At 39.6% G+C, this 288,358-nt stretch overlaps 12 protein-coding genes across 13 annotated transcripts; 5 read left to right on the top strand and 7 right to left on the bottom strand.

Annotated features, from left to right (window-relative positions):
• Nucleotides 1–14,794: 14,794 nt before the first annotated feature.
• On the bottom strand, nucleotides 14,795–34,957 carry LOC135469784 (nuclear receptor-binding protein-like). 2 transcript variants are annotated; one of them, XM_064748380.1, is made up of 15 exons: nucleotides 34,585–34,957; nucleotides 32,157–32,279; nucleotides 31,631–31,732; nucleotides 30,628–30,717; nucleotides 29,568–29,588; nucleotides 27,629–27,669; nucleotides 26,133–26,311; nucleotides 23,916–23,974; nucleotides 22,630–22,728; nucleotides 21,286–21,418; nucleotides 20,455–20,563; nucleotides 19,380–19,430; nucleotides 18,626–18,779; nucleotides 17,145–17,297; nucleotides 14,795–16,267 (listed from the first exon to the last, which is right to left on the bottom strand). In XM_064748380.1, exons 1-15 carry the CDS (start codon nucleotides 34,702–34,704, stop codon nucleotides 16,172–16,174), a joined length of 1,530 nt encoding a protein of 509 aa, XP_064604450.1. In that variant the 5' UTR covers nucleotides 34,705–34,957; the 3' UTR covers nucleotides 14,795–16,171. The 2 variants fall into 2 exon arrangements, with proteins under 2 accessions (XP_064604450.1, XP_064604451.1); XM_064748381.1 differs by lacking the exon at nucleotides 29,568–29,588.
• A 742-nt stretch (nucleotides 34,958–35,699) lies between these two features.
• Nucleotides 35,700–51,176, top strand: LOC135470240 (probable protein phosphatase CG10417). The gene is made up of 10 exons (XM_064749060.1): nucleotides 35,700–35,893; nucleotides 38,145–38,214; nucleotides 39,025–39,219; nucleotides 39,583–40,307; nucleotides 41,700–41,794; nucleotides 43,232–43,343; nucleotides 43,968–44,202; nucleotides 46,210–46,339; nucleotides 47,784–47,877; nucleotides 49,637–51,176. The coding sequence occupies exons 1-10, from the start codon at nucleotides 35,783–35,785 to the stop codon at nucleotides 50,108–50,110; spliced, it is 2,241 nt and encodes a 746-aa protein (XP_064605130.1). The 5' UTR covers nucleotides 35,700–35,782; the 3' UTR covers nucleotides 50,111–51,176.
• Nucleotides 51,177–54,023: 2,847 nt separating this feature from the next.
• LOC135471906 (uncharacterized) lies at nucleotides 54,024–69,406 on the bottom strand. The gene is made up of 9 exons (XM_064751331.1): nucleotides 69,334–69,406; nucleotides 67,223–67,320; nucleotides 66,431–66,489; nucleotides 63,277–63,326; nucleotides 60,394–60,486; nucleotides 59,059–59,226; nucleotides 57,656–57,774; nucleotides 56,935–57,136; nucleotides 54,024–54,307 (listed from the first exon to the last, which is right to left on the bottom strand). Exons 2-9 carry the CDS (start codon nucleotides 67,310–67,312, stop codon nucleotides 54,267–54,269), a joined length of 822 nt encoding a protein of 273 aa, XP_064607401.1. The 5' UTR covers nucleotides 67,313–67,320; nucleotides 69,334–69,406; the 3' UTR covers nucleotides 54,024–54,266.
• Nucleotides 69,407–74,709: 5,303 nt separating this feature from the next.
• On the bottom strand, nucleotides 74,710–84,602 carry LOC135470558 (probable thiopurine S-methyltransferase). Its single transcript, XM_064749574.1, has 9 exons — nucleotides 84,301–84,602; nucleotides 80,507–80,680; nucleotides 79,484–79,576; nucleotides 79,239–79,368; nucleotides 78,508–78,560; nucleotides 77,407–77,481; nucleotides 76,751–76,836; nucleotides 76,275–76,319; nucleotides 74,710–75,661 (listed from the first exon to the last, which is right to left on the bottom strand). Exons 1-9 carry the CDS (start codon nucleotides 84,399–84,401, stop codon nucleotides 75,543–75,545), a joined length of 876 nt encoding a protein of 291 aa, XP_064605644.1. The 5' UTR covers nucleotides 84,402–84,602; the 3' UTR covers nucleotides 74,710–75,542.
• Nucleotides 84,603–90,599: 5,997 nt separating this feature from the next.
• LOC135470739 (probable thiopurine S-methyltransferase) lies at nucleotides 90,600–98,810 on the bottom strand. Its single transcript, XM_064749778.1, has 8 exons — nucleotides 98,683–98,810; nucleotides 95,206–95,379; nucleotides 93,830–93,922; nucleotides 93,585–93,714; nucleotides 92,846–92,898; nucleotides 91,744–91,818; nucleotides 91,086–91,171; nucleotides 90,600–90,652 (listed from the first exon to the last, which is right to left on the bottom strand). Exons 1-8 carry the CDS (start codon nucleotides 98,781–98,783, stop codon nucleotides 90,600–90,602), a joined length of 765 nt encoding a protein of 254 aa, XP_064605848.1. The 5' UTR covers nucleotides 98,784–98,810.
• Nucleotides 98,811–99,449: 639 nt separating this feature from the next.
• LOC135470367 (XK-related protein 6-like) lies at nucleotides 99,450–107,628 on the top strand. Its single transcript, XM_064749266.1, has 3 exons — nucleotides 99,450–99,676; nucleotides 100,317–100,531; nucleotides 101,946–107,628. The coding sequence occupies exons 1-3, from the start codon at nucleotides 99,543–99,545 to the stop codon at nucleotides 102,674–102,676; spliced, it is 1,080 nt and encodes a 359-aa protein (XP_064605336.1). The 5' UTR covers nucleotides 99,450–99,542; the 3' UTR covers nucleotides 102,677–107,628.
• A 17,360-nt stretch (nucleotides 107,629–124,988) lies between these two features.
• On the bottom strand, nucleotides 124,989–141,381 carry LOC135470316 (chitinase domain-containing protein 1-like). The gene is made up of 12 exons (XM_064749179.1): nucleotides 141,285–141,381; nucleotides 140,231–140,364; nucleotides 138,409–138,552; nucleotides 134,630–134,762; nucleotides 133,254–133,295; nucleotides 132,341–132,447; nucleotides 131,020–131,081; nucleotides 130,419–130,511; nucleotides 129,498–129,596; nucleotides 128,690–128,845; nucleotides 127,205–127,282; nucleotides 124,989–126,228 (listed from the first exon to the last, which is right to left on the bottom strand). Exons 2-12 carry the CDS (start codon nucleotides 140,354–140,356, stop codon nucleotides 126,087–126,089), a joined length of 1,182 nt encoding a protein of 393 aa, XP_064605249.1. The 5' UTR covers nucleotides 140,357–140,364; nucleotides 141,285–141,381; the 3' UTR covers nucleotides 124,989–126,086.
• Nucleotides 141,382–142,046: 665 nt separating this feature from the next.
• LOC135471594 (nuclear inhibitor of protein phosphatase 1-like) lies at nucleotides 142,047–152,628 on the top strand. The gene is made up of 7 exons (XM_064750883.1): nucleotides 142,047–142,097; nucleotides 143,030–143,090; nucleotides 145,064–145,217; nucleotides 147,181–147,398; nucleotides 148,994–149,138; nucleotides 149,719–149,783; nucleotides 151,832–152,628. Exons 1-7 carry the CDS (start codon nucleotides 142,057–142,059, stop codon nucleotides 152,162–152,164), a joined length of 1,017 nt encoding a protein of 338 aa, XP_064606953.1. The 5' UTR covers nucleotides 142,047–142,056; the 3' UTR covers nucleotides 152,165–152,628.
• A 13,854-nt stretch (nucleotides 152,629–166,482) lies between these two features.
• Nucleotides 166,483–173,519, top strand: LOC135470740 (potassium voltage-gated channel protein Shaw-like). The gene is made up of 3 exons (XM_064749779.1): nucleotides 166,483–166,717; nucleotides 168,968–169,233; nucleotides 172,536–173,519. Exons 1-3 carry the CDS (start codon nucleotides 166,483–166,485, stop codon nucleotides 173,448–173,450), a joined length of 1,416 nt encoding a protein of 471 aa, XP_064605849.1. The 3' UTR covers nucleotides 173,451–173,519.
• A 12,279-nt stretch (nucleotides 173,520–185,798) lies between these two features.
• Nucleotides 185,799–226,765, top strand: LOC135470741 (potassium voltage-gated channel protein Shaw-like). Its single transcript, XM_064749780.1, is given in 4 exon segments — nucleotides 185,799–186,030; nucleotides 199,057–199,122; nucleotides 199,125–199,321; nucleotides 225,367–226,765. Coding segments are annotated over 4 exon segments (1,578 nt in total). The 3' UTR covers nucleotides 226,450–226,765.
• A 17,293-nt stretch (nucleotides 226,766–244,058) lies between these two features.
• On the bottom strand, nucleotides 244,059–267,592 carry LOC135470049 (BRISC and BRCA1-A complex member 1-like). Its single transcript, XM_064748760.1, has 8 exons — nucleotides 267,374–267,592; nucleotides 263,318–263,880; nucleotides 260,501–260,559; nucleotides 259,066–259,186; nucleotides 256,565–256,671; nucleotides 255,376–255,499; nucleotides 249,039–249,125; nucleotides 244,059–246,797 (listed from the first exon to the last, which is right to left on the bottom strand). Exons 2-8 carry the CDS (start codon nucleotides 263,873–263,875, stop codon nucleotides 246,618–246,620), a joined length of 1,236 nt encoding a protein of 411 aa, XP_064604830.1. The 5' UTR covers nucleotides 263,876–263,880; nucleotides 267,374–267,592; the 3' UTR covers nucleotides 244,059–246,617.
• A 1,130-nt stretch (nucleotides 267,593–268,722) lies between these two features.
• LOC135471823 (uncharacterized) lies at nucleotides 268,723–274,667 on the bottom strand. The gene is made up of 3 exons (XM_064751191.1): nucleotides 274,553–274,667; nucleotides 271,690–272,791; nucleotides 268,723–269,242 (listed from the first exon to the last, which is right to left on the bottom strand). The coding sequence occupies exons 2-3, from the start codon at nucleotides 272,770–272,772 to the stop codon at nucleotides 268,826–268,828; spliced, it is 1,500 nt and encodes a 499-aa protein (XP_064607261.1). The 5' UTR covers nucleotides 272,773–272,791; nucleotides 274,553–274,667; the 3' UTR covers nucleotides 268,723–268,825.
• Nucleotides 274,668–288,358: the final 13,691 nt, after the last annotated feature.

The following is a 288,358-nucleotide window of genomic DNA, read 5'->3' on the forward strand; positions in this document are numbered from 1 at the left end:
TGTTTTTGATTTGGATTTCAAAAATCCTTCCTACACATTGAGGATGTCCAGACTTGCGGTTCCAGGAAATCTGGAGGGGTTGTTATGTCTTTTTTACCCCTGCCGGTTTATATGGTGACCATCTGTGAAGAAGACGTTGTGTAGGGTGAAAATATGTGCAATGCTTGGACAAGAGGTGGATACGTGTTATTAATGATCATGTTTCTGGCTTATACACCCATTGGTCAGGATGATGTGATTAGAGTTACATGCACCTGCGATGATAGCCCTTGAAAACAAGGTTGAATCCAGTGACATTCAAATGCACTTCAGCTATTTTTACGGATTCAGAATGAATGGCATAGCTGTTTGATTTATCAAGTGTTCTTGGTGTAGTATAGGTCCAGTTCAGTCAATTCATTAATTTCACCTGCACATGTATATATTCATATTTATCAGTGACATTTCATACATGTCTAGTGTAAATAGTTGAAACTAGTTCTCTTTAGATGCAGATTGTAATGTGCATGTAATGTTAGAGTATCAAACAATAAGTTGCTATTCCTGACACTTCATGAAATTTGTATATATATTTTTTGATCTTTTATTATGAATTGGATTTGAAGAAAAACTAGTGTAATGTTATGCTCATCAAAAAATATCCAAACCCAGATAAGGTATTGTACTGTATTTTGTCCCTGTGATGTTTAGTAAACTCCCATTGTCTTGGTACATAAGTGTAACAGGTCCTTTGAATATTCATACCCTTTATCAGGGTTAATACTGTGTGTATTTTGCATGCATGTATGTGCATTTATTGGGCTTTAACACCATACAGTATATTTGACTTAATGGCCAGACCAGGACAGGTTAATTTGATATAACTTCTGTGTATGCAGGGGGCTTTTTTGTGACTTGTGCCACAGCAAACATACATTTGGTAGTGTCATTTTCCTAACGTAAACAGGCCATAAACATCAGCACTCTTTAAAGCTGGTAAGTGTGCCAGCACGCTGCAATGACCAATCAGGTTGCTGTGAGTTCAAGTCCAGCTCATGCTGGCTTCCTCTATGGCCGTATGTGGGACGGTCTGCCATCAACCTGCAAATGGCCGTGGGTTCCGGCCTCTGCCCAGTTTCCTTCCATGATAATGCTGGCTGTGGTTGTTTTATTGAAATATTGTTGAAATATAAACACGAATCAAATAAATCATTACTCTTAAGTGCAGCCACAGGATATTGTCGGTTTCAGCTAGTGCACACTGTGTTATGAGCATGTAACCATATTCAGACTTTAGCTTGTAGTGTACAAAACGTTGGGGGTTACATGTATCTGTCTGCAACAATACCTACCATTACAAGATATCCCATGTACCACTTCTCCCCTCAACCCATTGAACCACTTGATTTTTCCCTGACGATGTGTTTTGGCAAGTGTACATGGGTTATGCTACTTGAATGATGGTTCTATAAATTATATTTCTCTGTAACTTCACCAAGAAATCCCATCAGTAGATTTTGATTTGTGGACTTTCGTATTACCAGATTTGATAACAATAGTTCCTTTTAGGGAAACTTGGTATGTACACTCGAACAAATTCCTTTCTAATTGTACTTGCGTAGTAGATAGATATTGGGAAATTAGCAGATTACCTTGGTAACTGCGAAAGATGTGACACATCGTCAGGTGTATTACTTCAGTATTCTTTTTTTTGTTGAAGTCCTTACATCTATTGCAAGTTGTTTCCTCTATCCATTTTCATAAAACATAATTCTCTTGTGATTTATAGCAGTAGTGCTAAAGACGGCAGACCAGTCGGTAGTGCTAAAGATGGCAAACCAATCAGTAGTGTTAAAGATGGCAAACCAGTCGGTAGGGCTAGGGAGACTTTATATACTTGGCAGTACCATGGCTATAATAGGACCTGACCAATTTTTGACACTTTATACATCTAACGGGAGCAGTTTTCCAGTGCTTATACTAGCAGTAGCTAGGGAGAATTTCCCTCTAGCTCAGTTGGTAGAGCGCTGGACTTGGGCTGCAGAGACCTGAGTTCAAATCCTTGTGTGACCCACAGAGTGAAATCCTTCAACCATTACACTGGTGCCATGATCTAACAGGTTCCAAGAAGCGTGGAGCTCTGCGCCTGAGAACCTGGGTGTCTTGGGAGAGGGGGAGTATTTAAATGGGGAGGGGCAGCTTTCCAGTGCTTAGACTAACAGTAGCTAGGGGGACTTTCTCTTCAGCTCACTTTGTAGAGCGCTGGTCTTCGGCTGCTGAGACCCAAGTTCGAATCCTTGTGTGACCCACGTAGTAAAATCCTTCAACCATTACACTGGTGCCGTGGCCTAACAGGTTCCAAGAAGCACGGAGCTCTGGGCTTGTGAGCCTGAGGGGGAGGATTTAAATGGGGAGGGGGAGGATTTAAATGGGGAGGGGGAGGATTTAAATGGGGAGGGGCAGCTTTCCAGTGCTTACACTAACAGTACCTAGGGGGAATTTCCCTTCAGCTCACTTGGTAGAGCGCTGGACTTCAGGCTGCAGAGACCCATGTTCGAATCCTTGTGTGACCCACATAGTGAAATCCTTCAACCATTACAGAAACAAATGAAGAAATAAGACAGAAGTATAGTACACACAAGTTTTATTGAGTAGACCTAACCGGACATCAGTGGCAGAGACATCCCACTGATAAAAGCTTGTCACAGATAACATAGGACTTTCGACAGAACATACATGCATAAGACGAAGTGGCATGAACTTCATGAAATTGGAATCACGCTTTTCAGCGAGATTGGCATGTAGTTCATGCAAACTTGTTTTAATGGTGTATGTCTTAAACTTCAGAAAGCTTCACTTTGCAGAAATTTCATGTTAAAGTGCAAGAAGTCACAATACATAAACTGTATCAGCCAATCTGCACACCGCAACACAATCTGCACACCGCAACACAATCTGCACACCGCAACACAATCTGCACACCGCAACACAATCTGCACAGAATCAGGTAGGCCTAATCATTTCACAGAACCAAGTGTACAAGGAGTTCACAATCTTCAGTTGGATAGTCGCAGACATCAACATTAAGACTGATATTCATCACACAAGGCTTTTGAGGGAATTTTTCTTATTTTCACATCTACATAAATTCCTTTAAAATCCTCTCTTTTGCTTTAACCCACTGCTAAGCCCGATTTTAGACCACACCAATTTAAATTTTTGCTTCATAGATAGAATGAATCTTTTTTTTTTTCAATGTGGCCAGAAGGAATAAAAATTAAAAAGAAACGATAATTTGTGGGAATTTTTGACTGTCCCAGCTACTGTTCCTGTTATATGTTTATTGGCTCGACAAGACTTGAAAAACAGAAAAATCATGTCAAACATTATGATCAGACAAAATAAAAAGGGGAATTTTCAATTTAATTTTTATTAAGTTTTTGGATATGTTTAGTAAAAGCTCACTGTTAAAACATGAAATAAAATTGGTGTCACCTTATGAACAAATTGAATGTCAAAAGGTACCCTTTGCACCTGGGACTTGTGTCCAAGCTGAATTGACTGTTCTCTTGCATTTAACGAGTAGAATGTTACCAGAGTTTGCACATAAAATGTCATTGCAACGGTCAGAATGAACAACAGCCTACAGAATTAAATTAAATTCTATTTTGCGAGATCTTTTTTCGAGCATATTGAGAAGGTTATATTCCGTGCAGATTGCACAAGATTATATGCTTTGCGATGTCCTGAAATTGACCCACCCGAACACTTTACTTTTGTCTCGGAAATAATTGAACTGACAGTTGCTGTTGCAAATCATTATCTGAAGTTAAGGAATTCGGGTATCAGGGACATTGAAATACGCTACACTGTCACAACAAAATACGTACACTGAATATCGTTCAGGCCCATCTGCAGAGTTTTCAGCTCCTACAATTCTTAACTCTGGGGCCACTTTCTCAAAATTTCATATGTCACATTTCTCCTTTTTTCGTAAAAGAATGAAGGCATACATGTACGTATACTTGAGGTTTTACGTCTTACTTAACAATTATCAGATGTGTGTACTTATACTATGTGGGGCCAACCAGTGTCGTTTCTTTGCTCGCTCCTCTCTGAGCTGAAAGGAAAGCAAGGCAGCAACAAGTACTGTTTTTAAGGTCTTTGGTACCACCCAACCTTGGTTTGATTCCAGGTCTCGCGACTTCGAGGCCGACAGCTCTATAACAATTGGGCCACCAAAGCACACTTTCATAAAAGGCACTGTATAGGTTACAGTGCCTTGAGATGTCATTTATAAGAAAAGTTACAAACCCTTTTTTACAAAGTTTGGGAAAGTGATTCCCGATCCTTGCAATGTCCTGACTGCAAAAACTTTTTCATGTTTCATCTACCCTGATCATGCAGCTCAAAACACTTCACAATTTAGTATTAAACTACGTATACATGTATGAACAGACACTCATTCGTTGAATGCACTTGACACATACTACAACAATCACAGACAGGTCAACCAATATGGTCAAAATACTCTCTGATCCGAAATCTCACTCAATATCCATGCAGCGATTCTCACCACATCAGTGTCAGGCCTGTAACTTACGTTTAGAGTACATGTATGTTCCTGCGTAAATTGTACTTGTCCATTATTTCGGGATATGTAAACTCTGGCTTAATTACCAAATGGGTACAGAATCAATGCTGACTGGCTGAACGATTAAAGCAGCTGTGCTGCGAACAGTTATAAACTTAGCGTATACGAAAGTTCCAATATTAGCGTAAGTATATTTCGTTGCGGTGTTAACAATTAGTGATTAGTTATATGATATATGTATGAGGATGTGAACAAACCAAATTATGGTTTAACTTCAGCAATTTATTATTCAGGTTGTATTCTATTTTCAGATGCTGTAAACGTTTTTTTGCAGTTGAATTTATTCACACAAGTATTATAAAAAATTACATCGAAAACGATTTGTTTGTGTCACTAAAGATGCAAGCTTCCTAAAACTGCACAAATTATTTCTCTACACCCCTTAGTGCTTTCAGAATGATTCAAAATATTGGTCACAGTGGTGGTTGTAACTACGATTTATTCTACATGTGAATTATTATAATCGAAATGTATGAACAAAATTTTGCAACAGCACTTGACAAATTTAATTAACATTCAATTAGCCTGTCAGCACAGATTCTGCATCCATTTAAAAAGCCATACTCCTTAAAGCTCATGTGCCACTCTCTACGTTCACTTTGCCTCGCTGTCACCAATGGCAAATTTCATACTGAAATCTTTGACATCGACAAGTTCAGTGGGGTCGTGGTGATGAGGCAGGAAGTCAGAAAACACAAAAAACTTCGTAATAATACGTTATACATACACATTCCCATTATATAAAGTATGCACAAAATAATTCTAACCAATGACAGCCCTCAAAGTGCTTCTAAGCAAATATACATGAGGAAATATAGGAGGTTGTTTTAGTAAAAATATTGGATAATACAGGAAACTCCAGACTTACTTCTGAAATTGATCTATCTGATTGTTGTTTTATAACATCATGCCTACTCAAGAATTTTTCAGATATACACTGGTGGTCAGTTTTAAGAAACTTCAATTTCATGAAACTGGTAAACCACTGGCAAGTCAGTGCGTTATGTGACGTACCGATATGTGGTTTTTCACGATGTTAATAAGGCTGTGCAATCCGTCACACCTGAGCGCCATCACATACTTATTGTCACCAAGGTCCCATAAACACAGAGTCTGGAAATCAAGAAATCCAGGATTGAACCCACTAGATGACATAGTACATGTACAACCGTATACAGCTAGGACAATGGAAGGAAATGAAAATGGAGGGTTCAGGGGCCCCACAAGGCCCCGGAAGCTCTTGGACCGTTATATAGCCGTACACATGTTTCAGCGTCTTTTAAAAGAGAACAATCTACATGTAGGTTGTGATTAATATACTGCTCCTTTTTGCATTTTTTACTTATTGGATTGCTTCTGTATTTTACATGCAAGTACTTACTTTACGTAGAAATACACGCTGTCAGTAAAAATATCTACTCAACTGGTGCATGCAGATAAACTGACCAATGTTAATGATACATTGACCAGAGCAACCAGCCTGTAGTCAGCAGGGTGGCGAGGTGGCAAGGTCATAAAAAAGGCAAAAGTAATGACTATCCCATCTTAAACTAAGGGTGGGGGTCCAGGGGCCGCCAAGGATCCGGAAACTGAAAGATTCCAGACATTCGGGACCGGTTCTAACTCCCTTATCAACCAATTATCGTAAATTAAACACAAACAGATATACTGAGCCTTTATCGGGAAAAATAATTTCTGCATTAAACTGGAGCTCGCCTGAATAGGGAGGGGTTATCCGCAACTGACTTCAAGAGGGAATTCTTATCCAACATTATCATAAAAACCTAGGTAAATTCATTATTTTAACATTCTTTGTGATAGAAAACATGCAGACATGGCTCCATAAAAGCGGGGTATTATTGCCTTGCTGCAACTATGCCATAAAATTGGGCAAATACTGTGCTAAGTTTTACCGGTGACTGGTGGGTAAGAGGTCTTTTGGAGGAACAGACGTACATGTGTATGTTTTCACTCCACTTGAATGCCGAGTTACACTGACCAATTTCGCAAATTACAAAACTTCAGATACCTATTGTTTTCATTAGCCGTAATAAAAAAAAAAATCCCTACCATCCTACTTTTTTCCAATGGGGTTAGGTTACCCCCAACAATGAATTTTTTAAGGATGGCCTCATTGATTATTATAGAAATTTTTGAATATGGTGTAAGCGACAAAGGCCACCCAAAAATGTATCAGCTCATGTAGCCTACATGTACCTTGTACAAGCTAAAAAAAAAAAATGAGCGAAATGACAGTGGAGAAATTTGGAGCGAACTTTTTTTTATAGAAACAAATATAGAAAAACATAGGAGGGTCTGGAAAATTTAGGAAATATAGGAACACTCCGAGGCCTGCAAATGACTGTGAATGCTGATTTCGAGTTGAGGCCAAACTTACTCAAGTATGAGTGTGTCTAACAAAGGGTTCCAAAGGTCAAGTTTGTCTAGTGGTGGCAGTGATGTAAAGCGGGCATATAGAGAGCAGCACATGCACTTCTAGGAGTATGCCATACACCATACACGTATGTACGATGCTTGTTAGATTGATTTATTTATTTATTTGATTGGTGTTTTACGCCTTACTCAAGAATATTTCACTTATACGACGGCGGCCAGCATTATGGTGGGAGGAAACTGAGGAGAGCCCGGGGGAAACCCACGACCATCCGCATGTAATGCTGGCAAACCTTCCCACTTATGGCAGCATGAGCTGGACTTGATCTCACGACAACCGCATTGGTGAGTCTTCTGGGTCATTACGCTGCGTTAACACGCTAACCAACCGAGCCCCCCAACCAACGCTAGAAGTTGCATTTGTTCCCAGATTCTGCGAGTTCTTTTAATCTTAGGAAGGTGTTTTGAGGTTTGTTTAGGCTGCAGCCGGGTAGGATGATATCACTTTCAGCGCCAAAAGTCATTTATGAAATTAATTTATTTGCCTCTAAAAACGCAATCCAAAGGGTAAAATTCTACGGCATTTCAGTACCTTACAAATTATAATGCATTATGGTGAATAGTGATTGTACATTTTGTGTTTTACAATAAAATATTACTTAAGTTCTAGGCAATATCATATTCACATACATGTACAACACACTGGGTTATACCATATGGGGTCTGCTTCCACATCCATGTAGTCAACTATAACAGGTGGGGTGGGGGTGGTGTGGAGTGGGGTGGGGTAGGGGTTTCTATGGAATGCTATAGAGCAATGGATAATGCAAATTGACTGGGTCACCTTCAGATGTGTAAAGGGGTTCGTGGTTGCCTTATCCCATGTAATTCAATAAAACCCTGTTACGTGTACATTACATGCATAACTACACATTGAGCAAGCATTATTTGTTTGTTGCTGTTTTTTTTTTGTTACACTATCATACATCCAGGGACATTCCTCATCATGAAGACAATTTCCGTTTATAGTTGGCTCAAGTCTTCACCCACCTGTGCCAAATGTAGAGCTCCGACTGAATGGATATTCATTTGAAGCTGACCACACCAGGTTACAGGGTTATTCTTTCATTCACACATTACAACATAGTAGCGTTTTAAAATATAAATGGCGTAAGAAAGCCACAGATCTGCGACTTCACAACAGATGCTCAAATCCTGCTGTTGATCGCCACACCCCTCAAGAAATACTGTTACAATCATTGCATTGAAAAATAATTGCAGCTAGGCATATCACACCTGCTGAGAAAATTTACAAAAAATATACATTTTTGTATGCAAGAATAAACCATATGTGCAGAAGACTATATGATACGGATTTTATACCTATAGGCACCAGGTACAACGTGAACTGTGACTACTACCAATTCATTGCACAACCAGTTCTGTTTAGTTCAACACTGTAATTTGGCCAAGCATTTATTAACACATCACATAAACAAGACCAAGTGATGACAAAAAAAAAAAACTCAAACTTAAATGCAACTGGTACCTACAGTTTAATACACTAAAGTAACTTACCAGGCAAAACAAATGTAATCACCCTTGTTCACGAGACACTATCAATTGTCAAAGAAAAACATCAGGGATATATGCCTGATATAATTACTGCCCAAGAATGTCAATGGATAATGGTTAAAGGCAAAGAAAACACTAAAATGAAGTACACATCAGATGAAAAACCAGTAAACACTGTCCAGGAGAATAGTACAATGTATATTTTTTTCGAATTTTTCCAACTGAGTAAAATGCTTTTAAAACCTCGGGTTCTACAGTGGTACGTAATGGCCCAGGACGAAACAATGAGGTCACATCCATATTTTCCTTTGAAATAGTTGGTTTCAAGGTCAATTCGGCAAATGCATTCCTAGATCCCTGTGTACAGGTATATGCATTCAGAATAATGAAATCTAGTAGTCTATGTATTTTAAATGACAAAAACCTGATGTGACATCACTGCTCTGAACAAGGTCAGAAAAGGTCATTGCAGAACCCAAAGTTTTGAACCCATTTCACTGGGTTGAGGCGAAAAAAAAAAATCCAGATATTTTTGTGGACCTTGTTAATGGTCTTTCATCTGACACATACTTCACATTAGTCTTTTCTTCGCCTTTAGGGTAAAGGTGAATGATTTAAAATATCGTTCATGATAAAGTTGCCAATTTGGCCCGATTCTGACAGTTATGTTGATCTTAGAAAGGTGTTATGGGGCTTGTTCAGAAAAAAGGGTACTATCCCACTGCAAACATGTAAATGTCAGCACCAAAGGTTATATTTTATGACATCTGATTTATTTGACTCTAAAAATTCACTTTTTTTGCACAAAATATTTTAGTACATTGAACATATATAATTTTTGTCTTACCCCTTCTGTGAACGAAAATCATGAATTAAGTAAGGGAGAGTGGCTTCATGGGAAGCACACAAGTATCCCTTATCAGAAGTTACTCCTAATAACCTACTTTTGCTATGCAAGTCGATACCAAATGATCTCCAAGATGGCCGACGAGATGTTTTGGTGAAGCCGTGACATTCCCTGCACACCATCTGCACCCCATTTCTTTAAGTGCATGTGTTCTGTGAGATGCATGCCTTTCTATATATATACCGGTACTCCATGCACTGCATTTCACAACTGAGTTTAAAGGTGTGATCCTTAAATGCATGAATATCAGCTAAAACAAAGAATTTCAAAACACAATACACAAGGAAATAACCTATTGGTAATCCTCTAAGCCTGTCTTCAATGGACAGTCCATATATTCCAACAGATGAACTAAGTCAAATTGTACAGAATTATGTACATTATAAAAAATAAAAAAAAACATTATAACTGTTATTAGTGTTATACTTGTTTCATGAATGGTGTCCATACATCATCATTATTAATCACAATCATACACTAAACTTCATGCCACATGCTGAACAAAGCTATCATATGCCATATCAGCTAGCTGTCATGACCACTGAAGAGCCTGAACTTCAATAACGGAATTGGACTTCAATTTACCATTTGAAAGAGTCCATTCCAATGGTTTTCATCCATACAGTATGTTTACCCATAGATTAATGATTTTTCCACAGATCATGACAATCCTAAATTTCAATTAAATTTCAAGTGTGCATTATAAGGTCTAAAACAAAGTGTGAAAGCACAAAACATTAGAATTACACACATTAACAAATAGTCTTTCCGCTATAAATTATTAGAAAAATTTTTCTAGGATTTCAAACATGATAAAAAAAAAAAAAAAAAATGATCCCAAGAATTTACTGACTGCTTTACAAGCATGCATACTGAAGCCCTACCAATATGCATGGTTTAACACAATTTACAGGTCTCAAATGATTACTGAAGTTCTATTCAAAAATGTATTACTTAACATCCCTGAATACAATATTGTCCTTACTGTTTGCCCATTTCCTAATGGATCAAGTTTACATCAAGCAATCCCCAGGGTATCTCAAAATGAGGTCATGCTCTACTGTGAATATTCATGAAACACAACATGAATGCTGCTTTTGTGACATTCAGGGCTCTTTCTCACGAACACATTTTCACATATAAAATTCAAAAGGCATCACAGAGAGCAAAGCAATGTTCAACAGAATTTTGGCTTTGTTATCTACAATACATACACATGTAGGTATATATCCAACATTCTATTATACTTTGGACTGTCCTCCTACATACAACACTGAACGTCAACGGGTCTAAAATCAGAAACGCACGCTTCAGAACATACCCGCGTCACAAAACTCCACCTTGGACAACACCATTTAACAGTAGGGGGTTATTCACAGATGTTCAGGCCACAAATTCATTCATGCTGACGACAACAAAACTCATGCTGACTGCTTTACCCCTCTAGCTGTATTGTGTGGGTATGGCCCTTTCCATGATGCTTTTGAGCAGGTGTTGACAGCGGATAAGAAACTGCAGCAAAATGGGGGAGGAAGGTTGTGCAAGTTGCACTGTGTTTGCATCATTTTGTGTGAAATAAATTTGTAAAAGTTTTAAAGTAGCTAAAATAGAATAGAAATAATGACTCTTTATTGATTTTAGACTGGTAAATGTGGAAGAGTTGACATTTTAGACCTCAGCTCTTCCACATTTACTGGTTTAAAATCAACAACAATGACTCAATGGAGTCATTATTTCTTAAATGCACATCTAACAATTACATTCACAAAATCGAAAGGCAGACGTCTTGATAACAGAAAGCACCGAATGAACGTACTGCTATCATCAGTCACAACATTTAACTGCTGACCGCACACATGTAGTCACCACTTTTTTCAAAACTTACAGTCCTTGTCTTGTTAGTCATGACATGCCAGTAGTACACATAGCTTAATTTTATTCTCCGCTATGAACTTGACAGAGCATTATTAAAATATATAGACCCTTTTCACGGAGTGAGTAATTTATACACTTCTACTCACACCTATAATGAATACACTGAGTGAACCATGACAATACACCTGTGCACGGAGTGAACCAACATAATACACCTTTGCACTGAGTGAACCACAACAATACACCTGTGCGCTAAGTGAACCACCACAACACACCTGTGCACTGAGTGAACCACCACAAAACACCTGTGCACTGAGTGAACCACAACAATACACCTGTGTGCTAAGTGAACCACCACAACACACCTGTGCACTGAGTGAACCACCACAATACACCTGTGCACTGAGTGAACCACCACAATACACCTGTGCACTGAGTGAACCACCACAAGACACCTGTGCAAGGAGTGAACCAACATAATACACATGTGCAGAGTGAAAAAACTACAATACACCTGTGCACTGAGTGAATCACCACAATTCACATGTGCACTAAGTAAATCCCCACAATACACTTCCATATGACGCCTGTACACTGAGCTAGTGAATCATTGCAATACACTTTCATTTGACACCTGTACAATGAGTGAATCCCCACAATATGGTTCCATACGACACCTGTAAATAGTGAATCATCACGATACGCTTCCACGTGACACCTGTACCATGAGTGAATCACCACAATACACTTCCATACGACACCTGTAAATTGTGAATCATCACGATATGCTTCCACGTGACACCTGTACCATGAGTGAATAACCATAATACACTTCCATACGACACCTGTAAATTGTGAATCATCACGATATGCTTCCACGTGACACCTGTACCATGAGTGAATAACCATAATACACTTCCACAGGACACCTTTGCACTGACTGAAACACAACAAACTAGGGTATATCAAAGACGACATACATAGTGTAACTCCTTTCAATGACCATTACTCAAGTGTACATGCACATTGAATTGGCAAATATTATGTCAGGTTGGGTATAGCATGAGTACAGCAGCAGTTGTATAAGAACTATGTGCTATGTCATGTGTCTTATGTCAAGCAAACAGTCAAAGAGACAGAAAAATCTTCCACCAAAGAGGTACTGATGCCCTGCAAAATGGTCCTTATTCACATGCAGACAAGTAATACAAATAACCTTGACCTCTCTTATTTTACCCATCGTCAGAAACGGCTTGGGAACAGGAGTACCTGCTTAAACGACCATACGAAAGTACTGTCACATTTACTCATACGCAAATACAAATACAGTCTGTTCACATCTTTTGGCCTAAATGAATATCCATGAGGGATCGACAAGATAAGTAACTCTGACTGTCTTCACCAGTGTAGCAAAAGGCTAGATCCAGATGTTCCCTCATGATGACTAGAGTTTGGCTGCCATGATCTCGCTCTACAGGCTGATAAACATTGCTGGTTAAATAAGCCTGCTTTTCAGTAGGGGTACAACTCAATAATCAACCCTATACAGTATTCATACCGCTTTTCTGGTCCAGAACTTGCATGAAGAAAATTATTATGTAATTAACGCCCTACAATCCTAATATTCTAGATAGTGCTGTGCTCATCAAAACTAACCATCCAAACCTTATTGACTATCACAAATATACATGACATTTATATGATATGCCCCATCAGCAAAGCTACGTGTAACACGGTACACAAAATTTTCTTTGGTGATTTGACGCAGTGCACGTGTACATGAAGTGAAACTTTGAAAGTCAGATCAAGTGTCACAGATTTCAGAGTTACACAATTTGTGTTCAGTGTGTGCTAATACATGAATATATTATAAGTTAAATGCCAATCTTCACTGCACAAAAATCTGACCAATCTCCAGCACACATACTCATTCTACTACAGGTCAAAGTTATGTATCATTCTTTCCAGCTTAACTTTCAGAAATATTTATTTGATTGGAGTTTTAAGTCGTACTCAAGAATATTTCACTTAAAACGAGACCTCAGAGAGGCCTTAAAAATTATACTTTTGATGAATGCTAAAAAATTTTCTAAAAAGAAAATAATCATTAATCGTAAATAATAAAGACCATAGCATCATCAATACCAATGTAAATGGCACGCCAACAACAGCCAAACCTTGCCACCGCCCATTTTCAAATCAGCTCACTCTGTGGCTATATTTTAGTCAGCTGTGTCCGGCATAGTCAGAGAAGGATAATTTCTAAGAATCCATGGATTAAAATCAAAGATGAGTGCACCATTGAAAAGGAAATAGACTAAGTGACTGGGTGTTCTTCATTTCAATTAATTTTTTTAATAATGAACGCAGCCAACTAATACAAAAGAATTACATGTTTAATTTGAGAATATGCTGTCCCACGAATCAAACTGGCTGCTGACAAAGATGACACGTTAAATGTAGTCGAGTATAGATCTTACTCCGAGATTGCTCTGACGTTTGATTTGGCAAAGATTTGTTCGGCCAACAATGGCTTCATTTAAAAACCTGTGGCAGTTACCTACTGTTGTCAAACATGTCAAGGCCATCAGTACATACCATTACAGAATCTCTGGCCCACACAGCCTTACGGTTATGGCGTCTGCACCCCCAAATGACCATAAAGTTCATCCATGACTAACCTGTCCATTTTTCCTGGACTCTGAGAGTTCTATTGATTTTAGAAAGATCTTTTGAGGTTGGCCTCGAACATGGGATGATATTCTACTGGAAAATTGAAAGTTTTAGCACCAAAAAGTCAGATTTTGTAACATTTACATGCCACAGATGCACAGTTGTGGCTGAAATGTTAAGTCATTGAGGGTAATTTTAGTTTCAAACTACCAAGGCAACTGCTGGAAGCTTTCTAAAGGAGAGCATCAGGTTTGGGTCCATCCCTTACCGAATAAAATTTGGGACTAAAACAGAAATGAATCTGTGGCTGAACTTTTACACTGAGGAGATCACAGCCGGAATGACAATTCCGATTTTGTTTGATTAACAGCAATTCAGAATGCTTGGTGTAAGAGCAAAACTGGCTATATGGTCAAATGGTAAGTACCGATATGTTAGCTGGTTCCGTCACAACTTCAAATTCCTTTAATAATAAGAAACCATCCACAATATGTTCACCAAATCCAGCTCAACTTCGCCTAAAACGTTTGAACCCTGTAGATATATACTTCATAGCGCTCGTGCATTTTGTCAAGCCCTCATCATGCTCAAGGTTATCAGTTGTGCCTACATGTCATAATGTTCAGTCAAAGCCTTTCATTTTGCCTTAAATTAAAAAAAAAAAAAAAACAAACATCAAAATATTTTGACTTGTGCTTCTTAGGCCACATCAGTTCAATTTTTTGTTCTACGAGCAGAATGAATCTTATCCCAATGTAAATGGCAGCAAATTAAACATAAAACCGAAAATGGAAAATGTGTGAAATGTGCACTGCCCCAACAGCTGTTAATGTTACAGACATATTTATGTGATTGGACAGCCTTGAAAAACCAGGAAATCACCAAAACCTGTAGATAGGACCAAACAAAAGAAGTGTTTAATTTCATTTTCATTCCATTTTTTTTTTCCAGTGAGGCTTGCCCGTAAAACACACCATAAAATTGGTGTCGCTTTTCAACAGAAAATATATTTTTTTAAAAACAACACTTTTCAATCTTGCTGTCTGGAGCTCTCCCTTAAAATCTATGCACTAGTACAATAAACTCACTAAGACTTTGAACTGGCAGACTGTTAATATAACAGACATCAGAACCAGAATATTAAAGAATGCGAGTGGAATTTTTCAAATCTCTCCACTAGGGACAAATTCTGATGTTTACAAAACTATTGCATATATTATATGCACATAATACACATTTGTACTTGTTAGTGATTAATGAAATCTTCTACCTCCAAAGTGACATGCTTGAAGGAGCCAGCTGAATATTGGAATATTGCCTCCTTGTTGGTATATTCAGTTTGATATATAAACATATTTACATTTGCATTGACTATATTATTTCGTAATTGTATAATAATATTGTATACGTTATGACTAGACATCAATGTAAGACTGAGGCTTGCACTTGCCATTACCGCTTCACCTGACAATCAGATGGGACACCTGTCTGTCAAAACAGACCAATTACATAATGACATCATTCTCTATACATGCCATGCATTGTGGGATTAAAGCACAAGCCTTAGCAGTCAGAACAGCCAAGAAATTGTTTGGTGTGCTCTAGCCAACTCCAGTAAACCTTGCCCTTAAACAATTGTCAGCCTCCAAGTTCATCACAGGCTTTGTCATCCCGCTGAAGCAGGTAAAGCGATGCTTACATTAAAAGTGGTCTATTGGAGACTCATGAGACTGGCCACACAATCTTCAGGGTATTAGCCAAGTAAGCCACCTTCATTAATATCACAAGTGACATATTAAGCAGATTTCTGTGTAAGTAGTATTTAACTGTGCTACACAGCGTGAAACACATGGCAGCTGTATTTAAGTACAGACATACAAAGTGTCGTCTATAAAAGCACTTTACACTTTGATCGCTGGTAGCAAAAAAGGCACTCTATTTTTTCTTGTTTTCGGTAATTGGAAGAACAGCGGCATTGCACTGTGAAGATGACAGCTCTGGCATTCTGAGCTGAGAGCGCACGAAATGTCACGATGAGTGGCTGGTAACCAGACCAATTCCAGCAGTAACCAGTAGCCCCCTTGCAACCAGGGCAAGTGCCCCTGGAACCAGACTCAAGCTGCTGCCTCCACCACTGGAGATGAGGTGCCATTCACCGCTCTCGACTTCAGTCCTTCCTCAATCTTGTTGGCCACTTTATCACGGTCATGCTGCAGAGAAATTCAAAACAGTGAGCCAAAATAGACATTTATACCTTAGCATGATCAGGGCTACATCGGTGGGTTGGCCAATTTCACAGCTTCCCAAAAGGTATAATTTCATCAATCTACACAGAATAATGTCTTCACAATATGCTTGAATAACTCCTTGCAAACATGCGAAAAGGTTGAAGAATTACGGTACACCATGATCTGATGACTGAGACAAAAACACATAGAGACAGGCTATGTACATGCATATACTGAACATATATTTTACAATCCAGATTATCTAGAACAATTTGCATCTATCGTTTAAACACAAAAGCATGTATTTGTGTGTCCAGGAGTATCATTTATTTACATGTATACATTTGAGGGTTCTTTCATGCCAACAATTTTTTGTTTATTCGATAAGCATGGTTGAAAGTCTACAAATTCTTTGTTCATGGCCGGTTTTGAACCAGCATCTTGTGTGTCACAGCCACTGAAATCAAAAACAATTAACTACTAAACATGCACAATCATCAACAGGTATATCCTGCCGCATCACTACAATTACAAGATATTTATTTTTCACTTACACTATGGTGATCAGTTTTATTGAGGTTGATTGAGGGTGGAGAAAAAACCCATTGGCCTTTGGCGAGTTAATGACAAACTTTCTAATGTACAGCAGAGTCTAAGCACTATTCTAAGTCACCTGATTGATGAAGCTGTAGTAGACGAGGTCATCAGCCGAGCCAAAAGGAGTCTAAGCACTATTACAACTCAACTCGATGATATGAAGTCGAGACTAAGCACCATTATAACTCATATTGATGATAAAACCGTACTGGATGAGGTCATCAGCCGAGCCAAATGGAGTCAAAGAACTATTACAACTCACCTCGTTGATGAAGCCGTAGTGGACGAGTTCATCAGCCAAGCCAAACGAGGTGTCTTCCTCTGACATATCACACTGTAACTGACGATTCATCCGGTCATCCATCTTGAGTAGTAGCTCCAGCTGAAGCGCCGCCCCTTCCTCTGCCCGACGCACCTGATGGGAATAAATCACCAGTCAAATCGCAGCAAAGCCTAACAGTTACTCAACACTGGTCTCACCTTACCACTTTTTCGGAAGACAGACTGATATCGCAACTTCAAAATGTTTACCTGGTGGTTACACAGCACTAGCTGCAACTGGCCAGCCAATTTCCCAAATGGTCTCGTGAGTTATCACACAGTCTTACATTTATTTATCTATCTGATCTGTGTTTTACGCAGTACTCAAGAATGCTTCACTTATACAACAATGACCAGTATTATTGTGGGAAGAAATCAGGCAGAGCCCAAAGGAAAACCCCATGTACGAACTGAAAAAAGAAGCCAGCTTGAACTCACAGCAAGCCCAATGATGAGAGGTTCCTGGGTCATTACGCTGCGCTGGCGCACCAACCACCTTGGCCAGGTGGATATATTCTCTCCCAGCTAAACACATGCACACTGCTGATATATGCAATGTACATTACAGACACACTCATTAGGCAAATTTTTCCCTCAGTAGCAGTCAGAGAGTTATGTCGTTTGTGACACAGACAATGTCATGTTATTTTGGAAATTTTTTGAGGATTTTGTGTTGCTCGATTGATCAACTTCAGCCATTTCCATCATCAGAATTCAACAGAGCAGACACTACATACAGGGAGTGGAACTTCCACTTTCTTTTCTATTTTATCTGCCATGCTTGATATGCCTGCAAAGTACTTGCAGACCATTTTAAACCAAATAATCACTCGCTAAATCTGTGAATATTCAATAAAATATTATTAAAAACTGATAGAGTTAAAAAATTCTGAAGAGACAGGAAACAAAAATCAATGCCTGTCACCTGACAGGTGAGTGAGTGCTTGGGGTTTAGCATCGTACTTAACAATTATGACGACGAAGGAGTCCTTAGAGTGCATGTAATGTGCCTCATTGTTGCAGGACGGATTTCCACCGCTCTTTTGTCTAGTGCTGCTTCACTGAGATCACTTACCGCAGGTAAGTAAAAAAAAACACATAGCCCAGCCCAGCCCAGTCCAGCCCAGCCCCGCCCCGCCCAGCCCAGCCCCGTCCAAGCCATTATACTGATACGGATCAACCAGTCAGTGCAATATCCCCTTAATGTTGAACGCCAAGTAAGGAAGTTAAAACTTTCACTTTTAAGGTCTTAGGTGTGCACCGACCCAGGATCTACCCAGGATTGAGCCCAGATCTACCGTTTCCGAATCAGACGCTCTACCGACTGTGCTATTGGTAAGTCACAGATCAAACCAAACCAATCATTTCACTCCCTGTATGGTGAACCACCATCAGCCTCCTTCAATCTGATGCGAAACCTACCTCACAGGAAACCTGCATCACCATCCTAGTTTCCACATCCATTGGCTCTGGTGTCTCAGACTTCACAGACTCTGCTACCTCCGGAGTTACTGCCCTTGGTCTGGCCAATGGGGGCTGCGACATGGCAAACGCCGTGAGTGGATAGATACCATTCCTAGATAACACACATCACAAACCCCTGAAATTATATCCTTATATCTATATTCAATGGGGTTTGACAATGTTGACAAGAATGTTTCACTGACACCATATCTCTCAGTTGGACTGTCCGGAGTAAACCACAATCCACAATGGCAAGTAGCTAACGGACTTACCCACCTGTGACTGTCACCTGCAGAACAAACTCAATATGTCTGCCTTAGTGGCGAAAGACAAGTGATCTCAACAGCCTACAAGTACTGTCAACCAAGGCTCCGTGGACAATGGAGGCAAGGGAACTCAAGGAAGCCTTGCCCAAGAATGGAAATGATTTATTAAATTTGGTGCTGGAACTTACATTTTTCCAGTATTTATTTGATTGGTGTTTTACGCAACATTCAAGAATACTTCACTTATATGATGGTGTGTAGCATTATGGTGGAAACCCACGACCATGCGCAGGTTGGGTGGTACTGAGCCAACGACTCCTCTCTCCTAGTCGTCGATAGCGAAGTATTTTGATCGCTCAACATGGGCTTGTCCCTGTGCATTCGTTTACACTCACAAATTACTTATAAAATTTTAACCTATTCTGAAGGTTTTACAATATACTGACCTTACATCCTCCAGGAATTTCTCTAGCTCTAGCGCTGGGACTTGGGAAAATCTGAAAGAGGCAAACATACATGGTTGTATTAACCAGACTTGGTTTATGTCACTGATACATGTGTATCAATAGATCAAATGACCAAAACATTTTGTCCCCAAAAGTGCGTTTCCAAAGGTTAGTAAATGTCACAAAATATTGATTTTTGGCAGACATTCCCATGCACAGCAGACGAGGGAGCCAGTCTGAGCTGAACGGTAGCAATGTTTCACAGTAACTGCACTGGTGACAGGCTTTTAGGTCACTGCGCTACGCTGATGCTAACCACCTCATCTATGAAGGCCCCATTTTTCCAGCAGGACTTCATCCTACCTTCCAAACAAGCTACAAAACACCTTTCTAAGACCAACACAACTCAGATAAAGTGAGCAACTGTGTCACGGGCAAAATAGTAGGTGATGAAGAATCTCACTCTCTGGACACAAAATAAAGGCGAGTCATCTGGTGTTGTGTTTAGTAATTATTACCCAGACAGTCACCAAAGCTTTCTGGTAACGAAAATCAAAGCGTTCCTAGGTCATTCTTAAATTTTGTTCAGGAGAGGCAGTTAATGAAAACTGTGTACAAGTATCATCATAAAATCCCTTCTTAAACTTGCTACAGCTGAATAAATTGGAATGGCAAGGTAACAGGATCACAGTATGATGTTAATCTTCAATATTTTCAACCGCTTATGCACTTTTTTTCAGTGGAAATTATGCAAACTGTTATAAAAATGATACTAAAATGATTTGCTTGAGTCACTAAAGATGCAAGCTTCATAAAACTGTGCAAACTATTTCTCTACACCCCATGGTTCTGTCAGAAAGTTTTAAAATATTGGTTAAATATTGTTGAAAAGATTGAAGAATAAGGGTAGCTCAAAATTTTAACCATTTAAATTGATACATTCATTTCTGTTACTTTAGGTGAAATTTGTTGTACAATAACTTATCCGGAAGTTACTTCGTAACATCAGAAATAAGAATTCAAAAGTGATGTGAAATTTTGAAATATTTTATCAGAAGGTATAGAGAGCACTAACTTCCATTGCACTGGTTCTCGGCCGTCGTTATGCACAATCTCTGCGACAACTTTGTTTGCATCTGTCTGGGATAAGTACGCATTATCCGTCATGTTCTCGGGTAATATATCTATAGGAAAAATGGAAGATAGAGACATAAGGTCAGTTAAAGATATGCTACAGGTGATGCCTTAAGTTTAAACTTACAGTACAAACAGCCATACAATTAACACTAAATGCTGCAGCTGCTGCATGTACATTTCAGTATTTCACTTTAAATTAAAACTAGCAGATTTACTACCTCAAAAGAGCTTAAAAATACAAAGACATATTATTCTTTTGATGATGTTGTGATTTACTTACGTGTAAGAATTTCAAAAAAAAAAAAAAACAGAGAAATACAATTTGATTTATTTTACTGGTATTTTTATGCCGTACTCGAGAATATTTCACTTATACGACAGCGGTCAGAATTATGGTGGGAGGAAACAGGGTGGAGCCCGGGGTAAAGAAAAATACAAGGACATATTCTTTTGATGATGTTGATTTTATCATCAACATGCCAACTTACATCAGCCACACAATCTTAAGAGATTTTTCTGAACTAGTCAGTAGTGACCCAGAGGGTATGAGTGACATCACATCCATATTTTTTGCTTGATGAAACCTATTAGTCTATATGTGTTAAATACTTGAGGTGATGTTACTGAACTCAGTATGGCCAGAAAAGGCCTCCGCAGTAATCAAAATTACTATTCTAATGGAAAATGTTTAATGGTCTTTCATCTGACATATATTTCACGATGGTGTTTTCTTTGCCTTTAAGGACCTTGACAAAATAAAGGTACTCACACAAATTTTTGACAAAGCTATGAGCCGCCACCAGTTTCAACGAGTGAACTTCAAATAGCACTTGATGGAATAACAACTCCCGCGCTTTGGGGCGCCGCCGTGGGTCTTTTTCCAGACACTGAAGGATGAAATTCTAAAGGGAGGCAGAAAGAAACCCAAAACAATTAATGAAAACATCTAAAATAGTAAAGCAATGTCTGACTCATTTATTGATTTGATTAGTGTTTTATGTCATATTATATATTTCACTATAATATGATGGCAGCCAGCATTATGGTCTGAAGAAACCAGGCAGAGCACATGAGAAACCCATGACCATCTGCAGGTTGTTGGCAGACCTTCCCACATACGTTCAGAAAGAACACGTGTATATATCAGGTGGGCGTAAAAAAATGCATCATACTTTGATGCTGCATTGCTCCATTATCTTTTGTTCAAACCCTTTCAAACTTTAGACATTCAAATGGCATGATGTTGTTAATATACTGACCAATTTTCAAGGTCATAGCTTGAGTATTTTGTTAATCTGAAAGCATAGCCTGAAAAATGCACGTTCCAGTGACCTGTCAGGTGTCACAAGTAAAGCGCGAGTAAATCAAGTGTTGTCTGGAAAAATGTGTCAGAGAAACCCTTCTGCCAGATAAGCACAAGTTTTGCTGAATTAAGATAGTTTTCTCTGTAGCAGACAAGGAATTGATCACCTTTTCAAGTAAAACAAGGTAGAACATCTTTTAATGTCCGGAACATGCATTTTTGACTGCGTTTTGATTTTGGTCCCATGAACAAAAATCTTAAAGGATGAAATTGAAACTTGGAGTGTATATTTAGGACATAATGGGTTTTGAGTGTGTACATTTTTAGAAGGTTTTGTACTTCAAAGTACAGCCCATTTCTTTATGCCCACCCGATATACCTGTGTAACGTGTGTGTAACTTGTGTATATAACCTGTGTTCATACATGTACATGTCTTACAAAGTCAACGCCTCGTTACACTGATCAGGCCTTCGACCTATGAGGTCGCATGTTCAACTTCAGGTCTTGCTGTTTCAGTTGCAGTGTGGGTCTAAGTCAAGTGGACTGTCAGAAACATCACGAAGGTCAGTGGTTTTCCCCACTCATAAAGCAGACAATCATCTTATAAGTGAAAACTTTCTCAAGCACAGTGTTTCACACGAAGCAATCATATTGCAAAGACGAAAGTAAAACAGCATAGGTTATTATGCTGGCCAAGATGAGAGGTACATTGTACAATAACTTATTGTAACTTCTCTGGGGTCAGGTTCTACTCTCTATCAAGAGATCCAAGCAATCCCATTAAATTCAGAACTGAGTGAAGGCATTACCCTTTGCACAGGATTGTCCACCGAGTCCAGGGTTTTCTGTATGGCTTCAGGGGTCACCTTCCCAGCTTCACCATTACCATGGAGCTCCAAGGCAGCCATCTGAATACAAAACATCTCTATTATTGTTCACTTGCAGCAAAAATGACTGAACAATTTCAACTCAAATTATCAAATTTGAATTAGAATTTCATTCGGTGAAACAGGTAAGGTGCAGCAAAAAACATTTTGAAGAATATATCCCCCCAAAATGTTGCTTGCTACTTGTAGTCATTTTTGCTAATCCAAATGACAACACACCTTAGATTTCAAAGACTGGTCATTCAAAAGTGTATTTGTACATGTGCCTAGGCTTAGTATTAACTTCAGTGTAGATTAAAGACTCTTTAGTTTTGCTTTAGCCCAAAACTGGCATTAAGACTTAGGAAAGACTTACAGGATAAATGAAATGCCTGGTTTTTAGGATCAGGCCTAAAATGTCGTCATGGTAGTTAATGGCTTACTTAGCTAACTGCACATCATGAAACTGGCCCAAGTACCATAAATCTGTATGTACCACTTACACAGAGTTGAGGATTAAAACTTTCTTCCCTTGAATATAGACACATGTAACAGAAAGCTGTCAACCAATATGTAAACTCACATGTCATTCCACAGATATTTAAAGAGTTACTCCAGTGTCCAGACCTGTATGTCTTAGAAGTAGAGTTAAATGATAAGAATGGTCTAAATTGCCTTACCAAATCTTTGGAAAATTGTATCATATTAAAACTGCTGTTGGTAGGTTTCGAAGAGTAATACGGAAACAAAAGTTTCTGTAGATCCCAATTTTGCCTGGTGTGACGTTACCCAGGAACCCTTGGTGTCACCCATTGCTGACGTATAGCCACGATGTCCTACTTTCAAATGCACATGGCATTATTTCAGCATTACTGCCTTACTCTACATCATATCTGCCTGATTCGTTGTCACATGTGGAAGATTATCATGCCATAACAGGAAAATTTTACGGAAACTGCCGAAGATCTTTGTTTCTGAGGTATTTTCATTCAAGTATTTATTCACTTATTTATTTAGTCTTTTTGAAGAGTGGTGTTAGCTCTGTCGTATAGGGTATCGTTCGTATCATTTTAATATTTCCGCCTGATTTCTCTTGGGACTGAAGTAGCACTTTATAGTAAACCTTTCCGCAAAACTCAAACTGACCCTTGGCTACCACCATACGAGCACCCAAGTGCAGAAAGGCTGTATAAAACACAGATTTGTATCTTTAACTAAGGACAGCTTACTTCCAGAGCACACATCCCAAAAGAGTAGATATCCACAGCTGTGGTAACAGGATCCACACCTAACAAACAAAACACAATTAAAGTATAAAAGCCAAGTAACAGAGTAACAAAGCAGTTATCACATAGCCTAAATGACCTAAAATTTTGACAACAAAAGTGTATGTTTACAGGCAAACAAATGTGACAAAATATTTATTCTGGTGCTGAAACTTACAATTTTCCAGTAGAATATCATCCCATGTTTCAAGTAAACCTGTAAACACCTTCCTAAAATCAACATAACTCGCAGAATCAGGAAAAAGTTAGCCATCGAAGAAACTTATTTAGGGTAATTTCAATAAGTTACCGCTAACAACAGTAGGCCAGAAAATAAAACCAAATTACCTGTCATGACTGGGTAATATGTCATAGTCAGCTTTTCCACATAGGCTGTCAGGTTTGTACTGGACAAGAAAGTTTTCAAAATTGTTCTTATCTGAAAGGCATTTAGTGCCTTAATGAACGAAATGAAGACGCTTGTGCCTGTGGTAACACACTGTCCTTCATAGGGCACACAGAAAACCTGCTGATACGAGACACTGGCATGTGGCTTCCTCAGTCAATTGCAGCGAGAAAAGTCTTACCCTAGAGCGCCACAAGGGCCAGGGGCTGACGTCCATACTTAGTTTATAACATGTACACACCACCATCTTCAGAGATACACAGTACTTGTTCTTACAAAGTTTATAACATGAACTCATCTTGAGTACACAGTCCATGTTCTTACAGGGTTTATAACAAGAACATTCACCTTCAGTATACAGTGCATGTTCGTATAGGGTGTATAACATGAACTCACCTGTAGTATACAGTGCATGTTCTTATAGGGTTTATAACAAGAACATTCACCTTCAGTATACAGTGCATGTTCGTATAGGGTGTATAACATGAACTCACCTGTAGCATACAGTCCATGTTCTTACAGGGTTTATAACAAGAACATTCACCTTTAGTATACAGTGCATGTTCGTATAGGGTGTATAACATGAACTCATCTTGAATATACATACATGTACATGTAGCATTTTCTTACAGGGTTTACAATATGAACTCACCTTTAGTATACAGTGCATGTTCATATAGGGTGTATAACATGAACTCACCTTGAGTATACACACATGTACATGTAGCATTTCGCTACAGGGTTTATAACATGAACTCACCTTGAGTATACAGTGCATGTTCTTATAGGGTTTATAACATGAACTCACCTGTAGTATACAGTGCATGTTCTTATAGGGTTTATAACATGAAAATTCACCTTCAGTATACAGTGCATGTTCGTATAGGGTGTATAACATGAACTCACCTTGAGTATACAGTGCATGTTCTTGTAGGTTTTCGAGTATGACATTAAACCCCAAGCACTCACTCACTCACTTATACTCACCTTGAGTATACAATGCATGTTCTTATAGGGTTTATATTATGAACTCACCCTTAGTATACACACATGTAGCATTTGCTTACACGGTTTATCGATAACGTGTACATGTACACACCCCTGTACTCAGGAGCTACAAAGAGCATTTTGTTATAGGGATTATCTATTACTCAAAGCCCACTACCTCCAAATATGCGGCTTCCCCATGGCTAGTCTCCACGGCACAGTACACATTACGTCACTTGTAGAACCTCGCGCCACTTGGTGGAGAAATATGCCAATCTCTTGGGTGGAAATTGTGAACTCAATCATGGGAAATCTAACTTAAAACAGCTGAAACTCTGTATTTGAAAACTACAATTTTACTGATCATTGTTGCTATACACTTAAAAACTAGACTGTTCTTATATTTCCAAAAAAACGTCAAACAATTACTATCAAAGACACTGTTGTCCTTTTACAAAACTTTCTGTTGTTGTAATTTTTCAAGACAACCATGTTTGGAACCCATCATGAATCAGCCGTTTCTCAAACATTTGCTGTGCAATAGAGAGAAAGAAAAATACATGGCTGCACAGATATGTCACATAATGTGTTAGAGGTTGAAGAAAAGTGTAAAGTGCCATGGAGAATAGCTATAGGGAAGTTGCATACTTCTCAGTAATGGACTTCTACTATTCATAATAGCATCTCCACACTCATTACAGTGCATGGTCTTACAGGGTTTATATATCTATAACATGACCCATACTGTGCAGTGCATGTTCTACATATAATTTATAACATGAACGCACCGCCATACTCTGGAGCTATACAGTGCATGTTTTTCAGATCTTCTCTATACGTCTTCACGTGGTGATGTATAGCATCAGGGGCCACGGAACCTATCTTGATCAGACCATTCTGTTGGATGAATACCGTATCACAGGTGAGGTTGCCGTGAATGATGGGCGGATCACAGGAATGTAAGTAACTGTGGACAACAGAAACAGCCAAACCCTACCTCAGTAAAAACAGCCGGCAATAAAGACAATTAAATACATAATGATACCGTACAAAAACAAGAATTTTGGAAGTATTCCGAGAGCATGATCCTTATTGGTTTGAGCTGTGAGAATAACAGCTATGTTCAAGTTCAAATATCCAAATAAAAAGGGTAATTCTGCTGATTATGGACAAACAGCCAAATACTCAAACATGGTCAGGAAGTTTCTAGTTTTAAAATAACCAACTGTTCTACAGAGAGTCACAAGAACTGTCAAAGGCCTTACAGTAGCAGCACAAAAAAAGACATAATTTTGTTAAATTAAAGACGAACTTGATCTATAATTTTAATATTTGGTAAGTCATCTACCAAATATCAACTTAATTCAATACAATAAACTGTTCTGAAAGTCCAGAAAACAACTGGTAACATTCGGGGACTAATAAGAGAGTTCAAAACTTGAAAAAAAAAAACAGTCACAAAGAACAAAAATAAAGTATAGACATCAAAACAGGTTAGATATTTACATCATACTCAAAACAATTTGACAAGGATGTATACCAGTATGATAGCAGTCAACTTTCTCAAGGACAGAGGAAACCAAGCAGACCTTGGTTATAACAAGTCTGCTGAAATGCTCCACTGCAAAATCTGTTCACGATTATTACATAATCAGAATAGTGAGAAAAGTTCTCACTAAGCCAAAAAAACAATTCACCTTACCAATCGCCTGTAGTCAATCAGCTTTGAAGGTGGAGAAAACATAAAAATTACAAGAAGTCCAGATGAAAGAGCCTGAAAAGTTAGTGGTAAATGTGGTCTTCAATATTTTTTTTTTGAAGTTTTCTTTACAGAGAAAGACATTTAAAAATAATTTTTATATGGTGGATATTTGGGACTACCTGTTGGTATTATCATAATTCAAATCAAATGCATATGTTTGGATATACACAACAAATTTACATTCAATTAAATTTATTAGACAAAGTATCACATCCTTATTTGGGATATTATTATGCAACAATGACAAATACCAAAAGCTGATCCCAAATACCCACCATGCAAAAGTATTTTTGAAATACCCTTTTCTCCTCCTCTAAAAAAAATCCCTCCAAAAAATTGCAGATCATATTTGCAAAGAACTTTCAACTTTGACTCTCTTTCATCTGATTCTGACATCATTTTTATGTTTTCTTCTTCAAGCCTGTTAACCTTTGAGGTGCATAAAGACAGGTCACTGCTGTAGTGTAAAACAGATAAATATTTCATAACAAAACGATCATAAACCATGTACTCTGTACTTACCTCAAAGCAGATAAAATCTGTGTGCACCATTTTTTCCACCCCTGCAAAGAGATGCTGTTGTAGATCAGAGGCAAATAATAATGCACTTCCTGAATACATCATTTGTAGCCTGTAGTAAGATCCCCTACTCTTAACCCTTTACCAAGGCTCTATTTATTGACTTATGTATTTATTACACTTTATGCATGATTGGTGGTCAGTTTTGCAAAAGGAAGAAACTTGGGTGCTCGGGGTAAACCAATGACCTTTGGCAAGTTACTGATGAATTTTTCCAGTTGTGTGATGTACACACTGTATTAGTGGGAGTGGAATTAGTGCTTACTGTCCCCCAAGGCCATACCAACAAGGTGATCCTGAGGATTCACACATGCTCAAGGCCACGAACGAACCCACACCTGGTGTGTAATAGAGACTGACACTTTTCCTGATAGACCCTAGAAAGCATTTAACTTAACACAACGACCAAAACACTGTGACAATCAAATGGCAAAAGCCAGTAGGAAATACTACAAGTCTTGTCATGACTATACGAGACAATGAGCACACGTTTCAAAGAAAACTCTTAGAATTAAAAATAAACAGAATCAACAATAAATAGAATTAACAATAAATATATGTATAATGAACAAAAAATAATATTAACAATATAAATAACAATAAAAATAATTAACAAAAAATATAATTAGCAACAAATAAATATGTATGCCATACATATAAAATTATACAATACTGAAATTATGACTTCATGAAATATGTTCAATCTATTTTGCATTATGGAAGTAAACAGAATACCAAAACAGAATATACAATCTAGTGTCACATACTAAATGCGTGATAAAATGTCAATATTTTGCAAAATTTATGAATTAAATTACCGGTTATGGCTTAACGCCACTTTGGCAATATTGCAGCCATATCATGTCAAAAAATTCATAGATTAGTCTACAGATGCAAACAGCATGCAATATTAGTTCGACGATAATACTCGCACTTGTTTTTCATATGAACATTGAATGAATTCACTCTGAAGCGGTGTTTGGCGACAACCAAGTGCATGCGTTTTATACATAACATACATAAAAATCATGCCATTGAACAGTTAGGGGCTGGAGTGATTATTTTACTCCAATTTTACTTTGATTCCAAAGTTTATCCTAGCAAAAAGAATCCACCTGAAACTTAACCCTCTAGCCACAAACTACCCAGACATGTTAACACCGACCAACCAGCCAGCCATTCAGACTTCACCAATCTATAGGCCCAATTTTCCTTTCTCAATTCAGCAAACTAGATGCATAGCTTGGATGGAAATTTTGAGGTCGTGGACTTTTGATTAATAGCTGAACATATTGAATCTCACGGACTGAACGCTTGCTGTGACGTCACTCTATTCAGAAAGCGTAATTTTTCCCTACAGAAGGTAAAGCAGCCGTACTTTCCTGAATTCGTCTGGCAGATCTGAATTGTCTAGCCGAGCATAGTTTGGCCATGTCGCCATACATAAAGTATTAGAAATAAACATAGCCCCATGCTATCTGTTCACTTTTTATTCCCACTCCTTCCCACAGTTAAATACAGAAATTGTTTATTATGTAACACTAATGCAACCGTTTAAGCAAGAGAAAGACCTCATAACTGTATATACCTGAATAACAAAGGCCTCCGCACTTCGCACCTTATCCTGTCTTATCCAGAAATGTACAGTTACTAGGTCTTTCTCTACACCAGCACTAGAGGGGTCACAAAGTTATAAAGTGTCATTAATGGCTTGATAACCTCACAGATTTTGAGACCATCAAAAATATTTTGTGTTCATCCATTAAGACAGTGTAGGTATTTATATTTTTGTAAAAAAAAAATTGTTTTGTCCATGTATACATATACATTATATACAGATAGATCAATGCAACTACAAAATGGAAACTACAGATATCCTAACCTTGGCTCTGCTCACTGATACCTGTAATACAAAGATTTATATAATTTCATTAAATTAATGTATATTCTGTTTGTAATTATCTGTATTTACATTCTGCTACTTTTATATTTCATGTTTGTAAAACCAGTCAGACTGCTAATCTTTTTAAAGCGTTTTGTCAGAAAATATAAATCAAATCAACTTATTCCAATTGAAACAATAGTGCAAGACATAAGCAAAATTAGGAGGTGAAGCCTTTCACATGTATTGCTGTCCAAACATGGTACAACAAACAAATGGCAGCATTCCATAGCAGCAAATTCATGCAAACCGCTCAGACATCTACAAAGTGGTTGGGTAGTTGTGTTAAATTAAGATTTATCAACTTATTATTCATTTTAATGCGTATATGAATTCATCACACTAGGCATAGATAAGGAATTAACAGATTTATTTTTGAGGTGGACAACCATTTTGAATCCTGTGATGTTATGGCTGGTTTTTGCGTTTATCCAAGTTCTATCACTTCCATTTTATAACAAACAGAAAAATGACTGAACTCCACTGAACAGAGTTCACACGCTACATGTTGAATCAATATTGGTGTGTTTAAAGCCCAACTGAATTATCTCCCTTGAGGTTATCCCAGCACACAAAAGATGTATTTTTAGGACAGCGCTTTAATTTGGGGTCCGGTACCTCTGAAAATGGCTTATGTCAAATTTTTCAAAGATATAAGTACAGACGCATAAGTTGAAAATTGATGAAAAATACCAGATTCGGCAAACCCTGCTGAATGCGTACATGTATATGCAGACTTTGAAGAACTCACAGCAGTTCTGCGACTCTCAATAACCATGGAATGATGTCATGGTTTTTGTGTCCTACTGCCTGGAAAATAGTCAGTACTGTTGAGGCATAACTACAGACCACGTCTCCCTAAATATGTGTCAAAAACTAACCTTGTGATTACCGGAAAGCACTCGTATAAAAGGGAGGTAATTCAGTGAAGGCTTATCGACACAGTTTACCCATTCCTGTCTGATATGGCCTGACTGATTAACCAGGGCAAAGAACCAACCTTGAGCTGGAATGTTTTGTTGTTCTTCTTGGTTTTCTTCAGGAATAGTTTGAGAGATCCAGAGGACATATATTCAGTGATGAAAATAACCTGTCGCAGAAAAAAATACAACAAGTTAATTTAGTCACTTATATGATTTGAGTTTCACACCATACTCAAGGCGGAAAAGAATACATGTGTTTCACTTATACCATGGTATAAGAGAAAACCAGGTTAGCCCTTCGATCATCCACACACTGGAACAACCGGAGAGAAAGCCAGCATGAGCTCGACTTGAATTCACAGTGCTCAATCATGTTGATTGAGTTCTGGGTTCACCATGTCCATGGTTACATAAACATAAACAATATAATGCCTTTCAAGAACATTCTACACAAAAGAAACTCATTATTTTGAGTAAATTTAAGATTTCATAATTTGGTGCTAGCATTGATTGTTTGGGTGCCAAAACTACTGATGTCCAAATCATACATGTATGACATGATGATCAAAATCAACCTTAATCAGCTCCTGAAAAAGCGGTCTTAAAGTACACAAGCCTAAACACACCATGTTCCTGTGCTACACTAAGGTCCGGTGTCACAGATGGGATGGGTCATAGGGCTTGGAGTATAACAGCAAAAATGAAATCAATACAAGCCATACCGTAATCACTATACTATTAAAGTGAATAGGGAGGATATAGCACAGGGAAGGCTGACTACCATAGGTATTGTTCTTGTGCAAGGTGGCACAGCTTAATGTAAATCTTCAACTTTTACAACCTCTAAAGCACTGCATTTGGTGGAATTTACATGTATGCAAACAATTACTATGAAAATGGTACTAACATGATGAGTTGAGTCATTAAAGATGTAAGCTTAATATAACTGTGTAAATTATTTACCTACCCATTATAGTTCTCTGAGAACATTTCAAAATATTGGCTGCAGATGTGGTTGAAAAAGTTGAAGCATCACCTGTGGGGTATATTGCTCCATTTTACGAATAGAACTGTACTTACTCTCGGTTTTTCTCCTTTGGTATCAGTCCAATACTTATGGAATTTCACAATGTTTGGATGCTCTAGCTGAATTAAATTATCAAACACCTGCCGGATTTTATCCTGAAAAAAAACCCCAAAAACACAGGGCTATTATATTTACACAAAGACAGTTGATAATCCTTTCTAATGTTAGCTAAAACAAATTTATCTTGCCTGATTAACATCGTAATCTACACCAGGGCCATATCTAGAATAAAAAAATGAAGATCTTGACACTGATTCCAAATTTTAAAGGCGACTATGGTATCTTTGCCATGCTTTTTAAACTTCATGTGGGACACTTTATTGATGCATATATACATTTGGTCCACTGATGAATTTTACAAACATTTCCCTTAAATGTAAGTTCCACCAAAAATGTTGGAACTCAAATCTTTAGACTGAAGCCTTACTAAAGGGTAAGCTGAACAAAACCTGGAAAAGACAGCACATGTATTTCCACGATGAATTATCCCATAAAATGCAATGCTTGTGTATTACACACCTGCTGCTGTCTGAAGTCTCGTTTCTCTGAGAACTGCACCTCATTCCACACCACCTCCATGCCCTCCTCAGTGTCCATGGCCAGGAAAGCATTGTCAATGCCAGGTACATCTCTTTGCTCCACCTGAGGAAAACATAATCGTTAAAAAATATTAATTACTCCTTCAAAGTGAAATGCCATGATTTCCCATCACTGATGAAAAGGTTATTTCATATATTAAGTATCAATTTTGTTATTACAATTTGACATTTCACACTTGGACGGCATGAATGTAACATCCTAATAATGTTTAGTTAACCTTTATATGCCGCCATCACGAAACAAGACATGATGTTCTCCATGAGATCATGCTACTGCTATACTAAACATTTAACATAAAAAAAAACCTTCAAATACAAAAAATCATCATATTGTAAAATATATACATAATAAATAAAATATAACTGTACAGTGAAGGTTGAATACCATAATTATTGCCTGAGTGAGAGAGATGTGTTGCGTGGGTTATCATTTCCACCTTTCAATTAGGATTTTCAACCTTCCTCCTGCAATATCCTCTATGTCTATGTACATTCTTTCTTTTGTTTTGTTTTTTTTTTGCGTTTTTTTTTAACTAATCCAATGCCACACTTTTTCAAGAATTTTTCACTTATAATAAGATGGTGGTCAGGAATCCATACATTCCCTGTCCAAAATTCAGTTGTATTGGGTGCTTCCTAGTTAAGTGGCTTAAAAAAACTTTCTTTGAATAAGCTGTAAGTTTTCTTTTTTCTTCCTTTTCTCTATTGGGTTAGTCAATGTCCGGGCTTCACCAAAAGTGTATTATCATCAGTATACACAGAATAATGCCCTCAGAATTTGCTTGAATAAAACCTTGTAATCTGTAATTTTTTTAATGTGAAATAGTACAAGACGAAGTAGCAGACTTTTTGGACACGATAAAGTTAGTCAATAAGTAGTGAATTACATATTTTAGGAGATAAATTATGAGGCATTCTGAGGGGTTGGAGTGAGCTAGAGGATATAATATTATGTTGATTACAGAAAAATACCCGTAGAGTATGTGAACTGTATATACATTTGATGTCTTAAAGACATACATGTATGCTTGGTAACTGCTTTTGTTGCAAATCACATGAATTTAATATTAGACGGCTTTAGCACAAAGAGTGAAAATAAGCAGGAAGACAATGGAAGGTGATCAACGTCCTGCAACAACTACTATTTCACTCTGATCTGAAATTACATATGTGTTATACATGTACATGAACTTTCAGGATAGCAGGTGAAAGTTCATGTGGCTAGACACAGTTGAAAATTCTGACCAATTAGTAGCAGAGACAGCCTGAGCCGGGAACATAGGTTTAGCCAGGGAGCTATTTCAGTGTCTTTGAGATACCCTATTCTGACAAAAGTAATGTGGGAGAGATAGGGAAAATAAAAGAAACCTGGAAATGAGATGGCCTGGTTTCAAACTTTGGCTACATCTATGGAGAGGAATGTCAGAAAAAAAGTGCCTATAGTATACGGTCTTAAATTTCACTAAAACCATGAGGTGGAACCCGTGAACAAGAAATTTTGACATTCCCCTGGACTCACAGTTCACTGAACCTTTGTGATAAGCGATTGATGGTGATCGTGGGGGTCTTGCATTCTTACCTTCATGTACACTACGTACAAGACTACTTCACACAATGTAGCCTGTTTAGATATATATCATATGTTGTGAAGTAAATTTCGCTAAAATTAGCCAAAGGTATGCTTCAAGAAAAAAAACAAAAAGAGTACTACAGTGCTCCAATTTTTACATTCTGATGAACTGGGAGCTACAAAGTGAAATTGGGTGGGTAACTTAGCTGTTTGGTCAAGGATACTTAGCCAAACATTACAGAAAGAAAAGTAATAGATTATTGCTAAAGAAAGGCACCTATTTTCAGTATATCTATGTCATACACTGCATTTCAAGGTATAATTATTCACATCTTCTATATACTGCTAATATTTATGATCCACTCGAGGTTCCCCTTCTCCAACAAACCCATTCAGACACTGCCTCGCTGTGAATTTGACAGGATCCGCCCTACATCTGCAGCTTTCGCTCTGTGGCTAATCCTAATCGCTCAATCACTCATTCGTTCACAAAAAAATCTGAGATAGGGAAGGGAAGTCAATAACAATCAGTAGCAGCAACTTGAACTTACGACTACCCCTCCCCATAACTGTCAACAGCCTTGACAGTTGACACGTTGATCTGTAAATGAACGAATTCCGAAATTTGAAAGAAGTCAAAATGCATTTCAAAGTCATAGCAGAGCTTCGATAAAACACCCTAACGATGAAAATCAACGGTAGGAAAATATCCCTTCAAATAAAGGACAAATGTTCCCATAAAAATAACTTCAGCAAAGTCGAACATGCAAACATTTACCTCTTCTCGTCTTTTCTGCCATCTTCCACACGGCGATTCTTCTAAAACTTCACTTTCATCTTCAGACTCATCGCCGCTGTCAGGTTTTGCGGGGTTCTTTTCCTGTTCTGTTTCGGCCATATTGGAGACTGGCCTCAACAGGGAAGCAGCAGTCCAGGGTACAACGCGATTGTTTTATTTATCTTATTAAATGTGGACAACAAATACAGTACGAAAGTCTGTCATACATGCATCAACTTCTACACTGTTTCACGACGGCGAGACTTCCGACGCACAAAGTATATAATTGGCTAAAATTATGCAAGTTTACTGACGCTTAAACAGTCAAATAATTTAGAAAAAAAGGTGAGAAATTTGTTTTATGAGTGAATTTACCAGGAACGGAAATTAAAGTTGAAGAAGATGAACAACACAACTAAAATAATTACAACAAGACTAACAACAGTCTAGTATTGCGTCCATTGAACATACCAACTCGTACCTTTAACCGGAAGTCAGTAACAAATTGATCCTGATACACATGCGTGAAACAAAAATGGCAGACCCAGACATACATTGACCCATTGTTGTCGTCTGCTTTTCCTGACCAATCATGAAATGGCTATGATCTGCATGTGATTTTCTTATCCATCCGGCAATGTAAAAATGCTACTTAATCGTAATCGCCTTAAATAAGGTTCTTTCATATTTCTCTCTTTTCACTTCAACAAGGAATATACACAGGAGTTAATTTTTTTGTACTTGTGTTGGAAGTTTATCAGAGCAAATCGATAATAATGCGATAGGTGCTTGGCAAATGGTGAATTTGTCCAACTCAATTTGTAGCTTCTTGAAATGGAAGAAAGTCTTCCAGAAGATCTTGCAACTCTTTCAGCTTTGTTTCGGAAAGCTTAGGAGAGCTTCTGGAAACGGAAGAGCTCAATCAACTAGATAGAACATATATTCTGGAAGAAGACGAGGTGTACCTTGGTGATCCCATGTGATTCTGCAGTGACAAGGTACGAGACCAACCATACCAGACCTAGAAGCTAAAATACAGGGCGCATAGAGTCTGCGAAGTAGTCTACGTAATAATATTTGAGTGCTGCACTGAAATCGGTCACGTGATAGGCTGTCATGAAACCGCGAAATAAAACACGTGTGGAGAGCTAGGAAGAATTTGGCCCAAAAGATCGGTTTCCGAACACCGCGTCGAAAAATGGGCGTTTACCTGTCCTCTCCAATAACTGAAAAGGTTTCCAACGACAGGAAATGTAAAAAATTTACATATGGCGCTTCCTCAATGCAAGGATGGCGTATGTCTCAAGAGGTAGAGTAGCCATTTTCTTTGTCGTGATTGTGATGTCATGTTAACTGATTAAATAAAGAAGGTTTGTAATCTTTCCGTTGTTTAAGCCTGGCGGAAAGATGTAACAAAATGGAAAGCGATGTGATCTGTCTCTCGCGCGACTCTGCGTGATGTAGATCGTGACATACACAGTCAGTTCTACACAAGAAATTCTAGAGTGATATCATAACAATTAACCGTAAAGATTACTGTTCGTCTATTGAAATCATGTATTGACAGACAAAACATTTTTTTTGTTTTGTCAGAGGTTATGACCTCCCTGAATTATAAAACAAGTGATTGAATATTTCAAGAACACAAGCATAATCAAAATGACATCCCATAATATTATTATATTGATCAGTAGTTGGTCGGTAGTGTAACGTTTGATGAATAAATGAACAACAGACAGACGGTGAGGTGAAAGATAGCATGGGAAGGTATAGGATAATGATGCCCAAGTCATAGTTCATTTCTTACATTTCGCCTATATTCATCTCTCTGTAAAATTAGTCATACTCACTACCAAAATTGCCTTTAGTCAGTGACATGTAACAAAACATGCTCTACACATGGATATGTTGTATGAAGTCCATATTCTTGCAAATGATATCAAATTAAAACACTTTTTGTAATTTAAAATGTTAAACTCCTTGAGCTCAGTTTCGGCGCCAAGAACTCATTGCCTCGGGTGATGTCATAATTATTCAAAAACCAGTGGCATGCTGGGGAATGGGCATGGACAGTGAGTGAGTGCTTGGTGCTTGGGGTTTAACGTCGTACTCAACAATTTTTCAGTCATATGACGACGAAGGAATCTTCAGGGTGCATGTACGTGTAATGTGCCTCCTTGTTGCAGGACGGATTTCCACCGCTCTTTAATTTAGTGCTGCTTCACTGAGACGACTTACCGAAGGCAAGTAAGCTGCCCCGCCCGAGCCATTATACTGATACGGGTCAACCAGTCATTACAACTTCCTCTTTTAAAGTCTTAGGTGTGACTCGATCAAAGATTGATCTTGGATCTACCGGTCCCGATGCGGACGCTTTAGGCATGGACAGTAATTTGTTTTATAGTAGGTTCCGCAGCATACCGTTAGAACAAACTCCATGCAGTCTACACTCTCAGCAAATAGACTACATTGTTTTTTATAACAAAATTTCCTAACATCCAGCTTTAAAACCATACTGCCGTGAGATCACGTACTGCAAGAGATAAAATAAGATTCATTCATTAAGGTTACATTATATTAAACGTGCAAACAATTTCAAATATAGCAGCGTCGGTTACACGGTTCACAGGTAAATCAATAGTATTGTATGACTGGTGTCGCCCTCTGTCAAAACATGTTGAACTCTGCCCAATATAAAGCATGTCATTGTTTTTTTAATAATTATAACGTCAACTGATGCAATGGGCTCTTGCTGTTGAAACCAAACCTATGGACTTTAACACTATGAATTAGAAATAGTGTTCCAACATAACTGATTTTACAGACAGCTGAATATAGGAAACTCTTTAAAAGAAACAGACTATAAAAAGCCGTATTGGCCCGCTTATGTTTGTGATCTCGCCTACCGCCATGTTAAAGCTTAGCGATGTTGTAGAGCTAGGTTGTAAAGGCTAGCCCAAGAACTGTGTTATAGGATGGTATACTATTTGTGAGATGATGTAAATATATGTGCATGACGTGTACAGTATTGTAATGTGGGAAAGTTGATGTTACAGTATTCCTTTGTGCCTTGATGTTATTTTATGGTATGTATGGGTTAATCAGTGCTTTTTAACATGGGAGAGTAATTATCGGCACAATAATTATTATACCCCAAAATGAATGACTTTTTTTTCTGAAGTAGTAGGTTAAGATAATTAAGATAATTCAATTAATTAATCATCTGCTGGTGAGATTTTTTCAATATTGTATACACAATACCCACCCATCTTAGGAAGCCCTCAAGATCTGATGTGCCATGAGAACGTCAAGTCACCAAAGACGTCACCATGATGTTGTAAGAATGAAGCTCAAAATTCCCATATTGTTTTGGCAAGGAGCCTTGGGGCGAAAGGAAGAGGCATATATCCATGCTTCTTTTGTGTGTGTTAATGTTTGTTGCATCCAGCTAGTCTTTATATAACTCATTTTTTTTTTAATTCAAGTTGTTTATATTTCGAAAGTATGTAGACTACAGAAAGCTGGCATTGATTTTAATGCTGTCTGTTTTTGTTTTGTAGGATGCGCATAACTGTGTTCCTGAGTTTGAGGAAGACACTTCTCTGTTTGCGGTCTACGATGGACACGGAGGTAACAGAACATGTTTAGATTCTGTGGTTATGAAAGAAAATGAAGATGACATTTGGCTTCAAATAATTCTGATGCATTAAATTTTAGACGTGACCAAATGTGGAATTGAACCTGTACCTCTTATTTGTGGGGTAAATGTTTAGTTACTCAACAGTTTTAAACATTTTGGAGCATGAATTCTTTGACCTTACCTCTCCAACTTCCTGCACAGTTCCAATTTGCTGCATGGTGCTATTTAAATGTCCATTTACTGCATGGTGCTATTTAAAGGTCCATTCACAGGATGGTGTTATTTAAATGTCCATTCACTGTATGGTGCTATTGAAATATCGATTCAAAGTATGGTGCTGTTTAAGTGTCTATTCACAGTATGGTGCTTTTTAAACGTCCTTTCAAGGTATGGTGTTGTTGAGTTCGCTGTATGGTGCCATTTAAATGTCCATTCACTGTATGGTGCTATTTAAATGTCCATTCACTGTATGGTGCTAGTTAAATGTCCATTCACTGGACGGTTCTAGTTAAATGTTCATTCACTGTATGGTGCTAGTTAAATGTTCATTCACTGTATGGTGCTTCATGGTGTCATTTAAGGATAATAGAACCTCTGAGAATTCACTTCTTTGTTTTTTTTTTTCTTCTTTTTTATTTCACATTTTTATCTTCCAATTTATTGTCATTCCTGTCACTTGAAGATGAAAGCCAAATTTGAATTGTACGGTTTTGTATCATCGTGTCAATTCAGATGATGTCCTATCAAATGCGGTTTGTCTACGTTGTCACTTTTACAGTGGTCTTGATGACGTGTTTCAGGAGCTGAAGTAGCCCAGTACTGTGCCCTGCATTTACCAGACTACATAAAACAGACACAGGCCTACAAGGAAGGGGACCTAAACAAGGGGTTACAGGAGGCTTTTCTGGGGTTTGATGAAACACTTACATGGCCCCACATCATCAAGGAGCTGAAGCATATAGCAGGCGTTGATGATGATGCGGAGGAAAAAGAGGGTAAAAAGAAAGAGAAAAACAATTTTTGTCTGACATTAATCTTGAGTTCTGGTTTTGGTATAGAAAAGCTCTAAAGGTATAACAACAGCAATAATAGCGTTTACATTGATGTGCTGTTAAACTGAGAAGTGTTTCATTCGACCATCATTGTTTGAATGGGGCAGAAAACCACAGGTCAAAACCACCACTGATTATTTACAAGTAAAGAAAATATATCTATTTACATGTTGGAAAAGCACTTGCGACACTGAAGTCATATTTTTATTCTTTCAGTTTTACTTACTTGAGGCCTTGGTTGAAATTTCTTGAAAAAGGTTAGGCATATTGATTTTTTCTCACTTGAGTGCTACTTTGGTGTTTCAGCGGGCGTTGTCCCAGCTTCTCGCAATGAAACAGACATGCTGCTTGCAGAAGCAAATATGCCCCTGGAGGACGTTTTAGCTAAATATGACTCTGAATCCGGAGTAAAGTCACAACTGCTGAGTGTCAAACATGCAAAACAGCATTTCCAGTCGCCAGTCATTCGACCCAAGTGTTCAACCCCTTTAGACAAGGCTGGGGGTGACATGAAAGCTTATCCTGAGGCTGCAGGGTCCTTTGAGGAGTCATACAGCAGCAGATCTAGTCATTCAGAGGAAGCGAAGTCTGCGCGTATATCACTGGACAGTAAGTTAGCCAATGGACATGCTGATAATGACAATAATTTAAATATTGAGAAAGAGATCAGCCAATCTGCAATTGGGACACCTGGTGTGAGTATAATCACAGCTGACGAGTCCGGGATTGAGATCTCCTCAGAGGGTGAAACCAGTCTGTGGAACGGGAAGGTCGGAGAGGATGTGGATAGCAAGTTGTCTCCTAGCCGAGAGGCCGCTGCAGACCCCACCCCATCGTCCACCACTGATCAGCAGAACTGTGAACCACCAGTCACTAAGGAAGAAGATGTGTGCTCCTCATCCAGTACTTTGGATGGGGTAACCCCATCCTCAACAACCTCCACCACGACTCCATCATCAAGCACGGCAGCAGAGGAGCCTGGGCCAGCCTCAAGCTCACAGGAACAACCACCAGGGGGCAGCACTTCAGAGGTAGGTCAAGGGTAGGACCTTGGGATTCATTTTCATATCGCTGGCTTAGACAGTTAAAGCATATGATCGCTGTCACTGTCCGGCCCTTAATCAATGAGGTTGGAGGTTTAACTTCTGTAAAGTTTGTCAGATACGTGGAGATTAGTAACTCTTGTTCTTGCCATCCATGAATCTGGTTGTTGTCAAGTGTGTGAATAATGCTTGACAAAGTGCTTAACTTCAACCAAATAAATAGATCTATGTTATATTTTTTTCCATGGAGCACAAACAGGCAGCAACTGTATATTGATATATTGTATTGTTTTTAAAATAGTGAAGAGTATTATTCAGTGAATTGACTTCTAAAGTTTGCAGTGGGTTATCAAGTGGACTCGGGATAAAGGGCAAACCTTACACAGGTGTGATGTGTGACAAGTTTAGACATTCATTTTTCTACGAAGTTTATTTACTTTTGTGTGTGTGTGTGTGTTGTTTTTTGTTTCTGTAGCATTTAATGTTGTCACTGGAATAGTGCAAGGCAAGGAAACATTACGTACACGTTTAATATGTTTAATGTTAGCTGCAAAATAGCAGGGAAAATGTGGGTAACAAGGCTTAAAAAGTCAAGCAGCACAGAAAAAAGATGATACAGGGCTCAAAAAATGTTGAAAACATTGAAAAGCCTGAAAATGAGCCAGCTTTGCACATATGTTGTGGGCAATCTCATACTCCTCACAGCGCATGCCCTGCTCTCAAAATTTGATGTGCACAACTTCCACCACTAGTAGATTTTGTATAGAAGTCATGAACGCTTCTGAGCTCACTGCAGTGGGCAGGAAATGGTGTCACAAATAAAAAAAACTCAGTCTTTTTTTTTCTAATAATATTTCATACTCAATAGGATTCTGACCGACAATTTTATTGATGAAAACTGATCATAGATCAACACGAAGATACCAGAGGTAAGCTTAAGCCTAAATAAGCCTATATGTGTGTTTCAATAGGCTGCAAAGGTGGAGCTTATCTAGTGGTACTGTGGTGTAAAGCGAACAAAGAGAGCAGCATATATACGTTGTAAGGAGTGTGGGCTGATCTGTGAACAGACCACTGAACCAATCTGAGCTTAGACTTCATATACGTGTAGTTTGTTCATTGTCTCTGGAAGAAATTTGTTTTTCATCATCTTCAAAATTTCCTCCTGTAATGCTGCATTCATGAGAAAGTTCAGCTTTTACATGTAAGATTATTTTGCATTGCTTGAAACATTTAGAACATTAAAATATTTACTCCAAGTAACTTGAAAAATTGGAATTTTGTGTCAGCAGAAACCTGGAAACAGTGTACAAACTCTGACAGTATCAGTGATGTTATTTGACAGTAAACCATTTCGTGTGTGTTTCTCTTCTCCCACAGGAACCAGTAGCAGGCTCATCATCAGGATTAGCATCTGTCCTTGACATGGACGACAGTGAGGATGAAGATGATGACAGTGAGGATTATGAGCAGGGGTAAGGGAGCTAACTCTTCTCTTACCACAAAACCTACATTTCACAGATAAGGTTCAGATAAGGTCATCCGTAAACAATTTTATCGCTGGAATCACTGGTTATTCAGTGCATTTGGATGTCACTTCACTGTCCTTCGCAACTTCTAGACTGCAGTTTTAGAGAAAGTCTGGGAAATACAGGATAATGGTTCCTTTTGGAGGACACACAGAGATGACTCAGTTATTTCCCCTTATCTGTCCTGTTGGTGGATGATCAATATCTTCCTGTCTCACATTTTCTAAAACTGCACGCTTGACTGGGTATATATATATATATATATATATATCAGGTGGGCAAAAAAATGGGCTGTACTTTGATGCTGCATTGCCCCATTATCCTTTGGTCAAATCCTTTCAAACTTTAGACATTCAAATGGCATGACTTTGTCAATATACTGACCAATTTTCAAGGTCATAGCTTGAGCAGTCTGTACACAGGGTTAAAATGAAAACATAGCCTCAAAAACCGACGTTCCAGTGACCCACATTGCATCACCTGTCAGGTGTCATTAGGGTTGCACGGAAAAATTCACTGAGGATAAACTAAAAGCACGCATCAAGGACTGCTTGAAAAAAATTACTCTTAAGGAGATTTGGGACTCAATCAGTTCACGAAAAAATGTTTGTGTGCCGTCTACCTAGAAGATGGAGGACCAATTGATCACATGTTCAAGTAAAACAAAGTAGAAGATCATTTTGAAATGTCTGGAACATGCGTTTTTGACTCTATTTTGATTTTGGTCCCATGAACAGAGATCTTAAAGGATGAAATTGAAATTTTGTCTGTATACTTAGGACATAATGGCTTTTTAAACCCCAAGCACTCACTCACTCACTCATAATGGCTTTTGAGTGTGTAGATTTTTAGAAGCTGACGTAAGAGGGTTTCGGAGATATTGAGTGTCAAAGTGCGGCCCATTTTTTGTATGCCGACCCGATATGTCTACACACACACACACACACACCAAACACACACACACACACACGAAGCTTAAATTGTGTAACTTTTTTCATTACTCGGTCTGAAACTTTGAGAAGAAAGTGTTCAGTTCTACATTGACCATATTAAATTCACATTTTTCAGAATGCACCATAAGCTGCTGAACAGAGTTTTGTCTGCTATATTTTCAGCTACCCTAATTCTTCAACCTTTTCAGCGGCCCCTGCAGTCAACATTTTGAAACATTCCGAGAGAACTTTGGGGTGTAGAGAAATAATTTGCACAGTTTTATGAAGCTTACATCTTTAACGACACAAAGAAATCACTTCAGCATCATGTTCATAGTAATTTTATGCATAAATTCACTGAAAAAAGTGCTTTAAAGGTTGAAAAGGTTGAGGATTTATTGCAATCCTCTTCGCAGAAATGAAGGTTAATCTATAATGTGTTTGTGTGCAGATCGTCCTGCGAGGAAGCCAGTGAAGACAGCGAAGAGGAAGGAGATGAAGAACTGGAGGAGATTGATGGGATGGTGAGCCGGGACCCAGTACTGCTTAAACACGAGGAGGAGGTTAGTACAGTGTGAATTCTTGCTATGCTTAAAGACCAAAATAGCTTTGAGATATTACCTCATTTTTGTACCACTTTCTCATGTAGTAAGCAGCTGAAATGACTTGTACAGCAAGTCAGCCTTTTCCGTATGGGAAAAGCATATTTTTTAATCCCGTTACTTGGCACTAATGTGAAACTGGACCTCAAGCCATTGTTATGTCAAAAAATGATTGTGACACAACATCTACAATCTCACAATGTATTAGTGTCTACTGTAACATCGTTTTGTCTTTATTGAAATGAACGTTTGATATCAATAAAATTTCGTTGAGGTCTTATTGCCATTTGTTTGACAAGTTACGCTTAGCTTCCTTTCTCTGTTGCCCAACTCTTGGTTTTAAGTTCATTTATTTTCCATGACACATTATCATAGTTGTCACCCACAATTCTTCTTGGTAAATTTAATAACACATTTTTTCCCACTAATCTCCGTGGAAATTGCACTGGCTGTGATCAAAGTAGTATGTTCCAAGAATCTCCTTGATTAGAGAATACATGCTTCCAGGATTAATTGCATGGCATGAGAAAGGCTTTGGTGTCTTTTTAAATAAATAAAAAAATCAAAATGGATCTTCAATTTCAGCCTGGATCTGATAGTGGCTGTACAGCTGTGTTAGCAATACTCAAGGGCAGACAACTGGTGGTGGCCAATGCGGGAGACTCTCGCTGTGTTTTGTGTCGTGAAGGCAAAGCTGTGGACCTGTCGTTTGATCACAAACCGGAGGATTATCCAGAGCAGAAGAGGATTGAGTTGGCCGGTGGTAAAGTGACGGTGGACGGAAGAGTTAACGGAGGGCTTAATTTGTCCAGAGCAATAGGTTTGTACACAGTATTTATTTATTTGATTGGTAATTCACGCTGTACTCAAGAATATTTCATTTGTATGACAGCAGCCAGCATTATGGTGGGAAGAAACCGAGCAGAGCCAGGGCGAAACCCACGGCCGTTGGCAGGTCATAAACGGCAATGTTACTGTATGGAAAACGGAGTGTGGCAACAACTTGTATTTCCCTGGCTTTAGTTTACGCCTGTTCCATGATGCTCTAGGTGTGATGCTCCACATACCAAGTGCCTATATAAGCTGCTCAAAGGCCTAGCCTTTTTCCATTCACTTCAAGGAAAAAATCTATAAAAATAGAAGTAGGCATCACTTAAAACTGTCGACAAATATACCTTCAAAAGAGTTAATGGCGTTCAAACACTTGAATTGTAAGGTGGACTGTATGGACCATACTATCAAAGTTTAGAAACTTTGACGTCAGAGGAAGTTTTTCCAACTCTAATCACGACATTGAATGTTGGAATAACTATTTTTAACCCATGAATAAAAGATGACTGAAATAATGTTCCCGAAAATTTCATTCCTCTGGTGAACATCACGAAAAAAAAAATGTAATGAGTCCCTTGATACTGTCAGTATGGCTCATAAAACCCACCATAGTATTTTCAAATACTTGAATGCCTTTCAACACTCAACATTTATGAAGAAATAAATGAAAGTATTTATACGCATTGTTTTCAATTGTCTGTATGCTGAACCTTACTTCATATTTTGGCTATCGTTTACTTTAAAGTGACTTGACCGAAAAGTTATTGGAGGGTTGAATGTGTCCAGAGCAATAGATTTATAAAAAGCAATCTTCTAACCAGAGGTTGGAAATGTGACAAGTGAAAGTGTGCCCAAGATACAAAATGCCCAAAATAAGGCGCCTAAAAGGCTAAATTTTTGCCACTTAATTCATTGGGAAAAGGAAAAGGAGTATTCGTTTTAACTCAGGAATGTGGTGAATTACTGGCAATCTTAGCAGGACATCAGATATTTGTTTATTGACTTTGGATACACTCAGATGGTCATACATTAGAATAGAGGGTATAATGTCCAAATTATCGTATAATCAAAGCTAAAATGTGTACCCTATTTTTTGTTTTTTGGTTTATGTATGTACACCTCTCCCTCATTATATCACACTTTATTACAACACTCGCTTCAAGATAACACTTCTGCTTGCGGAGGAGTAGATCCAGGGTCAATCCTGGGTCAAGTCACACCTAAAATCTTAAAAGAGGAAGTTGTAGATTTCTCGCTTGGTGTTCAGCACGAAGGGGATGGTGCAGCAACTGGTTAAGTATAATGTCAGTATTATGGCTCGGGTGGGGCGGCTTACTTGCCTCCGGTAAGTTGTCTCAGTGAAGCAGCACTAGATAAAAGTGCGATGGAAATCCGTCCTATAACACGTTTTATGCACTCTAAGGACTCCTTTGTCGTCATATGACTGAAAAATTATAAAGTACGATGTAAAACTCTAAGCACTTACTCATGCAAGATAACACTATCACAAATGTGTCGCCTTAAATTTTTTGCAAACTTGTTATTGCACACACATCTGTTAATGGATGAATGCTATCAAAAGTTAGAAAATGTTGTTTGCACTCACAAGATTGGCTGCCAGGTAATTATTTAAGACACACCTAAATATGTTGATTTGGATTCATATATGTCACAGGCTGTCAGCATCTAGCAAACTACATGGGACATGCTTCACTTACATAGGCAGATTTGTAAGCTCGCGCTAGGTGGACACTGGTGGACGCTGGTTGATCTGGCTGAATAGTTTGGGTACCCTTTTGACTGATGTTTGAGTCCATGAACATTTGCATAAAAACTTAAAGGTGTGAAAATGTTATTTTTTTGGAATCGCTAACGTTTACCCCCAAACACTTGATGGCTTCAAGAATGCCCTGTATAGGGCCGTTTCCTCCTCTGATAAAACTGCCCGTCGTAGAAGTGGAAAATTTTTCAGTTCAGTGTCTTTATCTTTATTCAGGGGACCATTTCTACAAGAAGAACTCTGCCTTGCCAGCTAAAGATCAGATGATCACAGCATTTCCTGACATTCAGAGTACTGTGCTGGGACAAGAGGATGAGTTCCTCGTGCTGGCCTGTGATGGTATCTGGTGAGTTCGTACAGTTTAGGGTCACAGCACACTAAGCCAGATCTGCCTGAGAAAAGGCAATGTTGTCTTAAAAAAAAAACATTGAAAAAAACAATAAAAACAACAGCAGTGGCGGAAACATCACACTTGCATAATGGTTGAAGTGATACAGCACAAGCTTTTGTTGATAGTGTGTAATCGCTTCATAGGGTGAAGCCATTAGAATGAAATATTCTTAAAAGTAATGGCTTGATGACTCCATGATGGACTGGTGTTGGCTTGATGACTCCATGATGGACTGGTGTTGGCTTGATGACTCCATGATGGACTGGTGTTGGCTTGATGACTCTGATGGACTGGTGTTGATTTGATGACTCCATGATGGACTGGTATTGGTTTGATGACTCTATGATGGACTGGTATTGGTTTGATGACTCCATGATGTACTGGTGTTGATTTGATGACTCCATGATGGACTGGTATTGGTTTGATGACTCCATGATGGACTGGTATTGGTTTGATGACTCCATGATGGACTGGTGTTGTTTTGATGAGTCCATGATGGACTGGTATTGGTTTGATGACTCCATGGACTGGTATTGATTTGATGAATCCATGATGGACTGGTTTTGATTTGATGACTCCATGATGGACTGGTATTGGTTTGATGACTCCATGATGGACTGATGTTGGCTTGATGACTCCATGATGGACTGGTATTGGTTTGATGACTCCATGATGGACTGGTATTGGTTTGATGACTCCATGATGGAGTGGTGTTGGCTTGATGACTCCATGATGGACTGATGTTGGCTTGATGACTCCATGATGGACTGGTATTGGTTTGATGAGTCCATGATGGACTGGTATTGGTTTGATGACTCCATGATGGACTGGTATTGGTTTGATGACTCCATGATGGACTGGTATTGATTTGATGAGTCCATGATGGACTGGTATTGGTTTGATGACTCCATGATGTTAATCACCATTCCAGACCTTTCTTTTTTTTTTTTGAAAAAGTCATTGAATTGAAACTTGATTCATGATTCCACCTTCAGAAGTTAAGATCAAGTTTGTGTTTTGGGCTGTTTGTTTTATTTCATCAAAATTATGTCCATTTTTGTCCTATTATGAACATAATATCATCAGTATGACGTCAGAGTCTTCCAGGTGTTCCAATGAGACAGCACTGAATATTGCAGCATTGAGAGCGGTCTGTTCCAAAAAGACACCCTCCTCATATGACCAAAAGCAAAATAAATACCAGTGGAGCTGCATTGACATTGCATCTTTATAATAGATGGGTGTGCCTTCAGTAGCGGATGTGACTTTGAGTCCAGGGTCCAGTTTCCTCCGTTATTGAACTTCTTAAGTATGGTTTTAAACACTAAAGAAATAAATAATAAATCAGACTTCACTTTTAGGCTTAAATATTGCTGAGACTTAAGATTTTTTTCTGCAGGAATTACATGAGTAGCCAAGAAGTGGTAGATTTTGTGAAGAAGAGGTTGGAAGATCCACTGAAAAGAGAAACTCCTTCATTAATTTGTGAAGAGGTAAGGAACCTGACCCCTGATGGTCATCCAGTATCATAACCACCCTAAACGGGGACCTAGTGGTCAACATGCTAGTGCAGCACATTGACCCAGGATCCTCTCAGCAGTGTGATTGTTGTGAGCTCAAGTCCAGCTCATGATTTTCTCCCCTCCAGTCATATTTGGGAATATTTGGGATTGTCTGCCATCAACCTCTGTTGGGTCGTGGATTCCTGTGGGCTCTTCCTGGTTTCCTGCCAAAATAATGCTAGCTGCTTTACTTTAGGCAGTCACACAGACCTAACAGTCTCTCCCCCCCCCCCCCCTCCCCCTTTGTAGAACTCAATAATTACTATCAGGACTTAATCCAGCTGTTCCCTCTGAAATGTCCGTTGTGTAAAACGAAGAAATATGAAAGCATCAGCCGTTTCACCCATTGACAATTCTTGTGTACGGCATAAAACACCAATCAAATAAATAAGTAAATAAAATAAAACACCAGTCATTCCAGAAATTGTCACATGCAGGCTCCACGTTGGCGTCTTCATTCTGCAATGGGGTGTTTCGAGTTTGAACTCTTTTATTGTTGAAGGTAGAAAAAGTCCAGCTGTACAATTTGCTGTTCCTAGATGTCCTTTATAACAATACTTGAACAGATAAAAACAGTCTATACAATTCCATTTTAAAACATGCAAAGTCAGTAATAGATCACTACATACATCAGCTGAAATCATATATGAATAGTGTTTCAATTTACTGGTTGAAATAATGTATCAAATATCGTGATCGAAATGTAGAATGTGATTGCGCTGTTCTAATTTTGCACCATTTAACAATCGGTTTGTCCATGTCAACATACATTTTCATCAGAGTTTCATCAAATTTTTCCACAACAAAAGTATTTGATTCTTGATTAATGTCATACTAAAGAATCACTTATACCAAGGCAGGCAGTTTTATGGGCAGAGGAAAATGGGATGCCTGGGGTAAACCATGAAGTTTGGAAAGTTTCTGACCAAAGTTCTCACTTGTGACGTCTTCCACCTGAAATATGGTGGGCATATCTGTACAAGTGGCCTTCAAAGAACATTAGACTGCGCTTGTGAGTGCTGTCTACCGCTCACTGTCACCAACAAATTCACTATCCTAGTGAAACATCTGAAATGCTAATGGAATTTTCATCACCTTCTTTGGCAATTACATTTTTTATTCTATGGTACACTTTTGTTGAATAAGAAAGCTCCCACACACTGAAGTCAAATGTATTCATAATTCATACATAAGTTTTTTCATAAATTTACTGACTTGTCAGCCGAAAACAAAAACACTTTATAAGTTTTACCGTGTGACCTCCGAGGAAGCAAACCTAATAGTTTTGAGTTGGAACTCTTTTGTCATCAAAAGTAAAAACAGTATTACTGTGTCATGTGAATGGTGAAAAATGTTAGGTAACCTTTGTTGACATTAGTTGACTGATCACCTGTCCAACCCTTTTCCAGAGGCACAAATAACACCTCTTTCCTTTGGGAATTTCTCAAGTTCACAACCATTCAGATTTTCAATCTACTCTATCATTCCTCCCCTCTAAATTACTTTCTTCAGATGCCCATGTTCTAGTGATTGTGATCAAAAACTGTTCCCTAACATTTTTGACAGGTCACACGATACAGTTTGACACAGTTGCCCTCTTTAAAGAAAGGTTTCTTTCTTTCATTCATTCAATTTGCCAGGCATTTAATGCTGGTTATTGTTTAAACTGATGTGGGTTTTGTCTTTGTAGATCTTTGACCACTGTCTTGCTCCAAATACCATGGGTGATGGAACAGGCTGTGACAACATGACATGTATCATAGTGCTGCTGGATGAAGCCTTCAGGGCTGCCGGGCCAGCCGTTGCTGGACAGCCAGAGCCTCAGCCTTCTGGTATTGAAAGTGAAAGTGAAAATCAGCCAGGTGGGCTTAAGAGGGATTCTAGTCAGATGGAGTCATGCCCAGACAGTGAACAGACAGAGAAACGACCGAAGCTCGAGTGCTCAGACAATCAGGCTGCAGACGCGGACAGCACAGAAAAAAACACAGACAATGAGATCGGAGTAGCAAATGACTCGACGTCCGAAGTTAAAAACGAGGAGGTGAACTCTAAATTGACAGTCGATGGTGAACTGTCAGACCAGACAGTGAGCGGCTCAGATGAGCTGATCCCAGCAGTTAGTGGTCAGAAGACTGACCCTACCACAAAGGGATATAACAGTTGACAGTCGCACACGTGTCGTTTTACCACAAATCATGTGACAAACTAGCCTCGAGTCCAGGTCATTCTCACATCACACCCGCCCCTTTTGCATGTAGGAACGAGCACTCTACTCTTTCTGCTTTTTTTTTTACTGTTATTATGATTATTATTATTATGACTACATGGATATGCACAGCTTGTATCTGAGCGCTCATTGGATATGAATTTTTACTATTAATCAAAAAACTGTACAAAGTGAAGATATCAGTATTTCAGCTATTTCTACCATAGTGTGCACATTTAGAATGTGTGGATTACCTGTTAAAGCATATGTGTGTTTTTTTTAAAGTGTTGCTGAAGACTGGAATATCAGCTTGTTCTGTAAATGGCTTACATGTGCAGCTTGTGGTAAAACTACATCTTGACTAGGAATAGAGCATTTGTCAATTTCACTGTCTTGAGTCGTGTCACCATTTAATACCATTTCTTGGGCTGGTCTCCTTCAGTCATTGGTCTTGTGGAGTAGACTGTATTTAATCTCAGCAGGGGCCTCCCTTGAATTACCCCTCCTTAAGCCATTTTCCCCCCATATAAAAGGCATGCTACTCAGAATCTTGCTATGGTTAGGTGGAGCATTGGAAAATGGCTGATGGCGTCGTCTAAAAGTTTAAGGGTCAAAAGTATCAGGTAAATGATGGCAGAAGAACAGGTGTGTTGAGCTGAGGATTATTCTCTTATTTACCTGCATGAAGAAGGATAATGAAAAATCTTATGCAAGACTACACAATTCCGGGCACTTCATTTGCATGAGGCAGTGGCAAGCTGACGAGGAGGCAAAAGGTTGGAAGGTATAAGAAAATGAACAACATAACATCATTGAAAAATATTCTGAAAACTGCAGCTGAAAATAACTGGAAATGATAGTATGCAAGATAAGAGATAAAAGTTAGATAAACTCTGCGCAACATATGTACATTGTGAACTTGAACACAGTCTAGAACTTTCAGCTGAGTTTCGTAAACTTCCATGTTATTGTTGGATAGTGTTTTTACGAGTTAAGCAGCAAATTGGCATATGTTCGTGGCCTTGAATGCTATGCCTTGAAGCAGGTGAAACCGTGTTAAGGTAAATGTTAAATGTGGTACCCGAGAAAGAGATGTATGTATTGAGCTCAGGTTTAGCATACGTGTCAGAGGACAATGTCACAACCCAGATGTTACATTGTTGACCACTAGCAGATGCTCTAATTACTGTAAATTACAAAATTCAGGACCTTCATATTCTTGCGTGTATTACTATAAGAATACATGTCAGTGGTAAGGTAAATGTTAAAGTACTTACTTAGGACAAGTCTTAGAATTAGTATTAGAATACTTCTACATCATCGTATTATGGTGAATGTTTAAAATACTTAATCTAGCTCAAATTGTCGGCCTTACAAGCTCTACAGTAGCCTTGCTACCAAACCCAGTTTTCTCCATTTTGTTTCTTAGAAAATCGTGTTCACGGTCTTCACATAATCTAGGGAATGCATGCTGCAGAGCAAGCCCCACTTCTCATAGTTTCTCACACCAAAGGCTTATCATGTTTCGCAATAGCTGCTGCTGTTCGACAAGGGAGGTAATTCATTGGAGGCCTGTCGTGGCAGAACTGCAAGTAGCACAATTCCACCTCATCCTCTTAGATCAGTAGTTGTTAGGGTTCACATGAAACACATCAAAACCTGCCATATCACAAAGTGATAGTAGGCTGAGATGATCGTGATTACCATGGCAACATATGTTGCTATGGTACCATGTCAGCCTAATATCGCTTAAGTGTGCAAAAGGATGACAGCTCTGAATCTTCATATCATACAGCGATATTAGTACAGACATCAGAATGCACTGCCCATAATTTTATGTATGTAAAAGAAATTTCTGACGTCAGATAACAAGAGTTGAAAGTACAAATCTTTGTGTGTGTTTGAGTAATTTGTTATACAGAAAATCGCTAACAAGCTTAAGTCGACTCCTATAGTAATGCCTTATGCCATGGATGAGTTCAGTAATGATGGCCATTTTACATTTTGATCCTACAATGTAATCCCTATGCGTTTTATTTCCTAAGTCATTTCACGTGGATTGTTCAGCGATATACATGCACTAAGCAAGTGTCGTTTCATTCAGTGGTTCCCTACAGTTATAGAATATCCCCTGTGTAGTTCAAATAACCCTGAGTAGTACTGCTTGCCATTGCTCAGATTGCAGGGGGTTAGGGAGAAATCAACACAAAAATGTCTCTGTTGGGTAGCCAGCTGTTGGGGCCAGTTCATACCAGTGACTCTATATTGCTGCAGTGTGCAGATGATGGTCATAGCCACGTCCGCAACATAATAATGCAATGGGGCAAAACTGTACAAATGATGGCAATATTACTCTCCTACAGGGACCACAACCGTAACAGCCTAAATAGTGCAGTGATGCAGAACTGTACGGATGATGGCAATATGACTCCTGCAGGGACCACGTCCGTAACAGGACCTATAAATAAAGCAGTGAGGCAGCACTGTACAGATGATGGCAGGGATAATGGCAGATAACCTACAGGGACCACGTCCGTAACAGGACCTAAATAAGGCAGTGAGGCAGCACTGTGCAGATGGTGGCAATATCACTCTCCTACTGGGACCACGTCCGTAACAGGACCTAAATAATGCAGTGTGACAGCACTGTACAGACGATGGTAACAGGACTCTCCTACTGTCACTGGCACAACATCGTTAATGGGATCTCAAAAATGCCCTCAAGCAGGAAAGCAGATGGCGAAAGGACTGTTCAACAACACACATGCTGGCTTCCTCTCCCGTCGTACGTGAGGTGTGCCAACAACTTGCGAATGAACGTGGGTTTCTCCCGGGCTGTGCCTGGTTTCCTACCACTATGAAGTGAAATATTCTTAATTGAGTACGTATATAAAACACAAATCAAATCAGATAATAAAGGTTGAGCCAACACTTTCTTATACCCGATAAACTTTTGGAAAATGTTCCGACATTGAAGAGGCTATACCAGAGCTCTTTGGCAAAACATCGATCAGCACAATTCCAATCGAATTTATGTTATGTTTTTTTATAGTCTGTGCACGCGTTAACCTTTCAAATCGGTAAGAAAGTGTCATATTATAACTTGAAATTATTATTAATAGTACACATACAAGCCTGATACTTACTGAAAGGCAGTAATTTGAGCCGTTCTTCGTTACCGAATATGGGTTTTATGCCAAAAGGTATAACTTCTTTAAAGAGGAGGTTCAGTGGAAATTTTCAAAAGTAGATGTTTGTTAGTAGGTTTGAAGTCGCTTTCAACATTATTTCGGTAATACCACCACGGTGTCTCCTTGTAGAAGGCCGGACTGAAGTACGACATATTTATAGTGTTGCCTCACTGGAGCGCCATGTCGGAGACACCAGACACGATCTCATACCTAGCTGCATTATGCTTGCACCGGTCTCGACCAATATTTGGCCTTTATTTTTTAAGTTGAGCATCACACGAGGCAGAAGGCATGTGGATATAACTGGATTCAACGCAGGATCTACCGTCTGGGAGACAGATCATCCATCCAAATACTACGCCGCCGCAGCTGATAAACGGAGACGTAGAATGAAGTACAACGGATATGTACTTGTGTGTGGGTTTTCCAAAGAGTGCTGCTCATTAATGAAAAGTACAGGTATAAGTATTCGTTTATTGTGTATCTGTACTTTGACAATGAAATCAGGTGTTCAGTCTGGTGTCATCAGCAGTGTGGCAAAACTATGCAAATGATAGAACCAGAAATAAAATTCTTTACATGAGCCTTTATACCTAAATAAATTAAGGACATCGCAATTAGTCTGTATGGAGAGAAACAAAATAACGGTATCACGTTTTTATTACTATTTATTTCGTGTTCAACGCTGTTTTCAGCAATTTTTCATGTATAAGATGGCAGTCAGGGTTATTGGGTGGAGGCAACGGGAGCAAATCCACCCACGCACGTATGTGTAAACCTGACAAAGTCAAAATACCGATCAACCAGTGCTAAAAGCTGGATTCGAACCCGATGTTTATGGAGAATCATTAATGTTGTTACGAAGTTTATTCAAGTAGGCCAATCCATGATGCTGTCCACGGTGCTGTCTGTGGATATTGGCTCTAGTGTCGCGTTGCATCTTGAAAGCAGTTCTTGACAGGCACTGTAAGTGAACAAGGAAAGAAACTGAGTTAATTGCACCATTAATCAAACCCCGCTGATTAAAAACATTGAAAATATAAAGAGTTAAATATGTGAAGACTCGGTCGAATAACAGGGGTTCATTGCAATTGAACGTCATACTCAAAAGCATTTCACTCAATACAATTCACTCAACGAAGCAGAATTAAAAGTACACAGAAACCATCGATATCCACCAGGTATACATGTATCAGATAATTATATACTGATCCAAAACTGCCAGAGCTGGACTCGATCTTACAACCTTACTTTAAAGAAACAATGCTTTACGCGAATATAATCCAGCGGCCTCCTCACGCGCTCTTCTATAACCACATGTATATGTGTATATATGTAGAGCGGGCTGCTGGTTTTATAAGCTTATCCCAATGCAGTGAGCAGAGGCGGAGTATTTTATATGTTTGCCGGTTAACAGTACAGTATACTCAAAAAATTAATCTGTTTTATCAGAATGTCTGTTGTATATATGCGTGTATGTATGCTTGCGGTTTAACGTCGTACTTAACAATTTTTCAGTCATATGACAACCAGGATTCAATGAGTATGTGTTTATGGTATACAGTGTCTTCTTGTGACAGGTCGAGTCCATGCCGCCAAAGTGTGTCACCACTGAAGCATCATACACAAGATACCAGACATGACACCCTACCCAGTCACATTATACTGACACCAGGCCAACCGAATCCAGGACAAAAGCCCCGTGGACAAAAGCCCTGTGGACAAAAAACCCGGCAGATAAAAGGCCCGTAGTCTTAATTAACCGACAACATATATCTGACAATCTTACAAACATGATGTTAAATATTTGTTGTCGCGAATTCATATAATGTGACTTAATGTGATCTAAAAAAAATGTCTTCAAAGCGTATTCCACTCACTCGGCTTTCCTCTCATATAAGCGTTGTATAGGTACGTTTTCAAAACAATATCGCCAAAAATGACTACCTCTGATGTCTGTGATATTATTATCGCGAATGTTTTTTGTCGAGCAAATATAAGTTTATTCTACCGCTACACTCAGTTTGTTTGGCTGAAGTATTTCAGCATGGCAAACAGGTTATAGCTTACTGCGATTCACAGTATCACCTCGTAGCTGCCGTAAGGTATGTAGTTTGAGTCAGTTTACAGGCATCTTCTGCAACTGTATGTGTTCACTATAACAAATGTATTTAAAAATTTTGATTATTTAGGAATACAAAAACAAATCATATTATAGTTCACAATACAAATATTATTTTTGAATACTCTTAAAAAGGAATAAAAAATAATTAATTTTTATAGGTTACTGTGTATTTTTTTTTCTATTTTATATGCCCTATACATGCATGTATATTTATTTATTTATTTGATTGGTGTTTTACGCCGTACTCAAGAATATTTCACTTAAACGACGGCGACCAGCATTATGGTGGGAGGAAACCGGGCAGAGCCCGGGGGATACCCACGACCATCCGCAGGTTGCTGGAAAACCTTCCCACGTACGGCTGGAGAGGAAGCCAGCATGAGATGGACTTGAACTCACAGCGACCGCATTGGTGAGAGACTCCTGGGTCATTACGCTGCGCTAACGCGCTTACCGACTGAGCCACGGAGGCCCCTACATGCATGTATATGACAAATGAAACCAATCGGTAATCTTAACGTTAAATCAGAAGTATTCTGTACTAATTGCGTAAATTACAATTTTTACATTATTCCCCAAAATCAGTAAAATGATTGTTGGCTGCATATATTTGAACATCTACACTCTGAAAGAATGAAACAGGCACGTTCTGTTTCTTTTGTTTTCTGAGGTTGAAACCATCACTACTATAAGCATTTGGAATCAACCATTCTCTTTAGAGGTGTTAGGCTATAGCACGTAAATTTTCCGGGATAGGAACAATCTGAGACAAGCCACAATACAGCAATTGTTTACCATACTTGTAGACTTCTTCAGCTTTCAGTTAAGCCTGGAATGTAGGTCGAGCATTCTGTATACCGCTGAGAGATATATAGCTCTTTCCGTTGTGGTCAAAAACGGTTAGAATACATGGAGATTGAGCGAGCAAGAAGGGTTCTATAGATTGCAAACATGTATTGAAATGTGAAGCGTCACTAATGTTTCAAGTTTTCTCAAACAACTTATGTCATTTACCATAAACACTAAATACTGATCGAGGGCCTTCGCTCCGCCGGTGGTTTTGTCAGCTGGGCTTTTGTCCGCGGGTTTTTTTCGGCCGGGACATTTCTATGTCCTCCAGGCCAACCAGTCGTTTCCTTGTTCTGACCTCTCTCTGCTGAGTGCCAAGCGAGACAGCAGCAAGTACCATTTTTAAATTCTTTAGTACCCGGGTTTGATCTCGGGGTCACTTGACTTCCGAATGTCTGTTGTCTGAGTGATGGTAGAATTATCCTGTTATCGTAACACATATATTCTGTCCTATTCACGGTAATATCCTGTTCGCCTAATAGAATGTTTATATTGGATTAATAGAATATGTGTGTCATATTTAGAACAATCTGCTGCAAAATAAGATTACATTCTAGCATCACTCAGACAACAGATTTTCTGTTAAAATTAACATATTAATTTTTTTTTCAGTGTACCTCCGTATTTTGTCGCCGATTTGTCACACAGGTCCTTGTAACCTCCCGTTGCACGGAACAGGTCGAATGCCGGGTTCCACCAGTCTGGGATAGGGCTGCCTTTCTTCACTAGAACCGCGCTTCCAGTCCGCCCACATTGAAGTCTGTCAGGTAGTGTGTCGAATCCAGGGATGGAGGAGCGAGGGGAAAACAGGGCATCAGCCTGTCGGGCAAATATGTAAAATATTCTATCTTTCAGGTATATAAATAAATATCATATCTAATGATTATCTATAAAGCTATGTATTATTACATCAGTGTGGTATTACACTCAGAATTTTATTGTGCAATTAAAAACAAGTCTGTTTATGTGATGCTAGAATGTATTCGGATACTGCATCAGGCTGTTCTGTTAAATAATATAGTATTAATTAATATTATTATTAATAATATTAAGTTGTCTTACATGAAATACTGGGGATCACCTGCCTTCCACGATATAGCGATACACCACCATCATACGTCATACGCACAGAAAGTTCGTCAAATATTTGCCCAAAACACGAGCGGTTTTAATTACTCCGCACAAAAGTTTTCTCCACCCATAGAAATGACCGCCGTCACGTATACAAGAAATATATTTCAGTAGTCATATACACCAACCAATCAATCATTTGTAACCTTACACCGTTATATTAAGGATGTATTACAGTTCTGATTTCCATATTCGGTGGCATCTTACCGTTCCGTTTGTAAGCAGATCTTTCGCTTCTTCTATACCACTAGCCACAACAAATCGGGCTCCTGTCTTGCCGAGACGGGTCAGACATTGAGCTCCCGTTGCAGCACCATTCAAGAATGCTGTCAAAGAGAAATACTGATAACGGCCGCTGATAAATAAACTTGTATATATATATAGACTTGGTGTTGCCTATATACAGTGATATCTACTTACAAGAGTTTCATTGTTTGACTAGGGTTTATATATTATTTCAACATTATTTCAGTCACGTATAATTGATTTATTTATTTGATTGGAGTTTTATGCCGGACTCAAGAATATTTCACTTATACTACGGCGATCAGCATTATGTTGGGAGGAAACCCAACAGAGCCAGGCGAAAAACCCACGACCATCCACAGGTTGCTGCAGACCGTCCCACGTCACCCAGTCACATTATACTGACACCAGACACGATGTCACACAGTCACATTATACTGACAGCAGGCACTATGCCACCCAGTCACATTATACTGACACCAGACACGATGTCACCCAGTCACATTACACTGACACCAGACACAATGTCACACTATATTGACACCGGACACGATGTCACCCAGTCACAGTATACTGACACCAGACACGATGTCACCCTGTCACATTATACTGACACCGGACACGATGTCACCTGGTCACATTATACCGACACCAGACACGATGTCATCCAATCACAGTACACTGACACCAGGGACGATGTCACCCAGTCACATCTGAACGTTGACACGGTAACGTTCATGTATACTTACTGATGGTTGCCCCAGTAACTTTAGTTCATGTATACTCACTAATGGTTGACCTAGTAACATTAGTTCATGTGTACTCACTGATCCTTGTCCCAGTAACGTCCATTCATGTATGCTCACTGATAATTGTCCTAGTAACGTCCATTGAATTATACTCACTGATCGTTGTTCAGATAACGCTAGTTCATGTATGGTTGACCCGGTAACGTTCGTTCATGTATACTCACTGATGGTTGACCTAGTAACATTAGTTTATGTGTACTCACTGATCCTTGTCCCAGTAACGTCCATTCATGTATGCTCGCTGATGGTTGATCCAATAACTTTCGTTCATGTATACTCACTGACGGTTGACCAAGTAACGTTTGTTTATGTACGCTCACTGATGGTTGACCCCAGTAACGTTATTTCATGTATACTCACTTATGGTGACCCAGTAACGTTCATTCAGGTATACTCACTGAAGCTTGACCCAATAACGTTTGTTCGTGTCTGCGCACTGATGTTTGACCCAGTAATGTTTCTTCATTTCTTCTCACTGATGGTTGGCCGCAGTAACTTTATTTCATGTATACTCACTGCTGCTTCACCCAGTAACGTTCGTTCATGTATACTCACTGATGGTTGACCCAGTGACGTTCGCCGGGTGAAATTCTCGCGGGTTTCCCGGAAGAACCTGGAACCTGGCGGAGCTGCTGGTAAAGGCCTGAGTGAAGTCCACGGCGTTCAAACGTTCTGCAGTGTCCAGGTAGCCCGGACAGGCGTCAAACCAACCTGCCATAATCCCTGCACATGAATACGGGGACAATCGTCATGGACAGCGGAACCAGTTCTCAAGTGTTTGTATGAGCAGTGGTTGAGGGTCGGTTTCAAATTAGGCGAGGGTACAAGTGCTTGCCTAGTAAAATTGGTTGCATGCTTTTCAAAAAAGTTCCCTCAGCACCACCACCATCTCCCCACTCCCCCCCCCCCCCCGCGATTCCGCGCCTACTGACCACGGATTACAAAGATCTCTATCAAACCTTTAATTAGCAGTATCTTATGATGATGGCCGTAATAAAACGATCGCGATCAATATTTTATCATGAAAAAGTATGATTAATTATCAATGATGACCTAAGCATAGATATCAAAATGTTGGGTGTAAAATTATAACCATCATATTCATTCAAGTAATCAAAGAATCCCGACCAATATTACTTTTGTTATTATTATTATTATTTCATCGGTGTTAAACGCCCCACTCAAGAATTCTGCACTTGTATGGCGGCGGACAGGTGCATTGGTGGAGGAAATCGTAGAGCCTGTAGGAAACCATCGCCCAGTACCATGTAAGTACTAGACAAATCTCTTGGCTTAACACCGCAGCTGCACCAGCGAGAAATGGGTTCGAACGTGTGGCCTGGTCGATGATCTGACAGCAGCAGCGAGCCGGTGTTTTAACCGCCTGAGGCAAACAGTGGCCTCTCCACCAATACAGGGTTTAGTGGTAAATGATTTATAGTGTATAATGGTTTTTAAAAATTCAAGCCTCTCTAATGACTTGTCAGGTTCTCTGTACTCCAAATCGCTTCCATCTGCACCACACACGCAATAATTGTAAACGAACGATAACAGAATATGGAAACAAAGATACCGGTCTTTCTTATACTGGTCCAGGTAACACAGGTACACTCAAAAACTAATGTGTTAATTTTAACAGAAACTCGGTTGTCTGAGTGATGTTACAATGTATTCTATTATTATGATATGTAATACTGTGCCATGTTCAAAGGAATATCCTGTACGTTGTTCTAATGCAATCAATGTGTTTAACACAAAAATCTGCTGCAATAACAGAATATATTCTAGTATAAGTAAGCTAACAGACTTTCTGTTGCATGCAACAGATTGTTTTTTTAATAGTAGACACATGTACTATTGCGAACAAGCATTTGTCCACAAGGCACTCACCTCTGCCCGGATAGAAGCGGTTGTTTATGGTCCGTACACACTCCACAAAAGGATTCACGGTAAACGCACACTTCTCCCCAGCGACGCTGCACACTGCGACGCAAAGGTTGCTTTTGAGTCGTACATATATAAGCACACAGGTGTTATATTGATGAACTTCAAGTATCCCACTAAACACGAGTCAGTTAAAATAACGGAATATAATACAATTTTGAGTGAAATATCCGTTTTTTTTCCTTCATACATCAGATCATTCGTTAAATTTATACCGGAGATCTCATTAGTACGAATATGACCACCTGGTATAAATGTGGGACCTTTGTTCAATACATTTCAAAAAGACATTTTATTTATTTATTTATTTATTCGCCGTACTCAAGAATATTCAACAATCGTCTGGACAACGGCTAGACAAGTCCACGGTCGTTGGGACAATTCAACAGTCGTTGGGACAATTCCAAACTCGTCAGGACAATTTCACAGTCATTGGGACAATTCCACAGTCGTTATGACCATTTCACAGTCGTTGGGGCAATTCCACGGTCGTTAGGACAATTCCACAACCGTCGGGACAATTTCACAGTCGTTGGAACAATTCCGCACTCGTCAGGCGAATTTCACAGTCGTCGGAACAATTCCACGGTCGTTCGGACAATTGCACAGCCATCTGAACAATTCCACAGTCGCTGGGACAATTAAAGAGTCGTTGGGTCCATTGCACAGTCGTTAGGACAATTTCACATGCGTTGGGCCAATTCCACAGTCGTCATGACAATTTCACAGTCGTTGGGACAATTCCACAGTCGCTAGGACAATTAAGCAGTCGTTGGGTCAATTCCACAGTCGTCGGGTCAATTCCACAGTCGTCATGACCATTTCACAGTCGTTTGGACAATTCCACAGTCGTTAGGACAATTAAACATTCGTTCGGTCAATTCCACAGTCGTTGGGACAATTCCACAGCCACCTGAACAATTCCACAGCCGTCATGACCATTTCACAGTCGTTGGAAAATTTCACAGTCATTGGGACAATTCCACACTCGTCAAGACAATTCCACAGTCGTTGGGACAATTCCACAGTCGTTATAACCATTTCACAGTCGCCGGGACAATTCCACAATCGTTAGGCCAATTCCACAGTCGTTGGGCCAATTCCACAGTCCTTGGGACAATTCCACAGTCGTTAGGACAATTCCACAGTCGTTAGGACAATTAAACAGTCGTTGGGTCAATTCCACAGTCGTCGGGTCAATTCCACAGTCGTCATGACTATTTCACAGTCGTTGGGACAATTCCACGGTCGTTAGGACAATTCCACGGTCGTTAGGACAATTCCACAGCCATCTGGACAATTCCACAGTCGCTGGGACAATTTCACAGTCATTGGGACAATTCCACACTCGTCAAGACAATTCCACAGTCGTCGGGACTATTCCACAATCGTTAGGACAATTCCACAGTCGTTGGGCCAATTCCACAGTCGTCATGACCATTTCACAGTCGTTAGAACAATTCCACAGTCGTTAGGACAATTAAACAGTCATTGGGTCAATTTCACAGTCGTCAGGTCAATTCCACAGTCGTTGGGATAATTCAACAATCGTTGGGGCAATTCCAAAGTCGTCTGGACATCAATTCCACTGTCGTTATAACCATTTCACAGCCGCTGGGACAATTCCACAATCGTTAGGACAATTCCACAGCCCTTGGGCCAATTCCACAGTCGTCATGACCATTTCACAGTCGTTGGGACAATTCCACAGTCGTTAGGACAATTAAACAGTCGTTGGGTCAATTCCACAGTCGTCGGGTCAATTCCACAGTCGTCATGACTATTTCACAGTCGTTGGGACAATTCCACGGTCGTTAGGACAATTCCACGGTCGTTAGGACAATTCCACAGCCATCTGGACAATTCCACAGTCGCTGGGACAATTTCACAGTCATTGGGACAATTCCACACTCGTCAAGACAATTCCACAGTCGTCGGGACTATTCCACAATCGTTAGGACAATTCCACAGTCGTTGGGCCAATTCCACAGTCGTCATGACCATTTCACAGTCGTTAGAACAATTCCACAGTCGTTAGGACAATTAAACAGTCATTGGGTCAATTTCACAGTCGTCAGGTCAATTCCACAGTCGTTGGGATAATTCAACAATCGTTGGGGCAATTCCAAAGTCGTCTGGACATCAATTCCACTGTCGTTATAACCATTTCACAGCCGCTGGGACAATTCCACAATCGTTAGGACAATTCCACAGCCCTTGGGCCAATTCCACAGTCGTCATGACCATTTCACAGTCGTTGGGACAATTCCACAGTCGTTAGGACAATTAAACAGTCGTTGGGTCAATTCCACAGTCGTCGGGTCAATTCCACAGTCGTCATGACTATTTCACAGTCGTTGGGACAATTCCACGGTCGTTAGGACAATTCCACAGCCATCTGGACAATTCCACAGTCGCTGGGACAATTTCACAGTCATTGGGACAATTCCACACTCGTCAAGACAATTTCACAGTCGTCGGGACTATTCCACAGTCATTATAACCATGTCACAGTCGCCGGGACAATTCCACAATCGTTAGGACAATTCCACAGTCGCTAGGACAATTCCACAGTCGCCGGACAATTCACAGTAGCTAGAGCAATTCCACAGTCGTTTGGACAATTCCACAGAGGCCGGAACAATTCCACAGAGGCCGGGACAATTCCACAGTCGCTACGACAGCTCCACAGTCACCGGGACAAATCCACAGCCGTCGGGACAATTCCACAGTCACCTGGACAATTCCACCGTCAGGACACTTCTAGTGTAAAGAGTGCGCCCGTATGCGTGGAAAGTCCTTCTTATTTACATGAACATACAATCCTACCTTTATTGACCAAGTCCACGGTAAAACCCTGGAGCACACCTTTCTTGTCCCTAGAGATGAAAAATAAAAATACATTTAAAAGATTCTAGATAAGATGTAATGAATGTATGTAGTGGCAACAATACGTAACGTGATTGTGACACATACATGCATTTGCCTTTGTCCCCCGTTCTCATTGATCGCGAAGCCTTGAGACCTTAACATAAATAAATAAATGCTAATGCTAAATTAAGAAATAAAGTGTGCAAGCTTTTCAGAGTAGGCCTATGTTAATATTTTTATTAATTAATTTCACTTACGATTTAACAAATAATCAAGATTTTTCACTTACAGGTAGAATGTTAGTTTTATGAGTGGTGGAAACCGGAATGCACAAAGTAAACCTCTGGCAAGTCACTAACGAGCTTTCCCATGTGTGACGTACGCGTAAACGGTCTTCAATGAGCGTTAAGCTGCCAATTTTATTAAAATTAGGTCGTATCTATATCGCCTCGCTAGCAACGATCTAACACACTTTCAATCCCCGCCGCGTTCATGGGGTGTGTCCCTTTTAGCCAATCACAGACGCGCGCAACAAGGCAACAGTCACGGACACGAGTTGTGAAGCCCGGGCCAAGTAACAGCTCGGCGGCTATGCTTTACCAAAAGTTGGCACCAATGCTCTGGGAATTTGCTGTGCGACCTACATTTACCGCAGACGTTGTAAGCGCAGCAATATACATACGATTGAATTTTAATTAGATTGGTCAAACTGCATGCGCGAACGGTCATACGAGCGTAGTCGACCACTAACTGTCATGAAGGTCTCACGAACAGTGAGCGCAGGGAAATCTACAAATTCCCTGTCCAAGGCCGGGAATGAACCTGTACCTCATGTGTTTTAGTGCCTGAAAAACATGCGCCTTTATAACAACTCTGCCACGATCGTAAATAAGTAATTTAGACACCTAGTATTGATCATTCATTATGATTATGTGTTAAATAACACTTAACTTTAAGCGGGGATGAGACCAGGCAAACCTCGGGGCACACCACTGTTCCGCTGATAATACATATCCGATAAATCATCCGATTACATATCCGATAAATCATCTGGCGTATTGACTGCCTGGCTTGTTAACGCTCATATATTTATTTATTTCTTTGATTGGTGTTTTACGCTGTACTCATTCCAAAAATATTTCACTTATACGCAGTAGCCAGCATTATGGTGTTAGAAAACTGGACAGAGCCCGGAGGAAACCAACGACCATCCACACGTTGCTGGCAGACCTCCCCCCTACGGCCGGAGAGGAAGCCAGCATGAGCTGGACTTGAACTTACACTATTGGTGAGAGCAAAACGGTCAAATATATGCCTGCTCTGTTTACAGAACATGTTTATTCATATATTGTATATAATGATTTAGGCAATACTCATGCAGGAACACTTTATCTTTATAACGGCAGATCAGAGCAAGAAAACAGGACTGGTTGGTCCGGTGTCAGTATATTGTGACTGGGTGGGTGTCAGTATAATGTGACTGAGTGCGGTGTCAGTATAATGTGACTGAGTGGGGTGTCAGTACAATGTGACTGAGTGGGGTGTCAGTACACTGTCACTGAGTGGTGTGTCAGTATAATGTGACTGGGTGTGGTGTCAGTATAATGTGACTGGGTGTGGTGTCAGTATAAAGTGACTGGGTGTGGAGTCAGTATAATGTGACTGGGTGTGGTGTCAGTATAATGTGACTGAGTGCGGTGTCAGTACAATGTGACTGAGTGGGGGTGTCAGTATAATATGACTGGGTAGGGTGTTAGTATAATGTGACTGAGGTGTCATGGCTGGTGTGTTCGGCATGATACTTCAGTGGTGGCAGCACTCTGGCGACATGGACTCGCCCTGCCACAAGAAGACACAGTATATGTACACACACATGACCCTTGTCGTCATATGACTGTATAAATTATATACGACGTTAAACCCAAGCATATACGTACATAAAGTTGTCAGGCATACACGTAATGTACCCATAAGTCACTACATACAGTGTTCTATGCATACAGTGTTTTATGTTTATAATATTTGTCTGTATACCTGTATATGGACGTTTTAATGCTCGGATATTAGGGTATCTTGAACACCCTGTTTACACGAGCAGAGCGAATTTGGTTTAAGTCCCAACGTGAATTTCAGCCAGTTTAATTGGTGTGGCTCGTGTGAAAGCTAAACGTGGGTATTAGTGAACTGCATGCATGAAATACGCATGAACCGTCTTAAAATCGCTTTTAGCCATTTTACAACTGGCTTAGACTTAAACTGGTTCTGATCTGATACCGATTAAATTTTATACGTTTAAAATGGGTTTTGTATAATAAAAACTAATGCAATGACATTATATAAATCTGATGATGCCTAGGCCTATACCAACGAGCTTCTATCTCACATACCCTCTAAAAGCGACTGAGAAAGATGTCACCCATGACTGTGACAAAATACACCTTTGTGTGGCAGCTGTACACCATTTGTGTGATTTGTGCAACACAATCTGTGCACTGTGTATCACTGGTACACGTGCCGTACCCTGTTTCTTCTAAAATTTGGGACGCCTGGTCTGCTCCTTTTAGTTAATATATATGTAATTCTAGTAGGGATGTCAAGTTTCTTTTTTCTCACATGATTAGACCATCTAATGAACAACATACAGATATATTTACTTTCTAGAAGGCTGATAAAGAACTGTAACATTCAACTTTCAACCCTACGGGCAAAATATCTCTCTCAAATTTGAACACAGTCGTTTTAAGAGAGTATTGACAAGTAAGAAGCTGCATGGTACCACTTTTGTTTCCGTACCTGTTTAAATTTTTTTGAATAATTTTTTAGACACATGGTCAAGAGCACGCTCGTACATTTATAATCACAGCCTACAAAGTCTTTCCCTAATGACTCCTCGTCGTCATATAGCTTAAAAATTGTTAAGTACTACGTACAATCCCAAGCATACCTGGAAGTCATTAAATATCACACATGCATACTTACCTTTGTCAGTCTCATCAGCTTGATGAAAACAGCTGCATGTTTGATCATTTAACGTATATATATATATATATATATATATATATATATATATATATATATATATATATATATATATATATATATATATACTCACTCGAAAAAATAAGGTTTGCGATTGGCATCCGTTGAGAACAGCCATGTTTTTGACGGCTTCTGCAACCAAATGGAATGAAACAGCAGGTAAACAAGAATTCTGAAAGCATCACTGCCAAATATACATCTATAACGCTATGGTATCTCTGGGTTTAAATTGAGAACATGCAATTTGTTATGTGTACAGTGGAGATCGTAGCCGACTTTCGCTGTCGTCCTAGCACAACACAAATTACTACGGAGCCTCTCAGCAATGCGATCGCTGTGAGTTCAAGTGGAATCCCTCTCCTGTCGTATGCGAGGAGGTCTGTTAGCAACGTGTGGATGATGATCGCGCGTTTTGCCCGGGTTCTGTCCGATTTCCTTCCACCATAATGTTGCTCGCCGTCATATAAGTGAAACATTCTTGAGTACGGCCTAAAACACCAATCAAATAAATAAATAAATAAATGTATACATAGTATCATTAAAAAAATGTACACCATTTAAATACAGTTCAGGATAACCAAAAACGTTGTGTAGAGTATTGTGAGAAATACGTAAAATCTGCCAATAAATGCATATAAAACCCATTTAAGTTGACGATAAATTGACAAATCATTACTAAACATCCTAGCATGTCCAAGTATACTAAACACGTGCAAAGGTTTAGTTAACACTCTTAAATGTTATACATGACGAAAAATAGCGCGGACAGACATAATGACAGACAGACAGGCCGACAAACCTGGTGACTATCGATTTACCGATCTAAAGTGAATGTTGTCTTTCGAAAGTAACAACCGTTACTTACGGTGTCAGTCTGGGTGTGAACTGAGACAGATGTACCATAGCCTGCTGTACACAAAGACGCGAGAAGCGCCAGAAACACAAGTCCATGCATCCCCGTGGCTGGATCGAAAGGAAGCAAGGAGAATTTGGTAATACATGCTTAAGGCGACTTACAATAGTGGTCAAGCTGGATCCCTAAGAAAGATCTCTGTCCTTCAGTGTGCCTTTTATTATTTGTCTTAGCTGACCCAGGCATGATATTCTTTTGTTATTTATTTATTTGTTTATTTATTTATTTATTTACTGATTTGATTGTTAACGGCATTCTCAAGAATGATTCATGCACTAGCTTATACGATGGCGGTCAATGCATTGTGGGTGGAGGAACAGGAGTACCTGCATGGAAAACCATAGTGAGCTTTGAAAGTTGCTGACAATCTTTCTCACAATATCGTAGCAGACAAGACCAACTCTCTTCAACGAATGTCCCACAGAGTAAACATTCTCACAAGCATCGTGAAAAGAAGAAAAACTTTCAGATACCCAGATTCCTCAACCTACTCGCTTATGAAAGAGTAACTTTCAGTGCAATTTATCCATATTTTCAATTCCATTTTGGAGACAAAACCACAATGGTTGGATAGGCCAGCGTCAGGACTTGACAAAAAGTATAATTTTAGGTCAACACAGAATAATGCATTCAGAATGTACTTGAATAAACACCTTGCAAACTTGCCAAAAGATTGAAGAATTACAGCACGCTTAATACGGGACAATACTGCATGAATGTAGATATCTTTGATGAGTGAAAAAATCGTTAAAACATCACATCATTAAAGATTATTCTGATGTCAATTACACGTGTAACCATGGCGTTGTAGTCCTAACGTAAGCATCGTGTTTGAACCTTGCTAGCGTACATAGCGTATTCTGTTATTAAAACATAATACTGCGTAATATTTAACATATTATCCTGTTACTCTAACGCAATCTTTCTGTGAAATTAATAGAATGTATATGCTAACAGAATAATTTCTCACAATAAACAGAATATATTCTAGCATCACTCAAACAACAGAATTTCTGTTAATTTAACAGATTACTTTTAAGAGAGTAAGGTTTAACATTTACACCTCACTTATAATTAGGGCTCATATATAACCTGAATGGTTCAGTGCAAGTGTACTGTTCTTTACAGCTGCTTTATCTCCACGTTCATCTGCATATCAGGCCAGTACATGCAAATACAGCCCTCGCATTGCCTTCTCCAGTTAAAAGGGATTCGATCCTGCTATACCGGTCTAATTATAAATCTATTCAGACAGACCTGAATTTGCACAAAAACCGTTGAATTCACATGTACCGTAAAATGTATATGTTATAGGCCTGCATGTAACCAGTCGGACAGGGTTCATTTCAAACCCTGTTTGTTTGTTTGTTTGTTTTTTCTTTATTTTGAGTGAAGTCTAACGTCGTACAAGCTGAATGTTTCACTTACGTGTACATGTATATATTAAAGGAGTGTTATCTTATTGTGAAGAAAACACTGTTTAGTTCGTATTGTTCTCACTATGGTCAGTATATTCACAGAAAAGTTTTAATAAAATAAAGAACTACCACCTATATATCAACTCTTTATTTACCCATAAAATATGTACATGTACAAGGCTTAAATTGTAGAGAACTACCACGTATATATCAACTCACTGTTTACCCATAAAATATGTACATATACAACGCTTAAATTGTAGAGAACGACCACGTATATATCAACTCGTTGTTTACCCATAAAATATGTACATATACAACGCTTAAATTGTAAAGAACTACCACGTATATATCAACTCACTGTTTACCCATAAAATATGTACATATACAACGCTTAAATTGTAGAGAACGACCACGTATATATCAACTCGTTGTTTACCCATAAAATATGTACATATACAACGCTTAAATTGTAGAGAACGACCACGTATATATCAACTCGTTGTTTACCCATAAAATATGTACATATACAACGCTTAAATTGTAAAGAACTACCACGTATATATCAACTCACTGTTTACCCATAAAATATGTACATGTACAAGGCTAAAATTGTAAAGAACTACCACGTGTATATCAACTCACAGTTTACAAGAGCAGAGTAGATGGATACTGTTCCCTCACTGTTCGACGTCTATAGACCTATATTATATAGAGCCTATACTCGGCAGGATGACTAACACAAGAAATCTTGCTCCTGTGTCAACTCAGACAGCTTCCGCATGAGCGGAAGACCCTAGATGTACAAACACCTCGTCATGAGGAGCCATATACAGTAAACTCACATTCCCAAGCGTTCTCCTTCGGCTACACGCACCAGATCATGACAAGGCAAACCATGCCAACACAACAACAACAAACCAATGTCACCTATATACCTGGATCAGATTCCACAAAGTCATCATGGCTGCAGGTTTCCAGGTATTCAATAAATTTTACTGCAGACGACGCAAGTATTTTAATATCTAGGCAAATAGGGTCTAAAAATGTTAATTCATTAAATCAAATATAAAATTCTTGCGACTGACAAAATCATGCGCATGCCTATATTATACTGTGAGGGGACGTGTTAGAGGAAGAAGAGCACCTGTAACTTTTACAAAGCCATGCACACACGCTCCGTTAATGCAAAAATGCATCGTCAGGTGATTGCTGGGTTAAATATTCACACCCTGTCCGAAACCTTTCAAATGAACAATATAAGCCATTGCCAAGATTTTCATGCGTACAGACCATTTATTCATTTCACGTCGCGTTACTTGAAGATTAATTGGGTCCTAACAGAACGATGAAATTGAACACACCATATGATTCGGGTCGACTGAACACGAAGATGTAAACTCATCAGTTTCTGAACAAATCTAATGTTTCCTGAATTCAGTTAAAGATTGCTGGATATAGTGTGTTTCTTTGTCAAATATCATCGGGTCCTGAATTATTAACACGTGATCTAGATCATATAACGCACCAATCTGGGGTATTTTTTTTACCACATCCCTCTTTTTCTTTCTTAGATACTTTCCACAGCTGCCAATAATTTTTACGTATATGACGATTTAGTAGACTGTGGAACTGAGGGTTGGTAGGGGAGGGTGAAGAATTGCTGGGACTTTTTCCGGAATGGGCTTATAAGCCAGAATATAGCAGAATATTTACCGTGCTTTTTGTTTTCTTTCTATATTTGGGACTTTTACGCCCTACTCTAGAATATTTGACTTACATGACATGGTCAGGTTTATGCATGATCCTTCGCCCTGTACCTGACAAATATCCGACTTTGCCCAATAACGGACTTCGAGCACGCGACCTCAATGACCTACAGGGGATCGAGTGGCGACAACTCACGACTGGTACAGGCTCATGGACACCTCACTCTGTTTTCTCTTACCATTCACACTGTCGTCCACATATCAGATCACATCATGCACATTAACATCGTGAAGAATCGCATCATGAGGGATACGCATCATGCACGATCAGATCATGACGAATCGCAACATGCAGGATCGCATCATGAAGAATCGCAAAATGTACGATCACATCATGACGAATCGCAACATGCAGGATCGCATCATGAAGGGTCACAAAATGCACGATCAGATCATGGCGAATCGCAACACGGGATCTCATTATCACGAATCGCAACATGCAGGATCGCATCATGAAGGGTCGCAAAATGCACGATCAGATGTTGACGAATCGCAACATGCAGAATCACATCATACGAACACGTGGATAATTTGTGAAAAATGTGGACTATCCTGGCAACTTTTCCTGTTGAAGACATATTTACATGATCGGAAAACGCTTGAAACACAGGTTAATCAGAGAAACACGATTGTACAAAATATAGAAGTCGATTTTCTGATATTTCTATTTTACTTCGGTTTTTTTACAGTCGGCTCGCCCATAAAATACAAAATAAAATTTGTGCTGCCTTTTATGAGAGAAAGAAACGGTCATTTTTGAGTGTCTAAAATAAATTGACGACCAAAGATGTTTGTTGCGTAACTCATCCATACCTTGATTCGAACCTAGTCAACGAGATATCTGATTACACAACAGGTGCCAAGACGAAAATTAAGGTGTTCAAGTCTATTCTACCCCAAAAAATGAAGAAAAGGTGGGGAAAAAACATTCTACCGTTCTCTTTCACTCACTCAACGGAGCTCATGAATTTTAGACGTCAACGGCAGGCTGAGCAGTTGAACTAGATGTTTCAAATTTGTCCATGACGTACATGTTGGTATGTAACAAGTGTTTTTAATAACAAAAGTGATACCTATAACTGTGTGAAACAGCACCTTTCTCACAGAAGCACATCCCATATTTCACCTATATATAAATCATGACAACAAATCTAGCACGTAATCATATCATTTCATTTGCAGAATAAGCATCAGGGCGATGAATTATTCGCGGAGGTAAACTTACCCGCTGGTATGTTGTGTGACACACTTGATGTTGTTTGCAAGGTCCTCTCTATTTAATATGTATATTTGCACGCGGCCCGAAACTCACAGTGGGCGTAGAATTTGTGAGCAATGACTATAACAACAAAATCCCGTGTCGGGGGAACAGTCGCTACGTGGAAATCAATATGAGCAGATGTATAGGTGGCGACGACTTTCGTATTGGTTATCCATTGATTTTCTTTGCTCTTTGTGTAGTAAATTTGTCAACTTCTGCCTCAAAAATTTATATACCCTTACCATGGCATACCACTGCCTGTAGTTTGTCCTTTTATCTGCAACATATCAAAAAATCAACCGAGCATAACGACCATTTTTTGAGGTGTGGTTGCTGGAAGGAAAGTCATAGCATCCTGTTACCTTGGTAACCTCCAGGGGGAGTAGGAAGTAACACGGGCAAAAATGTTTTTATTGCTATCCAAACAGACAAAATTCTGATATATTTTAACTAGGTGCAAACTAGCAGTGGTGTTTATAGTGCATCAACGACATAAAATGTCTGTATGGCAGTTACACTTAATCAGTGCTCCTTCTGGGATAGTGCAACGACTGGTTGACCCGTATCAGTATAATGGCTCGGGCGAGGCGTCTTACTTGTCTCATTGAAGCAGCACTAGATAAAAGAGCGGTGGAAATCTGTCCTGCGACAAAGAGGCACATTACATATACCATAGGGATTCCTATCATATGACGAAAAAATTGTTCAGTACGACGTTAAACCCCAAGCACTCACTCATTCACTCAGTGCTCCTTCTCTCTTCCGTTCGGAGGCAAATCTTGGAGCCAGTTGCTTGAATTGCGCATGTGTAACCTATGGTGTGGCTGTCAGTGTACTTAATACGTCAAGGAAAAGGCAATCAAAATGCTCACAGCTAACCTTTTGGCAAATCCAGAACGGTCTCTCAACCATATATTTATATTGCTGTGACCACCATAAAGTACTTTAACTACATATAGTAATCCTGAAAGAGCTCGGAACATTATTTGGTTCAAACCTGCAGAACTCGCTTAGAGACGAGAAAACCTGGTATATATAGGCCACTTTATTCATCCCTGGACATGCAGGTCTTTGGTGTCGACGGGATAGTCAGAAATGTCATGGTCCGTATAAGACAGGTGAGTATAAACGCTCTGCTCAGAAATGTTGCATTATTCTGCAAAACACAAATTAGCTGCCACTTTGTTGCCCCAAAAGAATATGTTCAAGTTACTGTCCTATGCGCAACCGCGAACCCCCGCTGCGCACTGATCAATATTGCAAATTACACGCACTTCCGCACTGTAAGAAACTTGTAAATTTTGTACAGTATATGCCAGGAGATTTACTCTTCAGATAATTAGATTTTTATTTTATATTGTGTAAAGTCAGTGCATTATACGTATATTTTTCATTCAGCAAATCTGCTTAGTATATGTTTATTATATTTGCACAGCAGTGTTCGTTGTTGTTTTAGATAGGGTAATGAGTGCATTGTGTTTTCTACAGTTGAGTGTGTCTAGATATAATTTGTATTATAAATAGGACATATTTTCATTGAGTTTTTGACTGAAGTTCACAGCGATTTGAATGATATATACAGCGCTGTTGTAGCACGAGTAACGTGCTTTGATTATATCATGTAAGAGTTGTTCCCCCTGAATTTATATTCTACTGGATTAATCGAATTTGATTAAGTCAACACGTATTTGTTACTTTCATTTGTATACTAGAAAGTTTGAATGGTTGTTTTAGTGGACGATCTTCACGATACATAGCTTCACAAGATTTGCGAGATAATGACAGTATTTTTTTCATGTGTGTCTGTTATTTCATGTAATATGACGGAGAAATTTCGTTGTTTATTTACGTACACAGTCGTCTTGGTCTAATTGACTATTATTAGATTTCACGACTTATTATATAGTACAGGTGCGTGCGATGTTCATATGATTGTATTCCTTATCACTGTTTTGATGTACTGTATTTCTGCATTTTACAGAACTGATAACCAGCTGCCAAACTGATTGATGAACTCTCTGTCACGTCGTGCACGCTGAATACACTGTTCCTGAAATATTCTCCTATTGGGCATTTTATATCAGTCAGGATTACCGGTCTCAACCAGCCTTCAAGGTCGATTCACGCGACACACACCCCCCAGTGACATCATTAAACTATCCTTAAACCTCATTAAACTGTATAGATTCTGATTGTAAACTATGCGAAATAGCATTCAAACGCCTTGAGCATCTTGTTCAGAAGCCCTAATGCTTGACTGGGAGTTCAGAAATTCCTACCAGGTGACAGACTTGTCATTTTTGATAGACGTACATATTAATTAATATTTTGGTACAGGTGACATGTTTAATAGATACATCTCCTAACCCTCCAAAAATAAATAAATAAATAAAAAAATAAAAACACATGAAATTAAACAACTCGAATACAATTGGTTTCCGTTTACTAAGCATAAATTCATACATACAAATTCTAAAGATTTCTCAAATATATAACAATTTTTTGTACATTATTACAAGGAATATATCCTCGTGAAAAAACTTCACAAGACTTCTTGCATGATATAGTACTATAAAATTTCTTCTCATAACCATTTCAATGATTACATTTATTCATTCGTTAGTTATTCAACGAACTACACTCCCAATTGGCTTCCACTGTACCATGGCGCGGATACTGTGAAGTTGACACCAGTGAAGGTGAAGTTGACCGGGGTTGTGTATGTGGGAAGGTGTGTGTGTGGGGGGTGGGGTTTATGTGCAGAGCACCCCCACTTTACAATTGGAGAAAAATTTCAGATCTTGCACATATATTGTTCTAAAAAGAACAAAGACTAGATAAAAATCCTTATTTTTTAATCAATCAGATTAAGTGCATACGAGATTGATTCTTATTTATCTGTAACTACGTCTCGGATGTGTTGTGGGGGGGGAGGGGTATGTGCAGAGCACCCCTACTTTACAATTGGTGGAAAATTTCAGATCTTGCACATATATTGTTCTAAAATGAACAAAGACTAGATAAAAATCCTTATTTTTTAATCAAACAGATTAAGTGCATACGAGATTGATTCTTATTTATCTGTAACTACGTCTCGGATGTGTTGTGGGGGGGAGGGGTATGTGTTGAGCACCCCCACTTTACAATTGGAGAAAAATTTCAGATCTTGCACATATATTGTTCTAAAATGAACAAAGACTAGATAAAAATCCTTATTTTTTAATCAAACAGATTAAGTGCATACGAGATTGATTCTTATTTATCTGTAACTACGTCTCGGATGTATTGTGGGGGAAGGGGTATGTGCAGAGCACCCCCACTTTACAATTGGTGGAAAATTTCAGATCTTGCATATATATTGTTCTAAAAAGAACAAAGACTAGATAAAAATCCTTATTTTTTAATCAAACGGATTAAATGCATACGGGATTGATTCTTATTTATTTATAACTGCGTCTGGCAAAATACATAACTTTGGGCACTATACAATTAGAGCTAGGTTCTCTTTGATTTTCATAAATAACGTGAAGTAAGAAAGTATTAGAAATTATTTTAAGACTTTTGAAATTCTTTTTTTTCTGTCGATCAAATAAGGCTCTTTTACACAGCCTTTTAGATTTGGTGGGCTATCTTCTATAATCTTTTAAAGTTTTTGTGCATTAAACGGTTCATACCGGATATGTATGTTTCGGGACACCAATTAAATTTGTATTGCTGAAAACTCTAAGGTCAAGGCCGGGCCCCTGGACAATCGCATAGTGTGCTCGGATAGACTTTTGAATTGCCACCCACTTTCAATTTTCTCCCCGACTCCCCCTGCCACATCATTGTTTCCAATTCATCACGATCACGTTTTCTGTCAACCGGTCTAATCCCCAACTATCACGATGTCTTTGTTCCAAAGCGTCAAAGCTGTCAATTTCTTCCACAGTGCACACTGACCCTGTATATCGGGTGAAAGAAACGAGACTTTAATAGAAACAACATACTGGCATTAGGCACGCAGGCAACAGGGACTATCGTTTCCAGCTCAATGCCGACTCTGCTCCACGCTGAAAGGACAATTGCTCTCTTGCAAGTAATACGTTAGCAACTTGCTCACACAAAGTGATATCAATGACAAAAATGAACAAAAGGGAACACAGCTTGAACCTGAACTAGTTAAGGCGGGAAAACCTCCGCATTAATTCATTACTTTATTATATATAAACGGCTCTCAGGGTTACTTTTATTGCTCTTTGTCTGCCTTGATTTAATGAAAATGCGGTGAACTACGATGGTCATGTTTATATTTCCGGAAAGACTCAAATCCATATAAAAAACTATCTCCAGTTGATCATGGATCGGGGGCCTCCGTGAGTTCAAGTCCAGCTCATGCTGGCTTCCTCTCCGGCCGTACGTGGGAAGGTCTGCCAGCAACCTGCGGATGGTCGTGGGTTTTCCCCCGAGCTCTGCCCGGTTTTCACCCACCATAATGCTGGCCGCCGTCGTATAAGTGAAATATTCTTGAGTACGGTGTAAAACACCAAATAAATAAATGATCATGGATCACTTACCATACAGTTGTTGTACCTCGTCAAGAGTTGTGGAGTGAGGTGGGCCTGGAAGAAAAAAACAAAAAACTTCTAAAACGTCGGATTCAACGGTGGTCTGGACCCAGTAAGTATCAGTGACATCATAACCATATTTTTGGTTTAAAAATTCGTTTCTAATTGGTGAATGCATTCATAGCTGCATATGTGTATATTTTTGTAGAATTCAGAAGTCTATAAGTGGTAAAAATCTGATGTGACGTCGCCAGTGACAACATGGACAGAAAAGGTCACAGTGGGATCTAATGTAGCAAATGCATTCAGTCATTAGAACCCCCCCCCCCTACAAAAAAGACTAAAAGGTACCATTTTTCCTGGATAGCGTTTAATAGTCTTTCATTTGCATGACCTACACTTAATTTTAGTGTTTTCTTTGTCTCTAACAAATCCGTGTCTGGTGTACCCGGACATCGTTCCTTGGAACCGTCCCACTCACGTACCTTCGTATTTGGACTGGTCGTAAGTAAAAGTATCCAGCAAGTAAACGCAGTCTGGGTTCATCAGCGACAGTAGCAACTCACTATATCTATAAACATAAAGGCCAAGACGAATGAGAACAATGTGAGCGTTACTCCAGTCCAGGTCTGTATATAACATTCCACGTGTGAATGGTCATAACAGTACCTTTATTCGTTACACATTCTAAGAATTGTATTGTTGTACATTTTATTTAAAGGAAGACAGAATCACTGATTTGGTGGTATGACATTATAGGAATTTTAATCATGACACATTTAATTTTATTCAAGCGTGACCAAGACTTTAGGAGTTAACCTTGGAAATCCTATCTCCACCCTTAGCCAATCAGCGTCGATTTAACATGTCACCTCCGTGATGTAGGTGAAGCTGCACAGATGTGCTGCTCCATCTGAAATTAACGTGAAAGTGTGTTTGGCTTTACACACCCCTCTACACATTTCATTATTGGACTGAAGCCTAAAAAAACTGTGAATAAAGAAATACGAAGAAAGCAGCTTGGAGCGTATATAGAATGCATGAAACAATTTGTGCACATATAGGTATGACGCCGAAGGACAGATATACATGTAACTACTGCTTATCATACAACGAAAGGACAGAAAGAAAAATGACAAACTTTTTTCGGTCATCCCTGTTGATAGCTACAAGAGAACCTCTGTCCCAAATACCATCAAATTGTCCTTCAAGGTCTCTGTAACATAAATCAGCTGCTTGTGTTACTATATACAGGTTTACAGAGGTTCTCTAAAGTCTAGGGAAACAGCGAAACATCACATAAATAGAATATTGTTTGCTTCCGTGCCTTATGGAGTGGAGATGGTTACATTCCGAACATGTTGATCCAAACCATCATACTGGTATACAGGGGAGGTATCCCAGACCCCTTCGGATAGTCGATGGTTTCTGTTTGGTTTCCTCCCACCCCAATGCTGGCCACCGTCGTATAAGTGTAATATTCTTGCGTGCGGCGTAAAACAACACTCGAAAAGATAAATAATAAATTTTAAACATGTCATTACTGCATCGCTAACAACGCTGTCAAGCAACTATTCCTCTCCGACTGTATAATTGAAATATTCTTGAGTACAGCGTAAAACACCAATCAAATAAATAAATAAATAAATTAGCTGAAATACAGAGTCAGCTGTCACCCAGCTCACATTTGGGAGTACAGCCATTATCGAGGACAAACTCATTGTTTTAAATGAGTGAGCGAGTGAGTGAGTGAGTGCTTGGGGTTTAACGTCGTAATTAACAATTTTTCAAGTCATATGACGACGAAGGAATCCTTAGAGTGTACTTAATGTGCCTCCTTGTTGCAGGATGGATTTCCACCGATCTTTTATCTAGTGCTGCTTCACTAACACGCCCAACCGAAGGCAAGTAGGCCGCCCCGCCCGAGCCATTATACTGATACGGGTCAACCAGTGGCTGTCCTATCCCCTTCATGCTGAACGCCAAGCGAGGAAGTTAAAACTTCCTCTTTTAAGGTCTAAGGTGTGACTCGATCCAGGATTGTCCCTGGATCTACCGCTCTACCAACTGTGCTATCGGGGCCGGTCACTGTTTTAAACGAAGAGGACAGGATGTATTCTATTCACATGAGACAGCTCTGCTGGGTTAGTCCCCTTTCACGCCAAGCTGCCTTAGAGGGCTGAGGTTCTATTCGCTTGAAGAAGATGACCAGTTGGGGGCATCAGTGATGAATTATACTTACCTGTTAAAATGGTAAAGGTCCCCACAGTACAACCTTATTTTCTCATCACTACTCTGTGGAAGCGAACAGCGGAATGATTACGATTACGAAAATAATACCACATTAAATATGAGCCACTGTTAATGAATCTTGTTTATGTCATTTATTTCATGGCCGTTTTACGCCGTGCTCAAGAATATTTCACTTATACGACGGCGGCTGCATTGTGGTGTGAGGAAACTGGACATTGTCCGAGGGAAACCCACGGCCATCCGCAGGTTGCTGCAAGACCTTCCCATGTACGAGCGAAGAGGAAGCCAGCATGCATGAGCTGAACTCACAGCGACCGTATTGTTGAGAGGCTCCTGGGTCATAGTACCGCACTGGCACGCTAACTACCTCGACCACCGAGGTTCTGTTAATCAATCAATCAATCAATCCTCTGGAAGCAAAATAGTAGTAACTTATTTGAAACACAAAAAAGACTTTATTATATTATCGCTTTGTTTTGGGAATATTTCTTAGTTTTGTTTTCCTTTTTGTTTTAATGAATGTGTGTTTGGGTTTTTTCGTCGTACTTAACAATTTTAAGTTAAATGACAAGGAGGTGCCACGTACTGTGTCTTCCTGTGGCAGGCAGAGTTCATAGCACCACTTTTTTTTATTTTCCATTTTTCAACAAACTGAAAAATGCATTGTGATCGTTTATAACGACAAAATCAGTCCAACTAACAAAGTTATTTGGGACATACCTTATAGAGGGGTCCATCAAATCCCTGAACGGCCTTTTTTGTGAACTCAAGCTTCTGTTCTGAGAAGAACTCGTTAATGGCTTGTTCGGAAATTTCAACTCCAACAACGGTATGGCCTTGGTCGGCAAGCCTGTATCAGGGAGGACCAGCATTCAGTTATGTAGAGTGGGCATACAGGAACGTGAATACCAGTACTACTTACATTAAAAAAGTAAACACGACACACACAAACTTCAGACACTTACCATTTAATATCTACCGTCTTCCCACATAACGGAATGAAAAGTCGCAGATTTTGACGGCCCTTCAACAATCTGTCGATATGTTTTTCCAGTGACCTGTTTAAAAAACATGGTATACAAGACTTTATATAGCTGAATGGTTAGAGCATCCGCCTCGAAGTCGGAAGACTTTAAAAATGGTACTGGTTGCTGCCTCGCATGGCGCTCAGCACTAAGACGTTAGAGCAAGGAAACTTGACTATTTGGTCCGGTGTGAGTATAATGTGACTGGGTGTGGTATCATGTCTGGTGTCTTTGGCATGATACTTCAGTGGTGGGAGTACTTTAGCACTGTAGACACATTATGAACACATACGTACACACACCTAATGATGACTCCTCGTCACTGAAAAATTGTTAAGTACGATGTTAAACCCCAGACATACATACATACATACACACACACACATACATACATAAATACAATATACAGCTGCTAGAAAAATGATGTTTGCCAAGTCTAACGTTACCCAGTCTAACGTTTACCCAGTCTAACTTTTGCCCAGTCTAATGTTTACCCAGCCTAACGTTTGTTGAAAACTACTTGTTTTCCACCAAACTTGTGAACTCATAAAGCTCATTCCTGGCTGTAACAAAACGGTCCAAAGCTGTAAACTCATATGCTCTCAGTTTTATTCCATCACTTTTATCGTTGTATGTGTCACTCATAACACACCTATATATATATATATATATATATATATATATATATATATATATATATATATATATATATATATATATATATATATATATAATCTGTTTTAATATAACAATTTAATATTAATCTGTTAATCTTAACAGAAAGTCTGTTGCCCGAGTGATGCTAGAATGTATTCTGTTATTGTAACACAACATACTGTCATATTCGACACAATATCCTGTTAGCCTAATACAATCTTTATGTTGAATTAACAGAATATATATAATATATTATAATCTGATGAAATAACAGAATGCAGAAGGAAACGTTTGGCGACTACTTGCTTATTGACGTTCTCCATGTGAAATCCTATATCTCGCTGTTCCCATCTCTCCAACCAAGATTCTAACGTGTCGACTTTTTCCAACACACCAGCCTTTGGGGCGACACTTCCGGTCTGAGAAGCATCAGTATTGGAAGTCATGTTTGAAATATACCGTGCTGTGCAATGCACTTTTCTGAAAAAGAATAAAATAAAATAAATAAAAATAACAGCACAGGTTTCTGGTTATAAAGGAATGTGTATTCTACCTGTATGTATACACATTTAATACACACGTACACAGCTGTTCTAGTTTTAGGCATCATTATCGCTGTAGGCCTACACACAAGTACATTTTGATTTCACATAATAGTTAAATAAGAACACGTCTATATGTAGGTGCATGAGTTTCAAATAGAATTCCGAATGAACATATTTAATCTTATATACATGAGGGTAAAAGTTTTGAGATTCATGCAGTGAGAAAACATTTCACTGGAGGCGGTGACAGGATTCCTGCAGCACAATGATTGTTAAAATCTATACACAGCTTTCCAGGATCTTTTCATACAGAATCCACAACTATTCCCAGACTTTCAGTACCAGTTCGCTGACCTTCAACACTTTCCACTTTTGGGTGGACGTTTAATCATTTATAGCCATTTGTAATTATGTCGCAGAGCTATCACGCATAAACGACATGCTAGTATCAAACACAACCAAAAATCTCTATTTCTCGGTTTAAATGTCAAGAATTCGAAACATCTTAATCATTTTTTCCGGACATCCAAAGGAATTTAATGACTTGCACAAAAATTCCATAAATCTGACCTCCACGCACAGCAGAAGTAGAAATTACTGAAATGCATGATGAAATAATCTAACAATTTAAATAAATCAATTAATTCATTAATTAAATTTATTTTTTAAAAATTTAATTGGTGTTTTACGCCGTAGTCAAGAATATTTCAATTATACGACGGCGGCCAGCATTATGGTGGGAGGAAACCCGGCAGAGCCCGGGGGAAACCCACGACCATCTGTAGGTTGTTGACAGACCTTCCCATTTACGGCCAGGGAGGAAGCCAGCATGAACTGGACTTGAACTCACAGCGACCGCATTGGTGAGAGGCTCCTGGGTCATTACGCTGTAGTAAATTAAATAGATCAATCAATCAATATTTACAGATGCAAGTATATGGCGTGTTTCCCATCATTACCTCCAGCACATACTATAGGTACAGCCAATGCCCCACTGTCACATTGATGAGGCAAGAGGGGATGTGAGAAAACACAAACACTTAAAAGCACAAACACTCAAAAGCACAAAACACTGTATGTCTCAACCTTTGTTTCAATTTATATACTTGATACATAAGCATTTCCTTTATCTAAAGTATGCACAGCATGATTCCCATGGACACCTCAAACAATTTTATTGACGAACATGCTGATTAAAGATTGACTCGAGCGCATCGCTAAGCGAAAATAAGCCCAATGGAAGGCTCCAAAGGTCAAACTTGTCTAGTGGCAGTGATGTAAAAGCGAGCATAAAGGAGCGACACTTGCTCTGTCAGCAGTACAACCAAAATACATACGAACAGGCACGTAACATGCATATATGGAATATCTAACACAGGATTGACCCTAATGTATGTCTTTCTTCAGATAGAGGCCCAAATGTTTTATGTGGTCACCTTGTTTGTCTATATAAGGAGTTTCCCTGAAAAATCATGTGACACGATAAATAATAAGGATCACCTTTGAATCACATGATGCTGCGGACTGGTCGGATCTCAGCACAAAGACCCTCTATCCAGTGAAATGCACCATCGCTCAGTTGCTTCCATCATCTTAACATTGACTGATATTTATCTATGCTGAAAGCCGAAGTATCCTTGAAGTCTTTTACGAATTTGACGTGATGATACAACAAATCGAGTCATATACGTGATGTCAAAATAGTTTGATAGGCAGTAAAACAGTGTGAAATAAGCAAAACAATATTCCTGAACGCAGCGTCTAGCTTGATTTAATGATGATGCATAGGCTATATAGTGTGTACTTAGACCTTTATACATGAATTCATAACCACTAAGGGTATAAATTAAGTCCATGGCAAGTATGTTGGCTTCCTCAACATGAAGTGGCTGTACAGCAGGTCTGTGCCTAGAATAAATTGTCAATTATATAGGACTCAGACCCCATGTATACCACTTTTCTCACGTACAGCCTTGTAGGGCCTACATATTTGCACACTATACTGTAGCTCTACGTATCTCTACATCTTCGTTAATACTCTGTAGAGCTGTACAACATTTACTTTGATTTTCTTAGTGCCAGAGTTCTGCAACCCACACCTCAAGCACTTAGGTCCGTATTGTGTCTCTCGCGAAAGTACAGACCCACAGAAAAATGCGCGCTACACCTAGTCATTACCCAAAATTATCTCATTTCGGCATGGTCAAAATGATAAACTGACCAAATTATATGCAGGATTATTATATTTTGTTTGTCTTTATAACCGTTTTTTTTTTCTGCACCAGTCTTGTAGGCCATTTTTTATTTTTTGTGCCCCTGTATATACTTGTTTTCTTTTATTTTTTTTTACTTTTTGTTTCTGTGTTATATTATTTGCATTAGTTTCCTGGCAGTAGACTTTGTGGCTTGGTATCCATGTTTTGTAAGTTATGCGACCTAGCACTGGCTGTGTACCATGTTTGTCACACGTGTATGTGCCACGGCCATATAAACGTTGCTATGGGAGATCTTGTATAGCGTGATATGCCAGCCGAGATTTCAGACAATATTCGAAAACACCCTCACTCAGCCTCCCCTTTTAGTGCCCTTTGTTTAAAACCTATCCCATCATTCTCTCTCCTCTGGTTATATTCCGCAGCTTTTGGTCTCAACAGTCTTTTCGTCCACAATACCATGCGTGTTGGCAGTTTTTGTTAAAAGTTTCCATTAAGTGCTGTCCCAGCCAGCCACCCTCATGTTTCATAGTCCTCATATATATATATATATATATATATATATATATATATATATATATATATATATATATATGTATATATGTATATATATATATGTATGTATGTATATGAGTGTGTCTTGGTAATTTCGGCCTGAGCGTGCATCATAAATATACTTATGTTTTCCTGTATTAATTGAGTATCACTCGTTACAGTGTGATATAGCTGGACAGCAGTTTGCCCACTCACTCACTATAATATTTCATGTTCCCTCCATCATTTTATGTTAATTATTCATACTTTAACGAGGGTTTAGTCTGTAATTTTCACTTTCACCCCCAAAACCAAGGAAAACTGATTTTGTAGAGTATTTTGTGTTCATGCTGTTTTTTTTTGTGTGTTTTTTTTTTGTAGTTTGCATTCGACTTGGTTGTATGCATGTTAGGTTAATTAACCCCTATTGTCGGGACTGAGTTGCACAGATTATTGGGAGAAACTATGAATTGGATGGTGTGATCACATGGTCAATTTGTTGAAAAATGTGAACATTAGAGAACAGCTAGAGTCAATGAAAAACACAGGTACCTGTTAAACTGGTCGGAAGTTGGAGGTCACGTGATCACCCGTTCGTGTTGAAAATAACACGGCCGCCCAAAGTTAAAGTGCTGGGGGAAAGGTCAATTAGGCATTTTCCCATGCAATAGATGATTTGCAATGACCGCCATCTTTGACGTAAGATTGAGTACTACCCACTGGGTGTTTATTGTTAGGGGTGTCATAAGCTGGGCAGAGGCCCTTGGCTGGTAAGAGCATATCCAATGGGCAATATGCACAAACTTACCTCCAAGTAGCCAAGGATCTAGGCCGTGATCCTTTAATGTGGGTGGTTAGGCGGTCACAGCGTTTGAGTATATACAAGCCTCCCTTAAGCCGGGCATACATCGACCTTGTGTTAACCAGGTATGCAACAGTACTCGTCAGCCTACATCCACGAGGGGAATAATAAGGGGTTTAAAGTGTTGAGAATTTATCTGCACGGCTTTTGGCCTATATAAATATACAGGCCTATAGTCTCGTACCTTGCCCAATTATTCGTAAACGAACAAGTTACATGTTCCGTTCTGCTCATGGATGTCCGTTCTCCTCGTGGACGTTCTGCTCATGGATGGTGGGCGAAACTTTCAGTCTCGGTTGTCGTAGAAGCCATGTAATATACATCAAGTGCTAATTTTTACCAACTTTGCAGAATCATTTAGTGCTGATAAATAATACTTCGCTTGACCATCTTGGTCAATGCTGGACAAATTGTCACCAAAAAGCAAAAATTAAGTCAAATGACAACAGAAATACGAGTCCGACAGCCATGAAACTGTTTAGCTCTACATTGCTCTATACCTTTGCTAACACTACAGCAGAGTTAAAGTAACTGTATAGTGCTGCGTAGAGCTACTTGAAATATAGCATCTTGTCGTTTTGCCTCAAAGGCATCAGGCACTTACATGCATGTAGTGTTAGTCCTATATGAAAAATGTCTATTGATAAAGCTCATCCACAATGAAGAAAAGGTGGGGAAAAAAACATTCTACCGTTCTCTTTCACTCACTCAACGGAGCTCATGAATTTTAGACGTCAACGGCAGGCTGAGCAGTTGAACTAGATGTTTCAAATTTGTGCATGACGTACATGTTGGTATGTAACAAGTGTTTTTAATAACAAAAGTGATACACATAACTATGTGAAACAGCACCTTTCTCACAGAAGCACATCCCATGTTTCACCTGTATATAAATCATGACAACAAATCTAGCACGTAATCATATCATTTTATTTGCAGAATAAGCATCAAGACGATGAATTATTCGCGGAGGTAAACTTACCCGCTGGTATGTTGTGTGACACACTTGATGCTGTTTGCAAGGTCCTCTCTATTTAATATGTATATTTGCACGCGGCCCGAAACTCACAGTGGGCGTAGAATTTGTGAGCAATGACTATAACAACAAAATCCCGTGTCGGGGGAACAGTCGCTACGTGGAGATCCATATGAGCAGATGTATAGGTGGCGACGACTTTCGTATTGGTTATCCATTGATTTTCTTTGCTCTTTGTGTAGTAAATTTGTCAACTTCTACCTCAAAAATTTATATACCCTTACCATAGCATACCACTGCCTGTAGTTTGTCCTTTTCTCTGCAACATATCAAAAAATCAACCGAGCATAACGACCATTTTTTGAGGTGTGGTTGCTGGAAGTAAAATCATAGCATCCTGTTACCTTAGTAACCTCCAGGGGGAGTAGGAAGTAACACTGGCAAAAAAGTTTTTAGTGCTATCCAAACAGACAAAATTCTGATATATTTTAACTAGGTGCAAACTAGCAGTGGTGTTTATAGTGCATCAACGACATAAAATGTCTGTATGGCAGTTATACTTAATCAGTGCTCCTTCTGGGATAGAGCAACGACTGGTTGACCCGTATCAGTATAATGGTTCGGGCGAGGCGTCTTACTTGTCTCATTGAAGCAGCACTAGATAAAAGAGCGGTCCCGCGACAAAGAGGCACATTACATATACCATAGGGATTCCTATCATATGACGGAAAAATTGTTCAGTGCGACGTTAAACCCCAGGCACTCACTCATTCACTCAGTGCTCCTTCTCTCTTCCGTTCGGAGGCAAATCTTGGAGCCAGTTGCTTGTATTGCGCATGTGTAACCTATGGTGTGGCTGTCAGTGTACTTAATACGTCAAGGAAAAGGCAATCAAAATGCTCACAGCTAACCTATTGACAAATCCAGAACGGTCTCTCAACCATATACTTATATTGCTGTGACCACCATAGAGTACTTTAACCACATGTAGTAATCCTGAAAGAGCTCGGAACATTATTTGGTTCAAACCTGCAGAACTCGCTTAGGGACGCGAAAACCTGGTATATATAGGCCACTTTATTCAACCCTGAACATGCAGGCCTTTGGTGTCGACGGAATAGTCAGAAATGTCATGGTCCGTATAAGACAGGTGAGTATAAACGCTCTGCTCAGAAATGTTGCATTATTCTGCAAAACACAAATTAGCTGCTACTTTGTTGCCCCCAGAGGATATGTTCAAGTTACTGTCCTATACGCATATATGTTTATTATATTTGCACAGCAGTGTTCGTTGTTGTTTTAGATCGGGTAATGAGTGCATTGTGTTTTCTACAGTTGAGTGTGTCTAGATATAATTTGTATTATAAATAGGACATATTTTCATTGAGTTTTTGACTGAGGTTCACAGCGATTTGAATGATATATACAGCGCTGTTGTAGCACGAGTAACGTGCTTTGATTATATCATGTAAGAGTTGTTCCCCCTGAATTTATATTCTACTGGATTAATCGAATTTGATTAAGTCAACACGTATTTGTTACTTTCATTTGTATACTAGAAAGTTTGAATGGTTGTTTTAGTGGACGATCTTCACGATACATAGCTTCACAAGATTTGCGAGATAATGACAGTATTTTTTTCATGTGTGTCTGTTATTTCATGTAATATGACGGAGAAATTTCGTTGTTTATTTACGTACACAGTCGTCTTGGTCTAATTGACTATTATTTGATTTCACGACTTATTATATAGTACAGGTGCGTGCGATGTTCATTTGATTTTTTTCTTCCTTATCACTGTTTTGATGTACTGTATTTCTGCATTTTACAGAACTGATAACCAGCTGCCAAACTGATTAATGAACTCTCTGTCACGTCGTGCACGCTGAATACACTGTTCCTGAAATATTCTCCTATTGGGCATTTTATATCAGTCAGGATTACCGGTCTCAACCAGCCTTCAGGGTCGATTCATACGACACACACCCCCCAGTGGCATCATTAAACTATCATTAAACCTCATTAAACTGTATAGATTCTGATTGTAAACTATGCGAAATAGCATTCAAACGCCTTGAGCATCTTGTTCAGAAGCCCTAATGCTTGACTGGGAGTTCAGAAATTCCTACCAGGTGACAGACGTGTCATTTTTGATAGACGTACATATTAATTAATATTTTGGTACAGGTGACATGTTTAATAGATACATCTCCTAACCCTCCAAAAATAAATAAATAAATAAAAAAATAAAAACACATGAAATTAAACAACTCGAATACAATTTGTTTCCGTTTACTAAGCATAAATTCATACATACAAATTCTAAAGATTTCTCAAATATATAACAATTTTTTGTACATTATTACAAGGAATATATCCTCGTGAAAAACTTCACAAGACTTCTTGCATGATATAGTGCTATAAAATTTCTTCTCATAACCATTTCAATGATTACATTTATTCATTCGTTAGTTATTCAACGAACTACACTCCCAATTGGCTTCCACTGTACCATGGCGCGGATACTGTGAAGTTGACACCGGTGAAGGTGAAGTTGACCGGGGTTGTGTATGTGGGATGTGGTGGGGGGTATGTGCAGAGCACCCCCACTTTACAATTGGAGAAAAATTTCAGATCTTGCACATATATTGTTCTAAAATGAACAAAGACTAGATAAAAATCCTTATTTTTTAATCAAACAGATTAAGTGCATACGAGATTGATTCTTATTTATCTGTAACTACGTCTCGGATGTGTTGTGGGGGGGAGGGGTATGTGCAGAGCACCCCTACTTTACAATTGGAGAAAAATTTCAGATCTTGCACATATATTGTTCTAAAATGAACAAAGACTAGATAAAAATCCTTATTTTTTAATCAAACAGATTAAGTGCATACGAGATTGATTCTTATTTATCTGTAACTACGTCTCGGATGTGTTGTGGGGGGGAGGGGTATGTGCAGAGCACCCCTACTTTACAATTGGTGAAAAATTTCAAATCTTGCACATATATTGTTCTAAAATGAACAAAGACTAGATAAAAATCCTTATTTTTTAATCAAACAGATTAAGTGCATAAGAGATTGATTCTTATTTATCTGTAACTACGTCTCGGATGTGTTGTGGGGGGGAGGGGTATGTGCAGAGCACCCCCACTTTACAATTGGAGAAAAATTTCAGATCTTGCACATATATTGTTCTAAAATGAACAAAGACTAGATAAAAATCCTTATTTTTTAATCAAACAGATTAAGTGCATACGAGATTGATTCTTATTTATCTGTAACTACGTCTCGGATGTGTTGTGGGGGGGAGGGGTATGTGCAGAGCACCCCCACTTTACAATTGGAGAAAAATTTCAGATCTTGCACATATATTGTTCTAAAATGAACAAAGACTAGATAAAAATCCTTATTTTTTAATCAAACAGATTAAGTGCATACGAGATTGATTCTTATTTATCTGTAACTACGTCTCGGATGTGTTGTGGGGGGGAGGGGTATGTGCAGAGCACCCCCACTTTACAATTGGAGAAAAATTTCAGATCTTGCACATATATTGTTCTAAAATGAACAAAGACTAGATAAAAATCCTTATTTTTTAATCAAACAGATTAAGTGCATACGAGATTGATTCTTATTTATCTGTAACTACGTCTCGGATGTGTTGTGGGGGGGAGGGGTATGTGCAGAGCACCCCCACTTTACAATTGGAGAAAAATTTCAGATCTTGCACATATATTGTTCTAAAATGAACAAAGACTAGATAAAAATCCTTATTTTTTAATCAATCAGATTAAGTGCATACGAGATTGATTCTTATTTATCTATAACTGCGTCTGGCAAAATACATAACTTTGGGTACTATACAATTAGAGCTAGGTTCTCTTTGATTTTCATAAATAACGTGAAGTAAGAAAATATTAGAAATTATTTTAAGACTTTTAAAATTCTTTTTTTTTCTGTCGATCAAATAAGGCTCTTTTACACAGCCTTTTAGATTTGGTGGGCTAACTTCTATAATCTTTTAAAGTTTTTGTGCATTAAACGGTTCATACCGGATATGTATGTTTCGGGACACCAATTAAATTTGTATTGCTGAAAACTCTAAGGTCAAGGCTGGGCCCCTGGACAATCGCATAGTGTGCTCGGATAGACTTTTGAATTGCCACCCACTTTCAATTTTTTACAAAGTTTTAGACCATGTCACTTTTACGCCTCTGTTCTATTTGGATTCCAGTGTCCCAGTGCTTGGAATGTCTGTTTAAGTACATGTCTATGGTAATCTTAGGACTCTGGGGCCTAACATGTTGGGATAACCTTCGAGGTAATATTAATATTTTTAATACTTTTAATATTTTCATTTGTCAATTTTAGGGCTCTTTACCTTCTGACCCGAAAAATGAAAACTGAAACTTTATATACGGCAATATAGTCACGAAGCCTCCGGGGCCTAGGCGGCCCCTGAACCCTGAGATAGTTGCCCGAACCCCCCCCCCCCCCTTAACTTTTAATTTCCTTCCGACCCCACAGTGTGTGTACTTGGACATGTGGTCATATATACAATACACATAATCATTCATATTATATCACATGTATCACTATATTCTCTCCCCGACTCCCCCTGCCACATCATTGTTTCCAATTCATCACGATCACGTTTTCTGTCAACCGGCCTATTCCCCAACTATCACGGTGTATTTGTTGCAAAGCGTCAAAGCTGTCAATTTCTTCCACAGTGCACACTGACCCTGTATATCGGAAAGAAACGAGACTTTAATAGAAACAACACATTGGCATTACGCACGCAGGCAACAGGGACTATCGTTCCCAGCTCAATGCCGACTCTGCTCCAAGCTGAAAGGACAATTGCTCTCTTGCAATGCTTAAGTAATACGTTAGCAACTTGCTCACACAAAGTGATACCAATGACAAAAATGAACAAAAGGGAACACAGCTTGAACCTGAACTAGTTGAGGCGGGAAAACCTCCGCATTAATTCATTACTTTATTATATATAAACGGCTCTCAGGGTTACTTTTATTGCTCTTTGTCTGCCTTGATTTAATGAAAATTCGGTGAACTACGATGGTCATGTTTATATTTCCGGAAAGACTCAAATCCATATAAAAAACTATCTCCAGTTGATCATGGATCGGGGGCCTCCGTGAGTTCAAGTCCAGCTCATGCTGGCTTCCTCTCCGGCCGTATAAGTGAAATATTCTTGAGTACCACGTAAAATACCAATCAAATAAATAAATGATCATGGATCACTTACCATACAGTTGTTGTACCTCGTCAAGAGTTGTGGAGCGAGGGGGGCCTGGAAGAAAAAAAACAAAAAACTTTTAAAACGTCGGATTCAACGGTGATCTGTTTGGACCCAGTAATTATCAGTGACATCATAACCATATTTTTGGTTTAAAAATTCGTTTTTAATTGGTGAATGAATTCATAGCTGCATATGTATATATCTTTGTAGAATTCAAAGGTCTATAAGTGGTCAAAATCTGATGTGAGGTCGCCAATGACAACATGGACAGAAAAGGTCACAGTGGGATCTAATGTAGCAAATGCATTCAGTCATCAGACCCCCCCCCCCCCTTCCCCGACTAAAAGGTACCATTTTCCTGGATAGCGTTTAATTGTCTTTCATTTCCTTGCCCTACACTTAATTTTAGTGTTTTCTTTGTCTCTAACAAATCCTTGTCTGGTGTACCCGGACATTGTTCCTTGGAACCGTCCCACTCACGTACCTTCGTATTTGGAATGGTCGTAAGTCACAGTATGCAGCAAGTAAACGCAGTCTGGGTTCATCAGCGACAGTATCAACTCACTATATCTATAAACATAAAGGCCAAGACGAATGAGAACAATGTGAGCGTTACTCCAGTCCAGGTCTGTATATAACATTTCACTCGTTAATGGTCATAACAGTACCTTTATTCGTACACATTCTAAGAATTGTATTGTTGTACATTTTATTTAAAGGAAGACAGAATCATCACTGATTGGGTGGTATGACATTATAGGAATTTTAATCATGACACATTTAATTTTATTCAAGCGTGACCAAGACTTTAGGAGTTAACCTTGGAAATCCTATCTCCACCCTTAGCCAATCAGCGTCGATTTAACATGTCACCTCCGTGATGTAGGTGAAGCTGCAGAGATGTACTGCTCCATCTGAAATTAACGTGAAAGTGTGTTTGGCTTTACACACCCCTCTACACATTTCATTATTGGACTAAAGACTAAAAAAACTGTGAATAAAGAAATACGAAGAAAGCAGCTTGGAGCGTAAATAGAATGCATGAAACAATTTGTGCACATATAGGTATGACGCCGAAGGACAGATATACATGTAACTACTGCTTATCATACAAGGAAAGGACAGAAAGAAAAATGACAAACTTTTTTCGGTCATCCCTGTTGATAGCTACAAGAGAAGCTCTGTCCCAAATACCATCAAATTGTCCTTCAAGGTCTCTGTAACATAAATCAGCTGCTTGTGTTACTATATACAGGTTTACAGAGGTTCTCTTATGTCTAGGGAAACAGCGAAACATCACATAAATAGAATATTGTTTGCTTCCGTGCCTTATGGAGTGGTGATGGTTATATTCCGAATATGTTGATCCAAACCATCATACTGGTATACAGGGGAGGTATCCCAGACCCCTTCGGATAGTCGATGGTTTCTGTTTGGTTTCCTCCCACCCTAATGCTGGCCACCGTCGTATAAGTGTAATATTCTTGCGTGCGGCGTAAAACAACACTCGAAAAGATAAATAAATAAATTTTAAACATGTCATTACTGCATCGCTAACAACGCTGTCAAGCAACTATTCCTCTCCGACTGTATAATTGAAATATTCTTGAGTACAGCGTAAAACACCAAACAAATAAATAAATAAATAAATTAGCTGAAATACAGAGTCAGCTGTCACCCAGCTCACATTTGGGAATACAGCCATTATCGAGGACAAACTCATTGTTTTAAATGAGTGAGCGAGTGAGTGAGTGAGTGCTTGGGGTTTAACGTCGTAATTAACAATTTTTTAAGTCATATGACGACGAAGGAATCCTTAGAGTGTATGTAATGTGCCTCCTTGTTGCAGGATGGATTTCCACCGATCTTTTATCTAGTGCTGCTTCACTAACACGCCCAACCGAAGGCAAGTAGGCCGCCCCGCCCGAGCCATTATACTGATACGGGTCAACCAGTGGCTGTCCTATCCCCTTCATGCTGAACGCCAAGTGAGGAAGTTAAAACTTCCTCTTTTAAGGTCTTAGGTGTGACTCGATCCAGGATTGTCCCTGGATCTACCGCTCTACCAACTGTGCTATCGGGGCCGGTCACTGTTTTAAACGAAGAGGACAGGATGTATTCTGTTCACATGAGACAGCTCTGCTGGGTTAGTCCCCTTTCACGCCAAGCTTCCTTAGAGGGCTGAGGTTCTATTCGCTTGAAGAAGATGACCACTTGGGGGCATCAGTGATGAATTATACTTACCTGTTAAAATGGAAAAGGTCCCCACAATACAATCTTATTTTCTCATCACTACTCTGTGGAAGCGAACAGTGGAATGATTACGATTACGAAAATAATACCACATTAAATATGAGCCACTGTTAATGAATCTTGTTTATGTCATTTATTTCATGGCCGTTTTACGCCGTGCTCAAGAATATTTCCCTTATACGACGGCGGCCTGCATTGTGGTGTGAGGAAACCGGACATTGTCCGAGGGAAACCCACGGCCATCCGCAGGTTGCTGCAAGACCTTCCCATGTACAAGCGAAGAGGAAGCCAGCATGCATGAGCTGAACTCACAGCGACCGTATTGTTGAGAGGCTCCTGGGTCATAGTACCGCACTGGCACGCTAACTACCTCGACCACCGAGGTTCTGTTAATCAATCAATCAATCAATCCTCTGGAAGCAAAATAGTAGTAACTTATTTGAAACACAAAAAAGTCTTTATTATATAATCGCTTTGTTTTGGGAATATTTCTTAGTTTTAATTTTGTTTTCCTTTTTGTTTTAATGAATGTGTGTTTGGGTTTTTTCGTCGTACTTAATAATTTTAAGTTATATGATAAGGAGGTGCCACGTACTGTGTCTTCCTGTGGCAGGCAGAGTTCATAGCACCACTTTTTTTTTATTTTCCATTTTTCAACAAACTGAAAAATGCATTGTGATCGTTTAAAACGACAAAATCAGTCCAACTAACATAGTTATTTGGGACATACCTTATAGAGGGGTCCATCAAATCCTTGAACGGCCTTTTTTGTGAACTCAAGGTTGTGTTCTGAGAAGAACTCGTTAATGGCTTGTTCGGAAATTTCAACTCCAACAACGGTATGGCCTTGGTCGGCAAGCCTGTATCAGGGAGGACCAGCATTCAGTTATGTAGAGTGGGTATACAGGAACGTGAATACCAGTACTACTTACATTAAAAAAGTAAACACGACACACACAAACTTCAGACACTTACCATTTAATATCTACCGTCTTCCCACATAACGGAATGAAAAGTCGCAGATTTTGACGTCCCTTCAACAATCTGTCGATATGCTTTTCCAGTGACCTGTTGAAAAAACATGTTATACAACTCTTTATATAGATGAATTGTTAGAGCATCCGCCTCGAAGTCAGAAGACTTTAAAAATGGTACTTGTTGCTGCCTCGCATAGCGCTCAGCACTAAGACGTTAGAGCAAGGAAACTTGACTGTTTGGTCCGGTGTGAGTATAATGTGACTGGGTGTGGTATCATGTCTACTTCAGTGGTGGGAGTACTTTAGCACTGTAGACACATTATGTACACATACGGACACACACCTAATGATGACTCCTCGTCACTGAAAAATTGTTAAGTACGACATTAAACCCTAAACATACATACATACATAAATACAACATACAGCTGCTAGAAAAAGGACTTTTGACCAGTCAAACTTTTGCCCAGTCTATCGTTTGCCCAGTCTAACGTTTACACAGTCTAACGTTACCCAGCCTAACGTTTACCCAGTCTAACTTTTGCCCAGTCTAACGTTTACCCAGCCTAAGGTTTACCCAGTCTAACGTTTACCCAGCCTAACGTTTACCCAGTCTAACGTTTACCCAGCCTAATGTTTGCCCAGTCTAAAGTTTGCCCAGTCTAACGTTTACACAGTCTAATGTTTACCCAGCCTAATGTTTACCCAGTCTAACGTTTACCCAGTCTAATGTTTACCCAGTCTAATGTTTACCCAGTCTAATGTTTACCCAGTCTAACGTTTACCCAGTCTAATGTTTACCCAGTCTAATGTTTACCCAGTCTAACGTTTGCCCAGTCTAACGTTTACACAGTCTAATGTTTACCCAGCCTAATGTTTACCCAGTCTAATGTTTACCCAGTCTAACTTTCAAAACTACTTGTTTTCCACCAAACCTGGGAACTCGTAAAGCTCATTCCTGGCTGAAACAAAACGGTCCAAAGCTGTAAACTCATATGCTCTCTATTTTATTCTGTCACTTTTATCGGTGTATGTGTCACTCATAACACACCTACACTATATATATATATATATATATATATATATATATATATATATATATATATATATATATATATATATATATATATATATATATATTATCTGTTTTAATATAATAATATAAATATTAATCTGTTAATGTTAACAGAAAGTCTGTTGCCCGAGTGATGCTAGAATGTATTCTGTTATTGTAACACAACATACTGTCATATTCAACACAATATCCTGTTAGCCTAATACAATCTTAATGTTGAATTAACAAAATATATATATATTATATTATAATCTGATGAAATAACAGAATGCAGAAGGAAACGTTTGGCGACTACTTGCTTATTGACGTTCTCCATGTGGAATCCTATATCTCGCTGTTCCCATCTCTCCAACCAATATTCTAACGTGTCGACTTTTTCCAACACTCCAGCCTTTGGGGCGACACCTCCGGTCTGAGAAGCATCAGTATTGGAGGTCATTTTTGAAATATACCGTGCTGTGCAATGCACTTTTCTGAAAAAGAATAAAATAAAATAAAATAAAATAAAACAACAGGTTGCTGGTTATAAAGGCATGTGTATTCTACCTGTATGTATACACATTTCATACACACGTACACAGCTGTTCTAGTTTTAGGCATCATTATCGCTGTAGGCCTACACACAAGTACATTTTGATTTCACATAATAGTTAAATAAGAACACGTCTATATGTAGGTGCAAGAGTTTCAAATAGAATTCCGAATGAACATATTTAATCTTATATACATGAGGGTCAAAGTTTTGAGATTCATGCAGTGGAAAACATTTCACTGGAGGCGGTGACAGGATTCATGCAGCACGATGATTGCTAAAATCTATACATAGCTTTCCAGGATCTTTTCATACAGAATCCATGACTATTCCCAGACTTTCAGTACCAGTTCGCTGACCTTCATTTATAGCCATTTGCAATTATGTCGCAGAGCTATCACGCATAAACGACATGCTAGTATCAAACACAACCAAAAATCTCTATTTCTCGGTTTAAATGTCAAGAATTCGAAACATCTTAATCATTTTTCCGGACATCCAAAGGAATTTAATGACTTGCACAAAAATTCCATAAATCTGACCTCCACGCACAGCAGAAGTAGAAATTACTGAAATGCATGATAAAATAATCTAACAATTTAAATAAATCAATTAATTCATAAATTAAATTTATTTTTTTAAAATTTAATTGGTGTTTTACGCCGTAGTCAAGAATATTTCAATTATACGACGGCGGCCAGCATTATGGTGGGAGGAAACCGGGCAGAGCCCGGGGGAAACCCACGACCATCTGTAGGTTGTTGACAGACCTTCCCATTTACGGCCAGGGAGGAAGCCAGAATGAGCTGGACTTGAACTCACAGCGACCACATTGGTGAGAGGCTCCTGGGTCATTACGCTGTAGTAAATTAAATAGATCAATCAATCAATATTTACAGATGCAAGTATATAGCGTGTTTCCAATCATTACCTCCAGCACATACTATAGGTACAGCCAATGCTCCACTGTCACATTGATGAGGCAAGAGGGGATGTGAGAAAACACAAACACTTAAAAGCACAAACACTCAAAATCACAAAACACTGTATGTCTCAACCTTTGTTTCAATTTATATACTTGATACATAAGCATTTCCTTTATCTAAAGTATGCACAGCATGATTCTCATGGACACCTCAAACAATTTTATTGACGAACATGCTGATTAAAGATTGACTCAAGCGCATTGGTGATGACGCTAAGCGAAAATAAGCCCAACGGAAGGCTCCAAAGGTCAAACTTGTCTAGTGGTGGCAGTGATGTAAAAGCGAGCATAAAGGAGCGACACTTGCTCTGTCAGCAGTACAACCAAAATACACACGAACAGACAAGTAACATACATAGATGGAATATCTAACACAGGATTGACCCTAATGTATGTCTTTCCTCAGATAGAGGCCCAAATGTTTTATGTGGTCACCTTGTTTGTCTATATAAGGAGTTTCCCTGAAAAATCATGTGACACGATAAATAATAAGGATCACCTTTGAATCACATGATGCTGCGGACTGGTTGGATCTCAGCACAAAGACCCTCTATCCTCTATCTATAAATATAAATTAATATATTAGGGTATAGGGTATAAATTAAGTCCATGGCAAGTATGTTGGCTTCCTGAACATGAAGTGGCTGTACAGCAGGTCTGTGCCTAGAATAAATTGTCAATTATATAGGACTCAGACCCCATGTATACCACTTTTCTCACGTACAGCCTTGTAGGGCCTACATATTTGCACACTATACTGTAGCTCTACGTATCTCTTCATCTTCGTTAATACTCTGTAGAGCTGTACAACATTTACTTTGATTTTCTTAGTGCCAGAGTTCTGCAACCCACACCTCAAGCACTTAGGTCCGTATTGTGTCTCTCGCGAAAGTACAGACCCACAGAAAAATGCGCGCTACACCGAGTCATTACCCAAAATTATCTCATTTCGGCAGGGTCAAAATGATAAACTGACCAAATTATATGCAGGATTATTACATTTTGTTTGTCTTTATAACCGTTTTTTTTCCTGCACCAGTCTTGTAGGCCATTTTTTATATTTTGTGCCCTTGTATATACTTTTTTTCTTTTATTTTTTTTTACTTCTTGTTTCTGTGTTATATTATTTGCATTAGTTTCCTGGCAGTAGACTTTGTGGCTTGGTATCCATGTTTTGTAAGTTATGCGACCTAGCACTGGCTGTGTACCATGTTTGTCACACGTGTATGTGCCACGGCCATATAAACGTTGCTATGGGAGATCTTGTATAGCGTGATATTTCAGCCGAGATTTCAGACAATATTCGAAAACACCCTCACTCAGCCTCACCTTTTAGTGCCCTTTGTTTAAAACCTGTCCCATCATTCTCTCTCCTCTGGTTATATTCCGCAGCTTTTGGTCTCAACAGTCTTTTCGTCCATGTATGTATGTATATGAGTGTGTCTTGGTAATTTCGGCCTGAGCGTGCATCATAAATATACTTATGTTTTTCTGTATTAATTTAGTATCACTCGTTACAGTGTGATATAGCTGGACAGCAGTTTGCCCACTCACTCACTATAATATTTCATGTTCCCTCCATCATTTTATGTTAATTATTCATACTTTAACGAAGGTTTAGTCTGTAATTTTCACTTTCACCCCCAAAACCAAGGAAAACTGATTTTGTAGAGTGCTGTTTTTTTTTGTGTGTGTTTTTTTTGTAGTTTGCATTCGACTTGGCTGTATGCATGTTAGGTTAATTAACCCCTATTGTCGGGACTGAGGTGCACAGATTATTGGGAGAAACTATGAATTGGATGGTGTGATCACATGGTCAATTTGTTGAAAAATGTGAACATTAGAGAACAGCTAGAGTCAATGACAAACACAGGTACCTGTTAAACTGGTCGGAAGTTGGAGGTCACGCGATCACCCGTTCGTGTCGAAAATAACACGGCCGCCCAAAGTTAAAGTGCTGGGGGAAAGGTCAATTTGTGCAACTTAAGGCCTAGTTGTACAAAGAAACACCACAAAAACTATGTAGAAGTATTCAGACTATCTGCAAAGCTGAAAATTATACAAATCAAACGGATACAAGATCGCTGAGCGATTCAAAAATAGGCATTTTCCCATGCAATAGGTGATTTGCAATGACCGCCATCTTTGATGTAAGATTGAGTACTACCCACTGGGTGTTTATTGTTAGGGGTGTCATAAGCTGGGCAGAGGCCCTTGGCTGGTAAGAGCATATCCAATGGGCAATATACACAAACTTACCTCCAAGTAGCCAAGGATCTAGGCTGTGATCCTTTAATGTGGGTGGTTAGGTGGTCACAGCGTTTGAGTATATACAAGCCTCCCTTAAGCCGGGCATACATCGACCTTGTGTTAACCAGGTATGCAACAGTACTGGTCAGCCTACATCCACGAGGGGAATAATAAGGGGTTTAAAGTGTTGAGAATTTATCTGCTCGGCTATAGGCCTATATAAATATACAGGCCTATAGTCTCGTACCTTGCCCAATTATTCGTAAACGAACAAGTTACATGTTCCGTTCTGCTCATGGATGTCCGTTCTCCTCGTGGACGTTCCCCTCGTGGATGGTAGCACTGGGTAGCCACCATCCATGAGCAGCTGACGAGTACTGTTGCACCTACGAGCTGGAGGATAAATATACGAGTGTCGAGTGGCTAGTGTACACAAACCGATGACGTCATCGTATTTTGCTCTTCTGCTTGTGAATCAAAGTTGACAGCGCGGAGACATGGCGTCCGTGTGCAAAGTTCCCAAAAGACAGAGAAAAGAAATCTGCGAATGTATCCTTATTTTAAATGCTGGAGACCAAGTAGATTCCTCTCCATTGCGGCATGTCAGTGATGTTGTTCCAGACGGAAAGGGGGAATCCAGACGAAGAGATAGTAGTGTGAGCGATGTGCAATGCCAATGTGTTGCAGCGGCGGACAGACATTCTCCGTACCCCTTCACATGGTTTGACGGAGTTATCGCCGTAGTCTCGATCATTTTCTATCTGTTGGATATTGGATCGGATTCGTGGCTAGCATGGACGTACTACAAGCAGGGACGCTGGACCTATTTCGGGCTTACTCTAGCCTTTTTGTGCGTGCCTTCACTGGTGATGAACTTTTGCAGCTTTTGTTGGTTTTTTGCGGATTATAAGGCGTACAAGAAACAGGACTGGGGACATAGTTGGTGCTTTTGGTTCAGTATTCATGTAGTGTGTTGCATTTTCCAAATGGGCCCAGTTCTTAGGTGAGTTAGCTCTGGAGTGGAAGGCAAATTAACACTTAGCAAAGTCAGGTTAATTTAATTCTGTTCCTTGTTTTTCTGTACATCGTGAAGAAAAGTGTTCAATAAATATTTGAAGGACAAGACAGCACCTGGCTAAAACGTCTTTCAATTGAAAGCAGGATGCTCAAGCTTCCTAAAAAATATCATACTTTATTATATTAATCAGATTGCACCGAATAACATATGAAACGACATGACAACTGGCAGCCATCTTAAGAATTTTGTCCAATCAAACATGTTGCAGTCAGATTGCATGGCCTAAAGCTGTGATGTAGCTTTGCCAATTCACTCCATGAAGTGACATATGATAACACAGAACTACTGCATAAGATATCATGTTGAGATTGTTTACAACGATTTGGTTATGTGTAGTCAAGGGGCCATGTCACAAAGGTCTGTATTATTTACGGACCACCACAGACGTAAAATCAGTCGATTATAAGCCGGGAAATATTCAACTACAGTATTACAAACAATGTTCGACAGTAGCATACTGTCTTGGCCCAGTTATGGCCAATTTCTAGATTAAGGGGTGTCCATATAGCTGCAGCTGGTAAAAAGATGATGAAACTAAAGGCTTGGCAATGTTCTTTAAATACAGGTATGGGACAGTGATATACTACGGGTTTCTCAGCCAGAGGAAGATGACAGACAAAGAACGGCGTCTGTTCTATCACCTGATGCTGGAAGAAGACAAGGACTCATGCATGTTGCGGCTGTTTGAGTGTTCCCTTGAGGCTGGTCCTCAACTTATCCTCCAGCTCTACATCCTCGTCCAACAGGAAGAGCAGGATGTGGCCAGGGACACATTTCAGTGTGAGTACGCTGGTAGAGGCAGGGAGGCGTGTGTGGTGGGGGCAGTGGGGTGTGCTCCCTGGAGTTTGGTCCTCATCTCAGGGACGTATTTCAGTGTGGGTTCCCTGTTTAATGAGGGTAGGGGATGGGGTGTGTTAGAGTCAGTCCATTTAATTTTCCATTGACAATGCATGTTCATACATTTGCCTCACAGTACTGTATCCTAATCAGAAAGTTCCAAAACCTCCAGGCCTGATAACCCCTGTTCTCTGAGACAACTGCACTTAAATTCCTGATACGACTCAACTTCAAAATTTACAAATTGCCGATTGGGGTCAAACCTACTCTTTAAGAGACATCTGCAGGCTTACATATCACTTCTGTTATATTGTGTGCATCTGCTTTCACTTCCTCAAAATGACATAAATTTATGTATAGAATGATGCTTGAAAGCCTGTCTTACAAGATGATACCAGCCAGAAGCAGAAAAAGAAAGAAAAACAAAAGAATAAAAAATGACAGTCCTTACAGAGCAAAAGAAAACGCACCAAAAAATTACAGGAAATACAACCCAAAATAGTAAAGGAAAATGCAATTATGAAAAGTTTATGGATTACATCAAACAATGAAAGTAAAGAAAAAATCATAATTTTTGCATAGGCCTGCCAGCAACTTGTGGATGGTTGTGGGTTTCCCCTCAGCACTGCCTGGTTTTCTCCCACCTAGCCTGAAAATCTGGTCTGTGGATGGTTTATATCCGGAAACCACAGCCATCCTTAGCCCGGACGATGTGTGCACCCGATTATGATATAGTATCCCTATTCAGGTACCCCATCGGCAAAGCTCACTGCATAAGCAAACTTAATATCCAAATCCACTTAATACGTGGCTTATCTGTAAGTTAAGACATTTATGCACCTTTTGCAACCATTGACACTGGTCTTTATTTAATATTTCCTCAGAAAATCTCAGTCCTATTTGAAAATAAGGTCTGCTTTGAGCTACTCGCTGTCTACCCGATTGACCTAAATTTATCACAACATTATTTAAGTATAAAAAAAAATTGGGCAAAAATTGTTCAGAAGACCACAAAGCCATTGACGTATGTAATTCCCTTGATTTTGCTGATGACATGTAAGTGTTTTCTTGTATTTTCGTCCTGCCGAAGTCAGCAGAAATCTCCATTCCCATATACATGTACATATCTCACTATGAATAGCTTCCCGGCTGTGAACTAGACCTTACCTAATATTGAAAGTTCACAACTGATTTATTAGCTATCTCCCACCATAATGCTGCCAACGTATATAACTGAAATATTCTTGAGCATGGCATAAAACATAAATCAAATAAATTAAATCAAAATACCATTAAGAGTGTGTACATTTCAAAGTAAGAAATAGTAAAATGCAAATATCTTTTTCTTCTTTCACAGTGTTCATTCAGATTGCATCGGTATTGACCTCCTGGGTTGGTGTGTCCTGGTCTCACGTCGCGTACCACCGCTCTCTCCGGTTATCACGGTCAGACAAAAAGGGCATGACCATCATAGGCACCATTTTCTACTTCTGCTGGCGCCTCTTTGAAGTGCTGAGCAGGGTGTTGGCCCTGTGTATGTTCGCAATCCAGTTCAGCTACTGGGTGTTTGTAGCCACCTCCGTACACTGGCTTTTAATGACGGGCTGGTTTGCCTGCCAAAGGGTAGGACAAGAGAATATGTTCCACAACGGCTGCCTGGACTTTGGTTTCAACATGGTGTGCGGGGCCGTCAGTATTTTCTGCTTTTTCAATGTGAAGGATGGACACACTAGGTTTCGTTGCCTGGCCTACTATGTTATAGTTTACATGGAAAATGCAGCGTTTATCTTTCTTTGGTTTTTCTTGACAAAAGACCTGGGAGAGTGGTTTCACTTCCCGGCTCTGTTTGCTGTACTCCTGGGCTTTTTTGTCGGGATTGCCTTTCAGATGACATACTACATTTTGTTCCACCCTGGAGGGGATATAAAACTTTGTCTCCCTCGGCAGGAAGTGGAAGCCTCTCTCTTCTTCAAACAGCCATCTCGGGACAACCTCCAGATGGAGCCGATCGGCAGCTGCTGCAAACCGGAAAACTACCTGGTGTCCGATAAGGTTGGCACTCCCCCTCATACCCATACCCACACATAGTGTGAAGTGGACTACTGCTGTGTGGAGCGGACTGTTGCTGTTAGAACCAAACCTCTGCTGTGTGAAGCGAATTAGTGGATTGTGAAACGGACTACTGCTGTGTGAAGCAGACTATTGCAGTGTGAAGCAGACTGTTAGTGTTTGAGACAGGCTACTGCTGTGTGAAGAAGACTGCTGCTGTGTGAATCAGGCTACTAACCACACGTGACCCAGTCTGGCTTGATGAAAAGTGCAAAGCCCTGACCAGTAAGACTATACTAATGAATCCAGCTCCTGTTGCCTTAGGGCTGGCTTCGACTTTTCCCCTCAAGGAGGATTTTAGGTGAACAGGTTTTCCTATCCATTGATATGACCAGCATCAGCATACAGCATACATCGTAAATGTAAATGTAAATGAAATAACTAAATCAAATTCTGCCTTACATAGGTGGGTCAACCTTTACTTACAGTGGGTAAATTGAGGCTATCATATTAATTGGGCCACCTTTGTCTCACATTAGGTGGACAAACCCAGTCTCATAGGTGCACCATCCCAGTTTCACAGCTGGACCACCCCATTCTCACATTAGTTGACCGTGGCTCACGTGACGTGGGCTAACCCTAAACCAATTAGGTGGGCTGACCCTGAGCCACATCAGGTGTGCAGACCCTGGGCCACATTAAGTGGGCTAACCCTGGCTCACATTAGGTTGGCTGACCTTGGTTCACATTAGGTGGGCAGACCCTGTGCCACATTACATGTAAGTGGTCTGACCCGGGCTCACATTAGATGGGCTAACCCTGGCTCACAGTAGGTGGACCACTCCCGCCTTACATGAGGTGGGCCAACCTTGGGCCACATTAGGTGGTCCACCCCAGTCTCGCATTAGGTGGGCCCACTGTGCCTAACATCTAGCATAACAATACTTATGCCGTGACATCTTTGCTACTATGGAGTACATGTATGAATGCTGGGTCCTGACCAGTTGGCATAGTAAACTACAGTTCTGTGTCAGAATATATGTACACAGGTATTTACTTGGTAAGTGACTCAGGTTCAGTGTTTCCGGGAAACACAGTGTGCATGTTTTGTTTTATTTTTGTTTTTTTCTTTTTTGCTAATTTTACCTGAATGGATAAGCTGACAGTTTGCAGATTGTTAATTTTGTTTTTTAATTTTGTAGTACAATGTATATATATTTCATTTGTTCATTTCAGTATTCTTAGATTTTTTGGGTGAATTTTTTGGTAGTTTTGCCTTTTTTTAGAACCTGTGCTTTTGTACCCAGTGCATTATCCTTGAAACCTCTTGATTAACTGAAAAGATCTACACTTACTGAACAACAATTGTACATACCGCAATTCCTCAACCTGTCAGTGCAAGTTATGTACGTTTATAATTGGACTTTAAAGACAAAACTACATTGCTTGGACTGGCGGATTTTATCAACCTACATGGGGCCTCTGCGGCTCAGTTGGTTAGCGTGCTAGCACAGCGTAAGGACCCAGAAGCCTCTCACCAATGCGATCGTTGTGAGTTCAAGTCCAACTCATGCTGGCTTTCTCTCCGGCTGTAAGTGGGAAGGAATGACAGCAACCTGCAGATGGCTGTGGGTTTTCCCCAGGCTCTGCCCAGTTTCCTCCCACCATGATGCTGACTGCTGTTGTATAAGTGAAATATTCTCGAGTATGGCATAAAACATAAATATCAACCTTCACAGAATAATGCCATCAAAATACATCGTAATCAATATGCTTGAACAAACATCTTGCAAACATGTGAAAAGGTTGAAGAATTACAGTCCACATACCAAGTCTATTTTGGTAAATGTACATGTATCACATTGGGATATTCTGCAATTATACATACTGTATTCAGATGTATAATGCTGTTTTATTTGTACATGTTGTGCACATCTTTGAAAATGTTATCAATTTATGTGTACATGTATATGTTTAGTTTTAATGATTGTGTATGAATTTGTAGCTGTGTTGAGACCCTTTGGCATTATATATCATTAGGTTTTATCTTTGCTCTAACAGGTTTGTGGTAAAGTTTGGGAATTGTGGAAGTGCCAAGTTTTGAATTGAAAACACAAGGCCTGGGACTGCACTGAATATTTTCAGTTAAGTCATTCTGTCAAAGACAGGTTCTGCTAAATGGACATTAAGGAATTGTTTGCCATAGCTAACCAAAACATTTTCATTAGTATCATGCAATGTTACCAGAGTTAAACATGCCATGTGACACGCACAAAATTTATTTTCAGGAAAGTGCATTTGAGCAGCATGAAATGTGGAAGTGCTCATTAAGTGTTACATTTACCTCGGTCACTTAAACATACCCCAAACGTACCCTATAAATTGTTCTGTTTAACAGTTGCTCAATTCTTCGAGATATGTCTAAATTTTCACACATTCTCATAGTACTAAAATTAGTACTTGGTAAAAGTGTACTTTCTTTTTATGCAGTGACATTAATTTATGCCAACTGAGACTATCTAGTTTTATCTCTAAAATTCTGTTGTTCTAATTTTTTTAAATTTTGCATTACATTTATAGGCTTTCTTAAATGTGAAAATGAAAAGAAATTAGTGTACATGTAGTTTACAATCCTGTCAGTGCCTGAACTTTTTCAGCCTGCCAGAGCGAGGCTATGTATTACGAGAGGAGAAGCTTTCCTTCTTGTTTTTTAATTTAATTTTTTAAATTTGTTTACCTTGTCGTTCCATTTAGTATGAACCTCATTTTCCATTATACGTACAGATAGTTTGTTGACAACCTTGGTAGCATTCACAGGCTTGTGCTTATTTAGCCTTTTGGTCATATTAAGTGTTAAGCTTAAGTGCACAGATACTTATGGTTCTATCAGACAGTAATTCCTGGATACCCACAGGAACATAAAACCATGAGCCATTGGGAGTTTTCAGGCTGCTGGCAGCAGCAGGACGCATTTATCATTTATTATTGCATGTTTCGTGTAGCATGGAACAGATCTGTGTCATTCTTCCCAGCTTAGCTTTCCAGAATACGGTTAATGTGGAAGCAAAGCTGAACACATGGCCAACCGAACTCAGAGCTAAATGTGGACATCACTTTTATACCAGTTCTGTACCTGACTGCAAGTGTCATTTATTATTGCATGTTTCGTGTAGCATGGAACAGATCTGTGTCATTCTTCCCAGCTTAGCTTTCCAGAATACGGTTAATGTGGAAGCAAAGCTGAACACATGGCCAACCGAACTCAGAGCTAAATGTGGACATCACTTTTATACCAGTTCTGTACCTGACTGCAAGTGTTTTGATCCTCTAGTGCTATTACCATGAAATGTCAGGGACTTTATATCTGACTGGAGTGCTTTCCATCGTTATCATCTCATACATTTCTTGCATATTTATGTGGAAATAATTCATGTTGATTAAAAGAAAAGTAATTTAGTCGTGTGTGCAATAAAATGAATAAATATATATGGTATATAATATTTTGATACATTCTGAACAAAAGCCTATTAATTTTTTTTTTATTTTTTATATTTTATAAAAGCTTATAATTCATAATTTCAGCTTTTTCAAGTAGCAAACAACACTATATGTGGCTACATTTTTCTGTTTATGTAATAAAGCATGTTCGCAATAGCATTATTGTCTCCAATTTCTGACGATTATGTTTGCAATATACTGAATGAGTTGTCACCAGTCTCAATTCAGATACATGTATGTTTCTTCTTTGTATGAAAGAGATCTCTGCTAAGCTTTATGTGTTAATTCCTAGCATACCAAAGCCAACATCCACTTAAGTCAAAAAATGTGTATCTTTGTTTAGAAAAAAATGCCTATATATATATATATATATTTTGATATGCTCCTACATCTACCTGTAGACATATGTGTCTTCGTTAAAGATGCGAACAATAGTGAAATATATCCTCTAGTAATTTTACCTTGTGTTATTATTTTTTCTGTGTGCAAGGTTAAATGCTGTAAATAGATTCTAGACATTGTGTAACTGTTCTAGTTAGTTTTAATAGGGACAATTAACTTGTGAAGATACAGTATCAGTATTGTTGAGATATGACAGCTGATCTGTTAAAACAGGTAGTTTAGTGGCACTTTTGTGAACTATCATGCGTCGTGTGAAATGTTTTGATGTTTTGCATACATTTATGGCATGGTGACGACAGTTATTGTGTTATTAATATTAGTATTGTGTTTATCTCTAATCTGTAGGGTTCAGCTGTTTTCTTGTGGTTATACGTTTAGTTGCTGTCATATTTGTAATCCTTCTAATAATTTAAGACTATTAATGTAGAACAATTATTATATTAAATGAATCATGCATTGTTTCTTTTTGGATGTTGAAACTGTGAGAGAGAGGAAACTTTGACATTTAATTTTTTCAGAGTACAATCTGGATGAGTATATGGTACATTGTTTATGTGTTCGGAAACTGGCTGCAAATTACCTGTGTATGCGTTAATTGTCACTCTTTGGGGCTGAATATTGAGTTTGAGATGCAGTGTTACTCCATGGAGTGGAATATTGACTTTGAGATACACTATTACTCGATGCAGGTGTCTAAATATCGAGTATGAGATGCACTGTTACTCTATGGAGCTCTGTGAATATTGAGTATAAGATGCACTGTTACTCTATGGAGCTCTGTGAATATTGAGTATGAGATGCACCCTTACTCTCTGGAGCCATATGAATATTGAGTATGAGATGTAGTGTTACTCTATAGAGCTTTTTAAATATTGAGTATGAGATGCACTTTTACTCTATGGAGCTCTGTGAACATTATGAAATCAACTGTTATTCTGTGGAACTCTGTGAATATTGAGTATGAGATGGACTGTTAATCTGTGGAGCTCTGTGAATATTGAGTATGAGATGCACCGTTGCTCTATGGAGCTCTGTGACTATGAGATGTATGAAATGCACTGTTACTCTGTGGTGAGAAGTAATATGTCTGGGAAGTTATCTGTTTGAATCCTTTTTGCCTTTCGTTTGCGTTGGACAGTTGTTAATGGGAACCTGTGTCTTCCAGTTAAACTTTGGGTGTGACTTACTGGATCAGTTTTCTCTAAATTCTGGAGTGTGTTACTTACTGGATCAGTTTTGTCTGAATGAGAGGTGGTTATGCGTGGAAATTATACGAGATAAGAATCATGGCTATGTATACCAGAGCGGCAGTCCATAATTCATGGTTCTCAGCTATTGTCCGCAGAGAAACTTCGCTCCAAAATATAGGGGATCTCTGTTTGTCCTGGTCTAATGCTGAACTCATGAACAATTTTGTCTGATCAATACAGGCTGGGTCAACAGTTCACGGCGTTCTCTGATCGAGGAATCGACGCAACGTGAGACGAATAGGAAAAAAATGCCTGTGGCGGTCTGGATTCGCAGTTCTGGCAAATTGCCACGCGCATGTAAGACGTCATTGTTGACCCAATTCTGTATCTGATACAAACGTGTTTCAAATATATGTGTGTCCATAAGGAACGCCTGCGTTTTATGCCGGTTCATCCATCCCACACCAAGTTTGTTGAATGCTGTACATTTAGCATCAGACATGTCCAGTTTGAAGCAGGGGTGCAACAGTAGAAAAAGCAACAACAACAAAGACATGAATAGTCATGAGTTGTCACAAAAATTCATGAATGCCTTTTCGCTTTGAGAACCTATATCAGTTCGTGTACATGTATGAACCATGTTGTTAGTATTTTGACGTATTCATTGCATGAGGTGTTTCTTCATTATTCTATGCTGATGGTGACACATCTGGACCCATGATCACGAACCGATCTTAGACGTGAGTCAAAATTTAAAAGCATTTGAAAATTCTTATTTCTGATGTAACCAGGTCAAAATGTTGATTGATAACGTAAATTCTGGGTAAGTTATTGTACAACAAATTTCCAGCTAAAATAATACAAAGGAATACACCAGGTTTAATGATTAATATTTTGACTAAAATCCGAGATCGCTTCGTGATTCCAGGGCCAGAGCTTCATTGGTTAATGATGCAATACTGGTGAAGTGGAAGTTATTGTCTGATTTGGTTTTGAAAAGTCATGAATTTTTGTTTAATAAATCCGTTGCAACCCTATTGACATAAATTGATGGTGCATAGACGTACTGTACACGTGACAGTAAAGTTTGATTAACGAAATACAACATCATACTTTGTTTGTACCCCCCCCCCCCTCCACAGTCCTGACGTTAGAACTATCAATATATGCTGTAACTTTACCGTTATCTAATAATGTGTAGAACGGCCCTGGGGGAACATTCCTAACATTACGTATCACACTTGGGGCAGATCCAAACACAGGTACATAAGCAATGCAGGTGTAGTGTAAACCTGCAGTGAAGCTGTGTCTCTTAGCTCAGCGTTGTGAAGTGAAAACCAGTTGTGCCACTCAAGGTCATGTGCTATTATTAGAGGCCTTGTGCAATAAAATAGGTTCAAATTGGCCAGATGTCATTAGTGTCGGTTAAAGCGCAAAGAATTTATCATGGAACTGAAACATGCCCGTTCCAGTCTTTTCACCAACGTTTTTTGTTTCATCTCGTATTAAATAGGTGTGACTTCTTTTGTGACGTAGAATTTGAGATTAAAATATTTCATTTCATGAAATGGGAGGATTGCATTATCAGTGTTCGTGTATATTAGGCTTTGGACATGTAGGTAATTTTTGTAAAACAACATGAAACTACGTATTTTTGAAGCGTATTCATGACACTTATAGCTTGCCAAGTGAAGCCAACTGGTGTTGAGACGCAACATTTATGTCTCGTACGAATTTTATACGCATTAAAAATTGTTTCATCTACAGTGCTTCCAAACTCTGTGATAAGTAAGGACATGTATTTGTAACTAGCTCTCAGGGAAGCTATATTATGTCGTCGTTGTTGTTGTTCAAAATTCGAAAGATTATATGCTTGCAAATATTGAAATTCCTTTAACAGGTTGAGAGGGAACCACCTCTGAAAGGCGTGAGGAGACGAGTCTTATTTTGGAGGAATTGCTTTGGAGTTGATTCTTACAAACTTAAACCAAATATTATATGCAAGTCATCTGCACATTATTACAAACTCTCGCTATTAAAGGCTATGTAGCCACATAGTAAACCTTTTATTTAATGTTTCTGTTCAATCCTAGTAAAGAGGCATTTGTTTTGAGGAGTTTTCAAGGTAAGTGTCGTTATATGCATGATGTAGATCACCAGATATACCAGAGCTACATATTTTCATATTATCCCTAGACTCGGGATCACGAGGCGATCTTAGACTTAAGTCAAAATTTCAACCATTAAAATTGGTGTCTTTTGAATTTTCCGTTGATTTAGCTGGAATTTGTTGTACAATAAATTACCCAGAATTCATACTGTCAGGCAGTATTTTGCCCTTGTTACGTAAGAAATAACGATTTTAAAGTGATTTGAAATTTCGGCTTAGATCTAAGATTGCTTCGTGATCCTGGGGCCTGTACACTTAATTTAAAAAGGCAGAAGAAATTGTCCGAACTTTTGTATTTAACAGGTCATGTGTATTGTAAAGTGGACTTGAATACTCGCCTAAACCGTTTTACAACACCTGTTATTAATAGTGACACCCATGTCATTTACTGTGACACAATTATCACTGACACTTGACACCTGTAATAGCACTGAGTGTTGCACCGACATCAGTGATTGTGTTACCGTAAAAACAGACACTGACACCTGTGCCATTTAGTGTTACATTGGGTTTTCATCAGTTGCCCTATCTACAGTATATATAGTATTGACTATGGCGTTGGTATTATTGATTGTGTTACGTTAAATACACACACTGACACCTGTGCCATTTAGTGTTACACTGCTTTATCATCAGTTGCCATGTTTATATATAGTGTTGACTGGGGTGTTGGTATCATTAATTGTGTTACCTTAAATACACACTCTTATGCCTATAAATGTACAGACTCTGATGCATGTGTTATTTAGTACATAGATGTTACATCGATGTATCATTGATTTCGTCATGTATATATGGTATAGGCTGTGACGCTACCATCATTGTTTGTAACTCAATTTAACAACCATATGCTGTCGTATTCCTTGCCTATGTGTTTATGGCCCTGTATATGTATACCTGTACGTAACATCACCAGTTTGTGTATATAGCCATTTCAGGGGCAGCGTGAAGGTGGAGTCTATATCACCGGAGATTAACGCGTTAGTCAATCGTCGGTTACATTCAACGTGCACTGTATTAGAGACCTCCTAAACAGGATGTGTTTAACTTGGCATATATACACATATTTAGTACATGTATAATACGTACAATATAATATAATACGTACATGCAGTAAACGATCGTGTATGTTATTTATGGATTGTTTGTTACTTCATGGGGCTGATGTTATTGACACTGTTTGTTATGTTTTCTTTGCTGTTTTCGAATTTTACGATAACAAATAGTATTAACACGTAGGTGGTCATGCGTGCCTATACGATGGAAAACGTTTGGACCACTCGTACAATTAGGGCTAACAGGCATGTTGCAATTTTGCAGATTTTTGCTAATTACTTTTGTAGTCATGGAATGTTTTTTTCTATGGAGTTTGTACCCTTCTGAACTGTATAAAGATGCAAATATAATTTAAAAAACAAGATGGGAGTTTTTACTTAATTTGCTTTCTGCATCGTGTTACATTGTAATTATACGGTCTATGCATAAGCCATTTGATCTATGTCAAATCCAGCTGAGGTTAAATTGATGGATATAGGTTCTTCGGAAAGATTAACTGTGTTATTGTATACTGTGTGATGCGATCGTTGTGAGTCCAGCTGATACTGGGTCGCTCTCCGGTCGTATACATGGGAGGTCTATCGGCAGCTTTCAGATGGTCATGAGTTTCCTCCGGGCAGAACACCATATACTGCAGTCCGCCGTCGTATATAAGTGACATACTCTTGAATACGGCGTAAAACTGCAACGAAAGAAAGAAATATTTAAATGTATGTGCTGTATATAGCTGGAACAGCATATCGAACACACCAGAGATGCCCTGTATACACCCTATAGATACCCAGTCATGCTAACACAGGGCTGTCCATGCAGCTTGTTACACAGAACCAGACCTTTTGCTGAATTTCATGCGATTCAGTACTAACCTGGCCAATTTAGAAGGCTTTAGCCAGACCCGACATGGAATTAGGGGCTTGAACATTCTTGCAGGACCAAGTCGTTACTTCAATGTCGCGTAAGATTCATGACGGCGTTTATATACGGTACAGGTATATGTATGTCACCATAGCAAACCAACCAATGTTCCGACTGGTTTTAAATTATCGTTGCACGGCCAAGTACACTAAATGTCTTCTGTCACAAGCATTTGATCTGTGATATCGCCGAATCGTTCGAAAAGGAGGTTTGTTGCGGAATTAGCAAGGTGCCGATGCGGTTTCCAGTAGGTTTGCACAGGTTAAATTTCCTCCACCTATAAACCTCGGATGAGGCAGATGAGGTTTCCACCAGGCTCTGATGTCTTTGCCCATAAACCTGGGGATAAGGTTTTGGCCAGAATCTGGTATGTTTCGTCCACTCATTAACCTGACCAAACCTGATGGTGCAGATGGGAAACCCTCCACCCATAAAACTGACCGAACCAGGTTCGGTTGGGAAATCCTCCACCCATAAAAATGACCAAACCAGGTTCGACTGGGAAATCCTCCGCCCATAAAAATGACCAAACCATGTGCGGATGGGAAATCCTCCACCCATAAACCTGACCAAACCGAGGTGCCGTTGGGAAATCCTCCACCCATAAAACTGACCAAACCAGGTGCGGATGGGAAATCCTCCACCCATAAACCTGACCAAACCGAGGTGCGGGTGGGAAATCCTCCACCCATAAACCTGACCAAACCAGATGCGGATGGGAAATCCTCCACCCGTCAGCCTGACCAAACCATTTGCGGATGGGAAATTCTCCACCCATTAACCTGACCCAACCGAGGTGCGGACGGGAAATCCTCCACCCATAAACCAGACCAAACCAGGTGCAGTTGGGAAATACTTCACCCGTTAACTTGACCAAACCAGGTGCGGATGGGAAATTCTCCACCCATAAACCTGACCAAACCAGGTGCGGATGGGAAATCCACCACCCATAAACCTGACCAAACCAGGTGCGGATGGGAAATCCTCCACCCGTCGGCCTGACCAAACCATTTGCGGATGGGAAATTCTCCACCCATGAACCTGACCAAACCGAGGTGCGGATGGGAAATTCTCCTCCCATAAACCTGACCAAACCGAGGTGCGGATGGGAAATCCTCCACCCATAAACCTGACCAAACCGAGGTGCGGATGGGAAATCCTCCATCCATAAACCTGACCAAACCAGGTGCGGATGGGAAATCCTCCACCCGTTAACCTGACCAAACCATTTGCGGATGGGAAATTCTCCACCCATAAACCTGACCAAACCGAGGTGCGGATGGGAAATTCTCCACCCATAAACCTGACCAAACCGAGGTGCGGATGGGAAATTCTCCACCCATAAACCTGACCAAACCGAGGTGCGGATGGGAAATTCTCCACTCATAAACCTGACCAAACCATTTGCGGGTGGCAAATCCTCCACATGTTAACCTGACCAAACCAGGTGCGGATGGGAAATCCTCCACCCATAAATCTGACCAAACCATTTGCGGGTGGCAAATCCTCCACATGTTAACCTGACCAAACCAGATGCGGATGGGAAATCCTCCACCCGTCGGCCTGACCAAACCATTTGCGGATGGGAAATTCTCCACCCATAAACCTGACCAAACCGAGGTGCAGATGGGAAATCCTCCACCCATAAACCTGACCAAACCATTTGCGGGTGGGAAATCCTCCACACGTTAACCTGACCAAACCAGATGCGGATGAGAAATCCTCCACCCATAAACCTGACCAAACCATTTGCGGATGGGAAATTCTCCACCCATAAACCTGACCAAACAGAGGTGCGGATGGAGTTTTGACCGGGTTCCCAAAATTTTCTTCCACCTATAAACCTGACCATCCCAGGTGTAGACCAGGTTTTCATACACTCATAAACCTGACCATCCCAGGTGTGGACCAGGTTTTCCTCCTCGCATAAGCCTGACCATTCAAGGTGTGGATGAGGTTTTCCTCCACCCATTAACCTGACCATCCCAGGTGTGGGTGAGGTTTTCCTCCACCCATAAACCTGACCATCCCAGGTGTAAATGAGGTTTCCCTCCACCCGTAAACCTGACCATCCCAGGTGTGGGTGAGGTTTTCCTCCACCCATAAACGTGATCATTCAAGGTTTGGATGAGGTTTTCCTCCACCCATAAACCTGATCATCCCAGTTGTGGATGAGGTTTTCTCCACCCATAAATCTGACTATCCCTGGTGCAGATAAGGTATTCACCGGGGGCTTATACCTTTCCTCCACCCACTTGGCATATATCGAGTTAAGAATGAGGTTTCTTTCGTATCCTGATAGGTTTCCTACACACATGAACAAGAATCTAGTTTATAAGATTTATAATTGGAGAATAAGAGGAACATGTACTCTATTGCAAGCATCAAGGTTTTCATCTAAATTAGTAAGGGTGATTGACTCGCCCTGCTTCACAGAGGCGTTTTGTATACACACCTGATGACTCCTCGTCGTCGCACGACGTAATTCCCCAAGCGTACATGCATATTAGCACCTGACCAGAATGTATGAGATTTTGAACCATTTTATTCATTTTAGTAGGTACATGTCAATATATATATATATATATATATATATATATATATATATATATATATATATATATATATATATATATATATATATATATATATATATATATATATATATAGCGTCATTTTGCCAATAATTATACATATTAATTCTCCAAAAGATTACGATTAAGAAATATCGCATTATACATGTAAAAAAAGAGATCACACATGACATCATATATATGGTATAAAAACAAATCAAATATCATAAAATATCTTACATATATAAAACATCTTACAAAAATCGAATATGATATCACAAATATTATACATCAAATATCACAGCATACCAGCATACACGCCTAAAAATATAGATCAAATGTAACATAATATACATGTATATACAGATCAAATATCAAGTCATGTTCATGATATAAAAAAAGATCAAGTCTCACATAAAAAAACACATCAAATATCTCATTAACATGTAGCCTATATACCACAACATTTAGGACTCAGCACCAAGATATAAAACACTGACTGTATCATCCATGGTGTCAATATCATCCATCGTGTCAGTATCACCCGTCGTGTCAGTATCACCCATCATGTCAATATCACAGTTACATTAATGCCGCTGGTCTATTTACGCTCAAATGTAATATAAATTTGACATTTACTGATTATATTACTTTCATTAGCTGGCAATAAAAATGGGTCATAACTCCTATAAAACGTATGTATACGTACTTCATCATGTGAAACAATACAACACCCAGCCTACACGAATGGAATCATTATGCAGACTACATTTAAAAAGGTTATTACAGACCATCTTAAACATACAGAAGACAAAAAGCCTTAAAAAATTTTTGAGTTCATAAAAATTACATATTAGAAAACAAATGTGTTTATTACAAAAGAAAAAGCCAACCATTCCGACATTTCATAAATAGCAAAGAATCATTTAAAATGTGTTGTTTCAGTTATTCATTTTTTTTGGTTAAATTTATTTTGTTTTATTATTTTTTTGTTGTTGTTTAATTATTTGTTTTCTTTTTACATGTTTTTTTCAAAATTAAATTTTCATGCAGCATGGTCACAACCGAGAGCGCATGTTCATTGCATAATTTAACGCAGCCATAACATCAAGTGGATGTGGCATCTTTTCTAGTCTTTACTCATCACCTGTATTATGTTAGCATGTAACCATATTTTTTACATTAATTTTAAAACATATAATATTTCACAAACTGTAAAAATACGGAGAACCCTCCGTGTTTGTAGTATTTGTTTTTTGTAATATTTGTTTTAATTTGTAACATTTGTTTTAATTTGCAACATTTGTTTTAATTTGTAATATTTGAAATGATAATTCCTGCCTTGTACATGTACTTTTTTTAATCAAACAAAAGGCATTTAATATATTACAGTATGTCAAGTACTGTAGCAAATAAGGCACATTGTTTCTGCACATAAACCAAAAACTGCGCAAGATAATAGCATGTAATAATTTCTTTTCTTAAAAAGAGCACGTTCTCAATCAACATGCGTAAAGTTTAAAATTATGTAAATCAGGAAATCGACAAAAGTCGATGCACAAGCATTCTGCCTTCATTCATTAAAAAATCAATGCACAAGCATTCCGTCTACGTCCATTAAAAAAAGTAAAGTATAAAACGTGATGGAGGCAAATCAGTTCACAGCCTATAAAGCTATAAAAATATTTTAAACACAAACTATATGTGGGCTGAAAACGGTTGAAATTAGTAAAGCATCTATGTGGCAATCTTATAGATGACACTGGAAGATTGGTATTTTTTAACAGTCACTTAAATTTTTTGAACGAGCTTTTTTGGAATTCCTAAATATACCAAAATTTTTAAGATAGCTGATACGCGGAAACTTCATGCAGAGCATAAAGTATAGTTATACAAAGTTGAACGAAGACTATTGTGGGTTGTACTTACAACAAGTGGTTTACTGGATATTTCTGAAGTGCTGTCACTTTGCATCTCGGGGAAGATTACCGATGAAATCTTGCTTCACGTCCAAATATCCGTGAAGCTACCAAACTGGGCAAATCTGGTGTACTTGTACTATGTTCAAATATTTTTCCATAAATAACTTTCAATACCTCAATAGCTCCAGAAGTGGAACGAAGGTTTCCCCACACAATGCTAAATACCCTGCAATTCCTTATTAAGGCCAAAAATTTCATAACTATGTATAGTAACTGTCTCCTTACTCAGCTGTCACTGGTGGATAAATTCTGTTTCATCCGTTGAACAGGTACCGGTGTACTTTGCTGTTTTAATTACGCAAAGAAAGTTTTATCTTAAATGCAAGTTCTGGCTCGTTAAAATCGCAACCAGAGCTGCTGTTATACCGTCTAGGCACACCCTCTGCTCCGGGTTCTCAGCAAGAGCTGCCGCCGCCACATGCTCAAGTCCTGGCACACCTGATACTGTGGCAATATCCAGCAACAAGATGCCAAGACCCCAAATGTCTGAGAGGAATGACGTTGGGGCACCATGTTTTACTTCTGGGGCGATATGTCGGAGAGGTCGGAGTTCTTCTGCCGTGAAGTCATAGGAGATTCCTTGGCGAAATGTGGAAATGCCTAGGTCTATGAACTTAACGGCAGGTTGGCTTGAAATGTCCACCAATATATTATTTTCTTTGAGATCGTTGAAAATTACTTGCATTTCGTGTATCTTTCGAAGGCCCTTCGCCAGCTGAACACAAATATTCATCCAGTCGACTGGCTCAAGATAATAACTAGCCCCATGCATTATGTCAGCCAATGTTGTACCTCTGGCAAACAGTTCGGACACGAGGCAAATGGCCTGGCTGTCTTCGTCGTTCACAAAACCATAAAATTTGGGAAACACACCAGTTTTCTGCAGAAACTCCATCATCTTCCCCTCTCTGATGACTGCGTCACGGTTTTCCCATAAGTACCTCTTTACAGCTACCTCTAAAACCGGGCCAGCTGGGGATCTGTAAAACGCCGCCTCTACAGTGCCAAATGACCCGGATCCAAGGATCCACTTTGAGCCGTCATCCCGGAGCTGCTCTTCAATGTCATCATTCCCTATGAGGGGTACCTCATTATTGGGAACCTGGTAGCCATCAGCGTCTTGGTAGAATCCTGGCTGGAAACATTCCACAGTAAAACCACCAACTGCTCCACCTTCCGCTGCTGACCCTTCAGTTTGACATTCGTTGGTTGTGGTACGGCTCTCACACCCTTCCTGACTTGGCTGCCTGTTGGCTGGACAGAACTTTACTTCTTGCACATCCACCCATCCATCCTCAATATCGGCAGCTTCTGGTGTGTGTTGTGCATCCCAAAAATCTTCCACGTGCATTAAAGTCGGTGCGGCGTCATCTGATGCGACCATATTGCTATTGCATGAGTTGCTTCCCTTTCTTTCTTCATTATTCACAAAGGTGAACGATTCCAAGGAAAAATTCTTTGTCCCTTCGGCGAATCCAGAACCTTGGGCACTGCAGGAAGCAGATCCTCTCGCACTGTCTTTTACCTGCTGCAGAACCTGATTTAGGTGGACTGCAAAGCTGTTAACATGTTGCTGCAAGTCTCTGGGATGACTTTCAGAATTCTCACTCGGCCTGGGAGCTAATTCGCAGGTTTGACTAAAGTCAATGGCTTCATCCCAGTCAAAATCGTACCTGATACAGTCTTTGTCACCATCACTTTTAACCCCACCTCGTAAATACAAGGCATGACCCATTCGGTCAGGAATATCGTGATTTAGAAGAGCAAACCCTGGGATGCTGAGTGACTCGGTTAGCCTGTATGTGCCGGGTAAAGGTATGTCTCTGTGACTATTGAAACTTTCTCCCTCTTCCGACTTTTCTGCGTTCACTTGCTGGTTGGACATTTCAGGTTCTCCACACCCCTCCATTGCCTCCTCGATTTCACCCCAGATGTCCAATGACCCCGCGCCGTAAACTAATGTGACCGACTGTGCGTGGCTAACCTTTGAATCGTCCTGGTTGTCGGAGATAGTGCTTGCTTGTGATCTGAGCGAATCAGTTGGAAGGATGACCGGGCCACATTGATTGCTGCGCTGATCAGGAATGTGCGGTCGTGTTGTTTGACCCGATGAACATTCTCGCCAAAACGATCCAATGTCTGCCAGAGTGTTAAAATAACTACTAGGCAAACCATCCATGCCATTAGCAATATTTGAGTCGGGAATGTTGCCTGTATGCAAGTCCGGCGGTATTTGTTGGACACACTGGCTGCTGACTGGGAGGCCGCTGTGTGCAGAGTGCTCGAAATTCTTTGCACTTTCTTCATCTTTCTCTTGCTGACGAGGGTTTCGCGTATTTGACAACACTCCAGTCAGGCTTAAGACACATCCGGGGTCCTTGTTTCTAGTGGCAGCTTCACACCTTTGCCTAACCATAGATCCAGATGAATCCTGGTCACGGCGGCCTTCTGGCTTCCGTCCATCTTCACCCAAAATATCTTCAACCCTTGTGCTGCAAAAGCTTGGTAAGCTTACAAGTGGTTGCACTTTGTAGTCGTCTTCTTGTTGAAGGTCTTCTTGATAGATTAGTCCAGTATCGCTCTGAGACATTCCAAGAGCGGAGAATGTACCAGCCACCTGTTGTGATGCTGGGGCGTTTGGAGATTTACTACTGGATGTTGATTCCTGGGTCTCATGGACTGAGGGTGCCATTTCATCAGATGCAGCACTATGGGAAGGATGAGACTCGGATTCAGGTTCTGGAGGACTTTCCTTGTATGTGTCCTCCATTATGTCCAAAAACTGTCGGACTTTATCTTCGACGTCGATGAATTTGTCCAGTTTAAGAACTTTACTGTCATTATGGATAAATTTCTGGACAAGACACACAATTTCTTCACGCAAGTTAGCTGGGCTAGTATCCTCCGTCTGACATTGCTCTTCGGTTTGTGTAAGCCTAGTTACGGAGACAACCTCGTATTGGGTGCCCTGGGTCTTGGTTTCATGGACAGCCTGTGTACCACTATTTTTTGTTACTACAGCAGCTTGACTTGCAGAGTTGACCATGTCCGCCATGACCTGCACCCCAGCAGATTGTACTGATGGACCAGCCTGTGTTGACGCGCTGACCATTTCGTGTGCGCACTGAATCCCCAGTGACTTTGTCTGGTGGGTGGCTTGGATCGCCAGTTCCCTTGTCTTCAAGTCGTGTTGTGTGCCGGTGGAAGTCAGTGGCAGTCCGGCTTGAGTGGACGATGTTGCTGTTTGGAGAATGTGCGTACTAGACGCTGTTGTGTGTTTCATAACACTCACTGGGCAATAATGTGGAGTCGAGTCTACATCAACCGTCTCGTACTGGGTAGCACAATCTACGGTGTTTACTGTGAAGTCCTTCTTAACTGTTGTTGGGCGCACCCGGCACGTCGGTGCGGCCGAGAAGTCATCAACGGATTGGTCGGATTGTGGACAATGGAGTTCATCTGTGGATGTTGACGAAGAACTCATGCGCGCCAAAGTGCTTGGATGGTCATCATCTGAAGAGTAACATTTAGCTTTCATCGTGGTAGACCTACGGGCTACGGGCGAGGACTTGGTTGGGACCGGGGTCTCTTCCGCCGTCATAAACTGTGGAAGGCATATGTTCCGGTAAGATTCACTCAGAACTTTATTCATGGTGGCATTAGGCTGTTGGGTTGTCCTAGTGATGCCACTGGAAGACGAAGAACTCCTTGAGCAGCACAATGCTGATGGGCATAGGTCGAATGACCTCTCAGCAAAACGCCTGGCTACGTTTCGTAGCCTAGGGAGCCAACCATGTTTCAGGACCTCCTGTAACAGAAATAAATTACACCATCTAGTCCACAGGGTTAGGGGCATTGTTCTTTATATGATGATAACACAGCATTTTGAGTATGTCTAGACCAGTTGTGACATATAAATTGCAATTAACATTACTGCATTTTCTTTTTACCTCGTAAGAGGGAAGGTCTGTCAGCTACCTGCGGATGGTCGTGGGTTTCCCCAAGGCTCTGCCCGGTTTCCTCCCACCATAATGCTGGCCGCAGTCGTAAAAGTGAAATATTCTTGAGAACGGCATAAAACACCAATCGATTAAATAAATAAATCTTTTTACCTAATTCTGCCTAAGCCATGGAGCTAGAGGGCGTGTAAATTGCTACCATGTATGGTTTTACATGAACAGTTAGAATAATACCCTGACCCTCCTAAACTGATAGGAGGCCTTGTTTCACCGTTTACGTGTGGCCATTTGCCAGCTATCCTACTGTCGCCGCTGCTCTGGCTTTACTCTCTATGCTGTACGTGTTTAATTATATTACTTACGTTTTGTACTGAATTGATTAAATTAAGTAGATGAAAAGTGAAAAGGAGGGTGATTGGTGGAATTATTGGAGTGTTTGTATGCCTTTTTTTGTCAAACCAGTATTCATATCTCATCTGTTTTCTTATAAGTAGTATCAAATAATAATTTAAATTTGCTTATAAATGTGCAAATACCAAAAAGAGAAGAAACACTTGACAATTTACAGGCGCATTAGAAATACAATCTTTCCATTTTATAGCCAATTTTTGGATAGTAACAAACTTAACTTGCATCCATGCCAGTAAATGCATTAATTAATTTTTGTAAATTTAATGCCTAACTATTTGAAATAGTTAGAAACTACTTAGACACACTTCCTGCACAGAAGCAAAGATAAATGCATTGGTAAACATTGTTGTTTAAGCGGTTGTTCAAGACTGATCTACTCTTTTCGTCTACCATTTCCAATGTAGACAGAAGCATTATAAGTAGTTTTGTGGTGATATTTTACATCAAATGGGATGAGCCTGTCAGTTGGGCGAGTTGTAGTCAGGCATTATGGAAATGAGTATATAGATGTGTATTGGCTGAGATCAGACAGATTAATTATTGATGTTTGCTGTTACAGTGCAAAACGTATGAATATTTGCAGGAGGTATTGCCTTCAGCATTTTTTTTTTTTTTGAGATAAACTTCCATGATTGGTTCAACAATATGTGTTCACCAGTTACATGGGTTCCATTCTGCAGGACGGAATGAGGATTTATAAGTATATAACTTTGTTAACCATGAAAATAAAAAAAATAAAAAACCCATCAATATGGATTTGATCCCTAACTAAAAAATTGTGTGGATATAATGATGTTAAAGGGAAATTGTGCAATGTTATATTTCCTGGATGTTTAAACCGACAGGATACATGAGGAGAATGCTACACAAACAAATCCAGGATTTATAAACGGCTAGTAATGTATATGAGTATACTTAAGTTTACCAACTCATACCTATGTTTGACAATTTCTGGTTATATTATTATATCCTTTTAAATGAGTATTTTTCTTTAAATTCAGAACCTGCATCAAACTGTGGAAGTTTAATTTAATGTACTTATTAGACATTCAACTCCAAAGCGTTTTTATATTGTTTACACAATGCATAAATGTCCATATGAGTTACTCTCCACCCCACCCACCCCCCTCCCCAAAATAAAACTGAAGAACAAAATAAACAAAACAAAAACAGAGCAGACCATATGAGAACGGAAGGAGGGGGATAACTCTATCGATAGCCCTATACATTATGGCACCTCCCCCTCCCCCAACACAAACACACCCACCGAAAAAAAATCTCCGAAAAGGGGAAGTGAATAATTTTCAATTGCTCCGAACCTACTGCTGATGGAAATTCAAAGTATTCATAAAACATAATGCATCACGAATAGTATGTAGATATATACCGGTATTCAGAAAAAAATATGTATCAGTTCATAACTTTTCTGGAACAGTTTTAGGTCGTTGAAAGAATATACCAACGTCCATGCACAATATGTCCATGTATATGCTAAGCATTGAAAATACCAATGGAATCCGCAACTCTTGTGAACAACAACATGCCAAGATCACGGTTAACATTTACTAAATAATATCGTAATATACATTCATCGAAAGCGTGCGGCTCGACCTTAATCTAGGACACATCTCTATGGCAAATGACGTCACGGTGACGAATGCGCGAGGCTTGAAGAGTGGGAGGAGCGGTGAATTCAAAAACACTCTGAATGAGAGTAGCCAGATTAAGCGTTAAAACTTCACAACTGAAGTCTTTCAGTGTCCTGACCGATAATCGTCGGGTTATGAAAATACAGCAGCATAATGTCTGCGATATTTAAAAGGTATGGTCTTTGGTTTCTTCTGGGACTCTGGGACTGTGTCATGGTGGATGATGCAAGGCTGACTTATGTACCTCGGTGATGTCATAGTGGGACCAATTACCGTGAATAGGATATGTCAGAAGATAGAGTAATTTACGGATTATGTAGGCCTGCATCAAGTGCATGATCCAGATCTATGTGTCTGTGGTAATCCTCACATATGGAAATCTAACGTAAGTATTTAGAAATTTAATTTCGTTGAAGGAAAATCTGCTGATTACAAATGCTACTGGATGTGTAGCACATGAAGTGTACTGTAGAAGACATTAGAATTAGTATAGTGTTTACTTTTTCTGCATTACTGATAAAGATGGGATTTTATTCAACCGCTTTATACACTGACATAAAATAAATCTATCGCAAACTCCTTCAATCTCTTATTCACTGACTCTGTCTTACTCACTCTAACACGTCTCAGGCTTAGTTTCTTTGTGTTTTTATCTGCATTACCGTCATTATGCGTTCAACAGCAATCAAATGAGTATGCCGTTCAAACTTTTTATTTCACCTGACGTTTACTGAAAGTCTGAATACGATTAAGTAGACTGCGGTGTACATACTGTACATTAAGGCACTTTCGACTAGTTCTTGCCAATACATCTGTAATACAATTCTTTCTCTTCAACCTCCCACACTATCTTTCCTCTGGCGTTAATACAACAAACATAATCTATTGTGATGAGGGTCTGTGGTGACACAAATAACAAAGAAGAAGATTTTTTTTTATTGTGAAGCAACGTCACAATCTTTGGTGGTCACAATAAACAACCACGTTATTCTATTGTGACGCAATTATTTCTATGTGTTGTACCATACACAACGATGATAAGCATGAGATGAGAACTATATAAAAGACAATGCAGATTTCTGTTGTAACACAACGTCACAATGTTCGATGATCACGATAAACGAACGCTTTATGGTACATCAAAATTATAAGGACGATGATTCATATAACTAGAATGGTCTACCTAAGACAAACTATAAACTATGAAGGTCTTGTAGGACTACATGTACTTACTCGACTGAGGCCTCTGTGGAGCTGTACGTCTTGCTCCATTATCCTGGGATAGTCCGTATAACCATCTTTTGATCGCGTTGCGATATATCATTCGTCATCATCTGTTCCGTGGAAAGAATTGACGTTGTCTAGAAAACGTCACGTAAACAGACGCGCTTATATACCCCAGGGTTGTCCCATTGTCATCGCTAGGGAGGCGTGTCAGCATATCGGCTAAGTTTACTCCGATATGAAGATGCTTAACGTAGCTACATTTTATTACCTACTTTTTTGTTGATGTTTTTAACTCATTTGGTAGGAATCCCCTTCTAATAACCGAAGAAAAACAAAATTTAATCGAAATGCAACTGAATGTTCCTCCTTAGGTCTACAATGGACTCCACCGCATGACATCACAAACAGCTGACGCTTCGGAAACCGCTGTTTGAGTCCAATAAAATGCCTCGGCATATTTCGTCACTGTTACACGTCATAATGCTTGTGACGACAAAATGGCGTGAAACATTTTATCGAGATTTTCAGAATACTGCACCGACACGCCTTTTGTTTTTCATTAATAAAGGCTCACGTGATTTTAAATTATTGCAGAAACATACTATATATAGTAATCAATAACTTACAGATCACCTTGTTACTGCAATAGTATCAGATACTTATAGAATATAACAGAAATACTGCTGGAAGACAATGCTTTTGGCTATTTTTGAAAGGATTTTTTAGTGAAAACTGAAAATTGAAGACCTCATATCCCTTTATTTCGCAGTATTTTATGCGTATTATGCGGCAAATTGGGTCAATCATAAAATATTCTATATACTATTAAATATAAAAGAGTGTTCTGTGAGTACTAGGGATGCATTTAATAATAAATAGGCCTGTATAATGAACAAAAAAATGGAACCCTGTACGCTGTTTAACCTACTTACATGTTGGCCTACTATAAATGCATGTAGTTTAATTTTCAAGGTTTGAAAATGATCGATTACTGAATTATAAAGCATACAGTTCTCTGTGCTATCTCATACATAGTGCAGGTGTTTCAGGGATTTGTCATTATTTGGTGTTTGCTGACCTCTATACCACTGAATGAAGAGGCTTTAAAATAAAAGACAACAAAAAATATAACCAAAATTATGTCAAAAGAGGGGTCCATACAGACCTAATCGGGCATAGGCATTATTATTACGAGCTTGGTAACCCTATAAAGCAGGGTGTATACTTTCGTATAGCTAATTAACAAAATGACTATCCACAGAAATAAAGGAGAAAAAAAACAAACAAACAAACAAAAAAACAAAACAGATTACATGTATTTCACACTTTTAATTACATTTAAATTCCATTATATTTTTGTGATAAACAGAAATGATTAAGTGCTGTATTCAATGTTTTATAGTAACGACATAAATATAACTCCGTCAGCATGATTTTAAATGATAAGTTTCAATACAATTATAAGCTGGAAATTATGTAAAAATCAGTTAACTGTAAACCAAGCACAACCAGTTGTAAGAAAATAAAGATCACCCTTTTAAAACTAAAAAAATAAAAGAAACTGCCGCATAACAGCTAAATTATTATATATCTACCTCCATGCATGGGTGTTCAGTATGTACAATTTGTACCCAATACATTCAAAACAGGAATTATCATACACATACAAAAACTCAAAGTCTGAACATGCAAATGAACTCAATCATACAGTATTTATCACTTTCTCAATTAAGCCAGACCCCTATAAACACACGGGTGACATAAATTCAAGAAATAATCCACAAACTAATTTTCAAATAAATAGCTTCCCAAAATCTGGAGAAATTCTAAGAGCACAAGTTAGCAGATCATTTGATGAACTGATAATGCTGTCCAGGTTAAAATTTTTTGCAATGCCACATTAACTCTAACCAGATTAGATCATTTATATTTCCGCTTTTCCTTCTATGCTAGGTTCTCAACTGGTGAGAGCCATGGTGGACAATAACCTGTTTGATGAAACCTGTTATATGTTTGAAGAGAAAACAATCGTTTGTAGCCATAGTGTCACGTGACTCTGGCTCACAAAGCCTAATGGCGACTCAGGTCCCAGCTGGTTCCATCATTGGTCTTTTGCAGTGCATGGGAATTATGTTACTATTGCAAATGGGGGAACGAACAACAGGCTACAAAGTTTTGGTCCAAAGCGTGAACGGTTCCGCAAACGTTCCCTCTAACACATACGCTGATACGATATCAGTAAGCATGAAAATAAACATGGAAGGGGAAAATGCATTAAAATGTAAACGTCATATTTCGTATTTTACAGCGCGCGGGTTTCTGTTTCTTGCACTTGAATTCTCGAAGACGAAGAATATGAACAGCAAATGATAAGGCACAGTCACACACTATATTAGCAATGAACAGGTGATAGGAAATTAGAACAAGTCATAGAAATAGTCCAGTCCTTGTCCGAGTTCCCAGATGGAAATGCCGGTATTGAGCTCTTGTGCCAGCCCCAGTCTCTGCTGTATGGAGTACAGAGTGGGGTAATACACTTTGTGGTTGCCGTCATTCGCTCTGTAACAGAATTACATACACTGTATCACACACTGAACATCAGAAGAAAAAAAATCCGAACAGAAAGACTAAAAACTGAAGCTACCACACGCTGGTCCACTTCGACAGAATGGAGTATCCTAGTGATTAACATGCACTTTTGTGGACGAAATTTTAGGTCAATTAGGGTAAGTCGATTTTAACGATCATTTAGGGAATGCAATGTCTGCATCAATTAGGATAAATCTGCTGGTGGACTAATGTTGATAACTAATGTCAACTAATGTTGACTATTGTTTTACTGGCATTTAGAAGTTGGCACGGAAGTACACTAGACAAGGCATTACTTATGAATTTACAACTTCTTGGTTTATTGTCACGACGTTTCGATGCAAATATTAGCATCGCTGTCAAGTGAATGATTGACTAGTAATGTTGACTATTGTTTTAATGTTATTGTATGTTAAATGTGATGACAAAACAGGTGAGGTAAATTGACAAGTGTATTCAACGGTTACGTGAGACCATTTGCCAATTATAACCCTGTTGTCGCCGCTCTGGTTTTACTATCTAAACTGTATTAAATTGTCTTTTTTTTATATACACACACCAAACGAAAGAAATACAGACCATAACTTCGACGCCAAAAGGCACAATGTCCTTCTTGTGTTATGTCACATTCATTGCATAAGATAAGTTTCATTTTAGCATTAGATTTGTTGACAATCAAGGCATGCAATTATTATAATGACTGCTAATGTCGCGGTACTGCTGAGATACCTCTGACACTAGTTGGGTAAAACTTGATCACTTTGATTAAAGCCCAGGTAAAGTCTGGCACAAAAAAATCAAACATGGGGTATAAAATTGCTACCAGTGAATGTAAAACAACTGCTAAATGTTTAAAACTTACTCTGAATATACACACTGGAATTTATGCATTTATAAAATACGCATTCCATAGTTCAACAACAACTTGAATACAGGTGACACTTACTTGTATTCAATCACATGCTCCGCCTCGTTTTCGTTCCAGGTGAATTTGGGCTTGTGTCGTTTGAGAATTTCAATGTACCTGATAACGAAATAAAGATTCTGAGAGCATAAAGTTCAAAATGAAATAAGAGATGTATATTTCAATTTTTATGATATATGAGGGTTACATGAAAATACCAAAACAGGAAATTTTTGTATATGTATGTACATTTTTACTGTTTACTGCAGTCTAAATTAATACAACATTTTCTGACAGGTCGTGATGTGTACTACCATGACTGTTAAACGCTGGTGCATATGCAAGGTTACATATGGGGGTTACATGAAAATACCAAAACAGGAAATTTTTGTATATGTATACATTTTTACTGTTTACTGCAGTCTAAATTAATACAACATTTTCTGACAGGTCGTGATGTGTACTACCATGACTGTTAAACGCTGGAGCATATGCAAGGTTACATATGGGGGTTACATGAAAATACCAAAACAGGAAATTTTTGTATATGTATGTACATTTTTACTGTTTACTGCAGGCTAAATTAATACAACATTTTCTGACAGGTCGTGATGTGTACTACCATGACTGTTTAACGCTGGAGCATATGCAAGGTTACATATGGGGGTTACACGAAAATACCAAAACAGGAAATTTTTGTATATGTATGTACATTTTTACTGTTTACTGGAGGCTAAATTAATACAACATTTTCTGACAGGTCGTGATGTGTACTACCATGACTGTTTAACGCTGGAGCATATGCAAGGTTACATATGGGGGTTACATGAAAATACCAAAACAGGAAATTTTTGTATATGTATGTACATTTTTACTGTTTACTGGAGGCTAAATTAATACAACATTTTCTGACAGGTCGTGATGTGTACTACCATGACTGTTAAACGCTGGAGCATATGCAAGGTTACATATGGGGGTTACATGAAAATACCAAAACAGGAAATTTTTGTATATGTATGTACATTTTTACTGTTTACTGCAGGCTAAATTAATACAACATTTTCTGACAGGTCGTGATGTGTACTACCATGACTGTTTAACGCTGGAGCATATGCAAGGTTACATATGGGGGTTACATGAAAATACCAAAACAGGAAATTTTTGTATATGTATGTACATTTTTACTGTTTACTGCAGTCTAAATTAATACAACATTTTCTGACAGGTCGTGATGTGTACTACCATGACTGTTTAACGCTGGAGCATATGCAAGGTGGCGAGTTTTCATCCAAACTGTGCCGTTTCTATCCACCAGAATTCTGTGGGTGGAAATCTATCCTTTTTTTTAAAAAAAAAATCAGGTTGTAGAAAAAATATGATATATGAAATTAAAACCGGATGCGGAGATTCAATGCGATTTATGTACATGGATATATATGGTAGGTTCATAATTACATTGCCCTTCCACGCAACTTACAGGGAATGAGACCTGCACTGAGGTCATCTGTAACAGAAAATAAAACTCACTGATGAGACACAATCGGTCCTCCACCTCCTGGGTAAAAGTCATTCCCATAAAAGTTCAACCCTAACAATAGTTTCTGTCTCTCTGGTGCCCGATCGTCCGGTACTAGGTTCTCCACACAACGTCTTACCCAGTCGATAGGGCTGTTTGGACCAGGGCTATGTAATGTAAATGTAAATGTTAAATGTGATGGCAACACAGAATCGCAGCCAAAGTGCCACGTGACTTTAGGCTCATGAAACTTGTTCGAAGATAAAACGATCAAGTCATTCTAAATCAGTGACGTCTAATACACTCCAATTAACATCACTGTGTTTGTTTTACCTAATTTTGCTGAAGCCACGGTGCTACGAGACTTTAATGAAATTAAATGAAAAGTTATACTAAAACCCTAACTCAGGTGAACTGACAGGAGGCCAGATTTGACCGAATACGTGTGACCATTTGCCAACTTGTAACACTCTTACGTATAGCTTTTTCTCCCCAGGCTGTAGTCTTTTGTATTATAACACAATATAGTTAATGCCTTTAATATTTCATCGTAGCACATACGTGGACACAAGTATACTGAACTTTTACATATGCCTCAGCATATACAAGTATAGGTCTTCCATGGTTAGTTAAGAAATTTATGACCTTAAATTCTGAAGTGGTGGTAAGTTGCACTTCAGATTCAAGGGCTCACGTTACAAAAATCAGCAAGCGTTCGAATTACCAAATCTCAGAAGTTTACTCAGATTTTCTTACACGAAATCATCTCTGCACGAAACTGATCAAAGCCTCAAACATCATGAAAAAAAAAGTTCTTACCTGTTTGGATTGGAATAGTCATACGTCATTAGACTGAAACCGTCAATGACTGTTGATAAAGCGTCGAAGTCAGACTTCTGAAACATTCCCTGGACGTTGCTGTAACATAGAATACATCAATGTATGCCCTGAATTTAGCAATGGGTTTATATATATTCCACGTTCCTTCAATACCAACGCAGCTTGGATCAGGAATGTCTCGTTCGAAGTGCCCGTTCACTTAACGACTGCTGCATTTGCCCAATGGTTGCGGCTTCTTCGAAGAGGTAGTCGCGCCTTTTGACCAATCACATGCGAATGTGAAAAAGTAGGTGGAATTCGATGTTTTCTCCTTGAAATCTTTCTCCGTTGTTTTTTTTAACGCAGGTTGTCTATATATAGCAGTGGTTTGGTACAGTGAAGATATAATAGACCAAATCCACTGCTATGCATGGTAAACAATGTATGGAGATAAAACATTTCCGTTACCTTGAAGTAGTTAAAAAGTGAACCAAGAACCATTTGCTGAATATTTCGGTGGATGGGAAACGTTATCCTGATCCGACGAACATTCTCTAAACATGCCAATAGATTTACCATCTCAATTATCTCTCCATACAAAGCGACTGCGATATCAAATTGACGACAACCTACGGAGGGTCGTGGGTTTCCCCCGGGCTCTGCCCGGTTTCCTCCCACCATAATGCTGATCGCCGTGGTATAAGTGACATACTTTTGAGAACACCGTGAAACACCAATGAAATAAATAACCAAATCAAACTGATGACACATGCAGAAACCCCATTGTGATTTACATTTTCATTCTTGCACTGGTGTCTCCATATATACGCTTCTACAGGTGGTTCTGTCAGAGATTTGTCGCCCCATGTAAACTCAGGAGCAAGTCTATAGCCAATAAGATTATACATGATAACGGCTTACCCTTTATATAAAGGAGGAGGTATCACCAGGATAAGGGTCTTCTTCTTGGCGTGGAAGCTTTCTGCCATGTGTTCCAGGAAATGCACAAGTTCTCTGTTAGGGGATTTTAAACGGGACAAACACAAATTCATTCACTGTAAATGTATATTTATACTATTTACATTGCCACCTTGCATCTTGTTGAATTTCCTTTTTCTATATACCCTGGTTTATATATACATAGTACTTATTATAACGCGTGTGTATTAAGTATATTTATTTATTTATTTGATTGGTGTTTTACGCCGTACTCAAGAATATTTCACTTATACGACGGCGGCCAGCATTATGGTGGGTGGAAACCGGGCACAGCCCGGGGGAAACCCACGGCCATCCGCAGGTTGCTGGCAGACCTTCCCACGTACGGCCGGAGAGGAAGCCAGCATTAGCTGGACTTGAACTCACAGCGACCGCATTGGTGAGAGACTCCTGGGTCATTACGCTGCGCTAGCGCGATAACCAACTGAGCCACGGAGGCCCCCTGCATTAAGTATAAAGTGCACAGATAATTCAACCTATAGACAATTATACATATACATGCACATCACAGACCATACGGTACCTTTTCGCCTGGCCTCCGAGCTGTGACCAGATTTCTATGACCGCACCGCCAAACTTTTGTTCCTACAAAAAACATGTCTACGTCAGTTTAAAGGACAGACGTTTCTTGAAGCGTATTTATTGTGAAGTAGCCTTTAGTCAAGTGCACTTCATGTCTCTAAAACATGACTCACGAGGGGGCCTCCGCGGTTCAGTTGGTTAGCGCGCTAGCGCAGCGTAATGCCTCAGAAGCCTCTCACCAATGCGGTCGCTTTGAGTTCGAGTCCAGCTCATGCTAGCTTCTCCGGCCGTATGTGGGAAGGTCTGTCAACAACCTGCGGATGGTCGTGGGTTTCCTCCATCACGTCTTCACAAACCTGTATAGAGTTAATCATGGTGTCTATACAGTCCTCCATCACGTCTTCACTGACCTGTATAGAGTTAACCATGGTGTCTATACAGTCATACATCACGTCTTCACTCGCCTGTGTGGAGTTAACCATGGTGTCTATACAGTCATACATCACGTCTTAACCTGTATGGAGTTAATCACGGTGTCTATACAGTCCTCCATCACGTCTTCACTGAGCTGTATGGAGTAAATCATGGTGTCTATACAGTCCTCCACCACGCCTTCACTGACCTGTATAGAGTTAACCATGGTGTCTATACAGTCCTCCATCACGTCTTCACTCACCTGTGTGGAGTTAACCATGGTGTCTATACAGTCCTCCATCACGTCTTCACTCACCTGTGTGGAGTTAACCATGGTGTCTATACAGTCCTCCATCACGTCTTCACTCACCTGTGTGGAGTTAACCATGGTGTCTATACAGTCCTCCATCACGATTTCACTAATCTGTATGAAGTTAATCAAGGTGTCTATTCAGTCCTCCATCACATCTTCACTCACCTGTGTGGAGTTAACCATGGTGTCTATACAGGCACCCATCACGTTTTCACTGACCTGTGTGAAATTAACCATGGTGTCTATACAGGCAGCCATCACGCTTTCACTAATCTGTATGAAGTTAACCATGGCGTCTATACAGTCCTCCATCACATCTTTACTGACCTGTATGAAGTTAACCATGGCGTCTATACAGTCCTCCATCACGTCTTTACTCACCTGTATAGAGTTAACCATGGTGTCTGTACAGTCCTCCATCACGTCTTCACTGACCTGTGTGAAGTTAACCATTGTGTCTATACAGTCCTCCATCACGTCTTCACTCACCTGTATGAAGTTAACCATGGTGTCTACAGGGCCCCATCATGTCTTCACTGACCTGTAGGGAGTTAACCAAGGTGTTTATACGGTCCTCCAACGCATCTTCACTTACCTGTATGAAGTTAACCATGGTGTCTACACAGTCCTCCATCAAGTCTTCATTAGTAAACACAGCTTTGTAATCTGCCCCTGTCCACCCATCAAACAAAATCCGAGGAACTGTCAACAAAGAGTTTGGCAGATTGTCGATTACTGAAATGAATTTTTCGCGCCTGGCGGATAAGTATATTCACCATATTGCAGATGGTAGTTTTTCTTCAAGACCAGAAGCAAAGAAAAACCTCGTCTGTCAGTCTCGAGAACTGGTACGTACAGGACCTGATAGTATTTTAACACAGTTTTGAGCACAAAAAAAACCTAAAGCGGTTAAGTGCACGTACAGTGTATGTGGTAATTATTTGCTCTGGAATGTTTTGAAATACAAACCGGTACATAAACTTCATTCAAGTCCAGGTTATGCCGGCTTTCTGTCTGCACTGGAAGGTCTGTCAGCAACATGCAGATGGCCGTGGGTTTCCTCCAATAATAATGCTGACCACATTGGTACAAGTGAATAATGCTGCGTTCGGTACCACGCCCACGAGACGTATGTTCGAGTTCACGACATTTGAATCCGCTTCTTTGGCGGATCGTAGATACCACTTATGGACTCGAAAGTTATCTGAAGGATCCAGTTTGTAACCTTCACCTAGGAAAGTTTCGCAAGGATGCATGAAAAGTACACTAAGATGTCGGCTAACAATTTATAAATCTTCTCATGCCGTAAAACAACAACAGCAAACAAACTACTCGTTGCAGGCAAAACAGTAGCATGAACTGCCTACGCAGTTGCCATCTTGTTTCGTAGGCACGCCTGGCGAAACTGTCCCAATGATTTGACCAAATTAACGACATGGATGATGTTTACGAGGGTTTGAGTCGGGCGTAAACTTATAAACTACATGGATCGATGTAATTATACTTGCCGATCTTGGTGTTCCTTTTGGAAGTGACGTCTGCAATCCACCCTGTGTACAAGAAAAGGCATAATACCAACTGCTATTACTATGACAGCTTACAATTACATGACAAGCCTTAAATCTGGAACATGCATTTATCAAAACGAGCTACGCGCCATAATGCGAATGATGTTCTTACTGACGATAATCACGAACTAAACCTAACTGAGGATGCCCAAATAGAATGGATTGATGGGCTTTATATCTTGGGAACAACAGCCTTAAGCTTGTCCAGAATCTATATAGATAAGCGCAGATTGGGCGATAAAGTCCATCTCAGTGTGTTCCATCGATCACACTCATATAACAAAATAAGATTATTAAAGTGAATATAAACATAGGTAAGATATAGGACACAGTTATCACAGAAAAATATGTAAAGAATTCTACAAAATTTTGAAAATCGAGAAGAAGTTTAGCATTTGGGACACGCCACTGACGAACAATTCACTCCTAGTAACCATGTTGAAGAAGCCCCTATGAACTTTGCCAATCACTAGCGCTCAGAGCGTAACGTGGCTGTCACGTCAAAAAACCTATTAGCTCTCGATTGTCAGTGTGGTTTCTTATAGTGGATAGACAAATACTGATGCAACAACTGGACTTTGCGGTTAATTTAAGTGTTACACTGATGAATTTTTAGCCACACATTTATGAACAGGGAACTGAGGATGGCTGCCCGAGTCACAATGCGTAGCCTACATGTTGGGCTGGATAATACAGTAACTTGTCAGGGTGTGCCAATTCGGTCAATGAACCTCAAAGGGAAAGCCAACGATTGTCAGGTGGATGTACATGTAGCTGCATAGACAGTTTCCTTGTATAAAATAATGTTTACAATCAGAAATTATATTGCAAACGAGATTTACCAGAATCAATTTCACTTTTTATCTGGATGGGTTATTGCTGGAAGGCCAGATTCTCAATGGAATGGAAAATCAACACGAGTTCTGTCCACATATTCAAAAACGGGAGCACAACGGATTAGTGCTGTACCGTCCGTTCGGTAAGATTAAAAATCATGGTATTATGACTGCATGGCTAGAAATTTTATTCTTATTTATTCTGGATGCCAATAGCCGTCCATTTAGTATCGTCATTTTCAGTTTGTTTGTTTTTTTTGTTTTTTTTTGGGGGGGGGGGGGTTCTGTTCATTTTCAAAGAAGCGCAATTTTGGACACTGAGTCATTTTAAGGACATATGGGAGGGGGATTCTTGTAGATGCATGTATAAACATCGATGATACGGCACACAAAAAAACATTTCAGATGTTGACATTCGTCTTAACTCGATCTTTGAAATGCGTATGAAGGTATATATGAATAAAGTTCTGGGCGTGTCACCTCTGTCAATGTCGTGGCCGCCTTGCATGACGAAAGCTCCCCCTGGCATCCTCTTAATCTGCAGCCACACCGGAGAGACGTAGGTGAACTTGGCACCGAACAGTTTGGCCACATCATATCCGTGATTATTCCACTGGAAACAGTATCATGCAATATCATCAAGGACACGCTGAACGTAAAATCATTAATACACACGACGTGGGGAGACCCGGAATCAAACACGTGGAACTTGCTGGTCCCGTGTCCGTGTAATGTGGCTGGGTGAGGTGTCATGGGTGAGGTGTCATGTCTGGTGTCTCCGACATAATGCTTCAATGGCGACAGTGCTTTGGCGGCATTAACGTCGTACTTAACAATTTTCCAGGCATATGACGACGAAGGAGTCTTTAGAGTGCATGCACGTGGTATGTGCCTTCTTGTTGCAGGACGGATTTCCACCACTCTTATATCTAGTGCTGTTTCACTAAAACGACTTACCGAAGGCAAGTAAGCCGACCCGCCCGAGCCATTATACTGGTACGGGTCAACCAGTCGTTGACCCATACACCCTTGAAGGAGAAAACATAAAAATGATGCCAAAATCAGATGAAAGAGCGTCAAAACTTATTTGCAAATATGATCTTGAATACTTTTTTTTTCAAGAGAAAAGGGTATTTGAAAATATTTTTGTATGATGGGTATTTGGGACCAACTTTTGGTATTTATCTTTGTTGCATAATAAGCTTTTAAATAGGGATGCGCTGCTTGTCTAATAAATTCATTTGAATGTAAATTTGTTGTTTATATCGAAACAAATGCATTTAACCTAAACTGAGGTTGAGGTTTTATGAACATATTAAAAACATAAATATGATCGTAAATGAGGTTTAATACATTTGTTAGCTGAAAAAAAGAAAAACAAATTCTAGTGCAAAAATATTTATTAAACCTGTGTTACATCATTATGACATTATTAAACAAAGACTATAAATACCAACAGGTGGTACCAAATACCCACCATACAAAAATTATTTTCAAGTGTCTCTTTCTCCTTAAGGAAAAATCGGAAAAAATAATGACGACCACATTCAAAAATAACTTTTCGCACTCTTTCATCTGATCTTTGTCATTTTTATGTTTTCTCCACCTTTAATGCTTAATGTCAGGGGAGGAAGGTGCAGGTTCCTCTCTAAGGTTATAGGTGTGACCCAACCGAGGATTGGTCATAACCGAGCCATCGGGTCCGGGTCCTGTCACAAGAAGACACAGTATATCTACACACATCTAATGACTCCCCGTAATCATACTACTGAAAAGTTGCTAAGTAACACGTAAATCTCAAGCATACATGCGTACACTATTATCGAAACAACATTTTTGGTACGCTTTTAATGTTAAGATACGAAATATTTCTAATAACCACTGATCAAGATAGATAGATAACTGTAGGTCTGCGTGTACATCTACATGTAAGCCAGAATTTAAACCTTTAATTTAAAATAATTGGCTGATTGGAATACCAAACTTATCTAATTAATACAATATCATACAATATATTTTGTAAATGCACTAACTTTATTTTTATTCAATCAACGCTAGTTAAAGGACAAGACAGCACCTGATTAAAACATATTTCCATCGAAAGCAGAAAAATAAAAAAAATAAAAGAATCAAGCTTTCTAAAAAGTATCATACTTTATAATTTTACTGAGATTTCACCGAATACCACTCAGAACAAAATGACAACACTGCACAAATGACTGGTCGATGCAACCATCTTCGCAGGTTGCTGACAGACCTTCCCACTTACGGCCGGAGAGGAAGCCAGCATGAGCTGGACTTGAGCTCACAGCGACCGCATTGGTGACAGGCTCCTGGGTCATTACGCTGCGCTAGCGCGCTAACCGACTGAGCCACGGAGGCCCCCTTATCCAATCAAATACGTGGCTATCAGATTGCACGGCCTAAGCTATGACGTAGCCTTTAACCACCCACTCTATGAAGTGACAATATGACAACACAGAATTACTGCATAATACATAATGTTTAGAATGCTTACATCGAATTAGTTAGGTGTAGCCGAAGTGCCATTTTACAAAGTGTTGTGTTTATTTAATTTATTTATTTGATAGGTGTTTTACGCCGTACTCTAGAATATTTAACTTATACGACGGCGGCCGGCATTGTTGTGGTAGGAAACCGGCCAGAGCCCGGAGGAAACCCACGACCATCCACAGGTTGCTGGCAGACTTTCCGACATACGGCCATAGAGGAAGCCAGCATAAGCTCGACTTACAGCGACCGGATTGGTCAGATGTAAAATCAGCTGATTTACAAGCTGTGTGAGATTCAACTGAGGAATCACAAGTTATGCCACACAATAACATACCATCTCGGCCCAAACCGCATTCATCCGCCTAAATACAGTTTTTTTGTCCTTCATTTTCGCATTTAGTCAGCAGTTTCTAAATTACAAATATCGAAGTCAGTGCAAAATTCATTAGGGATGCCAAAGATTTGTGAGAATGAGAAGACGGCATCTCGTCGGGCAACGCTTGAAATTAATTCTTATGATATAATTTTTTTTCTCTGAATTTATTACAACTGTAGAATTTAATTTTGCTCCCTCGTCTATGTCGCAAACAAAGGATTTTTTTTCTGTTTTCTTTTATAAAATACAATGAATTTCTTGAAACGCCGTCTACAAATTGAGGTGAACATCCGAGATAACTAGGTCAGCACTGCTTTCATTTTAGAAGTCACAACTTTAAAACTGAAGCATAAAATCAAGCCACAGTCGAATGTCTAGATCAGTCTCAGTGGTGCTTAAATTTATTTCCATTTGTTTCAGAATTGAGCATGCATCTAGTTATACCACAATCTTATTTGTAAACATTTAACTGGGATCAAAATCATCAGCACAACCCTTCTGGAGGCTACGAGCTGAACCAGGAATACTCGGAAAGCAGGAATAAAGCCGTGCATCTGCAGCTAGGCTATTTAAACAGGGTCGCTGAAGTTCTTTGTAAATGAGATACTAAGCCTACTGTATCAACAGTTCAAACAGTGGGCCGTACGTGGGAAGGTCTGCCAGCAAACTGCGGATGGTCGTGAGTTTTCCTGCCCGGTTCTATCCCACCATAATGCTGGCCGCCGTCGTATAAGTGAAATATTCTTGCCTACGGCCTAAAACACCAATGAAATAAATAAATAAATAAATAAAGTAGTGGGAGGAATATTCTTCCAGTATGTCCAGTTTCCTAGATCCTATGTCCAGTTTCCTAGAAAACTATATTTATCACTTTGGCCTTCATCGCCGAAGGCCACAACCTTTATCGCCCATAGGCTACTGATTAGACTATTATACCAAATATACCTTCGACATTAGAGAGCTAAACGTGGTGTCATCTTGCTCTCGATAATGGAAACGAGCTGAAGCTGTTTGAAGACGAAGTTTCACTAAAGTTTTACTGAGTTAAAAAAAGTCTAAAAAAAAAAAAATTTAATGCCGGTTCAGGATACTATGAATGGTTGTCTTTCAGTGGACATAAACATTAGTCAGGTGCTGTCTTTCACTCTAAAATTAAATATATACCGAATTGACGCTGATTGGATGTCAGTGGAGATAGGCTTCTTGGGTTAACTCTGCCACTTTAGTCACGCATAATCTCTTGGCGATCTTTTCAGCCAATCAGCTATGTCCCTTTCAGTGAAACTATCCAACGAACTGAATATGGTCTAACGACACAGTCGAATTTAAGGAGGGTATTTTTGCTATTGTTGTTGTCGTATATCCTCACCGGTGTGACGTAACCCAGAACGTCTCCCCCAAACCTCTTCTGCTCCCTCTCGGTCTCACAGAAAGCCGTGTGCTGTTTTAAGATTTCCTGAGCCCTGGTCGTCGCTGACACCAGCCCGCGGTCAACGGCGTTCTTCTCCACCTGCTAATTATTCACAATTCACCGTTTTATTCGTCATCATCATTATTATTTCTTGATTTGTCTGACTAAGTGTTTTGGGTTTTTTTAAAAAGTCAAATGGGTACTTTCATTCGGTTCCAAGCTGATCTGACGATTGTTCTCTTGCAATGAATGAGTAGGTCTATCTTGAAACCAGTTTACTCATTGGGTGCGCTTGCGCAAAGCGATCGTAGGCTAAATAGGGCCTGCTCTGAATTACTTCTATTGCCATACGACAGCGACGATCAAGTAACGCTATGCCCGGTTTCCTCTCACCATAATGCTGGCTGTCGTCGTGTTAGTGAAATATTCTCGCGCACGGCGTAAAACACCAATCAAATGAATAAGTAAATAAATAAATGACGTAACGCGAGATTAATTGTTGACGCGTGAATCTACTCGAAGTAGTAAAGTAGCAAAGGCGCGCATGAACAACAGACTACACACTTTACTTTAGGCGGGGAAAAGTTCCCTATGATATGAGAGCGAATGAGAAAACCGGACTGTCACTAAACTTTAGAGGGCAACTTGTGATAGAGGAGCGATTTCGTGAACTGATGAAAAGGTAGAAATTCCTCTGGCACCCATGACCCATAATGAGGCAGACCATGAAAATGCCAGGTGAAAGTGAATGGAATGATATATTACTGGCCCACAGCGGTGTTAGCTGTCCTCTCTGAATGTTCTGTGCTGTGAAATCGATGTGATGTGAATCGCTCAAAGCCATAGCACCTTCTTCATCAATAAAAGTGCTTCGTGGAAGTCAATGAAATGGTCTATTACTGTGAAAGGGAAATCATCGTGCCTTGTAATGTTTCTCTCATGGAAAACTTTGATTTCGACATGGGAGGCTGCATATTTGCCAAAAGGGGGTAGGTCCGGATGCTAAAGAAGAGATGTTAATATCAGTAAAAACGTACAGCACAGAGTAGGCAGCGATGATAGTGTGACAGCTGTGAAAAGGTCGCAAATAACCGGTAAAATACGGCCTCTTGTCAAATCTTGTCAGTCAGGGTTTTATTCTAACTGTTCATGGAAGTGTATAAATAGTATCAATTTACACCTCCCCTAACAGCATGGCTTAATCAGAATTAGGTAAATAGCACGCACTGATGTTAATTGCAATCTATCAGACATCACTGGTCTACAATTACTCCAAATATTTTTTCACATTTTTTACACAGGGTCGAATTTTTTACCATTATTAATGATATGTGAACGGATAATACTCAAAAATAACCACACAGAGTAATAATATTTCATTATTAATATTATAATCACTGAATTCCTGGTTCCTGAATTTCAGCGTTCTTGGTTCTGTCCCTCTTTTCTGTAGGCGAAGACAGTTCGACAGCACATAGTAATTCTGCCCTTATAAAAATTCCTGTAACAGAACTTCAGCACACGTATACATGTGTATTTGTGGTGGACAAAAACTTCATGTTGTTGAAGGAAGGAAGGCCACACCATTACCATTGGTGTTTTACGCCGTACTCAAGAATATTTCACTTATACGACGGCTGCCAGCATTATGGTGGATGGAAACCGGGCAGAGCCCGGGGGAAACCCACGACCATCCGCAGGTTGCTACAGACCTTCCCACGTACCATAATATTTATATGGAAGACCTTTCAAAATATTAATCTAGATGTAGATATGGTACCTTTTTCTTCGTCTTGCTTGAACTGCTTGTTTTGGAGAGGGTAGAGTCAGTCTGTATAAAGAGTAAGAAGGTGAGGACAATCTGAAACCATATTCTCCAGCCCGAGTCCGGTATCACGACCTTCATGCTGCCACCTGTACAACAACAACGGAGCATTGTATTCGCGAATCAAAAGCCATTGTCCAGTCCTTTGCATGTACGTGTTTGTATAGCTCGTGATGTTAATAGATTCATGTGTATCACATATAACATTAGAGTGGATATAGGTACAAAAAGATGTGAATCTAAGGCCCCGATTAATGCTCCTGCGAACATTTCTTACATAATTGTTCTTATTTATACTGAGCACAAAAATATTCATATATAATGTCACGCTAATTACAGGAGAGAAAACACCCGTGGGCGTGCATATACCTACGTTCTGAGACTAACCATTCTTGAACGGGCTTTGGTACTGAAATGCGACTTTTGATATACTAGGCCTATATAATGAACGAATTGGTCCCTCAGAGAATGATGTGTTGGATCCAACTTTCAAGCCATAATTGGTGAGTTTTTGCTGAGTGAGAATAATATTGTATTTATTTCACTTCAGTGGGACATAGGCTACTTCTATGCCCTATTCTGACGCATTTCATAAAGCCATGAAAATAAACCCGAAACCTTCGTGCCCCAGCGGAAGACGCAATTTCGTGCCTGAGATGGCAGGCCTCTTAACAAGAGGTAGGTCTTCGGTTATCTTCGGTACGAGTCTTACCGAAGGCCACAGCCGAGCCAAGACCGAAAAGGGTCTGGAGTTAAGCTAGCGACCCTACTGACCAAGGGTGGCAAGGCCAACAAGAGCCCGCGAGTTAGCTACACTGCCTAACCTTGGGTTATTTGTTCGTAAAGGCTATAACGGTGTTAAGACGTGTACTGGTACGTTATCAAGGCATGCGTTGTCCACATTCAGGCACGTGTACCCTATACAGATCTTGGCGTAACCCGTTATCATCATCATGGTGTGATGGCACACAGGCTTGACGTGACGTGTAACAAGTATCAAAATCTTTACCTAATGACAGTTATTCATACAAGCGATCTAGGAAGACTGCGTCGTCGGCCACATCACAAAAAGGGTTATCACTGATACGCGCCTCGACAGGATTAACTCCGCCACGTGCAATTTTAATACCCCTCAAAACATGATCTTAAACTTGCCCCCGGATCTTATGAAACCCCACAGCATTTAGCAAACTGACTCTTTGATACCTTTTGCTTGTTTTACTTGCACACATGCACAGCTTTGTATTGAAAAATAAACACATCGAAAACAGAGGATGCTACTAGAGATATTTCTTGTCACGGCGCGTATGGAAATGCAGGTTACTTAAAATTTTGTATGGAACAGTGTGGACGGAATGGTATAGATGAATTCTGACGCTAAAAATGGCTATTACCCGTCTCTTCACGACCCCTTTCCAAATAAAAAGACGAAAAAGAAGGAAATTAAAATACAATACCCCCAGTCTTATAAAAGGTTAAGTTGTCTGATATTTAAAAAATTTAAATGGAGAACAAGTTAAATTAATTATTGACACTTATCAATATATTTGCGTCTTGAATTAATATGGTTTCGAGGTTTAACTATTTACAGTCTTATGGCACTTAATCAGTTGATGGCTTCAAACGTCATAACTTGAGTTCTTGTCGCAGTAACCATATTTCTCCTTCCATTAAACTCTGTATCCTTTACCACAGATCCGTAGATCCATTTTCGGTTTTATTTGCTGGGTTTGGAATTTTTATCGCCTGCTGAATACAACAACAACATTAACAAAACAGACATGTCTCAACCGCTTGTTAATAATTTTGAGATTCCCTCGTGGTAAGTGAAAGTAACTGAGATGAAATCTAGGTTGCCGCCTGTCGCTATATTTACGTATGAAGAAATGTTTTCGTCCATACTGTTTAATCTTATCGCTAAAGCCAGGTAAAGGTGCTCAAGTAAAACGACATGCACTGTCTCGCTGTCTTGTAACTTGAGTTCCCCACACGGTCATAATTTACAAACCCACAGACAGTGTTGACACATTGTGTTGTTGTATCTTGCTGTTGCATAGGATCTGATTGATCAGTTGAGTTTCTATTAACTGCACACTATTGCTATTATGCTTCCATAAGTAATGTGATTGTATATACGTTTTGAACCAAGGAATTAAATATGTAGAGAGGAAACAACAACAACGCCCCTAAATAGCTAGTTTTACTCTTATGCCTGAGTGACTGTTGTCATACCAAAGACTTCTAAAGTGGTACTTGTTGCTGCCTGACTTGGCACTCAGCACAGGGAGGCTAGAGCAAAGAGACAAAACTTTTTGACCTCTGTTTGGGACTGTTTGGGATGTCACATCTGATGTCTTTGGCACGATACAAGATCTTACAAGATACAAGATTGCAAGATCTTATCTTCACAAAAATAAAAGGGCTAGTGTGCCTAGTTTTGAATTACTTGTTATTTATTTAGAATAAAGTGATCTGCTATCAAATGGTCAAAAGCCTTGTGTGATCATGCTACGATGTTATAGCATTTGTGACATTGCATGCGTAAGAGTTATGCACACCTATGAATACATGTGTCTCAGTTTTATACTGGTCTGCATAAAGGAGACAACATCGTGATATGCATTTAGATCTGGACAGGTTTATTTTATATTCACAGGAAAAAAATGGTTGAGCCAATGAGAATGTACACTTCAGTACTCTTGAGTGTTGAATGTGATTTATTACTAAAATGATATTTGTGTTTTATGTCCTCAGGGCTGGGAAACCCCCAGCAGGTCTTCATTTAGATGTGCTCAAGGATGGCAAAATGATTCAGGTAGGAGCACAACTTACAGATCTGTTGTTTATATCTACATCATATCACACAGGGTCATGTGTGAGGTCATGTTACAAACCAGAAAAACATGCATTAATCATAACAATGATGAGTTGCATGTTACTGGTCGTGACTGCAAGAGAGTTGCTTCCCTTTGTATGTCTACATCAGTGCACATATTTGTTTTGGTCACTGAGGTTGAAAGCTGATGTACTTGACACTTAACAGCCACTTGTATTTCGGTTTTAAAATACAATACAGTAGAAGATATACATGATTTTAATGCAATTGCTTCTTAACATTGAGATTTGTCCACTGTCTTTCAAGTTTTAAGTTTTAATAGATTACTGCATTTCACCTAGTTTAGCATTTTTCAGGTGACTTGATTCTGACTGATTCATCCAACTGATAAGGCCACTGAAGTATTTGTAAAGTTTGATTAATTTCTTGTGAGAATAATTTTTGATGTAACGCACAAGAACAGAGTTGGGATTTCATGATTTGCCAGGGTTAACCAGGTACCGGTTAATCACGGAGCAATCAGCTGTTGAGACTCCTGACATACAAGATGTGCTACAGTAATATCTGAGCCTCATTTCTATCGGCATCCAGGCACAAGAGAACTGGTTGTTATTGATGGGCTGGACATATTCTGTTGTCACAAACCAGAAACCTGCATTACCCATGGTAAACTGTGATAATTTGGTTGTTACTTGTCCTTTAATAGTTGTTTTGGTCAGCAAAATAGTTACTTCCCAGTTAGTATGCCTGTTATAAGTGATCAGTTTTTGTACACCCTGTCGTTATCTAAAATTCCAGTTGAGTTATTTCCCTTTTCACAAGCTGACAATGGACGCGAAAAAATGTACACCCAGATGTAGTTGTTACAACTTTGTCTGATTAGTTGCAGGTGTGATTGTGTGCTTTATTTTTAGTTAGCACAGAATGGGGCCTTTGAGATGGATAGTGTGCCAGCACAGTGCATTGACCCAGGGGCGTCTCACCAATATGGTCACTGTGAGTTCAAGTCCAGCTCATGCTAGCTTTCTGTCTGGACATTCGTGGGAAGATCTGTCAGCAACCTTCAGAGGGTCGTGGGTTTCTGCCGGGCTTTGCCAGCTTTCCTCCCACCATAATGCTGGCCACTGTCGTATGAGTGAAATATTCTTGAGTACGGAGTAAAACAATAAGTTAGCATAGCAACAGGTGAAAAGCACGTGTATGCTTATTAATATTTTATGCATGAATTTTGGCCTGCAGAAAGTTTTATAGTCTTCAAAGCGAAGTTATTATCCTTCCACCGTATAAATGCTGGTCATCGTCATGTGTGAAAAATTCTTGGGCAAGGCGTAAAACATCGTTCAAATAAAGAAATATAGTTAATCTTTATAGGGTTTTCTCAAGTTGAATTCTGATTAATTTGAATTTTAACAAGTACATGTACGAGTAACATGTATTTCAGTTTTAAAATACAAAATAGTATTTTAATACAATTGCTTGTTTAATAACAATGTGAGTTGTCCATTTTCTTGAATTTTGTTGAAGTCTGCCCCTGGCAATATAAAGCCGAAATAATACCAGATCAGATCTTCTGCTGTTCATGGTGGATGATGGTTAATAATACTGCGGGTAGTGCACATGAACAGAGTTGGGATGTTATGATTTGCCAGGGTAAGCCTGGTACTAATTAATCAGGGAGCAATCATCATTTGGGACTCCTGACATACAACACGTGCTACAGTAATATCTGAGCCTCATTTCCGTCAGCCACCAGACATAAGAGAACAGGTTGTTATTGATGGACTGGACATTCTGTTCTGTCACAGACCAGAATAACCTGCATTAAACATACTCTCTATAAACTTGGTTGTTACTAGTCCTTTAATATATGTGTTGGTCTGCAACAGAGTTACTTCCCTTACTTTCCCTCTAAATAAATTTTCTCACATTCCAGTTATCATTTCCCTTTTCAGAAATTGATGATTGACGAGAAAAAATGTTACTTCTTCGGCCGCAACAAAATCATGTGTGACTTTGTGATTGATCACGCATCCTGTTCACGTGTTCACGCAGCATTAGTGTGGCATAAACACCTGTCAAGACCATTCATCATAGACCTGGGCAGCAGTAAGTAATTGTACTATTACACACATGGTTTACTGCACAGTGAAGTTTGACATGTAGTTGTTAATAATAAAGAAATCAAGGCATGTCAGTGTAAATGTCAAATGTATTTATCATTTGATAAAGATCAAAAACTTGAGTAATATTTGAAATTTTGAGATACCTTGACAAGTTCATTAATATCGTTGAATCCATGTATGAATTTAAATCTGAAGCAGTATGTAGTTATAATTATCGCTTGAGTTAAAGGGTGAAAGATAACACATGACAAAGGGTCAAGGTCATTCACAAAGATCAAAGATATATGATCTCAAAATAAAAATCATGACCTCAAATTCTGTCCAGGTCATCACAAAGATGACTATGAATCATGCAAATATTCATTATTTCAGACTCACAAATGATTGTTTTATTGTAATTTATACACTTTCGTGTTGTGTTACTATGGTTTTAATTGAAATTTTGTGTATTTTACCCCTTTAAATCACATCGGATGACCTCAGTTTTGTCGAAGGCATAAGTCTGAAGAGCTCAAAATATCAAAGATTTTGCCCCCTGAATGATAAGCACAGTGTTGAGTGGCTTAACCCTTTTTACCCATCACTTGCTGGCCAAATTCTCTGAAGGATTATACCATGAGGCAACTGGTCCTTCATCATTTTAATGCATTGCATGTTGGAATAGAGCTCCTGCTGCATCTTTTAAAGGATAGATGCAAAGAAACTCTAAAACAAAGATTATGGTTTCAAAGGAAATAAAGAAGGATATGAAAATAATATGAAGAAAAAAGTTCTTTGTTTTATATACCATAATTAACATTTCCATGACTAGCAGTGGTGGAAAATGACAACTTCTTATGTGGAAAATGTAAATGCAACCATATCCAAATATTCCTGTGGAGCACTATACTTGTAGTTATCATATTTATTGACAGTTTTTGTGTGAAAAGTGTGAAATTAGGTGCAGATTAAGCAGTATAATTTCCTCAAAATCCTGATTTTCAACTTTTTATGAAGTGAATTTTGTTGAAAAAAAGTGTATGAAGAAACAGACTAATACGCCCAATGCAAACATAAAGCAGAGAAAGTTCACATGAGACAAACAAGGTTGTTCATTGGTTCAGTCAGCCAAACTCTCTGCACATGATTGGCCCCTGACCAATCAGATTGCAGGTTATGGCTAGTTCTGATGTGGCTTTAAGTCAGTAGATTTGTCAGGTACCTGATATTGGGCACACCATTTTCCTGCACTCATAAACCTGACCACCAATCTAACATACTGTAATTATTCAATCTTTTCGCATGTTTGCAAGGGTTTTTTTTCAGATATATTCTGTTGGTATTATTTTGTGTAGACTGATAAAATTATACTTTTTGCGAAGCCCTGAAATTGGTGAATCCAACCAATGCAATTTTTGTCTCCAAAAATGTGCATAAATTGCACTGAAAGTACAGAGCATAATCCACAGATTTTGGGCTTGTGGGCAAATTTTAGTGCAAAACGGCATATTTTGTGAAAAAGGATATGCAGAAAGCTGTGATTTTTGTGTGTACTTTCCAGTTAACTAGTACTGTAACCTCCATGTCTTTAATACCTTGAATTGAAACGTTTAAATGCATATTTAAGTTATTTTAAACTAAATTCAAGAAAAACAGATCTTCACCTCTCAAATTATACGTTACCAGCAGTGTTAAAACAGTATAAGACAAGTGTGCGTATCTGAAAGTATTTACATTCCGGAAATCAGTTCCAAATTGGGACATTTGTGCCTGGAAATTGGGAAACAGACAATTGGGAATGAGGTGAAATATCAGTCCCTGGACACAAGGTAGATTGTGCAGTGCTTTAATAACAAATGGCATTTAATTCCAATAAAATAAAGTGATAATTAAAATAGCCATATTGCAACCGTAAAGCACTGAGAGAAAAGATACTGAAATGCAGCATGTGTGCATTTGTTTTCCAGCTCACGGCACTCACATTGGTCACATCCGATTGGAAAGTCGTAAACCTCAGCAGGTCCCCATTGACAGTGAAATACATTTTGGTGCATCCACGCGCATTTACATCATCCGTGAGCGACCTCAGTCTCTCTCTGGTTCACTTGCTGAAGAGAAGGAGAGGAAAGGCGAAGAGATCGACCGCAAGCTGTTGGGCTTACCCGATACAGAACCAGAACTTGATGTAAGTAGACGTGCACAGTCACGGAGTAGTAGTTGGGTATGGTGTATGCGTAGTCAGAGGTCCTGCTTTGCAGTAAGCACCGGGCCGGATGGCACAGTTGGTAGAGCGCCCGCTTCGGGAGCAGTAGATCCGGGATTAATCCTGGGTCGTGTCACACCTAAGACTTTAAAAGAGGAAGTTGTAATTTCCTCACTTGGCGTTCGGCGTGAAGGGGATAGGGGATATGGCTCGGGCGGGGCGGCTTACTTACCTTTGGTAAGTCATCTCAGTGAAGCAGCACTAGATAAAAGAGCGATGGAAATCCGTCCTGCAACAAGGAGGCACATTACGTGCATTCTAAGGATTCCTTTGTCGTCATGACTGAAAAATTGTTGAGCACCACGTTAAACCCCAAGAACTCACTCACTTACTCGGTCAGTAAGTAAGTTTGACAACTGACACTCATTCTTTTAGTAATCGCAAAATCTGTGGAGAGAAAAAATTTGAGCAGTTAAAGCATAAAACAGCTTGATTTGTTTCATCTTTTTATGACGTGTTTAAAAAATTTGGCTGGGTTTATTCTGTTGATCTTGTAGGAAAATAAAACCAGTTATATCAACTTTCATTTTTATTTACAAATTGCTTTTTTCATATCAGGCCCAAGCTATGTACCTCTCTTGCATTTATAGACATATCATGAATACATGCCAGATATACATATGCTTTGTGATCTTTTGTCATACTGCAACTTAATAATTTTTTAATATTGTGCCATTTTTGGAGTGCTCTGTATGGAAAAGCAAGTCTGTATAAAGCTTTGTAGTATTTATTTATGTCTTTGATTGGCGCACCCTTCATTGGGTACCTGACAGCAGTTAGAGTTGGATTGTTGGGTTGGAGTCTGTTGTGACCCAGAAGGTATCAGTTACGCCACATCTATACTTTCTACCCGAATAATTCATTTCAAGGTCAAATCGGCGAAAACCTTATGTGACATCACTGTCCCTATTTTGGTTAGAGAAGGTCACCATAGAACAAAATATTCAAATGCATTTTACCAGGTTAAGCAAAAAGTGTAAAAAAAAAAATAAATAAATAAGTCCAGCTGTTTTCCTGGACAGTTTTTAATGGTCTATTATCTGATACATACTTCATTTTAAGGTTTTCTTTACCTGTAAGTTTGAAGTAGAAGGCTGTAGTTTTGTGATTTGAGGGTCTTGTTCCTCACAAGAAGTGAAGTAACCAGGAATTGATTCCACAAAGCCTTTTCAGGCCTAAGTCAGTATTTGAAATATGATTTTAAAGCTTATTTTTAGGTTTTATAAACTCAAAATTTGGCCTACTAATCAGTGTTATCTTAAATCAAATGTATCCAAACTTCATCTTTCAGTGCCAGTACCAAAAACTGGAAAAAGTAAATTTTGAAGTCAGAAATGCCTTTGTTGTATCGGCCCAGGTGAGGTATTGAAGCCATACCACAACCATGCTGTGCCAGCTAATACTGAGTTTTTATTTTCAGCAACATTCTTTTCTTTTCATGTGTGAATATAGTATGAACACATCTAGTGAAGGTTGGCCACCAATAAATACTTCAGTGATTGAGACTTGTATTTCAGAATCTGACAGAGTTTAACACAGCACACAATCGTAGAGTTGCCTCCCTTGTGGAGCTGGCAGACGTCTCAACGCCAGGTCCACTGAAGAGAAAACGGAGAAATAGTCACGTGTCGTTTAACGATGAGGAGGAGGTGATTAATCCAGGTGAGCGTGGTGTAACCATGTCATGTGATTTGTCATGTGACATCTGGACTTCCTCCTGTTTAGTTAAAATACTTTGGTATATGTGTATGAGCCAATGATTTTGTGATCATGATTTCTGAAAAGAAGAAATCAATACCTTACAGAATTCACTTTAAGCAACACCAATTTTATTTGATGTTTTTTGGGGGATTCAACTCTGAAAATCCAAAAATGCAATAAAAATAAAGCTGAAAATTCACCCTTTTATTTTGTCCGATCTTGAAGCTTTCATGGGTTCTTCAATAGTTCTTCAAGACTGATCATGTTAATATAATCTTCAACCAGAAACCTGGACCAGGGATGGTCCAGAGTGCCTGCAAATTACAGGATTTTCAAGTTTTATTTCTATTTTGAGACCTCCTTCTGACATTCAAAAAGTTGTATTTTGCCCATAAAAAAAAGCAATTGAAATTGGTCTGGCCATATGACTATGATCATGAGATAACTTTTGAGTTTTGTTTTTTTTACACCTTCAGTTTTTCATTTTTTTCTTGACCTGTTTATCTTCAATGAAACATTGTTCATGTCATGATTTTTACAGAGGATATTGACCCATCCATTGGTCGCTTCAGAAATCTTGTTCAGACAACAGTTATTCCTACAAAGGTAAGTTGATGAGGAATTGTTGTAACAGTCAGTTATTCTAATGGATATTATTGGAACAAACAGTACTCCTACAAAGGTAAGCTGGTATGGAATTATTGTAACGTGCAAGCAGTTACTCTTACAAAGTGAAGTTTATGTGGAACGGTTAAATAAACAAGCAGTTTTGTTCCTACAAAGGTCAGTTGAATCATTGTGGAACTATTGTAACAAACAAACTGTTGTTCTTTAGACAAGACGGTACCTGGCTAAAAACATATTTGAATCGAAAGCAGGATACTCAAGCTTTTTAAAACCTATCATGTTATTATTTTAATAAGATTTCACTTGTGGAACATGTGGAACAAAATGACAGTGCTGCACAAATGGCTGGTATGAGTCGCGGCAGCCATCTTGAGAATTTTATCCAATCAAACATGTTGCTGTCAGATTACGTGACCTAAACTGTGAAGTAGCCTTTACCCATTCACTTATTGAAGTGACATATGATAACACACAACCACTGAATAAGACATCATTTTGGGATCATTTACAATGATTTAGTTTCATGCAACCGAAGGGCCATTTCACAAAGTGTTTTAGAGCAGGTCAGTATCATTTAGATTTATGGACCATCACAGTTGTAAAATCAGATGATTTAAAAGCCGTGTAATATTCAACCACAACTAAGTCAGCACTGCTTTCATCTTTAAGCCACGGTTGCAAAGTTGAAGCATAAAATCCATCAACAGTCGAATGCCCAGATCAGTGGTGTTTAGGTTTGTTTCGATTTGTTTCAGATTTAAGGATGAATCTAGTTGTGCAACAGTCCTGTTGTGCAAGTAAATTTTGTAAAGATTTATTACGGGTCAAAATCATCAGCATAATCCCTCTGGAGGCTATGACCTGAACCAGGAATACCCATTCCGTGCATCTGTAGCTAGGCTATTTAAAAGAAGTGGCTGGAGTTCCTTGTAAATGATAGAGTAGGACTTCTGTATCAACAGTTCAAGCAGTGGAAGAAATATTCTTCCAGTATATCCAATTTCCTAGAAAACGCTAAAGTCCACAACCTTTATCAGCCACAGGCTACTGATTAGACTATAATACAAAAAGTACCTTCCTCGTCAGAGAGCTAGAGTAAACGTGACGTCATCTTGCTCTTGATAATGAAGACGTGCTAAAGATTTGTGAAGACGGAATTTCACTGAACTTTTACTTAGTTTAAAAAGATCTAAAAAAAATATTTAATGCTGGTTAGAGGTAGTTTGATTGGTAGTCTTTCAGTGGACTAAGACATTAGTCAGGTGCTGTCTTCCACTTTAATACAAAGGTATTTAAATATGATATGGAATTATTGTAACAAAGGTAACTTCCTGCAAAGGTAAATTGACGTGGAACTATTGTAACATGCAAGTGATATTCCTACAAAGGTGGGTTGAGGTGGGTCACAGACAAACAGTTATTTTTTAATACAAATGTATTTAAATATGATATGGAATTATTGTAACAAAGAGTTATTCCTACAAAGGTGAGTTCATGTGGAACTATTTTGACAGGCAAACAATTATTTTTAAAGAGGGTAAGATTATGTGGAAGTATTTTAATCAATAGCAGTTGTTTCTATAAAGTGTAAGTTGATATGGAACTGTTGTAACTGACAACAATTCTGCTTTGTTCATACAGAAGTAATTTGGTGTGGACTATTTAACTTACAATTGATGTCATCTGGATGTAGCATTATACTGAGCACGTTATTGTTTAGTACCAAATTTTTAATATATACAGAAATATGGGAGGAACATGCTGTAAGGAATGCATGTGATGTTAACAGGGTTTAAAGATTGTGAAACTGTCTTCTAGCCCTCATTCTAAAGTTCAAATCCAGCTATTGTTTGTTTGGCTCCTGCTTTAGGTCAAGAGGTTTTACAGCTACCTGGCAAGGTTCGTTTGCCTGCCCATAAACCTAATTGTTGTAATATAAAGTAAACATTTTTGTATATTAAATGTATAACATGCTATTGACACCAATCAAATGAATATTTATATTGATTTTTTTTTCTTTATTACAGAGGCCGAAAATAGAACATGGTATTCCCTCAGCTTCCATGACGGACAATATTACCAAAAGACTGCAAAGTTTTTCTTACGCACAAGGTTTATATGGGGACCTACCCACAGCAGCAGGCACCAACCCTGTCCCGGCCCACAGTATCGCCTCCAAACTGGGCCTCCCTGTGCCCAATCTAGCCCCCAGTCTGGAAGAGGAGACGGTGATCCCGACAGCCAATCAAAACATACCGGTCAGGTTCACAGTGGAAGAGGGTCAACGGGAGCCCAAGAAAAAGAAATATGCCAAAGAAGCCTGGCCAGGAAAGAAACCCACTCCATCGTTCTTGGTGTGAATTTTTTCAGAGCCCTGTTGTTTTATTATCATTGACTGTGCAAGAAGCGTATTCGTCATTGTCACTTACAGTGCATTTTGAAAACCAGGTACTCAGACAGACACAATCCAAGCTGATCCAAGCATTTTCCAGTGACATGAACTATAGATTTGTAACGTACTGTCATGGACTCAGTACATGCTCTTGTCAGCTGTTTTATCATTGCTGATTCTGCTTCACCTCCGTATGTGTCTCCTTTCGTTTGTGAATCTTTGTTGTGGAACAATTTGCATGTTGGCATGTCAATATTATTTTATGGAAGTATCATTATCCATCATTCATATCATCAAGTCACAATATTTTTACCTAAAATTTGCCGAAAACGTTGGGAACTTCGACTGGTTTGTAGCGTACCTTGTTAACTGGGTGGTAAGGGACCCTGCTCACTGGGTGGTAGGAGAGCTTGGCTGGTTGGTAGGATAGCCCAGTGGTAGGGGGGCATTGTCTGGATTGCGTAGGACTTCGTCTGGATTGTATGGGACCCTGCTATCTGAGACTATAACCCTGTTGACTGGGTGGTAGGGGATCTTGTTGACTAGGTGTTAGGGCGCCCTGTCATTGGATTGTAGGGGACCTTGTACCTCTGAGGTCGGTTCACGATGTTCCCAGCTTAGCTTCTACATTAACCGCTCTGCACCATTACAGTTACTAACCTGGAACTCGGTCCTGTCTTCAAAGTGCCAACGCTGTACGCCACAAAAAGAGGTGTCCCGTGATCTTAAAGTAATTGTGAATTCATATCACCTCATTATGGGGGGAATGATAAAGGTCATAACATCGCAAATAACACAAATGTAACCGACGCACCCACTTGGACAGCATCCGAAATTCCATTTTCATAAAAATGCAAAAATTCTCAAATTGAAAATGGCGGTTAGCGCAGTTTGGCTTGCCGCCGATGTAACAGATACGTCTTTATTATTCATTGTTTATTATTGACTAGGTGATATGAAGTAAGAATTACTGAAAGATTACAGGAAACATGTTTTTGTAGCGTAGAGCTTTGACATTTTGAGGACAGCACACGCGAAAGGTCCGAGTTCCAGGTTAGTAAATGGAAAGGTACAGATCTGTGTTTTTATAAGTTAAGATGGAAGAATGAAACAGATATGAGATCTAGGTACCTTGATGATTGGTGGTAGGGGAATTTTGTTTGCCCACACTTAAACCTAACCACCATCATTTTCCGCAATAGGGTGTACAACACTCATAAAAAAAAAATAATTACAGTGGTACATGTACATGTGAACGTACACGTTAGACAAACTGGATGCTGTTCATACCATCGGTTGAATTCATTTACATTGAAACATATTTTCCGGATTGCAAGCTTACATTGCAAAGTGTAAGAGGAAGTTGATGTATGGGTATATGTGTGATTGCATGGCTGTGTTGTCAGACCTGTTAGGAGTCATTTATGAAACCGAGGCTTGCATAATCACCAGCTGTCATTAACATCCCGGCTTATTTTCTAATAGGTATGCATGTATCATTTGTATGTACACATCAAAAACCACCATGCTGGCTAATTCTTTGTTCAGTTTTATGCTCGTGAAGAATTTTTTATCTGTTGCATATAAATATGTACTGTAGTAGAAAACTATAAAAAGTTCTCTTTTTATAACACACAATTAAGCGCACTAGTCTGCCCCTTTCTTGAACTAAAGTTCGTCTTCAGCCTTCTTACTGCCAGAGTCTGCTTAGATACGCATAAATAATAATCTGGCACAGACTCTTCAGCGTCAGTGCTTACATGAGGATACTCTTGTACAAGGGGTTTGTAGGTATCTCTGTTCTCACAGCATGTACTTGGCATTGGAGAAATCAACTCTGGCGATGCTCTTGCCGTTTGTACAGCCTGTCTTTTGTTAAAGGCCACGTGCCTGTCACCAATATCTGTATGTCACATGTGGGTAAGTTTGTCAGTAACTTGCCAAAGGACAGTGGTGTACGTAGGGCACTCAGGTTTCCACCACCTATGAAAATGAGCGCCGTCATATATTTAAGTACAAAAATTCTTGAATGTGGAGTTAAACAACAATCAGATAGATAAATAAGTATACGAGGATAAACACTTGACGTTTATATAAATAAATATGCCATGAAGCAGTAATGTGGTCGCTTTGTTAAGGAGTTTGCCTTTCATGTCGGGACGTATGTTCAGTTCCATCGTTGAACAGGGAATTTTCATCATGTTTTTGCTTCCATTGTTCTGGAAATCTTGGTCACACAAAGGTCATATCCGCTTCGGGAACGGTAGATCCAGGGTCAATCCTGGATCGAGCCACACCTAAGACTTTAAAAGAGGAAGTTTCCGCAATTGGAGGCTATCGCGTAAGGGAAAAATTCTTGAATATGGCGGAAACTAACAATCAATGAAATAAATTTATAAATCTAATAGGCCAGATGGGGTCAAATATCGGACTGAACTGGCCGTTACATTAAACTTTCCTCCACGTAGGCGTATACTCAACCATCTGGGTTCGGGTGTTCCAAAATCTATTGGCTCAAACCTGTAATAAATCATATACGGTTTAGATTTAGCGAAAGCCAGCTACCAGTGCAGATGTACAAATGCTAAGAATTGCAGCAGCTCATTCGGCTTATTCTTTATAAGCTCTGACACAAATAGTTTTGGATTATGCTCAAAACTGAAGAAACTTTTGAACTCGGCCTGGACCGAACAAAGAAAAGTTTTTAAAAAAAGTAAATTTAGAACGAGTGAATGAGATGCGATCCTGTTTTGCTAGTAAATAGGGTCGACCAGTGTGTCATTCTGGTCTCAACCGATTTGTAACCAGCGCCAGTGAGGTCGCAAACTCGAATCCAGTTCCCGCCAGTGCTGGCCACCATCATACAAGTAAAATATTCTTCTTGAGTACGACGTAAAACACAATAAGAGAAATTTAGCCGGGATAGGAGTGGGTCACATATAGTGGAGGGTTCTGCTAGACTTCGAAACAAAGACTTCCATAAGAGCATTTGGATCTTGATTGCACATGGACTAAAAATTCACTGAAAAAAATCCCAGAATACATTTACAAGTTGATTATACATAAGTATGTTTGTCGGGTTATTATCTAATGAAATGGGGAGAAATAATGAAAAATGTTAACTGACCAAGAACAACTTTTTCAAAAGAAAAAAGCCTTTGAACATAACTGTTTGGGTCACTAGTATCTGTCGACTAAAACAATGTTGGTTATCGGTACTTGTGTGACCAAACTTTTCTCGGCCAGCATGTCCACTAAACTTTAAGCTTGAGAAAGATATTTCTGCATGATCATGTACTCGTATATATACACGCCTTCACGTTGAACACACTGTTTTTATAGGGGAATATATAGCCCTGTGGCCTACAGCCAGCCTTTTGACTTACCCCCACAGTCATTGCGCTTTTGACCTTTGTTCCGTTTTAACCATAGCTATTGTCATACGGTATCTAGTAACGAAATGCATTGAACACATAGACACATAACTATTATATGTATATAGGTTGGATTATATACTACTGCTCCCCAAACAGATTTAACAGATAGAATTTCATCACTAATTCTTTCGGTGTTCAATAAAAACGGTCACCGGAGGCACGAATCCTTCTTCAGTTCCACTGCGTACAAGAGTTGAAATTCATGGGACGTTTCAATGTTCACTGAGTTGCTTGAATTTCTCATTAATAACATCTATGTGATATTCGGGGAAACCATATATCAAAAGTGCATAGGTATTCCGATGGGTACAAATTGTGCCCCCCTTTTGGCCGACCTACACCTGTTCTCATATGAATAAGACTATATGCAGAAGATATAAAAGAGTGATCATCAGCAGGCCCGATCTTTTACATTCATTAAACGGTATATTGATGATCTGATGGCTTTAAACAATCCATATATAGCAAAGGTTGTGACAGATATTTACCCACCTTAGCTGGATTTAAATGAAACCACAAACTCTTCAGATGGTACATCTTATCTGGACATACATTTGTACAGACCAAAACGGTTTCCTTACTTGGACAACCGAAGGTTCCTGTATATGGCTTGTACATGTCTCGCCTTGTAACGTTTGTTAAATTCTGCGTGTTGTGTAACGAGTTCAATCAACGTCACAAGTTATTACTGCAAAAACTAGTGTGTCTATGTTATTCCATCAAACGCCTTCACTCCAAGTTTCTTAAGTTTTACAATGGGTATAATTCTCTTGTAAATAAATATGCACAGAGCGCTCAGAATCTCTGGCTTCATGATTGTGTCTAGTTCAGCTTAACCCGGTGCTATATATTTATCGTACAGTATATTCATCGTACTGAATTAGATCGTCACGCTGGATATATGAATAGCTGCAATCAAAGCGCAACTGAGATACATATTTTGTTATCGACAGTTGATATTCTAGCATGGTACACGATTTGAATGCTGATTTCATTCCGTCGGCTAGAACATACTTTGAGTCTTTCCAACATCACTGAAAACTGTGGACTGCTTCTCTTTGCATGATCCGTCTTATTTTGGTGCTTTATATACCTTATTATTTCTTTGTTGGTTTGTGTTATACGTCGTTTTGGGAACTGGTCTTGCGATTATTAACCTGGCATTGGTTGACGGCTGGTATACGAATGTCTGTTTCGACACATAGATTCATAAAATATATATACATTTTATAGATTAATGTCACTTAACTCCAACATGCAGTCCTTCCTCCTAATTTAGAATAAAAAAAAACAAAATGCGCACAAGAGAAAGTTGAGCAGTAACTTGCCGAATGTAGATGGTTTACTCCGGGAACACCGATTTCCTCCACCCGTAAAACAGCATGTCCTTCCTCGTATAAGTGAAAAAATATTTGAGTCTGCATGGTGTTAAACATCCGCCAATCAAGCACTCAGTCAGGAATAACAATTTGTGTGACAAAGTTCAATCAATCACTCAGTCAGGAATAACAATTTGTGTGGTAAAGGTCGTGTTCAGATCTCGCGTGTGAGGAGAGTATCGACCTATGCTGGCGTGCTGCCCAGGACAGAGCTGGCCCTCGATCACTGATAAAACTCGCCCTTTGGCCATTCACACTTTTATGATCGGAGGATCTATGCCCTCGGATGGACGGTGATAATGAACATTAATTCACCAGAGTGCTGGTAGTTCTGACTCAGAGGCCACAATCAGATGACTTCGATGTAAACAGAACACAACACCAGCGCTTGCACAACGTGTAACGCGACCACAGTCTAGCGGCTAACTGTATTAACGTCAAGCCAGTGGACAATAGTCTTCGTTGGAAACAGATTTTGGAAATGTTTGCTTTGACCAGTAATAATTACTTTAACAAATGGCCGTCCCGGTGATGTCTGCATTGGAGAATTAGTCGTTATCAAAGACCAAGTTGAATTGGTTTGTCGCGCAGGCTTACAGCGAGGACTTATATGTGCGTTCCACTCTGGATGACGTTCAAACTTGGTATCACGCGGCTTAAAACAACTTTCACATTATACTATCAACTTATACGCCCCTAGCACAATGGCTTAAGAAGAATTACGTTTAAAAAAACGCAGTGATGTTATTTGGCATTTTCAGACTTTATGTACTGGTCAGGAATTAATCAACATACTGAGTTATCACATTTCATAAAGAATCCAAAACCAATAAAATAGGATCAGGCCTTGGTTTCGACATTAGAAATTCGTAATTTTGACTTTCTTATGTCGACATCTCCACTTTCCACTATTTATCTATTTATTTGATTGGTGTTTTACGCCGTACTCAGGAATATTTCAATTATATGACGTCGGCTCTAAATGATACGTCTAAATTCCTTTGCATTAAGGTCTACCACATCCGATAATGACGATGTATGAGCTACGTATGATATTCTTTATCTGGGGTAGAGCTGTGTTCTTCTCTTTCTGTTAGAAGAGCGTTTAGTTATTTTATCTATGAGTAGGCCAACACTAAACCAATACTTATAATAATCTTTCGGATTTCCTAGGCGTTACACTCAAATAAAACCACTGTAATCTGTGTTGCATATACATGTACAAAGTCAGTTTACCCATCAAGTCACAGCTTACAAGAGACAAAAGGGGGCCTCCGTGGCCGAGGTGGTTAGCATGACAGTGCGGCGCAATGATCCACGAACCTCTCACCAATGGGATCGTTGTGAGTTTCAGCTCATGTTGGCTTCCTCTTCGGCCGTACATGACAAGGTCTACTAGAAAGCTAAGGATGGTCGTGGGTTTCCCCCAGCCTCTGCCTGGTTTTCTCCCACCATAATGCTGGCCGCCGTTGTATAAGTGAAATATTACTGAGTACCGCTTAAAACACCAATCAAATAAATAAATAAAAAAATACAAGAAAACAAAGCTGAAATTTCGAGAGAAAAATCGAAATATCGATGGACATAAGGAATTTGAAATATCGACATACCTAAATTGAAATTTGGGGAAAAAATGTAGAAATTTTGGCATCCCACCACCCATAATTTTTTTCACAATGACACCGGTACCCATTGACATTAACCAGCCTGCAAATGGTTGCGCCCCTGTTTATCTCGCCGATGATATACAACCCATCTCTTCCCCACCCCGACTCCCCTACATGCGTTAGTTTGGGAATTTATTTATTACATCGAGATTTTCATTGCAAACATTAATTGTAACTACTGTTGCTTTTTTGTTTTCCTCAAATTGTCATAAACATGCAGTCATACTAAAACCGGTTAAGGCGTTGAACAACAATCATATAAATAAATACAGGATTAGAGCTGACACCGAGATATAACGTTGTCACATGACCGTGTATGCGTAACTGTCACTGTAATATACATATATATAGAGAGAGGCGGTGGCGGTTAACACTAAAATGTCGCTGTCAGCACTCCTGTGGGTTTTATCGCTGAAAAATGGAAGTGGGGCATAATTATGTTGTGCTATTTTAGTGACTGCATGGCCTTCCAGTATACTATTAGACCGATCCCTCAAGATCTGGTAACGTTTAATCTTTTTGATGATAATGGAACAGCCATACGCACAACTATAGCCACAGCCCTCACATTTAATATACGACTGCAGCTCCGACGAGGCTCAGTGATATGTTGTAAATTATTCACTATTGCCGACTATGGCATGCACTCATTTCTGGCACTAAAACACGGGTTTTATTTGTTGTTATTTTAAAAGCCGCAAACCAGAGCCCCACGTGTAATGTTCTATCGCACCTTGAGTTATTAAGTCTGTATATATCGCCGGTTATATATTGCTCCTGGCATATATCCCGCGAGACTTCGCGTGATGTGAGCAGATGATAATCGAAGTCCATCTATACGAATGCTGTCCATAAGTTCACACAGAGCGGGAGCTAAACAAATAAATATACTATACTATACATAACATATAATTTGTGGAAATGGATTGATTCCATGGCAGCATATAACTCCTTAAAGTGAGTAGACTATGCACAGTTTCTGTCCGGTTTCCAACAAAATATCTCGGTAATCTCGTCATAATCTCATAACGACGTTACATTCTCGTCTGTGTCTCTATCAAGTCTAATCAAGCGTTGGTTACGTCGTTCACCTGGTACTTACAGAGTCTGTTCGTATCCGCGGTAAAAACGACGATAAGTGGACGACGGCTTCAATACATTGGACTTCCGTTGGAACCCACCAATTCATATGGCCCGTGAGTCATGACATAACTGGAAAAAATAAGTATGGAGGTAAGTAATAATCTTAAAGGAAAATGGATAAATAATGAAATAAATGAATAAATAAATTAGTACTGACTGTCATAAAACGTCCTACTTGTACCCGAGACAGAATGTCTAATCGTGGTACACGCTTCAAATTACCAGACTTCAAAATCGTCATTATTTGTATCCCTTTTCGCTCGATGTGTGGGACAAGTACAGATAAGCCTGATGTCAGTATACTGTGACTTGATGGGCCCCCATGTCTGCTGTATCCGGCATGGAATTCCTGGAAAGCAGTGTAATAAACATATCGGCGTTGAGTTGTCGTGAAACGACCGAAAAATTTTGGACCGACGCATGTTATCGCTGCTTTGGTTCACCTCATAAACTGTGTCATGTTTCTGTTGTCACTGCATTGGTTCACCTCACACACAGTGCCATGTTTCTGCTGTCACTGCATTGGTTCACCGCACACAACATGTCATTGTTTCTGTTGTCACTGATTTGGCTTCTTTGTTTCTGTTGTTTTCTTTTGTATTTTGGTTTATCGCTTTCACGTTTCTGTACATCGAGCTAGCTCGCCGGCAAATATTAAGGACACAGCGCTCTGGGACGTTGTTAAGTTTCTACGTTTTTATTGTTGGTAGTGTTGAAACATTGATTTATGTGGATAGTTGGTCGCCATTTGTCCTTGGTAAAGCTTGCTCACAATGATCCATGTGGCGCACTGTCTGATTCTCTGAAACACGTGGTTGTGGTATTTATTTGCTGTGAAGTGTAAGGCCTCGAAAACTTATGTTAGTGCCTTTCACAATTCTGCTGATTGATAACCTGGGTGCTCAGTGTTTGCACAGTTGCCATGGTTACTATGAAATTCTGACGCCGCTAAAGGTGGTGTGGAAAATACGACAGATCGAAGTTTATTTTCGAGAAAACTGCAAGGTTCTAGCCCATAGAGAATGAAAACAAAGGAAAAAGGCGGCACAGAAGTGCGATGCAGACTTGTTAAAGGTAGCAGAGCAGAGGAGATTGTGAAACATCAAAGTCTAATGCATTCAACTATCGACCTGAGAGAAAGACATTGCAGTATTATTAAATCAAGTGTGCTCAGTAGTTACGTTGAACATACGGGATACTGTATGTCAATGTCGAGTATGCAATGATGTCAAACTGAACCGAAAGGACTACACTGTAAAGACAAAATCAAAGTTGACCGACTTGCTGGACTTTGGGGAAAGAAATACTGCACAAATATGTCGACTGTAGTCAAATTTAGGACTGCACAGAAAGAACCGCAGTATAAAACATAATGAGTTATTCGACTGAAAGGAACGGGCTTAACGAAATGGGGTACGATCAATTGTTAGACTTAACAGCAGGGAATATTGTGCCCAAAATGGGGTACGATCAATTGTTAGACTTAACAGCAGGGAATATTGTGCCCAAAATGGGGTACGATCAATTGTTAGACTTAACAGCAGGGAATATTGTGCCCAAAATGAGGTACGATCAATTGTTAGACTTAACAGCAGGGAATATTGTGCCCAAAATGGGGTACGATCAATTGTTAGACTTAACAGCAGGGAATATTGTACGCAAAATGGGGTACGATCAATTGTTGGACTTAACAGCAGGGAATATTGTACCCAAAATGGGGTACGATCAATTGTTAGACTTAAAAGCAGGGAATATTGTGCCCAAAATGGGGTACGATCAATTGTTGGACTTAACAGCAGGGAATATTGTGCCCAAAATGGGGTACGATCAATTGTTAGACTTAACAGCAGGGAATATTGTGCCCAAAATGGGGTACGATCAATTGTTAGACTTAACAGCAGGGAATATTGTACCCAAAATGGGGTACGATCAATTGTTAGACTTAACAGCAGGGAATATTGTACCCAAAATGGGGTACGATCAATTGTTAGACTTAACAGCAGGGAATATTGTACCCAAAATGGGGTACGATCAATTGTTGGACTTAACAGCAGGGAATATTGTACCCAAAATGGGGTACGATCAATTGTTAGACTTAACAGCAGGGAATATTGTACCCAAAATGGGGTACGATCAATTGTTAGACTTAACAGCAGGGAATATTGTACCCAAAATGGGGTACGATCAATTGTTGGACTTAACGGCAGGGAATATTGTACCCAAAATGGGGTACGATCAATTGTTAGACTTAACAGCAGGGAATATTGTACGCAAAATGGGGTACGATCAATTGTTAGACTTAACAGCAGGGAATATTGTACCCAAAATGGGGTACGATCAATTGTTAGACTTAACAGCAGGGAATATTGTGCCCAAAATGGGGTACGATCAATTGTTGGACTTAACAGCAGGGAATATTGTGCCCAAAATGGGGTACGATCAATTGTTAGACTTAACAGCAGGGAATATTGTGCCCAAAATGGGGTACGATCAATTGTTAGACTTAACAGCAGGGAATATTGTACCCAAAATGGGGTACGATCAATTGTTAGACTTAACAGCAGGGAATATTGTACCCAAAATGGGGTACGATCAATTGTTAGACTTAACAGCAGGGAATATTGTACCCAAAATGGGGTACGATCAATTGTTAGACTTAACAGCAGGGAATATTGTACCCAAAATGGGGTACGATCAATTGTTAGACTTAACAGCAGGGAATATTGTACCCAAAATGGGGTACGATCAATTGTTGGACTTAACAGCAGGGAATATTGTGCCCAAAATGGGGTACGATCAATTGTTAGACTTAACAGCAGGGAATATTGTGCCCAAAATGGGGTACGATCAATTGTTAGACTTAACAGCAGGGAATATTGTGCCCAAAATGAGGTACGATCAATTGTTAGACTTAACAGCAGGGAATATTGTGCCCAAAATGGGGTACGATCAATTGTTGGACTTAACAGCAGGGAATATTGTGCCCAAAATGGGGTACGATCAATTGTTAGACTTAGCAGCAGGGAATATTGTGCCCAAAATGGGGTACGATCAATTGTTAGACTTAACAGCAGGGAATATTGTACCCAAAATGGGGTACGATCAATTGTTAGACTCAGCAGCAGGGAATATTGTACCCAAAATGGGGTACGATCAATTGTTGGACTTAACAGCAGGGAATATTGTACCCAAAATGGGGTACGATCAATTGTTGGACTTAATTGCAGGAAACAGTGTTTACAACTTTTGAGTATGACCAATTGTATAACTTAAGGACAGGGAATCCTGTACACAAAAATCGAGTAGAGCCAATTGTCGGGCTTAACGACAGGGAATCCTGTACACAAAAATCGAGTAGAACCAATTGTCGGGCTTAATCACAGGGCATCCTGTACACAAAAATCGAGTAAGGCTGATTATGAGGATTAACGACGGGGAATCCTGTACACGGAAATCGAGTAGGGCCAATTATCGGGATTAACGACAATGGATATTTCACACATAATTCGAGAATGACAAACTGTCGGACATTAAGGCCGGGAATGCTGTACACGTAATGTCAAGTGTATGTACACAGCTGCTCCGCAGAACGGATTACTGTATCCCAATAATGAAAACATACTGAGTTGTTCCCCTCAGAGAGAATCTGTATGATTGGCTTATTGTGGAACAGTGGCAACATATCGAAAGATTTATTTTTTCATTTTCTGCTGAAGATTAAAGAAATGCAACTTGTGGTCGCACCTCGCTCCATACTACTCACAGCGGGCTTTTCCGCGACTGTAGTTTTCGGACACACTTCCACACAGTCTTAAAATTGGGGTAACCGTCAGCACTATTTGCGAATGCCACTTGTTAAATGTTGATTAAGTTGGTCAGCAGTATCACTGTAGTGATGGGGAATGTTATATTGCTGCCAGTGGGAAAAACGTGTCAAACGACGTTGAAAAGGCGTATGGTACAGAATCACGTCTCAGTTGTATACAGACCTGTGAAGATGAGATTAAACATTTCCTTGAGACTCTGAATACACGAAAAGCCTCAGGTACTGATGGTATAAACAACTTGATGCTTAAAAATTCTGCTGATTGTACTGCGGCTTCCCTAAGGAATCTTTTTAATTATTCTTTCAGACAGCTGTCTTCCCAGCAGCATATAAGCTCTCTCAAGTCTGCCCTGTGTTTAAAAAAGGAGATAGACATGACGTTTCTAATTATCGACCACTGTTCCTTCAACTCTCTCTTTCTAAGGTCTTGGAGAAGGTCGTGTATAAACATCTGTATGAGTATTGTATGTCATATAATCTTATACCACAGGACTCTGGATTTAAACGGGGGGATTCGACTGTATGCCAGTATACAAAAATTGTTCATGACATATGCAGAAGTCTTGACAATGAAAATGACACCTGTTTACTACTTTTAGATGTCAGTAAGGCATTTGATAAAGTCTGGCATGATGGCATCCTGTTTAAGTTTGAGCAGCTAGGTATTGAAGATCCTCTACTTGCGTGGTTAAAAGATTATTTGTTGACAGAAAAATTAAGGTTTGCCTTAACGGCACAGAGTCGACGACTTGTCCCATATATGCTGGTGTCCCACAAGGCTCTGTATTGGGCCCTCTTCTCTTTTTAATTTTTGTTAATGATATTGATATGAATATTGAATGTAATATTAACATATTAGCAGATGACACATCCATGTCTGAAGAAATTTTAGACTTAGCAACATCTGAGGCTAAACTTAATCGTGATCTTGAACGTCTATCCAGCTGGGCTAGTCAATGGCTTGTGTCATTTAATGCTACCAAAACTCTTTATCTCCTAATATCATTGAAAAATAATCACTCACCTCCGAGATTGTATTTAGATGTGAAGAGCGTTCCGTCCCATAAACATCTCGGAATTATTCTGCAACACAATGGTAAATGGAATGAGCATGTAAGAGCTTTAGTTAAGAAAAGTAATATGAAATTGAGTATGATTAGTCGGGCCAGGCGAAAACTTACTATAAAGTATGTGACCACTCTGTACTTTGGCTTGATCAGGTCATCTATTGAATATGGAGACTTTCTATTTGACAACTGTAGCGTTTCAATATCCAACTCATTGGAAAATGTCCAACGCCGAGCAGCATTGTTATGAACAGGGGGCCTACGTCGAACTTCATATAAATCTCTTTTAAATGAACTAAAACCCTTATACAGCGTAGATCCAAGCGCATTCTGTTTTTTTCATAAAATCATCAAAGGGCTCTCTCCTCCATGCCTAAAAACCTTACTAACACAAAGGTATAACAGCGAAACAAATGCCTACATTCTTAGAATTAGACACCACTTTCGATTATTTAAATACCGAACTCAGATTTTCTCTTCTTCCTTCTTTCCCAAGACTACCAAAGAATGGAATTCATTGCCTATTCATATTCAAAACTCTTCATTGGAAACAGTTAAGAACTTTTTGTACTCTCAAACGGTATTAACCGTGATCTAACATCTATAACAAGTATAATGCATCTGACACCTTTCCCTCTGTGGAATGAGAATGGGACTGAGTGCTCTTCACGGTGACCTCTTTAAATATAACATTATCGAGGATCAGTCATGTATGTGAAAATGCATATCATTATTTCCTTGACTACCCTGCCACTCATAGAAAGCACATGCTAAAATGCATCTTTAGAATTATATCTCCTGGAGTTCACCGTTCTGTATTTTTGACTAGTTGTTCTAAACACATTTATACTATACTCTTATTTGGTTCACTTGAACTAAGCACGAATAATAATCAATTGATCTTAAAATCTGTACATAATTTTATAATCTTGTCCAATAGATTCACCATCCAAACCCAGCATTAATCCTCAATAAACGAATGAAGAATTACAATTACAATTATATCTCGCTCGCAGATAGAAAGGCATCAGTCGCCGACAAACTGAATGTTCTCAAACTGTTAAGTGGGAACACATATCCGTTTGTTACCATAAAAATTCAGCCTACCCTATTTCTTCGGCTTTGTCGCATGTTCACCAGATTCTGTTGTAAGCCTTTTTTGAGTGTATTTCTCTGTTTAAACAGAAAGAAGATATATTTTGTTGTGAAGCCATGATCTTGGCAAACACGCATGAGATACATTATCACCAAAGTGTAAAAATTGTCTTTAAAGTTACCGTTAAAATGCGATAAGGTTGAAGAAACAGGGCATTTTATCTGCCTTCCAGAATGGTCGATGCGCTAATCCATCAGTCGTCGACTAGTCAGCCCACATGTAAGTCTTGGAGTGAGGGGAAGAAGGTAAAAATGGTGACCGTTGGTTTCGCACGGAACCGTGTAGTCAGAGAGTCACACCATGTTTAAGTGCAAATGGAATACGGCAAATGCCCGCAAGCAGTGGTACAACGTGGAGGCAATGAGTGTAAGATAATGTCGTTTCTAGCACTGTGTCATGCATCCGTGTACGACACATGTTTAATTCAAAAGAACGCTGTTTATGTATAGTAGCGGTTTCAGGGCATATCACATTGTCTGATCCAGTTGCCTACTACTGGCGCGACCCATTAAGTGAGCGCGCGGAAGAGGGGCGGAGGGAAAAACAGGTGGGAATCAATAAAAGCTGAGTGAAGTCCTCCGCAAGCTTAGTCGCCTAGAGAAACGGCCAGCATGACGGCCACGCCGGATCGGCCGCAAAGACAGCCGATGGACTCCATAGACGAAAGACTTATCCTAAACGTGGGAGGGGTCCGTCACGAGACGCACGTGTCCACGTTACGCAACGTTCCCAGCACACGCCTTTCGCGCCTCTCCGAGACACACGTGCAGTCGCGCCAACAAGAGGAGTACTTCTTTGATCGCCACCCAGCCGTCTTTAACTCCGTCATCGACTTCTACCGAACAGGTGAGTTGTTCGAATGAGAATGGTTATCTGTAAGACACAGGCATTGAAATGGTTACATGCAAATCATGGTTACCTGTAAAACACCGTCAACGTACTATCTGCAACCATGTTTGTGTTTGAGGAACGATTTTTAGTAATAATATTTGTGTTCAATGATCAGCGTCTTTTTTTATAATCTCAGAAAGTGCCGACATTATCTGTGTTTGGACAAAACCGTATGTGGAAGAATGCATTTTTGTGTTTTGGCGTTACTGCGTTACTGGAATCAAGCGGTTTTGCCTTGACGATAGAATATTCTATGGAAATAAGTCGCTTACAATATATACACCTCAGATGAAGAGCATGCAGCTTGGCAGGACAGCCTACCACTGGTTATATCTGGCCACAGATTATTGGTGGAATATCACGTAACAGATCATTTTGGTAAAACGCCAGTAAAACGCAGGCCAATATGCATGTGCCTGTTTACAACAGCCAGCGTACAGCTGTAACGGTTGTCGATCGAACGGTGGATATTTGGGGAATTATTGGCCAAAATAACTAGCACCTTAATTTCATAATCATAAACCATGATGTGGTTTTAATTGTGACATCTAATGTCAATGGGAAAACCTCCTGTCTAGGCCCATCTGTTAGTATTAGACTGTCATTTATTGGAAATATCTTAAATGTATGTATGTAGGCCGACACCAACTTTTTGTGATCGTTAATCAAAGCTAGTGTGTAGGAGCAACATCTTAAAACCACGGACCTATATATTAACTTCACTTCAACGGACCGACTTTCGCTGACCTCAAATGCGTCCAGTGACTGAGCCGGATGCCAGTTCATGTCTAACAGAGATGCTATCTGATGTTCGTGGAATGCTGCTGCGCTGATTGTGGGCGTAATATTTAATTGAGGCGTTTCAAACACTCAGCAAGGCACACTTAATTATTAAAGGTTCTGCCTCACTGATCGTTACCCATGGACTGATCACAGAGAAAAATCTGCATTCGTCTTTTTTTTTATATATATATATAGCCATCAATACGAACTCGGGAGTACAACTATATTACCCAACAGCTTAGACGCATAAGTTTATATAGCACAACCTGTGTATATGGCTAATTATTTTGCAAATGTGTACATAACTAAACTGTTTAAAAGAACATTCACATACATTTATTTCCATTTGCAGAGTTTAAGAGTGACAAACTCACATTTTACATCTCAATTGAGGTGTGCTCCAAACGTTTAATCTATAATATTGAGAGGATACACCGCATATTTATCGTAAAAATCCATACTCACTAATCGAATCGGTATATACCGCTCAAATATCCAGAAGAGATACTTCAAAACTGAAGACTCGAGCATGTACTATTTACAGTGTTAAAATGATTCCAAGTTTTGAACAACTTATATAATGCGACTCACGATATGACTTTTAGGAACTTTAAAACTGACTTTGACGAAGCTGGTATTTTGTGAAAGGTAATTTTTTGTGTCATCTTAAATCAGTAAGAAATATTCGATTAGATTTGCGCTGATGGCTTATGTCCATGCCCAGCACTTCCGGTATAGTCTCTTTAAGACTGATGCGTGTTGTGTTCACGTAGGAACGTTGAAACTGAGTGATGTGTGTCAGTTGGCAGTGTCAGTAGGATAATACAACCTGTTTATTTTTGTACACCAATATTTTGTTAGGTAAAGAAAATGTCGAACAATCAGTTTTTAGTCTTTTGGGTGAAAAACACCAAAAAATGTTTCAGCTTCTTGTATCATACTATTGTAGCTGGCATATTCAGTGAGAAGTCATACGCCTAATAGCTCAACCTCACGGTGTTATCATCATGCTCTAATAAGTCGATTGTTCGGCGATCAATAATTCTGATCGAATTCATTTTGTTGCGGGGATTTGAATTACTTAGGATGATCAGTTACCATATTTCCACAGCGGTCTTGATCAGCCAATGAGGGCTTTGTCAATATCCTGGAATTACTTAACCCGCCATTATAACATCAGACTCAGTCGTACGCAACTCTCTTTAAGCTTCGAGTTCAGTCATCGAACTGGGAACAAAACCGCATTATGGACCGAGATGGGTCGAACATAAACTGCCGTTGTAACGACTTACATAACGGTAAATAGACATGGAGCTCCGAATGATCAGAAAAGAGTTCATCTAGTTTGAACTGAGACCCATAATTTCTAGTTGGAATAAATTGGAGGAATAAATGTTTGCTGATGTTAGATTGTCCTTCTAGGTGAACTGCATGTACCGCTGGACGTTTGCGGGGCGGTGGTCAAAAGGGAACTGGACTTTTGGCAAATTGATGAGTTTCAAATCCGAGCGTGTTGCTGGCGCCATTACCGCGTGTACATCGACAACCAGCGCATACTGGAGGCGTACAACACGAACCTGGGCATCGAACACGACGACTGCAGCTTGGACGACCTGACCGGCTGGAAGAGGTTCCAGATGAAAGTGTGGATCCTCCTGGATCACCCGCGCTCCTCTCGTGCCGCCATGGTGAGCTCAGATTTTGACATAACTGTTTATAACTATAGGTTTTGTCTAGTAAATGCTAAAGTGAGCGCACGGATCATGGATAGTATTAATGGCCAGTTCATCAAGAGCGAAACTTCGGCGGAGAATATCGTAGAGTGTTTTAGCTTATATCGAGAGAAACGTGCCAGGAAAAGCTATAGCTTATTGTATCAGCCAGCAGAAAACGAACCATCTGCATTTGATAAAGCAGATATTTGCAATATTCATGAAATCAATCTACACTCAATCTCAGTATCAATAGTTAATAACTCCTTCGGCGGCGGCAGTGAGTTGGCAGATATACAAAGCCAACAGTTTTTTGGGCAAGTCTCCTTTTCAAACTAACATTTGATGTCAGGTGAGCTGGTTAAACAATGGAGGTATTCGGGAGTTTGCTGAATTGATCATTATTCCCTTGCAATGTGGGAGTAATATCTTTTAGTTTGCTCACAAAACGTCTCGTAGACTGGAAATGAACAATGGGTTACAAAGCTTGAACCTGATCTACTCTACACAAGAAAGGTTCTTCATTACCATGTTAAGCAACTTAGGCCTAAGTCTTTACTTTCTCATTAATTTTTAAAATAAAGTACATGTAAGTCTTTACTACCTCGTTAATTTTTTAATGTAAGGTAGATTCGGGAAATTCAAAACCTAATTAATTACACAGCCCAGCTACCCGTTAATAAGGCTTAGCAAATAATTATTATAATCGTATTATTGAATTGAACCATCGGACCAAGAACTCAGCATCAAGCTGATTTTCACAATTTAGGTTTATAGCCAAATAAGTCACCATTACATGAACCAGCGGAGTTATATTGTATATGGCCATTGAATTTCGCTAAACGCTATAATGTGCGGTGCTATGGGTTATGTCAATCGAAACATGGATAGGGCAAGCTTTTCGCATGACGGTCAATTATGTTGCGCCCGCGGCGACGTCACGTGGGACAAAATGAGCAATCACGAGATGGTACTGTGGGTTAACACACAACACTCTCAAAGCCGGTAATGGATTATATGTTATTGTCATATAGCAAATTACACCTGTCCAGGGCATGAACCGACCGCGTGTAAGCTCAGCTTTCGTGTCACACCGACTCTTGAAGCTGATACATCACAGGGGTATTATAGCATGTACACTAAAAATATGATACAGGGCAACTCTCGTGGGGTTGATAGAGAATAACGCGTGGCAGTGCGTCCCCTCCACGAACACGAAGGCCTTGTGGACATAAATATAATCACGTGGAGTAAGCCAAAAATGTAGGTTCCCAATGCTCCAAACAAAAGATCGTTCATCAAATCGAAATAAAGTGGGTTATCCAGTTAGACGCACATACAGGACTGCGGTAAACGTTGATATCGGGGTCCATTATTCAGAATCATATGGGCATTTAAGTCAGGCTGTACAAGTTCAGTGGTATTGAGTCCTAGGAATAGCTAAGTCAGGCTGTATACGTTCAGTGGTATTGGTGCATAGGAACAGCTAAGTTAGACTGTATACGTTCAATGGTATTGGTGCCTAGGAAGAGTTAAGTCAGACTGTACATGTTCTATGGTATTAGGGCCTAGGAACAAGGAACAACTAAGTCAGGCTGTATACGTTCAGTGGTATTGGTGCCTAGGAACAGCTAAGTTAGACTGTATCCGTTCAATGGTATTGGTGCCTAGGAAGAGTTAAGTCAGACTGTACATGTTCTATGGTATTAGGGCCTAGGAACAATTAAGTCAGGCTGTATACGTTCAGTGGTATTGGTGCCTAGGAACAGCTAAGTCAGACCTTACACGTTTGACGGTATTGGGACCTAGGAACAGTTAAGTCAGGCTGTATACGTTCAGTGGTATTGGGGCCTAGGAACAGCTAAGTTAGACCTTACACGTTTGATGGTATTGAGACCTAGGAACAGCTAAGTCCGACAGCATCCGTTCAATGGTACTGGGGCCTAGGAAGAGTTAAGTCAAACTGCACACGTTTGAGGGTATTGAGGCCTAGAAAGAATTGTCAGACTGTACACGTTCAATGATATTGGGGAGTAGGAAGAGCTATATCAGACTGTACATGATCAATGGTATTTGGGCCTAGAAAGAGATAAATCAGACTGATATTGGGGCCTAGGAAGAGCTAAATCTGACTGCACACGTCCAGTGGTATTGGGGCCTAGGAGAGCTAAATCAGGCTGCACGCGTTCAGTGGTATTGGGGCCTAGGAAGCGCTAAATCACACTGCACACGTTCAATGGTATTGAGGCCTAGGAAGAATTAAGTCAGACTGTACATGTTAAATGGTATTGGGGCCTAAGAAGAGCTAAATCAGATTGCACACGTTCAATGGTATTGGGGCCTAGGAAGAGCTAAATCAGACTGCACACGTTCAAAGGTATTGGGGCCTAGGAAGAGATAAATCAGATTGCACACGTTCAATGGTATTGGGCCTAAGAAGAGCTAAATCAGATTGCACACGTTCAATGGTATTGGGGCCTAGGAAGAGATAAATCAGACTGCACACGTTCAAAGGTATTGGGGCCTAGGAAGAGTCATTGGTATTTAGGTCGATTGTTCAGAGTGCTAGGGGCAGTCAGACTTATTGCTGTATATTTTGGTGTTGAGCCCGACTCTTCAGAAAATCATGACTCATCCTTTGTGTTCAAATAAAAAAAAATCACAAATTTAGCAAGTTAATCTGTTTTGAAGGTTTGAAATTAAGATAAGATAGTGTAGCCTATGTGTTATGCCTAAGTTATCATTCTTATCCTCCGGTCAGGATCTTGCCATCCCATATGTTTGCAATTCTTGTCACTTCACAACATCGGTTCCATTCCTAACCAGACATAGTCACTTTATCCCCAATCAAAATCCGTCAGTCAATTAATCAGTCTTTCAGGCTCTATATCTGTCATCAGTACAAATACATACCTTGCATAAGGTTCGTTGAAGACCGTGCATTCGCCTTTCGGCAATTCGGAGTGCAAATATGTAACTTGCAAAGCCGGTGGTTTTCTACCCACCGTACTACGGTTTCCTCCACTAAAGCAATGAACCTACAATGTATCAACCAATCAATCAATCGATCAATCAATCAATCAATTCCCTTCAGTTTTCGAGAATTCAGCCTTCTGCGGCTGGACTGAGGGCTTGTGTCAAGAGGTGAGGTGTCTTTGGTTTCCACCACCCAAATACAGAAATAAATTCTCATCTAATGAAAAAAAAAAACAACTTAACTACTTAAAACAAAACACATATATAATGTCGTTATCGCAGGTGTTTTTTGTAATTTACAGATATACGGCATCACCTCTTTCTTCTTCGTGATTCTGTCCATCTTAGGGTTCTGTTTGGAGACGCTTCCCAGTCTCCGGCCCCAGAGCGTCACCGCACTCGCTAACGCCACCAGTAGACCAGAGTGCGATGGAAAAGCTCGCGATCAAATGCTTCGCTGGGAGCCTAATATCTTTCTGAACATCATCGACATTATCTGTACCGTGTTTTTCACGCTGGAACTGATCTGCAGATTTACCTTCGCCCCAAACAAGCTCAAGTTCATTAAGTCCGCCATGAACATCATCGATATAATAGCCCTCGTTCCACTCTACGTGCAGTTCGTTCTCAACATAATCGACATTGAATACTGCTACATGAGTGAGAGGCTCGTGTTCGAGGTGATGTTCATTCTGAGGATAATCCGGATGTTCAGGATATTCCATTTGGTCAAACATTACCAGGCGTTAAAGATATTAGTTTGTGCTTTGCGAGCAAGCACCCACGAGCTGCTCATGCTTCTCATATTTATGATTATTGGCATGTTGATATTCGCAAGTATGATTTACTATGCAGAAAGAGAAGACGTTGTCAACCCCGGCAAGACGTTTGCGACGATACCCGTTGGCTTTTGGTGGGCCATCATAACCATGACGACAGTGGGTTACGGAGACGTCTTCCCTAAATCGTCCCTGGGGTATCTCGTGGGTGCCGGGTGCGCGGTCTGTGGGGTGCTGATGCTGGCTCTTACCATCCCCGTCATATCCAACAATTTCACCCTTTTTTACACCCACGTACGGTCACGCTCGGAAGTGCCGAAGGGCACACGAATCAAGTCTCCTGAGGAAGTCGTCCTAGAACCCATCGTGACTATGCAGAGGAAACATTCTGGGTGCTTTATTCACAAGTGTGTTGTCAGAAATCCACGTAACAGTTGACCATATACTTAATTGTGTTTCATTCTAAACTAAGTACAAGATGTAATGACCTCGTGAATAATGAATACATCTCAGGCCCCGAACGCTCCAGATTGACACATTCAGTATTTTACTCTGACGCACTACATTAAAAAAGTCCAAATTTGAACTTATCGGTGTCAAGACCCATAGATGTGCATGTTGCACTGTTTTGAGGCTAGGACCATCAGAGTATGATGAACGTCTACCGTTGGACGGGATAATTTAAAGATATTGTTTATGAAACTTATTAACGCTCAGGCCATATTTTGAATTTTAATGGCGGTCATTAGTAGTCAATTCAGAATGTTCCTGGATACCAGAATCCTGGAAATGTTACCTGTATATATCACAAGGTATGGATAACTATGCTTATAAAATGCCAGTATGGGGCCGATTCCGCAAATTTTCACTTATTACCGCAAGATTAAAGGGATAAGGAATCGACTCTGATTGGCTGATAATGGAGATAGGGTTTCCTGGGTTAAACCCTTAAACTTTGGTCACGTTTGAATAAATCTGCCATACCTAAAATTCAGCTTAAGCTAGGCTTAGCCTGGACTGGCCTATCTCTCACACCAGCCTATCAGATAAACGGCTCTATATCTCTTTGAAATTTAAATTACATCATGATGTGTATATTCTCGGGAGTTGAGATTATGAGCGACTGGCCTAAACATAACACTTATTAGCTGGTCACAGCTTCAACGTCTTTATCCATATAAAATATTAATAAGCGATTTAAGCACATTTTAAATTTTGACTACAATTCAAACTGACTTTGTGGGCTCGGCCTCAGACATTTAACCTATGCACTAAGTTCACAGGACATGCGATAAAACGAATGTGAGATTTAACAAATGTCTGCGTCATGCATGTTTGTTAAGAATATGCTTGTATATTATAAAGCCACGCGTACTGTTAAATACGTTATCAATTTCAGGGTTAAGATTTTCCTGTTTTCACATATTCATCTTTTGTATACTGTATTACATTGAAACGAAAAACACTATTTTTGTTGCCATATATACAATTGTGTTATACTCACATAATCACAAAGTGGACTTGGACTTTTACCCTTTTAACGATGGGAATGGAGGCGAATGGAATGTAAATTTTATTTGTCTCAGGTTAACTGATCGGCGGACGATCTCCACAGGACGGCATTCAAGCTCTCCCAAAGATGACTAGCCCCATATTTCTACCTTCAAGTCTGAAGAGTAATGCACTTAGCCTTCAAAACCGCAAGACACGACAACTTGGCACTCGTCGGTCCTGTTAATTAATTAATTTATTTGATGAGTTGCGCTCAAAAATTATTTTTTGATACGTGAGAGGTCAGCTTTATGCCCAGACAGCGCTATAAACATGTGGGACATTGCAATTGGCCTACTAAAAAGAGTCCTCGTCAATATACGACCGAAACAAAGAAATCTCAGTATTTAATTTTAAAAAGATTAGACAGAAGATTTTTCAGAAAAAAACTCGAACAACGCAAAAACCAATCGAAAGGTTATTGTTATTTTAGAGTAGCTTGAATAATTACATTTCACATAATATCAGCCTCATCTGTGCACGTGTTGCCGTTTTGCAAAATTGGCAATAAAGTTCCTAAAATTTAAAAAGCAGGTAGTATAACATACCGCTATGATGGATGGATGGAACCTGGATGACGCTCGCTTCTCATCCATCCTCAGTAGTAAACAATGTAAATGGTAAACAAACTTACTATGCATACACTGTCAGGACTGCGAATCTTTCCACACTTCATTAAATTGAAAGAAACTTTTCAAACACTGATGAATTGAAACTATGCCACACAGCACTGACCTTGATGAAACTAGCTAAACAGCATTGAACTGATTGAAACTAAGTTGCCACACAGCACTGACCTGCCTGAATTTAGAAATGTTGTCACAAACTGTTATTGGAGTGAGAACTTGGCTGGCAGCGTTATTCTGGATGAAGCTTGCCTCACAGCATTAACGTGGATGAAACTTGACTCACACCACTAATGTGAGTGAAACTTATCTCACATTATTAAAGCGGATGAAACTTGCCTCAGATTATTAACGTGGATGTAACTTGTATCACATCATTAACATGGATGAAACTTACCTTACATTATTAACGTGGATGGAATTTGCCTCACATTATGAACGTAGATGAAAGCTGCCTCACAGCTTTAATGTCGGTGAAATTTGCCTTAAATCATTAACGTGGATGAAACTTACCTCACACCATTAACGTGGATGAAACTTTCCTCACATTATTAACCTGGATGAAACTTCATCAAAAGTAGAAGTCTTGGAAAGGTAGCATAGTGTGGAAAAATCACTACGCCTTGTTAAGCGAGTGGAAATTAGCCCAACAACATTAACATGGATGAAACTTACTGCACAGCTTTAACGTAGATGAAACTTGCCTTACAGCATTCACGTGGATGAAATTTGATTCACGGTTTCAGCATGGATGAAACTTGCCTCACATCCTTAATTGGATGATACTTGCTTCACGCCTTTAACGTGGATGCTTTGTATGAACATATTGGAAATTGTCCTCAACGTTATGCATTAATCAGTTTTATTGATTAAAGCTTGAAATTCTTGGCGAGAGTGCACAAAATGTCAGGTAGTGATGAGGCTACTGGTCACGTGCCTCTGACGTAAATTTCTAACTGTAGATACTCTTTCAAAGCTGCTAGCGTAAGTAGGTCCAGATCTTGACTAACAGGCTCTTTCGACATTTTTATGACAGGTAGTATCAACCTTAATGGATACATGAAAAGAAAAAGGAAGATGAAGATTTTAAGGTAAAAGAAAAAATACATGTATTCCAAAAACAATTTATAACAATTCTCATTTTTAAAAACATTTTATATTTATAAATAGCTATTCTATTTAAGATATTTTCCGTCAGTGCTCAAAAATTTTCGGAAACGACGTCATTGATGACATGGACACAAAGTTGTTTTGAGAGCTGTGATCACAGGTGACTTACCCAACTATGCGGAGTGATCTCTGGAGCCTCAGAAAAACTGTAGTTTATAGTAATTTTTACACCCCAAGAAGAAAACTGAAACGCCTTTTAATTTGTTCCTGTATGTGTTGGGTCACATCCTAAACAGCATATTGCTCATACTCGCTTCCCCTCCGGCCATACGTGGTCTGCCAGCAACCTGCGGATGGGCGTGGGTTTCCCCCGGGCTGGCCGCTTTCGGATAAGTGGAATATTTTTGAAGACGGCGTAAAACACCAATTAAATAAATAAAATAAACGGCATATTAAGAAACAAAAACACTTCATGTATCATTTAATATTGTCGCTTATGGAAAATAAGGATCTGAGGCCATGCGTGACAAAGTTTCCCAAGCTTCATGAAACCTGCACATCAGGCCTCGTAATGCTACGTGCTGGAAACTTATGTGAAACCCCAGTCGTGTACCCCATTCAGGCTGCGTGAAACTTACCTGAGTTCGTGCAGCTGGTAGGAAACCTCGCCAATATCCAACAAGCCATAGACTGAGCACAGGCTATAACTGTCTGTAGAACCATTAGATATCAGAATTATGTACTGACCTTTGATCTTGGTCGAACGTCTCGCTGCTAATAGCCACAACTCGTGAAATAGACACTGGGTCGATTCAGAAATCTCCAGCTTTCCATGTGATGATTTCTCCCAGAAATTGTCTGGAAAAAATACACAGAAATCGATTCATATACTGATGATGTTTGCCTTTTACTTCCAAAAATAACTGCATTAAGATCACCTTATAGAGACAGTCTAGATGATAAAATCGAGAATATTGATTATTTCATGTAAGAAAATTAATGCATGTTGTCGAAATTTTTCATCGTGAACTATTCATCGTGAATGATATATTCCTTACATATTTGATCAGCGGTTTAGTTCTCGGGCTTATATACGGTGACTAGGTAACCTTATGGGAGCCGGCAGAAAAGAATGAACCTCGGACTTGAAAACATTCATGACGTAAGACCGCTAGCGCTCGCGTCTTACAATATTCATGACGTAAGACCGCTAACGCTTGTGCCTGACAATATTCATGACGTAAGACCGCTAACGCTCGCGTCTGACAATATTCATGACCTACGACCACTAACGCTCGCGCCTGACAATATTCATGACGTAGACCGCTAACGCTTGCGCCTGATAATATTCATGACGTAAGACCACTAACGCTCGCGTCTGACAATATTCATGACCTACGACCACTAACGCTTGTGCCTGACAATATTCATGGCGTAAGACCACTAACGCTTGCGCCTGATAATATTCATGACGTAAGACCACTAACGCTCGCGCATGACAATATTCATGACCTACGATCGCTAACGCTTGTGCCTGACAATATTCATGACCTACGATTGCTAACGCTTTGCGCCTGATAATATTCATGACGTAAGACCGCTAACGCTCACGCATGACAATATTCATGACCTAGGGCCGCTAACGCTTGTGCCTGACAATATTCATGACCTACGACCGCTAACGCTCGCGCCTGACAATATTCATGGCGTAAGACGCTAACGCTTGTGCCTGACAATATTCATGACCTACGATCGCTAACGCTTTGCGCCTGATACTATTAATGACGTAAGACCGCTAACGCTCGCGCCTGACAATATTCATGACCTACGACCGCTAACGCTTGTGCCTGACAATATTCATGACCTACGATCGCTAACGCTTTGCGCCTGATAATATTCATGACGTAAGACCGCTAACGCTCGCGCATGACAATATTCATGACCTAAGGCCGCTAACGCTTGTGCCTGACAATATTCATGACCTACGACCGCTAACGCTTTGCGCCTGACAATATTCATGATCTAAGACGCTAACGCTTGTGCCTGACAATATTCATGACCTACGATCGCTAACGCTTTGCGCCTGATAATATTCATGACGTAAAACCACTAACGCTCGCGCATGACAATGTTCAAGACGTAAGATCACCTCAAGCTCGAGCCAAATCAAAATCCCAGCATTTTGTATACGGTATATGGCAAAGTGCTGGTGATGTTCTCGGTTACAAACTATTACCCTATTTGGCCAGTAATGAAAGAACATTTATGTGAATTTGTATTTGTTATACTGCTTATTAAAGAGCTACGTGGCCAGCAAATTAAAAACGGATAGAAATAGGGTTAATTGGTATAATAAGTAACCATTATTAAATTTGTCAAGTTTTGGATCACATTTACAAACACGCCCTCATGCGCTGCTGTCTTCCTCTCTCACGGTGTGCAGCAGCCTATGGATTGTCGTGCATATCCACGGTGGCTCTGCCCGATTTCCTCTCAACATAATACTGATCACCGTCGTATCAGTGAAATATTCTTGAGCACGTCGTAAAACACCAAATAAATAAATAAATAAATAAATAAATAAATAAACCAAACACGCCATATAAATACGTGCCCGTCCCGAAGCTGTTTGCCACCGAAGTTCCATGTATATATATACATATATGTTTAGCAGTCACACCGATTACGTGTGACCAATTTCCAACTATCACACTGTCGTCGCTATGCTGATTTAGCTGGTATGTTGTTTTCTTTTATATTGAGTGACATCGTACGGCAACAGCAATGTGTCAAACATTAGACTGCCTACAGCAGGGGATTCACACAAGAGGGATTATAGAATGAGAGGTAGTAAATAAATAAACAAAGGTTAAGTATTGTGATGGGTCTGTAGTTTCTTGTGCGAGAAGTTTCAATAAGATCTACTTCGTGTTTTAAACAACTTGAATAGCTTAAGTTTTCTCTAAATAATTTGAGGACAATTGTCTGATTTTGAAATTCAGTTGATCGGTAGATCCACTGAGCTGCGGTCAAATTGAGCAGATGTATATGTCAGACGAATTCTTACGTTTCCAGGGTAAGGAATCATTGTCGAATCGAAAGGGGAGCTAATCCTCCTCATTGTGTTATCAGGTCTGACTTAAGCCCCTTGGAAGGCTGAAAAACATATTGGTTTATATTTCTTGAAGGATTGTATTCTTCAGCAACTGTTCAAACGATCGAATGGGAGAGTTTCGAATTCGAACTCTTTTGTAGATAAAGGTAAAACCTGCCCGGTCGTATCATGTGATCTATCCAATATGTTAGGCAAACTTTGATGACACCAATTTATCGTTCACATGTCTCACCTTGTTCAGAAGGTATAAATGACACATTTTTCCTCCTGGCACTTATTAAGTTCGCAAACGTTCAGCTCCATAATATTCGTCATCGTCAACTTTAAATAACTTTTTGTCACGCTTTTTCAGAAGCCTATGTCATAGTAAGTGTGAGCAAAGCAAATTAAATAAAAGCTGATTACATGACATGATACAATAGTACTTTTTTTACCTTTAGCTATAAAAAAGTTATTTCCAACTTGGAATTCTCGTATTGTGAAGCAACTAACGACTGAACAAAGGAGCCAATATGGGGGACATATCATTGCCTTGAGTGCAACAGTATTGATTCTGATTGGTCACATGTGTTTTCTTGAGACGTCTCAATTCAGAGACGTCTACGTCTGTTCCGTTCAGCTTAGGCTTTAATTCAAGGGGTTTGCCAGTGTCTTGGCAAAGTGCGGTCGTTCCTCCCAGAGGCTGGGACGTTTCTGGTACACATAAATCAAATAGCTGATGAGCTATACTGACACTCTGAAATCACCAGAACGGACCATGGACACCAAATAACAAGTGCAACTGCATCAAAAGGTGTTTACTATGAAAAGAAAACAGCAAGTGCAACTGCATCAAAAGGTGTTTACTATGAAAAGAAAACAGCTTGGTATTGAAGCAAGATGATCATTGGAATGTTAAGGTGTTTGCTATGCAAAATAGGTTACTGTTGATGCAGTACTCGTCCGAAAAGATGATGTTTTTGTGAAATCCCGAGTGATGACAGCCTTGTTGCAGAAACAGAGGGGAGGGAGAATGTTTTCAGTGAAACGAAGGTCACATATATCGGTTCTGCCGCACGGAAACGTCGATTGGTCTTCAGGGGATAAAATCGGCCTCCCGTGCCTTCCAGTATTGTTACCGCTTACTGATGGTGTAGTGGTTAGTGAGTCTGCTTAGCAAGCGGTACATCCGGGGTTCAAGCCCGAGTCAAGTCGAATCTACGACAATACTGACAAGTCTCGGTAATACTGACAGTCTCTCTTGGCGTTCTTAATAAAGGGCTACATACAGCTGTCGGCACAATGCGACCAGGTTTGGCATCGTGTCTGGTGTCTTGGACATGTAGTTCTAGTGAAACAACACTGTAAACATGTAGACATGCTAGCTTAATGGAGACACCGTCACGAAATAACCGAAATAAAGTTGAAAGCGACGTTAAACCCCGATTAAACAAACAATCAAAATCCAACAGCAAGACGAGGACACGAACATCGCCCTGACAGAACGTCAAACTAAAAGAAACACCAGCCCCTTGAACACGGAACATGGGCTGATTCCCTTTGTTAGGGTATGAGGCGTTTTTGTTTTTATTTCCTCATTGTCACATTGTTTCACACCGAAGGCACGGGAGAGCGCCTAGGTTTTAATACACCTCATGAGTGGGTATTGCTTTCAAGAAATCTGGTATTGCACTCCCAGGGCATTCACATTAGTTGTACACCTTTCATGCTCTTTTATGTGTTGTGACCTTTGTTTGCATATTTGGAGCACGAATGGCGTTTTACCCCACCGGATTGACAACGATACGTCTTTACTACATGCACATACAAATGTTATGTTTTCTCAGAATTGTTATTACCGAACTACGTAAAAAAATGTCCACCACCTGTTATAATGTTATAATATCCAGTTTTCTGGAGGCTGTCTTAGCTCACTGACATCATGTGTATCTTGTTGTTGAAATAAAAAAAAAACATTTTACTGTTCTGTTTCCACGTAACACAATATGAAGATTTGCGAGAGCAAGTTTTGTATTAAAAAAATCCCATTATAAAGCCACTGCATTCAAAACGATGACGTAAGCGAATTCTGGTTGGCTTTTTTTTTGTTTTTTTTGCATGCGAGTTTGGACAGAAAGACGCCTGGGAGCTTATAGGTTTAGTTACCGCAGTAATTACCTCCAACCCCTGCGTGTTGTTGATGTATTTTAAATTGATGAACAGTTAAGCTACCGATCGTGTGGACGTCAGGCATCGTAAGGATAGAACTGGAGACGTTGTATCAAGATATCACAACAGAAGTTTGTACACCAACTGTCAACTATAATCGACGTTTCAGGTTAGGACTCACAAGAGCACTGTTATAAGAAGAATTTCAAAGTATATACATTAAGGAATTATGAAGAACATCATGTCAGGGGTTTTCAATAATGCATAATTAAAAGATGCAAAGAGTGTACTATGAGGGCATGAATTAAATCAGTACGGTATCTAAATCGTGTACTGTGCAGATATATCAGTTCTCGTTAATCAGTGTCGATTTGCCTTTGATTGGATGCAACCCTTCATACATCCAAGGCGGAGATATGACTCAGCACGGAGCATGCGCATCCCGTAACCCAGGATTAAGTGGAATTAGTCGCACTTATTAAAAACAATAGCAGAAATTCCTGGCACTCCATCCATATTTACACTTATTAAAAACAATAGCAGAAATTCCTGGCACTCCATCCATATTTACACTTATTAAGAACAATGGCAGAAATTCCTGGCACTCCATCCATATTTACACTTATTAAGAACAATAGCAGAAATTCCTGGCACTCCATCCATATTTACCCAAAAGATAATAACAGGAGGTCTACGAATTGTCAGCATTTTGTTGTATGTGTATATGTACGCATGTGTGCTTTGGGGTTTACCTTGTACGTTGGGTTTTGACAAAATAGAAAGGGTCTTTTCTATAATCACAAGGTCTTTGATCATACCAAGTCAAAGACGAATATGATCGGTCGAATTTCTAAAATTTGTCGACAAATGTTTCGCTACTTCTCGATCGCAATGAACACTGTTCATAGCAGGCTATGGGATAAAAATTTATTTTCTACACTTAGATACTTACGTTCATTGGGTTGTTGTTCTCGTAACGCTTTATGAACTTGGTGTAAATACTGATCCTTTAATAACACTACACCTAAACCCTATCGTGAAAAACAGCTATTCTGATCGGGTTAAAAATAACGCCTGTTTACAATTACTGGCCGCTTTATGTCGTCTGATGAATACAAACGAGACCTTTCTGATCACTGGCGCACCCTTTTCCCACCATCCTGTACGTAAACGGATCTAAACCTTAATTTAGGAGCGAAACTATCCATGTCGCCAAAGCTGTTATTGACTGTTGTTTAGCGAGCTGCCATTGTTATGCAACTAAGTCCGGTAACTCCTGTGGGTAAGTCCGGTAGCGCTACAGCCTATATACCTGCCGTGCAAAAAAAGCATCCAGAATCTTCGAGCAGTTACAGGCTAGTTGACACACAGCCCAGATTCTCTCTGATCATAGCACCGCCAAAAAATCGATAGTGTTGTTCCTGCCGTCATTGTCCCTAGATTCGCCCACAATGTCTATACAGTCATGTTATAAACAGAACTCATCCCAGCCGCCTGTGAGCGTGAAGAGGAAACCATGCTATAATGAGCTCCTCCTTACATTGAAAAAAAAAGAGAAAATAGAAAAAAGCAAAATACAAAGCAAACAAAGGAAAAATCAAACAAAAAACAAAGGAAAATCTAAACAATGACAAGCTAGATAAAAGAAGCAAGATATTGTTCACTGAGGCAGAATATTGTTTACCAATCTGCAATACGTAATGCTAGGAAAAATAACATGGCATTGTTCATTGAGGCAGAACTTATTTCATTACACTGCGCAATACGTATTATAGTCTATGAAAGGCATACTATGTGAACACCTCGTTGAGTTGGGAACGGTGATGTCTGGATGAGCGCGACATTTTCTGACTTGTGTAGGGGGGTGGGGAGTGGGGGAATTGGGGGTGAAGGGGGTGCGAGCGGTTTTAATTCTAGGCGTGACATTCCCTGGATAGGATGGATGATGGGGATAGCATTCTATAGGTGCGGCTCTCAGTTCAGCGTAAACAATGAGATGTTTTTTTCTGCTTAAGCTATGACGCTAGGGGGATAGGGTAAAACCCTAACTGAGGTAAAGTGACAAGAGGCCATATTTCACCGGTTACGTGTGACCATTTACCATTTATCACACTGTCGTTGCTGCCCTGGTTTCACTTTCTATTTTGTAAATCTTTTCATAATATTTACTGGATAATGCGGTCGTGACGTATTTAAAGGTTTGGGGATAAGGGCTAGTATCTAGAGGTGACACGTCCTGTGTGTACCAGAGACAGAGTTTTAGGTGTGATTATCTATTACACCTAAGCATCCCCGAGGCCTCTTGTTCTCATATGATTATTTATTAAATTATGAAAACAACACCGTAGTTTGAGAAGTCATTGATCATTGGCATCTAATAAAGTGCTATTAACATTACTGCACATTCCCCCCACATAATTCTGCATAGCCCAGGGTGAAAGGGGTGGACGTATATTTATATATTTACTTGATTGGCGTTTTACCCCGTACTCAAGAATATTTCACTTAAACGACCACGGTCAGCATTATGGTGGGGTGAGCGTATAAGTTGCTGCTATTTAAACATTTAGAAGAAACATGAACAGTTGGAATAAAACTCTAACTGAGGTAAACTGACAAGAGGGCGAATTTCACCGGTCACGTGTGACCATTTGCCAGCTATCACACTGTCGTGGTTACTTGGTCTCAGTGTACTGTACTCTTTTATATTCATTAGCAGAGTTAGCAATTTTCTTGTTTACGACAGATGTGTGTCACATGTGGACCCGATGTGTCTGGGTTGATGTAGTAGACGAGAGAAGTGATGTGTACAGCAAGTAATAAGTAACTGGGTGTGGCCAGTTCTGAAGGGGTGGAGATATAGCCAGCAGACGAGAATGTCTGAATCGGTGAAAACTGAAAGCATTAGCGCTGACAAAGTCCATGATCGATCATATCAGCTGTGCCACTGCCGACAAATCTCAATTCCTCATCTCATCGGAATACAATAAAGTATGTTTTTCCATGGCCTTGATGTCAAGCACCCTGCCCTATTGGTTTACACACTAACACGTACAGCTAAGTTAGGAGATGTTTGAGTTGGACGTCACCTATCCATCTTCGTTCTCTGCGGTGTTTCTCTTAGTGACCCAGACAATTTGGTATTGTAATCCGCGCCCTTTCGCCGAAGGTCCGCCCCCACCGGTTGTTTTCGTCTTTTGCCAACATTCATTTCCCCATCCAATCGCCAATGGCTGCTAACTTTCGACATCTTTGTAACGACAGATCGCTATAGCCTGTGTGGTTTCAGTCAAAACGTGTTTTTTTTTTCTCGCTGTATTTCCAAGAGACGTTGCTATGGCAACTGCTGCAGACTGTTCATCGCTGAAAGAGATTATGTCTGGGAGCGAAATCGCATTGGCAATAGACTATCATCTGATTCGGTCCATGTGGAGGATGGCGACATCAACCGGCTGTAATACCTTTGCTTTTTGATCTGTTTCGCTGGCAATTTTGTATCCTGGGTTAATCGAGCTCGTGTTATAGAAGAGCGGAGGGTTCTTTGTTGTTTTATTGTGCCACAACGCCCCGCCAGATGGTGTCTGACTTTTAGCTCGTCAACCGCAGGAATGCAGCTGAGAAAATCGCCACGGCGTTCCCATGACTGACTAACTTCTTTTAGCCTGCAACGTCTACAGCTTTAATAGAGGAGCGCCGAATTTGGCAGCGTTTACGTCGAAGTGTTTTTTGGGGTTTTTTTTGGAGCAGCGCTTTACCCTGATCGGGAAGGACGAGAAACTGCGCAGCAAGGAGAGGTGTGCCGCCTATCAGCATACAAAGCTCATGTTTAATTCAAATATCTCAGTTTCAGGAGGCCGGCTTGTGGTATTTCTCATTGGTGGATATGGATAACATGTCTGCTTCCAGTTGTGAAGAGAACTGTGACAGTCTGTGTTTCTATCGCACATTTGTCTCCCCGTAAACAGCCTCAGAAATCCGTGTCTGCTTGTCATTTCTACCTGTTCACGAGCGCAGATGACGGTGGATCGACGCCATGCCAGCAACTCCCGTGTGCCCGTTATCCGATCGACGCCCGGGAGCGGGGCGGGCCTGTCTCGCTCAGCACCCAGCGGAAAACGCGATGTGAGGAGACTGGCCTAATAATTCACAAACAGGAAGGGTCCCTGGAGAATGGAGGGATCGGGGAAAGCTAGCCATGGCCCTCCGCCTGCGTATTCGGCCGAGGAGACGGCTAGCATGACGGCCACTCCGAAACGGCGAGGAAGACAGTCGATGACGTCGGATCAGAGAATCATGCTGAACGTTGGGGGAATCCGTCACGAGACGCACGTGTCCACGTTGCGCAACGTGCCCAACACGCGCCTCTCCCGCCTCTCCGAGACGCACATGCAGTCGCGTCAACAAGAGGAGTACTTCTTTGATCGCCACCCGGCCGTCTTTAACTCGGTGATCGACTTCTACAGGACAGGTGAGTCATGCTATATGTGCTCGTCCTCGGGGTCACGGTCAGATTGGCATGCATTATGTAATACGTGTGTACATGCCCTCTATAGAACGTGCTTGCTGACAGCATGCCATGTTAACTACAGTACACCCGCTTATTGCAGAGCACGTAAATGCAAGGATTACCATGTAGCCTTTTCCCCTGCTTTGCTGTGGTTATGCCACATAATTCATCTGGGTCTTTTAACGAGCCATAAAATGGCCAAACGTGCATGATTTGTCATTGAGAATGTAAATAACGTTAAAACGACGAGAATAATGTAAATGTCTGATGTTGTTCCTATCATGGAGGAAGACTAGCATGAGCATCACCACACACGAATCGTGATCCAAGCCATATTTCATTGGCAGGCTGTAATATGGCGGGCGGCTTTGGTTTTCATCAGGTTATATGACCTCGCTAGCCGTACATGCTAATCGTTGTTGTTCTTATGCAATGGCTTGTGACTGCAGACTGTAGCCTGTTCAGCAGCCCTTTGAAGAGCCATCCTAGGTGAACAAAGCGGCCGGACACAGAGCTCAGCTCTAGCTGTTTGCCTCATCACTCAATTGACGGCATCTATTTAATGTCTGGCCTAGTCTCGACGTCAGACAGATAGACTTCAATTCACTAAGTGGGTTGTAATATTACCTTTGGATATGTCTGGCTAGACCAAGGGGACTTGGCTTGGCACTGGAGGGTGGGGTAGTGGTGGTGGGCTGTAATATCAAAGGAGGGAGTGAGGTCTACATCGGGCTGATCTCATCGGTAGATCAGGTGAACGAAGACAGCTCGATTCCAGATCTTACAGGAAGGTTTCCATGCGAATAAAGTGCATGTCAGAACTTCCAATGTATAAAAAGATGAGACAATGTACATGTGGATGCCATAGAAAAGAAAAGTCGAAAATATGAATAACATTCAGACTGACATCGGGAGAAAACGGTGTATTCCTTGCATTCTGCATATTGCAAATGCTGTGTGTTATTACTTGTGTTCAATACAAAAAGAAAATGTTGCGTGATATTCCGTGCATTCTGCATATTGCAAATGCTATGAGGTATTACTTGTGTTCAGTACAAGTAGAAAATGTTACGTGATATTCCGTGCATTCTGCATATTGCAAAAGCTATGAGGTATTACTTGTGTTCAGTACAAGTAGAAAATGTTACATGATATTCCTTGCATTCTACATATTGCAAATGCTATGTGGTATCACCTGTGTTCAATATAAAAATAAAATGCTATGTTGTATTCTTTACATTCTGTAGCCTTGATGGAATGTTTGTGTAATCTTCCTGCCACATTGCATAAAAGTCTACATGGTATTCCTTATATTAAGTACACTGTAGAAAATGCTACTTGGTACTTATTTAAGCACACTGTGGAAAAATCTACATGGTGTTCCTTACATTAAGTTCAGCGTGGAAAAGTCTGCATGGTATTCCTTACATTTTTTTTAAGCTCACTGTGGAAAAGGCAACTCGGTACTCCTTGATTTAAGCACACTGTGTAAAAGGCTACATGGTGTTCCTAACATCAAGGGCACAGTTGAAAAGGCCACATGGCACTCCTTGCGTTAAGTTTAATGAAAAAGCCGCGCGATATTCCTTACATTAAGCACACTATGGAAAAGGCCACATGGTATTTCTTATATTCTGCACATTGGTATTCCTTGCATCCCGGTTATTAGGGAAAATGATATAATGCTAATGCTTGAATTTGGCGCAGCAGGGAAAAGGTTATATGGTATTCCTTGCATTCTGAACATTGGGGGAAAGGTTATATGATATTCCTTGAATTCTGAACATTAAGGAAAAGGTTATACATTATTCCTTGTATTCTGAACATTGGGGGAAAAGGTTATACGTTATTCTCTGTATTCTGAACATTGGGAAAAAGGCTATACGGTATTCCCTGCATTCTCAATATTGTGTGAAAGGCTATACCGTATTCCCTGCATTCTGAACATTTGTGGGAAAGGCTATATGATATTCCCTGGGCTCTGAACATTGTGGAAAGGTTATACAGTATTCCCTGCATTCTAAATTGTGGAAAGGCTATACGGGACTGTTTTTATCCGGTTAGCAGCCAGATAAACTTACCTATTAATTTATGGTTGAAACTTCCATTATACAAGGACCATTACTGGTCCGAATTCCATGGCCGTAGTTACAAATTAAATAAAACTGGTTATACAATGACCATTGTATGGCTTTATATATAGAGAAAAGAAAATCGTGTTCCAGTTCTATTCTCCATCTTGACTTTGAACAACTTAAAAGTCTAAATAACACTTAATTACAGCTTTAAGGTTGATAAACATCTTTTAAAATGTTACATTAATTAAGATCTTATACCATGTGTACGGTTGGTTAAGATATTACCTGGGCCTCCGTGGCTCAGTTGGTTAGCGCGCGCTAGCGCAGCGTCATGACCCAGCAGTCTCCCACCAATACGGTCGCTGTGAATTCAAGTCCAGCTCATGCTGGCTTCCTCTCCTGACCCGTACGTGGAAGGGTCTGGTATTAACCTGCGGATGGTCGTGGATGTCCCCCGGGCCCGGTTTCAACCCATCACAATGCAGGCCGCCGTCGTGTGAAACATTCTTGAGTACGGCGTAAAACACAAATCTTACCATTTGTAGCTTAAATGAGATGAAAAGGTATCCATGTGTAAGGTTTGAAGAGTTAAGCAGGTGTAATCGTTTAACAGGAAAGACAAGCGTCTGATTCACCTGGTTTTGTTTTTCTCGACTTTCATATGTATCGCTTATTTGATTCACAAGTTAGATTCTCGACTTGCCAACCATCTGGTTGACCAGACTCTCGACTTACTAATTATCTGATTTATCAAACTTTTGACTTACCAGCCATCTGATTTACCACTCTCGACATACCAATCATCTGATTTACAAGACTTTTGACTTACCAACCATCTGATTCATCAGACTTTTGACCTACCAACCATCTGATTCATCACTCTCATCTTACCAACCATCTGATTCTCCAGACTCTCGACTTACCAACCATCTGATTCACCAGACTCTTGACTTACCAACCATCTGATTCATCAGACTTTTGACTTACCAACCATCTGATTCTCCAGACTCTCGACTTACAAATCTTCTGATTCATCAGACTTTTTACTTACCATCCATCTGATTCACCGCACTCTTGACTTACCAACTATCTGATTCACCAGACTTTTGTCTTGCCATTCATCTGATTCACCGGACTCTCGACTTACCAACCATCTGATTCTCCAGAGTACTGACCTACCAACCATCTGATTTACCACCCGACTTACCAACCATCTGATTTACCAGGCTGTCGACTTTCCATCCATCTGATTCACAAACTCTCGACTTAGCAACTATCTGATTCACCAGACTCTCAACTTACCAACCAGCTGATTCACAAACTCTCGACTTAGCAACCATCTGATTCACTAGACTGTCAACTTACCAACAATCTGATTCACCGGACTCTTGACTTACCAACCAACTGATTCACCAGACTTTTGACTTACCAACCATCTTATTCACCAGACTCTGGACTTACCAACCATCTGATTCACCAGGTTATTGACTTACCATCCATCTGATTCACCAGATCTTTAACTCACCAACCATCTGATTCAATCGGTACAGCCCAGCAGGCCACGGATTCTTGTGAATAATTAAACCCTCTTCTGTGAATAATCATCACAATGGCTAGATTGATCCCCGTTAGAAAAAACTGAAAGATCTGCCAGATCATCAGCTTTGAAACAAGCTCCTAATTATAATTATACATTTATTGCACTTATATGAATCATCTCTTTGGCCATATCCAAGAATAAACTCCTGCACATATGTCTGCGCCAAAAGCATTATGGTTGGAGGAAGCCCATCATGCTACCATATTACCACGCTACTTGGCTACAGTGCGACGCTATCTCGATGGTACCAAACTACTTTGCTACAGGACGTGGGATTCAAATTTCAGCTCACTAGTACCAAGCCAGCTCGCTAGTACCAAGCCATTTCGCTTGTAATGAACACACATTCTCCCTGCAGATGATGAAATAAAACAAGACAATCTCTACAGGACAAACATGTGAAGCATAGCTATCACATACAGGTCATGCGATGGATGAAGGACTTGTTTTTCCCAAATCGTTCGAAGTATTTCTGGTTTTGTTAATACTGGACAAATGTTTAATGCAACTATAACCCCTGGTGTTTGTGTGCTTTGCAATTGTCTGATTTATAGTGCTGCCTATGTGGAGTGATATTGTACAGACACCAGACATGACACCCAGCCTGGAGCTTTTATTAGGATATCGGGCAGATCATGACACGGCCTATTCCATTAAAAGTGCTAGGCCATTAGGAGGTGACAGGATTATCTTAGCATTAGCGAACCCATTTGTGATCCTTCTGTCTAGGTGTTGGTCAGCTCAACCTATCGCTAAGTCTGTACCGTTTTGCGGGCCATCTTGGAGAAATTTTTCACACGTTTTTGATGGTATGAACTTTCAGTCGAAGTTGGTGGTTAGACAGAATTCTTTCGATTTGTAAGCTACATATTGATGAGAATTTTGTTGTATAACGATAGTAATCTACGAAAATTAAGCAAAAACTAGAGCATGTCTATTTCAGCTGTATGTGAGGTGCAAAATAAAATCCTGGAACGTGGGATTCAAATTTCAAATCATTGAACATATGACGTGACCTTTCACTGCTGGTACCTTTATGGGGGAGGGGATGAGGTGAGGTTGGGTGGGATGGGGTGGGACGGGGTGAAGGTGATCATGTAAAATATTAGCATCTTCGTCTACACGAAGCTTTGATTCCATTGCACTAACTTTTCCTTATTACAGCGCTGTTAACAATACAGTGTGCTTCAAAGGACCCCATTAAGTGAAAATTTTATTTATTTATTTATTTATTTGATTGATATTTTACGCCGTACTCAAGAATATTTCACTAATACGGCGGCTAGCTTTATGGCGGGTGGAACCCGGCAGAGCCATTAGGAAACCCACAGCCATCCGCAGGTTGCTGAAAGACCTTCTCACGTACGACTGGAGAGGGAGCCAGCATGAGCTGGACTTGAACTCACAGCGACCGCATTGGTGAGAGACTCCTGGGTCATTACGCTGCGCTCGTGCGAAGTGAAAATTGGATCCCTCGCTCACAGAACATTATAGGCAGCCCAATTAATTCGTGACCGAATTCAAATCCAGCTAGTGCTAGTTCTGCTACGTCAGGCAGGTTTCTCTGGTACCTGTCGGGGGACAATGAGTTCCTCCAAAAACATAAAATAAATCTGAACGATGTCGTGAAATATTCTCCAGCACCGGTAATGTATCGAACTCCAGTCATGTAATAAATATATTAATAAAATTTTTGGACGCTGACATGCTTTTATTAACAACCAAACAGGATTTCAACTTGTAGTTTTGTTGTGTACACACAAGAGCGAATTATGTCACACATGCTCGTAGCTTTTTGGAAATACACTTGAAGCCAGTAGATGGTACCCTGTATTCATTACTGAGGTATGTCTGTTGTGGACTTTGGACAACATCATGTGCATTTAGTTCTTGGTTTTAACCATTTATGTCACTGCTGTGGCGAGGACTGGCGGTTTCTCTGGGATGTCTCCTCGCCTTTATGACGCTGTTGTGGTGAGATATGGCGGAACGTTTCTCCAGGTTGTCCCCTCGGCTTTATGTCTCTATTGTCACAAGGTTTGGCGGGGTGTCTCCTTGGTTATGTAATAAAGGAGAAGAAAATTTAAATATCAATCAAATAGCACTGAACAGAGTATGCATTTCCTCGCAGGTGCATGCCATAAAAAATTCTTATGTGTACCTCAAGTTGATAAATTATAAATAAAGTCAGCGCCAAAATCCGTTGTGGGCGACTGCATTTTGGCTAAGAACTAGTCCTGAAGCCTTCTGTGTTAGAGGGAGAATTGCCTTCGGAAACCGCTGAAGTGCAGTTCGTACATTCCCGGTAGAACTCTTCTTCCTAGAACAGTACAGTTCGTTTTCCGCTTGACGATCAGGAAACCGGAATGGTGGACGTAGGTTCCGAGTTTACACGAACAAGCAGGCAGTTTTAATGACTCTCATTGGCTAAGAGGCAACACACCCCAAGCGATTTATGCCAGCTTTGCCGGTTTCAGGCTTTACGTGTCTGGCGAGAAAAATAGCAAAATTATGCAGCAGGCACCTCCAGATAGAAAAACTTGTGCTCTTTTCAGCATATAGTGTCATGTTTTTAAGTTTTCTTCTCCTTTAATATTGTGTTGAGATACAGTTGTTTCTTAAGGTGCCTCCTCGTCTTTATATCGTCATTGTGTCAAGGCATGGTGGAACGTTGCTTCAGGATGACTGATTGGCTTTATGTCGCCATAGTGTCGAGGCATGTCGCTAGTTTGGTAAGGTATAGAGGTTTCTGTGTGATGTCTCCCCCGCCTTTATGTCTCTATTTTCTCTGGGTTTCTAGGGGATGTCTCATCGGCTTTATGTCGCTGTAGAGGCGAAGTATGCAGGTTTCCCTGGGATGTATAGCACATATGTATAGCCTATAGGTATAGTGCAAAGGTATATACATGGGGAGTAGTTGGATTTAGCCGGCTCACCTGATCTGGTTGTCGATTGCATTATTGAAACGAGATGTCGCCTGCGTCTGAGGTATACTTCGCGCACGCGTCACATCGGTTGTGGATTATAAACAAGTTGATTGGATGTTCATAAAGTCTGTGCTCCCAGTGCTGGTAACGGAGAAAGATCGGATAGAAATTACACAAATATTTACCGTATGGTCTATGTGTAATTGCCAGTGATAGGTGTGTTAGGTGGGTGGGTTTGAAGACCTTTGAACCATTTCAGTGATTGTGTTAACTATACTGGCTTTCCCGTTAGACTTTATTATATTATTGTATTCGCCTTATTGTAAACCAAAAAATGGGTTGTTGTTTAGATTTTGATCAGTACTCTTTTGTGTTGGGTAGAGGGTCTGCGCGTTTTGTATTTCTTTGTTCCATGTCAGGTATTTTTTTAGGGCTCTCTCGTTTTCCTTTATCGCTGTTAAGTGTTTTTGTTAGTGTTATTATTTCGTTTGATCTGTGTCAGGCGTTTGAGCCTTGTCAGGCATCATCACTATCTTTGATCATTGTCAGGTATTTATGAAAGGTATCATGACTATCCTTGAGCCTTGGCAGGTATTTTTGAACGGTATCATGACAATTTTGGAGTCTTGTCATGTATTTTTGAACCGCATCATAACTATTTTTGACCATTGTCATGTATTTTTTTTACCTTAAAATGACTTATGGTTGTGACTCACGAGCTGTGAGTTCTATTCCATCCTTGGACAGAGAATTTTTCTGTTCTGCGACCTATACACTATTTTGGAGACCTCGGTCGAATAAGCGGTCGTTTGTTCTGGACTGATGCCGAAGTCTGGCATTGTGGATTGTTATCTCTGGTATATTACACATTAATGCCTTGACCTTGTAATGTGAACTGATGCATTGTTTTAGTACATTGGCTTGATAGTGTTGGTGCCTCGCTCTGGTGCTTGGATAGATGCTTACGTTTCGTATTGCGGATTGATGGTTTGTTACAGCATTGTAAACTGACGTCTTGCACTTGTCTTTGGATTGAAACTTTCATGTTCTATTTTGAATTGATGTCTTGCTCAGATTGTACTGGGAGTTAATACCTTGGTCTTGTATTGTAACATGATGCCTTGATGAAGCAGTGTATCATATAGATTGATAACCATAGTGCTAGCCACCGTCGTATTAATTTAATATTCTTGAGTACGGTAGAATAAAATGATACAATTGATACATCATTCTTTTATGGTAGATTTATTCCTAGCTCTTCTATAAACCGACATAGCTGTGTCATGTGTGAATGACCGAGATTCATCGCAGTGGGGTAAATAAACCCACATGGCTAACCCAGAAAGCATTTTAACTCTCAATGTTGTAGTCTTTTAGATTGCAACCATTTTAATTTCGTGCATTTTATGTAAATACTTGTTACACCAGACTAGTTTTTAGAAAAGTGTCCCCCCAAAATAGATTCTACCCGAATCCTAGGCTGTCGCAATGCTTAGCGTAGGTATACATGCATGGTCATATGTTTTTATTTCTTGTCCCAGGTGTGACCCGTTCTGCGTCTGCGAACTAATGCCCTCTGGAAACTTTCATGTCGTATATTGTTAAATGGTGTTTTGTTTTTTGTACTGTTTATTCATGCCTTGCTCTTGTATTGTGGATTGATGGCTTGCTCAGGTATCGCAGACTGGCACCTTATTCTGGTATTGTGGATTGGTACCTTGCTCTTGTATTGTGGATGGGTACCCTTGCTCTTGTATTGTGGATTGGTACTTTGCCCCTGTTTTGTAGATTGATGCCTTGTTTTTATCGTGGATTGTTACGTTGCTCTTGTATTTTGGATTGAGACCTTATTTTTGTATTGTGCATTGATGCCTTGCTTTTGTAATGTGGATCAATGACATGCTCTTGCAATGCGGATTGATGACTTGCTGTTATATTGTGGACTGATGAAGTACTCTTGTATTGTAGATTGATACCTTAGTTCTGTTTTGTCGATTGATGCTTTGCTCTTGTAGTGTGGATTGATGATTGGCTATTGCACCGCGTTATACTCTCTTGTTGGGTTATAACAGGAATGTGCCGTTATTTTACTATAAATTCTATTTCGGTCGTTTGGTAATGTAGACAGCAGTGCTTCATTATGGTGAGATGGTAGTAGATATCAATTTGCTCTTGTCCAGTGTATAATTTATTTCCTTTCACAAACATTGACACTGTGTGAAACCTGCAGTACGATGTAATGTATGTTATAATCAGATACCGGAAAGCATCGGTAAGAAATGTGAGGACTTCAAGGTTATCAACCTTCTCAGAGCGGAATTTTGCAGCCAGACATTCCGAACTTATTCGCTTAGATTACCGACGTATTTGTTTAAAACTGCATTTAAGTGGTTTAAGAATACATTCTGCACTATTAAGTTTGCTTTATATCTGGTGTAAGATAGATTAACATCGCAAGTTGTTAATTCATTGACGCTATATTTAGTCTTTTCTTCGCTGTATTAAATGGTCATGTTTAAGGGCGTCAAAGACCACGTTCTAAGATGACTGTTTATATCTACATATCCAGCTATTTGTGAGAAGTGTGCAACACGTGTAGTGCTCTGTGCAATAATGCTCAACGTCCATGATCAGTTTTTCACCTACACGGGGCTAACGTTAATAGCTCTCATTAAAGTACGACTGCCATCCACTTTGTAGTAGGCCTATTGGTATGTCTGCTAATTTGGTTTTTCCTTGTATATGTGGTCCCGCATGGTGGGGAAATACATTACCTCTAGTTGTCTTTGTTAAAAGCGAGCATTTGTCTCTGGCCAAGTCTACGCCTCTTTTTAAGCCTTGTTTAATTTTTTGAGTTCTGTACAACGTGTATGTTTTTGGCTGGGACGAGGAGTTCTGTGACAGGGCGGCATTGTTGTTCTTCTTCTCGTTGGGGATGATGTTTCAGGATTCAGAACTGACGGAATATTAAGGAAGTCTTAGTTCTGTTTGAGCTGTTATTATTCCACATGGCCAAGCCCTAGAATGACATAAGCATTACTTCTAATGTCGGAACGCATATGAAAAAAAGTTAATGCTTGGCTAACATACATTTGATTTGTATTTAGATTTAGAAGACACAGTTGAAACAGTTTCAGTTTCCCCATTTGGAATATCGATATGTCTCTTTTACAACATTGTAATCTCATTGAGATAGTGGAAAGTCCTAGTTTGGTTGACTGGTGATGGGTGCGAGAATACCCACTGTGCTCCATAGACATGGTAAATCGTCTTGGTTTTGTTGACTGATGTGTGCGAAAGTACTTGTCCTATATTGACTCATGGACATGGTAGAACGTACTAGTTTGGTTGACTGGTGATGTGTGCGATAATACTTGTTCCATGTTGAATCACCGACATGGTGGAACGTCCTAATTAGACTGACTGGTGATGTGTGCGAGAATACTTGTTCCATGTCGAATCGCCGACATGGTGGAATGTCCTAATTAGATTGACTGGTGATGTGTGCGAGAATACTTGTTCCATGTTGAATCACCGACATGGTGGAACGTCCTAATTAGATTGACTGGTGATGTGTGCGAGAATATCTGTTCTGTGATGAATCACCGACATGGTGGAACGTCCTAATTAGATTGACTGGTGATGTGTGCGAGAATATCTGTTCTGTGATGAATCACCGACATGGTGGAACGTCCTAATTAGATTGACTGGTGATGTGTGCGAGAATATCTGTTCTGTGATGAATCATTCACATGGTGGAACGTCCTAATTAGATTGACTGGTGATGTGTGCGAGAATACTTGTTCCATGTTGAATCACCGACATGGTGGAACGTCCTAATTAGATTGACTGGTTATGTGTGCGTAAATACTTTTTCTATGTTGAATCACCGACATGGGATGGAACGTCCTAATTAGATTGACTGGTGATGTGTCCGAGAACACTTGTTCTATTTTGAATCACCGACATGAAGGAACGTCCTGTTTTGGTTGACTGGTGATGTCTGCGAGAATACCTGTTCTATGGTTTTACGTCCTAATCTGATTGACTAGTAATCTCTTCGAGAGCATCTGTTTTGTGTTGACTCCATCGTGTTGGCGGAGCGTAATAGTTTGACTTCGGGGTTTTATGTTCGAGAAGACCAGTTCTTCGGAGACTCCATCGACATGGTGGAACGCCCTAATTTTATTGGCGGATGACATGTTTGCGAACACCTGTTCTGTGGTGGTTCATTCTCAATTGGCTGCTGACTGATATATGCAGAATACCTGTTCTATGGTGAAACCAATGTCAGTTACTTACGTTATTCCAGTGATGGTCAGGATTCTATTCCGCAAAATTGTAGGCTAAGTTGATTGTAACTATCATATGCATGACAACATATGTTAAAGACATACGTTTCCATGGTAGTTACAATCAACTTAGCACACAATCCCTTTTGTGGAACGACGCCGAGGACGGCTGGTCTAATAATGATGCTAAATATAAGTCACTGATTGTTTTTCGACTATAATCTCGTGCGATGAGTTCGTTTTCGCACAACATCATGGGTGGTTTAGTGTATGCGATATTTCAGTGGCAAGTCTGACACTCCCCAGTGTATTGGATAACCCATTAAGGCTTGTTATTGATGACTCATTTTCTTTTGCGGTATAGTGACCTAATGAATGAGGTACTGGGAGAAAGCCTGGCATGAGTCAGCACGTTTTGCTTTGGTGAAGTAACGCCATGTGCTGTTCTCCTTTCTCCCTGTCTAATGTGTTAAAATGGCACAGTGTTATATTTTCTGGGGGTATTTTATGCTGAAATATATAGATTGTGTTATTGCTGCAAACTGATGTGTTATCTGTGTCTCTGTTATTCCTAACAGAATACTGTGACAAAAAGAAAAAATATTCTATTGTAATAACAGAAAAAGTCTCACATATATATCATAATAACTTGTAGGGATAACATTTATCTATTCTGCTATCACAAAGACAGAAAAGAAAATACTGACATTTAACAGAAATGTTTTTTGGGAGTGTTCTGGAAAGGCCATGATCACTGAATAACCGTTATCAGCTGATGCCTTTTTGCTGATGTCATCACTACAGTAACAGCAAAACAATGGTATTTCACTTCCACATTTCTTAAATATCTAGCAACTTTCCTCTTTTTCAAACTCAAAATGACTATGCGCTTGCAAAAAAGCCAAAAAATTTTACATTATGAATATAATGGACCATATATTAAATTGGATATAATCTTTGTGCGATATGTACTGATACATACATATCCATAAATAGATATTTTCCGTCAACGTTATGATTTTAATACATATGCACATGGGTGATGCGCGTATAAATAGGCCGATCACTGACGATTATAGAGATGCTATAAAGTGATTTATTTCAATAGGGTGGTGGCGATAGTAAGCTTTTACACAGATTTTCTGTCCCATTAACTAGAGAATTATTGCGGCGTTTGTAGATAAAAGGAATCCTGTCCTCTTGTGATCAATCAAGACAAAAAACATGCCTGTGTTATAAATCTCAGAGTAAGGACGTTTTTATTTTATTGTTCCATATCGTTGTGGTACAAGATGGCTATGTTATTCTCTAAACCTGAACGTATAAAACTCTGTGAGGCCCTCCAACATATCCGTCTCAGAGAATAGCTGTTTAGGCCTAGGTAATGTGCAATTTAGGTTCGTATTGAGACATGTTTTACTGCATTCAACCATGACGGAAAAAGATTAAATTCCATCGGATCATATGTGTTTTTAACCATTAAATGAACCAGAAAAGTGCGCTGACGATTACACGTGCATACTGATAGCGCAAGTCTATCGTCAGCATCGTAACTATGGGGACGCAGGCCTTAGTCTGATCATACCTACAATCCAAAATATATTATACTTTTAACAGAAAGTCTGTTGTCTGAGTGGTGTTAGAATACATTCATTTATAACACTCTATTGTGTCATATTCAACATCATATCCTGTTAGCTTAACACAATCTTAATGTTGATTTAATAGAATATGTGTGTTTATCTTTAACAAAATAATCTGCTGCTATAACAGAGTACAATCTAGCATCACAGACAATAGGCATTTGGTTAAATTTAACAGATTGATTTATTGGGGAGTTTGAATTTTAATTGGTCAGTCTTTGCACTCTATATTTACTTAGGGCTCAACATATACTGAATTGTGCACAGTTCTAGTCGGTCCGCTGTCCAGTTTATTGCGTTTGGTGTCTTCGGCATGGCGCTTCAATGTGGTAGGTCTTCAACAGTAGCCTCTTTAGGTACCGGTTGTCTGTCCAAAGCGTTGTTCAAGCTGATTGCTAATAAACGTCACCAAATGACTAATTAATTGACTGTATAAATCTGTTTTAGGCGAGCTTCATGTACCCCTCGACGTCTGCGGGGCGGTAGTCAAAAGAGAACTGGACTTTTGGCAATTGACGAGTTTCAAATCCGAGCGTGTTGCTGGCGCCATTACCGCGTGTACATCGACAACCAGCGGATACTGGAGGCGTACAACACGAACCTGGGCATCGAACACGACGACTGCAGCTTGGACGACCTGACCGGCTGGAAACGGTTCCAAATGAAGGTTTGGATCCTCCTGGATCACCCGCGTTCCTCTCGCGCCGCTATGGTGAGTTTTTGTTACCTTAACCGATTCTTTTCTTGTGGATGAGTTTATTCTTGACAATCATGCCTTCAGGCAGCACATGCATTTTCATTCATTTCTCAGTAGATTCCAGGTAGCTATAGGCAAAATAGAAGGCAGCAGAAGTCACGTCCATTTACCATTTTACTCTCGAAAAATCCCACATGGCCTCGCATTACGATTTTCCCCCCAAATAAAACAACACATCGGTGTGGGTTTTTTTTCTTCAGTAAGGTTGGCAAGCCTGTCCCACGTTGATTAAAAGACCACAATACCATAAACATCGCTTGATGGGATGCTTATAAATGTGCTTTGTCTGGTGTTTTGGAAGCACTGTACCATTACGCTAGGCGGGAACCGGCCGCCTCGTTGTCTGGGGCCCCAGACACTAAGCACTAAAGCAATCATTGGCTAGTGAGTCGTGATAGTACACAATCGGCGTGATCAAGGGTTCTGAGCGTAAGTTACAACGCCAGTTACCCCTCATTTCGTAATGGGCTGGATGACATTACTGCATGCCTTCCGTTTCCAGGTCACCGAATCTGGGATCTCTTTTTAACCGTTTAAATAACACGTAGGCTTTAACTGATGATGAGATTGGTGGTATGTAGATCGCTTCGTGGCTCACAGTTACTTGAAGAAGGGGTTACCGGAGATAGATCATCCTGACTCTGCGTAGTCAGATTCGATGATCTTTTCTAGGTATACATCGGACGGGGTATTACTACATTTATACTCTATTTTTGCGCTCCATACATTTTAGCAAATAATGCTGCAAAGAGTTAAAGAACGCTCTAGAAAATTCTCTCTGGGCGTTTGGTGTGATTCCTGGAAACGCTTTGTTCAGAACCACGGCGGTTTGGCTGGAACAAACGATGCCCAAAACGTGCGTTTTCCAAATTACCCCCCAAATACTGTTATTTAATATCAGTAATACTTGCCCATTATTCTTTGAAAACGTATCATTTGGGGTCGCTACAGGCTTCTCTGTCTTACGCAAACATTGGTCTGCTGGAAGTCTACGTTTGTGTTCTCTGCCAGATCGATTCGGTTATATTGTGTCATGATAAGATAAGTTCTCAAAATAAACCCATCTTACGTTATAGCCTTTATCTTTGGCCAGTTCTGTGATTGCCAGTAACCAGCCGATTGGAAGATTTTCTCGAATTGTCTCTGTGGAAATTGTCTAGGAAAACAGAAAGAAGATCCTTTAACTACGAATGTGGATTCATCCTAAACCGAATTGTTCTAGTATCAAACGTGGAAAATCATGGATTGGAAGGCTCAATGTTTTCATAAGTATGTCTTTACAGCCATGTGGTACAGTGATACCCAAAATTTGAAGGACGTTATTTGCAAGACAAATCTACAATTACAATTTTTTGGCCGGTGAACTGAAGTGCATGAAGGAAATTTTGCTGGCTCTTGATAAGAAAACGCAAAAAAGAGAAGTCAATGACCGTTTGGGATCGCTTAAATCCTTGCTTTTTGTGTTCTCACATCTAGGGCCATCTGTATTCGCTAATAATATAATGAAAGACGTACATCACATGGAGTAAAACCAAGGAAATGACACTCGCCGTCGTACAAGTGAAATATTCTTGAGTACGGCGTGAAACACCGATGAAATAAATAAATAAACCAGTGAAATACGTCCTCTTGTCAAACTACCTCAGTTAAGGTTTTATTCTATCTGTCAATACGTAAAAGTAGCAACTTAGACGTCCCTGGCACCATGGCTTAAGCGTAGACTGTGTTTTAAATGCGTAAATAGTAGGAACTTAAACGACCCTTAGCACCATAAATTAAGGTAAAAAAATGCAGTGATGTTAACTGCAATTTATCAGACGTCACTGGTCTAGTAATACTCAAACTGGAAAGGTATTAAATGTAATATTGTGGACGGCGCTCCCACTCGCTGGTTTTACAATACAAACAAGCCAAGTGGCAAAAATTGCGCTTGCAGTCAGTTAATTCATATACTGACATATAATAATTGTATCGTAGTGTCCGAAAAATACACTTGGAATAAGGTGTGTATATATAGTTTTACTGAATGAACGAATGATTATGGCTGAACGCCACATCTGCAATATCTTAGCCATATCGTGGCGAAATCATGACACACATGTTTCAAACCAATTGAAAAGAACTAAACGTCGGTTAAAACTCATATTTTTATGATGCAGAAAAATTCGATGAAAAACTATATTTTATGACATAGCCCAATGGCCCTCAAAAATAGCCTCGCCAACAATGCCGTCGAATAAATCAAATAATTCGCCTGTCTAGAATCATTACCTAACATGAGCAAAGTCTACACAGTCCACCGAACTATGTTTTATGGCGCATGGGACATCACATTCAACACACATGGGAGCAATACTTCCATCGAGAATAAACTTCTGTGTTAAACGAGAATGCCGAACGCGACACCTCGTTAAAGCTACTTGGTCTCTTCTAGAAATGCTATGCGTATAAGAATTGTCAATGACAGGGTAAATTTCATGTAGTTTATAATTGTCTTGTAGGTCCCATTCACCCTGCCAAAGACCACATATGTTGGAAAAATGTTAGTGCGACAATCACTATAAGAAATCTTCAGTTCAGATATATATTTATGGAGGACAAGTTTAGCTAGATCAGTTTTAATGCGTAAATTTACGAGAGTAATCTCACCTGACAGCCTGACATCCATTATCCACGCGAGATGAAACACATCTTGCAATGAAAATGGTTGATAAACATTGTTGTGTAGCTAATTGTTCAGTGTCTGACATGTGAAAATGGATGTCGACAAGTATCTCTGTCAGTGGAGTTACATGTATGTATTTACAAGTATTTCCTTAGTCATCTTTTCCCAGGTGGTTGTGTTGAAGTGAATCCTAGAATTGTTCGGTGAAAAGTGCACAGAGCCGACCGGGTTTGCTATGCAAACAAGCCTAAATACTTCCGAGAATTACAGTTGCGGCAAGTTACACATGTAGTCTATAGCTCTATTGAAGTGAATCCGAAAGTTGTTAACCGAACACTGCACTGAGCAGACAGAAAAATGTTAAGAGGTCGAAAGAAAACAACAAAAAACAGTCGATTCAAAGTGGTGGTATATTATAGAGCAGGTGACTGTTTCACAAAACTGTCGCAGCACTACGCCAAGTGCATTTATGGAGTGAGTGAATGAGTGAGTGAGTGCTTGGGGTCTAACGTCGTACTTAACAACTTTTATATGACGACGAAGGAATCCTTAAAATGCATGTAATGCGCCTCCTTGTTGCAGGACGGATTTCCACCGCTGTTTTATCTAGTGCTGCTTCACTAAGACGTCTTACCGAAGGCAAGTAAGCTGACCCGCCCGAGCCATTATAATGATACGGGTAAACCAGTAGTTGCACTATCCCCTTCATGCTGAACGCCAAATCATAGATGTGACTCGACCCAGGATTGTCCCTGGATCTACCGCTTCCGAAGCGGACGCTCTACCAACTGTGCTAACAGGGTGGGTCTCATTTACGGTGGTGACGCATCTCTTTACGATATGTTGTATCTCTTTGCTGTATGGAAAATACGTCTCGAATCTTTTTTAACCATATGCTGGTACTGTGTTAAAGATTGGCGGTCGCTTTGGAATCGTTCACACATTCACAAAGGCCTATACTTACCATATTTAAAGTTGAATACTAGGGAAGGCAGCTGTATACCTTTTCTGCATGATTTTGGGAAGTAGGAAGTATATGTTGTACATAATGTCTTGACGACTGTGTTTGGTGTTGGCGTATGGAGAGAATTGCTGTTGGCGTACGAAGAGAATTGCTACTGGCGTATGAAGAAAATTGCAGTTGGCGTGTGAAGAGTATTGCTGTTGGAGTATGAAGAGAATTGCTATTGGCGTACGAAGAGAATTGCCGTTGGCGTATGAAGAGAATTGCTATTGGCGTATGAAGAGAATTGCTGTTTGCGTACGAAGAGAATTGCCGTTGGCGTATGAAGAGAATGGCTGTTGGTGTATGAAGAGAATTGCTATTGGCGTATGAAGAGAATTGCTACTGGCATATGAAGAAAATTGCTGTTGGCGTATGAAGAGAATTGCCATTGGCGTATGAAGAGAATTACGGTTGGCGTATGAAGAGAATTACAGTTGGTGTATGAAGAGAATGGCTGTTGGCGTATGAAGAGAATTTCTGTTGGCGTATGAAGAGAATTTCTGTTGGCGTATGAAGAGAATTGCTATTGGCATATGAAGAGACGGCACTACCAGAGATAAACTCTTTCCCAGATGGAAAAGTAAACCGGATTCAGCGATTAAAATACCCATCATTTCGCCTTAGCAAAATGACATGTATTTTAAGAAAGAGGGAAATAAATGGCATAGATCGGGCACAGAGTTAGGTGAGAGGGTGGAGGGAGGGTGGGCGTGTGTCACATCATATTCATTTGGATCATCAACTGAATGTAGATTTGTTGTCTACAACCTCGTCAATGAAATGTCGTCGTCAAAATCAGTAACCGTTTATACTGGGTTTTACCATGATTAATAGGACAAAATGTAATTTTGATGTCTGGCGCATCACCGTCTTGAAAACAGTAACCCTTCATTACGATTTACCGTTTACGTTTTACCATGATTAATATTCACTATATTATCTTCGACTAAAGGTAATTTTGATGTCTGGAGCATCACTCTTAAAACGTCGTATTGAAATCTGCAACCTTTTATTAGTGGCTTTACCGTGGTAAATGTTCACTAGGGTCAGCGACTGAATATAAATTCGAAGTGTAGAGCATCAACCGAGAAAAAAGGCGTTTGAAATCAGTAAGCCTTTATTAGGGGTTTTACCGTGAGTAATATTCATTTAATAGGGTCAGCGACTGAATATAAATTTGAAGCCTTTATTAGGGGGTTTTACCGCGGGTAATATTCATTTAAAGTATGGCCAGCGACTCAATGTAAAGTTGATGTCCAGTCACCGCAAGGAGGTCAAAGAGGACAAGTCAAAAGTAAGTTTATACTCAGACATGGGGTCCACTGGGAAATCCCTACAGTTCTTCATCAGTGGTGCGGTGGTTTTATTCTTGACACATTTCCTTGTATGCATCCATAGCCCAGGTTGGTTTGAAATTGTCAACATGACATCGTCTAACCGACCCTACCTCTATGCGTCATACCTGGATTTGAACTCGGTATTCCTGATCCAAAATCTAGCTTGAAGAAGGCATGAAACGTCAGGATGTGTCTAAACATATAAAAGTACACAAAAACCAAATTACACTATTCCTAAGGCCCACTGGTCTGTCCGGAAATTGAGTAGCCTGCAGTCGTGACATAACATTGATAGCTGTCAGAACAACTCTGTGAAAGGAAGATCTAGAATGGGGGCACTAATTTTCTACTCTTGCCGGAAATATGCATAAAATTGAATTTTTAGAGAACAGATTTGTTTCATTTCCTTTTGTTATAACTTTCTTCATTACACTTACGACCATGATCTTCAATTTAGCCTCAAAAATAATATGTGAAATGTAACAGAAAGTCTGTTATAGGAGTGATGCTAGAATGTTCTGTTACTGTAGCAGATTATGCTATTAAAATATCATTCTATTAATTTATCATAATGATTCTATTATGTTGAACATGACACAATAATATGTTATACTAGTAATAAGAAAATACATTCTAGCATCACTCGGAGAACAGACATTCTGTTAAAATTAAGAGATAAATTCTTTGGTTGTACAATCCCTTTTCATGTATCCTTTAAGGCGAATTTCCACTAAAGAAGAGTAAAACTGTTCCCGATGTTACATGTTGTCACGTGATTATGTCCTCATCATGCAGATACTTTGGGATTATTTTATTAACACTTCAATTTAAAGTAACTTAAATTCCAAAGTGAAGTTGAAGTCTAATGACTAGAAGTCGCCTGAGGCAATTTTGTCGCGTTTCTCAGTGTCAAGTTCCACGAGGCTCATGTTTCAAACGTGTAGAGGACGATTATGAATTTTCCCTTGAACTAGAGCAATGTGAAATGGGGTTTCCCTGTGGATTTTTTAAAAGAGGAGTTTGTGACGAGTTCTGGTTAGCACAGCACAGTATGGATGTAAAAAAGTTAACACTAATGTTTTTTAAAAAAAGTGCTATGTATTTTGAATATTCTGGGGGTACTTGAAAGCTCTCACGCAAGACTGTGAAGGTGCTTAATTCGTGGAAGTCGGATGAAAATTTGCAAGAGCAAAACAGCAGATGCCATAGTCAATTATCTCGCCCATGCAAACTTGAACCCGTTTAGGGTATGGCGTCGTTTTCCTAGGATTCAGTTTACATCATTTGTAGTTTTCAAGTGTGTAAGGTCTTAAGTCCCAGAATACAAATTGGACAGTATTTTAATTAATTTTGATACAAACTGCATTGAGTTTTCCACTACAAGGCTTGCTTGATCGTAATAAGGATCGATGTTTGAAATCGTGGAAAAGTGATGTGGACGCCTGATTGCATAAATGGATACTGTTGTTTTTTACCTAAACATTTATGACTTGCGGTCGCTGAGGTGAAAGTTACACAAATTTTATTTTATAACTAGTTCTTAAGTCTTAACCCAAATTATCTGTAAACCTGGTGACATCATAATTGTGCTTTGCCTAACTTGTATACTTTAAATCTTAAACTGTTTTACTGCAGGTATGTGTGATTTATTTATTTATTTATTTTATTGGTGTTTTACGCCGTACTCAAGAATATTTCACTTATACGACGGCGGCCAGCATTATGGTGGGTGGAAACCGGGCACAGCCCGGGGGAAACCCACGACCATCCGCGCATTGCTGTCAGACCTTCCCATTTACGGCCGGAGAGGAAGCCAGCATAAGCTGGACTTGAACTCAAACGACCGCATTGGTGAGAGGCTTCTGGGTCATTACGGTGCGCTAGCGCGCTAACCGACTGAGCCACGGAGGCCCCTAGGTACGTGTGATAAGATGCCTTAAAGGGTACATAAAACATATGGTCTTTAGGGTTATGATGTGTTGTAATATATATAAGTAAAGATAAAACTTCTTAGATTTTTGGGGTGATGGTGATGGTGGGGGAGGGGGGAGTGTGTGTTTGTGACTAATATTGTTTTAAAACCACAGTTTGAAGGGGGGGGGGGGGAGGGGGGAAGTGTCGCTAAGCTGGTCCTGCGTTCCCAGTAGAAGTTGATCATTATGTTATTGACAAAAAATATGCATAAAATAGAGAACAGTAATGTAAAAATAAAAACCATGCCTAAAAAAAGGAACATTTAAAATACTTTTTGGCATAACTTTCTCTATTCCCCTAAAAACCATAACCTTCGTTTTGCAGTTCCTTCTCATGTATCCTTTGACACCATATTGTTCTCCGATTCAGTGTTAGTTTATACTGCCTTGAGTTAAACCTTCATATAACTTAGTATAATTTTGTTGTTGATTCGTTTAATTTGCAAAAAGATCATAAAACGCAGCTGTTAAATATCCTTAGTACATTTAGCACATTTGTGACGCGCTGAATTGACCGTCGATGGTTTGGACAATTTATCTGAGAAGGTTGAGATACTTCTTTCTTAGAGCAAATATGTATAAAACATAAGATTAATTTGCAACACATTTGCAACAAACGTGCACAGGCACATAAATATATACCTTGCATTCAAATCTGTGTGTACCTTTGCATTAATTGTGTACCTTCGCATGGTACACACATCTGTTTACATCGCCATGCTATTCAAACAAATCTACACAAAGAGTACATATTTTGGTTTTCGACAGTATTTTCTCAAGACAACGATAATTTACCGAATGTTTCTTTCTCTTTTTTTGCCTTCCTGCGTCTAATCTACCACCAAATATGTGACGGGCGTTTGTTTGATATGCTTTGCTTCTGACGAAGAGTAAAACCCATTATAAGTATATATGCTTCAAAATACGTTGTATAGCTCAATATTAGCGAGGCTCAGAATGTATTAGCCCGTTTATAGTCAATAAATACATAAATTTGGTTGACTGATGTTTCACTGCATACTCAATAACGTTTGACTTTCACGATGTCAGCTTTATGGGTGGACGGAACAGGAAAGTCACAGATATATCACACAACGTTGACAGTCAATTCTTATCACATGTGTCGCCATGGTCACTACACTCAAGAAATTAACCTGTTAATTTTAACAGAAAGTCTATTGTCTAAGTGATGTTAGAATGTATTCTGTTATTGCAGTAGATTCTTCAGTGAAATATAACACACATATTCCATTAATTCAACATAAAGATTCTATTAGACTAACATGATTTTATGTTGAATATGACCGAACATTGTGTTATAACAGAATACATTCTAGCATCACTCAGACAACAGACTTTCTGTTAAAATTAACACATTAATTTTTTCAGTGTGTGTGTGATATATGGCTGGAATTCCACTGAGGCTTACATTATTTAGGCGTAATTTTTCACTTTATCTATCTTGGAAGTGCGAAGTGTCCCAGTCATATCAGGTCCAGATATCCAAACAGTATTTTGCAGCATCAGCAAGATAAACATTCCAAAAGCATGAAAGTTCATTTAATTATGGGTGAATTCTATTCGTTAATACCAACGGTTATTGATGTTAGAAACTTACTGAATGACCAAAAGGCTCCTTTCGGAAATGCCTAAAAGTGGCATTGTAGCAGTAGTAATGCCAATTACTCAGCGTGCATTTTACGGCTGTCGTACCATGTCATTCATTTTTATTAATATGTTTTCTACATATCTTTGCTGATGTTGCATCTTTAAGGTTCATAAGGAAAATTAGCGAATTGATTTTGCAGAGAGATTATTGTTTTGCACAGAATATTTCTCTTTTTACACACAAATGAAAAAAAGTATTTCCATCACGGTTAATATTGTACCATCGTGGTGGAGATAGATTCATCTACTACATGATCCCGCCCGAAGGTGGACATTGGGGTGGGGATTAGATTGGAGATTGGGGTGGGGATAAGTTTGAGAAATGAGATGTGGGTGTGACCCTGTCGTGTTCCCGACGTTAGCGGGTCGGGAGTGGGGAGTCTCAAGGTCGCTGGCATACACCCTTGCGTGTGATTGCGGGGTGTACAGCTGGGGATTGGGAAGCCCGAGGGTAGTGATCGAGACCTCAACGCATACATACCGGTAATACTGTCTGATTATGTCATCTTATAGCGATCACTGATATTATCACGCCATTGGCCTCCCTGAGGCACATTACGGGTATTAGATACACGACAGTGCCTCTCCTATTTTATACATGCTGCTGAACTGAGCTACAGTGAAGATTAACGAAATTAGGCTGATAACTTACCTGTTTAGACATGGTTGAACAGTACAGAAAGAACGTAGGGTAGTACTTTTCAGTAAAAAATACGCCTGTTTTCAACAAAGCTATGCATTCACTATTGTAATACCTCTAATAGTTCTGCTTCACACGAGGTACCCTCTTTACAACTGAAACCCGCCATATTGTTACATAGCCTCGTTTTGGATATGGAATGCAGGGCTCTACCTGTTGTCTGCAGCTGCATGTCAGCCTGTAGCTCGGTTCGTCAGTATATACAAAAAAGAGAGCTTCAGCACTGTATATTTTTTTATATTCATCGCATTGATGTCATTATCATGTATTTAAATTTACGCTTTTTACTTTTAACTTTATTTGATGCCTTATGTTTTGATTAACCTGGTTCACGAACTGAATTATTCATTTGTATTTTTGCTTAAGACACCCACAGTACTTCTGGCAAAATTGAACGTATTTTCAACTATGGTATTTCCCTTTTCTCCTTTAAATTATACGGGCATCTGTTTTTTGTAATCAAGTTGCCATACCAGTTAGATGTTTCTAAGAAGGCCTGAATGTTTTCATTCGTCACACATCTGGCTAAGACACCTCCGCATAACTGTCATTCTCATGAAGCTGTTATTTCCAGGTTATCTGATTCTGGGTGTCATTCCAAAGGCGAAGGGAATTCATTTCCAGGCCATAAAAATGTTTCCCAGCTTGTCGGAGTAATTCCTAGGTTACCAGAGTAATTCACAGGCTGATAATGAAGACAGGCCAACATCATTTGTCAAGTGCTTGCAGGTTATTATGCGTAACCAGGTTACCGTGTACGTAACCAAGTTATCGTCCACGTAACCAGTTTATCGTGTACGTAACCAACGACACTTGGCAATTTTGCTTCATTCAAGGCACTGTTCTGACAGCACATGTCAGTGCTTAAAGTACAGTATTCACAAAAAATTTACGATAATAATCACAATTGTTTTATCTTTTTATACTTTTGTCTCCCGACGATCGAAGGACACTGCATCGTTTCATCTCTTTGCAGTATCTTGTTGTCGCCTCGCAGTATCATTCTGTCCTATCCCAGTATTGTACCATCTCTTCTTTCCAGCGAAGAAAAAAGTTTGTTATTTAAGTTTGTTTGCACACATCTCCCGAAATAACACAGGTTGTATTATTTGTTGATTTTTACTTTTAAGCATTCAATGAATAACATAACCGGAATAGAGGTTATATATATATATATATATATATATATATATATATATATATATATATATATATATATATATATATATATATATATATATATATATATATATATATATATATATATATATATATATACACACAGCTCCGGTGACCTGGTGGTTATAGAGAGATCTGGGATCAAACCCGGGTCGAATTTTACGAAAGACTTTAAAAATGGTAATTCACAACGATTATGTGTAAGCGAAAGATATTATACTGATTGGCATACCAGTCATGCAGGTATATGGCCCATTTAGTAATCCTTAGTTTACCTTTCTACTTGTAAATATGGTCTCTCTGTTCATTTCCTGCATTTGTTGCAGTCGTATATATTTGTATGTATGTATTGGGGTTTTACGCCGTTCGTGTGCTTAACAATTTTGACACCCAACCCAGTCACATTATACTGACACCGGGCCAACTAGTCATGTTTCCTTGCTCTAAACTCTCAGTGCTGAGCGCCAAGCGAGGCAGCAACAAGTACCATTCTCTGTGGTTTGATCCCAGGTCTCCCAACTTCTATCGCATATATTTGTACACGTCAGTTATATTTGTATCGGTCAGTTACTCGGCTGTTTATTTATTTAGTTGGTTTCTTCCAGCAATCTGCGGATGGTCGTGGGTTTCCAGCGGGTTCTGCCCCGTTTCCTCCCACCATAATGCTGGCCGACATCATACAAGTGAAATATTCTTGAGTACGACGACAAACATCAATCAAATAAATAAATAAATGTAGTTAGTTAGTTGGTTAATTGTTACTTTTTCCATGAAAGGCGGTCAGTTTTGTGGGTAGAGGAAACTGGTGTGTCCGTCGTAAATTTCCCGCCGACCATCGGCAAGTTACTGACGAACTTTCACGCATGTGAGGTACACTATAGACATCATATTCGTGAAAGACAAGAGCTCCTCAACTAACGTCAGACTGCGCTAAAGGGCACACACGAGCGTCGTCGAGCGGTTATTATCGACCTACTTAATACAATGTGCTTTACAAAACGTCTTGCTTCGTCAACAAGTTTTTATTTCCCAAGGCTCATTACCGAGGACAAATGTAATTTAATATCCAAGTTGCCAGAAGCGTGATAAACGGTATATAATATGATTTAAAGCTGGCTTTATGACCGTTTATCAAGAAAAAATTCCAGTTAGCGTCAACAAGCCAATTTTCGGAGTGGAATATTAAGGCTTGTGGTCGCGGGCGTATTTGTAACTCGCGGGATTTCGCCTGAGCTGGGCAAAAATGACGATCGCTCCTTTGTGTTACACTATGGGTTAATATAGATGTGGCAAATAAGGTGTATTATTGGTTAAAAATGAATAATCGATACAAAATGCTAATGTCAAGAGAGAAATATTATCGCTGGAATTTGTACTAAGGTGTGAATTTCGGAGAATGGAAAGGAAAGGAGCTTGCATATTTTCACATCAGGGAGATTAGACTAAAGCTGTGTGCTCATGTTAAGATGCGTGGTGGCTCATCTACGACCCTGGCCTAACCACCCCACTATTTATCATCAGACTACAAGCCCCGAGGTCTGGTCTCTTGCATTATTTCCACGCCACTGTTTACTATATATGATGACGGCAAAACATTTTGAGTAATTCTAGACCTGTAGCGTCTAATACATTACATTAACTTCACTTCATTTTTTTTTTACCTAATTCTGGAAAGCTATGTTGCTAGGGGCTGTATAAGTTGCTACCTTTAAATAAACATTTACAAGAACGGTTAGAATAAAACCCTAACTTGGGTAAAGAGGCCGTACTTCATCGGTTATTATGTCGTCTTTCATACTCGTCCCTTATATTGTTTTCATGTAACTTTTTATTATTTGTGATGACAACAGAGCATTTTGAGTAATTGCAGACCAGTAATACATGACTATTAACATCATTGCATTTTTTTTTACCGAATGCTGCTCAAGCCATGTTGCTATAGGGGCGTGTGAGTTTCCATTAATTTAACCATTTATGTGAACAGTTCGTATAAAATCCTGTCTGAGGTAAATTCACGAGAGGCGAGATATTTTCTGGTTACCTACGGCGATTTCCTAGCAATTCATGTTCCATTCTTACCCCTTGTATATGTCATGTACTAACACGGACACCTATTGAATCATGTTAGTGGTTCCCTGTTTCCTTAATGCTGATGAGGGGCCTCCGCGGCTCAGTTGGTTAGCGCGCTTGCGCAGCGTAACGACACAGGAGCCTCTCACCAATGCGGTCGCTCTGAGTTCAAGTCCAGCTGATGCTAGCTTCCTCTCCAACCGTACGTGGGGACGTCTTTCAGCAGCCTGCGGATGGTCATGGGTTTCGTCGGGCTCTGTCCGGTTTACTCCCATCATAATGCTGGCCGCCGTCGTATAAGTGAAATATTCTTGAGTACGGCGTAAAACACCAATCAAATAAATAAATAATACTGTTGTGCCATGTTTACCCCTTGTTTATGTCACATACTGACACGGACAGCTTTTAACTCATGTTGGCAGGTACCTGTTTCCTTAATGCTGATGTCCCAGTTTACCCCATGTTTATGTCATTTATCCGGCCTTACGTGGGAAGATCTGTCAGCAACCTTCGGATGGTCGTGGGTTTCCACCGGGCACTGCCCGGTTTCCTCCCACCACTGGCCGCTTCGTATAAGTGAAATATTCTTGAGTACGGCGACACCAGTTAAGTCATTTACTGACAAGGACAGGAATTGGCACGTCTTAATTCTAACCAGCACCTGTTATCTTAATGCTAATGTCCAAATTTTAACCCATGCGCATGTCATTAACTGACAGGGAGAGGCATTGACATGGTAGCTACGACCTGTTTCCATTTTAAAAATATTAATGTTCTAATCATATTCCCTGTTCATGTCATCAGCTGACACACAATAATGATCACCTGTTTACTTAATGCTTATGTCCAAATCTTACGGCACATTAATGTTTGAATCTTGCCACCTCCATGCTGATGTCATGAACTGACCTGGACAGCTAAACTCAAGCAATTAATCTGTTAATTGTAACTAAAATCTGTTGTCTGAATTATGCTAGAATGTATTGTGTTATTGTAACATAACTTTCTGTCATATTCAACATAATATCATGTTAGTCTAATAGAGCCTTTATGGTGGATATGAGTGTTATATTAGAAAGAACAATCTGCTGTAATAGCAGAGTACATTCCAATATTACTCAAATAATCGACCTTCCGTTAAAGTTAAAAGATTATTTTTTTTTTTAGTGTATTGACACATGTTTAGCTAGCATCTGGTTTGTTAACGCAAACGGTCCGAAAACCCATGTTCATACCATAAACTGACACAGACAGCGACTGACATATGTTAATAAAGCACCTGTTTCCTTAATGGTATCCTGAATCTTTCTCCGTAATCATGCCATGAACTGACTTGGACGCGCGCTAGCGTGCTCTCTCTTCCTGCGTGTTGAATCCCTGTCAGTGGTCATTATTATATTTTCCCAAATATGTCTGTTGATTAGCCCTGTAGCATGATTAACGCCTCATAAATACATAACCCGCCGATGGGTTGCAGACACCGAACACCTTGCAGTACTCACCGAAAAACACAGTGGTAATGCCAAAAAAAAAATCTGAACTAACGGATGTACCGGTTATTCTGTAAGCGAGTTGCCTGTAACATATTTCAATACACGGCCTTCGCATCTGGAATGCGCCGGCTGGTTTAACAGCTGCACGCAAAGGGCAGGCTAAACACCTGCACGCAAAGGGCAGGCTAAACACCTGCACGTTATGAAAGGGTAGGCTAAACATCTGCACTTTATGAACGCTATGAAGTCGGCAGCTGGGTGGGAAGCACGCACTTTATTATGTATAATGTGCCAGAGACGAAATTTCCTCGCTAACTAATCAATTAACTTTTTAATAAATAATGGTGTTCTTTAGTCGGGCAGGTTTGCCATCCTCATGCACGAGATCATGTGCAAGACAACTCTTCAATACGCTCTCCACATGTAGTTCAGTAACTGTCCAACATTCAATAATTTTATAGGTCAGTCATATTTTGGTCAATCGTAAATATGTCAATTCTATCCCTGAGAAATCATCTTCTCTATGAAACTCATTGATGGGGACCTCCGTGGCTCAGTTAATTAGCGCGCTAGCGCAGCGTAATGACCCAGGACTCTTTCACCAATGCGGTCGCTGTGAGTTCAAGTCCAGCTTATGATGGCTTCCTCTCCGGGGCGTACGTGGGAAGGTCTGACAACAACCTGCGGTTTACCCCCGGGCTCTGCCCGGTTTCCACCCACCATTAAGTTGGCCGCCGTGGTATAAGTGAAATATTCTCGAGTACGGCGTAAAACACCAATCAAATAAATAAATAAATAAATCTCACTGGTCAATCAGTACTTCTCAGTAAATGCCATGCATTTAGTCCTATTCTTTGTCAATCGTTTTCTCCAGGCTCCAAAATTATTTCATTTGAGTACCCATTCTCGATTTATGTGTGACTTTACCGAAAAGTAGGTTGAAAATTTAGTCCCATAGCTTTACAACTGTGTTCAACTCGTGCAATTAGGCTTACTGCACTTTTACTATGTCGGCGGTCAATTTGCGTTTATTGCCCAGAACAGGACTGGTTGGCCTGGTGTCATTATAATGTGACTGGGTTGGGTGTCATGTGTTTTTGGCATGATACTTCAACGGCTGCAGCACCGACAAGGCGGTGACGTGACTGCATTTATATTTTACGCGATGCACTGTTACGAAATCACGAACGTTTGCAATTAAATTGCAATTGATATGAAACCTGGAGCTAAGGCATTTGCTTAATTATACTTAGCACGTAAGTTTATGTAATCAATAAATACCAGACGTGAATGATGTGTGAGCGCTATATGCAGAGGCGTCGCGTACATTGGTGTTGAGTCATAGTGGCAGGTTTCAGAACGGAAGTCTAAATCGTAGTAAAGGCTGTGTGAAGGTAGACAACAGTCGAGCCTGTAATTACAAGAAGCAATGTAGTCTTCATCAGAGAATATTTTTGAGTATGAGAAGATTCATACAACGTTCAATAAGGATAGTGTGGACTTCCCCACCTGTCATATATACATGGGAAGGTTTGCCAGCAACATGCGAATGTATGGTCATGGGTTTCTGCCGGTTACCTTCCACCATAATACTGGCTGCCGTCGTATAAGTTAAATATTCTTGCGTAAAACTCCAATGAAATAAATAAACAAATCAACATTCAGTATGCTACCTCGCTCATCCAATCGTCTGAAGCCAAAGTATAGTCCGATTGATCAATGGACACAGGATCGAATCCAGCTAGGGCTGCTTCAACAGAGGCTTATTATACGCGTCGTTCTTAGGTATTTCATATTAGAACATATTTCTCAGGATGATGCGATAATATTTCTATATAAATGATCAACACCATGTTGACTTCCATAATCAGAGGCTCCTAGCTGTTACTACAATCCGCATCCTGTGAACGCGGTTCTATATATGTTTATGAAAATACATTTGATTTAGTTGTAGGGCTCTTTCACAGCGGCATGGAAAAAGGGTAATAGCTACCAGAACGTTCAGATATAATACAACACGGCACAGACCGTGTAAGCTGATATACCTGTATTGATCAAGACATGTTGTGGCAGGTAAAAACCTGTGCTTTAAAACACGACCGCCATAATTGCTATCTTAATTACGTAGCCTGACTGCAGGTGTTGTCGATGTAGCTCTTCGCTTGCTTTTATTTATAATTAACGACTTGTATGTGTAAAACTATTTTAAATTAAATCAAGGGTCATCAGTAATGGAAAGATATTGCCATAAATGAAGAAAGAAAAAAAACAACAAATATACAAAAAAAATCAACAAGTGCCACAGACCAATCGTACGACCTTTTACGTCATTTTCCGGCTCGCCGAGCTGTTTTCTTACAGGGCGATTTATTGGCTGGTGGAGAGTGTAGACAGTAAGGAGGAGGCAATGGTCCGGGGCAAATGAGGAGAACTCCTCTAGTGTCTTGGGTGAAGAATAAGAACCGGGTTAGCCAGAATGTGTATTGATCAGGCGCCCGGGCTTTGTCGAGCTAATTCACTATCTCTTCCCCTCAACAAACACGCTACAAAACACCCCGTTATGTTTAGGCTCGACCAGACAAACCTGATGCTAACCTTGCGCTGGGTCGGGCCCACCAGACGCCAGGTCATGTGATCTGCCGGTGGAACTCTGTCTGCCAGTAGAATAACGCCTCTCTAAACAAATTTCCTGACCGCATAATGAGAAATTTGTTAGACTGATAACTTACCTGCGGAAGAAAACTCACCCTGAACTCCTGGGGCATTTCCGACAGTAGCAAAAGTATACTATAAATACACCAGCATGATAGCCGCTGATTCTAAAACGTATGTGACGTACCGAAACTTTGGTCAAATCACTTTCGCTTGTGAGGTGAAATGAGCATTTTTAACTAAAATGTTACCTCATTTTAGAACTACCATTGTACATACTTACATGCGGGTGTGCCAGGTTTAATCCCTGTGTGCAGCAATGTTCGTTGTTCTTACACTCTGTTGTTTTCAAATTGTAGATTAATTTCATTATGTCATGGAAGTAGCGTACTCGAAAGAAGACAGATGTCTGTAGTTTTCAAATACAAAATATCTACGATATTTTCTGACTGTTTTCTGAAGCATGAATGAGACGTTGTCATTGGCTCTGTAAATATTAACAAATCACGAAACGTCTTAGTATTCAGTTCTCTAGACAGGAAGTGACTTATTCTCTGCCATACTATGATAACATATGGTGTCTCTCATTTATTACCCTACATTTATTTCTGTAATAATAGCTTGTTGGGTACAAATGGCAGTTTTAAAAGGAAGAATACAACTAAAGCCTCAGGATGCCACCTTGTTGAAAGAACAGGCAAAGCTGTGTGTGTAAAAACGTTTGCCGCCATCGTTCGTCAATGACAAGCCTTTGGGTATGCTACTTTTCAGCAGAATTTTTCAGGCAGACACAGAGTTGACTTATCGGCTGCTGTTGTTCATCAATAATTTCCGAGTGGGAGGAAATACATCATTTTCTCTTTTTTTTGTTGTTGTTGTTGGATGACACAATAGTTCATCTACCTCTTAGCAATATAGTTTTCACATCTTTCGTCTCCTTGAAGAGGTAGCTCAAATGGTTCACCAGCTGTATACCTGTAATAAGCATATAAGCTCAAATTACTTCACAACCTATAGACCTAATTAAATATTAACAGCCCAAATAACTTACAAGCTCTATGTGAATATGTAACGAAATGACGTCACAGTTTGTCCGGCTCAGAAGCTTGGCGATGGATCCACGCACATGTGCCATTGGACACAGCTGCATAGACAAAAGAGCTGGCAAAAGAGGACAAAAGCTGTTTGGACAGCCAAGTCGTCCATATGTTGAATACAAAGTGAGATGCCGGGTATGTCAAGCTTTAATCTGAAGTATCCAAGCTCTGTCTCCAAAGCCTCCATATTGATTTTTGTGGTCACATGGCAGACTCATACACACCGGGCCCTCGTGCGTTGATCAGGTAGACATTTGTCGCGTCTTTTAAAAGCGATCGTGCTACATTAGGGAAAAATCTCATCACTCTCCGAGGCGGAAGGTACCAGCTTAATATTTCTGAGACATTGGACAGTCCACAGGAACATTGAACTGGTTACTCAATATGTCGGTAGACAAGGGTGTGTCGGAATGCATAGATGCTCACGTCTGTCTCACTGACAGTTTGACCCTGGCGTCTTCTTAAAAATACCCCCCCCCCCCCCCAGAAACAATTAACGAACTTCTCGAAATTATATCGTGTGTTTCTGCGCAAAGTTTAGACATTCAGCTCGCTTTAGGCGTGGTTTCCACAACGATTATCGAATAAATGTTGTGACAATATGCGGAAGTTAGTATTCTGCGATAAATTCCTTGTGTTAATCTGGAATATATAGGAAGTGAGTGTTAACTGAAATGTCACCTTTCCCATCAATGGTTTTTCCCATCAGGGCTGGTGTCTGGACAATGTTTGTCTAACGGGGTTGGTTTGTGGAGAATGTTATTTTAAGATGGTTTGTGTCTGGACAATGTTATTATAGCTTCCTTGGTGTCTGGACAATGTTATTACAACATTGTTGGTGTCTGGGCAATGTTTTTATAAGGGGGGTTGCATTCTGGACAATGTTATTAGAACACGGTTGTTGTCTGAACAATGTTATTATAACCGGCTTGGTGGATGGTCATGTTATTACAACCGGCTTGGTGGATGGGTCATGTTATTATAACAGGGTTGGGTCTGGCCATGTTATTATTAACAGGGTTGTTGTCCTGGAGAATGTTATTATAACAGGGTTGTACAATGTTATGATAACATAAACATAGGTTGGTTTCTGGACAATACCATTGTTTAGGGTGGTTGTTTGGACAAAGCGTTCATAACAGGCTTGGTGTTTGGGCAATGCTATTGTAACAGCCTTGGTGTTTGGGCAATGTCATTACAACAGGCTTGGTGTTTGGGCAATGCTATTGTAACAGGCTTGGTGTTTGGGCAGCGTTATTATAACAAGCTTGGTGTTTGGGCAATGCTATTGTAACAGGCTTGGTGTTTGGGCAGTGTTATTATAACAGGCTTGGTGTTTGGGCAGTGTTATTATAACAGGCTTGGTGTTTGGGCAATGTCATTACAACAGGGTTGGTGTCTAAACAATACTATTATAAGAGGTTTGGTGCCTGGTCAATGCTATTGTAACTTATGAAACAGGCTTCTTTCATTTTCATTCAACCTCTCGAATTAGACGAGTCCACTTGACAAATCGTATGGTGTAAACTGTGTTCAGTGTTTACGGGAGAGTGGAACTGTACACATTTTCTATGGTCTCAGGAGAACTACATGTGTATGGCGTGGGTGTCAAGAATGGGTGTCAAGAATATTCCGTTAAACGCCTTCGCTCCTAAGTTTATTAAACTTTTCCATCAATGCAGTTCACTTCTAAGAAAGTATGGCCGAAGTATCCAGCATTTCTGGCATTCTGCTTCATGATTGTTTCTTCACTCCGTTTAACCCGGGATTAGGGAGCAATATATTCATCGTGTTGAATAAGATCGCCACGTTGGATATTTGAACATATATTATCGAAGCGTAAATGAGATACATATTTTGATAATCGACCACATATAATTGAATACTGGTTTCATTCATTCGCTTGGCACACTCCTTACTTTTTTCCATCATCACTGAAAACCGTAAAAACTGCTTCTATTTGCATAGAGTATGTCCTAATTTCTTACTTCATATACAGTACTCTTAAGTCCGACAGTGGTTTGTGTTGAACGTTTTTGTTCACCCGTAATGTCCATTTTTTACGTCCATATTAAAGTGCAATCCGGGTACAAAGAGAGCACGGATAGCACTCTATTTCAGTATCGTTCCTGTTGCACATCGTTCGAAGCCCGGTGAACCGAGGAGTGAAAATCGAGTTCGCGAATAGTGATCTCGTTTTTCACTGTGGCATTCGACAGGTCGTTCTCGTGTGGGATCATATGTATGCTGTCTGAGGTGTCGGAATAATGTGACCGAGTGTGACCCATGTCACGCAGATGCGATGTCAGGGTGATATGACCATGACACGTGCCTCGTTTGGAACATGATCGAAACTGTAACGGCTTGTCACCAGCTTATACACGTAATTAGTACCTGTCGTTGTATAAAGCTACCTGGACAGGGAGGGAGTCAGAGTGGGAGGGGATATATTCAGATCTGTGTTTGTTAATTCTGATACAAAGTCAATAAAAGCTACTCGAGCTGTCTGTCATTCGTGTCTGACCATATGGCCAATGGTGATCGAGCTTATTTTATTCTCTGCATGACAAGCATTAATCGGATTCGTTCACTTATCCATATTAACCTTGTCGCATATGTTAATCTCCTTTCATAACTGTTCTCTTACAATGAGGATCTATTTTGACGATGACTACCTGACCAGTGTAATTCCCACGCATGTTATTATCACGCACGAAGTCGAGAGACCAGGGTTCAAACCCAGGTCGGATCACATCAAGGAAAATTGCATTTGTTGGTGCCTCGCTTCACTTTCACCACTGAGACGTCTTTTCAAGGAAACAGGACTGGTTCGTTCAGTGTCATCATAATATGTGGATGGGTGGAGTGTCATGTGTTTGACATTCCAGTGGCGGCTGCACTTTGGCAGCATGGATTCGCCCTGCCACAAGAAGACAGAGCATATGTACACACAGCTAATGACTCACCGTCGTCATGTGACTGAATAGTACGCTGCTAAAACCCTAGCATGTATACATATTATCGTATATACAATCAAGCATGGTGTATTTCTTACTTATTGGTCTAAAACCAATGTTAAATTTTACATAGCAGTGCAGTGCAGTGCTTTAATATGTTGTGTTTCTGATACGAAATATTATGCTGTGGACAACTCAGTATTCAATTACAATATCCGAACATGTCGGGCACACAAAACATAGTAATTTGTAACATAACAAAATAATGATCTCTATCGCAGTATTCTTGATTACGGCATAAAGCACCATTCAAATAAATAAATAAATAAATAAATAAATAAATACAACACTCAATAAATAAATCAATCAGTAATTTATTCTGCCGTCACTCGGAAAACATAGTATTCTGTCATTTTAACGGATTAATTTTTATAGTGTTAAAATGGTTAGTGTCGGCTACTGGGTTGATTGACAGATTTACGTGTATGGCCACGGAATGCTAGTTTCATTTATTTATTTATTTGTTTAGTTTTACGCCGTACTCTAGGATATTTCACTTATACGACGGCGGCCAGCATTATGGTGGGAGGAAAACGGGCAGCGCCCGGGGGAAACCCACGACCATCCGCAGGTTGCTGCCAGACCTTTCCACTTACGGCCGCAGATGGAATGCTAGATTCATGGGTGAGGTAAACTGGTACATTGGTGGATTGATATAGTGATAGAGCTGATGAAGAAAGAAGGTGAGTTGACTGGTTGATTGACTTTAGAAAAGTTGATTGACAGATGGCTAAGGTAAAACGATTTGTGCATAGATCAATTGATACAAAGGCAGAATGGGTTTGGTGATTGATTGACTCCTGGGTGCGGGAGATGGGTGAATGATTCTGTGGTGACTGACTGATTGGTCCAACCCTAAGTTGATTTATTGGTATAAATGCATTCATTCTGCGGCATGTCATGTTAATTCCTGTTATCAGAACCTTTACATCAAGCGTAATACTTTGATCTCTAAGTACTTGTTACCAGTAGGTATAACATCAATCGAAATACTTTGATTTCACGAAAACACTTTGTGTCATAGCTTATAACATCAAGCACATTACTTTGTGTTAACGTAAGTACTTGCTACCAGAAGATATTACATTAAGCGCCATACTTTGATTTCACGTAAACGTTTGCTGCCACAGCGTACAGCACCGACCACATTACTTTGTTCTCATTTGAGCGGTTGTTACCAGAAGGTGTAAGATTAAGCACATTACTCACGCAAACGCTTGTTAACAGAATGTAGGACATCGAGTATAATACTTTGTTCTCACGTAAACACTTGTTACCATGAGGTATAACATGAAGTATAATACTCTGTTCTCGCGTAAACACTTGTGTCAGAGCTTACAATATTAAGCGCAAGACTTTGTTCTTGCACAAACTTTTGTTACCAGAAGGCATAACATCGAATGTAATACTTTTGTTTGACGTAAAGGTTTATTGCCAAAGCTTATGTCAAGAACAATAGGCGTACTTTGTTTTCACGTAAATTCTTGTTATCAAAGCCTATACCATTAAGCGCAGTAATTTCATTTCACGTAAACGCTTGTTGCCGAGCGTATGATATAAAACACAGTGCTTTTTGTCATATGAACTCTTGTTACCAGAACGTATTATAGTTCTGTCACTAGTTCTGTCACTATTAAGTCAGTAGTGTACCACAGTAATAACGCATGAAAAAGAAAACTGTGGACTGTTTAATGGATAAATTATCAATATCTTTTTCTGAGCGTTCAGTTCCAACACAGATTTTGAAGTAAAGCAAGTTACTGATGGATCCATCTGGCTTCCCGCTTTTATCAGTATCGTGTTATTGACGAAATAATACTGTTAGATTCCACCACCGCGTGGTCTTGAGCGTTCGCCGGAAGTCTACAGAGCTCAGTTAGGGACTTGTTAAAATATTTTTTTGTTCGGCTTCAGTATCTTCTCCAGTCATTAACCCATCCCTCCCCACTACCGCACCACCTTCTTGCTCTCTCCCAAATGCATCCGGCATTCCCGCCTCGATGAACACGCCGAACATAGCCTGGACAAGGCATAAAGAGTCTTGAAGCTTTACACGAAATTAAACCTAAGCCGGCGATGCTGTGCCATACATAATACATGATTGTCTAATAACAAACTCTGATAACCAAATAATACGGATAACAGGCCTGGGATAACCTTATTAACGATTGAGATCAATATCTGAAATCAGAGGAAGCTAGAAGAGTCGTATGGCTTGGAAACCGTGGAAGCTCGATATGCCGGCAAATCTACTGGCTATGTGCTAGTTGAGAACTCCTGTCTGTGCTGTATACAGCCCGAGGTGGTGATGGCGCGCTATGTTCCGACGTCCCAGCTGCCTCTCGTGATCAGTGTCACGCCGCCACCACACCGACACTAACTGCCAGCTCTAACATCATTTCCCGCTCATTAAGCAGCCTTGTGCCGTTTTTTACGCTGTTATTCAGAACGAACTGGACTATCACCTATCGTTGTTGACTGCCAGCTTTCTGTATCAATAATAAATTAGCGCTCCCGTCAGAGAACGATTCCTGTTATTACATCATACTCCTTCATATAGGGAGATTTAACATGGCAGCTCTGAGATATGACCGTAGAGAGTTTTAACATGCATCCCTATTATTTGACCGTAGAGAGTTTTAACATGTATCCCTGTTATTTGACCGTAGAGAGTTTTAACATGTATCCCTGTTATTTGACCGTAGAGAGTTTTAACGTGCATCCCTGTTATTTGACGGTAGAAAGTTTTAACATGCATCCCTGTTATTTGACCACAGAGAGTTTTAGCATGCATCCCTGTTATTTGACGGTAAAAAAGTCTTAATTTGTAACCTGTATTTGGTCGTAGAGAGTTCTGAAATACATCCCTGTTGTTTGATCGTAGTTTTAACATAGGCCTACATGTATTTGTTCGAACATGTTTTAACATCCATCACTTTTGTTTGATCGCAGAGTTTCTAACATACTTTTTACTGTTATTTTGTGATAAAAGTTTTAACATGCAACCCTATTGTTTGATCGTAGATAATTTTAACGTGCATTCCTGATATTTGACGGGAGGAAGTTTTAACATTCATTCATGTTCATCCAATATAGGCCTATACATCCCTGTTATTTGATCGTAAACAATTTTAATATGCATCCGAGTTGTTTAATTGTAGAGAGTTTTAACATGCATCCCTGTTCTTTCTTCCTTGAGGATTTTGAACTGAACTCGCACAAATCGCTTTTTGATTTGCTGTTAAATAATACAAATGTAGAAATTGAAGAGAGATTGATAGACAAATTTTGTATCCCCTTGTAAATTGATTTAGGTTTCTTTACCAAGCATGTTACATTGGAATTCAGTATTGATTGATTTCTTATCATACTTTTATTTATTCATTTATCTGTATGCTGTTTGACACTGTTGAGAACCGCAATCCTTTAACTTTTATGCGCTTCAAACCTGCGTAGATGTGTCCCGCTGCCGTCATGGGGGACTGGCTTGAAATTAGCCCATGGCAAAGTGCGAACATTGCTGTGTTTTTTTGTTGTTTTTTTTTTGCTATTGGACATTGTTTGTCTTTGGTTTACTTTTAAGCCTTGAAATATCTAAATTTTTGAATTAAAAACATCTAAAGTAACATTTGTTTTATGTTGTCCTTTAAAATTTGCAATTGAAAGCATGTACGTGTACAGGATTGCTCTCACACTTCGTGGTGCCTTAATTAGTGACAATAGGCGGTCGTCCACGCTGGTTTAACGATTTATCTTCTAAATAAAACATTTCTAAGTATGGCGTTAAACAACAATCAAGTATATTAATGAATAACTTATATTACGTGGAACCTGATTGGTTGACATAATGCATAAATTAGCTGTCATGTGAAAGTTGCTCAGACAACGCTAATCGGAAGACTGTTAACACCTGTCAACATCTATCCAGGAAACGTTCTCAAAGTGATGTTGTGTTTAACCACGTATCCTTGTTGTTTATAAAAATATTGTTGTCTCGGTTGTCGGCTTTTAATAATATCCATTAAGTTTCAGTTAAAACTTGATCACAGGGGGGGCTCGCTGTCTTGGATAGTTAATGCGCTGGCACCGCGGGTAGTGTCATGCTCCCGGCTAATGAATCGGTGTGTTTGAATCCTACACTCTTAAAGAATACATGAAGTGTTCTTTTTTTGTCTTAATATGTAGTTTAGGATGTTTTATAACATAGACAAGTACAAAAAAGATGCTCAGTTCTATTCTTGGGCTTAAAACTTTATTCGAATTTCAGTCTTTGTACGGCTCTTGTTGTCATGACGTCAATTATGGCAGCCATCAAAACAACTCTTTGAAGGGAAGTGCCAGAACGAGGGTCGCTCAGCTGTTTCCGCGTTGCCATTAAGTTAATCGATGACGCCGTGAAAATTCGCGATATGGGGCGAAAAGTAAAATAGAGAGGTTATTAAATAACATAAAATATGTTTTTTCTTCCTTTTTTATAACACAACTTTCTTTATTACTCTTCGTTGTATGGTATGGGTTTATGTACCCCTTAAGACAGGGGGATTTTCTGGACCATTAGACCTCTCCGCCATTATGTAAATAGTTAAAATAAAAAAAAAATAATACATAAAATTACACCGCTTTGTGATGAGGTTTATTAAGTCTTTCAGACATGCATTCATGCGTCCATGATTGTAGATTGCAGTGTACACAGCTGGGGATTAAATGTCCCTACTGCGACCAAAGTCCAAAACAAATTGATCAAAACATGTTCTTATAACAAGCTACAATGATTGCTGTGACGAACATTTGTACTTTCTCAGTGAACTTTCTCACTGAAATTCGTGAACGATCTGATTCCAGGGTTCTACAAAATTGTCGCAAGGCTGCCTCAAGCGCATTTACCATGGCGACGTATTTCTTCCTTTTATGTTGCCGTGGACGTTACGCCAGGCGCAGTTTGCGACTGCTTTGTACAATGGGCCCAAGCCCTTCTAAGATTTAAGCATGAAAACTGATTGAAACAAGAAAACATGACCAGAAAAGCTATAAAGGGAGAGGACGAAGAAGAAACAGGAGTCGCAGAATAGAACTGCGCAGCAGTATTTTGATTTCATTTGTTGGAGTTCCCAGATGTCTTATCTTTCTTTATTTATCTTTTCAGCTATACGGCATCTCGTCTTTCTTCTTTGTGATGCTGTCCATCTTGGGCTTCTGTTTGGAGACGTTGCCCAAACTCAGGCCAAAGGGCATCCCCAAAGTCGCCAACACCACCAGCAAGTGCGATGGGTCGCTTCAGGACCAGATGTTACAATGGGAGCCGAATAAATTCCTCAATGTAATAGATATAGTTTGTACGGTGTTCTTCACCCTGGAACTGATCTGCAGGTTTACCTTCGCTCCAAACAAGCTGAAATTCGTTCGGTCGCCCATGAACATCATAGATATGTTGGCACTCGTGCCCCTCTACGTGCAGTTTGTCCTGAACGAAATCGACATCGAGTACTGCTACCTGAGCGAGAGGCTAATATTCGAAGTGATGTTCATCCTGAGAATCATCAGGATGTTTAGAATTTTTCACCTGGTCAAACATTACCAGGCGTTAAAGATTTTAGTGTGCGCGCTAAGGGCCAGCATACAGGAGTTTCTCATGTTGTCCATATTCTTGATCATTGGAATGCTTGTTTTCGCCAGTATGATCTACTATGCAGAACGGGAAGATGCTGTCAATCCCAGTAAAACTTTCACGACGATTCCAGTGGGTTTTTGGTGGGCCATCATAACCATGACTACCGTGGGCTACGGGGACGTGTACCCTAAGACGTCCCTTGGTTACATCGTGGGTGCCGGATGTGCCGTGTGTGGCGTTTTAATGGTGGCCTTAACAATCCCAGTAATATCAAACAATTTTACCCTCTTCTATACACACGTCCGATCACGGTCAGAAGTACCTAAAGGCACGCGGATTAAGTCGGCTGACGAAGTCTCCATCGAGTCCCACACAATGAGGAAAAGACAGTACTCCGGGTCATCAGTGATATTAGAGACTTACCTGAACGGTAAAGTTACGATTCATGAGAATGAGAATTCGGTTAATTCTACAATCGTTCCTTTGTGTCGGCTTTCGGACGAGTTTTCGGAGTCAGACTTTGGGCAGACGACGGATAAAGACAAGAAAACGTCCCGGAGCTCGTCTAGGATTTGTGCTGAACATGGCGAGCGGGGACAAGGAGAAACAAACCTGTGACAATCCGGCAGACAATCAGTGGTTTCGTTTGGGCTGAAACCACAGCAAATAAATACACATTGTGAAATGCACAATGGTTAGCAGGCCGTATTCTAAAACTGACCTGACAGATGATACGGACAGATGATTATTATTATCGCTGGATCGCAAACAGCGGTTGATGCGGCTGGAACCACAGCAAATATGTTGATCTGGAAAGACAGTGGTTGATGCGGCTGAAACCACAATAGCTGTTGATCTGGAAAGAGGTTGTTGATGCGGCTGGAACCACAACAGATGTTGATCTGGAAAGAGGTTGTTGATGGGGCTGGAACCACAACAGATATTGATCTGGAAAGAGGTTGTTGATGCGGCTGGAGCCACACAACAGATGTTGATCTGGAAAGACTTGATTGACTCGGCTGGAACCAAAGCAAAGGTGTTCATTCAGAAAGAATTTGGTTGGTATTGCTGGATCCGCAACCAAAGTGTGAGCTCAGTAAAAGCTGGTGTGCTGACACCGCTGGATTCACGATGGAAAGGTTACTTTTTGACGCAACGAACACGTCTCTGCTGAGATGAAGGCTGAAAAAAAGGAGCCATCCCTGCAGAATGGAGTTTGTCTTGTTTGGAGATTATGGAGAAACCATTCTCTTTCAGACAAGGTTCCCTCGAGGCCTGCAACGTGATATTTGATTTTCTGGGCTTTCGTATATTGGTTCGAACTGTGCATCATTTTGGTCCATTCGAAAACATCTCCGGGATTCCAGGATATCACCGCGGATTGTAACTGATTGCACTATATATGATGTACTTATTTCTATGCATGAATACCTTGGTGATACTAACCTTCACGCCATGTGAATAGTGGTTTAGCGGACCAGTTGTAGCTTGGGTGGATTAGGACCTAGATAGTTAGACAGTATGTCATCGACTGGATGACAGCGGAGCTCCACGGCAAAATCACAGCCGTGGTGTCTACTGGTGTACCCCCGGAGAGTGGGGGGTCTAAGTACAGGACAGGCACATGTAATCAAGGGGTACGGCCAACGTCTTTCCATTGTAGACTTCTTTGTTCAAAACTACGGCAAAGCAGGTATAGTTACACGCGGGTAGGTATATATATGATGTATTGCTGAAGGCGAAAACACTTACGAACTCTTTTGCGCAACTTTTAACTTTGGAACATGTTAATACACTTTCTCTCCCATAAAGACGTGGTGCACCGTAGTTACTGTATACGGCACTCTTGATATATGTACCCCAATGTAGCCCAACTGTACAAAAGAATACCATTTAAATTTGGCTTTACTGATCTTCTATTGGATATCGTCTTTGTAATATCTACCAGCCAGTCGAATATCGTCTTGATAGTTTAGACTGTGACATATAATAGGATGTTTTTCTTGTGATTTGATCCGATCAGACACATGAAGGGATAAACAAATTGTGGGGCGAAAAAAAGTTTCTTCGAAGCATATAGCATGTTGATTCGATTATCCAGAACCTTGGAAGAACCACGACATTGTTGCTGTCTGTACCGATATTGTGGTATGGCACGATTTGAGCTGTGTCGACTACGAGTACTCTTAAAAATATAATCTGTTAATTTTAACAGAAAGTTTGTTGTCTGAGTGATGCTAGAATGTATACTGCTACTGCAGCAGATTTTTCTGTTAAATGTAACACACATAGTCTATTAATTCGACATAAATATTCTATTAGACTAACAGGACATCATGTTGAATATGACACGATATTGTGTTACAGTAAGATAATACATTCCAGCGTCACTGAAACAACAGATTAATTTTTTTTAGTATACGTCTCTGCTGTAACCAAGTGTTAGTTTTGATCTTCACTGGTCAACCTCGGAAGAGAGGGCGGGCGAGGGGAGGAGGGGGGGAGATGGGGTAGGGGCATGGAATATATGAGGAGATGCAAACCAAGTATTGTTACACAAAGTTGTGCGTATATATATACATATATATCTATCTATATAATCTCCACCCCGAACTCATTACGCACGTGCGTATAGTTGGACGTCAAGTGAAGGGCATTTCATGCAGTCGATTTATGGGTGGGTTGTGTAATTTATTACCAACAAGGGAAATGTGTGCCACAAATTCTTCTATCAAAACCATGGCACAATGTTATTATGAATAATTTACGCCTGGATATGTATAGTGTGAGTTAAAAACAAGATATCTAAAACGTTTGAAAGCTTTTGTCATCGAAACGGGTGAACGCTAACATTTCCCATCTGCAGATCTACTCCGTGAGTATTTTCTGAATGCAATGATTGGGTTGTCCAAAAGCATATCTAACTTACTCACAGATGGACCATGTGAATGCACTGATCGGGTTGTCCAAAAGCATATCTAACTGACCTACATATGGATTATGTGGATGCACCGATCGGGTTGTCCAAAATATAACTAACTTACTTACAGATGGACCATGTAAGTGCACTGATTGGATTGTCTAAAAGCATATCTAACTAACTGGACCGTATGAATGACGATCACAGAGCTTCTTGTCATCATTTATACGTTATAAAGGATCAGCATCGTTCATATGTTCACATGTGTCATAAGTTTACCTATAGTCCAACTACGTTGTATTAATCGTAAAAATAATCTGAAAAATGTTATCAAACAGTCGTATAAACTGATGGCTTTAGGAGACGCCTCACAACAGATGGTGAAGTGCTTGTCAGTTTTTCAGTTACGTATACGACGCGAAATTTTCAGCTTTATGAGGGTCAAAGATCACGCGTAGATCAATAAAATGGTATATGTAGATGTATGTATATGTGCAATCCACCATACATTTCAAAGAATTCTTCTTATTAACTTTCTCTGTCTTATATTGTGCATGTATCAGATACATCGATCATCTTACTCATGTTTGATTCATATGAGTTTGATTCATATGTGTTTTGTTCATATGAGAGTTTGATTCATATATGTTTGATTTATACGAGTTTCATTCATATGTGTTTGATTCATATGTGTTTGATTCGTATGAGTTTGATTCATATGAGTTTGATTCATATGAGTTTGATTCATATGTGTTTGATTCCTATATTTTGCGAAATAGACTGGATAGGAAAGACAGAACAAAAAATGGTACATTAAATGGGTATAGCTCATTGTATAGAATTAAACAAAATATCACATCATGTGTAAAATACGCAAAGCAGATTTGTGTAAAGGCAGATAGAGTATTTTAAAGGAAAAGGCAGCAAATAGCGGATACAGTACACCCTCAAATGGTGAATGGAATGAAGATGTATAAATCAAGTTATCGCCATAGTAATAATCTTAAATTCTTGGGGACTGTGCTATATGTAGGCCTGTAATGTATATCTCTGAGTGAAAAAAGAACATCTGACATTAAATACCTAATTTAGGTAGGGCCAGAGAAAAAGTCGATGTGACGTCGCTGATCAGTATGATCTATAAAGCGCACCATATTATTGAATCATCTGACATGGTTTGAATAAGTAACTGAGCTTTCATATACAGTTTTCTGTGGCATTTATACTGACGATTACTTCATTTTGATGTGTGGGTTTTTCGATATTGTCAGCTGTACATCAAATTCCAACTTCAATGAAACGTCGGCAGTTTGTGGAACAGGGAAACTCGATAAGTTAAGAGAACGACATGGCATATGACAGTGTATATCAACCAACAAATTCAACGTATATTCTATTACAAAAATAAGTTTTAGTGGTGATTTAATCAGTCATGTTACAAATACACTGAAAATGGTTGACAGGTTTGAATGCAAATTTCGAAATGCACCCCACCCAGACTCACATGTGCATGGTGAAAAACGCCAGAGCCGTATTGGCTGTTTTTTTTGTTGTTGTTGTTTATTTTTTTATTTTTTATTTTTTTTTTTTGACAATTGAAGTCACGTTCTGAACAGACTATGTAACTATAATTAGACGTATTCTTTTAAAGTCACAAGTAATACAGTCGCATTTTCGTTAATATCAACAAGGACCGGGGTACCCCGTACTTCTTTTAATATAATATTTAGTATGTAATTCTCCAGACAGGAATTCTCATAGATCTACCCGACCCCTGCAAACATTGGTTAATCTCTGAAATGAAGACTTAGTAAATTATTCTTGTTAGTTTTGTATATGGGATGGTTTTATAAGTTGGGAACAAATGATATTGCGGTGATATAACAAAAAAAAATGGAGTCGACAATGACGTCACTTTCCGCCTTTTGCATGTAGTCTAAATACCTATATATATTAACCCATCTATATACTCCCAATATACAATTTGCGATTTCCGAGGCAAGATAAAATGGACTTTGTTACCTCACCGCATTCATGTTCCACATTTGTTACCTTCCCGAACTCACGTCCTGTATTTTATTACTTCCTCGCATTCATGCTCCTCTATTGTTATTTCTCCACATTCATGCTCCACAAATATTTACTTCGTCGCATTCACTTTCCACCCGTGTTAGTTCTCCGCATTCATGCTCTACAATTGTTACTTCTCCGCATCATGCTCCACAATTGTTACTTTTCCGCATTCGTTCTCCTCAAGTGTTACCGCCTCGCATTCATGTTCCAAATTTGCTACTTCTCCACATTCATGTTCCGTATTTGCTGTCTTTTCCCTTATTCTATACCCCCCCCCCCCCCCCCCTTACTGGCTGCTTAAACTGACTGATAAATTTTAAAGATGAAAGTTATATCCGGCTGACTTTTGATCTCACGCATTTGTTTCATCTCACGAATAGCGTAACATATAGGAATGTTAATTAATCTTTCTTTATCGGGTACTGATGTGCCCTATATTGATCAGGTGATGTCTTAACATGCTGTAAAACAACATCTGGTGTCTGTGTTTGAGTGTTATATAAATAATAATTTCATGTACAGAGCACAGTCATCGAAACCCACACCGTGATAATGTACGTGTAACATGCCTGGTCTCTTGTGGAAATGAGACAACAGTGTATCATGTGGTAGTCACAGTGAACACGAATTCATTTGGCTACTATGCCGGTATTTAAATGACCTTCGACTTTTGTACAGTGCATGCGCCTGAGAAGAAATTGTTTTGTCTTTATTTTTGTGTATGTTTAAGTTTTGCTGCCATGTTTTTGTGCGGTTTGTACGATTTGTTTACTTTTCGTACCACCATGGGATTCCTATGCAATTAAGATTTATTTACCCCCGAATACGACGATGTTTTACCTTGACTGACGAATTTGAGATTCCCTCCGACACGTGATATCATGTCCTACGGTGTCACGTGGCTTGTCGTGCAAGTCTCGCGTGATTCGCCCAGTAACGTCACGTGAATTGTCCCATGGCAAATTCATGCCACTCACTTGAAGCTGCACCCAGAGCGCTTCTTGTTATAGCTTGACTGACATGGACATTCGGCCATTGTTATGTTCTAAGAAATGCTATATAATGTATTATTTATATGTTTACTTTAAGGGCATGCGTGCCGCGTTCTTCATGTGCGCCCCCATGTATCGATCTCAGCTGTCACAATCGTGTCCTTCAGACTAAGTTTACCAAAATTTGACTTCTTTGACTTCAGTCCAAAAACACTGTAAGTTAGACAATGATTCTTGTGTTTTTGGAACAGCCTGCCTTTGGCGTCGCCTTGCCGTGTTAGTCACACACATCTGAGCTACTACATTGTATAGCTGTCAACATGACATTCCGCCATTTCGGAAAAAGCTTCTGAGTTTATATGGTCTTCCTGAGTGTTCACCTCATACAATTAACATGTTGAACTAATTAGCGAGAACAAAACCGACCTATACACGTCGTCTGCAAGCTGGACAATAAAGTTGTTTCGTAAGGCTACGTAGGCATATGCGGATACCAATGCGACAACTGCAACCCGTTTTCCGTAATAATTTGCAGGCGTATATGCACTTTTGAGCTTGTGTTTGGCTTTTCCCCCCCGACAAGTATTTGATTCATTTTTACTGACCAAAATAGAAGCAATGGTATGATACTAGTTTCCTTACACAATTCATCGCAAAATACGAAGTAGAACTACTTCTTGGCAGGTACTGAGGCTAATAACAGTGGCACACGCACACACATGAAAGGTGTATGCACCGCGGATAAACAAGAAAATGTATATCACAGAGACCGCACAAAGTCGATGACGTATCGGTATATCCATAAGCTTATACATGACGTCACGAAACCTCTCTAATGCGTATGACGTAAACTTGTATGGCGTAATCAAGCTTTAGAACGACATCAGGTAGACTCGTGTCCATGAGCCAGTCTTAGGACTTCACGCAATGAGAAGCAAGATGACACATTTTCACGAACTGTATTCCGTTCCCTACATCTATTTTAAGCAAAGCCTTCAAAGGAAGCACGGACGTTCATGAAAGCTTAATGAAGAACTAGCTACAAACGTGAAAACTCCGCCATGTGTAATGTGCATACACTTGAACTTTATTTTTGCGTACGCTTTCAAGCTAAATTTTCGGGTAGTGTATGAATATACAGTCTCACGGAGGGCTAACTTCAGAAATATGGCCATTGGCCGAGTTTACGAAGATATTTTTTGACATGTCAAAATTTAAAATATCATTCTAATACATGTATTCTATACTAATGATGTCACGATAAAAAGTCTTGATTGATTTCCCTGTCACATGTTGGGGCGAGATCTTGTGGCATCCTATCATCCTCTATAAGTCAGCCGTCCTATAAGTGAAATATTCTTGAGCACGGCGTAAAACAACAATCAAAAAAAAAATCTATATTAGCCCAGGGACCATTTCCCATTTCCCCCACGCTATACAAATGGGCTATCCGTCGATCCAATATATATACTGAAGATCTACCCCTTACATGTTGTCTGAGGGTGTGTCTAAATTCAGGGGTGATTTCTGTACCGAACACTAGCTGGTAATGAATGCAGCATCCATGTCTCACGTTTCCAGGTTTTTCGCGCGTGAACACACAACTTCAGTTTGACCAGTGAAACGTACAATAGACAAGAACGTACGCTGGTATACCCAGAGGTCTTACTTGCACCTGACTCACCAAATCTCGCTTTTCTACAAGGCACGAAGTTTTCATAGAAAAGATCATCACAAATATGCTCCATGCGCAGTCTTTTTCTTTGACCTCCTGAGGAAGTACGGTATAAGGTCATGATTAATACAAGGGTAATCAGTAACAGAGCAATTTTCTTCCAGCACCAGTGGCTACAAGTATGACGTCATCAATCCATACGTATGCTATCGAATACCCTCTTCACAGGTGTTTATTGTGGAAAAGCAGACGTTATAACAGTGCTCACGAATTAGTGACGTCATCATTGAAGCCACTGGAAACAGTTCCCTATAACCAGTGCTGCATTAATTCCTAACTGCCTCAAGGACTCAAAAAGACCTCATTCCTATGACAGGCGCAGCGCTTTCTATAATTCTGATTTTCTTACAGAGTACGATGTACCGGTTTGGTTACTATGGTAACCCGTGCCACATCTCTTCTTTCCCACCTCCATGTTGGAGATCGCACGCACACATCATCGAGATGGCCAGCTTGTGGGATGTTTTTCATATATTTTTTGCTAAGCAAAATATACATAATACTCAGCCAATTTGGTGCGTTATAACCGAAATGAGTCTTAACGCTTGTAAAGTTGTGATATAAACTGCTTCTTAAGTATTTTAATTCATTCCGGTACAATGATTGCCTTTGCGTGATTGTCTCCATATGTATTTAATATTTTCACAGGTATAATACTACATATCTATTGCTCAAGTCTTTAAGCTTCGAGCGCTGTTATTCATAATGTTCTTTGTTTTAATAAAAATTTTGAAACATGACATTCTCACGGCTTGTGTATTTCTTACACATGATGTTGGAAAATATACTTTCGTTCAGGACATGGTAAGTAATCAAGTCAAGTCACGGAAATATTTATTTGTTTATTTATTTGATTGGTGTTTTGCGCCTGTTTCAAGAATATTTCACTTATGCGATGGCGGCCCGCATTCTGGTGAGCGGAAACCGGACAGAGCCCGGGGGAAACCCACGACCAGGTTTCTAGGAGACCTTCCTACGTAAGATTGGAGAGGAAGCCAGTATGAGTTTGACTTGAACGACCGCATTGGTGGGAGGCTGGCGCGCTAAGCCCCTTGGCCACGGGACCCCCACCATGGAAATAATCTTTAATTTAAATACATCAATCAGGGATTCCGACTGAGAAGTTAATTAACCATTATAATTCGATCTTCCCTTGAGATTGAAAACCACCCACGTCTATGCCAGTTAAGAAACGTTAAATTACAAAAACGTAGTCCGAATGAATCCAAGCATTTCTTTTCAAAGCCTCTATTCTGGAAAGCCAGCAGTAACTTCATACTTCTGCAGCAAGCCAAGCGTTCTAGTATCCAGTGTTTGAAATATATATGTATACTATTAGACGAAAAGATATACTGAATGTATATTTATTTCAATGTTGAAAGAAAAAGAACACTCATTAAATTAAAATCAGCGTTTGTAAAAAAAATCATTGAATGTACATATATTTTCATCACTGAATGAGAAAAAATTCATTCCGTGATACCAAATTTCTAATTGATAATGATTGGCTGCCTCAGTCAAATACCAGCCAATAGAAAACGTCACTGGACAGCGCAGGTGCAGCTTGGGTCCCTAATTCTACATGTATCAGTGCACCTACTTATTTGACATTAAATGTAGAACATCTCGAGATTTTGAGTTGTACCCCAACTCCTTCCTTGAATGATCAGGCACAAGAAAATATGAACGGGTAACAGGAGCCTACACGCCATGCGTGATGTCACTCTTTGATATATAGGCCTATCTTCGCCTTAACCCTCGTTTTATTTTTTAACTGAATGAATCTTCGCTACACACAACTATGGGAAGCATATTGAAGCTAAGAAATCATCAAAATTTCACGTAGAACAAGTCATCTTTTATTAGAACCTAAATTAACGTGTGTGTCATGCGTGTATGAGGGAAACGAGGCTGGTCACTAGTTTTGAAGTTTTTAACTATATATAGCCAGTGGAGTTTTGTGGAGTTTGGTCATCGTGTGCCGTACGCCTGAGGGGCGTTAGTTACATGTACTTCGAGAAATCGTTTTTAAAGCTTGCTTTACGAATAAACTTTACCGTAGCTCAAAGGCCAGTAAGCCCTTCATTCGTAGAGCTCGGGCTCACTATCATTTGATTCCAGCTGGTAAAGGATCTGGTACGGTAAGGTGGAGAATCGGCCTCAGAGAGGTACGATAAGAAAGTGTAAATTTCAAAATCCCAGCACAATTCTGTAAATTTCGGAATAAGAAATATAAAACTTGGTCGAAGCGCTCATGAAAGTTATAATGTCATAAAAGAGATGGTTGCTTGGTAATAACCCTCGAAAAATGCATTCAAAAATGCAAACTTTTCATTCAAACCAGGCAGTGTTTTCTTAATTTACAGTATGAAGATCAACGTTAACCAGAAAAAATATTTTTTACTTCATATGTGTATTTCTACGTCAAAGGTTCGTTTTGGTTAACGCTTGTTCTCATATGTAAAACATAGACTTTATAATGTGATGAGTTTTTTCATATTCAAACAAGTTTAAAATCTGTATTTCTGCCTTGGTCTGTCAGGCATTCTCCGCAGTACAGTAGGCTAGCGAAGGGGAAGAATTCGAATCTTTCTGGCTCTTGTTTTCTTCTTTGGAAACACACTTTTGTGTGAGTAAAGACAAAGGCCATCTTGCATTAAATAAGTGTTATTATGAATTACGATGAATAAACTATAGGATTACGTAGCATTTGGGCAACTATAGCGACGTCATACGTGAATCATGGTGGATAGCACGTGGTCCTACAGCTGTAATTAGCATTAACATGTTATGCGTAGCGGGAGTATAAGTATAACCAAGTTACATTTGTTATATATTCATTTAATTGACTGGTGCATAACTGTGTGCTCAAGAATTTTTCAGAAAGCTACACTCGTGGTGATTTTCATAACTCTACAGTGTCTAATGTAAAAAAAGAAGATATTTCAGTGACTAGAGGAGGCTACAATTTTTCGATTTTATGCTTCAGGGCAGGTTTGGAGCTTTAAAAGCCGCATGCTTGTCGTATAACAGAGAGTAAAAGAAGAGTAAAACAGAACCGAAAAAAGATGTAGCTTTACGAGTCAGCAGCTGTCACTCACAGCTATAGTCAGTTTTGCTACTTGAAGTGCACAGTTTCTTGCACTGGGGCCGATTCACGCCTTACAATACCAGGTCCTTTCACTGACCTTTACAACTCGAGCATGTCCATATACATGCATTTGGAATACACTGATTATCCTTATAATCCGATCAACGATCATCGATCAACCATCTTTTAACAGTAATCCAGCCGATGAATCGAACAAGTCGAACCTACATCCGCCATGTTTGGACTTCGAACTTTCACCAAGTTCCGACAAGGTATGTTCTGGCGCTTTGAATATTTCTTCCCACGGAAGTTTTCGTTGAGAATTTGTTTTTCTACTTCTGGGTATTTTTTCCCGATTCAAATATCAGTTTACTCTGCCCAATGGATTTCGTGTCCAACAGTCCATGCCTTTCAAACAGCTAGCTCGTACTTTGTCAGAACATCTTATATCAATATCATTGATGTACGATATTTATTCCATAGGAGCTTAACATGCAAGAATATGCAAGAAATTTAACACTTATACGACTATTGCCCAGTTTACTGCTTCGCCACGATATGGCTGGAACATTGCCGACGTGGCGTTAAGCCATTAAGCCATAATCGTTCGTTCGTTCACAGCAGTTTACTGGTTTTGATACAGATAATGACTGATGACTCGGAATGACTGATGTAAACCACCTCCCCTCTCCCGCTACTGAATAAATCCCCTGATTTACAGCCGCGACATATCTAGCGAGAGCTGGATTCGAGCCCACGACCTCACTGAAGAGGGACCGAGCATGAAGTTTCCAACTATATACAGCCTGTGGTCTTCAAATGAAGAAAACGTGAAATCTGATGACTGCTATAACCTTGCATTCCAAGCAACCAGTAGCGCTAATCCCCTAAGGAACATACACTTAAATCAGGGCTGTCACAGGTACATGCAATATAGAAACGACAATCCTGAACAGTGTCAGATTGAAATGGCAAGTATTTTTGGCACGGAATTCAATTTGACCAACGAACATTTTGTGAAGTTACGCCAAACATCCAGCCAAAACTCATTGTATGATGCCAATAATCGGTTTCTACGGCTAATCACTGCCCCAATCTGCAGTGATTAGTGAGGTGGCCGAAGGGTTAGAGAGTTCGCTGGGAAAGAAATGTTGTGTTGTCATAACATGTAACATGCCCACAATAACATTGAAACAAGGCAAAGGGATAGCCGCTCAAATGTGGACTAGCGGGAGGGTGTGATTGAGATTCGAAATGATTGGACGCTTTCACGGAGTCACGCGTAAACTATTTAGTCTATTATCCTTATAGGCTTGGGGTACGAGTCACGAGACATGGCGTTTACCACGGAGTAGTATATATTCAACATTTGCAGATCATTGACAGTTACCGATCAGGTCAAAAGGAAATGGTTACGGCCGGTTAAATCTGTCTCCACCCCGCTCCCCCAAATAACTAAGGTTATATTATTTGTTGCCCTTTGTTTTAAGGATGTGCTCGTATTGAACAAAAGTTTGCCATATTGAGTTGACTATAAAACTGCCCACGTGATTCAGTGACCTCACATCACGCAAATCTCCAGAATTTGCGTGTAGCACTTACAAACTTCGGCATATTTTTGGCCTTTTCCTTTGCACACTCCCAACCTTTGCGTGACTATGGAAACCAATCAATTCTCGATCGCCAGCAGAAATTATTCCCACGGCGACGTAATGTGGGACAACAGCTGGGCAAACTCTCATCTCCATCAAAAGAATTCAGGAAAATGGTTCTGAGGTAAAGATGCGAACTGAATTGACAGGATTGGTGGTCTGAAGAAGAGCAGCGTTCTTATATCCATGGCGGGAATTTGTTCGTGCTCGGAGCTCGCGGCGACTTTATCTGATAATACAACTGAATCAGTATAGAATTTCAATACGACAAAACGAATTTAGCAGTGGAAAGTGAATAACTAATGAACGGATGGAATGTGGATTGCGGATTGGCGCATGTACCTGTAAGGAACGAACAGGATGCTATAATACCCGGGGAATGAGCACGATGTAAGGAATGTAAGCATGTAAGGAATGGACACGGTGTCAGCATGTAAAGAATGAACACGATGTTAGCATGCGAGGAATGAACACGATGTCAGCATTTAAAGAATGGACACGATGTCAGCATGTAAAGAATGAACACGATGTTAGCATGTAAAGAATGAACAAGATGTTAGCATGTAAGGAATGAACACGGCGTTAGCATGTGAGGGATGAACACGATGTCAGCATGTAAGGAATGAACAACATGATGTTAGCATATAAGGAATGAACAACATGATGTTAGCATGTAAGGAATGAACACGGCGTTAGCATGTGAGGAATGAACACGATGTTAGCATGTAAGGAATGATCACGATGTTAGCATGTAAGAAATAGACATGATGTTAGCATGTAAGGAATGAACACGTTTTTAGCATGTAAGGAATGAACACGATGTCAGCATGTAAAGAACGAACACAGTGTTAGCATGTAAGGAATGGACACGATGTTAGCATGTAAGAAATAGACATGATGTTAGCATGTAGGGAATGAACACGACGTTAGCATGTGAGGAATGAACACGGTGTTAGCATGTAAGAAATGAACACCATGTTAGCATGTAAGGAATAGACACGATGTTAGCATGTAAGGAATGAACACGATGTTAGCATGTAAGGAATGAACACGATGTTAACATGTAAAGAAAGAACACGATGTTAGCATGTAAGGAATGAGCACGATGTTAGCATGTATGGAATGGACAAGATGTTAGCGTATGGGAACGAACACGATGTTAGCATGTAAGGAATGAACACGATGTTAGCATGTAAAGAATGAACACGATGTTAGCATGTAAGGAATGGACACGATGTTAGCATGTGAGGAACGAATACGATGTTAGCATGTAAGGAATGAACACGATGTTAGGGTGTAAAGAACGAACACGATGTTAGCGTGTAAGGAATGAGCAGGATGTTAACATGTAAGAAATAAACAAGATGTTGACCTGTAGGGAATGAACACGATGTTAGCATGTAAGGAATAAACAGGTCGTCAAGACATAAGGAATAAACACGATGTTCGCATGTAAGGAATGAATACGATGTTAACATGTAAGGAATGGACGCGATGTTAGCATGTAAGGAATAAACACGATGTTAGCATGTAAGGAATGAATATGATGTTAGCATGTAAGACATGAACACGATGCTAGCATGTAAGGAATGAACACGGTGTTATCATGTAAGGAAGGAACATGTTAACACGCAAAGAACCAACAAAAGTTATCAACCAGATAAGGAATCGACACTTTACACTGAAGTTTACATAGATGAAACAGTCGAAGCAGTCGAAACAGTCCGCAACCTGCGCTTGGCGTAATTCCCTGTTGATGACAAGATACAGTGAAGAGATACTTCACCATGGTAAATTATGCGCTGGAGGCAGCGTTGGAACAGCTTTGTGAAACGGGTCCCTGAACTATGAGGACTATTAGAGACATTACATTGGATAATGGGAAGTTCTGTTCTGAGGAAGACGACCGACGTGATTAGCACCAGTGGAGAAGGGGCGACGGCTTCAAGACAACCAGACCTGCTGAGGTCAGGCGAGGTCGGGAACGGGGAGGGTGCAGGGTTGCTAAGTCGAGATCTCCGGGGGACACGATGCAGTCTGATGCCCGCGGGCTACCCACCTCACACGTACCTAACCCGACCAGTTCAGCTTCTGTAGCAGACGCATGAGCACCCAGGCGTGTTCGAGGACGGAAGGAACCAACCGATTTCCTCCCCAATAAAGCCACTCCACAATCACTTCTCTCGGTTCGAAGGTTTCCCATTCCCAGACGGCCGTGCTGAGACGGCTCTCCTTGTTTACAGCTTCAATCAAGCGCTATTCTCAGATTATCACTGCTCGGACCAGGCTTCCTCCCAGGGCAGTCGGCACTACAAGGTAATAATTTGGAATATATTACAGGAAATAAAAGAAGGCTATATTGGTGATACTACACGCACATTTATGGAGCTCAGACACATTGTTACGGTGACCAGCAGGCGCGCAGACTGATTGATCGGAGGATTGATGGCGGATTATATGGCGACTACAATACCATGAATGCTGCAGAACTTACTAAGCCGTATACATGGCACAATTAATTTTGCGCATGCGCTCGGAAACCAAGTTTATCACTGCATGGCTGAAATTAGGAGATAGCGTCAATCTGCTTGGATTCACTATTGGTCATTGTGTGTAATAGTGTAACTAAAAAAAACAAAAAAAAAACAAGCACAAACGTTAACCATATTGCAGGAGTCAAACTCTTCAAAAGCCATCAACAAAAATGTAGTTTAGCATCTTGCGAAATTCCAATGTTATTTTAACTTTGCCTATATATAGGCCTACTCACAATGGGTGACACTTGTGGTAAATACAATCTTATTATTAAAATGGTGCATTGGGATTATGTGACGACAACCGGGATCGAACCATTAACATGGTACTATGTGGGGTAGGCTCATGTGATGCAAAGTGGGATCGAACTCGTGCCATGGGCAGATTGACAGACCCAGTCTGACGGACTGATCGAGGATGACTATAAAGGGAGGCGTCAACTGGTCATCTATCTTGTCCACAAGACTCCGAGACTTGCAACTGCCTAGCTGGATCAACACAGACAAAAACCAATACCGGATCTACAAAATCAATTTGTTCGGATCGCCATAGAGGGCTTTCACTTCAGCTTGCAAACAAATTATCATTTTTCTTTGATGGATTCGCCGACTTTCCTGTCACAATTCCCATTTTTACGAGGCTTCCAGTCCTTGCATGAAAGTAATCACCGCATACGCGTATTTGCATCTATCGGTGTAGATCACATCCTGGTCATACAAGTCGCAGTCCTTTGCTGGGTTTGCTGGGTTTGCTGTGGCTTTAAGCCAGGAGCTTTGTCAGGTACCTGGCAAAGAGCGCTGGTGTTGGCCCACTCTGAATTCTTCCACCCCTAAACCCCATCGTTGTTGTGTAAGTGAAACAGTACGGCGTCGATCTGAATTAATTTGACTGTTATTTAAAGGGATAATTGTGGACAGCAAAAAAAGTGCTACAATTTTAAAGGAAAACTACACATGGTTAAGACTTTCAAATGACTAGCGACCTTGAGGGGACAATCGAATTCAGTTTTATCTGTGGTTAGTGTTTCCGTTCTACTCGCCTTCTCGATCAAAGGCTATATTTAGAAACATGGCCGAGGATTGACTTATTTTGACTGATTTATCTCCCCTTGTACCACAACTTGTTGCGTAGACATGAAGCGTTCAATTAACTTCCAATGTCACACACGGCGTGTGTTACATGTAGAAAATAAGCTTGCTCTATCTTTAATACCTTCAGTTTTGTTATACAGATCTTTGGGAATTACGAAAATTTTATAAAACATTGTTGACAGAGATGTAAATCGTACGCATTTCAACTGTATACTGCCTCAGTTGCATGTTATATCGTCTGGCGGACAGTTCAAATATGGACCTAGGGCGTTTAGATATGGAGTCAAATGCAACTCATTTTTGTATTTAGTTCCCAAAATCTGAATTTCTTTCATTCCTATTTTCATATGATACACGTCTGGGGTAAATTGTGCTGTGTAGAAGGCTGGCTTAGGTCATAATTGATCTAACTTTCAATCTGGTTCACTGATCCAATGTATCCCATCTGATTGATTGACTGAAATGTTTTCCACCCAGACAGTTGACCAAAATGTATCCCTTCTGGTTGATTGACTGAAATGTTTGTTCTCTGCATGGTTCATTGATCCAACTATATCCTATCTGCAATGTTGGGTGATCCTACTCCTAGAACATTCACTTCTTGGGTGACCCAAATGTATCACATCTGGAAGGGTGGGTGTCCTGGTTGTTTGAATGTGTTCCACCTGAAAGGTTTCTTCACCTAACTGCATCCTGTCTGGAATGTTACAGGACCTAACTGTATGGAATATCCCACCTAGCAGGTTAATTAGTTGGTATCGGTATTTCAAATGGAAAGTTGAATGCCCCAAGTTGAAAGACTATTCACCCTACAGTATTCCAAGTGAATATTTGGTTCACCATACGGTACCTAATGTGAATGTTAGATTCATCCTCTAGGGTACCATGTCAATGTTTGGTTCACCCTATAGCATACCAGGTGAATGTTTGGTTCATATTATAATGTTTGGTTCACCCTATGGTATTCCATGTGGATGTTTAGTTCATTCCATAGTATACCATGTGAATGTTTGGTTCATCCCATGGTATACCATGTGCATGTTTAGTTCATCCTATAGTATTTGGTTCACTCTATAGTATTCCATGTGAATGTTTGATTCATTCCATAGTATACCATCTGAATGTTTGACTCACCCTATTAGTATTCCATGTGAATGTTTGGTTCACTCTATTTGATTGTTTTGTAAAGCCACTCTAGTTTTCACTTATATGATGGCAGTCAGCGTAATAGATACAGGTAAATGGACTACTTGAGGAACCCATCTTATTGGTTGTTCATTTACATGCAGCTGCATCTCATCTGGATAGGTAAGCTGACCTAGAACACTCAATCATCTCTATGGCTGTCAGACTTACCCAGCTTCATCTCATCTGAATAGGTAAGTTGACCAAGAACACTCAGTCGGACTTACCCAGCTTCATCTCATCTGGATAGGTAAGCTGACCTAGAACACTGTCAGACTTACCCAGCTTCATCTCATCTGGATAGGTAAGCTGACCTAGAACACTCAATCATCTCTATGGCTGTCAGACTTACCCAGCTTCATCTCATCCAGATAGGTAAGCTGACCTAGAACACTCAATCATCTCTATGGCTGTCGGACTTACCCAGCTTCATCTAATCTGGATAGGTAAGCTGACCTAGAACACTCAGTCAGACTTACCCAGCTTCATCTCATCTGGATAGGTAAGCTGACCTAGAACACTGGATAATACTCTTTGATAGTCCAGGCATCAATGCACATACTTTCTCTTTCACTTTATATAATCAACAGATGCTTAAAGGAGAAGAAAACTTAAAAACATGACACTATAGGCCGAAAAGAGCACATCTTTTTTTCTTTCTGGTGGTGCCTGCTGCATAATTTTGCCATACACCTAAAGCCTTAAAACGGCAAAGCTTGCATAAATCGCCGAGTCCATGGCATCCTCCATCTTTAACACCCTGTAACTTATGCTGGGGGTGTGTTACCTCTCAGCCAACGAGTCGTTAAAACTGCCGGTTTGTTGGTATAAACTCAGAACCTACGTCCAACATTCCGGTTTCCTGATCGTCAAGCGAAAAACAAACTGTAAAAATGTTTTATTAATTAAAAAACCAAACAGAAAAAAAAAAAACAAAACCAAAGTAAAAATAATATGATTGGCTAACAGAGATAAATTTCACAACAATGCTCAACAAATTATTTGCATTTTAGTAACAAAAACATTGACCTTTAAATGTCTGTATGATAGTGAATGTGGACTAAGCACAGTGAACAAAGCACTAAGGGTACTGAAACACTGTGAGGGACTGAAACCTAACACCTCTAAAGATACCTTCTTTAGCTTTTGAGAAACCTTCACTCAGTTTTTGATAAACCTCAAGCTTCTCAGAATACTCCTGAGCTTCTGAGAATCATTTTCCAGCTTTTGATGCAATTTCTGACAGCTTGCAGAAACCTTCAGCTTTTGAGAAACCTTGTTCAGCTTTGAAAAAACTTTTTCCAGCCTTGAAAAAACTTCTATTAGCTAAGAACAGTTTTGTTGTTTCACATAATCTACATGTGTATTCAGCACTGTAGAAACTACTCAGCAAGAAAGAAACCAGTAGGACTCACTTTCAAAAATGTTGATAAATTCAATATTAACCTTTTTTTCGAAATGCGTATAGCTGTGTTGTAATATAATATGGCAATGTGATTCATCAGACAGACAGCATACAGAGTTTCATGAAAGTCTATGGGACAAACAGAGACAGCAAATCTAGTTGAAATGGTGTGGTATGAGAGGAAACTTAAGCATACATCAAAACAAAAATTTAGTCAGACCTTGAACTCAGGGTGTTGCATCCCTCCACCCCTACCGCTATTTGTATGCGTCAAGGTTATGACATCTTCCAAACTACCACACGAAAAGCCATCTCCCCATGAGTCAACATTGCTGTACATCCAAGAAATGGTACAATTTTTTTACAAGGTTTCACCATGTACTTATTGGATTTTTGTTGACCGCCATACTCAAGAATTGTTCACTTATACAGGTACTATTGTGGTCAGTTTTATGAGTGGGGGAAACTGGAGAAAACCAATGACCTTTGGCAAGTTACTGACAACTTTTCCCAACAATGTGATGTACATACATGTATACATGTATGCACAATATATTGGTGAAAGACAAATGGTCTTGAACGAATTCTGCCCAAGGCCGGATTTGAACCAGCGCACTGTGTTTCTCCACGACTGAAAGGGGAGCACCTTTGACCATTATACCATAGCCTGCTCCATTAGGTACATAATACTATGGTTGATACATATTTATACATGCTTCCTGACATCCCCTATCTTGTACATGGAAGTGTTACTGATGGTGACAACAAAGATGATATAACTTCAGACAGATATCCACAAGTGACTGATCCATGTAAACCCTATAAAGTAGTAGTTTTCGTTTTTTTTTTTTCATACAGGTGAGGAAGACAAGATAAATATGTTTAACTAGTAAACAGACTAAAACTGGACATTGGTGATGAATAAAGTTTAAACAAAAATTGTGGCTCTCCCAACAAACACAGTAAATACAGCTTTACAGCAAATAAGATGATGGGGATTTCAGACTGCACATGTATGTCAGCCCAATGATCTCGGAATTCTGTGTTTAATGACTAAGCCATGTATCTCTGGCATATTGGGACACCTTCATATTCACTGGTGAATGGGAATCCTGATATACATATAGGATATTCAGTCTGGCAGTCATATTCATCAATTTGTTCCATGTTCTGTAGAGGTCAGGGAAAATCCACTTGATATCACAGGATATCCACATGTTTGCTGTTATATTGGGGTCACAGGATATCCACATGTTCACTATTCTGTGGGGGGTTACGGGACATACACATGTTCACTGATCTGTGAGGGGTCACAGAATGCCACATGTCCACTATTCTGGCCAAGTTACAGGACATTTACTTGCTCACTGCTCTGCAGGGGATTGTGGGTCTAAGTATGTAGGCGGTATCTTTCTGGCCAGGCCATTGTAATGGATGGGCTAACAGCTGAGGCCACAGAATATCCACATGTTCACTGTTCTGCAGGAATCCTGGGTCTAAGTATGTAGGCGGTATCTTTCTGGCCAGGCCGTTGTAATGGATGGACTAACAGCTGAGGCCACAGAATATCCACATGTTCATTGTTCTGCAGGAATCCTGGGTCTAAGTCTGTAGGCGGTATCTTTCTGGCCAGGCCATTGTAATGGATGGGCTAACAGCTGAGGCCACAGAATATCCACATGTTCACTGTTCTGCAGGAATCCTGGGTCTAAGTCTGTAGGCGGTATCTTTCTGGCCAGGCTGTTGTAATGGATGGGCTAACAGCTGAGGCCACAGGATATCCACATGTTCATTGTTCTGCAGGAATCCTGGGTCTAAGTCTGTAGGCGGTATCTTTCTGGCCAGGCCATTTTAATGGATGGGCTAACAGCCGAGGCCACAGGATATCCACATGTTCATTGTTCTGCAGGAATCCTGGGTCTAAGTTTGTAGGCGGTATCTTTCTGGCCAGGCCATTGTAATGGATGGGCTAACAGCTAAGGCCACAGGATATCCACATGTTCATTGTTTTGCAGGAATCCTGGGTCTAAGTCTGTAGGCGGTATCTTTCTGGCCAGGCCATTTTAACGGATGGGCTAACAGCTGAGGCCACAGGATATCCACACGTTCACTGTTCTGCAGGAATCCTGGGTCTAAGTTTGTAGGCGGTATCTTTCTGGCCAGGCCGTTGTAATGGATGGGCTAACAGTTGAGCCATGAAATCATAGATTTTTGTAGGATTTCTTGAGGCTTCAAATATATAGGAGAAGCCCTTGTAGTCCAAGTCACACAGACTATCAAATATCTCCTGAAACAACAAAACATCCAACAACATGGGTGAACAGAACAAGTCTGGTTGATGGGAAGCCATAAACATGTATTTAATACAACATGTACAAAGTAAAGCTGACAATGATTTGATTCTATGATGGTGCAATTGACGGGCACTTTACATAGTATATCTTCAAACAAGGCATTCAGTGAACGCTGATAGCTGGTACAATCGTGCAGTCCATAAAACTGCATAATTTTCAAGTCATGTTATATGTTCAAATATTTACCTTTAAACCACAATAAAGTAGAATGACAGTGTCATACACATGTATCATTCTCTAATTAGATAGTGCTAAGATCTTACCATTAAATCAACAAGAAAGGCCAAAATTATTATATCATCACAACTATGACTGTTCATCGTAGGACTGCAGAGCAGTGACTTCATAAGTTATGAAGTTGTAAATTATTGTGGTGGTGAAAGACACTGTGGGGAGTTCATGCACAAATTCACTGCAGACACCTTTGATATGCAAAATTGCAAACTGCATTTGGCAATCCATGTACTATGGGTGACAACTGCAACTCTGTGAATGGCTGAGGAAATGCTAAGCTATGAGGAAAAGAACTTCCTTCTTTGATATGCAAATCAGTCCTGACAATTAGCTATCTGTGCACTGTGGGTGGCCACTGCAATGCTATGATTGGCCAAAACCTTTGACCAAACTGGACACTGTCACTGCCATCGACAGTATCTGATTCCCCACTCACAATACCTCTCCTAAAGCTATCCAACATCGTTCAACTTTTGTTGACTCAACACCAAGTTGAATACTGTTGAGGTAAGTTGAGTGTCCCGTCCACACTACAACTCAGATAGGTCAACATTGTCCAACACTCTTGTTGTGCGTTGAGCTGCGTTTTTTTTACCAACTTGGAGGAAAATTTCCATCTTTTACTCCTGTATCAATGAAACTGTCTCATCCTGAGACCAGTTTCTCTCTTTCGCATTTGGTAACGCCATTTTGCCCAGGTCACATGCCTTAAGATGCCCGCTAATTGGCTTCCTCGACTCAACTTGTTGACAAAAAATACACACGTACATTTGTGATTCAACAATGTTGGATGGTGTTGAGTGTTATTGAACGAAGTAGACTAACCTGTCCAGACTACTCAAAACAGATCAACTTGTTGACTCAACTTTAAGTTGACTCTTGTTGAGTCAATGAGAGTTGAGTGATGTTGGAGAGTCTGGATGGGGCTCTACTTTGTACAGGAGAGATAAAAATCCCCTCAATCCGACTGTTTACAATTCAGTTTAAATTAGCCTAATGCACCAGATGTGCCTTTAATAGTAGGATATGCATAGTTTTACTTAAACTGCCCACATAGATACACATAATTAATATGAATATAATAATAATATATACAATTTATAATGCCCCATTCTTTGCAAAGTTAGGCAATAAAGCTAGAGAATAAAACAATCTGAAATGTTGTTAGGCTGGATTATTTAGGTAAGAGACATGTAATGAACATGCATCAAATTGGCTGAAATTTCACATAAATAGCTAAGTTTATCAAACTACAACTGATAATTCCCCAACTGTCTGCACACCACAATCATATCTCGAATTTGTATGTATATATGCTTGGAATTTTGCATTATACTTAACAATTTTTCAAGCACATAATGACGAGGTGTTATTTGGTATGTGTACATATACTGTGTCTACTTACGGCAGTGCAAGTTCATGGTGCCAAAGTGCTGCCGTCACTGAAGTATCATACCAAAGACACCAGACATGACACTTCACCCGCATTATACTGTAACATTATACTGACCACTCAGTCCTGTTTCCTTGCTCTGAGGCAGCAACAAGTACCATTTTTAAATCTTTGGTATGACCTGACTCTGGTTTGATCTTCAAGGTGGATGCTTTAAACATTAGGCCACCAAAGCAGTCCATGTTTGGAGTAAAACTTCACCGTCACAAAATGTTAACCAGACACGCAGGTGGTGGACAATATGAAAATGACAACTCATAGTTAGATCATACATATTGTTATATCTCAAACTGGTCATAAAATGCCTTTGACTGTGACAAGTTTGAGGTATGACCTTGACAGGTCAGCGACATGACCTTGACAGGTCAGCCACATGACCTTGGCCATGTTTGCAGGAGTGAATTTGACAGGTTTCAGATGTGACCTTGAAGCTCTGAGGTGTGACCTTGTCAGGTCTGAGATGTGACCATGACAGCCTTACACTTACCTCACACTTATTTTCTTCGCTGGAGGCTTCATGGATGTAGAAAGCGTCAACAAAAAAGTATGGGGAAGAAAACAGAGCCCTTTGAGCCTGAAACATAAACAGGGCTTATTAAATTATTGCTAGGTACAAATACATATACCTGTATGTGTGTGGCTCAGTCGGTTAGCGCGCTAGCGCAGCGTAATGACCCAGAAGCCTCTCACCAATGCGGTCGCTGTGAGTTCAAGTCCAGCTCATGCTGGCTTCCTCTCCGGCCATAAGTGGGAAGGTCTGGCAGCAACCTGCGGATGGTTGTGGGTTTCCCCCGGGCTCTGCCTGGTTTCCTCCCACCATAATGCTGGCCGCCTAATCTCCTAATCTCTTTAACTTTTGGAATCAACATTCCTAGTGCTGAAAGCAGAATATTACGTTTCCTTTCCAGCTATTTGGCAAAGTAAAGATGTGAGTATGTTGCTTATGTTAGATGGTCTCGCCACGATATGGCTGCAAAATTACTGACATGGCCTTAAGTCCTAATCATTCAGTTTCATTAGATGGTCTAAACAAAAATGAAAAAGAAACTAAATGTCACTGCTACAGTTACATGTATATTGGCTAAAAAGAGCAGAACCTGGTGTCCCAAAAATTAGAAGAAATTAAAAGAAAGTACATGTACAAGCTCATCTAGGTCAGATGGGCTTGTAATGCAGGCTCGAAGTTCTCCGTACAGCCAAACTTTCCCAGGAACCAAGCTGGGCCTTTCCTTGCTTGCAGTGCCAACTGGTTTATACAGCTGGGTACCACTAGGTCATGTCAAGCTGGCTGATAACCATCAGTGTTTGCAGAAACAAACCATCATGCACTATTTGGTTACTGAACAGTTCCACCTCAGATGATACCAACAGTGCTTCAGTTCGTAACTGATTTGTTACAGCTTTTTTCAGAACCAGTTGCGTTGTTGTGACATTACATATGTGACATGCCCATCTACATATGCCCTATAAAATGACAGTAGATTTCATCCACTAAAGTGCATTTTTACAGGCACAAAATATTATTCTTGGTAATGAACCTTACAATTTTTCAGGAGAATATCAGCCAATGTTCCAAACAAACCTCAAAACATCTCTCTAAAATCAGTAGAACTCTCCGAATCTGGGAAAATGGCCATGTTACTCATGGATGAAATTTCCCGTTATTTGGGGTAGTTACCAATGTGTTACAATCTGAAAAACTGGTTCATACTGTGCTGAGGCCTTTCCCTGCAGTACCACTCAGTCTGGAGCCAACTGGTAACAATCCTGTAATAAATGGCTATACTGTATTTTAGGACACTTTCTTAACCAGTCAACTGCATACAGGCGTGTGACCTTTGCACACTGACAGCTCCTAGGATAATCAATCTACATGTAACTAGGTGGGGGGGGGGGGGGGGGGGGGTCCCTTTGCACAGAATATTCGTGAGTGAGTGAGTGAGTGCTTGGGGATTAACGTCATACTTAACAATTTTTCAATCAAATGGTGACAAAAAAGTCCTTAGAACATATGTATGGTGCCTCCTTGTTGCAGGACAGATTTCCACCACTTTTTCGTCTAATGCCGCTTCACTGAGACGAATTACCGAAGGCAAGTAAGCCGCCTCACCCGAGCCATTATACTGCTACGAGTCAACCAGTCGTTGCACTATCCTCTTAATGCTGAATACTGAATGCCAACCGAGGAAGTTACAACTTCCTGTTTTTTTTTTAAGGTCTTAGGTGTGACCCGACCCAGGATTGACCCTGGATCTACCGCCTCCCGAAGTGAACACTCCACCAACTGTGTTATCGGGAATGGTAAGACTATTTGTGCACCACCACCATGACTACATAATCGCTCCTTGACTTATATGGTCATCATGCACAACAGGCCTCCTGCATTTCTTCAACATTTTAGCATGTTTGCAAGACTATTCTGATGGCAATATTCTGTGTAGACTGAAAAAATTATACTTTTTGTGAAGCCCTGAAATTGATCACCCCAACAAATGTAGTTTTGTCTTCAAAATCCAATTAAAAATGTGCATAAATTGCACTGAAACTAGCTCTTTCATATCAAAAAAAGGTTGAGGACATTGTTACATTGGATTAAACAGAAAATTGTTACTTTCTAATTTAATTTAATGTATGTAAGTGGTATTTCATGTTAATGGCATTTTGCCATTGAAAGATCGATTAAATGTCTGAGTGAGTGAACCACATGCAGGATTGTGAAATCTGTTCTCCTGCTTTCTAGCTCATCTCCTTCAGCTCATGCAATGTTGCACTGCCTAAGAATGGCTATTAACATACATTTCTAGACACAAGTCTTCCACCATGTTCACTTGAGGCATTTAAACTGCTTACATGATTGCAGGTACATGTATTGATCCACTCAGCACTCAAGATTCCAACTGCTGGTAGCAGTACAGACAACACAGATGTAAACTGGATTACTTTATTTACTTTATTTATATATTGGTGTTATTTTTAATATGCCATGCTCAAAAATACTGGGGCCTCCGTGGCTCAGTCGGTTAGCGCGCAAGCACAGCGTAATGATCCAGAAGCCTCTCACCAATGCGGTCGCTGTGAGTTCAAGACCAGCTCATGCTGGCTTCCTCTCCAGCCGTACGTGGGAAGGTCTGTCAGCAACCTGCAGATGGTCGTGGGTTTCCCCCGGGTTCTGCCCGGTTTCCACCCACCATAATGCAGACCGCCGTCGTATAAGTGAAATATTCTTGAGTACGGCGTAAAACAACAATCAAAAAAAAAAAAAAAAAAAAAAATACTCCACTTGTACGACTCATTATAACTCCACTCATTATAAACATGATTAAAAAAGTGCTTTCAGCCTTTTTTTACTTATTTATATATTTGATTGATGTTTTACACCATACTAATATTTCACTTTATGTACGATGGAGGCCAGCATTATGGTAGGAGGAAACCTGCCCGGTGACAGGCCCTCCTATGAACGGCTGTAGAAGAAGTCAGCTTCAGCTGGACTTGAACTCACTATAGCCGCATTGGTGAGAGGCTTCAGAGTCCTGATTTTACAGAGCTGCACCAGCCACTAATTGCCACAACGCCCCTCACATTAAAATTAAATCTGGAGATGATAAATATAACTTAATATCATTAAGTTCAACAGACATTTCTACATGTACATAAAGGTCTGCTCATCACACAAACGACAGATGAATTCTCATAGGCAAATGACACCAGCATCAGCCAAATACATACACATGTACATGCATAGCTAGCATAGCCTATATTTCTTCAACCGTTGATATCCCCCGCTCATCAATCACCCTCTAGTCTGAAATATCAATTAAACCCTCTGAACATAACCAGGAAGTCATGGTCTGATGTCAAAGACAGGCTTCCTTGCAGCTGCTGATGGTGACGAATGGCTTATGCAAGCAGATGAGATCTGACTGCTCCAGTTAAGCCTTGGCGGCTTACTGCAGGGTGGTCTGAGCCAGACATTGTGTCATCATGGCCATGCTACTATTCTGTACAAAACAGCACATCTCCATTTCGTTCCCCAATAACCGTTATTAACTTGGCCAGCTGCCAACCACCTTTACCATGTGATTACATAGTATGACAGATAAAAAAGTTACCTTGTATTTTAAATCGAATTCTTTCACAAAAAAGAGGACAATGAAAGGCACTTATGTTTAATTGCTAATTAACATCTTGAAAAAAAATTAACTACAAAAAAAGGAAAGGCTTTAAAACCCTATGCATTGGTAAGAATTTAAAAGCCATTATTGCTTTCTGTTTGAATAACTCCAATTGCAGCATTAATGAAAAACCACTAGTTTAAATATGCTAAAAACATCAACTTGCTCTCTGATGGTTTAATTAATAGTTGATGCATTTGTCTTAAATGGTAAAGAGTTGGTTCAAGTCACATACCAGGCTGTGAGAATGACTTTTATAATCATAGATCATAATCAGCATTAAGGTCAGAGAGAGCAGAAAGTTTGCTAACATGGCATAGTTTAGGCTAATGAATTAAAACGTTGCACGCAAGCAATATAACATCTCACAGAGGTCCCTACCCAAAATTTGGGGTATTTTCTTATCTGCATTTAGAACCTCTGTAGCATTTCCCACCTGATATTATCTCAATCAGCAAACCCTTGACGGGCCAAAATTGGCTTCTATTCTGCTGAAGGTGGCCATCAAAAATTTGCCTGAATGATCGTTCAGTTTGCACAGAGGTTGCTCAAATTCAAAAATGGGCGAACGATTTCTCGTTCATGCAAAATGGCACAGAAAAAGACGGAAGTAAATAAAAAGGTATTTTATCATTAATCCATGAATTACACAAAACTCATTTTTGCTTTAATAACCACACAAAGGTTTTGCAAGGTAAATACCACATAACTTTTTTTCTGGTTGAGCAGATTTTTTTTTTTGAACTCTTGACAAACTGTTAATATTTCAGACATGACATAAACCAGTGTCCACCCAGTATAATTTGTTGAATTCGACTTGCCGATTTAATACAAAATAAACTACATTTCACATACTGGATTCACATTGTACATTCTGTTGAATTGTATGAATTAAATGGCATTGCCCTCTTTCATTTTATTATTTGACGGGTCAGTACAACAAATCCCACCATGTGAATGCATACATGTATTACGGAAATGTTCTGGACAGGGTATTTTATGGTTATTGTGATGTTCAGATGAACTCCTGCACAAGTTATACAATTCATTCTCTTCAAATTGCATCTAAAGTTATACTTGACTGATTTAATTTGCTGACCATTTGGATAACATTTTTTTTTTTCACTGACAACGACATATCTTGTGATGAGGTTTACCAAGCCCACTACAGTTTTCCGTAAAGCTAAATGCTACATTACTGCTGAATTTTTGTAAGATATCACAAAAGTAAAAGATTTTATGAATAATCATGATGGCAAACAGAACTGGTAACTAAACTGAAAGCACAAAATTATACATGAAGTTAGTTTGTACCCATTTCTATTCAAATCCAAGGGAATGTATTCTGATAACTTTGAATATCCTGAGAGTTATGTCCCCTGAGTCTCCCTGAGTCACTGTTCCTCACTGGAGCAGCATGCCCGACAGGAACATATTCCCCAGAGCTTGCTGACATCAGCTAACTAGTGCATTTCCCTCAAAGCAAGTGCCAAACTAGTAAGTTTTCATCCTAAAACAGAATCAACCCTTATACCTACATTGGGACGAACATCCCAACATTGTACATATATGTAGCTATTTTAAATAGTTCCCCACACACGGAATATTGATGACGAGTCACATCTATAAGTAATGATTTGACACACAGAATTTGGATTAGTCAATTCCTGCCCACACAAACACCACTATGCAATGATATGGATGCTATATATTTTTTTTAATATTATAGATTTGTCTTGTTTTAAACACATGCTCAAAGTTTTTTGTATGAATCTGTGGCCTTACAAATTAGAGAAATCTACCAGTACAAGTTAATAGGTTTAAATGTTGACACCACAGCAAAAACATGTGGTTAGTCTCGTCAAAATGGCATCAAAAACATTAAAAGTCTCATTACACCGAGATCTCACCTAGAGTCGTGGAAGTTGGGCAAAATGGTATCAAATGAGAAGTAAAAGAAATGCCAGTGTGTTTCTCCTGGCCTCACTTAAACTTCATCCTGTGCGTCTTTTTGCCAGGAACATAAAGTGTCAGTCTTCTTTCATAAATAAAGCCAATACTGATAATTACATTGTATGAAAAGACTTTGGGCAACAATTTCTAAGGACTTATGCTCGAGTACTGAGTATTATTAAAATAAATTGTTGTCACCGCAGAGTGATTCTTGATTTTCATTGGTTGATACACGGTCACATGACATTCCGCACAACACGATGAACAATGATTACACGCTCAATGAAAGCAATATCATTGTCATTAAGTATCCCACGTTCACATGGCAATAGCCCACGATCTCGTGGTAACAAACAGTCTTGTGTGATTATTCTATCCACTTCAGTGTAAACAGTCAGACAATGGCTGACGTACAGTTCAGTAATTTAAAGTTCCAGCAGTTCTTTCTATTCTCCTTCCTTGCACGTGTTTTTATCACAAGTACAACAAATCATACACTTCATGGGATGCGATAGCAGAAATTGTCAGCTCTCAACAAGTGATGTTCAACTTCTACTCCTCCAATTTCCGTTTATGTGAAAAAAGACTGAAGGAACACCATACTACGACTCATCATAACTGACAGGTACATAACAATTCTGAAATATGGCAATAAACACCAAGCAAATAAATCTATCAAACAATTCTCTCTCTCACCTCTTTATGTGGAATCTCCAATGTGCAGTGGGACCGGCCATAAATCATGAGCAGGCGAACTATGTAGGGAGGGGGCAGCACTAGGGGGTCACCCTCTACAGTCGGCATTACCACTCTCTCGTATCTGAAACAAGAGTAAGGGCTTGAAATTAATGCTTGCATGCCTTTCCCAGGAAGGTAAAATATACTTGGGTCATCCACTGGCTAGACTAATGGATTTCAATGAAGAAGTTTGTAAATGCACTGTTCTTTGAAAAACAAGTAAAATATGATCCAACCAGAATCTTAGTTACAACCAGTAACCATCTTTTGTAAAATATTTATCAAATCTAGAACGATTGTTATTCACCTCATGTTGAAATACTAGACAAGGGAGACTACTTTCGTGTTGTAAAGCTGGTCTGATTGGACATTTGTAGGGTTTCACAAAAAGTAGTTTTAGCAACAAAGAATATTATCTTTAGAATATGCTTGGAAAAACACCTTGTAAACGAGCAAAAAGGTGGAAGAATTACAGTGTGTCACTTTGAAACATGCCCATTATTGAAGAACACTGAAGTCATTTTCAGAGGTCCCATCCAACCACAGGTGTGTTCCAAAAGTGTGCCATGTCAATGGGAGAGTGACCTCAGGGGAGACAATTTGGATGGGCCCTATTACATCAAGGTTTATAACCTGCACTTTACCTAGGGGTTTTGGCCAGTGTTTATTTGTCTGTTTGTGAGGAATTTTACATGAAGAAGGTGATGCACCAACATGGATGAAATTTTTGCACAGTCATGCCTTGGGACATGCACTAATCCATCATTTTGTTTTGTGGTGATTTGGATCCAGAATTCTTTACCATTGCGAGATATTTTTGTTTTATTGGGCAATAGTGCTTTCAGAGTATTGTGCTTTTTCATAAAGACTTTTGTGTCAATTTGATAAAACCATTTCAAAATCTTAAATCTTTGCCAAACACTCAGGCTTTGGCACTGAACGTTGAAATCTGGATACATCTGGCATAAGATATAAACACTGATGAGGAGGACAAATTTAAAATCGAAAAAATGAGCTTGAAGATTGTATTAAAATTTTGACTTTGTCAGGAATGTCTTTGTAGAAACCTTTCCAATACTAGAGTCAGGGTGAAGTTATGAAGCTTTATACCCATATACAAGTAACACAGGCACACAAAATGGCTCACATTGACTGAAAGACAGTGGACAGATCACAGCTCTCACATCCTCCTGTATCCTCAAGATCCTCAAGCAAATTCACCAGCTCGCGAGGATCATTGGTGAAATCCTTCACCTGTCACACAAAAAACAGATTTGTGTATGGATATTGTATCAGATATTGTATGGGTTTGACTGAAAAATATTGGCCAAGGCTATCCTTACAAAATTCTTGTTGGGGATAACCCAACCCTATCAGAGTTATTTATTTATTTATTTGATTGGTGCTTTTACGCTGTACTCAAGTATATTTCACTTTTATGACAGCAGTCAGCATTACGGTGGGAGGAAACCGGGCAGAGCCCGGGGGAACCCCAGAATCAACTGCAGATTGTGGCCAGATTTTCGCATGTACGTCCAGAGAGGAAGCCAGCATGAGCTGGGTGAACTCACCACCGTGGCACTGGTGAGACGCTCTTGGGCCACTGCGCCACACTGGTATGTTAACCACCTGGGCCATGAAGGCCCAGCCTATCAGAAAAAGTAGGGTGGATTGACTGAGACATTTTTTTTTTTATTCTGTCTAAAAATAAATAGGGATTTTAAAGAAATTAACATTGACTGACAAATAAAACAATAAATTTGGTGATGCCATTTTGCCATGTAAAAGCTATTTAGAGTGACGTCACAAAGCCTAGGAACTCTCCCGTACAATCGGTATTTAACAATATGACAATGAGAAAATACAAAAAAAACACCTGATACCCAACGAAAGAGTATCAGCTCTGTTCTGTGTTCAAACAGTCGATGTTTCTTTAAGTTTAGCACCCGGGTCAGGGCGACGTTCATGAACATTTAGTGGTCCCGCTCATCCTGCATGGGTGTAAGCATTTGGCCTAGCTAGCTGTACTGACTTTAGGGAATTTACCGAACATAGCAGGACCTTCTGATTGATAACATACCCTTTCATTCAGATTTTAGGAAGATGTTTTTGAAATAACTCTGACCTTGCCAGGGAAAAAAAATAAAGCAAAGTCACAATATTTTTCATCAAGCAATGACTCTCCCCAGGCAGTTTTCTTGCCAGCTCACCCTGACAAGTTACTGCAGTATCCTGCCCAACATGTACGAGCTGTGTAAGGGGCAGCTGTTCTTAGTCCCCTGTTCATAGATGTCTGGTTCAACATGCATCAGTGTAACACTTAAACTAACTGCAAAATCCACTTTATTGCACCGATACGTGTCTACCCACTATAAGAAACCACACTGACAATTGAGAGCTAATAGGTTTCTTGACATGACAGCCAATGATCACATGACGCTTTCAGTGCTAGTGATTGGCCAAGTTCATAAGGGCTTCTACAACATGGCTACTTGGAGTGAATTGTCCGTCATTGCCACATGCCCAATGCTGAACTTTTTTTTACATATTTTTCTGTTATATCTCTGTCCTATTTAATTTTTCCTGTGTATATAAAGTGGCAGATTTTATGTTCACTTTAAAACATGATTCTAAACATTAAAATTCTATTAACTATCATTTCTTCTTAAAGGTTAAAGAAACAGAATTACTCAACACTGCAAAATCAAGAGCACTTTTATTCTGAGAGAAGAACAAGTTGTTCTATTATTGAAAGAATTAAATATTCAAAACTATTCAAAGCCAGCCTGAATTGTGGTCTTCTTGGTCTCCTTATGGCCTTAAGTCAAGATGTTTGTCAAACAGATGACAAAGAGTGTCAAACAGATGGCAAAGAGTGTCAAACAGATGGCAAAGAGTGTCAAACAGATGGCAAAGAGTGTCAAACAGATGGCAAAGAGTGTTGGTTTACTCTATGTATTCTACTTTTGCTCAGCCCATAAACCTGACATTCTTCTGCCTTCATTGTATAAGGAGCCTTAATCGCAATATATTATAGAATGAATGAATGCTTGGGGTTTAACGTCATACTAAACGATTTTCAGTCATATGACAATGTGTCTTCTTGTGGCAGGGAGAGTCCATGCCGCCAAAGTATTGCCACCACAAGTACCATTTTGAAAGTCTTGACCCGACCTGGGTTTGATCCTGGGTCTCCAGACATCCAGTATTAAAGTTAATGACATTTGTGAGGACATTTGTGCAGTCTTGCCTTCACTGAAGGTTTATTTATTTATTGTATTGATGTTTTACACTATTCTCAAGAATATTTCACTTATATGACATCAGCCAGCACTATTCTGGGAGGAAACCGGGCAGAGCCCTCGGAAACCCATGACCATCCGCAGGTCATTAGCAGACCTTCCCATGTATGACCAGAGAAGAAGCCAGCATGAACTGGACTTGAACTCACAGCGACCACATAGGTGAAAGATTCCTCCTTCAATGAAGGTCATTTGATGAAGGAAACACACATGTCACATGGGAAAGAATTCTGGTCTCTTCCTCTCATAAAACTCATTCACATTGTCTAAGGGTTAAATTCTTGAGTATGTTGTTCAAGAAGAAAAAACCCCCCCAAAAAAAAAAATTAAATAAATGAAAGCTCACCCAGATAGCCGAGTCCTGCAGTAAAATCAGGGCAAACTCATGACGCGAGTCCATGCGATGCTTGCTGTGTACATAAAACCCCAAGGCTCGCTTCACCAGCTTCAAGGGAGCGAATTTATCACTGAAAGTAAAACAGATATGAACAGTCTGATCAAAAAGATATGAACAGTCTGATCAAAAGGGTATGAATGGTCTGATCAAAAAGATATGAGCAGTGTGATCAAAAAGATATGAACAGTCTGATCAAAAGATATGAATGGTCTGATCAAAAAGATATGAGCAGTGTGATCAAAAAGATATGAACAGTCTGATCAAAAAGATATGAATGGTCTGATCAAAAAGATATGAGCAGTGTGATCAAAAAGATATGAACAGTCTGATCAAAAGATATGAATGGTCTGATCAAAAAGATATGAGCAGTGTGATCAAAAAGATATGAACAGTCTGATCAAAAAGATATGAACAGTCCGATCAAAAGGATATGAATGGTCTGATCAAAAAGATATGAATAGTCTGATCAAAAAGTATTTCACCTAAAGTTTTCTATAATATAAACAGTCAGAAGCATATATAGGTCTTAAAATGATCTTTTGATCCCAGAGTTAAAGCCTTTTCTAATAAGAAATCAATCAAGATTAGTCAAAGCTCTTCAGTGCTTCCAGGTGGATGAATCAATCAAAATCAATCAGAATACATCCAAATCTGTGTCCTGAAAAATGCTTACAGTAGTACATATCACTATATGTATTTGCTGAGTGACACTAACATGTGCATGGAACTGTAAGGCTACATTACTACAGTGATATTATGTGGATGAATCAATCAGAATCAATCAGAATAAATCAGAATTTATAATAATAATACTTTACCTTATTTGCTGACTGACACTTACAAGTATACAACAGTATGGGAACACAACCATATATCCAGTTTATTCTCTTCACTTTCCCAGAGTTAGAAGAGCAAGTACAAAAACAAATGGCGTAGGTCTGATTCATTTTCGTTTACTAAAACCAATTGAAAACTATAATTTGAAAAACACATGTTCGGTTTTTATTTTGGATTTTCTAGAAGCAGTCCATGAAGCATTGCTGGGGAGGGTAGGGTCGTGGTGTGTGTGGGGGTGTGGGGAGGGCAGGGGGGTAAGGGTGGGTGGGTGTCAGAGGTTCAGGGGTGGGAAGGAGTGGGTCAGCTTTGAATCATTTTACATGACTGAACCGAACTGAGAATGGTTGAAAAACCAAATATTTAACATACTTAAAAAAAAAAACAAAAACGGACATACTTACCATTTATTATCACAAAACACTTATTTTGGATCAACATGTATGTCAAGCTTTCCACTAGGCACTTAATATTCAATATCCATGAAAGTGAAGCACTAAATAAATCCCATACCAGAAATAATCCATTATATCCGTGGAAAGTAGCTTACCCTGCTCTGGTTCGAAACATTGGTTTATCCATCTCTGAACTGAAATCTAAGCATATTACCTGCAACAAAACAGAAAAGTGTTATTAACAAACTAATCTTAATGTTACAGACTATAACATTTGGTCGACTACTGGATCTAAAAAATACAGCTATGAAATACAAAATTCCAGAACACATATTAAACAACTAATAACTATATAGCTAGGTAAATTATGTGTCCTTCAATCAGCATGAAACTAATGCACATATGTACCAATTTTGGTACCTGGTCTCCTGGTCTACGCCAAGATGCATGCAACTGTAGCAGGAATATTTAGCTTCTTTTTTCTTTCACATGGTTAGTCTATCTAGTGAGGAACATGTTCAATACTTTTCATAAAAAAAAAAAAAAAAAAAATGGAGAGAAATGTAATTTCTGCTTTCAGCACTACTAATATCTGTCCTAAAATTTAGAAAAAGGGTAGGTGCATTTTCAAGCAGTTTTCCATCCTTGACTTCTTGTTCAGTAATTCTTCAACTTTTTTGCATATCTGCAAGAAGTTTACTCAAACATATTCTGAAGACATTATTCCATGCTGACCGATAAAATTATACTTTTTGCGAAACCCTGAAACTGGCCAATCAAACCAATGTAGTCTTGTCTCCAAAATCAAATTAACAAGGCATTCAGAGAGTCTCACCAGCTCGCCTGCTACAGCAGTCAACTAGACAATGGAATCAGAATAAAGATAAAAGTTGTGTTGAATAGTGTTGTTGTGGTAAAGACGTCATTGTGGGAAGTTCCTGCACAAACTTCAGGCAGTGGTCTTTGATGTGAAAATTGTGAACTGCAGGCAGCTATCCATAAACAATTCCAACACTGCAAATAGCTAAGCAAATGTTGAGGAATGGTAGTAAAAAAACTTCAATGTGGAGTGTTCGAGTACCAATTCGCTGGAGTGATCTTTGACATGCAAATTGCTTCCCATCATTGACTATGAGTGTATTAAGGCTGGCCACTGCAGCCCTCTGATTGGCTGAGCAAATACTCAGCTGACAACAATCACTGTCTGCGTGGATGGTTTAAACATTCCGTCACAGTGTCATGGGTTCCTAGTACTAATGCAGATGTGGAAAGCTTTCTACAGATTCCGTGTACACCAGATAAATTGGTACATGTATATACCAAGGTAAATTCTTACACTATGCAAATCTGGTAAAGCAGAGAGACAAAAAGCTCATCTAGATAAATGATTGCATAAGCAACTGTAGCCCTTTCAAGAGAGGTTTGTAGAAATACATATTTATGGGAGAACAGAATGAAGTCAATCTGACTGTGTGTCCACAAAACAGGAAGATGGTAAAATCGCCAGAGGAACCCAATAATCTTGTTCTTCTACATACAGGTAGGCATGTGCATAAAAACTGTAGCCCTACATGAAACTTTTCTTGATTACAAAAATGGTAAATCTGGCAAAGTCCATAAATCTCATCAGCAATAAAATCACAGAAACCCTGTATAATAAAAATTGTTGTCCTGCATGGAGGCCTAATTTCTTGAGAACACGTTCTCTACAGAAAGCAAATTGAAGTTTGCATGTATATAACTATCAATCTATCAATCAAAACCATTAAAAACCATTCACAAAGCCTGTAAAACAAAAACCAATGAAACAGTTCAACCTTCCATCAGAACAGCAGTAGATGTACACAGGCGAGAAGAAAGAAAGAAAAAACAACAACAAGAACAAAACATAACTTTCAATCGCTCCATGTATGGTTTCCAAAATATAATATGTGACGTGTGATAGCCCATTATACAGGAGCTAAAAAATGAAAAACCTTAACCTGCCATCCAAAAATGTGCATTTACACACCATACCTTAGATTAGGGAGCAAAAAAAAAAGCCTAACCTTCAATCCATGTATGATAGTCCAATATATAACGGCTAATAACCCCTCCGCCTCCCACCTCCCTCACACACACACAATACCTCGCCTTACTTCATACAGGCTAGCTAGAAATGTGCATAAATTGCACTGAAAGTTGATCTTAGTTTCATATGCGAAAAGACTGATGAATTAGGGTAGTTTTGTTTCCTCTTTCACATTTCTCTTTCATGATCTAGGCTGTTTTTGATCTGTGACAAAATCTGTTCACATGGTAATGTACATGTAAATAAAATGAACAAACGAATGAAACAATGAATGAATGATTGCTTAACCTGAATGAATGAATGAATGAATGATTGCTTAACCTGAATGAATGAATGAATGAATGATTGCTTAACCTGAATGAAAGAATGAAAGATTGCAGATTATGTCCCACCACCACTTTTTTAGCTTTATTGTGTTGAGATCCAATATGTACAGTGGTGTGCATTAGAAATAGATTGTTAACTGAAAGTCAAATCAATATACAGTCAAAGCAAGCCAGGGCATGCTGGTAACTATGTGGAAGTTAGGTTGCAACAATTTTATTTTGGTATTTTATAGGCCAGCCAACACTAAAAAATCTAAGTATGGAATAAAATAAAAACTGAAAATCCACCCTTCAATCTCGCGCGACTTTGACATTTTTACGATTTCCGTGTTTCTCAAGGCTTTATGATCAGGTAAACATGTCACCAACATCAAACATGGCCGGGACAGTCCACATTTCCACTAATTCATAAAATCAGGGTGATTTTCCAGTTTCCCTTTTATTTTTATACCTTTCCTGTGACATAGAAAAAAGGTTTATTCTGCCCATTTAACAACAATTTAAACTGGTGTGGCCTTAGTGGGACAAATCTTGGCAGCTAAACAACAGAGAACAGAAGAATAGTCAACACTTACGATTTTCTCTGGGCAGTTAACCCTCGGGCATAGCAGCTCATACATGGTGCCATCTTCCTCTTGGGGCGTCCTGCTTGTGGACTTCACCCCATCTTGGTCCTTTACCTGGGGGTGGGGGTTCTGGTTGTGTCCAAGCTGGCCAGATTTAACCTTACTGACGTTGACCACTGAAGGGTCAGGACCAGAATCAGTTTTATCCTCAATGGACTTCTCTTGTTGCTCACCCAGTGACTGCTCACCAATCCCTCCAGCTGGCTGTTTGCTCACTGCCTGCTCACACACTGCTTGTTTGCTCACTGACTGCTCACCCACAGACTGTTTGTCAATTGCCCGCTCACCTACTGACTGCTTGATCACTGACTGCTCACCTACTGATTTTTTGCCCACTGATTGTTTGCCCAATGATGGCTCACCTGCGGGCTGCTCACCAGCTGGATGCTGGACAACATCTTCGTTGACTGTCGAAACCCCAGGGATTGGCTGACTGTATGGCGGGTCCTCTATCACATCATACTCATCTATGACCATGGAGACAATCCTCTGCTCTCGACTCTCCATGATTCCTGCAAAGATTTAAAAAAGAACTGTATAATACAATGATCACAATTATTAAATACACCAAGTGATCTAAACCTATTAAATATTATTACACAGGCAATTGCTTTTCCAGTATCATGTTGTGTTGCTTCAAGGAATGAATATTGTTCGCTATATTATAACCAATTCAACAGTTTCATCTCTGAATCTTCTACATGTATTTGTGATGCAGAACTGTCCAGTGACTGCGGAGAGCTTTTTAAATTAGCCAGTCTCGAACATCCGAGCATATGCTGTTTTCCTTGTTATGATTCGAAATTCTCACAAACATTGCCATGACATGGATTTTCAAAATTGGCACTTTACATTAAAAATACGATGTTTTCACCTCACACAGCAAGATGAGTGTACAGTACAGTCAAATCCTAACCATCAATCCTACGCCCACTGTGGCTGGAGGATACGCTGTCGGCCCATGGTCAGCTTGTGCACCCTCGTGCACCATGCACCCTCATATGTGCACCGTGACACGATCCTACAGCCATCGCCAGGGGACTGTCGGCCCATAATCATCAAATGTTTTAATGCTAAATACGGAACGATTTACTGAACACCATCATGTCTGTTATAGCTCGCAGCATATTTACTTGCACACGAATTTTGCATAAAATTAAGAGTTTCAATAGCTTACTGTTTGGGATCCCTACTGGTTAGAACCGCCACCCATATATAACTTTCTCTTGAGGACAGGGGATTCAAGTTTGCACCGGGCTTAACTATTTATTAAATAACAAGCCTACAAGGCATTTATCTCAGAGTTATGTGCCCACAAACATCTGTATATGCAACACATTTCTTTTGTTTGAAGTCTGCGATGTACATGACGGCTCTACACAACCGTGGCAGTGTGTTATAACTTGGAAATGAACTCGAGTTGTTTGGCTTATCAGCAAATTTATCACAGTTTCATGTTGGATACAAAATTACGTTGGCATATGTGACTTTATTGTGATGTGTTTCAGCCTGCGTGCTTATATACTCTTCAAAACCCTTTATTGAAAATGTATATCTAATGAGTCATATCTGTATATCACACAAGGCCCACCATTTATAAAATTACAACCGATGACATGTATAAACATCAGCATGTTCATATTTTTCCCTTTAAGCCTGAGTCCTTAAAGTGTATCCGAAATTTCACAATTGTTGATCCTATGGTTTATTAATTTTTTTAAACACAAAAAGGTGTTTATTTATAAGATGAGCGCAATCCTACGTAGCCTTTATATATGTGTGAAGGCATGAAATGTTGGCCCCAGGCCTATATATATATACAGATGCATCCTAAGTCTTGCGTAAAATGAAGTCATAAAATGTATTACAGATTTTGAGACAATTCCTCTACCTATCCATGCATAAATATTATGAAAATACACCAAAGAAAATAAAAATCAAAAACAGAGAATTTCAGTGCTGGTAAAAAAAATCTGTTAGCACAATTCCAATCCAATTTTTACTGTTACTTTAGAAAAGCCCAAATAATTACCTTTCATGAAATATCAGCCTCGTCTGTGCATGTGTCATGTTCAAAATCAGTAATAAAGTTCTAAAAATTTATAGAGAAAGTCGAGTGAATAAAACAAGACCTACACTGGACATATATGTCTGATGTCATTACATCAAACTCCAGTGAGTGAATGAATGTTGTAATATGATACAATGATCATATTACTGACACTCCATCATGCATGAAGTGTCAACAGACTGTGGGCCGACCCCGAGCCGACCCAATGCCGACCCTACGCTGACGATACGCAATGGATGACGGTGTGTTTGATCAGGGTCCGGCCAGGGTCGGCGTACGGTGTGCGTATGATACATGGATCATCTGACCCCAATGGGTGTAGGATTGATGGTTACGATCCGGCTGTACTGTATTTGGAATGGATTATTAAATATTGTTGCACAGCACTTGTGAAATACAATCCTATAAAATGTGATATCAATTTGGAACAGTGTCTCCTCAGGCTGGGCGAAATAGGTGGTAAAGACAATATCCTCTGTGCCTCTGTCCCATACATCGTGCTAAAATCAATGAATTCTTAGGTATTGATAAATGCAATTTGTGTCATTAAGCATTAGTTTATAGCACATTCTTATTGTTGGTTGAAGGCCTAGACAGTGAGAGCACATTCCATTTAAAAACCTAATGCAGTTGCCATGGCAGTTTGTTATGACATTAGGCAGCTGTTGGAGGCAAAAATTACCCATCAAATTATTTTAATATATCTGCATGGCCTCACACTTGTAGACACTTATGTTCCTTGCCTATTCCTCAGTTGATTTATGGCAAGCACAACGCTGATCGGTTAAAATAATTAATGGGCCACAAAGGGCGGAGATTCCTGGCTGATGCTCAGTGACAATGGCTATACTAATTGTCTTAACATATTTCAGGATAGTTCAATTAAATCAAGCATTGAGGTCTATTTTCAACAATTTCTGATATTTACCTGCCTCAACTTTCATCGTTAAATTAAAAAACGGCAGCACACTCCGATTTCTAGTGTGCATTAAAGAGAATAGGACCTTTACTACCACTCCTGCAAGTATAAATCCATTCCCGAGTTGAAATGTTACTTAAATCTATAGAAATATTTCCTTCTCGCTTGTTAAAATAACTTTGTGCTGTCATGGAGAGTCGGGTGTTCTAAAATCTCAGCATCGCGATCCAAAAAATACGGAAATCAAACTAACAAAACAAAACCACGCAACCAGCCTTACATGACAACTTTACCAATGATTTCATCAGTCATAATGGATGTAGAATAGAAAGCACAATTTGTCCGATCAGTCGATCAGAAAAATTCATTCTAAAGGTTCCAGTCAAGTGAGTCAAGCCATGTTTTCTGACCGTGGCCACAGATACAACCCGGATATGGGATACACCTGTTGCGCTGTGCACGTACACCATGATTTTGAAGACATAACAGCAACACTTTATCAGATTTTCTGCACATGACTAGTCTGAAATGAATTTAAACATGTATGAGTGATTGAAAGCTTCATTTTCCATTCAATCCTCAACAGAAATTGGCATGCGCTGCTGTTTTAGACTAGATTTGAGACAGGTAAATATCACAGTTTTGAAAATGGACCTCAACGTTTAATTTAATTGAATTAATTTCACATGGGCATGTATTTGCACCAGGTTTTTAAATGGAGTATGCTCTGAGGCTGGTTTGGGGCGATCCCTTGCCGAACAAAATTCTGCCAAATGTAACGTCAGTGCAATCTCGGATCTCACTGAATTCAAATTTCAATATATAACAATTATAAAACTAAAAACTGAAGCATTCACTTTTATCTTGATTTACCTTGATTTATATCACAACTAATAATTTACAGATAGCGTAGGTGTTTTTTGCAGTTAGTAACATTTATTACCGACATCCATTTGAACATAAACACTGAACATAGCTTAATTAAATGAAGTAATTAATTACTACATGCTCTCACTTTCGTTTCATGCAACTACCGGTACTGCAACAACAACAACATCGGTAAAACAGATGTGTCGGTGAACTTCTTCTTCGAAAGGCTTTTCACAGTCGCCGACTGTCTTCATCTGTAGGTAAGTCGTCGTTGAATATACCACATTTTACCCAGTGACGGACACACTGAAATAACTTCTGTAATATCTTGGTTATCCGCCAAAGTAACAGGAACTCATTCAACTCTGACAACCACCGCGCAAAGCACTTTGGGTAGCAAACTGCGGGCAGTGGTAGTCCCAGCAGTACCCAGTTCGATTCATTCAATATACCGTATTCGTTAACACTGTAAAACAGTCATATTCAGTAGAATTGGGAGGCACACGGAATTATCTCGTCTTAAGCGATTTTTCCTTAATTACATTAACTGTTTAATGTAACTCATATATAGGCCTACATGTACATTGTTCTTAGCCTATGGCCGTATGTAATTTTAGTGTGGCTTTTTATCTCTTAAAGTAGGTGTTGAAACTGTCTACAGCCGATTTCTTGGCTACAGATAACCCAGTGAATCCCATATGCACCATCAATAAAATCACAAAAACTCCGTGTACTAACCGGTAAAAAATCCCGGTAATTTCCCGATCTACGGTAGGCCGATATGGAGTCTATACATTACGCTGGTAAGCGTGTGAAGGAATGAATGAAATTAAGTAAAATATGTAGCACGTGCGGAGGAGAAGAGAACAGTAATTGCCACAAAATATCATAATAAAATTCAACATGAACATGTACATGAATTACATGTGAGAGTAGCCTCCCATGAACCGTTGACTACATAAATCCACCTTTTAAGTTGTCTCCCTTGTTTATCGTAAATTCGTGCATGACGCCTGGGTAAAAGAATAAATTGCCGTTATTACGAGACCTACCTATAATTTTCCTACCGGCTTCCTACCATTCAGTTACCTATTATATACAATCACCTAAAACTAGTCTCTGGTTTTCTTAAAGGACAGAGCCTAAATTAAGGCCCTTGCATGAACCCTCGTCTGTCGGGCTTCATAGGAGACTATATTGCTGTTTCTACATATTATAACTATAGCAATCAAAATCATCTACAAACGCGCCTCTGGTTATCTGAAAGTTCAGAAGTAGGGCCTATGTGTGTTGGCCCCCGTGTACATGTATATACCTTGGTTAGCTAGTGATAGGAGTTTTACTGCTTCGAAACTAGACAACTTAGACCTGTAAATTTACAGAATCCGCAAGTCTCTATAAATATATAGGAAAACAAATAAAAAAGCGCTTGTACAGATCGGTCATTTTTATTGGAAGCTTATACACCTCTTTCTTCTTACAGTGGGCATAGCGTGTGTGTTTAGTCCATGTAGCCTAGATTTTAACCTGCATGGTATTGTTCAGTTATAACAGGATAGCTTGTTGATGAATTCCAATACACGTCTACGTTCATAAATTAACATTTTGCGTGACGAAGAATGAATTTGACGCAGACTTCAGTCAACTTTGTGTTCTCGTTTGAAGAATCCGCTTTGAAATCCCATACAATAGTAAAATGATTGCTTGGGCAAATAGTCTGTAGCGAACAGTCTCCACCAAGTTTCTGGATTTTCTGGCAAAGCAGCTCGGCATCCTTTTGTAAATGGAGATCTTTTTCAGCAGTGATGAGCAAAAATGGCGGAGTTTTCCTCCAGGTGCTCAGTGTGACGTCATCCAAGTCTTCGTCACCACAGGCTGACGACATCACGTGAGATGGCGACGCCTTCAGCCAATCACTGCGCTTCTCTCCAAATGTTGGGTGTAAATATAGCGGTTTCAGGATCTTTTTGTTCAGTTTTGGCAAGTCAAACACTCCCGAAATGGCAATCACGCCCTGTAAAGATAAATAGGGTATATTTAGTTATTAATTCATTTATGTAATAAGTGCTTATGTAAAGCCGTGCTCAGGAATTTTCTACATGTGACGACTATCAGATTTATAGATTGAGAAAACCTGAATGCAAGCCCGGAGTAAACCACCGATCTAACAGGTAATTAAACATAAGAAGATGATCGTGAGTGATGAAAGTGACCATACAGAAACGGCAATAAAATACAGTCATGATAAACATGCCTAAACCCACCTTATTTTGCTTAGATCTGTGGACGAATATGATAGCTACTGACATAATCTTTATGAAAGGATACACGATGTGCACGGATATACCGGTTCGATCCCAGTCTTAGACAGGTATAATTTGTGATATTCCAACGCTCCCATGCACTGTTCGAGGGAGCTTTGTTGATAATAAGTGGTCAAAGACGCTCGGATGACGGTTTGCTCAACCTGACGTTCCTTGAAGACCACTTGTCTTCTCAAGTATGGTGTGTGCATATCCGTGGGAAAGTGTATACTTGCCAAAGGTCTGTGGTTTACGCCGGACATTCCACTTTCTTTAACCCACGAAACTAATCGCCATCGAATAAGTGAAACATTCTGTGTTGAATGAGTGTGGTAGCAATGAAATACATAAACTAGAACTGCATGCAGTTCACTGATTACAAGTAGTATCCCCGCCCAGTCTTTGGCTTATCTTTCACTACAGATGAGTTTCACTCGTTAACGATGATTGGAGCTGTCATTATCAGCACAGTGGTATTGGTATTTATAAAATACAGTCATTGGGGGTGTTATCTGTGCCTTTGACGGGCCTGGGTTAGTCAAATTCTATTTATTCTCCCTACAGACACTAGCACTGGCATACAGTAAAAATTAATAACAACAACAACAAACACTCTAACCCATGCACTCTTAAATCTTGCTAAAGGAAAGGGGAAATGAAGTTGTTCAGGTTACTGTGTGCTATGTAACCAATTGCAACCGTGGGTTCTCCATTGCCTAATTACGGGTTTTCCATCATCCATTAAAACACTGTATATGCAAGTTGTACATGTGATAGTAATCATTTTCCTATCTTTGACCTGCATGTAGTATGTTCTGAACATATATTCAGGCCTGGATTATTTACGTATATATACCTTATGCTTACGTGGGTCTGCAGCAACCTGCGGATGCTCTTGGGTTTCCGCCGCCGTCAAATAAGTGAAATATTCTTGAGTACGGCATAATACACCAACCAAATAAATAAATAAAATACATGTATTTCCAGATTAAAGTAAGGCCACACATTAAATGGTTTTTTCCGCAATCAATATTCAGTTTCAGGAGTAATGGTTTCCGTGGCGGGCTGGATCACTGGTATAGAAGTGATGCACAGTTGTTATAAGTGAGATATCTTTAGTATATATACTGTATACATGTTGAATCAAACATTTATATATTTATGTAATTGATGTTTAAACCATCGACCTTCGCTAAGTACCTGACGAACATTCTGACATAAGCCGCAGAGGAATCAGCTAAAGCTAACTGTAACACGCCTCGCCACTGATTTACGGCGTGCCTGCAACGAGCCAGGCCCTGAGATCACGAAGCTATTGATCTTAGGCTTAAATCAAAATGCCAGTCAATAAATTGGTATCTACCTGTGCGTTATTTTAGCTGAAATTTGTTTTACACGAACTTACTCAGAATATTCATTGTCAAGCAATATTTTAACCTTGTTACGGGCCCGATGCTCAATTTAAAACTGAAAACAAACTTTGACATATGTCTAAGATTGCTTTGTGATCCCGGGACCAGCACTTTAACCATCCGAAACTCCTTGAATCAAATAACTAAGTTAATAAATTACGCAGGTAATCGAGCCACAGTGATTATAGTGAAATTATGGTATACGAATAGACGCTAAACATCTGCCCGGTTTCCTCCCACCATAATGCTGACCGCAGTCGTGTAGGTGTAATATTCTCCAGCGTGGCGTAAAACACCGATCAAATCAAATCAAATTTTTGAATGGAACGAAGTGAAATGAGAAATGTCCCATTCACATTTTACTTAAATAGTCAAAGGTTTGCCTCCGCAAATACATGAAGTTTGTATAAGTATCCTGTACAAGAAGACCAGTGGCAAAAAAAAAAAATCAAACAAGAAACATGGCTGCTTTTACAATACCCATTAACAGAAGAGTTTACCGAAGAATCCAAAATAAACAATAGATGTCTCACATAGACACGATTCTTTAAATACTCTCCAACGAGTTTGTTTTTATGAAGTTACTTTGAACTCCGCGGCTGAAAAAGAATGAAGGTATTGTTGGTAAATTAAAAGCACTTGAACTTTCAAATCGTTGAATTAACACTAGTGACCTTGGGTGATTACTCTTGCTATCTCTGACATCATTTTATACACATCTCTATCAACTTAACTGACCTACTTACCTTTATATTGAGGTCAGAGTTCAGGTCGCTGCAGTCGTCTGCTATCTGAAGAGCTAGTAATGTTACTAAGTGACCGCCTGCCGAATGTCCCATGAGGTAAAGTTCTTCACTGTTAAACAGTCCACTTTCTGCGCCAAATTTTGTCACAAAGCTAACCGAGTCATAAACAGCTTCTAATTGTTCCTGGTAAGAAGACGTCTTAACTTGGAGTCTTTTATACAATAACATTCCTTGTGTCCAAATCAAAGTCGCCACAAATGTTACAAAATTGACCAAATATTTCATCTTTAACATGTCAGTTCCTTTCGAATCCCATCTACGGTAGACCAGAATGGTTACAATAGTCATTATCCACAACAGCAACAAATTAGCGAAGGTCAGTTTGTATCTGCTCTTAGAAACGGTCATTGTAACTACGTAAAACACGTTAATTATAGCTAACGATAGGAACAGAATTGGAACGACGTCAAAAATACTGTTAATTCTAAAAGCAGTCTGTAGCGAACATCCAAGAATCCATGATAAAAGGTAGGCGATTGAAGTCAAAACTGCGCCTATTGTCAACAGAAATGTAGACGACATTAGATATGACGTCAACATTTCGAACAGCATCCATGGCATTTCTAGTTTGCTGAGTGGATAAGATATCACAGCACAGGCCACGCCCTTTTCTGCCAGCGCTTCTCCAATATTTCCGTACAGCCGGAATATTTTCAAAATAAATGCAACCAGGAAATTCGTGTCCAGGATAGAGACGTAATGTTTCCAGGCAGACCGGTCCCCCCTTCTCCAGCCTCCTCCATGGACGAACACAACCACAGGTGTATTTGGAGTTTTCGGAGCTTTCCGCGGCGAACTTCCGTCGGACATGCGCTTCGACGGAATGTACAGGTCCAGTTTATGTTTGTCCGTGTCGAATTTACATGTATCGGTGCGTTGGTCATCCTGTCTATTCAGTTTATCTTTTGTGGTTGGAGCATTCACCTTTCCTGTTGACCCGTAAAATAAATCCTTTAGAACCAGAACTCGTTCCCCGCAACGTGGCACGGTCCCATGGGTGTACACAGTTTCAATACCCTGCATGATCACGCATATAAACTCACTGTAAACAGAACATGAGCACATAAACACATGACTTTATACACTCACCGATATAATACATTGTATAATGTCATTGTCGTTCATAAGAATAGTGCATGTCTGTAGTTTGTAGACCTATATCGGCCGTCTGTCTGTACATCGATGAATCTGTCTGTAGTTCGATCAATATATATAAACGCTGAGCTGCTTAATATTCACGTAACGAGGGACCTGAGTGAAAGGCGACTTTCGCTTTCATGTGAAATGTCGCAGCTATAGCTATTATTTGGACTTGTTTGTTTATCTGTTTTATGATTACCGTATATAATTAGTGATATGCGATTTTTAAAACGATGGTCAAGTTTATTAGTGGAAAGGCGTCAGACTCTGGTCGATCGCGAACCAACCACTTGTATAAGACAAAGGAATAGAGCCAAACTATCTGAACACGCGTTCGCGCGAGATATTGGTGGAAGGTATATAAGCTGTGCAAAGTGAAACTGAAACCGTATATGCAATGGGCCGCTCAGCCAGCCAGGTCATGCAGCTGCATATACATTTATTTATTGGATTGTTTTTGTTTTTTTTTTTGGTTTTGTTTTTTTGACGCCATAATCAAGAACATTTCACTTGCATACGACGGCGGCCAGCATTATGGTGGAAGGAAAGCGGGCATAGCCCGAGGGAAACCCCCGACCATCCTGCTGCCACACTCTTGGTCAGTAGGTGTGTAGTTTAGACTAGGGTAGTTTTCCATGTGTCAAGGCATATCTATTAACTGGAGCATTAAGGAGGATGAATTTTGCTAGGATATTCATCTGGAAAACAGTAGTATGAATTACTTTATCCTCTAATGCGTATGACTGGCAGTTCTCGTAAGTTATAGCGAAATATCATGGAGTACGGCGTGAAGTCTTAATCAAGTACCACGTATAATGATAATAAGCGCTAATTCGCAATATCTGTGACATCCAGCAAAAAGTCGATGATGTCTTTCGCTCATGCCCATCTTTCGGTGAAAGGATATAGGATGTCAGTTAAGTGCATATGGCCATTCTCGCCATATCATGCAGATGTCAGCCGAGCAGGAATGCTTCTTTTATCTTTAGTGGGTAGTTCGATAGAGTTCAGTTTAAATACAAGAAACACGTTTAGTCCATTGTGTCGCTTCAGAGGCGATTACATAAAAACAATGCAAACGTCAATGATCTGTAGAATTACTAAAAATACTGTGAAGTCATCACGTATAACAGACAATAACGGTAAACTGTGTGATTAAAACAATGCGAACGGACCGATCGACTGACCGGAGAGACAGGGTGGCTTCTACAGGGCTGCTTGACGCAGCTAGGAACTGTGTGAATTATCCCCTATCACGCAGCCATTAATTAACGTATCACCTATCTCATTTATATCACTTTGTTTGATTATCAGTGGGTCTGTCTGTTTCCTGATATACAAGAATCTTGAACATTCGTTCTGATATATACACGTATGACATAAACACAGTATAGCCATTTTCTACTAGAATGTGTCAAACTTACACACCGAGCCACAGTAACGTGTTAATATTACACATTTACATGTATAATTGTGGATTTGTTACACACGTTAGGCAGTGTGTATAATATAGGCCTATGCATCACTTGGACCTATATCTGTATGAACGCCAAAACAAACCAATGTATGTATGCATGTATGTATCCTGTATGAAGTCACGTGTGTATGTGTTTGGGTTTGTTTTTTTTTTTTTTGGGCATCTAAAATGTAGGCCAATACATACCGTTATTCACTGAAGTGGTAGCTCTGATTAGATCAGCGGGAAGTTTTGGCTTCTGTTGCTTAACTGACACACCATAGCAGCTAAATAACCAGTGATCTAACTGATTAGATCCGATACACCACTTCCCATGCACAAACACTGTAGTGTTAGCCCTGTTCACCTACCGCTTGAAATCCGTGTCAGCTGTATGCCTGACCCACATAAATATGTCACAGGACGCACTGTAAGTGCGACTAGGTGAGCAATGTGTATGAACAGGTATACGGTAAATGACCTAAAATTTCGCCCAAAAGAGTTCATTTTTACAGGGAAAAAATTGTCATCAAATATTTCCTTTCGGTGCTAAAACTTACACTTTTCTAGTTGGCTATCATCTCGCCTTCGGAAGTAGCCTCAGAACTTTCAGAATCAGTCTAAATGCTCAACGTAGTCATGCGGGAAATTTATGTCAGTTACCTCCTATACGTATTCACTTCCTAAACTCCCTGCGAGAGTGGTCCCGCCTGATAACCTCTGTAGCTTTGTCTCGAAATGCATCATCTCGCCTCGTTTACCACATGCATGTACATGTAGTTTTCTGCATTTACCACATTAAACAGTGTATTTTTTATCAGTATAAGCATTATACTGCATATATATATATATATATATATATATATATATATATATATATATATATATATATATATATATATATATACCTGTGAATTAGGTGTTAAATTTATCTCCTTATGAGTGTGTAAAATAAGAAAAAGTACTAGTTCTTTTAGCATGTTTCAGTACTTCAATCGGCATAAAATAATACGCGAAATAACTAAGTTTACTTAATTTCTTTACAAAGTAACTCATCGTGAAAAAAGACTGAGGTATCAGGCCCAATACGCGAATTTGTGTGATCTGATGGCGTTTTGGATTCTCTTTTAATATGGAGTACGATACGTTCTGGTTACAGTGGGATATTCATGGGTTTATAACCACATTATAGCTTAGATATGATATATACATGTAACTTGTATTAATGTGTTCATTTATTTGATCAGTGCCTTACGTCCTACCGGTACTCAAGAATACTCAAGAATATTTCTCTAATACGACAGCATTATGGTGTGAGGAAACCGAGCAAGAGAGGGGGGAGGGGGGTGCACGACCATCCACAAGTTGCTGTCAGACCTTCCCACGCAGACTTGGAGAGTTACATGAGCTGCGCTTGAACCGCACTGGTCAGAGATCGCATCAAGTCATTCTGCTGCTCTAATAAGTTAACATCTCGGTCCATCATAAAATACATTAATTTATTTACTAGATTGCTGTTTTACGTCAAGAATATTTCACTTATACGACGGCGGCTAGCATTATGGTGGGGGGAAACCGGGCAGAGCCCAGGGAAACCCACGAGCATGGACAGGTTGCTGGCATACGTTACCACGTACGGTCGGAGAAAGGAAGCCTGCGTGAGTTGAATTTGAACTCACAGCGACCGCATTGGGTCATTGCGCCTCTCTGGCCCGCTAACCACCTCGGCCATGGAGGCAACTATAGGACTATAGGATAAACCTTATGCTGCCTTTATCGATATGGTGACCCCACGATTTTACATGATCCTTTTGTTTCTCTCTATATAAGTCATCTGATTTTCTCCACAACCTTTCATTCAATCGAATTCAAACTGGCCGAGTGTATCGCCAAGAACACAAGAAACTGCCGTGCCGATTTACCGAAATATTGAGTGTGCAGATCATAGGAAATGATGACGTTACGAATGTGTTCAACGGGGACTGCCTTTGGCCATACTCCTTACAATACATGCGTCGCTCCCTACGTTTGCTTTGCATCCATGTCACCACTTACAAATTTTGCACATAAAATCTTGAGCAACGCCGAGATCACAGGGGTCAAGGCGATGTCAGAAAATACAAAACCTCTGTCTAAATTTTTTTAATAATACGTCATGCACATGCATTCTCTTTATCTAAATTATTCTCAACATGATTCTAACGATTCTAACACAGTTTTATTGAAGAATGCTGATTACAGGTCCGCAAAGAGACACCAGTGGTAAGGCATAGCCTAAAAGAGCCTACGTGAGTCGCACCGGCTCCAAATTTCTAGCGGTGGCAGTGATGTAAATCGAGCGTTGAAAGAGCCACACGCGATGCAAGGAATACTGGGTTTGCAAAAAAAAAAACCTATACAAATATTCAAAAGGGCTTTGTGACCGTATACACAAACACTACACCAAAAGATCTTGGTGACACTATACAAAGACACTACACGTAACCTTCACATCTCCAAAAGAACTTGGTGACAGTACACAAAGACACTGCACGTAAGCTTTCAGATCTCTAAAATGGCTTCAAAGAGACGCACCAGTCCTATAATAGTTATGTATTAATCGTTTCGGCAATAGTAGACGAAAGGGGTGGGGAGATAATGGAGAACAAAAAACATCATCACAATGGAATTACTTGAGCAATCCATAAACCATGTCTTCTGATTAGCGCTAAAAGATCTTGATCTCATTTAGGAAGATCCACAAATCTCCAATCAACATAAAAAAATATTCGCCAACTTTTCTTTAAATGCAATTTTAGCGATAATTTCCATTGAATAATGTGGGTAATCTTCTTATTCTTTAAGAAACAAAAATACAAGTTGACGTCAGTGTGAAGCCCATTGAAAAATAACTTTATATATTTATATATTTATTTATTTGTTTGTTTGTTTATTTATTTAAGATTTTTGTGCACAGCTGAAATCAAACATATAATGTTTTATGTCATTGGTCCATGAACAAATCCCACCTGATCACGTTCTCGGGAGACTTGAGACTGCATGAGCGAGAGTCGAGGCACAATTCCAGGACATGCTTCTGACCTTGCAGCCAGTGGCCTCTATATGTACTGTATGGAACATGTGCTGTTAACTGACATGAGTTAGGCAATAATTATATGTTTGTGGTAAATAAGGCGGTCGAAAGAGAAAAACAATTTTTTCCTCATCTTAGCTGGTCACATCTGATACTATTTAAGACTTCCAACAATGCCTACTGGATATTTCTAGTTTATTCATGTATTTTCACTACTGGTGTTAGACGTCAAACTCCTGTAGGGATTTTTCACTTAGTCGAAGGTAGCCAGTTTTATGGGTGGTTGAAACAGGAGATTCCGGGATAAACCATTGACCAAACTTATTGGTAACCTTACTGATCGTCTTTCCCACGTGCGATATTGGTTTATGACCAGCAGTCATCAGCGACCATTTAGAGTCACCGTGGCGTCAAGAACAGTGAAAACACACACACAAATATATATATATATATATATATATATATATATATATATATATATATATATATATATATATATATATATATATATATATACGATGGACACATATAACACGAGGCAGAGTTAATCCGATCCGTCATTGTTTACGGTTTACGGTTTAACCGCGCCATGCTGGTTGCCGTTATTTGTTGCATTGGTGAATGACTTACGTCATATTATCTTAAATATATACACCTATTTTTGAAAATGTTTGTCTCGATCTTTGGCTGAACGTTATATAAATCCACTTATTTGTAATAAATCACCATCAGTATTAGGGTTTCACTGGCTCAGATGGTTATGGCGCTACCGCGCTGTGCCGGATTTTAACCAACCAGGTCGCATGTTCGAATGTTCAGGTTCAGGTACCTGACGAAGAAAAGTGGTTCACCCCGGACGATCTGCCTCCCCCTCCCCCTTCCCATCAACCTGAACGTTGCCTTACATGTGAAAAATACACGGCGTTAAACACCAATTATATAGATAAATAAATAAATATATGTATATATTCGAGACCAGCTAGTAGTGTAACCGGTCAATCTAATGACCGTTATTGTCCTGAAACCGCCGAATCCAACAATGGAGGTAAAGTCAGTAAAAGCGAAACTGCGAATGCCAGAGGCTCATTGTCCAATCCTTCTACATCACAGAAAAATGCGCTCTTGGCGCTGTGTGTTTGATATGTCCTTTTCTTTCCAAATTCAAGTTTTTTGTGGCGCTGCATCGCTTTTATACTTCTCATCTAGGGTTAAATTGCTCGTCCTCAATAAAATGTCACTATAAGTAAGAGGACGGTGGCCAGGTTTTTGAGTGGAGGAAAACCAACTAACCCTGGAGGAAAATAAACAGTGTATGGAGCCCACCGCTACTCACAAACGCGGTCAAACCCACAAGAGCTGGATTACTCTTTTTCGCACGTTGGCAACTCTGTCCTAGGTTGACTGACCCTGGTTTTCTAGTGATGTACATGTATGTGTACTGCGTTTCCAGTTTGTAATTTGCAGAAGCCTATAGAGGACCTTTAGCTAAATTGCTTCCTCGCCCTTTGTAACAAAGGTGGAGATAGCAAGACATTGAGTTTACAAGGTGACAACTCGTGTCGCTACCGCTACCTATCTGCGTCACAATCTCGATATCTGGACATTTTAACACAGGGCGATGCAGCGACGTAGCATAACAGCAGTGTCATTCTCTATCGGCTTTCATACGAATTACTTAACCCGAGTTATTAAATGAACTATACAATTTTTTGTGGTTGGATATAGTTGAGGTCACGAACCTTCATTTCAAGCTCCTTAGAATTTGTCTAATCTTCACATAAAATAATTGTAATAAAACACGTCTGATTACATAGAGCACAAACCGGATTATAAATAAGTCTGAAGAAGCGATATGTGGATTGTCGAAAGACAAGATCTTCCAGTCCTAATATATATATGAACATATTCGTATTGCCCATGTATGACTCGATTTAGAAAATCCCATCCCCGTGCAGGGAATTTTCTACATTCCAGTACCTGCATTGACCTCTTTGTCTTAATTGTGGGCGATGATCGGCGAAGAACGCTTACAGGACCGTTTAGGGGGTCTCACATGAAGTTTAACACAGGTTCTGTACTTTACGTTGGATACACGCTGAGATTATCCTGCAGGGAATATGTGTGGATCACGTGAGGGAAAATTCGTCAACGTCGCTGGTTTTACTCAAATCACTTTGCAATCCTTCAAACGTGTAACCGACCGCCTTCGTTTTAATGAAATAATCTTGAGTACGCCGTTGTAAACATCAATCACATAAATAAATAATTATGTAGATTGGAGTCTCCATGGGAAGGAATGATTAAATGGCTTATCGCCACCTCGGCAATATTGCAGACATAGCGTAGCGAAATTCTCCATGAGAAGGAAGAGAATGATTAAATGGCTTATCGCCACCTCGGCAATATTGCAGACATAGCGTAGCGAAATTCTCCATGAGAAGGAAGAGAATGATTAAATGGCTTATCGCCACCTCGGCAATATTGCAGACATAGTGTAGCGAAATTCTCCATTGGAAGGAAGAGAATGATTAAATGGCTTATCGCCACCTCGGCAATATTGCAGACATAGCGTAGCGAAATTCTCCATGAGAAGGAAGAGAATGATTAAATGGCTTATCGCCACCTCGGCAATATTGCAGACATAGTGTAGCGAAATTCTCCATTGGAAGGAAGAGAATGATTAAATGGCTTATCGCCACCTCGGCAATATTGCAGACATAGTGTAGCGAAATTTTCCCTGAGAAGGAAGAGAATGATTAAATGGCTTATAGCCACATCGGCAATATTGCAGACATAGCGTAGCGAAATTTACATGAGAAGATCACCACTTATCACACACACACAAAAATCATACGCATATAAATCTATAAGCTGTTCTGTTAAGAACGACTTCAATTAACATCTTTTATAGTGATAAATTTTATTATTTTATTTGATTGGTGTTTTACGCCATACTCAAGAATATTTCACTTATACGGTGGCGGTCAGCATTATGGTGGGTGGAAACCGTGTAGAGCCAGGGGGAAACCCACGACCATCCGCAGGTTTCTAACAGACCTTTCCTCTTACAGAGAACGAAGAACGAAGTTTTGTGACAATGGCCCATGTACCGTTGACATAAAACATAACAACTTTTGCATATAGCTCATGGCAATGATAAAGTAATCTAAAACGTTGCTGTTGCATTTGTACATGTTCACGCATCAGGATTTTATTTATTTATTTATTTGATTGGTGTTTTACGCCGTTCTCAAGAATATTTCACTTACACGACGGCGGTAGGATTTTAAATGATGGTTGCCATTTAAAACACTAACGAAATCCTTTGTCAGGATTTTAGTCTTTAAGCAACAAACAATTAGATACTCAGTATCAAGCGTTTAATGTCATGTATAAGCATCATTTCTCAAATATGGCGTTTTCACACATTTGCATTTGTGTGGAAACGTATCAGGTCTAATAAAACCAGAAGTCTTCCTGCACAAATTATTCACGCATAAGCACTGAAAACATGGACAATCACTTACAACAATATGTAGGTGATCACTCAGAAAATATATTCGAAGGCTTATGCTTTACTGTAAATTTCACCATGAATGTGGTATATCCCATGCATGTTTCAGTTTTACAAAAACTTGCGAAGTATTGAGAATGAACGTGCTTCTTTGGGGTTAGAGACCAAGGAATGAAGCATGATCTGAAAATGACCGCTTGGGTAGGTTCCTTTGGGGATACATATATTCGCTCCGAACACAAATGTTTGAGTCCTTTAATCCAACACAACACTAGAAGAAATCAGAAGGCGCTGCAACGAACTAAACACACGTCAGCATGCACACAGACGATATATTCGTACACTCTTCTCATCAAGCGGTTATTTTGGGAGCCTTGAAGCGTTTGTTGAGGGATCCAATCAGCGCTGCTTGTAACGGCGCCATGTTGAATTTATTATTGTGAGCATGTCGATTTTTGGGTTTAGGAGCGGGCTGAGGTGGGCGCTTGTTGATGGGTATCTTCGGTGCCGGTGGAATGGGGTGACACACTACTAACGTTTTTGTTGCATCAATTTCAGCAAAAATGTTGTTGTTGTTGCTAACATTGTTGTTGTTGTATTGTCCAATGATAACAGGACGTTGCAATGTGTTCAGAGGCGATCGCGCGTTCTCGACTTTCGAAGTTTCTGGAATAAATGTGGCTGGTGGTGTTGGAGTACGCGGATTGGTTGAAGCTTCGTCCAGTGACGAAGTTAATTTCTCCCCAGAGAAATTGTTGTTGTTGTTGTTGTTGTTACTGTCGTTTTTGCTGGTATCCATGTTGTGGCAAGTGTTGTCATTGTTGTTGTTCCTTTCGCCTTCTTCTTCTTCTTCGTCTTTGTTTTCCAGAATGGAAGGAACGAGAGTACTTCTCACCACTTCAGAATTAGGACTTAGCCTAGAAGGAGACAACATACCCGTACTGTTTCTTCTCGAGTCTTGTTCTGGGTTTGGCTCCAGCTTGGTTCGCGCGGAAACCAAGGCTCCTTTTGATGAATACAAGTCAAGATTAGCGTCTACGTGGTTGAGGCTCACAAGCTTGGGGTTGTTCCTGGGTAATACGGAGACAGAGTTTGGTGGTAAGTGATGTGGTACTGTGGCGGGCTGGGGTGACGGCCCCCCGGGGGAGGATGGAGCTGAGGAGAGCGAGGACACGGACGACTCTATGGAATGTCCGGCCATGCTGTGTCTGTCCCTTGGCTGTTCGCTTACCTCCAGCTGACTTGGGGTGGCGTATTCGGAGAATGATTGAGAGTAGTTGATCGACCTTGGGGTGACCTTTTTTCTCAGGTGACCCTGTTTGATGTTGTTCAAGTGGTCCTGCTTGAGAGTTGCCCGGGGGATCCCGTACATCAGGTAGGCTGAGTCCGTCAGTCCACTGGCCCACTCCACCCCACCTCCGTATTTCTGCCTGATGTCCCCACCAACTTTAGACTTCCAGGTACGCACGGCCGTCATGCTGGGCAGATCGCTGAACAGGGTGGCAATGGGCTTGGGTTGCTCTTTGGTTTTCTTTTTCTTCTTTTTGGTCACGTTGGTCAGAGAGATACACCTGTCTTCGTTAATGGCCATCCGTAACATGGCCCATCTGTGAAGGTCCGTGGACTCAGGCGACTTCCGCGGCAACCTCATGACCTCTTCTAACATGCTGGCTTACGAGGACCCTGTGAAGCAGAAATCATACAAGGAAAATGACAAATGATTTAGAAAGAGCTCACTTATTCAAGACCACACATGAAAGACATAGGAAACGTCTGGCACCACTGGGAAGCGCATTAAATGCGCGAATAAAAAAGCAGATGTATATATAATGCATAAATGGTTGCATAAATCTAGATGTATAAATGTTATATAAGACAGAGTTCATGAAACCCAATTCAGAATGTTTCGGACCTTAACTTTCTGATAAAATTGAGGAAATAAAAAACACTTCAAAAAATAGCTTGTTCTAGACTTTGATGATGACAGATTGCAAGACAATGCGAAAGTTATATCCACTTTATAATTAACTTGACCAACCTGTATTTGGCAACTTTTTGACACATTTTTATTTCTGCACAAACAACGTCCGACCACATTCACGTACATGTACATGTTACAAAACTAAGACATCACACAGCCCAAGAATTTGTGTCTTTTTCCATCGCTGCTATATATGAGTTTTGACTCATCCATATTCTAAATATGGAAAATAAGCCCACTGACCTGAAATTGATTTATCTATTATTATCAAGCCAAAACGAGTTTAATATGTTTTAAAAATAATTTTAAAAAGTGGCTCCCTTGTCATTTGGTACAATGGATTGCTTCCGCTTAATTTCACTTTTTATTATTATTTAGACCTATCATGCCCTCGATTTCATTGTCCAAACGACATCTATATCTTTCGTAAACATATCCATGTATTATATCCCTAAAGACAGTATTAGGTGTAATGTCCGTGTGCATTGGTGGCCATTGATTTATTTATTTACTCTCAAAAATTAATCTGTTAATTTAAACGGAAAGTCTGTTGTTTAAGTGTTGCAAGAATTATTCTGTTATTATAACATAACATATTGTCATATTCAACGTAATATCCTGTTAGTCTAATAGAATCTTTATGTTGAATTAATAGAATATGTAATAATATGTTGCAATAGCAACACTCAGACAACAGACTTTCTGTTAAAATTAACAGATTAATTTTATGAGTGGCCCACGATCATTCTCAAGTTCGACATATGTACCATGAGCTGGTAACCATTTTCTCTGCATTATACATGTATTTATCTAACTAGAACCCTCACTTGCCGAAGATTACAATTTTTTTTCCTGAAGCTGGGTAAACGTTAATTGACGAATGTTTTGTCAGGTTCGAATTCGGTTCTCGTTGCATAGTTCGGCTGATGCTTTAAGTAAGGAAGTTTGTCAATGATATAAATAGCATAATTATGAGAAGCAGCGATTGAAGTAAGGATGTAGAATTGCGCATGCCGTACACACATGCAGCTGTGCGCAGAAAGGACACATTGCGTATAGTCCTCGCTACATGGAATGTTTGTCAAGTCGCCCTCCTTAATGGCAATCTGTCCTTGATTAGTGACGTCGTGCGTTCATTTCGATTTGTTCCTGGTCGGACGGAAAGTTTAAGAAGGATGCTTTGTCAGGTGCTTGGCGATGGTATGATTGTTTGCCTGGGAAAGGTGCGCTTTTCTATATCCATAAACCAATGTACATATGTGAAATATTAATAATAACTGACATATATGTTTGCTGTAAACCGCCATCAGACAAATAAATACAATTGCATAAATATTCCATGTAACGTAAAATACTACAGCCTTTTTCCATGTCTCTGTTGAAAATGAAAACAAGTGATAGCCTCGAGTCAATGGCACGGAAATAAATACAAGAAGAAAAAACAGATATCTTATATACTATTGCAGCTATTTCCCCCGTCTTTTAAAACTGCTATATACCGTCGAAGAACATTAGCTACTCACCGAGCTAAGCTGTCATTGGTATCCCAATCAGTCGTATATTACTTATGAACAGTTAGGTCACAGGCTCGCTGAAAGCGTTAGTCCAACTGAATCTCCTGCGTTTTAAGGGAGAAATGTCTACACTCTCCGTGTTCACTGTAAGTTACTTTCCGGAGTTCATTAGAATTAACGTTTGTTTTTGCCTAAATACCGGTATTATTTTTAGTACTAGATATAGGCTGCAGCGTGATTTCTCCATTTCCAGAGGGAGAAAAAACTGGTTGAACGAGCACAAATTCTATTTCAATCCAACTCTGACACGAGATTTCGACGTTCGTCTTCAAACAATTTATCAAGTTCGCCAGACAACAGATCACGACTTTGTACCGATGCTGTACCCTTCTGTCTCTAGATACACAATTGCAGTTTTTGTTTCACTGCATCTGATATAAATTCTATTTCTGCCATACCTAACGAGCGCATATCTAACTGCCGATCGTTCGGCGTTAATGCGTGCGTTAATCACATTACCTGTTTAAGCTGATACAAGTGGTTTTTCTTTTTTTCTTTCTTTTCTTAATCGTAACACCTTTTAAAATCCAGATCTAATTTAAAGAATGCAAAATTCGCTTTTAAGTCGCTTTTAATGAATGTGTTTCAATATAGTGATTCGCTCAGAGATTCCTAAGGAGTTTCAGTACTTTCTAGCTTCAACAGGATTGCTTCCCCTTTGTTCCAAAATTAACTCGGCGCGACATCGTTCCCTTGCATATTAGCCTACATACAAACATGCACATTTGCAGATATAGGTCAGACAAAAAAATTTTTTCATGCCAATTTACTATTCAAATCGGTGCATATGTATAAATGTCTTCTTCACAGTGATTGTCATAATTTGAGAGTATGTACCACTGTTAATGATCCTGTATACTGTATGACAACTGCTGTGGCGAAACTATAAATATAGAAGCCAGGAATGTATAAGTAATGTGTAATTATCAGTAGTCTCTCATTCGCTATAAATTACTGCTACTGTAATATCAGATATCAAGTGTGGGAAAGTATTTTCTCAGAGACTGTTATATATAAATGCATAAGATTTAGTTGGTTTTCCACTGTGTTCAGTTCGCCGATCTAGTAGGTATTACTTCATTACAGTTTTTCATACGACGGAGGCCACCATTATGGTGCATTGGAAGATAACTTTAGGGAGCCGGAGGGAAACCCACGACCATCCACAGATTGTTGTCAGACCGTGTATTATTAGAAAATTTGTGAAATGTGTACACATGGCCTATATAGGTCACTGTTTCCAAAGGAGAATTTCATACTACTCAGACTGATACTTATCATCTATGTGAACTCAGCTGGAGTCACTTTGGCAAAATTTTATGCGAAAGTTTCCCTCCGCAAGTATACCATTATTGTATATATGTATCTCTAAAAAAAACTGAGTTAAATTGATAAAGTAGTATTCCAGAAATGTTCGAAAAATATTTTTAAAATTCTGTACCGCTTATCAACAAAATAAATAGCAAACAATCATCAGTGCCTAATCACTGATTTGGTGACGCCATTTTGCCATGTTATAGCTATCTAGAGTGACGTTACAAAACCTAGGCTCTCTCCCGCACCATCGGCATTAAACGATGTGACACTGAGAAAATACAAACAAAAACGCCGGATACCCAACCAAAGAGTATCAGCTCTGCTCCGTGTTCAAAGGGTCGATGTATCTTTCGGTTTGGCACTCGGTCAGAGCGATGTTTGTGGACAAGCGTCATGTTTTAGCCGCCCTGCTTGTCCTGCATGAGTGTAAGCATTGGGCCTAGCTGGCTGTATCGACTTCAGGGAATTTACCGAACATAACAGCACTTTCTGATTGATAACAGACCCTTTCATTCAGATTTTGGGAAGATAATTTCATTATAAGTCAAATCTTGCAAAGAAAAAATAATGCAAAGTCACAATATATTTCTTCAAGCAATGACTCTCCCGAGGCGGTTTTCTTGCCAGCTCACCCTGGCAAGTTACTGCAATCTCCTGCCCAACATGTACGCTTTGTAATAAGGGCAGCCGCTCTCAGCTCCCTATTCATAAATGTTTGATCCAAAATGCATTAGCTTAACACTTAAACTAACCGCAAAATCAAATTTATCGATTCGACATCAGCCTATCCTCGAGAGCTGATAGGTTTTTTGACTTGACAGACAATTATCACTTGAAGCTTTGAGTGTTAGTGATTGGTTCAGTTTAGGAGGGCTTCTACAGCATGTCTATTTCAAGTGAAATTGTCCGTCAAAAGTGTGTGGGCTTTCAAAACTTTATAGAATTTTTTTACATATTTTTCTGTGATAACTGTGTCCTATATCATTTTTTTCTATGCATGTATAGTGACAGATTTTATGTTCACTTTAAAGTGTTTTACATATAGGTTTATGTTATTACTCCCTCAAACCCTAATGAGTATTGCTAACTAGTATGTAAATACACACATCGTTTAAAACCTATGCCTCCGGGATGACTGAATGGCTTATAATATATGGAGATCAAGTTAATTTTGTTCCTGTACACGAGTTTCTTTTTTCTTCCGCTAGCTGACATACCAGCACTATCCCTGCCAGTCCTAAAAAAATAAGAAACTGACCCTTATGTTTTGTTTTTAATGTTTTTTTTATGATGGATAGAAACACACATCGGTTAAACGCATGTACGCGTATAGATCATAGTAGGCCCTGTCACATGTAATCAGTACTGTAGGCCAGCCGTGTTTCCACAGCATAAACATTTAAAAAGCCAAACATGTAACAATGTGGCGCAAAGTTGTCAGGCAGTGGCATTGTTTAGCTGCCACACCAGCACTAAAAAATTTTCCTAATTTGGTTTTTGAGAAAAAGTGCATTTAAATCTTTTGCTCAATGATCGACCACCTCACGTGGGAAATCACTGTGCATCATGGAATATGCCAAAAGTACAGATAACTGATTCCTTCGGTATAGTAAGTGTGTACAAGCACATCCACGTGTCAAACCTTACGCATGAAAGTGAAATTCACTCTTGCTTTATACAAGCTAACGCTATATTCATGATATTTGATTCGTTTCTAACTAGTTTATTTCTTTGCTTCTACTCGCTCTTGATTGATGTTTTACGTCGCATACTCAAGAATAATTCACTTATATGACGGTGGTCAGCATTATAATGGGAGGAAGACGGTCACGACCCACGACCATCAGCAAGTTGCTGGTAGAAGTTACCAGGTCGTGCGGAGATGGGAAATCTACAACTTCTATGCCCAAGGCTTGGGTTTTAAGCCGCACCTCGTGAGTCCCATATACAGATTGAAAGCCGCGTAAAATTTTAAGTGCATGCATGGTGAAATTTACTTTGTAGACTATTTGAGTGAGTGCTATAAAGTATAGCTTTGGGCATTTTCTGGGAAGGCCGGGGAATTTTTTTTAGTATAGGGTAAAATATGTCATGAATGATATCGTATTTGATGTTGGCCTCTTCAATTAATTTCTGGCCCTTTGTTCAACAAATAAATTGCTACTTGATGTATCACATGTACGCCTACATGTACGTGTAAACCTTTAAGGGTGTAACATATCCTTGTTCAGGTACATAACCTGTATCTCCCTGGACCGCTGTGTATATAGAAGCCATACCAGTTATCGCTGTGGGTTCTAATTTATAAAGGATATAAGAAGTTCAAAAGCGGAGAAAAAACCCTGGAAATGCAGATGCCTTCTATTTCATGCTCGTCTACCCAGATCGGGTATTGACCCCATGTACTAACCTGATAACGGTATTGAAGCAGCTTGAAATGTCGCGATATTAATTCAAGCGAAGCGAATGTTAAACCTTAAAAATTCGGTAGGTATACTTTTACTACACTATGCCATACAAATTCTCGTGTAAGTAATCCGTGTCGGCATCATTC

Source organism: Liolophura sinensis, chromosome 7 (assembly GCF_032854445.1).
Source record: "Liolophura sinensis isolate JHLJ2023 chromosome 7, CUHK_Ljap_v2, whole genome shotgun sequence".
NCBI lineage: Eukaryota > Metazoa > Mollusca > Polyplacophora > Chitonida > Chitonidae > Liolophura > Liolophura sinensis.

What these genes read in the sequence shown, in the direction of transcription:
- LOC135470367 (XM_064749266.1), top strand. Translation starts at nt 99,543, where the DNA reads ATGAACTTTTGCAGCTTTTGTTGGTTTTTTGCGGATTATAAGGCGTAC. An exon ending in CAAATGGGCCCAGTTCTTAG is followed by an intron (nt 99,677 to 100,316) that starts GTGAGTTAGCTC and finishes CTTTAAATACAG; the next exon opens with GTATGGGACAGTGATATACT. An exon ending in GGCCAGGGACACATTTCAGT is followed by an intron (nt 100,532 to 101,945) that starts GTGAGTACGCTG and finishes CTTCTTTCACAG; the next exon opens with TGTTCATTCAGATTGCATCG.
- LOC135470740 (XM_064749779.1), top strand. Translation starts at nt 166,483, where the DNA reads ATGACGGCCACGCCGGATCGGCCGCAAAGACAGCCGATGGACTCCATA. An exon ending in CATCGACTTCTACCGAACAG is followed by an intron (nt 166,718 to 168,967) that starts GTGAGTTGTTCG and finishes TTGTCCTTCTAG; the next exon opens with GTGAACTGCATGTACCGCTG. An exon ending in GCTCCTCTCGTGCCGCCATG is followed by an intron (nt 169,234 to 172,535) that starts GTGAGCTCAGAT and finishes TGTAATTTACAG; the next exon opens with ATATACGGCATCACCTCTTT.
- LOC135471823 (XM_064751191.1), bottom strand. Translation starts at nt 272,772, where the DNA reads ATGCAGGGTATTGAAACTGTGTACACCCATGGGACCGTGCCACGTTGC. An exon ending in ACTCTGACCTCAATATAAAG is followed by an intron (nt 269,243 to 271,689) that starts GTAAGTAGGTCA and finishes TTATCTTTACAG; the next exon opens with GGCGTGATTGCCATTTCGGG.
- LOC135470316 (XM_064749179.1), bottom strand. Translation starts at nt 140,356, where the DNA reads ATGAAGGTCGTGATACCGGACTCGGGCTGGAGAATATGGTTTCAGATT. An exon ending in CGGCCACGACATTGACAGAG is followed by an intron (nt 133,296 to 134,629) that starts GTGACACGCCCA and finishes TCTTGTACACAG; the next exon opens with GGTGGATTGCAGACGTCACT. An exon ending in CTCGGAGGCCAGGCGAAAAG is followed by an intron (nt 130,512 to 131,019) that starts GTACCGTATGGT and finishes ATCCCCTAACAG; the next exon opens with AGAACTTGTGCATTTCCTGG.
- LOC135470558 (XM_064749574.1), bottom strand. Translation starts at nt 84,401, where the DNA reads ATGTATGCCCGGCTTAAGGGAGGCTTGTATATACTCAAACGCTGTGAC. An exon ending in TTGATGGACCCCTCTATAAG is followed by an intron (nt 78,561 to 79,238) that starts GTATGTCCCAAA and finishes TCGCTTCCACAG; the next exon opens with AGTAGTGATGAGAAAATAAG. An exon ending in GACCTTTACCATTTTAACAG is followed by an intron (nt 77,482 to 78,507) that starts GTAAGTATAATT and finishes TTTATGTTACAG; the next exon opens with AGACCTTGAAGGACAATTTG.
- LOC135470049 (XM_064748760.1), bottom strand. Translation starts at nt 263,875, where the DNA reads ATGGAGAGTCGAGAGCAGAGGATTGTCTCCATGGTCATAGATGAGTAT. An exon ending in TGCAGGACTCGGCTATCTGG is followed by an intron (nt 256,672 to 259,065) that starts GTGAGCTTTCAT and finishes TTTGTGTGACAG; the next exon opens with GTGAAGGATTTCACCAATGA. An exon ending in TCCACTGTCTTTCAGTCAAT is followed by an intron (nt 255,500 to 256,564) that starts GTGAGCCATTTT and finishes CTCTTGTTTCAG; the next exon opens with ATACGAGAGAGTGGTAATGC.
- LOC135471906 (XM_064751331.1), bottom strand. Translation starts at nt 67,312, where the DNA reads ATGCATGGACTTGTGTTTCTGGCGCTTCTCGCGTCTTTGTGTACAGCA. An exon ending in CGCAAACCTTATTTTTTCGA is followed by an intron (nt 63,327 to 66,430) that starts GTGAGTATATAT and finishes TTTCATCTCTAG; the next exon opens with GGACAAGAAAGGTGTGCTCC. An exon ending in ATCTGCTTACAAACGGAACG is followed by an intron (nt 57,137 to 57,655) that starts GTAAGATGCCAC and finishes TTTGCCCGACAG; the next exon opens with GCTGATGCCCTGTTTTCCCC.
- LOC135470739 (XM_064749778.1), bottom strand. Translation starts at nt 98,783, where the DNA reads ATGTATGCCCGGCTTAAGGGAGGCTTGTATATACTCAAACGCTGTGAC. An exon ending in AGATCCTTGGCTACTTGGAG is followed by an intron (nt 95,380 to 98,682) that starts GTAAGTTTGTGT and finishes ATTCTTTTTCAG; the next exon opens with AAAAGTGCATTGCACAGCAC. An exon ending in AACAGGGATGACCGAAAAAA is followed by an intron (nt 91,172 to 91,743) that starts GTTTGTCATTTT and finishes TTATGTTTATAG; the next exon opens with ATATAGTGAGTTGATACTGT.
- LOC135471594 (XM_064750883.1), top strand. Translation starts at nt 142,057, where the DNA reads ATGTCTCAACCGCTTGTTAATAATTTTGAGATTCCCTCGTG. An exon ending in AGGATGGCAAAATGATTCAG is followed by an intron (nt 143,091 to 145,063) that starts GTAGGAGCACAA and finishes TTCCCTTTTCAG; the next exon opens with AAATTGATGATTGACGAGAA. An exon ending in CAACAGTTATTCCTACAAAG is followed by an intron (nt 149,784 to 151,831) that starts GTAAGTTGATGA and finishes TCTTTATTACAG; the next exon opens with AGGCCGAAAATAGAACATGG.
- LOC135469784 (XM_064748380.1), bottom strand. Translation starts at nt 34,704, where the DNA reads ATGGCCGAAACAGAACAGGAAAAGAACCCCGCAAAACCTGACAGCGGC. An exon ending in GGCAGAAAAGACGAGAAGAG is followed by an intron (nt 32,280 to 34,584) that starts GTAAATGTTTGC and finishes TGTTTTCCTCAG; the next exon opens with GTGGAGCAAAGAGATGTACC. An exon ending in ACAAAACATTCCAGCTCAAG is followed by an intron (nt 29,589 to 30,627) that starts GTTGGTTCTTTG and finishes TTTGTATTACAG; the next exon opens with GTATCAGTGAGCAGAGCCAA.
- LOC135470240 (XM_064749060.1), top strand. Translation starts at nt 35,783, where the DNA reads ATGGGCGTTTACCTGTCCTCTCCAATAACTGAAAAGGTTTCCAACGAC. An exon ending in GATGGCGTATGTCTCAAGAG is followed by an intron (nt 35,894 to 38,144) that starts GTAGAGTAGCCA and finishes TTTGTTTTGTAG; the next exon opens with GATGCGCATAACTGTGTTCC. An exon ending in AGTGAGGATTATGAGCAGGG is followed by an intron (nt 41,795 to 43,231) that starts GTAAGGGAGCTA and finishes GTTTGTGTGCAG; the next exon opens with ATCGTCCTGCGAGGAAGCCA.